General features: G+C 52.0%; 17 protein-coding genes and 2 long non-coding RNA genes across 40 annotated transcripts in view; 6 read left to right on the forward strand and 13 right to left on the reverse strand.

Moving 5' to 3' along the window:
• The first annotated feature begins 830 nt into the window (after nt 1-830).
• CERCAM (cerebral endothelial cell adhesion molecule) lies at nt 831-12,233 on the forward strand. Of its 3 annotated transcripts, none has more exons than XM_079323925.1 (13): nt 831-989; nt 5,249-6,344; nt 7,869-7,979; nt 8,180-8,297; nt 8,376-8,510; nt 8,597-8,801; nt 8,875-9,185; nt 9,366-9,472; nt 9,576-9,708; nt 9,873-10,000; nt 10,077-10,280; nt 11,153-11,389; nt 12,064-12,233. In XM_079323925.1, the coding sequence occupies exons 2-12, from the start codon at nt 6,154-6,156 to the stop codon at nt 11,385-11,387; spliced, it is 1,878 nt and encodes a 625-aa protein (XP_079180051.1). In that variant the 5' UTR covers nt 831-989; nt 5,249-6,153; the 3' UTR covers nt 11,388-11,389; nt 12,064-12,233. The 3 variants fall into 3 exon arrangements, with proteins under 3 accessions (XP_079180051.1, XP_079180050.1, XP_079180052.1); XM_079323924.1 differs by lacking the exon at nt 831-989 and adding an exon at nt 4,929-5,053; XM_079323926.1 differs by lacking the exon at nt 831-989 and having other exon boundaries at nt 4,959-6,344; nt 8,875-8,994; nt 9,109-9,185.
• Nucleotides 12,234-13,612: 1,379 nt separating this feature from the next.
• On the reverse strand, nt 13,613-16,227 carry PTRH1 (peptidyl-tRNA hydrolase 1 homolog). Of its 3 annotated transcripts, XM_079323931.1 has the most exons (5): nt 16,128-16,225; nt 15,355-15,574; nt 15,092-15,191; nt 14,434-14,479; nt 13,613-14,025 (listed from the first exon to the last, which is right to left on the reverse strand). In XM_079323931.1, exons 1-5 carry the CDS (start codon nt 16,191-16,193, stop codon nt 13,840-13,842), a joined length of 618 nt encoding a protein of 205 aa, XP_079180057.1. In that variant the 5' UTR covers nt 16,194-16,225; the 3' UTR covers nt 13,613-13,839. The 3 variants fall into 3 exon arrangements, with proteins under 3 accessions (XP_079180057.1, XP_079180055.1, XP_079180056.1); XM_079323929.1 differs by having other exon boundaries at nt 13,883-14,479; nt 16,128-16,227; XM_079323930.1 differs by having other exon boundaries at nt 13,883-14,479; nt 16,179-16,222.
• Nucleotides 16,228-16,752: 525 nt separating this feature from the next.
• On the reverse strand, nt 16,753-21,333 carry TOR2A (torsin family 2 member A). 2 transcript variants are annotated; one of them, XM_079323927.1, is made up of 5 exons: nt 21,151-21,333; nt 20,604-20,869; nt 19,329-19,504; nt 18,865-18,992; nt 16,753-18,325 (listed from the first exon to the last, which is right to left on the reverse strand). In XM_079323927.1, the coding sequence occupies exons 1-5, from the start codon at nt 21,302-21,304 to the stop codon at nt 18,081-18,083; spliced, it is 969 nt and encodes a 322-aa protein (XP_079180053.1). In that variant the 5' UTR covers nt 21,305-21,333; the 3' UTR covers nt 16,753-18,080. The 2 variants fall into 2 exon arrangements, with proteins under 2 accessions (XP_079180053.1, XP_079180054.1); XM_079323928.1 differs by having other exon boundaries at nt 17,880-18,325; nt 21,177-21,328.
• Nucleotides 21,334-22,140: 807 nt separating this feature from the next.
• SH2D3C (SH2 domain containing 3C) lies at nt 22,141-46,520 on the reverse strand. Of its 3 annotated transcripts, XM_079324131.1 has the most exons (12): nt 46,403-46,520; nt 43,798-44,452; nt 39,295-39,334; nt 28,702-28,830; nt 27,963-28,411; nt 26,168-26,292; nt 25,311-25,888; nt 24,957-25,072; nt 24,616-24,787; nt 23,796-23,907; nt 22,952-23,158; nt 22,141-22,838 (listed from the first exon to the last, which is right to left on the reverse strand). In XM_079324131.1, the coding sequence occupies exons 1-12, from the start codon at nt 46,440-46,442 to the stop codon at nt 22,663-22,665; spliced, it is 2,799 nt and encodes a 932-aa protein (XP_079180257.1). In that variant the 5' UTR covers nt 46,443-46,520; the 3' UTR covers nt 22,141-22,662. The 3 variants fall into 3 exon arrangements, with proteins under 3 accessions (XP_079180257.1, XP_079180258.1, XP_079180259.1); XM_079324132.1 differs by lacking the exons at nt 43,798-44,452; nt 46,403-46,520 and adding an exon at nt 42,671-42,942; XM_079324133.1 differs by lacking the exons at nt 39,295-39,334; nt 43,798-44,452; nt 46,403-46,520 and adding an exon at nt 35,104-35,287.
• Nucleotides 46,521-47,333: 813 nt separating this feature from the next.
• CDK9 (cyclin dependent kinase 9) lies at nt 47,334-52,803 on the forward strand. The gene is made up of 7 exons (XM_079324144.1): nt 47,334-47,580; nt 48,133-48,214; nt 48,637-48,727; nt 50,523-50,689; nt 50,855-51,026; nt 51,109-51,257; nt 52,166-52,803. The coding sequence occupies exons 1-7, from the start codon at nt 47,360-47,362 to the stop codon at nt 52,529-52,531; spliced, it is 1,248 nt and encodes a 415-aa protein (XP_079180270.1). The 5' UTR covers nt 47,334-47,359; the 3' UTR covers nt 52,532-52,803.
• A 2,319-nt stretch (nt 52,804-55,122) lies between these two features.
• FPGS (folylpolyglutamate synthase) lies at nt 55,123-58,809 on the forward strand. The gene is given in 17 exon segments (XM_079324143.1): nt 55,123-55,262; nt 55,352-55,457; nt 55,460-55,479; nt 55,582-55,635; nt 55,751-55,815; nt 55,893-56,007; nt 56,099-56,176; nt 56,453-56,514; nt 56,609-56,711; nt 56,788-56,865; nt 56,935-57,082; nt 57,160-57,258; nt 57,429-57,579; nt 57,679-57,754; nt 58,078-58,144; nt 58,241-58,416; nt 58,418-58,809. Coding segments are annotated over 17 exon segments (1,713 nt in total). The 5' UTR covers nt 55,123-55,199; the 3' UTR covers nt 58,670-58,809.
• Nucleotides 58,810-58,986: 177 nt separating this feature from the next.
• ENG (endoglin) lies at nt 58,987-70,219 on the reverse strand. Of its 2 annotated transcripts, none has more exons than XM_079324141.1 (15): nt 70,064-70,219; nt 65,866-66,023; nt 63,667-63,801; nt 62,925-63,081; nt 62,577-62,733; nt 62,279-62,408; nt 61,876-62,047; nt 61,650-61,792; nt 61,380-61,517; nt 60,996-61,040; nt 60,784-60,894; nt 60,449-60,694; nt 60,213-60,276; nt 60,028-60,129; nt 58,987-59,597 (listed from the first exon to the last, which is right to left on the reverse strand). In XM_079324141.1, the coding sequence occupies exons 1-15, from the start codon at nt 70,119-70,121 to the stop codon at nt 59,428-59,430; spliced, it is 1,986 nt and encodes a 661-aa protein (XP_079180267.1). In that variant the 5' UTR covers nt 70,122-70,219; the 3' UTR covers nt 58,987-59,427. The 2 variants fall into 2 exon arrangements, with proteins under 2 accessions (XP_079180267.1, XP_079180268.1); XM_079324142.1 differs by having other exon boundaries at nt 58,987-59,617.
• Nucleotides 70,220-72,698: 2,479 nt separating this feature from the next.
• Nucleotides 72,699-77,549, reverse strand: AK1 (adenylate kinase 1). 2 transcript variants are annotated; one of them, XM_079324149.1, is made up of 7 exons: nt 77,485-77,549; nt 75,985-76,027; nt 74,851-74,886; nt 74,165-74,328; nt 73,846-73,962; nt 73,221-73,412; nt 72,699-72,920 (listed from the first exon to the last, which is right to left on the reverse strand). In XM_079324149.1, exons 2-7 carry the CDS (start codon nt 75,992-75,994, stop codon nt 72,855-72,857), a joined length of 585 nt encoding a protein of 194 aa, XP_079180275.1. In that variant the 5' UTR covers nt 75,995-76,027; nt 77,485-77,549; the 3' UTR covers nt 72,699-72,854. The 2 variants fall into 2 exon arrangements, with proteins under 2 accessions (XP_079180275.1, XP_079180276.1); XM_079324150.1 differs by lacking the exon at nt 77,485-77,549 and adding an exon at nt 76,551-76,694.
• A 1,855-nt stretch (nt 77,550-79,404) lies between these two features.
• Nucleotides 79,405-83,196, reverse strand: ST6GALNAC6 (ST6 N-acetylgalactosaminide alpha-2,6-sialyltransferase 6). 2 transcript variants are annotated; one of them, XM_079324152.1, is made up of 7 exons: nt 83,003-83,196; nt 82,714-82,805; nt 81,789-81,853; nt 81,480-81,659; nt 80,924-81,321; nt 80,627-80,734; nt 79,405-80,551 (listed from the first exon to the last, which is right to left on the reverse strand). In XM_079324152.1, the coding sequence occupies exons 3-7, from the start codon at nt 81,801-81,803 to the stop codon at nt 80,362-80,364; spliced, it is 891 nt and encodes a 296-aa protein (XP_079180278.1). In that variant the 5' UTR covers nt 81,804-81,853; nt 82,714-82,805; nt 83,003-83,196; the 3' UTR covers nt 79,405-80,361. The 2 variants fall into 2 exon arrangements, with proteins under 2 accessions (XP_079180278.1, XP_079180279.1); XM_079324153.1 differs by having other exon boundaries at nt 83,129-83,153.
• A 947-nt stretch (nt 83,197-84,143) lies between these two features.
• Nucleotides 84,144-87,178, reverse strand: ST6GALNAC4 (ST6 N-acetylgalactosaminide alpha-2,6-sialyltransferase 4). 2 transcript variants are annotated; one of them, XM_079324347.1, is made up of 6 exons: nt 87,015-87,178; nt 86,310-86,365; nt 85,849-86,019; nt 85,302-85,714; nt 85,067-85,174; nt 84,144-84,985 (listed from the first exon to the last, which is right to left on the reverse strand). In XM_079324347.1, the coding sequence occupies exons 2-6, from the start codon at nt 86,319-86,321 to the stop codon at nt 84,796-84,798; spliced, it is 894 nt and encodes a 297-aa protein (XP_079180473.1). In that variant the 5' UTR covers nt 86,322-86,365; nt 87,015-87,178; the 3' UTR covers nt 84,144-84,795. The 2 variants fall into 2 exon arrangements, with proteins under 2 accessions (XP_079180473.1, XP_079180472.1); XM_079324346.1 differs by lacking the exon at nt 87,015-87,178 and adding an exon at nt 86,655-86,793.
• A 729-nt stretch (nt 87,179-87,907) lies between these two features.
• On the reverse strand, nt 87,908-90,704 carry DPM2 (dolichyl-phosphate mannosyltransferase subunit 2, regulatory). 2 transcript variants are annotated; one of them, XM_079324349.1, is made up of 4 exons: nt 90,643-90,704; nt 90,189-90,278; nt 89,033-89,135; nt 87,908-88,741 (listed from the first exon to the last, which is right to left on the reverse strand). In XM_079324349.1, exons 1-4 carry the CDS (start codon nt 90,643-90,645, stop codon nt 88,683-88,685), a joined length of 255 nt encoding a protein of 84 aa, XP_079180475.1. In that variant the 5' UTR covers nt 90,646-90,704; the 3' UTR covers nt 87,908-88,682. The 2 variants fall into 2 exon arrangements, with proteins under 2 accessions (XP_079180475.1, XP_079180476.1); XM_079324350.1 differs by lacking the exon at nt 90,643-90,704 and adding an exon at nt 90,608-90,613.
• A 996-nt stretch (nt 90,705-91,700) lies between these two features.
• LOC306811059 lies at nt 91,701-95,605 on the forward strand. The gene is made up of 2 exons (XR_013776596.1): nt 91,701-92,889; nt 93,128-95,605. It is a non-coding gene; the product is annotated as an uncharacterized lncRNA (long non-coding RNA).
• A 1,501-nt stretch (nt 95,606-97,106) lies between these two features.
• EEIG1 (estrogen-induced osteoclastogenesis regulator 1) lies at nt 97,107-129,529 on the reverse strand. 3 transcript variants are annotated; one of them, XM_079324322.1, is made up of 13 exons: nt 128,306-128,440; nt 127,507-127,635; nt 127,006-127,364; nt 108,242-108,362; nt 107,897-107,926; nt 104,304-104,420; nt 103,798-103,844; nt 101,171-101,322; nt 100,011-100,115; nt 99,700-99,889; nt 99,409-99,530; nt 98,244-98,313; nt 97,107-97,332 (listed from the first exon to the last, which is right to left on the reverse strand). In XM_079324322.1, exons 3-13 carry the CDS (start codon nt 127,149-127,151, stop codon nt 97,287-97,289), a joined length of 1,146 nt encoding a protein of 381 aa, XP_079180448.1. In that variant the 5' UTR covers nt 127,152-127,364; nt 127,507-127,635; nt 128,306-128,440; the 3' UTR covers nt 97,107-97,286. The 3 variants fall into 3 exon arrangements, with proteins under 3 accessions (XP_079180448.1, XP_079180447.1, XP_079180446.1); XM_079324321.1 differs by having other exon boundaries at nt 127,454-127,635; XM_079324320.1 differs by lacking the exon at nt 128,306-128,440 and adding an exon at nt 129,325-129,529 and having other exon boundaries at nt 127,006-127,635.
• A 123-nt stretch (nt 129,530-129,652) lies between these two features.
• On the forward strand, nt 129,653-134,594 carry LOC306811060. The gene is made up of 3 exons (XR_013776597.1): nt 129,653-131,261; nt 131,359-132,588; nt 134,456-134,594. It is a non-coding gene; the product is annotated as an uncharacterized lncRNA (long non-coding RNA).
• Nucleotides 134,595-135,595: 1,001 nt separating this feature from the next.
• NAIF1 (nuclear apoptosis inducing factor 1) lies at nt 135,596-139,965 on the reverse strand. Of its 3 annotated transcripts, none has more exons than XM_079324334.1 (3): nt 138,962-139,964; nt 137,686-138,135; nt 135,596-137,107 (listed from the first exon to the last, which is right to left on the reverse strand). In XM_079324334.1, the coding sequence occupies exons 1-3, from the start codon at nt 139,464-139,466 to the stop codon at nt 137,097-137,099; spliced, it is 966 nt and encodes a 321-aa protein (XP_079180460.1). In that variant the 5' UTR covers nt 139,467-139,964; the 3' UTR covers nt 135,596-137,096. The 3 variants fall into 3 exon arrangements, with proteins under 3 accessions (XP_079180460.1, XP_079180461.1, XP_079180459.1); XM_079324335.1 differs by having other exon boundaries at nt 135,596-137,115; nt 138,962-139,962; XM_079324333.1 differs by lacking the exon at nt 135,596-137,107 and having other exon boundaries at nt 137,122-138,135; nt 138,962-139,965.
• A 213-nt stretch (nt 139,966-140,178) lies between these two features.
• On the forward strand, nt 140,179-167,103 carry SLC25A25 (solute carrier family 25 member 25). Of its 6 annotated transcripts, none has more exons than XM_079324328.1 (12): nt 140,297-140,664; nt 142,174-142,304; nt 159,922-160,048; nt 160,135-160,222; nt 160,663-160,698; nt 160,997-161,108; nt 161,835-161,993; nt 162,732-162,884; nt 162,986-163,093; nt 163,336-163,503; nt 163,982-164,132; nt 164,555-167,103. In XM_079324328.1, the coding sequence occupies exons 1-12, from the start codon at nt 140,433-140,435 to the stop codon at nt 164,737-164,739; spliced, it is 1,650 nt and encodes a 549-aa protein (XP_079180454.1). In that variant the 5' UTR covers nt 140,297-140,432; the 3' UTR covers nt 164,740-167,103. The 6 variants fall into 6 exon arrangements, with proteins under 6 accessions (XP_079180456.1, XP_079180455.1, XP_079180454.1 ...); XM_079324327.1 differs by lacking the exon at nt 160,663-160,698 and adding an exon at nt 141,832-141,871 and having other exon boundaries at nt 140,298-140,664; nt 142,169-142,304; XM_079324329.1 differs by lacking the exon at nt 142,174-142,304 and having other exon boundaries at nt 140,269-140,664.
• Nucleotides 167,104-169,168: 2,065 nt separating this feature from the next.
• Nucleotides 169,169-173,651, reverse strand: LOC306811050 (alpha-1-acid glycoprotein-like). The gene is made up of 6 exons (XM_079324310.1): nt 173,429-173,651; nt 172,867-173,009; nt 172,187-172,260; nt 171,444-171,554; nt 170,613-170,716; nt 169,169-169,328 (listed from the first exon to the last, which is right to left on the reverse strand). Exons 1-6 carry the CDS (start codon nt 173,531-173,533, stop codon nt 169,206-169,208), a joined length of 660 nt encoding a protein of 219 aa, XP_079180436.1. The 5' UTR covers nt 173,534-173,651; the 3' UTR covers nt 169,169-169,205.
• A 957-nt stretch (nt 173,652-174,608) lies between these two features.
• Nucleotides 174,609-176,804, reverse strand: LOC306811068 (alpha-1-acid glycoprotein 1-like). The gene is made up of 6 exons (XM_079324348.1): nt 176,646-176,804; nt 175,973-176,115; nt 175,688-175,758; nt 175,326-175,430; nt 175,031-175,131; nt 174,609-174,832 (listed from the first exon to the last, which is right to left on the reverse strand). Exons 1-6 carry the CDS (start codon nt 176,754-176,756, stop codon nt 174,779-174,781), a joined length of 585 nt encoding a protein of 194 aa, XP_079180474.1. The 5' UTR covers nt 176,757-176,804; the 3' UTR covers nt 174,609-174,778.
• Nucleotides 176,805-177,900: 1,096 nt separating this feature from the next.
• COL27A1 (collagen type XXVII alpha 1 chain) overlaps nt 177,901-270,624 on the reverse strand; it is a 138,721-nt gene continuing 45,997 nt past the window's right edge. Inside the window, exons 10-61 of the mRNA XM_079324324.1 lie at nt 269,581-269,625; nt 267,290-267,343; nt 266,113-266,157; nt 256,301-256,354; nt 252,698-252,742; nt 250,126-250,179; nt 249,703-249,747; nt 245,130-245,183; nt 244,418-244,471; nt 244,224-244,277; nt 243,302-243,355; nt 242,939-242,992; nt 240,984-241,028; nt 240,271-240,324; nt 239,084-239,128; nt 233,601-233,654; nt 230,889-230,942; nt 230,054-230,107; nt 226,986-227,039; nt 220,547-220,600; nt 220,154-220,198; nt 219,957-220,001; nt 219,692-219,745; nt 218,941-218,994; nt 216,705-216,758; nt 215,155-215,208; nt 214,489-214,542; nt 212,542-212,649; nt 199,947-200,000; nt 199,721-199,828; nt 198,370-198,423; nt 198,058-198,111; nt 193,758-193,814; nt 193,556-193,609; nt 192,581-192,634; nt 191,231-191,284; nt 189,659-189,712; nt 189,476-189,583; nt 189,023-189,130; nt 187,537-187,644; nt 185,861-185,914; nt 185,251-185,313; nt 184,813-184,866; nt 184,038-184,073; nt 183,692-183,709; nt 183,289-183,324; nt 182,946-182,972; nt 182,705-182,770; nt 182,148-182,316; nt 181,899-182,008; nt 180,946-181,164; nt 177,901-179,905 (exon numbers count right to left, since the gene is read on the reverse strand). Of these exons, the coding sequence (XP_079180450.1) occupies nt 179,759-179,905; nt 180,946-181,164; nt 181,899-182,008; nt 182,148-182,316; nt 182,705-182,770; nt 182,946-182,972; nt 183,289-183,324; nt 183,692-183,709; nt 184,038-184,073; nt 184,813-184,866; nt 185,251-185,313; nt 185,861-185,914; nt 187,537-187,644; nt 189,023-189,130; nt 189,476-189,583; nt 189,659-189,712; nt 191,231-191,284; nt 192,581-192,634; nt 193,556-193,609; nt 193,758-193,814; nt 198,058-198,111; nt 198,370-198,423; nt 199,721-199,828; nt 199,947-200,000; nt 212,542-212,649; nt 214,489-214,542; nt 215,155-215,208; nt 216,705-216,758; nt 218,941-218,994; nt 219,692-219,745; nt 219,957-220,001; nt 220,154-220,198; nt 220,547-220,600; nt 226,986-227,039; nt 230,054-230,107; nt 230,889-230,942; nt 233,601-233,654; nt 239,084-239,128; nt 240,271-240,324; nt 240,984-241,028; nt 242,939-242,992; nt 243,302-243,355; nt 244,224-244,277; nt 244,418-244,471; nt 245,130-245,183; nt 249,703-249,747; nt 250,126-250,179; nt 252,698-252,742; nt 256,301-256,354; nt 266,113-266,157; nt 267,290-267,343; nt 269,581-269,625 (3,360 nt within the window). The 3' untranslated portion in view covers nt 177,901-179,758. The remainder of the gene's footprint in view (nt 179,906-180,945; nt 181,165-181,898; nt 182,009-182,147; nt 182,317-182,704; nt 182,771-182,945; nt 182,973-183,288; nt 183,325-183,691; nt 183,710-184,037; nt 184,074-184,812; nt 184,867-185,250; nt 185,314-185,860; nt 185,915-187,536; nt 187,645-189,022; nt 189,131-189,475; nt 189,584-189,658; nt 189,713-191,230; nt 191,285-192,580; nt 192,635-193,555; nt 193,610-193,757; nt 193,815-198,057; nt 198,112-198,369; nt 198,424-199,720; nt 199,829-199,946; nt 200,001-212,541; nt 212,650-214,488; nt 214,543-215,154; nt 215,209-216,704; nt 216,759-218,940; nt 218,995-219,691; nt 219,746-219,956; nt 220,002-220,153; nt 220,199-220,546; nt 220,601-226,985; nt 227,040-230,053; nt 230,108-230,888; nt 230,943-233,600; nt 233,655-239,083; nt 239,129-240,270; nt 240,325-240,983; nt 241,029-242,938; nt 242,993-243,301; nt 243,356-244,223; nt 244,278-244,417; nt 244,472-245,129; nt 245,184-249,702; nt 249,748-250,125; nt 250,180-252,697; nt 252,743-256,300; nt 256,355-266,112; nt 266,158-267,289; nt 267,344-269,580; nt 269,626-270,624) is intronic.

Below are 270,624 nucleotides of genomic sequence, written 5' to 3' on the forward strand. Positions count from 1 at the left end.
CTGACCATTAGGGTCTCTTGCCCTCCACCCCCCCCGGCCCCCCCCGGTTCCTTACACCAATAAATATGGATTAGTGAAATACTTTTTCCCACACTGATGAAAAGCCGGGATTGATCTTTCCACCTCCTTTATCTACCAACCTGACAAGTTTCTAAACAAAATTAAGAGGGAAGAGGCGAAAGGAGCCATCGCAGGTTGGGCGGCCGGGACGGATCCTGCCCCGCCGTGGGCTGGGGGTCCCGACGGGGCGCTGGCGCCGGCAGCTCTGCTCTGTGCGGCCGCTCCCGCTCCCTGCGCGCTGGGGAGCCCCTTAACCAGACAGTTAAGATATAAAATGTAGTTCTTCTAACCCAAAAAGCGAAAAAAAAAAAAAATAAAGCCCTGGCCAAGCCGTGCGCTCCCTCGAAGCGCGGCGGTGTGTCCTGGGGAGACCTGTCCTGCTCCTCACGGCGGAGCCCCAGCGCTCGCGGGCGGTCGGGGAAGTTGTCTGCAAATTTCATCCTGGAAAAAAAAAAAAAAAAAAAACAACAAACCCACAACATGATGTCATTGGCTTTCGGGTGTATCCCGCCGGCGCCCCTCCACCTGCCGCCTCGGCACGACGGTCCGCCCGGGCACGGCCGTGAGCCCGGGCACGGGGCTCGGGGATCAGGCTCCCGCCCTCCCCGCAGCCCCCCGGCTTTCCCAGGCTGCCGGTGCGCTCAATGCCTCTTTCACCAGCAGTTCCCCACTTCCCAAAAAAGCATCACCTTGCCAGCTCCCTTCCTCCCACCAGCTGCCAGGAAAAAAAAAATTAGGGCAAGGACAGGGAGCGAGAGCAAAACCAATGAACTTGTTTCCAGCTTTTCCGTCGGATCAGCCGTCCAGCACCGGGAGAAAAACATTTCTCCTGTAAAAAAGCTCCCGTCTCCGTGCAGGCTCCGATCCCGTGGTCACTGGGACACTGGCTGGAGACATGGGCTCAGCTCGGCAGCAGAGGAGAAGACACTGTAAGTTATTTGCTTAAACAGTTTCCTGGCTTTTTTTTTTTTTTTGCTCTTTTTTTTTTTTTTTTTTTTTTTTTTTTGTGTGGCGGTTATGCCACTCTTTAGGGGCTGAGACCCACAGGGATGGAGGAGGAGGGCCGGACAGGGGGCAGTTGCAAATAGGGGGGCTGTGGGGGGCGCAGGCTGCGAGGTGAGGGCAGGGTGGGCACCGGCGCGGTGCCCGTGCCGGCGGTGGCCGGTGGTGCTGGGTGCCGGCAGCCCCGGGGTGCACAAAGCCCCTTTGAGCTCCTCACAGAGGAGCTGCTGATCCCTGGCCGGCCCTCGGAACCGGGAATGGCCACTGCAGAGGAGAATGGAAGCCTGGACACCCGGGAGAGCTGACGGGGAGGGGAGCTCAGGGCTCTGGGTCGGGGACAGCTGCCCCAGCCTGAGCCCTGAACCACGGGGTGCCCAAGGCATGGGCTGGTCCCTGGCCAGCCTCGCTGGACTGGGGGGCTGTGGGGAGCAGGGGGTGCCCCAGCCATGCCACGTGCGGATGGGGACTCACTCCCTCCTGTCATGGGTCGCGGTGACATCCACAAAGCCACCAGACTGTGACCTCCAGGGTGGCCGCGGGGAAGGCTGCGCTAGGCTGGGGTGACGCGGCAGGTGGGACCAAAGGGACCCGGTGGCACCTGCTGGCACCCGATGGGACTCAGTGCGACCCGGTGGGACCCGGTGGGCCCTGGCAGCCCTGCTGCCGAGGGCGGCTGGCCAGGCACAATACCACGGCCCCTCTCCTGAGCCGCCGCCGAAGCCCCTTTCCCAGCGCCGAGCGCCTTTGTCTCGCCTTTGTAATGGAAAGAGCCCCCCCCTCCTAAATCACTGCCCTGACACCCCCATTGTCTCCTTCCCGGGGAGGTTTGAAACTTCCCCCCCCCCCCCCCGAGGTCAGGAATGTGGCCGGTTTCTATTGGGACGGAGGAGCAGGGCTGGGTGGGGGGCTGCGGGGTCACGCCGGCTCGGCGGGTCAACCCGAAAACAAAACCTTTTGAAATACCTACTCTCCATCACTGCCAACATTGTCCCCTGCCAGCGGGGGCCTGGCACGGCCCCTCGACGCCTCCAGCCCGGCCGCTGCCCACCCCAGCGGTCAGCAGCTGGGGGGGGACAGAAGGGTATTGTGCCGAAGGGGACAGCTTTGTTTTCGGTCACAGCTGCCCCGGGCTGGGACGGGACCGACCGTCAGCCCCACTGCGGGGAGAGGAGGGAGGGGAGGGGAGTGCACCGGCCAGCACATCACAGGGGAGACCTGGTCCAATGGGTACCCCTCTGTCGCTGTCCCTCGGAGAGGTGGCACTGGGGGGCACAAAGGGCAGCTCCCTGTTGTCCCTGGAGTGAAGCCTCAGGATGTGTAGCCTCTCCGTGCCCACTGACAGCCTAGCATTGATTTCCTGCCTCAGTTTTCCCTTGCTGTGCCACTGACAGGCCCTTTGACACCCAGAGCCAGGACACTGCTGGCCCTGATGCCAAAAGGTGTGGTCCAGACTGGGGAGAAAAGGGACCATTCTGAGGCTGAACCAGCTGTGCCACCCAGAAGGGTCAGGATTTGGCCACTGCAGGGCTCAAATGTGGCTCCAAGAGTGGCAGTGCCTTGCAGGTGGAGTGGAGCATGGCCCTGGCTTCCTGCTCCCAGCAGGAGGTGAAGAAGGACCCCAGGAAGCCTTCACACTCCCCGAATTTCACAGCCCAGCAGGAAGACCCCAGTGGGTTGAGGCTTGGGAGACTGGCAGAGTGTCACTGTTCTATTTACAGTGGCACAAATCTCCCTTTCCCCACAGCCAGGAAGAAAATGCTGCTCCCATCAGCCTCCAGCTCCTCTGGCACAACATCTCTTGGGTGGGCCAAAATCCCCTAGGGTGGCCAAAATCCTTCCCAGGATGACCAAAATCCCTCCAAGATGGCATAAATTCCCCTGTATTTTTCTGTGTGGGAAGATCTGTAGTTTTTGCTCCCTGCAGAAGCGCCTGCAAGGAGGAAAGTGGAGCAGCGCTCATGGATGTGATGGGTTTAGCAGAGACCTGGAAGGAAAACCCAGCTGAGAGGGGAGCTCTGGCCTCCTGAGCTATCCAACAGCTGGGAGGTGGTGAAAACATCTGGAACAGCTGGAATGGTGCAGGATGAGGGGCTTGCATAGCAGAGGATATGGTGGATTGCCTTGGTTCTAGATTTCCCCCTGGACAGGCACTTGCTGGGGGCTTGGGAAGTAGGGGGGAGGGCTCTGTGCCTCAGTTTCCCCAGCAGGAAACAGGGCTGATGTTTTGAGGCTGGGTAAGTGAGGGAAAGTCTGGAGAAATCATGTCTGATGGGAGAGCATCACTTGGGCAGTGTCACAGTGTGGGGATGGAGACCCTTGGGAGTACCATGGACTTTGGGCAGCTGCTTGGGTCCCCAAGATGTTTTTTCTATGAAAAAAAGATTAATAAAATTTTTTTGTTGACCGAAGGACTTGGCCATGTACACGCACACAGAATCTCTGCATTTATAGATACATATATAGACACACACACACATGCCTTTATATATTTGCCTTTTGCAACCAAGGTTGAACCTTTTAAAGCAGAAAAACCCATTTGAGGAAACTGGAGCTTTTCAAAGGCTTTGCTAAAAATCCTAGAAAATTTCAAGGAAGGGGTGGAGAAAGGTGGGAGGTAACCAAAATCCTCATCCCTGGGTCCAAAAGCAACTTTCTCTTATTAAAAAAAAAAAAAAAAAAAAAAAAAAAAAGAAAACCTTCTCCTGTAAATGTTGTGCAGTGCTGCTCCTGCTGGAGCCTTGGTGATGGGAGGGTGGTTTTCCAGGCAGGATGTTTTCAGGCCTGATGCTGGCTCTGTATTGCAGGTATCACCATGAGTGCATGGAGCCATGGGGCTGTCCCAAGCCCCATGGGGACACTCTGGGCCCTGTGGGGACCTGCCACCTGCCTTCCAGTCCTGCTCCTGGGGCACAGGAGCTGTCACAGCCCTGTGTGAGCAGCATGGTGCAGGGGTACTGTGGGATGCAGGTGGAAATGCTGAGCCACAGCACGGAGTGGGGGGATTGTCCCCCTGAGGACCACACAGGATGTGCCCTGACAAGTCTCTCCATGTCCCCCTTCTCCCTGAGCTCAACCAGGGCTGTTTTTCCATTGCATGCCCAAAACTGCTTGGGATCACTTGGCTCTCAGTGGGCTCTGTGTGTCTGGCAGCAGTGAGGATGTGGGGGGAAGGCAGATTGCAAAGGAAGGGATAATTCTGATCCCAGCTTGGCTTGGGAGGACAGGCCCAGGATGCTCTGTCCCTCTGCCAGTCTCAGCCTGTGTGCAGCACATTTCACTGGCCCGTGCCTCAGTTTCCCTATGTCACAGAAGTGACCCCACTTCTCTGCCTGTTTTGGGGGTGATGGGGCTGTGGGAAGAGAGTCTCTCCCTCTCTCCTCTGCTCTGCAGCTCACGGCCAGAGGGTGCTGGAGAGGGCTGTACAGGGCAGCAGGGCCATGGCTGTGCTCGGGTGGCTGAACCGTGCGGGGTCCCAGGAGAAGGGCAGGTCCAGCTGTGACCCTGAGACAATGCAGGGATGGAGAGAGATCGGGATGAAGAAGGGAAGGAATGCAGGGATGAAGACATGACGAGATGAAGAAGAAAAGGGATGCAGGGATGAAAGAATGGAAGGGTGAAGGGCTGGAGGGGTGTGGGGATCAGGGATATAGGGATGATGGGATGCAGGGATGAAGAAAGGCAGGGAGAGAGGTTGTGGGGATCAGCTCGTCCGGACAGAGCCCGGGCTCCCCGCCGAGAGCCGGGAGGTGGCAGCAGCGGCCGAGCGCGGGCCCGGGGCGGGGGCGGGGGCGGTGCCGGCGGGGTGTCCCCGAGGGACGGGGGGGCCGCGGGCTCCGCGGGCATCCCCGCTGCTCTGCCGCCCTTGCTCCGCCTCCATCCCCTCCTGCGCTGCGGGGCCGTGCTCCAGGGCTCCGGCGGAGGGCGGAGGGGCTGCCCCTCGTTCAGCCTGCCCGGGGGCAGGCACGTGGCTGGAGCCCCGACACGGACACGGGTGGGTCCGGCTGTGCTGGGCGCTCGGGCGCCTTCCCCTTCCCGCAGTGCTCCATGGCTGGGAATTCCCGGCTGCGCTGGCGCCGAGCCCTTCCCGGAATACTTGTCTGAGCCGGGGCTGTAAACAGCATTTTTCTCTCCTTGCAGTCACTGCCGGGTCCCGTGAGTCCCCTGCCCGCTCTGTTGCTTCTTTCAGGTGTTCCTGGATTGTTCGCTTCCCGGCCCCTCTGCTGCACCCTGACGGAGCCCCGCCGGGGGGACACAGGGATCCAGCGACAGCAGCTGCCTGGGGCACCCCTCAGCCCGATGCGGGTGGGCACAGGTTTGGCCGTGTGTGGCATCCACCCGTCCCTCACCGGGGCTCCGGTGCCACCGCACTGCTGCTGGGGCGCACGGAGTCACCGCCCCGCAGGACGTGACCAGCGCCCGGCCTGCGCTCGCTCTGGGAGCTGACAGCTGTATTTATGGATTGGGTGGAAAACCAGAGGGTTTGGTCAAACGTCCCACAGGCCCCGGGCCTGCCCCTGCCCGCGGCGCGGACACGTCACGGACACGCCCGTGGGCCTGCGAACGGTCAGCCATGGGGACAGCTGGGTGGGACACGGCTCGGGGGGGTGGGCTGCCTTGGTGAAGACGACAGCCATGACCCCACTCAGCCACCACTCGCCATACAAGCCCCTCTCAGCCACAAGCCTCTCTGGCCATGATCCCCCTGTCCATGAGCCCCCCTGGCGATGATGCCCCCGGCAACCAGCGCCCTTGGCCATATTCCCCCAAACCACGAGCCCCCTTGCCCCATCCCATTGCCCACCCAGCCACCCACGCCGTGTAGGCACCGTGGGGACCCAGCCGTGCGCTGGTCAGGGGCACATGGATGCTCCCCTGGAGCATCATCGGGGAGGGGGTCCCGGGGTGTTCTCCGGTGTCTCAGCCGTGGGCTATGCGGGGCTCTGCACAGATACCGACTCTATTTAAGGAAACCCGACCCGAATTGGCCCCCGGGGCTTGCGGCGGCGGCGGGGCCGGGCCGGGGGCGGGGGCGGGGGGTGCGCTGAGCGCGGCGGGTCCCAGCCCGCCCCTTCCCCGCCCGCCGCCTCCGCCATGGGCGCCGCGGGGCCGCTCTGCGCCCTCCTCCTGCTGCTGGGCATCGGGACCGGCACCGGGACCGGCACCGGGCCAGCCCCACCGCGCCTGGTACTCGCTCTCCTGGCCCGGAACGCGCAGCACTCGCTGCCGCACTGCCTGGGAGCCCTGGAGCGCTTGGACTATCCCGCGGGCAGCATAGCCCTGTGGTGAGGGAGCGGGACCCCGGGGGGAGCGGGCATCCCGCGGTATGGAGAGTAGCAGGGATCCTAGGGGAGAAGAGGGCTGTGGGGGAATGAGCATCTGTGGGGAGGCGGGATGCTGGAGTCACAGGGACCGCGGGGAGAACGGGGAGCCCCGGGGACATGGGCATAGTGCGGGGGAAGGAGGGTCCTGGGGGATAAGGGAGGCTGTGAGTGGAATGGAGAGCCGAGGATAGCAGGGACTCGAAGGACAGTGCGGGGAGGAACTGAGGAGAGTGGGGGAACTGGGGCTTGCGGGGGGATCTTAGAGGGGCTTGGGTGGACAGAACAGATTGGAAGGAATGGGGGCCTGCGGGGGAATGGGGATCTTTAGGGGGCAGGGACCTTCGGGAAGAACAGGGACCCCGGGTAGCAGCGCCCGCCACCCCAAAATATTAGGAGTGGCTCTGCCCCGTGTGTGGGACCCGGCAGGGAACCGGGAGGGGCTCGGGCTGCCCGCGGTGAAGGGGCAGAACCCCCACCTTTCCCCTGAGGAAGCTGTGGGGCTAGTGAGAGAGGGGACCCCTGGGCACAAGGGAGTTCTGCATCATCAGGGACAGGCACTGCCTTCCCCCTCCCTGCAGGGCTCACCCTCAGCCCTCCTTTGCCAAAGACACCCCCAAGCCCCCTTTGTCGTGCCGGGGGTTGGCTGGAAGAGGAGTCTCCTGGCTCCTCGTTGCGCCATTGCCGGCTCTCGCCTGAACTTGACGGAAACTTTTCTGCATCTGCTGAGGCGGGGGCTGCTGGGGGGATCCTGGCAGGGGTGGGGTCAACTGCTGGCAGGGGAAGGGGGGTTCTCACCTTTACCCGCTGCGCCCCCGGGAACCATAGGATCCTGCAGGGTGTTTCAAGAGCAGCCCGTGGAGCTGGAGGGACACAGATCCTGCCTTGTCCATCAAATCCCCATGACAGCAGTGCCTGGGAGATGTCCCAGGGCTCCTTGACAGGTCGAGGGTGCCAAGGAGTGTGGGAACTTGGGGTTTGGTCCAGTGCAAAGTGAGCTCGGCTCTGTCTGTGCTGGGGTCCTTGTGAGCATTGTTGTGAGGACGGGTGGGAGAGTTGGGAATGGCGATAGTGCCCAGCAGAGGGAATGTTCAGGAAGGGGGATTTTTTGTTGAGTCCTTTCCTCTCACTGCTGAAATAGTGGGTTGCACAAGGGTACTCTGGGGTGCAGGGGCAGGGGGACAAAGCAGCTGTGCTGCAGTGCTCATTGTTGGCAGTCACAAGGCTGGGTGAGAACATGTCCAGGGTTGCCACTGGGCTGCAGGGATGAGGGAGCTGGGGAACAGCCTGGCTGGCTGTGGCGCCGAGGAAGAAATTGCCAGTTAGTGTTCTCCCTCCTGCCTGTGCAGACTTCAAATTACATGTTACATTCCCAAGTAAATCTACCACTGGCTCAGTCTTTTGGCCCCCTGAGCATTTCTAGTGCAGGGTGAGGTCCTGGTTGTCCCTTGAAGAGGATCCTCAGAGGCTGATGTCCCCTTATCCCAGGTTTGCAACAGACCACAACTCGGATAACACGACAGCAATGCTGCAGGAGTGGCTGGGGGCGGTGGGGAAGGACTATCACTCGGTGGTCTGGAAGGTGCAAGAGGAGCCCAGGTGAGGCTGGGTGAGTGCCAGGAGGGTGTGGGGTGGGGGCAGGTGTGGGCTGTGAGGAGCTCCTGGAGCAACATCAACTCTCCCTGGCCCAGGACCAGGAGGAGTGAAGTAGAATGGGGCTGACTCAGCCTGCCGGCACGAACAGCCTGCACTGAGTTTGTGCATTCCCAGCGAGTTAACCCCTGCCTCCCCCTGCCCAGCTCCTACCCTGATGAGCTTGGTCCCAAGCACTGGAGTGACAAACGCTATGAAAACGTAATGAAGTTGAAGCAGGAAGCTCTCACCTATGCCCGGGAGCAGCGGGCAGACTACATCCTGGTAAGGGCCTTGGGGCACTGTGGGGTGGGGGCTGAGGTGAGCTTCTCCATGTCTCCAGAACCTGTGCTGTCTCCACAGTTCATGGACACTGACAGTGTCCTAACCAACAACCAGACCCTCAAGTTTCTCATGGCACAGAACAAGTCAGTGGTGGCCCCCATGCTGGACTCTCAGACCTTCTACTCCAACTTCTGGTGTGGCATCACACCCCAGGTACGTCCCAGAAAGCCCTGGAGAATGAGACACCCCCTTGGTGGAGGAGCCCTCTGCCATGGAGGCCCTGTGCTGGTGTGCTGCAGGGATTCTATCGCCGGACCCCTGACTACTTCCCCACCAAGAACCGGCAGCGCGTGGGCTGCTTCCGTGTCCCCATGGTCTATGCCACCTTCCTGATCGACCTGCGCAAGGAGGAGACCTTGCAATTGGCTTTCTACCCGCCCCATCCCAACTACACCTGGGCCTTCGATGACATCATTGTCTTTGCCTACTCCTGCCAGGAGGCTGGTGAGGGTGATGAGGATTTTGGGGGGTGCAGGGGCTTGGGGGGGATGTGCTGCTCACCTGTCTCACCTGGCAGGTGCGGAGGTCCATGTGTGCAATCAGCAGCGCTTTGGTTACATCAATGTTCCTGTGAAGGCCCACCAGACGCTGGAGGATGAGCATGCCAACTTCGTGCATCTCACGCTGGAGGCCATGGGTGAGTATCCATGGGTGGGGAGGTCTTGGAGCCTCCAGGTCCTGACAGGGCTGTCAGCCCTAGCTCCCAGCTGGGGGAATTTGGGCTCTGCTGGAGTCTCTCCTCTCTCCACAGTGGATGGTCCCCCCATGCAGCGTTCCAGGCACATTTCTCTCCTGCCCAGGCCGCTCACAAAAATGGGATTTGATGAAGTATGTGCCTAGTGGAGCCAGTCTTGTCCCTCTGCCCATCCCTCTGGTTGTGTCCCTCCCTCTGATTGTATCCTTCAATGGCAAATCCCGAGCCCCTGTCCCCATCCTGCAGTAGCCAGTCAGGCTGTGTGTCTCCCATGACAACATGCCCCATTGTTGGGGTTCTTCTCTTCCTCCCAGATCTTCCTAATCAACCTGGTGCGGAGGCCAGACCGGCGGCAGCGAATGCTGGCATCTCTGCGGGAGCTGGAGATCATTCCACGGGTGGTGGATGCTGTGGATGGCAGGTGACATGGGGGGACCACTCAGCCAGTCCCCTGGTTTCACCTTGGGGAGGGGACAGGGAGTGTCTGGGGCAACACCCTGCTGATGCAGCCCCTTGCCTTGCAGCACCCTCAACAGCAGTGACATCAAGGTGCTGGGAGTGGACCTGCTACCTGGGTACTATGATCCCTTCTCTGGCCGCACCCTCACCAAGGGCGAGGTTGGCTGCTTCCTCAGCCACTACAATATCTGGAAGGAGGTATGGGACCACAGCAGCCATGGGCCACCAGCATTGGGCAGGGACCCTGTGAGCATCACAGGTGTCCGGAGGACCTGGGGTGAAGGGGTGTCCTGCAGGATCAGTGGCCCCGGTATGGCCCAGAGTGGTGCTGGGATAGGCTTGCACCTGTGTCCCTTCTCCAGATCGTGTCCCGGGGCTTGGAGCGGTCAGTGGTCTTCGAGGACGATGTGCGCTTCGAGGCTGCCTTCCCAGCACGGCTGCAGCGGCTAATGGAGGAGCTGGAGCGGGCGCAGCAGGACTGGGACCTCATGTAGGTGCTGGGGCCAGGGGGATGTGGGGTGAGGGTCCCCAGTGCTGGCTCTCATGGTTCCCTGGCCACCCTACAGCTACCTGGGGAGAAAACAGGTGAATGACGAGGATGAAGCACCTGTGAAAGGCGTGCGGAACCTGGTGGTGGCCGGGTACTCGTACTGGACACTGGCCTACGCCATCTCCCACCATGGGGCACAGAAGCTGCTGGCCACCAAACCGCTCTCCAAAATGCTGCCGGTGGATGAATATCTGCCCATCATGTATGACAAGCACCCCAAGTAAGAAGCAGGTTGTGCAGAAGGGTGCTGGCCTGGCCATGCCAGTGTGGGACAATGTGTTTCTTCTCTGCCGTCACCACCTCAGCCAGTTCCCTCCCTTGCGGGCGTTACTCATGCTGGAGGAAAACATCTGTAGCATGAGCTCATTCTCAGCTGGCTGCTGCCTGGTCACTGGCCGCTGGAAAATGGCCCTCTGCCAGCATGGGGTGGGGGAACAGGAATGGAGCTGGGGCTTGGTGTGGGCCCTGCACAGGGTCTTGTCTCCTGTACCCTGGTGCTGGGGGGCTGTGTGGTCCCCTGCCCCTGCTTGGGGGTCTCAGCCCTAATTTGGCGCACTTTCATGCCCCTCTCTGGGGTGGGGGTCAGCAGTAAGGCTTTGTCTGGGTAGAGGGAGGCAATTTAGGGGGTGAGTGAGCACCAGTGGGTGGGTGTCCTGGGAGAGAAGGGATTGGGAAACCCAGTGAGCAGGTTAGAGAAACATGGGGATCAGGTATGTAAAAGGCAGGCTGGAGGTGGACAGAGAGACAGATCAATGCTCTGGATGTGCACCAGGAGCAGCTGGAAGCCTCGTGCTTGCAGGCATAACAGCACCAGACAGCCCTGTCTCAGGGCCAGCTGGATGCTGTGCCAGAGACCACTCTGTGCCAAGAGCCGGCCCCAGCTGGAGGGGAGCGACAGGTCCTGTCCTCTCTGTAATCCCTCCACAGTCGTGCCCAGCCTTCCCCGGCTCCTGGTCATGCCTCACATCCCTCCCCATCCCCTGCCCCGCATGGAGCCCCGGCTGGTTGATACAGTTTTCCCAGTGCTTTTTCTCCTCTGTGCGATGCTCTGTAAGCCAGTTTCTCCTCTTGGGTCTGCTCCACTTTCCCCAGCGAGGATTACAAACGGCACTTCTCCCCACGGGACTTGCTGGTGTTTTCGGCTCACCCCCTCCTGGTTTATCCCACTCACTATGCTGGGGACAGCAACTGGCTGAGTGACACCGAGACTTCCACCATCTGGGATGATGATGCCAAGAAGACTGACTGGGTTGGCTCACAGAAGACTCTGAGGGACTCACGGGGCAGTACTGGCTACCTCCGCTCCACGGCCCGTGATGAGCTCTGATGGTGAGCAGGGCTGTGAGACACAGGCAGAGGTGACAGAGCAGCTGGACAGAGCATCTTCCTGCAAGTGCCATGTTCAGATGTGTCCCACATGCCTAGCTTGTTTATGGCATGAGGCAGCAGCTTTCCCCATCAGAGCATGGGGAAATAGGGATCAGACTGTCTTTTCCAGGTGGGGAAAGGAGTGGGGACACAGATGTGCCATGTGGGGCTGCACTGGGCTGGAGAGGACATGGGGACAGGGCCCTCCATCTCCCTGAGTCCATGCTGCTCCCCAGCTGCTCAGGTGAGGAACAGAGAACACTCCTTTGCCTGCTGCAAAAGTCTCCTCAGTGTGGAAAGAGCTGGGGCATGTCCCAGGGGAACATTTCATCCCAGCACTGTTTGCTCTTCTCAGAAGTGTCTCTGCTTGGGGCTGTGCATCTGTGGGGTGGCCATGCAGGCAGGCAGGCAGGTGACCCACACTGGCTCAGCCCCAGGGCAGCACAGACACAGTTAATGCTGGGTCAGACTTTCCCTGACCGAAGTTGCTTGTCCTGGCAGCAGAACTGCCCTGGGAGCTGCCAGACCGGGGGAGGCTGGAAAACAGCTCTCCCACTGCCTCGGCTGCAGGCGTGAACATGTCAGGGCTTCTCCTGCCATGACCACTAATGTCTGTGTCCATCCGTGTCTCCTAGGGATAGGAAGTGTGATCCAGCTGGGAGCACCATGGACAAGGACCTTACACTGCCCACTCCCACTCAGGAGAGGCAGCTGCCCTGGACAGAGGCCCAAAGGGTTCTTTGAATCTGCATGTGGTGAATCCACCCAAAGCAGGATTTGCTCCAGGAAAGCCTTTCCCTGCCAAGGGGGGAGACCAGAGGAGCGCTGTGCTGCATCTCTGCTGAGGACACATCTCCAGGACAGTCCCAAGTGATGCCAACTCTGTCACCTCCCACCAGCCTGGACCTCGAGGAGTGGACTTTGGGCTGGCACCCATGGCGGCCTGCTGCCACTGACTGGGCTTGTCCCTCATGCTGTGCCTGGGTGGAAGCCCAGGGAGGATTAAAGCTGTTTGAGCTGAAGTGCTGGGTGTTGGCATTGCCCCAGGTTCCCAGGGCATTATCCCACTGGGGTCATCTTGGTGCTGCAGGGCAAAGGTCTGGCAGTTCCCCCAGCTGGAACTTTGGGAATGAAATCTGTAAGGGGGAAATAGGGGAAGGAGAGAGGTGGGGTGGGGAAGACTGAAGCTCATCTTTGGGGTTTGGGTAGAAAAGGTGGGTGGCATTTTCAGCACTCCCCTGGAAATGGAGGTGATGGAGTAGCAGGTAGAGGCCTTGGTAGCAGATGCCCACAATGAGATCACTCATTGTCTGGAGTCTGAGACTACCAGGTGATTCAGGAAACCATCATTTGGGGCAGGTTGAACAGCTACAGGAGGGAGCTCCTGAAGGAAAACAGCTCCAGATGACACGGGACCTGAAGATTCAAGTGGATCTACTGGAGGACAGGGAGATGGAGATGACCAAATGCCTGTTCTGCAAGTGCAGGGTCCCAGCCAGTACAGACATGGGTGAGGAAGGGATGGCAGGTTGGGCACATTTTTGTTTCCCAGCTTTTCCCCTGGTCCCAAGCAATCTCAGTGCTCTAGGAGGAGCTCAGGAGCTGGGGATGGAGCAGGTCTGGTGCCAGCTGGAGCAGAGGATGGAAGCAGACGCAAGACTGTGGTATATGTCAGCCAGCAAGTGTCCCAGTGCTTGTTCCAGTGCTTGCTGGGATGCAGGAGAGGAGCTGCCTTTGCTGGGTGTCTCAGTATTCATGGGATAAAGAGCTGGGCAGGACATGCTGACACAGCCCAAGACTCGGACACATTGCCTCAGTCTGCCCTCTTCACCACGAGACCTGCAATGGGTCTGTGGGAAGCCAGAACTCCTGCAGCTGTTGGAAACTCCATGGTTTTGGCCAAAACCACTGAACTCAAAAAACACTGTGAGGCCAGCCCTGAAACTTGCAGCAACTCAGTGGGAGCAGCACGCTACAAGATTCCAGGCTCTTCACGCTTGCCAGTTTCTCAACAAAGCTGAAGTGCCTTTGGACTCTACAGAAGTAGCTCCTATTGCTCCCCATTTCTCACTAGAAACCTCCCTCCAGACTATGCTGAACAGTGATGGGAACACAGATTGAAGCTGCAGTGCCAAGGACAACCCAAGCTCAGCAGGTGGCGCACAGCAAAGAGGAAGGAGCAGGGCAGAGTCAGGGTGAGGGTTTATTCAATTCTGTGCCAAACTGAGGTATGGAGCCTCTGGAGGGATATGAGTGGGACACGAGCTGCCTGGATTGGTGTGGGGATGGAAGGAGGCTGCCCCAGCACCCAGCCAGGCTGCCCAGCTGGGCCAGCTCTGCTCCGCACCATGGTCACTCCCGAGAGCCCACAGCACCTTTCCATCAGCCACAAGGGTCCCTGGGGGTTTGTGTCAGCCCCTGTCCCCTGGCTCTGTAGGTGCTCGGCTCTGGATGTGCTCCAGCAGGCAGGTCACTGCCTGGGCCAGGATCTGCTCCAGCTTCTCCCGCTCCCCAGCACTGAACGGAGACAGGACATAGTTGGGCACTGTCACATCACCCTCTGGCCGCCCGATGCCGATCCTGAGCCGGGTCATCTCCTGGGGAGGAAGGAAGAGAGCTGGGGCAGCGTCCCCTCAAGTGTTCAGACAGAGCTAGGCAAGCTGACAGTGCTGACTGTGGGGCTGGGCAGCAAGGGAGCAGCTTCTCATGTTTTCCAGGTGGTTTTGAGTGCTTGCTCCAAGAAACATAATTTTGGAAGAGGCTTTTGCTGAGCTGTGCCGAGATCCCAGGCTCCTGCCAGGCCTGGCAGAGCCACTCAAGCTAATTGTTTCCATGTCCTCCATAGCGGCCAAACAGACAACAGCCCTCCAGGAAGAAGGGGAATGAGAAAAGGGGGGAAGGGAGCAGGAGCTTGTCTGAGTGGAATCAGAAAAATGGGAGTGGGATAACAAGCCATGCATTGAGGGGAGCACAGGATTGATCCCCTTCCACTGAGGTCCACTCACGTTGGAGTGCAAAGCACTGATGCAGGACTGGACCCCGTTGTGTCCCCTTGGGAGAGAAAGAGAAAATCCACAGTTAGCCTGTAACAGGGTCCCCTCGTATAGCCCTGGGGTCTCCTGCTGCAGGAATGTGGGAATGTGGTCCCAGCCAAGGGCTGGTTCTGCAGGAACATCCAGCTCCAGGGGCTCGCAGCAGTTGGCTGGGGGTTTGAGGGAAGCAGGGCTGGAACAGCACACTGTGTGCATGTCAGCTCTTGCTGCAGCTGGTGCATGTGTGACTGAGCACTGGGGCCCAGCACCACACCTGCCCCATCCCACAGTAAAAGCTTTCCTAGGTTAAATGTCTGCAGCCTGCCCCAGGAGCTGGCGCTGGGCAGGCACAGTGGAGGCACAGTGCTGTAAAAAGCCCATGTGGTGCTGTCTGTGGGCTGAATCCAGCCCACAGCCACTTCCAGGAGGCTCCCTGCCCTCCCTGCCAGGGCAGGAACTGGGAAGCTGCCCAAACAGCCAGCTGTTGCCTGTGCAATGGATCAAGCCCAGGACAAGAGCTGAAACATTACAAGGCTGGTGGGATGGGGCCAAGAACAGCCCATGAGCCTGTATGGGTATGTTAAAGTCTCAAACCAGCTCACACAATCAGAGAGCAGGGCATACCCCATACCTTGCACTGCCTCCCAGCTTGATTGCCACCTTGCCCAGGGCCTTGTCCAGGTCGTCGTGAACCAGGTAAATGTCTCCAGGGCCAAGGCTGTAGATCTCAGCTTGGAAAGATAAACACAACTTAAGAAATGAGTGGGAGACAGACTCACCAGGCCCTGACTCTGCAGAGTGGGGCAGTAGTGAGCCATGGAGGGCAGGGAGACAGCAGGGCTGTCACAGGGGGCTGGTGGCACTACAGACTTTGGGGCTGACTCAGCTGCTCACCAGCACTAGCAACACTGAGCCCATTGAGGTTCATGAACCTCCGTGGCTTGAGCAGCAGCAGCTCCAGGCCGTGGGCTGTGGCCAGGGTCACGTCAGCACAGCACCGCTTGTCCACTCGCCAGCCCTCGGCCACCGCCAGCTGCCGGGCCAGCCGATCCAGCACCTCCATGCCCACACTGTGCCGTGTGCCCCACAGCCCATAGTTTCCCAGGCCAGCCACCTGCCAGACAGGTGTCAACAGGGCTCTGATGGGGAACCATGAAGACTCTGGCCCCTGCACGGGCATGATCCCCCCCAGCATGTCTCAGATCTGCTCCCTCCATGCTGCCCACAGCTGGCAGGGTCCTCACAGCCTCGATCCCCATCGCATTCCCTTCAGTCCCTTTCCCCCGGTGCCTCCCTCACAGTCCTGATCGCGCCGGTGCTCGTCCATGACCTGATTCCACCCCCGCACAGCCTTCACAGCCCCTCTGTCCCCCGTTCCCCTCACAGTCCAGCTCCCTGCGCTGCCCTCACACACCCGCTGCCCCCCGTTCCCCTCACAGTCCAGCTCCCTGCGCTACCCTCACACCCCCGCTGTCCCCCGTTCCCCTCACAGTCCAACATCCTGCGCTCCCCTCACAGCCCCGCTGCCCCCCGTTCCCTTCACAGTCCAGCTCCCTGCGCTGCCCTCACAGCCCCTTTGTCCCCCGTTCCCCTCACAGTCCAGCTCCCTGCGCTCCCCTCACGGCCACGTTGCCCTCACAGCGCCTCTGCCCCCGCTCCCCCCTCACCATGGCGCGCGGCCCCGCCCGCCCCACGAGCGCTCGCGCGCTCCCCGCCACCTCCGCCGCCAGCATCGCCCTACTTGCCCGCCTGACGTCACGCCCGCGCGCCGCTCAACGTCCTGCCCATGTCGCCTCGCCCCCGCCGCCATCTTGGTTACGGGCAGCGCCGCCATCGTTCTAGCGGGCGGCGGGGCGGTGCCGGGATGTCGCGGGCGGTGTCGCGGGCGGTGTCGCCGCTGCGGTAACACCCGCGGGCCGGCTGGTCCTAGAGGCGGTGGTGGTGGGGATGGCGAGACGCGTTGCTGGGCTCCGCGGGCTGGGCGCCGCCTCGAGCCGGGAGAAGCGCTGCAGAGGGACCTGCAGGAGCAGTGAATGCCCTGACTGGGCCCCGCGCTTTGTGTGTTTGTGCCTGTTCCGTGTCCACCCACGTGCCGGTTCTCGGGATACGGCTGGAAGGGGGAACACATCACTCCTCACCTCTCCCCAAGCCATCCTTCAGCCTGGCGTGGATCCTCACCCAGGGCAGAGCTTTCTCCCAGGGCACTGTGACACCACATCACTGTGAAATTGCTCATCTTCCAAGTCCTTCCACATTATCTGCAGTCAGGAATCCATGTAAAGACCTCAACTGTTTAGTTCTTAAAAGATTTATTTTAAATTAGAAATGTGTCATATTTGTGGAAGAGGCAGTATTTTTGCCTCTGTCTTTGGGCCAGCTCTTGGGAAGCCTTTGGGTGGTGTCTAAAATCCCCAAAGTTCACGGCCTGGAACTGGAATGGTCCACTGGCAGCTCATTTTCATACAGGGAACAAGCCAAGCTTTGGAAGCTTTGCAAAATGTCCCCATCCCCTGATGCAAGTTGTTAATAGTGAGTAAAAGACTGGTTTCTCTGACCTCTTGCTCCCTAACAAGACAGAGGATATTAAAATCTGGGCAAAAGCCAGGCTGTGCATCCCATGCTTGGTAGCCTGGAGCACTAATCTTCTCTAAGTTGTCCCCAGGTGCCCCACTGTGACACTCCCCAGAAGCTGAATGGGTGCTGGCCCAGCTAAAGCCTACAAGGTCTGACCAGCAGAAGGATGTACAAGAAGCTGCACAGCTCATAGCACCAGGTCTGCTGTAGAAACTATCACTGAATAAAAGGAATTTTCAAAACCGTTAGCAGCACTGTGGGCTCCCCTGGAGGTAGGATGAGATTCTTCATGGCTGGTGAAACAAGCAAGAAGTCTTTTGTTGTTAATGTCCTGGTTTGCTACAGGGAAATCCTTTGGTCCTTAGGGGAAAGATGGATGAAGGGGTGGTAGGGGAGCCTGGTTCATGGCAGATCAGATGTTGACCTCTCCCACATTACCCCCCTCACTTGGTGCTGAAGCTGGTCCCTACCAGCACCTATTCACAGCAAAATTAACCTGGAATGTGGGTGGCATAAAAACTTCCTTAAAAAAAACCACTTTGTTGTCATGTAGAGGTGTTTACAGGAGTCAGCACAAGTATTCAAGTTGTGCCAAGGAGCTGAGGCACAGCTATGCTTGAAAAGGTTTTTTAAAAAACTGTTAAAATGCTGTAAGGAAGAAATATTCTTCTGTGGGCTCAGAATCTTAAGGTATTGGGTATCAACAGCTGCCAGAAGTGGGGAGAGCTGCAGGTGGGTGCTGCTGAGAGGGTGAGAACCTCCCTGACACTGCAGACCCTCTCAGCATCTTCCCCATGTCATCACAGATATCTCAGGTGGTGGATCCACCCTTACTTGGCCAAGAGTGAATCAGTAAAGTGCTTTAAATCACATAATTTGCACCTTGCCCTGCAGCTGCATCCTGCAGTGGACTCCTTGAGGCTGGAGAGAGTTCAGCAGGAGAGCACTTGTGCTGTGAAGAGTGACACACCATTCCCACTGCTCAAACCACCAGCCCTGGGTCCTTTCTAGCTCCACATGGATCTGAGAGAGGCCCTTGCCAGTGACTAGAAGAAAAAATTGATGCGAGAGGCCACTGTTTTGCAGCCTGTTGAGGAGAATAACTTCTCTTCTTCTGGGAAGTAGGGGATGCTGTCAGCCACTTCCTGGACGACAGCCGGGCGTACCTCGAGACCTTGCTGGACAAGCTCGCTGATGACACACTGCTTGACATGGTAGTGCTTCAGTGGGAGGAAAGGCACAACAAAATCAATGAGATGTTCATTAATGATCCCAGATTTCCAGAAGCCACCTGCACAAGGAAAGGAAGAGAAGGTTTTACCTTCAGAGAGTCTCTGCAGTCTCTGCAATTCAAAGAGCTGTTTTATGTGAAGCTAAAATAGTCTGCTGAAGAGAGATCTTGCTGGTTTTGTACAAGGAGAGGGTTGAACCCATCAGTTGTCACCTCCCCCCAAAAACAGACTTGTTCTCCAGGAATGGAGCTCTGCTCGCTGTGCTAAGGGCAAAGCAAGATCAGGGCAGGCAGTGGGGATTGATATAGCTCAGTGCTGTTCTGGCAAGTGTGCTGTGCTGCCTGCCAGCCCCCAGCTGCAAATACACCTTGTCTCCAAAGAACTTTCCTAAATAGGGCAACAGGTCTGCTGGCTTGGAAGCTGGTTCCCTTCTCCAGAAAACCTCAAGGGGATGGCAGTTCCAATCCCTCAAAACCTCCTTGCCCCTTTCTGGCTGCTTGGGAGGTGGAAGGTGGTGTGTGTGTGGCTTCCTAGAACAGGCCTGGCTGCCTGTGCTGGGTTGTGAGGCTACAGGAGGAGCTCAGCTCCACGGACTCACTCTGAGGGTTTTCAAACACGGCCTTGGAGATGGCTGGCTCCAGGTCCTGCAAGCTGATTTCCTCCCGGTCCTTGCGGGCATGCCACAGAGCCAAAGTCACGTTGTTGATCTGCTCCCCTCCTGCATTGCTGCACAAGAATGAGAGGCTTATCCAGTGTGTACCCAGGAAAATTGTGTCTCAGGTGGCACCTGACACCCACCAGCCTGCAGAGTGCAAGCCAGCAGCTCCCAGCTGCCTGGCCCAAAATAACTCCTGTAGAGGCAGCCAAATAACATGCAGAGGAGGCTTTTTCACACTCTCCAGATCTGTCTGTTCACAGTGAGACAGCATCTCTTGGCATTTGTAGAGAGAGGCTCAAGGCTTGGAGAAGGAAAGGCAAAACAAGTGTGTGCCCTGAAGTAGGTGCAGCCTCTGCCCAAATGAGCAGCAGTGAGCTGGAAGGCCTCACGGAGAAGCCTCTCACCTGATGAAGATGAAGATGGCTTTGCGGTAGTTGGTCCCATACACAACCCATGAGGGTCCCAGGAATGGGATGATCACATCAATCAGGCCCGGGTGCATCTTGTCCATCTCATCAAAGAGAAATGCTGATCGTCCACAGGTTGTCAAGTTCCCTTGGATCCAGCGCTTCAGGCTTTCCTACAAAAACACCCACCGAGCTGTAAGGCAGCGAGATGGCGAGGAAAGCTCAGCACCACAGAGTGAAGGCTGAGGCAGGAGCTTAAGCAGAGCCAAAGGTGCTGGGAGCAGCGTGTTCCTGCACAGCACCACACACTTGGAGCTCAAAGACCCAGTGCTGGGGAGGCCCCTTTCTTCTGGCTTTCACACAGTGGCTGTTTACCAGCTTTTTTAGCCCATTGTAGGTCTTTTATTACAGATTGAAAGGAGGAGGCAGCACACTAAAGCTGGAGATTCAGACTCCTACAGCTCCCCACATTCTTCTCCTTTGCTGTTCTATCTACACAGTTCCCAGCCTCCTGCCAGCTCCTGTTCTGATGCAGAAACATGTGCCTGCACTGACCCAGAACAGCTTTTTATCATGGCTGAAGGTACTTCCCAGCCCACACAAAACCACTCACATTGCCTGGGGGCATGTGTAACTCCTAACTGAAGCAATTCAGCCAGGAAGGGATTTACTTTTCCAAAAGCATTTCCTCTAAGGACACAATATAACAAATAACTTCTCCAAACACCCAGAAAATAAAGGTCCAGGTGTGCTGAATCCCCACTCTGCTGAGAATCTGGCATTTTGATTTGTCTCTTTTCTCAGGTCTAAGAGACAGAATGGCACCATGGAGAGTCTGGAGCTGCTGTTAGGAAGCTGTGTGCTCTGTGAGAAGGGGATTACAAGTCTAGTGATATGCAGGTTTTTACGGCCATCAGGCTGTTTGGAAAGCAATGGGAAAATTTTAGTGCCTTTTATCTAAGCCAAGCACTTTTGTTTATGTGGTCAAAAAGCTGTGTAAATATTTAAGAATGAGAACATGATCAGGGCAAGGACTGCTGTGGAGAGGATGAAAGTAATAACTGAGTATATAGCGGTTACTAGTGGATCCTTCAGCCAGTGTATGGAGCCACTCACTCAGCTGTGTTTGTCTGAGAGGGTAAAACAAAGAGCTTTTATTCCTACTGCACTTCGGGAAACAGCTTGAATGCATATTGTACTGAGGATCAAGACAGATATAGCCGAAACCCCCCAGTCAAGTGGCACTGCAGAGGCACTGACACTGTCCCTTACCTTGTACTGCTCTATGTGCTCAGCGTGCGGGAAGTGCACTATGGGGGAGAAGTGGTGAACGTAGGGGCTCTGCAGCCCCCTCTGGAAGAGATAGCGGATGAGCATGGAGCTCACGTAGGTTTTGCCTGTTCCTGTCGAGCCGTGGAAGGACATCACGAGGGGTTTCACTGGATTCGGGTTCTCCAGGAACTCCCTCACCCCTTTCATCACCTGCTGCCTCACCAGGGGCTGCCCCACCAAATTCGTGGCCAAGTCAAACTCCAGACCTGAAACGAAGCGAAACCAGGACTTGGAGAACGCGGGCTGACTTCGCTCGTCCCATCCCTGGGGCCGCCCCGCTGGGCCAGGTCAGCCCCGACTGCCCCACAGCCGAGACCCCGCTCCCAGGGACGCGCCCTAACAGGCTCTCCTGGAGACGCGCTGCCTCCCGGGTCCCCTCGCCCGCTGCCTCCCGCTCTCGGCGGCTGCGCGCCCCCCGCCCCCGGGCCCCCTCTGCCCTCAGACCCCCTGCCCTCAGACCCCCTTCCCGCCGGCCGCTCCCGCTGACCGCGCAGATCGGGCCCGAAGCCGCACTCGCAGTCCGCCGAGAAGCCGCAGCGCAGTGTCCACAGGTCCCAGGCAACGGCGGGGCGGGAGGCGGCCGCCAGCAGCACCAGCAGGACTCGGACCGGGACCGGGAGCGCGGCCGCTCCGGGGGCCATGGCGGCCGCGGCTTCCGCACCGCCCGTACTACAACTCCCAGCGTGCCCCGCGCGGATAAGGAAGAGGCGGGGCCATGTAGCAAGGGGGTGTGGCATGGTCCGTATCGCCCCGCCTCCCCCCTGGGCAGGGTCCCTGTGCCACCCTGTGCCCTCGAGCCCTGGGGACCCGGGACCCTCTCGCAGAGAACAACCTTCTGAAATTAAACACGGGCAAATGCTGGGTCCTGCACTCGGGGAGGAACAACCCTGAACACCGGTACCAGTTGGAGACTGACACGGAAAGCAGCTGGGGCAAAGGACTGGGGATCCTGGAGGACCACAAACTGTGAGCCAGAAGTGTGTCCTAAGGGCCAATAAGACCAGTGGGATCCTGGGGTGGATTGGGAAGAGTATTGTCAGCTGATCAGGGAGGTGATCCTGCATCTCTGCTCAGCTTTATATTTTATATATAGATATATGCCTATGGGGTGGTGCCAAGAAGGTGAACCAGGCTCTGCTCAGTGGTGCTGCGGACAAGAGCAATAGGTAGAAACTGATGCAGGAAGTTCCACCTGAACACAAACAAAAACTTCTTTACTGTGCAGTGACCATGCACTGGAACAGATTGTCCAGAGAGGGTGTGGAGTCCACAGGGAGGTTGGACCAGGTGGCCCACTGTGTTCCCTTCCAACCTGAACCATTCTGTGATCCTGTGACACCACACAGCCCTCCTCAGAAGGGACTGGACCCCATGGGGTCTGGGGTCAGGTTCAGCATGGTGTTCCCCCCACCAGCCCTTCCCATGCTCTGCTTCCCTGGGGGGTTCCTTTAAAGGACACCCACAGGACAGGGTCCCCTTGAGGAACAGGATAAAAGTTTATTGTATGTAAGAACCAAACCCATGAGATATGTACATGTATTTACATGACAAAATGAATAAGCCTAATTATTTACAACAAGGACCATCCTTCACAAGTCTGTACATCAAGAAGTAATTGTGAAAATGTATTTACACACAGGATCCAGCAGCTGTGGGCAAGATGGAGATGGTAAAAAACAAAACCAAAGGGTGAGGTGAGGGACACCATGTAGTCATGGACCTCAGCAGGGCTGGGTATGGAGGCTGGTGCTGGTCTGCCCAGACACTGTCCCCACTCTTCAGAGTAGCACCCCTGGCTTGTCGTGTCCTGAAGAGGTGGCTGGCAGATTTTGAGGCAGCTGCTTTTCCTCCTCTTTGTCTCAAAACTGCCAACCTGTGCCTCAGTGCCTTTCTGGGCCATCTCTCCTCCTGATGCTGGCTGTCTGCTCCGTTCCCTTGCCCCACAGCCACTGGTGGGAGGCAGGCTGGGAGCTGGGGGTTTCCGAGGCCCTGGGGGGGTTTACAGCTCGCTGAAGCGCACTGCTGGCTCCAGCTTGTGGGACAGGGCAGTGAGGACCTTGTCGAACTTCTCGTAGCGCTCAGCCTGGCTGCTCTCAGCCCCACGGCTGCCCCAGAGCAGTCGCAGCTGGAACTCGGTGCTGAAGACTTCCAGCAGCTCTGCTTTGCCCTGAAAACCTGCAAGAGGGAGAGTCAGTTCCTGGGATGGCATCCCCTGCACCTGTGGGTGCTGCAGCTGCACACTGGGAATGTGGCAAAGGGAAAGGGACTCTGCTGTCCCTACTGCTTACCCTGCAGCTTCACCTCAGCATTGGTGTGGTAGAGCCCACCATGGTGAGCCACCAACCGTGCTGCCTCCAGGTGGGCCATGACCACCTCCACGCCGTTGTCAGTGGCCTCCCAGGGCTCGGGGCTTTCCGTGAGAGCCTCGTCCCGCTCCAGGAGAGTCACAAGGGGTATGATGTGGGGAAAGGTGGTGTTGGTCAGCGGTGGCCCTTCTGTGGAGAGAGGCACTCTTAGGACCCCGCGTGGCCCCGTGACCCTGCACCCCCTCCCCATCTCCCTGTGGAGTGCTCATGTGGCCAAACGCTGCCATGGCACCAGGCTGTCACTGTGCTCCCAGGAGAGGCTTTAAGGCTCAGCTGGACACAGCAGCTGCTGTGTCTATTCGATTGCTGTGCCTGGGGCCACTGCCTCATCCAACACCAGCTCCTCCCAGCCAGGGTTTCTGGCCGTGCTGGGAAGGGAAAGCTGATGGCCATGCTCAGGTTGCATTTCCCAGGGCTGCAATGAGGAGCAGGTTTGCAGACCACAGGGCACCAGGCATTAGAGACACATGGCTTTTCATCTTTCCAACTGACTGCCAAACCTGTCCCTTGGTTTGGCACTCACTGCCATGTGAGCACGATGGTTTGGCTCAGCTGCTGGTTTTATTCAGTTATGAAATGCTTCCTTGGGAAGGAAAGGGCAAACGAGGCCAGATGGGTTCTGCTGAGTGCTGGGGTGGTTCAGCAGCCACAGGGTGTCTGGCACTAGCTGGGAGAGGGTCAGAGCTCTCAAACTCAAAATGAGGCCATGCCCAAACAAAAGTGGGAAAGAGAAGGCAAGTAAGACAAAGGGAGTTGCTCCTGTTACCTTTCCCTTCATTCAGGCTCTTCAGGAATGGCTTAAGCTTCTTCTCATAGAGGATTGCACCCTCTGTGTGTCGCTGCCGCAGCACCATCCAGGTCTGCTCCAGCCGGGCAATCTGAAAGGAGATGGGGCAGGTAGAAGGTGCAGGGGGCAGCACAGCTTCCAGGCACAACAGCCTGACCCTGGAGCCACAGTCCCCAGCCTTGCACACAACAGTGCCTGCTGCTCCCAAAAACAGCCTCCTCCACCAGTGCTCATGGCCAGACACACCACTGCTCTGGCACTGAGGCTGGGCTTAGGATTTCTCCCCCTGCCCGTGCCCCAGGACAGCAACTTTCCTGCGTCACAGTGGCCTTGAAGATGAGATGCAGGGAGGGGGCAGCCATTCCACCTCCTTTGTGCAGGCAGGAAGCAAGACTTCCCAGCTGGGCTCGATTTAAAATTGAATTTTAATCTCCTTTCATCTTCCAAAGGGAGCAGTGTGGCCCGGAGACGCTGCTGCCACAGCCTTGAGACTGATTTGTATTGTACTGGAGGGCAGATTCATTTCCTCCCAGGAACACAGCCCAGCACAAAACAAAAAACCCAACCACTGAAAAACAATTGGATCCTGGCGGGACTAGGCTGTCTGCTCTGTGGAGGGGATGACTCTTCCCCTTCCCTGCTTGCATCCCAGCGGATGTGGCCCCATGCTGCCTACCCGGGGCATTTTCTCCTTTCACCCATCCCAGTGACTCTTGGAGCTGCAGGACACAGGGAGAGGGATGCATTTTGAGCTAGGGGCTGAGCCCAGGCCATGAGGACTGAAGGAGTGTCTCCATACCTGTGTCATTTCCAGGGCGCCCATTACAGCTGCAAAACTGAACATGTTCCCCATGGTGCTCTTCAGCTCGGCAGCCAGCTGGATGGTTTTGTGGAGCAGGGCTGCCCGCTCCTCCGTGCTGCCTGTGCAGCCCAGGATGTCCACAGCGATCATGATGGACATGGTGTGAAACCTGCCAAGGGGCAAGACACAGAGCAGGGTCAGCACAGGGAGGGGGATGCTCTGGGGGCTTAGACAGGGCTCCTCCTCTCCCCTCCCCTGTGCCAGGCTGGGAACACCCAGGGGAGCTGGACCAGGCCAGGCCAGGCCAGCGGGCTCACGTTGGCCATGCTGTGCCGTACCGTTCCAGCAGGTCCAGGCGGAGCTGGTGGCCGTGGGGAAGGGTGAGCAGCTCCATGCCAGAGCTCACCCCCATGAGCCGCTGCATCTCTACTGTCACACCCAATATCCGGGCAACCTGGCAAGGAAGGGGAAAGCTGATTAGACCTTTAATTGAGGAAAGGCTGAAGTGTCCTCGAGCAGTCTTTTACCCCAGCCCAGCCTCTGCCTGCCCTGGCTGATACACCAGGGCAGAGCCCAGCAGGGATGCTCCACTGCTCAAGGGTTGCCTGATGTTTGGGGACGCACTGATCCCTGCCAACCAGGATCAATTGGAGGCAGCAGTGCCCATCCCTCCCTCCAGGCCCTGGCCATACCAGGCAGTCCACTTTGGTGATGTGTTTGGCCAGTGTCTTCACGTCCACCTCTGCCAGCAGTTCTTTGACCTTCTTTAGCACAGTCATCTCCAGAGGTTTGTTATCCAAGGGGATGAGCAGGGACTGGAAGGCAGCAGGATTGAAGGAGGAGGTTGTTTCCATGGTGGGGAGCACAAAGCCCTTAAAGTCCAGCTCTGCTTTCAGCCTCTGCCCTGCCTCTGCTTCCCCAGAGCTGTTCTCCACAGTCCCTCTCTGTCCCTGCTCCACCTTTAGCCTCTCCACGTAGCTCTTTGTTGGTAGCTGCTTGGTGTCGTGGGTGGGCCTGTCCCTGCTGATGGGTGAGGAGGGGTGCAGCTGGCAGTAGTGCCCCGTGTCTGGGTCACTGTAGCTGTTCACAGAGGGAGAGGGGGAGGCACGGGCATAGCCATGGCAAGGGGTTGAATGGGAGCTGTGGGCAGGGTCTGGAAGAGGTTTGCTGCTGTTCCCATGGCACAGTTGGGGTTCACTGGACCTTCTTATGACTGGAGAGGCTGGGGTGATTCCAGATGCTTGGCAGGCATGTGGCTTTAGCCGTGTGACTGTAGGGAGCAGAAGAGACATTTATCAAAGCCTGAAGATGCACACATACATACATAGGGATTGCAGAAGCAGCAGCCCAGGGACATGGGGCTCAGGGAAAGCCCCTCTGCCAAAACAGAACAACCTGGTCCCAGGACAGCTGCACAATGATGCAGCAGAGGACTGGCTGAGGTCCTGTCCCTAAGATCACCCTCCTCAGGTCCCTGCATCACAGCAGTGCCAAGTCCAGGCTGATCCACACCCCACTGTCCCCAGAGGGATGGAGGGGCAATGCCTACCTGTGCTGTAGGCGGGTGATGCTGGGTTCTCAGAGATGGGGGACATTGGGGAGTGCAGGTCCTGGATCTGGTCCACGCTGACAGCACAGTTGCGAATGATGTCTCTGTGGTGGGGCAGGGACACGCTGGGGAGGGGGCAGAGGGCACAGGTTAGTCCCTTAAAGCAGGGCCCAGGCAAGCAAGAGAGAGTTTGCTGCCCCAACACCTCCCCTGGATCATCACCTCCTTTCACAAATACCCAGAACAAGCTCAGCTGGAGCAGTGAGTAGTCCCTGCAGCAGCTGGGAGCAGAAGGGGTCACTACCCACTGACCCCCATAAATCAGACAGACCTGCCTGCAGGTGCTCTGGTTCTACAGACAAGAGCAGAGCAATGCAACAGTATGCCACACCAAGCCAAGGTACTTGGGATGGGATGAGTTTGGTCCACTCCAGGGTGCTGTGAGGAAGTGAATCTAGCAAAGAAGTCATGGACAGTAGTTTTCTAGGGTTGTACTGCAAAGTTACCACTAACACTGTGCTATTCTATTTCTACCTGGGAGCTGTGTTGGGCTGGTTAGGTGAACTGTTGCTCTCACCCAAAACTTAGGAGAGCTAGAAAGTGCCTGGAAATGGGACTTGGGAAGTTACACAACAAGCAACAAGGTCTTGGGCAGGTGGGGCAACAAGTGGTGGCCTGATGCAAACACTGTTTGTCAATGGTGCTGCAAAAGATGTTGAGTGCAGGGAAGGTTGCAAGGAGTTATGGCAGGTAATTCACTGCCCTCCCTGCCGTAGGTGAGGGCTGGGCTGCTGTGATGTGTTTGGTTTTGAGCACTGTGCCTCAGCAGTGGGAGGAGGATGGGACAGCAGTGATAAGGGATTTGGGGAAAATGTGAGTGATGAGGAAAGACTGATGGATCTGGGCTCTTCTTCTGGAAATACATATGCTCTTCTGGAAGTCTGAGTGTTTTCTTTTTCCCAGCCATAACAGTTGGCTGCCTGTTTTCTGCTGGTGCATTCTCATCCTGCCCTTGGGCTCAGAAGGTCAGGGTGGTGAGAAAGCAGCTTGGCTTAACAACAGGCTGTGTCCTGCTGGAGGCAGGGCTAGATGGGTCTGCCCTTGGCTGCTGTATGTGAGGATATGTGTGTGGCCCTGCCTTCCCTACAGGGCTCTGGGCAGCCTGGGACTGCCAAAAGAGAGCCATACAAAGGAAGTCTCCTCCTCCACCTCTGGAGAAACCCAGCTGGCCAAGGTTAATGTGAACAGCTCAGCTTTGTGAAGGCTGTGATCCAGGATCTGTGCAGACTCCATCAGCACAGACACATCAGTCTCCTCCTGCCCATCAGGCTTTCAGCTCTGCTTGGTAACTCCTTGAAAATGCTGAATGGAAAGGGCTCTGAAACTAAAAGGGCCATTCAAAACCCAAACAACAAATGCTGCCTTGGTGTCTGGGACTGACTTTCCTCTCATGTTTGCCTGGGAAAGCTCAGCTCCATGGCTCTAACAAGCCCTGACGTGCTGGTAATCCCGGACTGGATGATTGTAAAATACTCTCTGGCTTCTGGCCTGTGATGCTAAAGTCATGTCTGCTCGCTGGGCGTCTGCTGTGGTAGCTCAGCATGGCTGGCAGCCAGCCTGGGAGAAAACCCCAGTTCCAGCTGAGTACTGGTTCTTCTCCCCATGCCTCTGCTGGTCTCTCTCTTCCATCCCTGACCCTCAACCTCTGCTCTGCACCCAGAGATGGAGCATGCCCTGCCTCATTCCTGAGGCTGATCCTCTGCTTAGCTGAGCTGGGATGAGACTGCACACTCACCTGGTCGGGCACCCCTCAGCCCTGGTGATCTTGTCTGCGGTCAGGCCGTCTGTCATGGTGATGCTCCTCCTCTTGATGTGCCCCCCTTTCTGGGAGGAGGGGCTGTGGGGTCCCCCGTGTTTCCCATTGGCCAGCCCATAGCTGGCTTCCAGGTAGCGCAGGGGGAAGGTGCGGTTGATGGGGCAGTAGATGATGGCCCCACTCTGCTCCGAGATTGCCTTGCGGTTGCCCACGTAGAAGCGGACGAGGGCAGGCACGTTATCAAAGCTCTCTTGCTCAAAGAGGTACTGCACGTGGGTATGGCCATCGCTGGACTTGACCGTCACCTTGTTGATCTTGAAGTGCAGCGGCTCGTTGCGCCAGCGGCACGTCAGCACGTAGTCACCCAGGCTGGTCAGCGAGTCACGGATGAGGAAGTCGCCATTCCTCTGCACGAGGCTCTCGGACACCTGTCAGGGGGACAGGGCACAGCTCAGCCACAGCCACGCTGGATGGAACACAGGGCATGAGTGGATGCTCTGCCTGGGTGTTATCTGGGGCACTGCTCGTTCACCTTGCCCCCAGCTCTGAGCCACAAGAGGGCATTTGCTGTGGCAAAATCAGGCAGCTCAGAGCTAATGAAGTCCCTGACCAGATAATTCCCAGGAGGACAGGCTGGTGCTTCTGTGTGGCCTCAGAGTGTTCTCCCACAACATTCCAAGTAAAGGGTGCCCTGAGCCACCCACCCTGCCCGTCTCACCTCCCGGGGGATGCGGCCGTGGTACCAAGCATGGCTGCGCAGGTCGGTGCTGCTCAGCTTCAGCTCCTCTTCCAGCTCCTTGTGAAGCTTTTCTGGTGATGAATCAAGGATGTATTTCTCCTTGGAGAACTGTACAGGAGAAGAGAGAGTGTCAGGCAGTGCAACAGTGTAGGGACTGCACTGGGGAGGGAAGGGCTGGCAGGATCCCCATGTGGGGACTGTGGCACCTGCCAGGAGCACAACTGTCCCCACAGGCCAGGTAACTCAGCTGTGTGAGGATTACTGCTTGTGGCAAAGGATGTGGTAATGTGCCTGTTGATAGCCAGATCCTGTCACCAGGAGCACTTGGAGGGTCTCCTGGTGGCATGTCCCTGTCATGCCTGGCCACCCTGTGCCTGGTGTGCTGCTCCTCTGCCCCAACTAAGAGCTGAGTGTGGGTGGGCAGGAGAAAACCCCTTAAACATCTCTGGGGCTGAACTGCCATGAGAAGCACTCTTTCAGGAAGAAACCTGCATTATTGCTTTTCCTTTAAACATCTACTGCAAAGGGTTAACTGTGCTTAGCCTGATGGCAGCATAAACAGTAATGATAAATGTAAAGGGAACCTTCTGCATCGAAATTAGCTTTTAGAAATTAGCTTTCACCAGCACTGGTGCACCTGAGCCTGGAGGATGCAATCTGCCCCCTCCTTTCCCCTGGAGAGATAAGGGATGATGGCTTCATGTGTCTGTTGGCTGGAGCCTGCCTGCCTCCCTCCCTGCCTGCTGCTGGGCCAGTATTCCCAGAGGGCAGCTGCTGGCCTGGTGGAGCCAGTGGATGTTTGGGGATGTGAGCACAGGTTTGGGGTTCCTGTGTGCTTCACATGAGGCCAGTTCTGGTTGACACAATAGATTTGAGGTGATCCAGATGCATGATGGAGCAGGGCCTGGGAGCCAAGACTCCTGGGTTCCCTCCATATCCCAGATGTGTGGTGTCCTGAGAGGGGGATATGTGTACCACTGCCATGGGCTAAGAACTTGGATGAGGCTACTGGGGTGCCCTGTTCCTCTGCTCCCATGACAGCAGAGGTGGCTGGGTGCCCTGGCTCACCTCTGGTGGCAGTGCCAGCTGTAAGAAGGCAGCGAGGGCTGGCCCAGCTCCTGGTGCCTGTTGGGGCAGGATCCTGATATTGTCTCACAGGACAGGCACAGGCTTGAAGCTCTGCTGACACTGCTCTGGCACTGCCAGAGGAGCAGGCTGGCACTCATGGCTGGCCTTGTGTGGTAGCTGGTTCCCTAGAGCATAGGGGGCTGCAGCCCCCTGCCAACACCTCAGGGATTTGCCTTGGAGCTGGCCTCTTTGCTCAGTGCCTCATCCTCTGTGTCCTGCATTGATTCCCTCTGCTCCTCTACAGGTTGAGAACAAGGGGAAGTGCAGAGCACTGTGCTGCTCTCCTGCCTTTTACCCACTGCTCTTGCTCAGCCCCTGACCCCAGCCCTCTCCTTCCCCTGGAGAAGATGTTCCATCCCTAATGGTAGCTGCATTCATTTGCCAAACCAGGCAGAGACCCTGTCCTGGGGACCCTGCTCCAGCCTGGGGAGATGGAAGGAGGCAGTGGCCAAGGGCCTGTGCACTGGACTGTGCTCTCCAGGGCTTGCCCTCACTAGCCTGGACCTGCCTTTATTCCTCCCTTCCCAGCTCCTGTCAAATCAAAGGTGGTGGGGGAGCGAAAGCAGCCTATGAAAACAGTGTGGATTGAACTCTGACTTGCTCATCCAACCGTGTTTATTCTCGCTGTGAGAGGGTCCTATTGACTGGAGCTGCAGGGATGTGTGGATCGTCCCCCCCTGACCAAGGGCTGCAGAGAGCTGAGCACTTGCTGCTGCTCTGGGCCCTCCTGGAGACAAAAGCCACCCGGTGCTGCTGAGCCCGATTAAAAATAAATGGTGGCTGGTGGATGCTGCAGGGGTCCAGCTGCCTCCTGGGGGGCCCAGGCCGAGCAGATGCTGTTTCCATGGTGACAAATCCATCACCACAGAGCAGACCTGGCTTGGCCAAGGGGTGGTGGGGGAACCCTGACTGCAGCACCTTCTCTGTGACAGGGCTCCCCCAAACTCTGGGGCATCACGGGACCCCCAGGAACCTCTGCAGTTTGTGTAGGTGAAAGCCATCAGAGCTGAGATGGAGCAGTCTGGATTACAGCTCTACCCCCCACCACCCCTGGAGCAGGGATTAGTGCCTGTTCTGCTAAGCATTGTACATCTGGGTTTTCCTCCAAATCCTCCCCATGCAAATGTGTGGGGTAACAAAAACACAAGCCCAGCTGAGCAGTGCCCGGTGTCTCCAAGCCCAGATTTGGGCAGCAGCTGGCTGGCATCCATGCCAGGAGCCAGGAGCTAAGCTAGCAGGAGAGAACAGAAGGTTTGGGAGAAGCAAGGAAGGTTTTGCATCTTGCAGATGGGGGAGGGACCCCAGCTGTGAACAGAGGGTGTCAGGAGCCACCTTCTCCAGCCATGTGGAGGGCACTGTCCCTGCCTGGGCAGTGAAATCCCACCCAATCTTCATGGCCACTAAGAAACCACTGCTTGGAGTCACTGTCAGGCTATAATGGCTGGGGAGGCAGCATGAGATCATGAAGAGCCTTTTTCCTTGGTGTGATGTAACTGAGACTAGTCCTTGCTGTGAGTCTCACACTACTCCCACATGCTGCCAAAATCACCAGGCTGCTCCCCTTCTGTGTGCGAACTGGGCTCCCCACGAGCCCTGGGTGCAAAGACCCCTGTGCTGAGGAGAGCCATGTTTCCCTGGTTTCAGACACCCCTGTGCTGAGGAGGGCCGTGTTCCCCCTGGTTTCAGACACCCCTGTGCTAAGGAGGGCTGTGTTTCCCCTCAGTGCAAACACCCCTGTACTGCAGAGGGCCATGTTCCCCTGGTTTCAGACACCCCTGTGCTGTGCAGGGCCGTGTTCCCCTGGTTTCAGACACCCCTGTGCTGTGCAGGGCCGTGTTCCCCTGGTTTCAGACACCCCTGTGCTGTGCAGGGCCGTGTTCCCCTGGTTTCAGACACCCCTGTGCTGTGCAGGGCCGTGTTCCCCTGGTTTCAGACACCCCTGTGCTGAGGAGGGCCATGTTCCCCTGGTTTCAGACACCCCTGTGCTGGGGTGTTCCCGTGAGCAGCGCCCATCTCCCCGCTCCGTCGGGAGCTGTCTCGGGGGCGCGGCGGCGCTGGCACGGCTGGCGTGGCACGGCTGGCGTGGCACGGCTGGCGAGGCGGCGCTGCCAGCAGCGTGTGAGCGGATGTCAGAGCGCTCCAAAGGCGCCGCTTGGCGCTGCCGGCCGTGCCAAGGGAACGTCTGGAGACGCACGGCCCCGTGTGAGATGTTGTATACTAGTGTGGGCTGGGTGTGGGGAAAAGCCTGGACTCTCATCAGCATCTGGCTGCAGTGCATGGTGCTGGGCTCCAGCATGAAGAACCCCAAGGCATCTTCCAGCTGAGCAGGAAGAAATGGGGATTAGAGCAGTTCTCCAAACCAGCCACACCAGACAAACCAGCTCAAAATCTGCCAGAGATGATGCCAAGCTTTGCTTGAGGAATCCCAACCAGCAGCCAAGCTGGCTCGACTGGAGAAAGGAGAGTGCCCTGACGGGCTGTTTCACAGTCCTGGGGCTGGGGAATCCTCTGGAACAGCCATGCAATGGGGCAGCTGCCATGAGAAGGCAATTCCTGAGGCTCTCCATCCCTTCCTGCTTCCCTGACTCTCTGTGCTGCTTTCTGGATGAAGTGCTTCCCAGCTGAATGGCAAGGACTGGAACTGTTAGTGGAAGGGCAAGAGCTGCAGGGATGGAGGGTGATGATGCCTGTGGTGTGTATAAAACAGCAGCTGTCACTCTGCCTGCTCTAAGGAGAGCTTCAAAGGCTGGCATTTGGCTTTCTATCCTTGCAGAGGTAATCTTATGAAACTGGAGTGATTTCCATTCTGCTTTCCTGCTCTCCCCTCCCAATGTGGAGGAGTTGCAGATGAGAATGAAGTCAGCTTGGAGAGCAAGGTGTACTCACACCCCACCCTGCTGATAACATCTGACTAACCCCAAGGCACCAAGCACATCTGTTTTCCCTCCTGCTCATGCTGCCTACCTGTGCTGGGACCTCGCTAGGGGAATCCCAGCCCCTTCTGGAGTTCTCCACCCCTGCCCTGGCTGCTGAAGCAGCTCTGGGGCCTGGGAAGCAGAACTGTGAGGAAATGGAGTAACAAGCCAATGGGAACAGGTGACTGGGGAAATCCACAGTCTTGTATGAGGGGTCTTCTCTGCTTCCTCCACACCTGGCAATGTGCTACTTCAGTGCTGTATTTTGGAGCAAACATCCTTGCTGAGCGTCATTGCAAACCCATGAACCATTCTCCCTGCCTGATGCAGGACTGCTGCACTTACCAGTCCAGGCACCACCCAAACATGGTTACTCCACCCAGCGTGACCACAAGAAAATCCCACCACAAACAATCCCCAGGTTGTTATGGGCTTGCTCTCAGTTTGCATGTCCTGCTGTGAGCCAGTCTGTCCTGCTGATCTTGATATCCATATGGAAATTACCTGTTCCTCTGTCCTCTCTTGCAATGAGTCTAGAAATCCAAATGGCCTCTGAGAAGGCATCAGCCTATCTGCCCTCCTCATAGGCAACTTAAAGCATCTCTTGGTTATGTTACATCTCCATTAGTCCCCACTGAAGGCAGATCTTGGCTCAAGATCTTTGTTCTGGAGTTCAAAGCCCTTCCTAAGACTAGTCCTAGCTATCCTCATGGTCTCCTCTCCCCTTGCCCATGCTCCTTTGTGGCAGCTCTGGAGCAATTCTCTCTCACTGGCAGGGGTGGGGTGCAGCTGGGGTTGATGGTCAGAACATCTGGGTGCTCTAAGGTGGGACAAGCACCCCAGGTTGTGTGGTGGGGTGGTGGAGTATGCTGCTACTGCTACCCCAGGGGAGCAGGTCTCCAATGCAGTGATGATGTGTGTGTATACACACATTTCCATCCATCTATATATTACTTATCTCACTCCAAGACGGCGGCAGCGGCTGCTGCTGCATCCCTTTTCGGAGCTGCTATTGGCCAGAAATGATGTCAGTGCTTCCCAGGCTGGGTGCACCGCCATTGGCGGTGAGCAGGGATGCGGCTGTCAGCTGGAAGTGCTCCAGTCATTCATGGGGACTTCAGTGTGTGTTTGCTGGGCACGCTTGGACACAAATAGATGGTGAAAGATCTGGCAGAGACAGGTGAGCACTTAGGGCTTCACTTTTAACTCGTTCTGGGGTTGGGATGGAGTGTCCTTCATCCCTTCTCACATCCCCACATGAGAGCCAGATGCTCACCTGTCCCTCCCTTGTTCTGGCAGCAGCTGGCTGAAAACACCCGCTCACCCCCTGCAATGTGCAGCCCAAGGGCATGTCCCCGTGTTTCTCAGTGGCCTTTGGACAACTGGAAAAAGCTCTGCTGCTTTTCCCTCTTCACCCCCACCAGCAATCAAAATCCCTGGCTTTGCGCTGAGATCAGCCGCAATCATGACAAGACTTGAAATGCTGCTTCTGGGCTCCGTCTTACCCAGAATAATCTCTAAAGCTCAGCACCTACCTCGCTCAGCAGGAATACTAAATAAGACTGCCAGCTCTCTTGGCTGCCGGCTCCCTTCTAACTTGCAGTATACTAGAGCTCGTGCTTCAGACCAGAGCCTGCTCAGCTCCTGCAGTCCTAAACACCTTTGCTCTCGAACTCAGTAAATGAGGAAACCAATTCCCAGCACCATTCCCATCTTGTGCGAATGCTAGAGTCCAAAAATAGGACAACTAGACTCATGCCCAGACAGTGGCAGTTTTGGAAGCATCACAGGACAGGTGACAGATGGATCCCAGCTTTCTCCCACTAGTCAGACCTGTGCAGTGCAGCACAGAGATGGACACCCGGGCCAAGAAGCTGCATGCTCATCTGGGCTCCATCTCCCTCCTCTTCCCAGTGATGCTCCGGGCACATGCCACCTTTTGAGGGATGCTAAACGCTCCCCTTCATTGAGGTCTGCTGCAGGTGAGAGCTTCCTGCAGAGACTTTTCTGCCTGTCAAAGCGCCGGTCTGGTGGGATGTGGTGCCTTTGATGGGTGTCCCTGGCTGCAGGGGAGCCCATCTCTGCCCCCGACCCGGCGCTCGGCTCACCCCGCGCTCGCTGCCGCCCCGGCGCGCTGCTCGCACCAGCTCCGTGTGAGCGGGGGCACCGCAGGGCTCTCCGGGGATGCTCCCCGCTGCACCCGGAGGTCCAAACAGCCCCCGGCGGGTGCGTGCCCGAGGGTGCCCCGCACGCTTCCCCTCCCGCCGCCTTCCCCACGCGTGCGGCTGCCCGCCGAGCGCAGGGCAGCCGGCACGGTCCCAGCGCCGCCCCCGCTCACCTGCACCTGCATGAAGGAGCCGCGGTAGAAGCAGCAGGCGGCCGCGGACAGGGCGCTCCACAGGCTGCAGCGCTCGGTCATGGCGCGGCGCGCCCGGCGGGGGCTGCCCCGGCCCGGGCTGCACCGCCGCTGCCTCCGCCGCCGCCGGGCTTCAATTTCAGCCGCTTCCCCGATTACCTCATCCCTTGTCGGCGGCGAGGGGCGGGCACGGTGCGGCAGCTCCGCCCCGGCCCGCCCCTGGGGCCGCCCCGGCTCCGGGGAACCGGGGAACCGGGGAAGCGGCACCCGGGGGGGAAGCGGCACCCCGGCTGTGTGCGCCCTGCGGGGGAACTGGGAACCGGCTCCTCCGAGGGGAACACACGCTCCCGTGGCACAAAGGGAACCAGCAGCCCTGAGGGGATCGTGCGCCCCGGCTGCCTGTGCTCTGAGGGGAACTGGGAACCAGCTCCTCCGAGAGGAACCGGCACTCCCATGTCGCAAAGGGAGCAGGCATCCCTGAGGGGATCAGGCATCCCTGAAGGGAACCGGCAATCCTGTATTGCAAAAGGGAAGCAGCATCCCTCAGGGTATCAGGCACCCCGGCTGCCTGTGCCTTGAAGAGAACCGGCACCTCTGAGAGCATCGAGCATCCCTGAAGGGAACCCGCAAGCCGAGCCCGTGCCCGGAGTGGGACTGGTTTCTCTGAGGTGACTCAGCGCCTCAGAGGGGAACAGACAGCCCTGGGGGGAGCCAGCAGCCCTGGCTGCCGGTGCTCTGAGAGAAACTGGCTCCTTTGAGGGGATCAGACAACCTGAGGGGACCCAGCACCCCTTTTCTCCCCATTCCAAATCTGCCTGCTCCTCCTCAGTGATGCCCATGGGTCAGTGGCAGCCTCATCCCCTCCTGCCCATCCTGTCTTCCTTCACCCCCACGTGGTGATACCTTTCTGGGGGACGCACCAGTGCCCACCTCACATGGCAGGGAGCCGGCTGCCTGTTTCCTGTGTAGGCTGTCTCTGACTTGTGTTTAATTAAGGCTCTGCTTCAGTTTAATTAAGGCCACAGTATCACGTATGGGATGTGCAAAGCAGCACTGATGACTCAAAGCATTGCTCCAGCCTTGACTCTTGAACAAATGCCCCAAAACCCTGCCTGAGCCCACTGCCAGCAGCTGCTCTGTGCTGGAGACAGGCTCCCCAGCCGTGGTAGTGACAGGGACCTACACCTTGCTGTTCTCCCTCCTCATCTGTCCTGCACTGCATGGCCTGGATTTGGCTGTGCTTCGGTAGCTGGGAGTTCAGCCTCCCATCTGCAAAGTATGTCCTGGCCCAAGGAGCCCCACGCCTCCCAGGCGACGCTGTGACCTCAGAGAGGTATTCCTGCTGCCACCAACCACAGAACCCTGCAGCCTTCCTGCTAATTAATTCAAACGAGCCCCTCATATTACCAGGAAAGGAGACAGCATCCAAGGCTGATGAGATACAGGTCCCTGCTTGAGCAAGCAGCTCTTCTGTGCAGAACAAAGAGCTCAGAGGCGCTGGCCGGGCTCTTGCTCTGCCCCTGGTTTTGCAGGGGAGAGAGGAGACAGGAGGGCAGCATGGCTGAACAGCAGGACAGGGCTGAGGCATGGAAGAACTGGTGGCAGCACACAGCCTGCAGGCAGGGAACATGAGGCAGCAGGTCCCATGGGTCCCAGGGGCGTCTGCAGCCCCACCAGCTTCGGCAGGGAGCATGGACTCTCCTCCTCACCTCCTGCCTGGGGCTGAGGGACACAGCAGATGGCACCGTGCTGCTCCAAAAAGATGCAATGGTGAATCATCCTCCTGCCAGGGATTCTCCCCTGTGATGGGCTCCAAGGCTTCCTACTGAGGCTTTTACCAACAAGCGAGTGGGAGCCTCACAGAGTGCTGCAGGGTGAAGTCCTCTAGCTATGACTGCCCCTCCTCACAGAGAATCTGAAAATCCCTGACTGAGCTCTCATAGGATGTGTGACAGCTTTACTGGTTGCTGCTCTCCCAAAGGGTAATGTCTTTCTGCAGCTCCTTCACCTGCACAAAGGTCAAAGCTGGGGTGGCTGGGATGTTGAAACAGAGAGCTGGGCGTGCAGATCCCCAGGCAGCTTAGAAATACCTGCCCTCAGGCTATTATTAAAGCACATTAATTACCAAGTGCTTATTGATCCTGGCTTTCCAACCCTCTCTAGCTCCCGGTTGCACATCTAATCAGGCCAGGCTTGGTGGTAGGAGCACCAGCCCTGGCTGTTTTGCAGCTGAAGCTCAAGGGCTGATGTTTGGCAGATCCTAGGTGCACACCTGGACACACCTGCCTGTCAGCCTTTGCTCATGAGGGTTCTGCAATACATCTTCTCCCTCTTCCTGACTCTCTCCTACACTGGCTCTTTTCTTCCTGTCTTTCCTTTGCTCACCCCTCACCAGTGTTTCCCCTCTGCTTGTGTCCCTCCCAGCTACACTGAACAGTGGCAGATCCCATCCCCATCCTCCCCTGCTCCAAAGGCAGGCACGGCAGCCTCTTTCCCACCCTAAACCCTGCAGGACCTGGGGCTGAACACTGCTGGGTGCTGAGCACCCTGCAGCTGCACGGGCTGCCAGCCAGGCACAGCGCCTGCAATCAGCTGGAGTGTCCCTGTCATCCCGGTCACTCACACTCCAGATAATTACTAATTTGACTAAAATAGCTCTTGTCACTGCAGCCATCAGTTGCTTCTCTGACCAAAGGGAAGTGGTGTATAAATCACAGCCCATAGCCTCTTTCTGGACACCATGGGGATGGATGAGAAATAAAGACCAGATAGCTCTGGATCTGACTGGATGATAGGGAATTCTGGCTCACCAAAAAGAATTTGATCCCAAAGGCAGAGCCATATCCATTGCTCTCCATCTGTATCGTTTCAGTCTGTTAAATCATGAGCTGTAAGATGTATCCATCTCTGAGTGCACACACTGACAGTGCCAGGGAAAACACCCCAAACTATTCTGTTCCTCTCCTGCCCTCACAGGACTTGCCTGTGCGAGCAGGAGTTTCTCTGCACATCCTGAGGTCCCTATGCCAGGGCCCTTCCCTGCAGAGGCCAGTATTGGCTTTGCAGGGGAAAATGAACTACATCACAGCCAGACCCAATACGCCCAGTCAGAGCTTTGTTGTCCTGGCACACATCCCACTTCCAGCCCTGTGAACTCCCATTCTGCCAGTCCCACATGGCTTAAGGGCACAGAGAGGAGAACATCCCACCCGCGGGATCGCTCTGCTGCACGTCAAAAACCTCGTCTGACCCCAGTGCCCAGAGGCTGCCAGCTGCCAGACTCGGCATGTGGGGTCCTCATTAGCCCCAGGGATGGATGTGCAGGGAGGTGACCACTGCTGGAAGCAGCAGATGAGCTCAGGGTCCACCCAGCTCTCTCCCAAGCTTGCCAGTTGGTGCTATGTCTGGCTACAGCCACCATCAGGAGCCCCAAATCCAAAAGCTGAAGGTTCAGGGCTCTGTGCTAATTAGACCACCCAAGCTGGGCACCTCAAGTCACTTCTCAACAACCTCAGTGGCAGACTAGGGCAACTGGACTCAGGAAGCTCCAACTCTCCTTAAACAAACACCCCAAAGGCCACGACATGGCAGTGACCACCCTGTCACTTCAGTGGGTTGCAGTGCTCTGTGCCCAAACCTCAAAGCACCCCTGCCACTGCCCCTCTGTGCCTGCCCGGCGCCCCATTGTGCCAGCAGCCTCCTGCAAAAGGGCCGCTCTCCTCCAGAGCCAGGCGCCTCACTAATGAATTTCTGGCCAGACATGAAGAGTCCTCAGGAATGTTAATAGTTTGCTGGAGGATAAGCAAAAGATTTGGAGAGATTTACACCAACTTTCATGTGACAGCCACGAAAGTGGCTCAAACCCTTCCGTTGCTTTACGTGGGGGCAGAGGGAGAAGGCTGCGTCTGTGGGCGTTCACAAGTATCTGGGAACATGAAATGCAAGCAGCTCCTGTGGGAACAGCATTGGGGCGACCATGGGGCTTGTGTCTCCTCTGTATTGCCTGGCCTTGCCAGAAATATGTTCCAGAGCCAAAGAGAGAGCCCAGAAGGGAGGAGGGGTGCAGAATTGAGCAGCCTGCTGGTGTAAGATCTGGACAGTTTCAGGGCCACCATCCCCTCTCCACCCCTGGCACCCAGCTGGGACAGGATATGATCAAGGTCTGTTTCTTACCTTCACGTATTCACTGCCAGACTCCAGGCCATCGTGGTGGCTAAAAGGAAGAAGAACAATAAAAATACATAAGTAAAGGGCAGTAAATTGTGATGTTCGGGTCAAAGGCAATAGTGACACAGCTGGGGGAGCTGGGGTCTGTGCCCTTTGTCTTGCCACGGTGCCAAGAGCATGGCCATGATTTGGGAGAGGTTCCCAGGGCCCCAGCACTGTTCCTGCCTGCTCTGTGCCCACTCTCAGCACGGGGCTTATCCTCCCTAATGCGATCAGGGGAGAATGAGGCCTTTTTAGAGGATATCACCCCAAATCGGCTTGGGACCGTGTGAGCTGAGCCAGAGAGACCCAGCAGCCAGGCTGGGGTCCCTGCAGGTCACAGTGCTGGGGAAACATGTCAAGCTGGGGGCCCCTGTTCCCTGGCAGAGCTGCATTCCCAGTAGGCAGCTGTTGGGACACACCATCCAGACAAGCATTTCTGACGTTACAACTTTGTGTGACCCTACAGAATCCAAACTCACACCAAAGCTAGGCCTGAACTGTGATGAACTGTCCCAGACTGGGACAACTTTTCATGCTGGTATAAGTCCAGGTATGTGTCCATATGGAGGAGTCCTAGGGGAAGAAAAGGAGAGAGGCTGTAACAGCCTGAGCTGGGATGTGCTACCTTGAGGTCTCACCTTTCAGAATGAAATACAAAAATCCAGATGTCTTTAACCAGAATCCAGAGCCTGCTGCCTCTCCAGTGCCAAGCTTCAGTATGAACAGCCCGCTGTTTGCCAAGGCTGTTTGTCTGAGTACAAGGCAGCAGCAGGGGCTTGGGGACAGCAGGCTGCCACACCAGGACAGGCAGCTGAACTAAGGAATAACCAAATCTAAGGTCATCAAAGACCTGGGATGTGCCTTCCCTGCCAGGAGTCACCTCATCAGACACATACTGGGAACTGCTGAGGGTCCTGCACACAACTGCTCTCTGAGACCCATGTTAGTAGCAACCCTGGGGAGCCAAATTCCTCCTCTGTGGTTTCTCTCCAGTTGAAAGTGGTGCCTGGTGGCCTCCCCAAAGGGAAGCAGGGATAGCAGAAGCAACCACTGCCAGACATTTTTCCGCTGGACATGCCCCATGGTGTTACAGTTTGTTGTGACAAGGTCTACATGAGTCCCTCGTACTGACCAGCTCTCCAGAAGACAATTCCCACTTCTGGAACCCTTGGAAGTCTATAAAAAATGTGTGGATGGGCACCTCATGCCTCAGTTTTCCCCTCTGTAGAGGTGCCTCCAGGGAGGTTTTGGCTGGCAGTGCTGCCACAGGGTCTGCAGGGAGTGTCAAGAGTCATGCACAGCATTTAAGGACATGATTTAGTGCTGAACATAGCAGAGCTGGCTTGATGTTTGGACTCAATTTTAGTGGCATTTTCCAACCTTAGAGATTCTGTGACTCTCCAAGCCCACATTGCAGAAACCACAACCTTTGGTGTCCAGCTTGAGAAGGGAATAAAAGGGCTAGAAATCAACCCCATATTTTTGGAGGTGAAGAAAATAGCAGAGCATTTGGGAGCGGGGATGGATGCAGACTCCCCTGGGCAGCTGTGGGCTGCCTGCCCACCCCAGCACTGCTTCCCCAGCCTGTTTGCCCTTCACACACACGCTGCAGAGCTGCCTGGTGCTGCGAGAGCCGTGAGAAAAACCGGCAGGAGGACGGGGGGCCTCTGGGCAGGAAGCTGGGAGCATGGGAGCAGCTGGGGGACGCAGCGAGGGCCCAGGCAGGAGAGGCCCCAGTGCCGGGGAAGGGCAGCAGCTGGGACCGCAGCCCCCCTGGTTCTGCACATTCCTGGAGGAAACAGCATTTTTGGGGGCAGACGAGCGCCTGGGAGAAATTCCAGGGCTGCCTTTGGAGTGCGGCCGTGGCTGAGCTGCTGGGACCCACAGCTGCAGCAATGGTGCTGGGGAGTGGGGGGCTGGTGGGGTGGCTGCTCCCTTTGGGCTCGGGAAGGCATCACTATGATTTGAAGATGTGCCAAGCTCCAGGCTGGCTGCTGGGAACAGTCCAGGAGGATCCTGTGGGTCCTGCCCAGGTTTGAATCCTAGGCTCTGCTTTCCTTGGGACACTGGTGCAGGCTGTACCCCAGGGGAGCCAAATTGGGGCACCTCATGTCTCAGTTTCCCCTCTGTAGAGCTGTCTCCAGGGAGGTTTTGGCTGGCAGAGGGGTCTGCAGGGAGTGTCAGGCAGTGCCTGCGGGAAGTGGAGTTTCCGTGCCTCACGCACGGCCGTGCACAGGGAAACCGAGTCACGTCCGCCCTGTGACCTGCCAGCGGTCACCTCCCGTTAGTCAGCGTGTCCCTGCTGCAGTCACAGCCACCGCCTTGCTCTGAGCAGCTCCACGGGCTGGGTGCCACTCCCTGTCCCACAGCAGCACAACTTCCCCGCTCACAGGCCAGATTCTGGGAAAGCCCTCCTGCCTATGAGCATCCTCAGCCCACCCTGTTTGGGGGACTGTCCTTACCAAAAATACTCCAGGGGAATACTCGCCCCAGGGCCATATTTGTTCCCCCCCCATCCCCAGGGAACATGCTGCTGCCATGGCCTGGCAGGAACAGACTGTCCCCATCCCCAGGGATGTGCCTGCACGGGAGGAAGGGCTGGGGCGCTGCATTATCCCGGTCCCACTTCCTCCCACCCGCCCCGCAGCAGGGCCTGGCCTTGGGATGGCTCTGGCAGACACGGCTGCTCCCTGAGCCAGGGGCTGAGCCAGGGGCTGTGCCAGGAGCTCCGGTTAGAGTGTGGAGGGGCAGAAATAACCCTGATGCTGAAATAAACCTGTTCTCTGGTCACTCTCGTGCCTCAGTTTCCCTGGCAAGGGAAAAAGGTGTAGCAAGGTTACACTCATCATTGGGGAAGCCCCACAGGATGCAAAAAGCACTTGGCCCCCAATTTTTGGGAACCCATTCCCCAGATTCAAGACATCAATGTGACCCACCCATATCCCGCTGCCGCTTGGCTCCCAGCCACGCTGGCCTGGGATCTAAGTCATTTCTGGAAGACAGAGGGTGAGGGACAGAGGCACAGACCCTCCTCGGGGACTCTCTGTCACTGCTGGACTCTGTGCCCACCGAAGGATGTGGCAGTGCCATCAGCCCCCCAAACCTCCGAGTCTCCGGCCCCCCGAGCTGTCCGCAGCCCCTGGCGCCGGGTCTGCTGCGGTTCCAGCAGCTCCTTCCTTGAGGAAAACACCACCACGGGCTGGGGGCCTCGGCACACGAGCAGCGGCTCGCCTCCGAAGTTTCGTGCCCTCCCCAAGCAAAGCCCCTTCCCAGCCTCTCCCTCCCCATCCCCTCGCCGTGCCGGGGTGCGAGGGGTGGCCGGGGGGGCAGAACCCCTTACCTGCCCTGTCCCAGGGTGGGGAACCTCCTGCCCAGCGCTGTCATGGGCCCTGCGGGATGCAGCCTGCGCTCCGGGATGGGGAGAAGCTCTCCCGCGCTCTCCCGCCTTGCACTGAGCGTCGGGACTTCGGGGCGCGCAAGGCGGTGGCGGACCCTCCTCCTTCCCGTCCCAGCCCTCCTCCGGCCCACCCTTCGGGCCGGCAGGAATGTGTGGCCGGCACAGCCCGGATCCCACCGCCGGCACGGGTTTCTCCTCATCGTCCCGCTCCCGGGACCACCCGGACCTCCCGTGTCGGGAAAAGGAGCCCCCGGCCCCGGGGCGGTGCAGGGGGAACAGGGACACCGGGGGCCACTTGAGTGCAGAGGGAGGAGAGTCAGGCCAGGGAAAGGGGGAGAAATGTTTTCGGCAGAAATTTGGAGTCGCCTTTGCCTGTGTCCCAAGTTCTGCACACAGGGCTGGGGTAGCATTTGGCCCCTTATGTCTAAATGCCATGGGGCTGGGGGATAAAAATCCCTCTGGTTGATTCTGCGGTCAAAACCCGCCCCCCCCCAAAAAATCCATCCGTCATCTCAGAGGGCTGAACCTCCAAATTCCCGCAGAGAGGGAGATTGTGCCTGGAGTGCGGCGTTTGTGCCCAGAGTGGGGGTTTACTGGCAGGTGATGAAATGGGGGCAGAGTGTCTGGTTTCAGGATTTACCCCCGTGCCATGGGAGAGGCAGTGCTGCTGAGCAGAGGGGTAGAGGACAGAGGAGGTGGAAAAGAGGAGAGTGAGAGGCGGAGGAGGCTGTAGCAGTGCTGGTGAGAGCTCTCCGCAGCAGCTCGTCCTGGTGCTGGAACGCAGCCGCCGCAGGACAAAGAGATGCCGGGGCAGAGCGGGGTTGCGAGATGTTTCCACCCCGTCCGGAAACAGGAGGGAGCAGAAATCCCACAGGAAACCTCGTTCCCATGGAGCCGCTGACCTGACCATGCTCCAGCTGTGCTGTCCCACCGGCCAGGTGCATCCCGCTGGCACTGTGGGCACGGGGGACATTGCAGTGACCCTGGTTTGTCCCAGCCCCCTCCTCTTGTCCTGGAGGGGCAAAATGGGGGGTCTTAGCAGAAGGCAGAGCAAATCTCAAGGGTTATACCTGTCTGCAGAGATCTTGTCCGAATGCTCTTGTCCCTTTTCCAGCAGATCCCCATCGGTGGTCTCTGCTCCAGCTGCTGTGTCAGGGTTTGTGGTTGGGCTGGGGTTTGGAGCTAGGCTGGAGCTCGGTGCCTCTGTCCTAGGGCAGGAGACATCTCCCACAGGCTCCTGGTCTGTCCTGGCTATTGCTGCCTCCAGGGTGACCCCAGGTTCAGCGTCTTCCTCCTTCTGCTGCTCTGCTTCTCCAGCAGCCAAGGATGAATCTGTGCCTGGGCCAGGAGTGCTGGATATCTCAGGGCTTTTGAAGCTGGGGAGTGGGGCTGTCTGGGGGGTTTTGTTGCTGGGAGTCCCTTTCTCCCAGCAGTTCTGGCTGCTCTTGTCTTTGCCCAGGCTCTTCCCTGCCTTGCCCAGATTCACCCTGGGCATGGTGCCCATGTGGGAGTACATGTTCGACGACTGGGCGTAGGGGCCAGGGCTCTTGGGCACGGTGTTGAGATCATCCTGGGTGCTGTCAAAGGGCTCTCCCAGGAAGCCGTGGGGAGGTGGGAGATGTGGCCCAAGAGTCTCAGGAGAGCTGGGGACCACAGAGACACGCCGGAAGGTGAAGGAGCGGGGGATGCTGCTCAGGCTCCCAAAGCCTTTGAACTTGAAGAACTCTGGCGAGGAGAAAGGAGTGATGAGTGTGGGGTTACTGCTGGCACAGTGGGATGATGGGGAGGGGGAGGTCCCAGAGCCTCTGGTCTTGGGTTGGGGTGGGCGTGGGGCACTATGCAGCCTGATGTCACCCTGTTAACTGAAATCTGCAGTCCCAGATTGGCACGACATCCTGTGGTCTGGGGTGTATATGATGCTGCTTGAGGCATCTCTGCTGAGTACACAGGAACTCTGCCCTGGTCCTTCATGGAGCAGAAGTCTCCCGTGCCCTGGCAAATCTATTGGCTGCATCTTCCCACCACAGCTGAGGGGTGGAGGAAGAACCCAACCCTGGCAAGCAGGCAACTCTAGAAATTATTTCTGCCTGCCTACTTCCTCCAGGGAACTCTGGGCAGGGCTGTGCCCATCCCCACAGCCTCAGGGCAGGCCTGCAGGATGCAAGAAGGGGACACACGGCATCTCCCCAGGGAATGGGGTCCTGGACACATGTGACCTGCCCACATTTGCATGCCTCGCCAGCACGGTGGAGCAGGAACCAGCCACGGGCGCTGCTGCAGAGGGAGATAACCTCCCCACTTCCTCACCGGCCCCTCGCCAGCTCCAGCTGCCACCTGCAAGTGCTGAGCATGAACACGTTTGCCAGAGAAATATTTATAACTCCGGCGGGCGGCTTTGCATTTCACACCTCAGCCCCAGCTCAGCTCAGTGTGTCGCTGCAGCGCAGCCTTGGATGGTGCTGGTGCTGGTGCCAGTGTTGGTGTTGGTGTCAGTACTCAGGGTGAGCGAGCCTGTGGCTGCAGTGCTGTAGAGCAGTGCTTCCCTGCCAGCCCCAAGTGCTGTGGGTGCCATCAGGGGTTTTGCAATATTGATGCCGCCCTGGGGCTCTGCAAAGCAGGGCAGGAAACGACACGGTGCAGAGGTGCTGAGCAAGGACCCAGGGCTGCTGGGCCCTTGGAGTCCCACTCCAGCTGCCATCCATGGGCTCTGCAGGGCATTCCTGCAGCTGCACAGGGTGAAGGGGCTGCATCCCAAAAGCCCCTCTGCAAGGCAGAAACCTCTAGTCCTTGTGCAGTTAGAGGCAAAACTCCTTTGTGCTGAACATCCCCTTGGAGTCCAAGCATCTTCTGCTACCTGCTGCTCCTGGGGCTGCTGCGAGGTGGGAAAGGCAGCACTGGGGATTTTCCCCATTTCCCCACCACTCCACCACAAAGGAAAATCCCAGCTGGGACGGGGCTGAGGGTTTGGCCAGCAGAGGGGTCCCAGGGGAGCGGAGGGCCTGGCCCCCGTCTGGCGCCGGCCCCGCGGCAGGAATGCAAGAGAGCAGAGCACAGTGCTGGGAATGGGGTGAAGGCCACTGCAGCCTCCCCCCGGGCTCTGGGGGAAAGCTGAGGTCTGTGAGAAAGTGCAGAGCTCGCTCCCGGTGGGTATCGAGCACTTCCTCCCAGAAGAGCCGGTGGGAATCCATTCCCAGGCTCCCTCCCTGGCTCCTCTGTGTCATCTCCATCCCTGTGCTGCAGGAGCACCCTGGGGTGAGGGTCCTAGCCACCCCTAGCCCCCAGCACCAGCTCATACCCCAGCCATGCAGGCTGAAGGGTGGGATTTAGGCAGTGAAGACCCCCAAACCCTGCTGTGCATCCCTCGAGTCACATCCCAGCATCCAGCACAGGGCTGGGCTCCAGCAGACTGTCCCAGTCCCAGCACCCAGCTCCTGAGCCAGCATCCAGCCTTGTGGCTGGAAACCCCCAAAGCCCCTCACCCCAATGAGTTTCCTAACAAGAGCAGAGCCTGTCACAGCTCCAAACATCCCTGGATGGGATGATGCCATCCCTGGACGGGATGACCCAGGGAGCGTGTGAGCACACACTCACACTAACTCTCACACATCCTCCTACCCACCGAGATGCCCAGGTGAGCACCCCATTGCCCACCCACCCAGTCCCGTGGCCACTTACTGAATTTCTTGAAGCCCCGTCGTTTCTGGCCCTCGGCCATGGCTGTGCTGGTCGGACGCCGAGGGGACCAAGCGGGACAAGCCTGTAGCTGTGAAGCCTTTCCCTGCCCGCTCCTCCCTTCCTGCCCCCCCCAGCCGCCCTGCAGTCACTCATCGCTCGCTCAGCGTTTCCTCCCAGCGCTGCCGTCTGCTCCGGCCCCGCCGCTGTCCCTGCCCGCCCTCACGCTGTCCCCACAGTCCCTGCACTCCCTGTGCCTGCTGGCACCTGCCTGGCTGATCAAGGGTCACCTCTACACCCCGGGTTGGGGGTGTCTGGCAGATGTGGACAACCAAAAACCAGCTCTAGAGGAAGATGCTAACCCTAAAAGAGGGTGCCAGCCCCATGGAAGAAGATGCCAGCCCTAGGGGAGTGTGCCAGCCCTCTGGATGATGTTGCCAGCTCTGTGGATGAGGCTCCAGCCCTGCAAACAGGATTCTGCCATGCACATCTGGTGCTCAGCCGCTGTGGGGTGAGAGCTGGATGGCACTGCCAGCAGGAGCATCCCCAGCAGCCATTCCCCGCTCCGGGGACACTGACGTGCTCCATAAGTGTCTAGAGATGGCCTGGCCCCAGCAGGGCTCCGGTGGCCGTGTTACCCTTTCCCAAGGAGCTGGTGGCTCCAGGATGCTGGCAGCCTCCTCTGCCACAGCTCGGTCTTTGGGCGCTCTCCACCTTGGGGACCAGTTTGGAGCAGCCTGAGATCCAGCTCTTTGTCTGCGCCTGAACACAGCCATGGCCGGGGGAGAGACCCCTGAACCACACACAGAGCCTCCTGCCTGGCCATGGCCGCGGCTGCAGGAGCAGAAGTTTTGTTTAACTGCTGGCGTGTTTAAGCACACACGGGGCACACGGTAACGCGCTTTAGGGACACCGGCACCGGGGACCGCTCGGTGCTCCCGGGCCACGAGGAGGGACAACATGGCGGCGGCGCCAAGGACTGCAACGCCCACAAGGCCCCGCGCGGTGGCTGGCGGGTCACGTGACGGCGTGCCCGGGTCACGTGGCGGAACGGGCGGGACGCGGTGCTGTGGCAACGGCGCGGCCGCCATGGCCAAGCAGTATGACATGGTGGAGTGCCCCTTCTGCGACGAGGTCTCCAAGTACGAGAAGCTCGCCAAGATCGGGCAGGGCACCTTCGGGTGAGTGCGGCGCCGGCCGCGGCCCTCCCTGGCCCGGCCCCGGCCTTCCCCGGCCTCAGGCCTGCGGCCGGGGCCCAGTCCCGCGGCCCACCGGCGGCAGCCGCGGCTGCTCCTTGCTCGCGTGTCCTTTCCCCGGTCACCCCTCTGGTTTCAGTGAACCAGTCTGACTCCTGGGCCCTCTTTTCTCCAGCCTGAGATCGCGCTCTGTCCCAGCTCTGGCAGTGCAGAGTTAATATTGAAAACAGTTAGGGTGGGGATCTGTGACTTGGCTCCAAATGTGCAGCTTGGTTCCAAATGTGCATTTTTTGCTTAAAATGTGCTACTTTACTGAAAATCCTTGTAAGGCTGTAGGAGCTGTGGGCTCTCTGTTGGTTCAGTGAGTTCTGAGGCCCTTTGGCCCAGGGGGAATGTGGCTATATTGGCTCAGCACAGAGTTCTCTGTGCGGTGCTTTAGTGTGTCCTCTTTGGGCTTCTTGGCAGGAGCACGTGGCTCCTTTCTCCTTGTGCTGCTCATGGATTTTTTAATTTTCTTCTTTTGTTTTGTTTTTACAGGGAAGTTTTCAAAGCCAAACATCGCCAGACAGGCAAGAAAGTAGCACTGAAGAAGGTGTTGATGGAAAATGAGAAGGAAGGGGTGAGTGTGGGGGGCATGGCTGGGTTGGGCCTGTTGTCACCTGGGCTGCAAAGGCACGTGGCAGCAGCAGGGAGACTGGGCTGCACGGGATGGCTGCTGGCAAGTGACACTTCCCATGGATTTCTGCTCCTCTGGACCCCAGCACAGGGCTCCATTCTGGCTGTGTTTGTAGAAGAGCTGGGTGATGTGTGAAGCACATGCTCAGGGGCTGGGGGGAGAGTAAACAGCTTAAACAGCAAAGGCAGCAGCAGAGAGGCTGTTCTGCAGCTCAAGCTGGGCTGTACCATGTGCTGGTGTGAATGTAGGTGAGGAGAGGAGGGCAGGACCTGCCAAGCTGCATGGTCACACCTCTGCTGTTCTCTAGGCAGAGGTGGCCTGGTCTCCTGCACCTCCTATCTCCATTCTCTCTTTCTCTTTTTCAGTTTCCAATCACAGCCTTGAGAGAGATTAAAATCCTCCAGCTGCTCAAACATGAGAATGTGGTGAACCTCATAGAAATCTGCAGGACCAAAGGTACTTTGCAGGCTTTCCCTTGTGTTAATGGTGGTTTTTCTGAGCCCTGCTGAGCAGGCTGGTGCCTTGTGCTGGGACTGGGGTGGTCTAGCTGAGCACAGGCCTCTGTTCCTTCCTGTGACATGGGGTGACAGGTCACTTATCTTGGAAAAGAGTTTCTAAATGAGCCAGGACATTGCTGAAGCTCAGCTGGAAAAAGTTGTTGTAGTCCTGCCAGGATATGCCTGTGCCATAGCAGTGAATGCTGCCTGTGTTGGGAGACCCCCTTCTGAGAGGCTTTAAATGAACCAGCCCTGGAGAGACTTTGGAGCAGGGGCTCCTCAGCCTGGAGCTGCCTCTCTTGGTTGGCTTGTGATGGTTTCTGGCAGCTCTGAGCTGATGACACAGCATCTCTTTCTGTGTGTGACATAACTGCTCATGCTGGGAGGGCTGGGACTTCACACAGGCAGTTCTGAGCTGCTTTTCCACCTTCTCACTCCCACCTGATGCCATGTGCCATCACTGCTTTGCAGGCTCAGCACACCTGGCCTGGCTCAGTTTCCAGTGAAACTGCTGTATAACATTTGCTAGAGTTTACATGTCATTCTGTTACATGGATTTGTACTGGAAAAGTATACTTTGGAAAGTGACAGTTGATGTTACAACCTGCCCTTCGTAGCCAGTCATGTCAGTGAAATAAAAACAAAACTGACTAGTATCTGGTGTTTTTTTAAAAAGTCCAGTCACTGACCTGGCAGAATTGTCTGGCCTAGGGGTGGGAAACTCAAGTTACTCCAGTACTCAGTTGTGTGTAGATTACTGTCTGAATAGGTACGAGTAAAAACACCAATGGCAAGTTAATTTTTAATACACTGTGTGATTAAAAGAGCTGCAATGATTGGATGTCTGGCATACCAAAAGTAAATATTTTTGTAGACATGTCATTTGTTCCCTTTTTGCTTATGTTTTGTTTGTGTTCTGGTTTTCATCCAAATCTACCTTGACCTCAGTTCACAGTAGAAATGTTTCATTTACTGTTCTCAAACGGGAGGATTTTCTCTCTATGTTGGAAAGGTGTATTTGGGGCTGTGTCTGTGTGAGGAACTTGTGTGCCAGTGTAGCAGGTTGGAGAGGAGAGCACTGTGCTTCTGTGGGGACTAAGCTTTTCCAGTTGGAAATGCTGATCAGCAGGTTTCTCTGATTACAAATGATGAAAATCAGCCTTTCTTTTTAATAACATTTTGTGTGGTGCTCTAGGAACAAGATTGAAATCAATTGCTTCACTTAAAGTCCACTGTCATTGACTTCAAATTGCAGTTGGAGTTGACATTTTATATCTCTTTGATCGAGATCAGTCCATTTTCACAGATCCTGTTTGAGGTTGCAGGAAATCTCACTTTTTAATGTGAGATTAGACAGATTTTCCGTGTTTCTGCATTTTTCTCGGGGCTGTCTGTGGGTGCCTCCTCTATTGCTGGTGCTTGGCTGGCAGCCACAGCTTGCAGAGAGGAAACCCCACAGTTGTTATGTGCCCAGAGCAGCACAGAGTGAAGCTTTCAAAGGTTAATGCTCCCTTTCCTTGCCTGTTTGATGACATTCATTGCACCAATCCTCATCTCCTGTTGTTGTGTTGCTAGTTTTGCCCAGTTCTCAAAAAAGGACCTTGAGGCCTGCAGGCTCTCTGGTTCTCTGTGTTCCTGTGCCCTGAGGTGCTGTGTAGGGGGTGTTGTATGAGCTGCAGGGTGGTGGGAGGTGAGAAGAGCTGTCACCTGGTGAAGGGTCCCTCACTGACAGCCCCTCTGTGCCTCTCCTGCAGCTTCTCCATACAACCGGTGCAAGGGCAGCATCTACCTTGTGTTTGACTTCTGTGAGCATGACCTGGCTGGCCTTCTCAGCAACGCCCACGTCAAGTTCACACTGTCAGAGATCAAAAAAGTGATGCAGATGCTTCTGAATGGACTTTACTACATCCACAGGAACAAGGTAATGGGACAGCCTCCTGCTGTGCTCAGAGGGTGACTTTCCAAGGAGCACAGGCTGGAGGGAAATCATTGTTTCCCACCTCTGCAGCCTGAGCCTCATGCTGGCTCTAGGCACCCAAGGAGGGCACTTTATTCACTTAACTCTTCAATGTCTGTCCTTGTACAGATCTTGCACCGAGACATGAAAGCAGCGAATGTCCTGATCACGCGGGACGGAGTCCTGAAGCTGGCAGACTTTGGGCTGGCTCGAGCTTTCAGCCTGGCTAAGAACAGCCAGCCAAACCGCTACACCAACCGTGTGGTGACCCTGTGGTACCGGCCCCCAGAGCTGCTCCTAGGTAGGAGGAGGCCTGGGTGGGCTCTGCCGGCTCCTTGGCCCTTCTCAGCCCTCTGGGGGACTAACTCGGCATCTCCGTTTAGGGGAGCGCGACTATGGCCCCCCCATTGATCTGTGGGGCGCAGGCTGCATCATGGCAGAGATGTGGACCCGCAGCCCCATCATGCAGGGGAACACGGAGCAGCACCAGCTCACCCTCATCAGCCAGCTCTGCGGATCCATCACGCCAGAGGTGAGGGCTGGAGTGGGGATGAGCTGTGGAGAGCAGGAGTGTGGGCAGAGTCTGGGATTAGGCACTCGGCCTCTTCCCTGCCCTGGCTGCTGGCTGCTGTATGCTCCCAGCAGTGGAGTGTGCCTGCTGCTGCCAGGGAGGCTGGAGAATCTTCTAGCCTGTGTTTTGAGGTTGTCTCTCAGATAAATACCCACAATTTCTGCTTAAAGGAGGGTGGGGGTTTTTATTCTCAGGTGTTTTGCACTGGTCACCTTGAAAAGCCTTTTGAATTGTCTGGTGATTTGCAGCATCAGCTCAGTTCTATTGTGATCACCCAGCCCCTTCTCAACTCCTTCTTTATCAGCAGCTCGTCCTGCCCTCTTGTGGGGAGCAAGCTGAGGGATCTCAGCCTGGCCTGGGATCTGTAGGATGTTGTGCTAGCAGCTGCAGTGTCCTCATCCTGCTGTTACAGTCATTATGTAAATACACTGAAGGCACTTTCTTTGGCGTGTAGCTACCTGCTGTGGTCTCTCCCAGATTGAGATAAGTGCTGGTGATTGCAGCAGGCTTTGCTTTCCAAGGATAAAAGGTACCACATCCAGGTGATTATTTAGCAATCAGTTTTGTCACTTTATCTTTCTGGATGTGGTAGCTGGCCTGAACCATGCTCTCTAGTAGTTCTTTCATGGGGAAACCAGAAATCCTTGAGCATCATTACCACACCAGGAGGACTGTCCTGACTTGTCCACATGTCTCTAGGCATTAGTGCAGCCTTTAGTGCCTCTTTGTTGCTGTGAGAACAACATCTGCCAGCTTGGAGGTTATAAAATAGAATTGTTATTTTGGTTTGCCTGAGGGTGTTTGAATCAAAAATAGCTTGTCCTTTCCACGAGTATTTCTTGCCAACCCCTTTTCGTGCCCCTTGCCAGGTGTGGCCCAACGTGGATAAGTACGAGCTGTACGAGAAGCTGGACCTGCCCAAGGGGCAGAAGCGGAAGGTGAAGGATCGCCTCAAGGCCTACGTCAAAGACCCCTACGCGCTCGACCTCATCGACAAGCTGCTGGTGCTGGACCCCGCCCAGCGCATCGACAGCGACGACGCCCTCAACCACGACTTCTTCTGGTCAGACCCCATGCCCTCGGACCTCAAGAACATGCTGTCCACCCACAACCAGTCCATGTTTGAGTACCTGGCCCCGCCTCGCAGGAGGGGTGGGCACATGCCCCAGCAGCCGGCGAACCAGGGCAGGAACCCAGCTGCCACCAACCAGACTGAATTCGATAGAGTGTTTTGACATCCGGCGGGGTCCTGGCTGGGCTTCCCTACGTTAAGTGGAGATGTTCTGGCGAGGTCTTTTTGTCTAGGAAAGGACTTTTTTCAAGGTGAATTGACTGATGGTGTTAACAGAGCTTGCCCATCGCCTCGGCCACCGCAGAGCTGTGTGACTTGGGGAGGTGATACCTGTGAGCTCGACATTGTTTCCCTGCAGTTTCCTGTCTCAGAACCTTGTTTTGCCCCCCGAAAGTCTGTATTGGTTTCATTAAACTTGCAGATCAATTGTTACGGGTCTGGTGATGGAAAACGTGTCTCCATCCAGGCTGGGGCTCTTGGCAAATGGTGTGGGGACTGGCAGGACTGGGAGTAGCTGCCTTGGACCAAACTGGGCCCTGCTTGGAGATGTCTCAGCTCTCTTGGTCTGTCATAGCTCCTGCCTGGAGTATCCTCTGAGCACTGAAGTGTTGATGTAGAACAAGGCAGGTGCTTCTGAGTCATCAGATGTGTCTTGGGGAAGGCAGAGTCACCCTAGACAGCATGATGAGCTCTCCCTGGAGACTGGGATCTAGCCTAAAACAGGGCTTATTGAGCAAACCAGAGAGGTGGGTGGCAGATCTGGATGCTCCATGTAGCCAGGATTCACAGTGGGAATTGCTGGTCTCTGACAGCACATGGCATCCATGCTGTCTTCATTGCAAACCATGACTGGGAGTCATATTGGATACACCACCTGCAGGCAGGTGCAATCTGCTGTGTGCCTGCAACCTGCCCTGTGCCTGAGCTGAGACCTGCCCTCCTGCTGTCTGCAGGGATTTCAGGATAGTGTGGCAGGGCTGGTCACACTGCTGGGAGCAGGGAGATGCTTATATGTCCCCTGCTCTCTCCTGGAGCTCTTTGCATGAGAGACTAGAACAAGACCACTGTCTCCTTTGGGTACAGTAACTAGCCTGACACACTGGGCTCACCTGTGCACACCTTATGCCAGAACGTGTCAGGATCAATTCATAGAGAGCAAGTGCTCCTCCACAGCTGCTCTCTGCAGTGTCCCGTGGCTATCACAGCTATAGGCAGTCATCTTCTCCCTGAGCCCACGGGTGCCAGGATCCCAGGATTCAACACGTGCAACTGGTGATAGCATTTTGGCACTTGGTAACTTGTCCGTTAACAATTAGTGACAAAAGCTGTGTTGTACAAGGTCTCATGACGAAGTGGTGGTGAGTGGGGCCATTCTTAGGATAAAAAATGGCCCTGAAAGAAGACATGTACAAGGTAACTCAGTGTGGGGCTCCGAAACAGTCTGTTGGGGCGGGGGGGGGTTCTGTTTCTTTGGAAAAATAATCGGTTGTGAGCAATAAGCAGTCGCTTTGTGCCATTGTGGATAAACATTCCACATGTCCCAAACAGCTCATGTGACCCTCCTGTCGCTGTGCTGCCTAAATGGAGACAGCACCCGGTCTTCCCGAGGGCACTTTGGGTTCGGGCAGCCGAGACCCCCCGTGCCGTTCCTGGGGAGCTGAGGGGCTCAGCGCCGCCGTCCAGCAGCGCATCAGTACCGCTGCCGCTGGCACCGGGCAGGGGCTGCGCAGGGTCCCTGTGAGCTATAGGGCCGTGTCGCTGTGCTGACAGACCGAGCGACACGGAGGCGGCTTCTGCCCGCTGCCCGGCGGGCGCTGCCGGGCCGTCCCGCGGGGTGTGGACGCGCCCGGTCGGGGGCGGCCGCGCGCTGCCCCTCGTAAAGATGGCGCTGCCCCGCTCCCTGCGCGACGTGGCGCGCGCTGCCCGGTGCAAAGATGGGGGCGGTGGCGCGCGGGGCGCGGGCCGGCCCCGCCCCCCGGGCTCGGCGGCGCGCGCGCGGCGGGGATGGTGGCGCGGGGTCTGCGCGCGCTGCGCGGGGCGCTGCGGGCCGGGGGCGCCGCTTCAGCACGCGCCCCGCGCGCGCCCCCGCCATGGACTACCAGGTACCCGCGCGGGGGCCGCGCACCGGGCGGGGCGCGGGGCCGCGGCAGCGATGGGGCTCCGGTTCCGCGCGGGGCGGCGGACACACCTCCCCTCCCGCAGCCCCTCTGCCGCCTCCCGCAGCCCCGGGCCGTGCCGGCTGCTGCTTTCTGCGGCTCCGCTTTCCGCTCGGGTCACTCCGCGCTGCCCCGCGGCAGCAGCGGGTGAGCCCGGCCTGTGGCCGCAGCCGCTCCGGTAGCCACGGCGTGTCCCGGCCGCACGCGGCTGCGTCAGGTGTCGCGGGGGTAATGGCGGTGCGCGACCTGGAGCCCTGCCGGGCAGGCGGGAGCGGCCCGGCTCTGCGGGGCCGGAGTGGCAGTGCCGGTGTCCGGCGGGACAGGGTCCAGCTGCCTGGGTGGATGTCCCCACACTGGGGACATGGGATGGTGCAGCGCCAGGCTCTCGTCCCCTTGGCGTAGGGTGACAATGGGGACCTCGTGTCTCAGGTGTGCCCGTGCAGGTGCAGCGTTCTTGCTCCATTAGCGTGGCTCGTTAAACACCACAGGACGGGTGCGCCCTGGAGCGCTGCCCGTTCCTGCCGGCGGCGACCTTGTCCCACTGGGCAGCGGTGGTGCCGGCGCTGGGCTTGACCGCGGGGCCAGGGGCAGCTGGGGAGGGGCGGATAACCCCGGCCCATAAGTAGCCTGTCCCCGTGACAGGATCCGGCGCTGCCGGCACGTCCCCGCGGCACCATGGCAGAGATGCTGCCGGCGTCGGTGACCAATGGCACCGCCGAGGGGAATGATCCTGAAGGGGTGGGTCAGGATGCAGTGGGCTCTGGGTGGGCTGGCCCCACAAGGCTGCTGTGATGGCACTGTTCTGACTACCTCGGGCGTCTTTCCAGGATGCAATCCGGATGCTCAACACCCTGCAGACCAATGCCAGCTACCTGGAGCAGGTGAAGCGGGAGCGCGGTGACCCCCAGGCCCAACTGGAAGCCATGCAGGGCTTTTGGAGAGAAGTGGACTGAAGGTAAAGGCTGATCCCTGTCCGTGTTCCCCATCCTGTTAGCAGTGCCACCATGCTTGGCACTGGCTGCCATGGGGGTCTCACAGGGTGGTTGAACTCTTACAGGTCGAGGACCTGGATCGACTGAACATCATCCACGTCACAGGGACGAAGGGCAAGGTGAGGCGGGGTAGGCGGTGCTGGGGGCGATTGGGAGCTGAGGGGGGCTGCTGGTGTCTGTGGCTCCGTTTGCCCCTGCTCTGGAACACGGGGTTTAACACAGCTGTCTCCTCAGGGCTCAGCGTGCGCCTTCACCGAGTGCATCCTCCGCAACTACGGGCTGAAGACAGGCTTTTACAGGTGGGCAGGGGGGTCAGGAGGGTTTTGAAGGGCTGGTGGAGCTGTCCCTAACTCTTCCCCCTGCTCTGTACCCCCAGCTCCCCTCACCTCGTGCAGGTGCGCGAGCGGATCCGCATCAATGGGCAGCCCATCAGCAAGGACCTCTTCAACAAGTACTTCTGGCTGGTCTACAACCGCCTGGAGGAGACCAAGGTGGGGCCAGCAGGGTTTGTGGGGTGCTCTCTCCCTTGGGTCCCCCACTCCCAAGGTGCTGTGCTAACCCTCACCCTGCTGTGCCTGGCAGGACCCAGCACACTCCAGCATGCCGGCGTATTTCCGCTTCCTCACCATCATGGCCTTTCACGTCTTCCTGCAGGAAAAGGTCAGTGGTGATAGTCTCCAGCTTGTGACAGAAATATCAGGTTGATGTGGACTCAGGGAGGGGGAACTTGAGGAGGAACTTGTGTGGATGGGGGCTGTCATGGCTATAAACAGGGGATGCTGTGCCAGGTAGATGATTCCCCCACAAATAAGGGGTGTGCTCAGGTGTGGGTTTGGAAGGGCTGGTGGCAGGAACCTGTCTCCACCCACATCCCTGAATCCATGGGGACATATGCTGCTCGTGGCTCTGATGGCTCCAGTGTCCCTGTGTCTCCAGGTGGACCTGGCAGTGGTGGAAGTTGGCATTGGCGGCACCTATGACTGCACCAACATTGTCAGGTAGGAGCTGGCAGGGCTGAGCCTGTCCCCAGGGCTGCTGTGTCCCCACAGTGGAGAGGGGAACAGCAGGGACAGTGCCGTTCTGAATCCCCAGGACGCCGGTGGTGTGTGGGGTCTCCTCCCTGGGCATTGACCACACCAGCATCCTGGGGGACACCATGGAGAAGATCGCTTGGCAGAAGGGGGGCATTTTTAAGGTAGGGAGACCTGCTCTCTCCTCTTTTGTTTTCGGGGTGTGTTCCCCCATGTCGCTGAGCTCCCCATCCTTGCCAGCCCGGTGTGCCGGCGTTCACCGTGGCGCAGCCGGAGCGGCCGCTGGAGGTGCTGAGGGAGCGAGCCCAGGAGCGGAAGGTGAGTTGCTGGTGGGGGTGTGGATGGGGGGTGCCCCATGGCAGGGGGCTCAGCCTCCTCTCCCTGCAGTGCTCCCTCTACCTGTGCCCGGAGCTGGATGACTTCGAGGAGGGCTGTGGGGCGCTGGAGCTGGGGCTGGCCGGTGCCCACCAGCGCTCCAACGCCGCCCTGGCCTTACAGCTGGCGCGGACGTGGCTGCAGCGCCGCGGCTGCCAGGGTAAGGCAGGGGACAGGGGCAGGGGCCAGACCCCACCAGGGCCCCTGAGGTCTCAGTGGGGTGCCTGTCCTGCCTAGGTCTCGGGGAGCTGAAGGAGGTGCGGCCAAGCAGCGAGCTGCTGGGGAGGCCAGTGCCACTGGCTCCTGCCTTCCGACTGCCCGATGCCATGATCCAAGGTGCAGTATGGCTGTGCCAGCACCCCCCTCACCATGTCACAGGGCTCAGCGCTGGACCCCAGCCAGTGCTGTGTGCTGGAGGGTGCAGTCTGCCCCACACTGGATTCCCACGGGGGTAGCGGTGTTGGGGAGGGCATGGGGGTCCCAGCCATTGCCCTGTGTTCCCCCAGGCCTGCGGGACACAGAGTGGCTGGGCCGGACTCAGGTGCTGTCCCACGGCCCCGTGACGTGGTACCTGGACGGAGCTCACACCACCAGCAGCATCCAGGCCTGCGTGCGCTGGTTCCGCCAGGCTGCCCTCAGCCAGGACAAGCCTCAAGAGTAAGGAGAGGGTGCAGAGGGGGGCACACATTGCAGGGGTGTGGTGGTGGTGCTGGAGGTCCCCTGGGGGCATGGGCCACCTGCCCTTTCTCCCTGCAGTGGTTCTGGGGTGCGTGTGCTGCTCTTCAATGCCACAGGCGACCGGGACACGGCGGCGCTGCTCAAGCTGCTGGTGGTGAGGTTTGGGGGACACGGGGTTCCTGGGTTCTCTGCTGGTCCTGGGACCTGCTTTGCTGTGGGTGCAGGGAGCCGTGAGATGGAGCTGGCACCCTGTCTGTCTGTCTGCCCATCCTGCTACCCCAGGGTGTATCCCACCTCAACTGTATCCCACCTCAACTGCTCCCTGCAAGTGTCTCATGGTCCTGGGTGCAGGGAAGGGACTTGGATAATCCCCTGCCCCATCCCCTGTAACCCTGCTGGTATGGGACTGACCCCAGTGGAAATCCCATGGGTGGGTCCTGAGGGTCCCCACAGTGCTGATTCCTCCTGTCTCCACAGTCCTGTCACTTTGACTATGCTGTTTTCTGCCCCAACTTCACGGAGGTGTCATTGGCCAACAACGCAGGTGAGTGCTGGGGAGACAGGGCATTCTCCAGCTTCCCATCCTTGTCCCTCCCCAGCTCTCCCTTCAATCCCTGACTGCTGTCCCCATCCCTCCCAGACCAGCAAAACTTCAACGTGACACTGGAGAACGCCCTGACCCGCTGCCTGGAGAACCAGCAGACATGGACAAGGCTCCTGGAGGAGAAAGTGGGGCAGGACCCCTGGCTCCCATCTCCCCCGCGGGTGGGGGGGCTGCTGCAGCCGACCCCCGCCCGAGGCTCCCTGCTCCTGGTGCCCCCCAGCCCCACGACCCCTCAATTCCCCAGCCCTCGTGTTCCCGTGCCTGGCCCAGGCGCTGCGGTGGGTAGCACAGGGCCGGGACCCGCATCTGGCAGCCCCCGTGGCCTCGGGGGCTCACCCGCACCCCGCGGCCAGCAGCGGGGCCGTGCTGCTGCGGGAGGCGGCCGCTGTCCATGTCCTGGTCACCGGCAGCCTGCACTTGGTGGGCGGCGCCCTCCGGCTGCTGGTCCCCGCCCTGTCCCAGTAACGGGGGACAGGGCTTTGCACCTTTGTTTACTTGAAGCAACAGTTTTGCCCCCGGTGATGCTCGGAGGCATCTGGAGGGGGATGTGGGACACCCTGCCCCATCCTGGCTTGGCTGTTTTCACCCCAGTGCCTTTTGCCCGTGCCCTTCCCAGGACACTGTCCGTGGGGGGATGCTCCTGGTCTCCATCCCCTCCCTGGTGAGACTGACAGGGGGGACCCCCAGGGTTTGGGGGGATGCCCCAGGCTGTGATGAGGTCCCAGTGCCTGGTAGGTGGGAGCCTCAAGCTGTGGCAAGGCTCAGCATCAGGGCACAATTAATTTAATATAGGGAAGATTTTTATTATTATTGATAAAAGTTTGTAACTTGGACGGGGAGCTGGGGGGAGTGGTGGGTTCTGCCCATCGTCCTGTGGGAGGGCAGCAGCCTTGCACCATCCTCCACAAATAAACCTCTTGCTGCTCCCACTGGTGCCTGCTGCCTTCTTGAGGGGATGCAGGAGGGGCACGGGGGTCACCCCAAGTGCTGGGGCATGTCCAGGGGGCACCCACTTCTTCTTCCCCCCCCATTTGATGGGGAGCCTCGTGGGAGGTTTTGGCAATAGCTGCTCTTTCTGCCTCCCCACTGCAGCGGGGGACCCCAGGGGGGTTGCAGGATGCCCCCCCCTGGTGTGGGCTGCCCTCGGGGGGCCAAAGCATTCACTGAATGAGTAATGGAGGCCCCCTCTGGGCTCGGCCTGAGATTTGGGGCAAAATATCAGCTTAATGGCACTGGGGTGGGTCCCCAAGTCCGTTGGCCGGGGGCTGGGCGGGCTCGGGGGGGCCCGGGGGCGTCAGGCCATGCTGCTGGTGGAGCAGGGGGTGCTCTGGGTGCTGCCGATGCTGTGGTTGGTGCTGCTGCTCTCCGAGGCTGGCGCCGTGCTGGAAACCGGCTGCAGTTTGGAGATGGGACCTGGCTCACACCGCCCGCCACGGGGGAACACCAAGGGAAACCAGACTCAGGGCGAACAGCGGCGGCCTTGGCTCGGTCCCCTGGCACCTTCCAGCCCTCATGCACAAGCCCTCACTCCCCAGCTAGCCCCTGGGATGGAGATGGGCATGGGGCACCAGGAGCAGGAGGGAGGGCAGATAGCAGAGGGGTCTTCAGACTAGTAGGAGGGACCCTGAGGAGCTGTAAACACCTGAAGCAGGGTTATTCCCCTAAAGCATTGCTAGGACTGTACAGATGAGGGCAATGGAGCAGCCTGGTCTCTGGCTCACCTGGGCACTTTGCCAAGGAGGGAAAAGTGGGCAACCCAGTAAGGGACACGCATGCGGCCCCCCCATCCCACCACGGGGGTCCCAGGGGTGGTGGATACTCACGGGTGTGCGAGTAGATGTACCAGAGCCCGGCAGTGAGGAGTGCCCCGATGAGGAAGGCGCCGAAAGTGATGCCCAGGACAGCAGCCAGCCCTAGCCCATGGTCTGTGGGAGGAGGAGGCCGTCAGCCTGCCACACTGGGAGGGTCCTTTCCCACTCCATTCCCACCTTCCTTGCCCTGAACTTACAGTTGAGCGGCCGCCAGGCATCCTTCACTGTCACCTCCAGGACCTTCTCAAAGATGGTGTCATTCTGCAGAGATGGAGGTTGGGGTGAGAGGGGAAGATATGCACCCTTTCAGGATGATTGAGGTGGGGACCCCCAGGCTCTTTGCAGACCAGGGACTCCATCACCCAACGGTGTGGGACAAACCCATCCAGCTGCTGCCACCATTGGGGACCAGCACAGGAGGGGTCACACTGACCTGCAAGCCGGCCTTGCACTTGAGGATGGCAGAGAAGGGGATGTGCCCTCCCTCAGGAACGGTGTAGGTGAAGCGGAAGCGCCAGACCTTCCTGCCGTGGGTGCTGGAGGGGCTCTGCAGCACAGCCACCCCCGCGCCACGCGCCTCCCCGCCCTGCACCAGCAGCAGCGGCTCCCGCCCCGCGGCCACCAGCCAGCACTCCTTCAGCTGCAGGTCAGCTGGGTGGTCCATCCACCGCATGGACGCCTGCACGGGGTGGGAACGGGGAACTCCATCAGGGTCACACCCAGGGATGGCTGCACTGCCCAGCCTGGGCTCTGGGACAGCGGCAGTACCTGCACAAAGGCCTCCTTGTTGATCTCCAGCTCCGTCTGTGGTGCCTTGAAGTCGGCGGTGGGGAAAAGGCGCAGGAAGAGCTCCCGTGGGATCTCGCACTGGAAACCAACCTGCAAGGGGGGGACAGGGTTAAGGGGGCACCCAGCACCAGCTGGCAGTGACATCTGTACCTTCTCCCAGCCCTGGACACGCTGGGAAATCCAGCTCTTACCCGCACACTCCGGAGCACTGCATCCCTGGCCAGGCTGAGGATGAGCTGTGAGGAGGCAGGAAAGGTGGGACAGTCAGATGGCCCCCACTGCTGGAGTCTATATGGGATGGGATGGGATGGGATGGGATGGGATGGGATGGGATGGGATGGGATGGGATGGGATGGGATGGGATGGGATGGGATGGGATGGGATGGGATGGGATGGGATGGGATTGTCCCACCCACACACTCCCCCTCCATCTCAGCCCTGGCTGCAGTATAATGTTTCCAGCCATACAAAAGCAAGGAGGTCCTGGGGTGGAGGAGCCCCACCAGCAATCACTGAAGCTCTCATGGGCCATCAGTGGGGCTGGAAGCAACATTCCCAGCCAGCCCCCCTCTCACCTCATTGTTGGCATAGCCCCTGCCCTCCAGTGAGGTGCCGCAGTGGCTGAGGGGACTTTTCAACATGAAGTGGGTGGCATTTTTCTCTGCCTGGCAGCTGATGTCCCTCAGGGTGATGTTCACCACGTCCTTGATGGGCTGAGAGGAAAGCACACTGTAGTCATCCACTGACTGGGGACAGCCCTGTGCCACCCACCCCTAGCACCCAGAAGAAAATTAAACTTCTGAGTGAGTCTGGTGGACACTGGCAACCCTCTCCACCCTCCTCACCTCCAGGTAGGACCTGATGATGATAATCTCCATGGTTTCATCTGTGCACTTCCAGGGCTTGAGGGTGAGTAGCACCCGGTGGGGCAAGTCTGGGGGCTGTGTGATGACAAGGGGGGTGGTCGTCACAGGCGTCTCAACCATCTCTGCAGGACAGGGACATGGGGGGGCTGAGTGGCAGTGGTGGAACCCCCCATCCCACCCAGATCTGGGGTGCTGGGGGCCTCACCATGCCCATGAATCTCCAGGGTGATGTGGGTGCTGGCAGGGATGGCAGAGTAGGAGGCAATGACACTGTAGTTCTTTTCAAAGGCTTTAGCAATGAGGTCCTGCTCCGTGTCAGGCAGGAGCGTCCCTTGGAACATCCTCGAGAATAAAGGCATCTTGTAATTCCCAGAGACCTGCAGTGAGGAGGAAAGGGGGGGCTAAGTGGAGATTGGGACAGCTGGTGGTGCACAAGGCAGGGCTCATCCCAGAAATGAGGGCTTGCAGCAAGGGGGCTGCCACTTGCCCATGTCTAATGTCTCCAGGTGCCCTCCTGCCACCTTCCCCACGACACCAACATCTCCTGGCACCTGGCAGATCCCTTGGAGGGAGGGAGTGGTGGGGAAGACAGGTTCCTCTCAGCATACCAGTAAGTGGATGTTGCACTCTGAGGTGATGGACCAGGTGAAGTTGGACTTGCTTTGCAGGATGAGCATCTGGTCGCCAGCAGAATTCTGACGACATCTCACAGACAGGTTCACCTCTGTGATGGAGGAGCTGCAAAATCACAAGATCCCCCTTCTCAGCATTCCATGCCAACTGATCTCACATCCAACTTGGGGTGTGGGGCTCTGCCTTTGAGACAGCTCAACACCTTCCCAGCATCTCCAAGTACATCCCAGTGCCTGTCCCACCCCTGGGGCCCCACTGCTGGCACTGTGGTACCTGGGCTCCGACTGCAGATGGACGATGTGAGCAGCCCTGGTGCTCTGGGCATCACTGTGTGGGCAGCCCTTCACCCCGTGGAAGAAGACCTCAGTCTCAAGGTGCTGAATGGCATTGAAGGGCTCCTGGGGAATGCATTCTGGAGGACTGTAGGCATCTGTACAGGTGGCAGGGTCAGCAGAGTCAAACTGGGCTCAGTGGGTGGGGAGATGCTCAGGGCCAGGGGCATCAGTCCCCATGGCATCTCCCTGGGGAAGGTACTTTGTCCCAGAAGGTTGTCACCCTTCTGGAAGAGGAAGTCCATTCCTGCCAACTCCAGCCCCCAGTGCCAGCCCCAGCCCCACGCACCTTCTCCCAGGTGGAGCTGGACGCTGCGGGGATCCTGCAGCTCGCTGTAGGATGTGATGCCCCCATAGGTGGCCAGAGCCCAGGCCAGCAGGTCGCTGGAGACCAGGGGTGGCTCAAGGTTTGGTGCTCTGATGGTCTCTGGGCTGAGGTGGGCGTCCTGTGGGCCAAGTGACAGCCTAAGCCGGGGTGAGGGGCAAAGCCCATCCCTCCTTTACTCAGGCTGGCATGGGGAAAGCAAGGGAAACCTTTCCCCTCAGTGTGCAGGATACAAATGTGAGCCTAAAACAGGCAAGTGTCCCTGGAGCCCTGGGCTGGTGGTCACTTTAGATGAATGGGAATTTTTGGGGCCATGAGCTGGGAGCAGCGAGAGTGTCTGGTGGCACACGGAGGGCTCAGCCCACTTTATTATTAGCCACAAACAAAGCAGGAGGTTTATTTTGCTAACAAAGCGCCCGACCCCGGCTCAGCTCTCTGGAGCCAAACCCCATCCCTGACCTTCCTCCCGCCGGCCGGAGGAAATGGGAGCTTTTTCCAGCCCTGTGCGTCATTCCCTGCCTGGCCAGCCCAGCGCTCAGCGCCGCCAGCAATGGCCAGGAGCGTCCCCTCCTCCCTGGGGCACCACAAGCATCATGTCTGGTGACTGGGGGAGCCAGTCTCTAGCAGAGAGCCCCTCAAACATCCCCACGGCTGGCCCGAGCCCTGCTGCCCCGGGGTTGCTCCGTTGCGGGGCTGGGGCACTCACGGTGCGGATGATCAGGTTTGAGCACGGCGAGGTGACGGCGGCAGAGCAGCGGGAGCAGAGCAGGATGAGCACTGCTGGTCGGCTGCAGGCGTCGGCTTGCGGAGTGACTGTCACCAGCAGAGGGACAGGAGAGTCCTGGGGTGGAAGAGCAGAGTGTCACCACTGTAGCCACGGAGCCCCAGCTCCTGGCTGTCCTCTGGAGCCAGAGGGAGCAGGGAGAGACGTCAGGCTGGCCCTGAGAATGAGCCATGCAACAGGCAGCCATGGCTGGGTTTAGGGGGCCACATGAGTGTGTGCCTACAGCAGTGGGGCAAACAGCCCCTGGCTCCCCTAAGAAAAAGACCAGCAGTATGCCCACCTGGCAGATGGTGGTATCCCCACACTGGTGTCCCCCACCTAGCGGGGTCTATGTACCCCCTTCTTAGGGACCAGGGCATCCTTGAGTTAGAGATTAAGTAATCTCAGAGTACAAGAGTGTCACCCCACTGAGGCCTGGGAAATCCCCACACTGAGAACTGGAGCATCCCTTCACTGGGCCACAGCATCCTTACCCTGGGCACCAGAGCATCCTCACTTTAGGTGCTGAGGTATCTCCCACTGAACACTGGAGAATCCCCACCCTGGGCACTGGGACATTCCCCTGGAAGGTTTCCCAGCCCCATCCCAGCACTGTGCAGCTGCTCCAGGCTCCGGTGTGCAGGGATGCCTGGGCAGTGGTGTGCCTACACACCATTCCTCGTGGCTAGCACTGCCTGGTTGCCTCTAGCCGGAAATCAGAATGGGGAAGTCAAAACTCCAGGTGCTAAATTTGGCAACTGCTGCCCGAATAATGACTTGCAAAGTTCTGAGGCAGGCAGCGGGCAGGGAAAACCAGCCGGAGACTGGGTGGGTGGAGATGCCAGTGAGGCTGTGGGCATCCCGGCCTGGCCATGGCCCGTGGCAAGCGTGGGTGGCCAGGGACCCGGGTGGCCCCGAGTGTCGGGAGGAGCTGGCGGCTGTTTTCCTGCCGCGTGTTTTGTGGCGCTCCATTGTTTGGCTGCGCGAGTGGCGGGAGCCTCGGCGCTCCCCGCCGCCGCCTTTCGGGTTATTTTTTTTCTTTTTCTTCTCCTTTTTTTTTTTTTTTTTTTTTTTTTTCATCGTGGGGATCTGCTTATAGAAAGCAGCTTCCAGTAATTCTTCTATAAGTGGAGCCGTGTCCCTGCCCAGCTTCCCCCGCGCGCCGCGGGGCTCAGCGCCGCAGCCGTGACATCAGTGCGTGTCCCCTACGCCGCGGGTGACAACCCCGGGGCACCCCCGGCCCTGGCACTTCTCCAGGATGCCACGGCCAGGTCACACCAGGCTAGGCCAGAGGGGTCCTTGCAAAACCCACCCTCTCTGGTGCCTCGTGGCTTGGCTCCCCCTCTGCTCCAAAAGCAGAACTGGGAGAGCTGGGAGGTGGCAGGGAGGGGGGAGTGTGGCGCCGGGTGGCCCAGGGCTGGGCCAAAATCGGGTGCCAGCACGAGGGAAGTCAGGCTGTCCTGCAGAGCTGCCATGCAAACCCGTGTGCTGGTGCAAACCCAGCCACCAGAGCCAGCCAGCACCAGCGCCAGCCCTGACACCGCCCTGCATCACCCTTGTCCCAAAGCACTCACAGTGTGCTTATCACCCCTCAGCACGGCAGTGTCAACATCACCAGACAGGTTGCTGCTCGCTTGGACACCTTATAGAGTCCTCTTTCATCCCTCCACTCTTTCCTCCATCTCTCTTTTCAAACCTCATTCCATCTCTTCCTCCATCATTTCCTCCATTCTACTTTCCCTCTCTCCCTCCCCAGTGTGGTCACCACTGGGTACCTGTGGCTCTGCCCAGCTCCTAAGCCAGAACCAGGCCACCTTCCCATGGAAACTGAGTGTCCTCAGGTGTCCAGCACAGGAATATCTACCTTGGCAGCATGGCTGTTAAAGAATTTGCCTCTGATGTAAATGTAAACATAAAGTCTTTACATTCCCATGAGGGGCAGAAATGTCCAAGGCTGTGCTTGGAGGAGATGCTTGGACAGGGTGCCATGAGGAGATTAATCCAGATCCTTTTACTGCTCCTTAATTAGAGGATGGTTTTCACAGTTGGGACACTCTGCCTGCTGAGGACAGTGACAGCGGTGACAGTGTGAAGTGACAGTGTAAGAGCTCTGTGGGGATGCACTGGGACCCCTCTGCTCACCTCGGACCACTTGACGCTGAGGGACATGGACTCATGGCCCGTATCCATGGAGCTGTTGCTGACACAGCCCCGCGGCACCGTGCTGGTGGCATAGGAGAGCGTGATGGGTGGCTTTGCTGTCACCGGCTGCAGGTCACAGCTCTCGGCTCTCCCGGGGTCTGGGCGGAAAACAAGAGACTGTCAGTCCCGCCGCACGGATGTGGGGTGACACAACACGGGGGGACACGATGGAGGAGGGAGCTGAATGTCTCTGCCAGCGCCGGCGCTGCCCCTTCATCCCGGCGTCAGCCCCGCCGGCAGAGCACCCCCGGGACCGACTGCTACGTGTTCGCTCGGGGCCCGTCCGACACCGCCAGCCCCCTCCGCAATCACGCTAATGACCCTTGGATCCGGGCTGGAAAAATCCACCGTCCCCGCTCGGCACAGCCGCGTGCCAGAACTCGCACCCGAAGGCTGGGGCGGCGGCGGAAGCCCCCCCGCGTTCCCCGGCCGCAGGGAAGTGGGAAGCGCAGGTATGGAAAAGGCTGTAAAGCTCATCCTCCGCGGGCGCTCAGGCGTGAGCTTTGCCCCATCCCAAAGCCCCCGGCGGCGCGCGGCGAGCGGGACCGGCCGGCGGCTGCCAAGGGAAATCCTGAGCGCAAACAGCCATTTGAAGGCCTGATCCTGTAAATCCCCACGTGCCTCGACAGTTTCCTCTGCCGCAGGCAGCCCTGCTGTGGCCGGGCTGTCCTCAGCTTGGCCCCGAGGAACCGTCGGCATCCATGGGTGCTCCTTTCCAGGGGGCTGGGCGGGACGGACTCCCGTGGTCACAGCTGGGGGACAGTGCCTGGGATGCTGTGTTTCCTTTGGAGATGGCCACTGAGCTCTTTCCCTTCCCCCTCTAACTTTTCCCATCCCTGATGGCTCCATCCAACGCACCGGGAGGTGACTGGACCGCACTCCAGTTCCAGCCAGCCACCCGCACCGGGAGTGGGGCTAGAGGGTGCGATGCTCCGGGCCATTGAGTTTTTGGGACGCAGCACCCGGCAAAGGGCCAGTCGTTGCAAGCCGTGCTCATCACGGTGTCCCTGAGCCGCGTCTCACCGATGGGGTGGCCCGGCGGCGGCGGCGGGGTCACGGCACAGACCCCCGGTGACGCTGCCCTGGGCCCACTCATTGTCCGGCGCTTCCTCCCCCCAGCGTGGCGGCCGCGCGGCCGGCAGCATCGGGAGGAAGATAAACAGCCGCTTATCTGGGCGCCACAGGCTGTGTCCCTCTTCCCTTCCACTGCTGCCCTGACGGCACCGGGCACGGACCCGGCACGGCGGGGCAGAGCAGGGCAGCTCGCAGCTCCTCGGGCAGCATCCTGCCGGGAGGGCAGGCAGGGCCGGGGGCCGCGGCCGGGCTCGCCCCTGGCAGGGCAGGGATGCCAGCCCTGGATGGAGGGGACGCGGGGCAGCGGTGCCAGGCGGGCACTGTCTGTCCCTGGGGAAGGCAGCGGGCTCCAGCATTATGTCAGGATCAGATAAGGGGGCTCAGCTGGGCCGCCGGGGCGATCTGATAAGGGCACTGTTATTTTTGTACTCCAGGAAAGGGAAAAAAAAATTAAAAGGAAGAAAGAAAGAAAATCCACTTTATGTTTTTCCAACCTGCAGTCTCTTTTGCTTTGGTGTCGCTGATATCAGGGAACAGGGGCATCCTGCTGTAGCTCCCCCGTGGGTCAGGAGCTGGGGGGGGCAATTCCTGGGGTTTTGGGAACAGATGAGAAACCTGGGCAGAGAGCAACGCTGGGGTGTGGGGTGCAGGGCAAGGGTGGCTCTGGCAGTGCAGGATGCCCATGGATGGCACCCCTGCATCCAGCAGCATTGGCTCAGCACTTGTGTAATGAGCTGATCCAGGTCGGGAATGGGGCTGGATCCTGCACTGAGAGGGAATCCTCATCCTCTGAGCCACTGCTGGTTTTGACCATGCTGAGGTGGCCAGGGGGTCACATGATGGGGTCAATGGGTCCAGGTCTCAGGCCTGACACAAGCCACGTCATCCACTCTCTCAGTCAGACAGGTGTTAAGAAGCCTCTCCTCAGAGATGGGACGGGTGACCCATCACCATGCTCACCCCATGGGGAGCAGCACTGGTCCCTGTTGAGGGGGCACAAAGTCCCCCACATCTGGAAGGTGGCTGGAGACACCCTGATACTGCACCCACTAATAAGAGCACCCCAGTCCTGCAGCACTGCTCCCACTGAGGGCATCCCAGTCCCACAGCACTGTGTCCACTGTGTGCATCCCAGTCCCACAGCACTGTGTCCACTGTGTGCATCCCAGTCCCACAGCACTGCACCAACAATGGACACCCCAGTCCCACAGCACTGCTCCCAGTGAGGACACCCCAGTACCAGAGGTTCCTGTGAGGAAGAAGCAGCAACTGGACAGGACGTGGTGAGTAGCACAGGTAGGCAGGATGGGGACCATGTGCCACAGCTACGCAGAACAGGGACCATATAGCACAGACACTCAGGATGGGGACCACATGGCACAACTACATAGGACAGTGACAACATGACACAGTCATATAGGATGGGGTCCATACAGCACAGCTACATAGGTTTGGGGTGGTATGGCCAGAGGAGATGGGCTGTTTATTTGGCAGAGTGACACAGGACAGGGTCCATACAGACACATACAACAGGGACTGTATAGCTCCATTGCAGAGCACAGGGCTGTGTGCCACAGCTACGTAGGATGGGGATCATACAGCACAGATAAATAGGATAGGGACCACAGAAACAGACACTCAGGCTGGGGACCATACAGCACAGCTATGTAGGATTCAGCCCATATAGCCTGTTAGGGGATGTATGGCACAGCCATATAGAGTGGAGACTGCTGGGACAAATACAAAGGTCATGGACACATGGCACCGCTACATAGGACACAGGTGACATTGCACAGCTGTGTAGGATGGGGACCAAATGGCACAGCAGTGTGGCATAGGGACTGTACATCATAGACAGGGAGGACAAGACCTCTGTGGCACAACAACACAGGATGGGGAGCATATGGCATGGTTATAGGATGGGGACTGCACAAGAAAGGTACAGAGGATACAGACCTTACTGCATATCTGCATAGGAGAGGGACACCATGGCACTGCCACAGGGCAGGGACTGTGGCACAGCTACGGGATGGGCACCAAGCCTCACAATTACACAGGACACAGGACTTACTGTACATCTACAAGGATGGAAACTGTATGGCACAGCTATAGGGGACACAGCCCACACAGCAGGGACTGCCTGGCACAACCACCACACAGGGTTGTGATATAAGAGAGTGGGCGTCAAGCCAGGCAGTGGGGCCACCCCAGCACCACCCATGAGCACAGTCCCCGAGGTGACCAGAAGGGACCAACCCAGCCAGGACACTCAGTGCTGCTGGCCCCAGGCTCTCTGGGCAGCTGCTGCCTTCCCAGTTCCCTTCCCCTCTACCAGCAGGCTGTGACCCTGAGTCCCCCAGCTCCCTGTCCCCCAGTTCCATCAGCACTGGGTCCCTCCTTGAAATTCCCCCTGTGGCTTTGCAGGGATCTCAGGGTGGATCTGACTGCTTTGGAACATCTTAGCCCCCAACTCCCACTTGAAGTTTTTAAGGGTTTTTGTTTTCCCCCTTTCTCGCCCCCATCTCCAGCCCCATATAGCATGTGAGGCTTTATCGGTTTTTTCCCATTTCTTTCCCCCAGCTCCAGCCCCACATCCCATAACTTTAAAGGTTTTTTTCCCATTTCTCGTCCCCATCTCCTGGTCAACCCCTCCAATCCTCCGTGGTGACGGGAAGCCACCGAAGCCACCCCAAAACCCCCATTTGCCACCGTCTTGGCCAGGACTCAGCCACTGCGTCTTCAACACCTCCCGCGCCCCGTGACGCAGCCGGGATTTGGGGGTCCCAGGGAGCGGCAGGGCTCCGCTGTTTGTTCCGGGAATCGGGGCGGGTTTGTCCCTTCCCACACCCAGGCTGCTCCCCAAAACCGCCTCTCCCGGGGGGCTCCCGGAGGTGACAATCACCGCCTGTGCAAGCACAGCCGGGACCCCTTTGGCCACCGATCCGGAGTCACCGGTGGGTCCCGCCGCGGCCGCTGTCCCGTCCCGGGGCTCCCGTCCCGCTGTCCCATCCCGCGGGTCCCATCTCCGCTGTCCCATTCCCCGGTGCCCCCCGCCCCCACTCACCCGGGCGGCCGAGCAGCGCCAGGAGCAGCGGCAGGAGCGGGACGGAGCGGGGGCCCATGTCCGCCTGCGGCCGCTCGCCGGGAGCCAGCGCCGAGTGCGGGCGGCGGCGGCAGGAAACCGACTCCCTTCGGAGGAGGGTCCGCGGCGGAGGAAATGCCGCTGGCGGCGCTGGGGCCGGGCCGGCGGGGCCGGGGGGCGGAGAGGATGGACCCCCCTCCCCCGGAGGCGCCGTGCCTCAGTTTCCCTAGAGAGCTGTGCGGGAGGGGCGCACTGGCAGCGCCCCGGGCAGGGGTACCCGGGCTAGGTGCCCCCAGGGACTCCCAGTGAATGGAGGGGTTGGACACAGGGGTTCTGGTGGGGTCCAGCCACCCACGTTATTCCCGAGCTGCCCCCAGTGATGGGAATGGGGGGCTGCCCCCGAGATCCAGACCCCACCACTCCAGGCAGCACCCTGGCAGGGTGACATGTCGCAGGCTGGTGGCTGCCCCACGGCCCTGGACGCCCACTCTGGTGGGCAGGTGGAAGCCCCCGAGCACCACTGCCTGCCTTGCCTGCACAGCTGAGGCTGCCCGGACAGCCCTACCTGCAGGTGGGCTTGGGGTCAGGAGATCCCTTGGGACAAGGGAGCCTGGGTGAGGAGTCACGGGCAAGGGGGTCACAGCTGAACACCGCGGAAAGGGGATCCATGAGGTGGCTGGGGACACCCAGGGATCCCCTTCTGCCCCATTTCTCCCCACACCTGGCCGAGGCGAGAGCCCTCCCAAAGCTATACGTGGGGGTGGGACCCTCATACCGGGGGTGGGCGCAGGTCCCCGGGCGGGGTTTCTATCTCAACTAGTGGTCCAAGGGCATGGGGACAGAATAGAAACGTGCCAGGGTAGTCAGCGACGCCTGTCCCCAGCAGCCAGGATGTCCCCGGAGATGTCTGCGACCCGGGGTGTCCAGCAAGCATCTCCCATGACGGAGCACTGCCATCTCCTGGGGACCGCGGGGACGGGTGCTCACCCGGGGATGGACACAGCGATGGGGACCGGGACCCGGCACAGGATCCTCTGGCTCCCTCGCACCCCTCTCCCCGCGGGGACACCGCAGGACAACGACCAAGAAACCCCCAGTGATGGACACTGGGATAGCGACAGCACGCTGTGACAGAAGGAGGGTGGCTGTGGCTGTGGGGTGCCCACATGTGCAGCCCCCTGCACCCCATTGGGCCCAGCATCTTCCCCCCTTGCTGCATGTGGGAAGGCCTTTGCTTTCAAACCAGAGAAAAAGCATCTAAACAAGATCAAGCACTAAGGGCGTACTGGGGAGCAGGGCAGGGGCCCATCCTACTGCCTGCCCAGGTCACCACCTGGGGAAACTGAGGCACACTCACAGCACACCCACAGAGGGCTGGAGGTGCCAGACAGACAGGTCTCCCCACTCCCCAGCTTTAGGCCACGGTGTCCCAAACCACAGGAGCCCCGTGTCCCCTGTCCCCAGCAGCACGAGGCAGGCACTCGCCGGGCCCAGCCCTGGGTCGCTGTCCTGGCAGCGGCCCAGCCCCGGCCGGATGGCTGCATCCTTCCTGCCCGCCGGCCTCCCCGCAGTGCCCCGGCCTCTGCCGCTGCCCCGTGGCCCCTGAGCACGGGGCTGACGTCGGGCTGACTGGTGAGTTTGGGTTTTCGTCTTGGGGAGTTTTGTTTTTTCCCTGCTGGCTTCCTTTCTCCGCTCTGACTCCTTGGCCTCGTGGCCTTGGCTGACCCCGATGCTGCCGCCCCTCCTGCCCTCCCACCCCCCTGGCTCTGTGCCCAGCTCCCAGCAGCCCAAAAGTGAGTGGTGGGGGGCCCTTTTGGGGTTGCAACTCTGCTACCTCCTGCCCTCACTGTGGCTGGGTAAATCCTGTCCCCAAGCCCCACCGCAGCCCCTCTGCTATGGCATTGTGCCTGTGTGGTTCTGTGGGTGCTGGGGAGCCCTCACATCCCCTGTACCCTCCACCAGCACCCCCAACTGCCTGTCTGTTGGGGTCCTGTGACTCACCACCAAGAGGGCATCCACCCAGTTCCCCAGCCTGGTGGCTGGGCTCCTCTGGGTGTCAGTGCATTCCTGATCCCCACACAGTGAGTGTCCAGGCACAGCAGGACAGGGAGCACCCCACTCCAGGGCATTGTGCCACCACAGACCACCAGTGCAGCCACTGTGTACCCCAAAAAACCCTGACAGCCAACAGAAACAAGGAAATGCCAAGGCATGAAAGTGGTGGAAATCCCCATCCCAAATCCGGTCACCTCCAGCCCCTGGCAGCCAGTGGGAGAGCTGAGAGGAAGGGACGCATGTGCAGGACACGACTCAGATGCTGCCTGTGTGTCCAGACACACACCCAGAGCACGAGGGGGCTCAGCAATGGCACTGGCTGGAGGATGCAGGCACAGCCTCCCTGCAGGCCAAGGATTGGGAAGCCAGGGCGAGCGGCCGGGATGCTCCCTCCCTTCCTCTGAGCACAGCATCTCGCTGCCCCGGTGGGATAAACACCCGCTTCCTGCCCTTAATCAGCTCCAGAGGGGCTGGGGGGGGGGGGTGACAGAGGGGGAGAAAAAAAAAATCTCTGGAAAGAAAAACTCATTTCCTGCGACAGAAGAAAAAGATAAAGTCTGGATTCATTAAAGTGAACTTTACTGGGGAGAGACGGGAAAGAGCCAAACACAATGTCCTTGAAATTTCCTCCGCACGGCTCCGTCCACGAAAACAGGATAAAGCCGCTTCCGCTGTCTCTGCTGGAGTGCACTGGGGGGAACTGGGGCCGGGGGCTCGGCTACAGGCAGTCGAGGTGGGTGCAGACCTGCTGGAAAACCTCCTCCACGGAGCCCTCGGCGTTGAGCTGGGTACAGAGGGGTTAGCTGGGGACTCCAAGGGCTCTCATCTCAGAGCAACTGGAGCTCTTCCAAGGATGCATTTTGGCCATGGGTGAAGAGGGCAGGGCTCATTCAGGGCAAGGGAGTGTGGACCATCCTTGGAGGGGGTGTGTTGGGAACGAGAGGGGTCCAGCCCACCCCAAACTAGGCAAGGTTGAGTTTTCCTGCTTCCCACATGATCTCCACCCACCACTTCCCCTCCCCTGGGACACAAGCCCCAGGCAGCGGGGCTGCAGGGTGCTGGCATCAGCCACGTTCCTGCTTACCTGGCGGACGATGCCTCTGCTCTTGTAGAAGGCAATGACAGGCTCAGTGGCCTTGTAGTAGGTCTCCAAACGCTTCTTGATGGTCTCCTCATTGTCATCCACCCTCCCGCTGGTCTCGCCTCGCTTCAGCAGCCGTTTCACCATTGTGTCCTTCCCGGCATCCACGTAGAGCAGCAGCGTGGGGGGGGCGATCTGTGGGCACAGGGGACATGGCTGTCACCACACTGAGCTGGTGTGGGTCTGGCAGGCGGTGGGGGTCAGCATGAGGGTCACAGATGTCCCCACACCACCCTCTGCCTCCCTCCACATGGATCTGGGGGCCACCAGGCCACCATTCCAGTGGCCTCTAGGGCCATGTAGAGGGAGGCAAAGGGGCACTGTGGCCAAGCCCTGGCTCTCTGCCATCACCATCGTGTCAGCACTGTTGTCACGCTCTGTCAGCCTGAGGACACCCTGGTCCCTCCCACTGTGCTCTGGGCACAGGCTGTCCCTGAGGTAGGGGGACATGCTGCCCAGTTTAGAGCCTTCTGGGATGTGATCTCTGCTGTGGGGAGGCCAGGCTGCTGCTGGGTTGAGTCTCTGTGCCAAACTGTGGCATAGCCCAGCATGCTTCTTTTCAGCTCACCTTCTTTTCAAACTCCTCTCCCTGCTTCACCTCACGGGGGTACCCATCAATCAGGAAGCCCTTGGACACGTCTGCTTTGGCCACCATGGCGTCCCGCAGCATGTCCAGCACCGTGTCCTGCAGGGGGAGGGCAGAGCTGCTGTAGCTGATATGGGACAACATGACTCCCACCCAGCATCCCCAATCCCTGCTGCAAATCCCACCCTGGGATGGCAGGGCCAGAGCTGCCTGAGCCATGTGCCAACCATTACTGTGGGGGGTCCCCACTGACACCCTGCACACCCCACCACGTGGCAGCTGCTGGCTGGTGAGGGCTTACCAGGGGCACCAGTTCTCCCTTCTCCATGATGGCCTGCAGCTTCTTGCCCCGCTCCGAGCCCGAGCTGACCTCAGCCCGCAGCAGGTCCCCCGTGGACAGGTGGGTGTAGCCATACTTCTGCACAATCTTCTCACATTGTGTCCCCTTCCCCGAGCCAGGGCCACCTGTAAGGCACACGTGTGCCCCAAGCCATGGGTAAGGAGAGGGAGGGGTACATGGGAGCAGCAGCACAGACACTCGGGAGTCCTCAGAGCTCAGTGACATCAGTTGGTGTCCCCAAACCCAGCACCAAGTGGATGGACAGAGCTCCTCCTGAGGTTGCTCAAGTGCTTGGGGGTGGCATGGGCTGCTGGGAATTGGCCCATGGGCAACACACCCTGATGGCACCCACGGCATCACCGCCCTGGGTTTTGTCACATTACCACCCAGGGGTTTGTGGTGATAATCAACCCCCACTGGTTTACTGTCACATCACCCCAGATGCTGCCACCCCATGCCTGGCCAGAGGTGGCCTCCTGGTCCCAGCATACCCATGTGACCTTGAGGAGCCAAGCTGGAGCCATGGCCATCCCACAGCACCTGGGAATAGCCCAGTCCCAGCCTCCAGCCCTGTTTCCCCAGCCTAGAGCTACAGGGAAAAGGCATGGGCTAACCCCACAAGTGACAGGACCCAGACAAAGACTTACCCACCACAAAGATGATTTTGTGCTGCTTGAGCTTTTCTGGAAGACAGAAAGGGAAAAAAAAAATTATCAAAAGCCAAAAGGTCCATTGGAGAGTGAGGTGTCCCCAGGGGGTGCCAGATTCAGGGCAGGCATCCCTGGGGATAGAGGGGACCGATCCAGGAGAGTCCTGGGGAGAAGATGGAGAGGGAAGCAGACGTGTGTCCTGGTCACCTGGGCAGGCTGGGATGTCTGGCCATATCTGAGCACAAGGACCCCACAGCACCTCGGCCATGGGCTGGAATTCCAGTGCCAGGTGGCGTCCCAGAGGTGGTCATTGTCCACGGCTCCACTGCAGGCAGGGACTGGCCTCATCCGTCCCTGTGGCTGGCTTCTCACCCCGCTGGGCTAACTGGGCCCTGGAGGCTCAGCTTGGCACGGCCACCTCGAGCACCTGGCACAACCCTGGCAGTCCCTGGCCTCCAGCATCGGTCCCTGGGGGCTGATGTGCAAGTGGCACTGACCATCCCAGCCCCTGCCCAGCACCCTGGCACAGGGTGGCACCACCTGTGGGATCTGAGCACCAACCGTGGTGTGGGGTGGTGCCGAAGAGGGAAGCAGAGCTAAAAATAAAGTTGTGTTCCTCTGGGGCCACTTTCCCATCTCCTGATTACAGCTGGATGAAATTTCAACTCCTTGGCACCCAGCACTCCCCAGGGCTGGGGATGGAGCCAAGTGTCTGGCAGGGACCAAGGGGATGTAGGGCATGTGGGGGGGCTGGAGGGACATGGGGGATGGACAGAAGAGAGGGAGGCAAGGACACAGGGGCACAGGGAGAGGAGGAATGCAAAGAGGAGCAGGAGCTGCATGTAAGGGGGACAAATGCAGGGGGGACACAGAGGACAGAGGCAGGGAGGGAAGGGGAATGCAGAGGGGGTGGATGCAGGGGAGGACAAATGGGTTGGATAAAAGGGGGACAGGGGTATGCAGAGGGGATGGATGCAGGGGGGATCAAGGGAGTGGATGCAGGTGGGATTGATACAGGGGGCAACCAAGGAAATGGATACAAGGGAGACAGGGAGATACAGAGGAATGGATGCAGGGGACACTGAAGGGACGAATGCAGTTGGAATGCATGCAGGGAGACAGATCACTCACCTGCTGACATGCTGCCGTGGTCCAGGCACAGAAGCACTTAAGGCTGCCAGGAAAGAGCAGGATAAACAACTCAGCACATGAGGTGATGCGACACACTAAGAGTCTGGGGAGAAAAGGGGTCTCCCTTTTTGGCCATGATGGTGCCAGCTCCAGGGCCAGGCTGGGGGGTTGGATGGAAGGCACAGCTCATGGCTCGGGCCCGGAATAGGGAGCTGAGGGATCTCTGCTTCTGCGGCCATCACTCACCTGGCTCCCAGCAGTCACCCTCCGCATCCGGCTGCGGTAAGGGCATCCCCATGCCGGGTGACGCGCGGTGACGTTTCCGGCTTCCTCCCCTGCCCTGCCCACATCCCAGTGCCTGGGGTGCTGCCCGACAGTAGGAAACCCGCTTGGGATGCTCGGTGCCACCACAGCACCGAGGGATGGGGACAGCACCCCCAGCTGCCCACGGGCTGTTTTTAGGGGGTGTCCCAAGGAGGGGGCTGCAGCACCCCCCGGCACCCCCAGGACCTCGAGGGTGTGTTTGGCCTCCCCGCCTGTCCACGCCCAGCCCCGCGGCACCCCACCTGCCTGGCCACAGCGCGTCACCCCAAACCGGCCGGACGGGGTGCAGGGACGGGGCACCCGTGGCCACAGGAGCCCGCAGCCGCTGACAGGTCGTGTTACAGCCTCGAAAGGGCAGGGGCTAAGAATGGCCGGACTGAAACCGGCACCGGGTCACATCCCACCAGCGCTGAGGGGACAAAGTCCTGATATGGCCCCCACGGGCTTTGGGGGGTGCACAACTCCCGAGTCCCTAAATGTGGGGGGGCTGAGACCCAGGACAGCTGGCACAACTCTTGGTGGGGTGACAGAGCTCAGTGCGAGCTGGGTGCCTGATCCAGTGCGCTGCCGGTCCCACGGCTGCAGGGTGGCGGTGATGTGGACGTGACCGCTCCAGAGGCGATCGGGGAGCGCTGGGGAGGGGGCTGCAGGATGGTCTCGTAACTCCGCAACCAAGACCATAAGCGGGCTGCACCCCGGGGTGCCCCCAGCGACCTCACCGCACCGCCAGCTCCAATCCAGTCCTCCCATTCCATCGGCGGCCAGCGGCCCGCAGCCCCTCCCCGGGACCCGCGGCTGCTCCAGTACCCCCGCAGTGCCCCCGCCATCCCGCGCAGGGGCCAAGCAAAGCCCCCGCGCCCCTGCGCTGCGCCCGTGCCCGCCGCTGGCGGGGACTGCACTCACCGGGCCCGAGGGGACCCGGCCCCACGGGGGTCCCGCACTGACCAAGCCCCGCATGGACCGGCCCCACACTGACCAGACCCGCACTGACCCGGCCCTATGGCGGACCCGCACTGACCAGTCCCCTCACTGACCGGTCCCGCACGGACCCGGCCCCACGGGGGTCCCGCAACCGACCAAGCCCCTCGCGGACCGGGCCCGATGGTTCCGCACCGACCCGGTCCCGCACCGACCAAGCCCCTCACGGACCAGGCCCCATGGGGGTCCCGCACTGACCTGGCCCCGCCGCCGCCCGCGCCGTGCCCGCCGGTACCGCTATTTATGGAGCACGGCGGCGCGCGGGGCACGCCGGGAGCGCGCGGCACCGGCAGCGCGAGCGGCGGCGCGGGGGGACGGGGGGGACACGGCGGGGACACGGCGGGGACACGGCGGGGACACGGCGGTCCCTGCGCCCGCCCGCGCGGGCAGGACGCGCTTACACCCCGCACAGCCCGGGGGTGCGGGTCCGCCTGCCGGTGGACCCCCACCCTGCCGGGGCTGGGCGCTGCGGCGCTCCCCCGGCTCATCGCGGGGCAATGCTCTTCACGTCACTGTCCACATGTCGCTTCCCCTTTTCTGCCCCCATTCCGTTCTCATGTCCCCACCCCTATCCCTAATGTCCCTGTTCCTGTCCCCATCTTTGTTCCTAATGCCCTCAAGCCCCCAACCCATTCCCACATCTCCATCCCATCCCATCCCATCCCATCCCATCCCATCCCATCCCATCCCATCCCATCCCATCCCATCCCATCCCATCCCATCCCATCCCATCCCATCCCATCCCATCCCATCCCATCCCTGTGTTCATCCCTAATGTCTCCGCTCCTGTCTCATCCCATCCCTGTTCTCACCATCCTTGTCCCTAATGTCCCCATCCCATCCCTAATGTCCCCATTCCTGTCCCATCCCATCCCTAGTGTCACCATACTTGTCCCTAATGTCCTTATTTCTCCATCCCATCCCAATGTCCCCATGCTCCCACCCACCCCTCCCTGCCACTCCAGGGATGTAGAACCCCGGGTGCATTGTGTCCTTGTTAAGATCTGATTAGTGAGAGATGCTGGGTGCCAAAGCCAATAGTACAGGTTTTATTTAACAATAAAATGTGAGGTAGAGAAAGAGAAATAGAAAAGAGGGATTGGGTGTGTGGGGGGAGAGGGAGAGATTGGTCAAGCAGAAGATTGTCACCACTCGTGGATCCCTCAGCATCCCACTGTCCTTCTTTACCGTGGTCTTCATGGTGGTGGGGGTCCCGAGGTTGTTGAAAGCTTTTCACTATTTATATATTTTTGCAAATGAAGGCATTACTGCTCATTGGCTACGCAGTCCATTTATCCCATTGGTTGAATGATTCCCTCTCTTCTAATGCTAATTAATCCCATGCTCAGCCTTTCTCTTCGAGTGGAGTCCATGGTTGCAATCTCCCCTGCCAGAATTACCTTTTACCCAGCTGGTGCTGATTCCATCACCAGTTACCAGGTTGGCTTTCCTTGTGGATTCTGTGTCCATTATCAGTGATACATTCTTCTCTCCCAGTTTTGTTTACCAGCCCTAATCTGAAATAATACTCAGACAATAGCACCACCTTTATCTTATCTCAAATTCCTCTTACAGTGGTTTAATTTACTATAATTAATTTAATATCAAAGTCTCAGGCATATTTGGCAGGAGGAAGAGGGGGTTTAGTGGTTGTGGATGCTGTCTATCCCATAAATTGGGGTGAACTGTTTGAGCAGTGATATGTGTATGAGCACTTGCCCTCCACAGCTTGTCTGGATGTGTTACCCAGCTGTGCCAGACCAGAGCAGTGCCATTGTGCTGCTCCCTTCTGTGCCCATCTCATGCCAAGTCCTTCTGTGGCACCAGACTTTGAGACAGGCAACTGTCATCTCCAAGTATTTTGCACTTACCTGCCCTTCCTCCTCCTCTGAGGCTGCAGAGACCCTGGTGACCCCAGGGCACCTGGCTGGGGGTGACACAAGCTGGGGAGGTCTCAGCTGTCACCTGCCACTGAGGAGGTGGCTCAGAGCTGGAGTCAGCCAGGAACTGGACATGGATCCCACCTGGCCACACCCTCCTGACAGGTGCTCAGGGACAGCACTGCTGTGGGCTGGGGGACACTGCCATCATCCCCAAAAACCCATCCACAGCCAGGGCTCAAGGTAACAGACTGCAGCAATATTTATTCCTGTACAAACAATTACAAAACATGGGCACCCCACTGCTTCCCCAGGACTGAGCCCCTCAAAACCCCAGCCAGAGGGAAACTGAGGAATGGATTCCTGCCAAGGCTCAGCACCCAAACATGTCATATTTAGGTGCTTTCCCCAGATCTACTGCTGAAACATTAATAACAAAGTCCTGTCCCAGCCACAGGGTGCCCACCCCCCACCTGCCCACTTCTAAATATTTTATAAGCAGCTGCTGGCCCTTTGTTACCATTAATGAGCAGCCTCTGCTCAGTCCTTCATCCAGAAAACCCAAGTACAAACCCCAGCATTAGAATCGGGGAGAAAAAAAAGCCAAAACCCCCCAAAAGCTCCCAAAAATCCCATCTTTCAGTTAGAAAAGGTTTTGGTACAGTGGGGTGCAGGAGTGCTGGGAGGGGCTGGTGTTTTTGGGGTCCTGGTACAGGGAGGATGGCAATGTCACACCCGTGGGGTCCCACCAAAAACTGTGGGGTTCTACTGTGGGAAGGATGGCTGAGGACTGAGGGATGAGGGGGCTGGGGATAACAGAGGGGGGCTGAGCTCCAAGAGGGGTTCTCCCCACCCAGAGGGTTGGGGGAAACAGTCTCTGTAATGACCCCAGAAGTGATGGAAACCAAAACTGAGACAAGGGGACCTGGAACTCCCTTAGAGGCTCACAGGGGCTGCAGTGTGCATGGACCAGCATGGGGCAGGATATCATGCCCATCCTGCACATGGAGGGGGGACACCCCAAATATGACATTCACCACTTGGCCTCCAAAAAGCAGCTCAAAACCCAACACATCCCAGGTGGGAGGCAGCTGGTGGCACTTTGATGCCTGGCTCCCACCACTCCCAGGGGGATGCAGGGGAGCCCCCATCCCTGCCAGCTCCAGGGGCGTGCCCAGCAGGTGTGGGGCAGCCCCTAGGTCCAGGTGGGGTGGGAGAAGGTGATGTTGTAGAGGCTGGCCCAGCTGGCAAAGACCCTCTTCTCCGTGATGAAGCGGTGGTGGTTGCCGCGGCGGCTCCGCTCGTTGTGGATGTAGGTCGTGCACTCGTCGGGACCCTTGGGCTCGTAGTAGTGGTAGGGCAGGCGCCGGGGCGGGGGGTGGCGGCTGCAGGGGGAGAGAGCACTGGGTGAGCCCCGTGGTGGGGTCAGGGCGCTGGGTGGGGCCTGGGGCTCTCCTCACCCGCAGTAGGTGGGGGGCACCATGCCATAGACGTGGATGGCATCGCACAGCTCCACCGCGATCACCATGGTGAACCAGCCCGTGCTGAGCCACGAGCGAGACTTCTCCCTGGGGAGCAAAAACAGCAGGAAGGACGACAGGGGTGAGGTGATGTGGATAATGGACCCCCTCAGTGTCCCCACAATGCCTCAGGGACCCCCAGCTCAATGCTGCAGTCCACGAAGCAGCTCCAAGAGTCAGCTGTGTCTTGGGAACCTGGAGAAAGGGGGACACAGCACAGAGGTGGCTCTGAGGTACCTGTCCTTGCCTGTCTCTCCCCGAAACAGCTCATCAAACTGCTTCATGCGGCCAGGGGAGACAACGTAGGCGGTCATGTTGGGGAACGAGGCGCAGACACGCTGGATGATCTTCAGGAGGCTCTTCTGCATCTTGGTGGGCGGCCCCCAGAAGATGAAGATGGTCTCTGGGGTCTTGTTGACGAACTCCTGGGGCCGCTTGAGGACACGGTAGAGGCTGGAGTGGGCCACCACACGAAAGCTGGTCTTGTTGCCCACATCAGCGCTGTAGCCCGTGGTGGGAGCATCGTTCATGCGGATGGTGCACTCAGCCCCGTCGATGGCCGTGCCCAGCTGCGTGCCCAGGAGGTGGCTGGAGCTGGTGACAACGACGCATTGGTGGCAGCGGGCAGTCAGGGTCTGGTGATGACAAATGCCATCAGCAGGTGACTTGTGGTGGACAGGGTACTGTACCCTGCAGAGCCACTGTCCTCAGGAAGGGAGGGTTTGGCTGGGTGTCAGCAGAGGGACAGACCCTGTGTCCCCGCCGAGGCCCGGCCCTGCTGCCCAGCTCGTACCTTGTTCCCACAGACAGGCAGGTACCCGCTTTTCACCCCCCACTTCTTGAGGTCGGGGGGCCGGCGGGCTCTGCCCCGCAGGCGGCTGTAGGGGAACACCTCGCTCCCGTTGCCGGAGCTGTAGATGATCAGCAACATGATCAGGGCAAAGAGGACCCCCAGGGCGGCGGCGCGCTGGCTCTGCGGGCGGGGGGAGAGCATCAGCCGCTGCCCCCACCCCGCTGTGCAGCACCCACCCTGCTCCCACGGCATCTCCAGCAGGATGCCTGCTGTCCCCAGAGGTCCCCGAGGTGATTCCCTGGCACTCACCGTGCTGCCACTCATGTCTCTGTGCCGGCCTCAGCACACAGCGATCGCCGGCGTCCCGCGAGCACCTGCAAGGCATGTGGTCACCCCAGCCTGGCCCATCGTCCCCAGGCTGCCAGGCTGGTGGGGCTACAGGTGTACAGGTGGATCAGGTGTACACGGGATGAGTCTCCAGGCACCCTTTGAAGAGAACAATCTCCCAGAATTTATGAGAGGAAAAGAAATGCTGTGGACAGAGGCTGGGCAAAGTCTGGGGTGTGGAAGAGCCAAACCCAGCCACAACTTGTGCCTGGGGGATTCCCACGTTAAGCTGGGTCCAGGGAGGATTATCCTCCTCTCGTGGGGATAAAACCACTCAAACCGCGGGGTTAGGGAGGGTCAACCTGCTGCTCGTGCAGTGAAATTCCTTTAAAACCTCCGCCAGAGGAGTCTTAGATCAGGAGGGAATGGAAGGGAGACCTGCCCCACTCAGTGCATGCATGGGATTGCATCCAGAAGACGTGCAGGGACCTCTCCAGCCCCGGGACCCACTCTAACTTCCACTCAAAGCAGACTGACCCAGTTTAATTTTGGGAGCCCTGGTTAGTGAGCCCCAGCTCCTGTTACTGGAGCGCTCAAAGCAAGTGGAAATTAAAAACCACGGAAGCCTCTTTACTAATTGACACAAGGAAAATTATGCAACAGCCTGAGATCAACCCCTGGGGGGAGCTGGCAGCTCGAAACGCTCTCAGGGCTGCTGGCGGTGCCAGAATGTACCAGCCTGCCCGGAAAGCCCAGGCCACGGCCGGGAGTGGTGATGCTGGGGGGCTTTGGCGTGCAAATGCCGGGGACGCTGTAGGACCCCCACTCCTGGCCCCGACTCCGCTCCCTCCATAGCTCTCGGGCCATGTGAGACCCCACGGAGGGTGCCGGAGCCCCGCGGCCTTACCTGCTGGGGGCTGTCATGGGGAGCCGTCACCTGCTGCGCCCCGCGGGCGGCGGGGGCTGCCTGGCCCCGGCACCGGGGCTCACATCGCCGCGCTGCGGGAACAGCCTGCTTCAGACCCGGCCCCCTTCTCCGCCGGGGTCCCCAGCCCCGGATGAGAACCCCCCGCCCTCCGCGAAGGGAAAACCCGCCCGGCCGCCGTGCGAACCTCCCGCCGCTCCTACGTGCGAGTCCGCCCCCGCCCCAGGAGCATCCCCCACCCCCGGCCGCGGCGACGCGGGACCCTTCCTACCCCTCCATCCCCGGGCACCGGCCCCGGGGGCAGGGGCCGCTCCTACCGGCTGAACGGGCCCGGTGGGGACTGGCGAGCTCCACCGAGCGCTGCGCCCCGCGGTGCGCCCGGTACCGCTGCCGTTACCGATATCGCTGTCGAGACTGATATCGCCGCTGCCGCCGCCCAGGCCGGGTCCTAGTGCCGCCCTCCCGGCATGGGGGAGCCGCTGGATCCTAGTGCCGCCCTCCCGGCATGGGGGAGCCGCTGGATCCTAGTGCCGCCCTCCGGGGATGGGAGAGCCGCTGGATCCTAGTGCCGCCCTCCGGGGATGGGAGAGCCACCGGGAAAGGCCAGGACTGATCCCCCGTTCTCGAGGGCACTGGTGCGGGCAGCAGGGATGGGGCAGCAGGGATGGGGCAGCGCTGTTCGGCTGTGGCAGGAGCAGCACGCCGTGCCGGGAGCAGCGCATTGCTGGGATGCCGAGGTCTCCCCCGCGCTGGCCGAGGAGCCCAGGGCCCTGCTCTGGGGGGTTTTGTGGAGCAGGGAGAGGGCTCCACTGCTGGCTGCATCCCTGACGCCTGTTTGGAGGGATTCTGGCTCCGCTGTGCTGGTGATGCTTTGCCCTGTGCAGGGTTGTGGCAGCTGAGGCAGCAGGCAAAGAGCTCCATGGGCTCCACGGCTGCACTGCCCTGCAGGAATCAGCCCTGGCAGCACCCCCAGTTCCTGGACCACTCGCTCTTCACTGCACCCCAGCATCTCTGTCCTTCCTCTCATCCCTGGCCCCCCAGACACCACCGGACCCACCCAAACATGTGGCATCTGTTCACATGTTCAAAGGGCTGCTGTGGGCTCACACAAATTCCCATGGCATATCCCAACTCTCCAGGGACACAGAAACTGCAAGTGTCTTTGATAGCCCAGCAGCTCCGAGCCCTGTGGGACTGAGGATCACCCCAGACTCGGCACCCATCCTGCATAGATAAAGCTGCTGGATCCCAGACAACCTTAACAGCTCAACACCCTCTTCCATGTTTAGGCTCAGTTTGCCACCTCCCCTTATTATTTATAGCCTGGCAGCCTGTGATGAGCTGTTGAATATCTCCCCCACACACTCCTTGTCCTATCCTGCAGTCACAAAGGGCACAGCAAGGGGAACCACTGAATCAAAAACAATTTTAATGGCCACGTTTGCTTTGGTCTGAATCCAAGGACACTTGTGACAAGGCAACTCGGAGCCCCTAGGGCACATGTGGCTCCAGGGCTTCCCAGCTGAAGGGATGCAGGCACCAAGCAGCAGAAGGCAGAACTTGAATTCAGCTGCCTGCACCCCACATTCGGCACTGTCCAGAGGACACAAGTGGGGCAAGGTCCACAGTAGAGGGCACAAATGGGGCAAGGTCCACAGTAGAGCTTCGTCCCTGTGAGAGGCACCAATGTGTGGCCCTGTCAGGGCTGAGCATTTCTGCCCTGTGTCCTGGCAGAGGCCAGCAGCATATCTAATCTTGCATTAAATATTCCTCCTGGTAGAAAGAGCAGAAAACCAGGTCTCTCTGGTTGGAGAGACTCCCAGGCAGGCGTTTGGAGCTGGTGGGACTGCATGGGTCCAGCTCATGCCCCCCACCAAACAACAGAGGATTCCCAGCCCGTCCACCAGGGGAAACAGGCACTGCTGCTGCAGAGATGGAGACTCCCCGCTCCAGGGCTTGGCAAAAGGTGTCCAACCGTGGCACTGGCAGAGCTGAGACATGCTGCTGCAGGATGAGAGCTGCCCTGCCGCCGACGTTCCTGCTGCCTCACCCATGGCTGGCGCCCTACCTGCCTGCCCAGGATGGGTGGTTGAAGATTATCTTCTTCCTCTTGGCCCAGCGGGAGAAGATGGCTTTCTCGGTGATGAAGCGGTGTCCAGCATGGCGAGCTTGCTCGTGCATCACGTACGTCCTGCACTCGTCCAGCCGGCCCTTCTCAAAGTAGTGGTACGGCACGCTGGAGTGGTTCTGCTCCCTGGCAGGAGAGGACAGGGTGAGTGTGGGACTTGGGGGGACACTGGAACACCCCACGCCTGCCCCCGCCACCCCCTCATACCTGCAGTAGCTGTCGCTGACCATGCCAAAGACACTGATCTGCTCGCACAGCTCCATGGCCAGGATCATGGTGAACCAGCCCGTGCTCAGGAAGGAGCCAGATTTCATCCTGCAAGGCATCGTGGTCACACTGGAGCGGGTGGCACTGTGCTGCTGGCCCACCCACACTGGGGGTGCTTGATGGGGGGACAGGTGGTACAACAGGGGGGCCTGATGGGGCTCCTCAGGAACAGTACCTGTTCTTCCCTGTCTCATTCTGGAAGACATCATCACAGTATGTCATCTTCTCCTCAGTCAAGGTGTAGATCTGCATCTGGGGGTACTTTTCCATCACCTTGAGCAGTGTCTGGTAGGTTGGGCCCTTCTTCTCCCTGTTCATCTTCTTGCCTGGCCCCCAGATGAAGTAGAGGGTGTCTTGAGACTGCTGGAAGAAGTAGGGCTGGTTCCTCAGCAGCAGCGGAACGCTGGTGTGTGAGACCACCCGGATAGTGCAGCGTGTCCCCACGTCCTGCTCGTAGCCGGCGGTGGGGGCATGGTTCATGCGCAGGACACACTCCTGCCCGTCGATGGCCTGTCCCAGCTGCGAGCCCAGCATCTGCCCCGAGCTGGAGACGATGGCGCAGCGCCGGCACAGCGCTCGCTCCAGCGGCTGCGGGGAGATGCACCGTCAGCTCCTCCTTGCCTCCCGCAGCAGCGGGACACACCAGAGTCCCTGCCTCCCTTCCCAAAGGACAGGGAAACTGAGGCACAGGTGGGCCGAGCTGCCCCGCCAGCAGCACGCACCTTTCCGTCGGGAACGCGGCTGTATCCCTGGAAGCTGCGGACGCCGGATGCGGTGTGGCTGTCCCGCAGCCCCGGGGCCGGGCAGCACGGCTGCACAGGGGCGCGGTAGCACAGCGGGACGAGCACAATCGCCACCACCACCGCGCACACCAGCGTCAGGAAGAGCCCGACCTGGAAGCAGAGCGGGGAGAGTCCTCCGGGCCTGCCCACGTGCGCTGGCCCCGTGCCGGATGCCGGTGGCCCCGTGGCCATAAGGGAGCTGCCCCTCGGAGGATGCTGAGGTGCGGGCCCGGCTCACTTCCTGCAGCGGCAGTGCCCGCACGCCCCACGGGCTCCGTGCCGCCGGCGAGCACCGCCCGCAGCCGGGCTCAACCTCCTCCAGCACCAATTTTAGGGTGAGCGGCTCCCCGATGGCGGCGGGGTCCCACCGGCCCTTCGCCTCTGCCCCAGCGGGTACTCACCAGCGTCTTCATCCTCGGGGGGCTGCCAAATCACCGGCAGGGTGGGGGCTCGCACCCTGCAAGCGGAGCGGGCTCAGCGGTGAGGTCGCCCACCAGGATCCCCCCGGTACCCCAAAGCCCGGGATTCCCCCCACGCCTCGTGCCGGGACCTCCCCGAGGCCATTACCGGGATCCCCCCCACGCCCCCTCATTCCCAAGACCCCCGGGACCCCCCCACGTGTCCAATTCCCCCTCCGTGCCCGGTTCCCCCCGTGCCTCCGCGGGTGCCGCCCCGCCGGGCAGGGGTCGGGCCCGGGGCGCTCCCCCGGCGCGGCGTCCCCGGTTCCCGGTGCCGGCCCCACTCACCGAGCCGGGAGCCCCCAGCGCGGCCGCCGGCGGGTCCTGCATCCCGGCCGGAGCGAGGCCGGCGGGGAAAGCCGAGCGGGTAAAGCGGAGCGGCCACTGCCGGGACCGGCACCGGCACCGCCCCCGCCCCGCCCCGCGACCCCGCTCCTCCGGGGGCGCGCCCGCCCCTGCCCGTGGGCTCGTGCCCGGCGCGCTGGGACCGACCCGGCACCCACCCCGTGTGTCCCGGGACCGATCCCCCCCTCTCCCTACCGTGTGTCGGTAGCGACCCCACGCTCTTTCCCCCTCTTGTTCTGCCCTTCCAGGCTCGCCTCCCGCTCGGGGGATCCTGCAGCTTCCCTGCTCCCTGTGCTCTCTCACCTCCGTACACCACCAGCTCCCGATGATCCCAGGGACACCACAAGGGTCCGGAATGGCTCAGGTGTGCGATCAGGTCGGGTGAGACCCTCGGTACCCCAGACCCCATCCAAAGCTCCAGCTGCTCTTCACCTGCAGCCCCTCCTGCCAGGGTCCAGCCACAGAGCACCCAGGAAGTGTTCCCAGATCCTGTTGGCCCAGGGCAGGGCACTAGATTTTATTTCTCCCACGTGATGAACAAACATGACATATTATCTTGATATCCCCTGACATTGCCCTCAACAGCCACGGAACCAGAGGGAGAGGAAGTGACAGGAACACCGCTGGATTCTATACAGGATGCAAAACCGGATGGGGAGGCCACGCCTGGAACTGCTCAGTCACCATTAAATTCTTCCACTCTCTGCTTCCTTCTGACCCAGCCCAAAACCACCCTTGTGGGGTGGGCTGAGCCCTGGCCAGCAGGTGAGGGACAGGGAAGGGCAGCAAGGGGTTTGACAGCTCAGCATGGGCTGGCAGCCTCTGCAAACCTCCAGCCAGAGCCTCACCTCTGGACCCTCTGCTGGCTCTTGCAGCCAGGTTCAGCTGTGGCCCTCGGGGTGTCCCAAGCCACCAGCATCACCCCCAGGCAGGATGGGAAACTGTGGGACTATGCTGCTGGGCAGGAAGTTAACAGTCCATGCAAGAAGGGTTAGAGTGCCCCAAATCTGCCCTCCCCAGCAGTCCCAAGCATGGCAGAGCCAGCATAGAGTTGGGCCAGATTCCCTCTGGTGCTTCCCTGCCTGACCTCACCAGCAGGACCTTTGCAGCAGGATGCCATGCACTGCCAAGGCCATGCAGTTGAACCCACCCTGGCAGGCTTGTGGCACCCCTTGGCATGAGCAGAGGACAGGAGCGAGACCTTAGAGACCTTTATTGAAGGTGATCCTGCTCACTGTGGTGCAGGGGAGCTGCCAGGGCAGCAGCTGCTGCCAGGAGAAGAAACTCCACAGGTAAAGGACACTGCCACACCTGCCTGCTCAGCCCCAGCTGGCTGGCACATGCAGCCTTGTCCAGGGCAGGAATCCAGCCAGGACTGAGAGCTGTGATGGGAATCACACCCAACACTTCCCTGTGATCCAGGACATCTCACCATCCCCTCAGCTGGGTGGGATGCAGAGGACAGCATTGTCCCTGCACCCTCTGCACACCCAGCCTCATGGGAGTCCCTCTTCAGAAAGGCAAGAGCCCCCAGCACTGTGATTAGCCCTTCCAGAAGCAAATGGAGAAGGCAAACTTGTCCTTTCCAAGCCCAAAGTCTCATTTCTCTCCTCTCAGACTTGAATAAAAAACCCCCCACAAACTGTAGGTAAACTTTTAAATAAAATTCCCAGAAGGAACAAACTACTGGGCAGAGCCAGAGCTGAGGAGAAGGAGTGCCCAGGGAGTGGCAGGGCAGCCCCAGCTGGGGAGCAGGTCCCTCAGCAGGGCCTCTGGTCCCTCACTTGATGAGCCTTGGATGAATCCTGCCTCTCTTTGGTCAGTGAATTGTAAACTACGGGTTTAGTCTCTGCAGGAGGGAATGTGGGAGCAGCTCAGTGCTGGGCACCTTGGAGATATCTGCCTGGAGCTGCAAGAAAAGTCTTTTCCTGGCTTTGATGCTGCAGCGTGGGCATCTCCTCAGATGGGCCTTCAGTCTGATTTCTTGGCATGTTTCCTGCTCTTCCACATGACGAACATTATAAAAACACCTGCCATGAGAGAGAGAACAGATTCAGGTAGGAAACTTTTCATTCCAGGCACTTCTACAATATCTCATAATGAGAAGCAGAAATTCAGCAGAGAGAGCAAGAAAATTCTGCTGTCCAGAGGCTCAAACAGCCAAAGTCACACACAAACACAGCTCCAAATCCCTGTGCCAGGCTAAGCTGCAACAGTAACCACAGAAAGTGTCATGAGTGTCACACATTAAACCCCTAGCAACCCTCTTCTCCCTTCCTAATTTAGAAGTTTCTAATTAGAACAACAGAAATAACTCTCACCTATAAATAGCAGCAGCAGCAGCCCGGCTGCCACAGGGATGATAACTGCATACTCCCGAGGCAGGAAATACTGGTGGATGCCATGGTCACTGTCCATGAAGGGCTGCAGGGACAGACAGGTGTCAGCAGGGGGGCACAACACCTCCAGGTGCAGCCTCAAGGTTTTGGGAGAAACATGGAAATATCTGGTGTGAGGAAGCTAAAAAAAGTGTGCCCTGCATGTGGGCTGGCCACGGAGACCAAGAGTGGGTGGGCAGTGAAGGGTTTGTGTTCAGTGGACAATGAGGGGGAGTATGGGGCTGGCACAGGGTCCCACAGCCCCGGGGGCTCAGGGTGGGCAGTGCTGCTGCTGCAGAATACAGCAAATCCCTGTCTCTCTGCCCTGCAGCTGACACTGGCTCTGCTCGATGGTTATCCCAGCAGGATCACTCTGCAGAGCCAGTGGAAGGCTCTGGACACTAGGGAGCAGTGTGAGGATTCCCACAGAGCAGAGAATGCTCCTACAGCTCTGGGAATGCTGGGAGCACAGACAGGCAGCAGAGCGAGCAGATGGAAGAGGGGAATTCAAAACCTCTGGAGTTAGAGGGGAAGCTGGCAGGAGTTCAGACATTAGCTCAAGGCTGAACCTGGCCTCTCACACCTGGAAGGCTCATTGAGAGAAGTTTCTTTCCAGGAAAAAAATCACTAATGACCTCAGTTGATGTGTCCCCAGAAATGGGCAGCCTCACAACCACTTTTCTAGAGTCCTGAATTCCCTGAAGTCTTGTCCTCCCTACCAGGCTCCAGATCTGTTAGGATTTGTCTCTTTCTATGTTTCCCTCTGTTATCTCCCACCAGAACCAGGAATCTGGGTGATGTAAATGTGGACATTGATAACTACACCTCCACCAGGGCCAGGCTTCAGCTCTTCCCAATAGCTCATCCAGCTCAATCCGGGTCAGCCTGTCTTGGAACAGCAGGTGGGCACCACGATCAATGTTTGGTCTTGCCCAGGAAAACCCAGATGGGACAATGACTGTGCCAGCACACAGAGGAAGATCTGCCCTGAAATTTTATCCCAAGAGGCGAGTCCTTTGGGGACACAGACACATCATCACCTGAGCAAAGGCCAGGAAAACACCTGATTGGGATTATATCGGCCAGGGGAACCCCGTACCAGTACGATGATCCAGAGGGTGTAGTAAACAAACAGGACGAGGCTGAAGGCGACCAAGCCAAAGCCAACGAGCTGGTCCGTCGCTGTGGCCTGCAAAGGGAGAGGCGCTCAGAGGGATCCCCAGGCAGCGCTGGCAGGAGCGGCTCAGGCACCGCTGCTGCTTACGGGACACCGGGAAACCGGGGGCAGGGGCACCGCGTGGCTGAGACACTGCGGCGGGATAACCCACGGCGGGCAGCGGGGCCCAGCTCCCTGAGCCCACACACACACACACCCCGCGGACCCGCCCGGCCGGGCCCGGGAGGCCGCTGGCCCCGGTCTCTCCGCAGAGAGAGCCAGGCAGCCTCGCGAGGGCTGCGGGCCGCGGTTCAGCCCAAGCTCCCGCGCTACCGGGCCGAGCAGGGCCCTCCCTCCCCCGCCATGGCGCCCCGCTCCGGGCCCGGCCCGCACTCACCATGGCGCCCCGGCCTCCTCCCCGCCGGACACGCCCTTCCGGCGCGGCCACCAATCAGCGAGCGCTACGCCAACCCCGCCCCGGGAGCGGCCAATCGGCGGCGGCGGGCGGGGCGCGCGGGATCGGCCCGGGATGGGGACCGGAGAGAGCGGCAGGGATGGGCCGGGATCGGGACCGGAGAGAGCGGCAGGGATGGGCCGGGATCGGGACCGGGCCGGGATGGGGACCGGAGAGAGCGGCAGGGATGGGCCGGGATCGGGACCGGAGAGAGCGGCGGGGATGGGCCGGGATCGGGACCGGAGAGAGCGGCAGGGATGGGCCGGGATCGGGACCGGAGAGAGCGGCAGGGATGGGCCGGGATCGGGACCGGAGAGAGCGGCAGGGATGGGCCGGGATCGGGACCGGAGAGAGCGGCAGGGATGGGCCGGGATCGGGACCGGAGAGAGCGGCAGGGATGGGCCGGGCATCGGGACCGGGCCGGGATCGGGACCGGAGAGAGCGGCAGGGAGGGCCCGGGGATCAGGGGAACGCGGGAGAGCAGCGCTCCCGCCTGCCTTTTCTCCCTCGCGGGCCTGAGATCTTTGTCACAGCTCGGAGCTCCTGCTGCCTTGAACGGGGGCTCTGGTTGTATCTACCACCCTTGCCCGGCACCTGTGGCAGTGACGGATCCTGGCACCCGCTCCATCCCACATCCCAGCCCTTCCTCAAACACGCCCGGGGGCAGCGGGAGGAAAGGAACGAGCGAGCCCAAACAGCCAAGGGACAGACACAAGAGAATGGGCTGCCCCCCCCTTCCTGACATAAGGGAAAAGGGAAGACCCTGCCTGGGACTCAAAGGTGCGCTGACCTTTGTGTGGCCGAGGCTCTGGGAAAGTGGCAAAGGCAAAAGCTGCTCCCTCCCCGGTCCTGTCAGGCATCAGCAATGAGTATCTGGGCACTGAATTTGGCTCATCCTCTCCAAGGGGGTGGCGAGCCTGTGGTGGTCAAGGGGCTACTCAGGCACCCTGAGGATCCAGAGATGTTTATTCCCTGGAGCCCTGCTGGGCTCCCCAGGTGAGCCTGGAGAGGCAGCCCCAGCAGGAGAGGCAGTTTAGGCAGAGCCTAGGCTGGGGCAGATGGGACAGAACACAGGACACTGCTGGTGACTCAGGCAGGTGGCACCTTTCCCCAGGATTGCTGCTTCCACAGGACTGGTGCTGAGCTGCCAGCTGCCCTCTGCAGCTCTTCTCCATCTCCAGGGAAGGGCTGGCAGGGATCTCCACTCCCAGCTGCCAGAGCAATCTGAGAAGGCAAAACCAAACTATTCTAGGCCCTCCTCACCCCACAGAAGATATTTAAAACAAGAAACAGAACAAGAAGAATCAGTGTGAAGTACCAAAAAACCTTTATTTTTTTTCCCCCAAACCATAACATTTGACATTATATTGATTTCCTCATATATTTGTTATTTCTCTACATTAGGAACCAGATACAGAAAATACAAACACGATCTGTTGAATCAAAGACGGCACAGCATTCCGTTAGAAAAAGAAACAAAAAAACTAGAGGAGCAAGATAGAAATGGTGAAAAACAGTCATTCCCTCCAGCCCAAACTTTCCAAGAATCATCATCAAAATAGAGCAGTGGAAGTAGCTTCTCTTTCTAAACACACTTCTGCTTTAAGACAAAAGTTAGATTTATCTTTAGATTTTCAAAGTAAAAAAATGTTAAACTATCTTTCAAGCAATTTTGGAAGTTTGCATAGACCCATTCCCTTTCCAAAAATATCAGCCATCTCTCTATAGAATCTGATACAAATCGAGTGCGCCTCAGCCAAAGGTCACCAAGCTCAATTCACTTTCAAGAAAATAAAATGTGATCTCCCCTTCCCCTCCCTCCCCCCACAAAAATATGGGCTCTACCGTTATTCCATGTGTTTGAGGCAAGTTACCAGGCTCAGCTGCATCCCTCCCTCACAGCTGCATCCAAATTCCTTTTCGTTTCAGGTTTCCACGGGGACAGAGAGGTGGGGATGGGAGGGGGCAGGGAGGGGGCTGATGGACTCTCGGGAGGGAAATGGGGGGAAATTTTGCATCCATCAATCCCTCCCTGCAGCGAGGAAGTGGCTTTTCAAGGACAAACACCTGCGACCAGGCAGAGTTTGTAGGAACTTGTCCCTAGGGACTGGCCTTGTCCAAAGGGCTCAGTCACCAGAGCAAGAACTCGGCTAGAGACCGGGGGGGGGGCAGCAGGGGTGGGGCAGGAGGGTGGAGGGGGGTCTGCAGCCCCCGGGTAAGGCAGGGAGGAGGGGATGGGGGTCTGCAGCCCCCGGGTAAGGTAGGGAGGAGGGGAGGGGGGTCTGCAGCCCCCGGGTAAGGCAGGGAGGATGGGAGGGGGGTCTGCAGCCCCCGGGTAAGGCAGGGAGGAGGGGAGGGGGGTCTGCAGCCCCCGGGTAAGGCAGGGAGGAGGGGAGGGGGGTCTGCAGCCCCCGGGTAAGGCAGGGAGGAGGGGATGGGGGTCTGCAGCCCCCGGGTAAGGTAGGGAGGAGGGGAGGGGAGCCCCTCACCAGGAGGGGTTTCACTGTGGTGCTCTAGCGTACCTGGAGTGAGGTTTTCCCAGAGGTTTCTGGCAGCAGTGCAGAGACCAGCTGCACTGCCACCCGCTTAAAAAGAAAGAGCAACGACAACAATAAATAAAGTCAACCCCTCCTATTCAGATGAGAATGAAATACTACTTCTTCAGGCCTCCACCTGGTTTGGAACCCTCTAAAAACTGAAGCAAAAGTTTAAAAGGGCTTGTTAAACTTTCTGCAGGGGGCAAAGTGATGTGGCAATGAGGGGGGGGGGAGAAATCACAGCCTGCTGCCCATCACTGCAAGGGTCAGAACAGCACAAGGCCCCCATTTAAAGTGCTGACCATGTAAAAGATGATGATGAGGGAGCAACATCCTTCTCCCCCTTTTCCCATCACAATTTCCAACTGAAATCCATCTCCTTCACCAACTAACAACTAAGCCTATTCTTTTGGACACTCAGTTTTATATTGGTTTAAAAAAAAAAGAAAAAAGTTAGTAAAAAAATTACACTGAATTTCCTAATGCTTTTGCAATGTGCTTCCATCAACTAAAGGTCTAGAAAACAAGAGCAGAGCCCATTTGTTTTGCCTGATCCTGAGACTGAAGCAGAGAGCCAGCTCTGCTCTCCAGGGCCAGCCAGGCATGAGCAGCCCTGCTTGTCAGCATCAGAGACCCAGGGGATGCAGAGTCTTGCCAATAAGGTCCTTTCACTTGTTTAAGCCACCTCTGAATCCCCTGAGAAGGGGAACAATGTGGGGAAGAACATTCCCCCCTAAGCCCCCCGAAATAAAATATCAATGAAACAATAATGCAGTCAAAAAACACCAGCCTGCTGGGTTTGTATAAAAAAAAATTCCATAAACTTCACAACAAAAAAATGAAAAACCCAAAGGGAACTAGCCAGCGGTTTGGGTCTGGAAACTGATTCACTTCCTAAATGTTCAAAGTCCAAGGAGGAACTGGCAGCAGCGATGCCACAAGGAAAAAAGTGCTCATGAGATGCAGATCCCTGAGGCAGCAGTGAGTGTATGGGACAAGTGACCCCAGAGCCACCATCTCGTGTGCCCACGGCTGCCCAGGGACTGCTGGGCATTGCTTGTGCTGGATGCACAGCAGGAGCTCTGCTGGGATCTACAAATAGAAACAGACTGCTCCTTCCTCCCTGCAGGTCTGCTACAGGTGCCCCAGGCTGGATGACTAGGACTACTCACTCAAAAAAAGGGGCAGGAGAGCTAAAAAGCCACACAAAGACCAGGATCTGTGGAGGCACTAATGTGGAGACAAGGAAGAAATACCCTATGAGACACAGTTATCAGAAATGCAGGCAGTGATGTGCCAAGCCACTGGAAGAGAAGCCAAAGACATGCCCAGGTTGGCCACAGTGATGCAATGCAGCAGGTTATGCCTCTGCCAGCCTGGGAAGAGGAGACCAGTGCTCTCAAAAGCTCAGCTGCCTCTCCTCTTGCTTTGCTGGGAAGATATTCCTCCCTCTGTCCCACTGATTTCGTGACATGCCGAGCTGCCAGTGCTTTGGAGCAGCCACTCTTGCCAATGGAGGCAGAAGAATGCCCTGGATCCCAACTCTGACAGTGACTGCCATTGTTTTTCATGGGAACAGAAGCAAAGCAGCAGAAGTGAGCTGGGTTTTGGCCTCTTTCCTGGCTTATGCTTGCTCCTTTCAAGTCCTGGCTGGATCTGATTCCCTGAGGGGCTTTGTTGGCCCCTGGGGAGCAGCCAGACCCTTGGCTCTGCACAGCCATCCACAGCCAGGGCAGAACTGCCTGAGCCTCCTGCCCTCAGCCTGCCCTGAGCACACGGCCAGGCCAGGCCTGGCTTTCTGGCACTGCCCCAGGGAGAGAGAAAGACAAGCAGTTCTCTCCTTCCTGCAGACACGTGGCACCCCAGGAACAGGGCAGGATGCTCAGCAGCCTGCAAGTGAGTGCCAAACCTACCCAGGCTGAATGAAGAAGAGATCACCATTAAAAAAAACCTAGCAAGTGTGAAAGAGCTTTTGTTCTAGACAGTCTCAAAATCCAACACTTTTCCCCTACATTAAACCAAACCAAGGTGTTGTCTCTATCCCCTTTTCACCCTAATCAAATTTAATTCCCTTTGAAGGGAAAGGGTGGAAAAGATGCATATCCTATATGTGGACTGTCCAAACACAGAAAGAAACCTCTTGACTCAGAAAAACCATCAAAACAGACTAAGCAACTGTATAATAGTTTTACCACACTGCTGAGCACCCTTCCCATGCAGCATCCTTAGCTAGAAGGGTAAAAAAAAAAAGCTAAATCAAGGCCCTTTCATTCCTTGTTTCTCATTCTGCCAGATTCCCTTTTCCAGCAGCTCATCTGCATGCATTTTGGCCAAAGAGACCACAGTTAATGCTTTTTTTTTTTTTCTTTCCTTTAAAAGAGGCTTTACAATAACTAAGAATTTGAACAATGTGATCAGTTACAAGTCTTTCCTTGCTGAACAGGATGAGTGTGTGCCTATACACACACAGGTGTCAGAGGGGAGCCAGGTCCCAGAGTGTGGAATTGCTCTGAGGGCATGGCTGCTGAGTGCTACCACAGTACACTGGCAAAAGAGGAATGGGCATTACACAGAAATAGCTTATCAGCTGAGGGGCTCTGTACAGGGAGGGCTGCAAGCACAGCCTGCTGCTGGCCCACAGCCAGGGACTGCCCTGCAACTCGCTGGCAACTTGACTGCCAGGAGAATCTCCAAGTGGGAGCTGAAAGGGATCGACATCTCTGCCACACACTGCAAGGAAAAGTGTCAAACAACTGCAGAAACCAAACCCAAAGAAGAGCAATTGAAAGATCAACCCAGAGAACAGTTTGAAGCCTTGTCAGAAGAGTTCACTCACCACAGAGCAGGTCAGAACAGCTGCTGTGGCTAATGCAGCAGCAAACACCCAGTCTAGCCTTGAAGGCAGAGACAGTAGCTTCTCCCCAGCCCCAGAAGGAACCAGCTCAGGCACAGATCTCTGCTGACAAGGCAAGGAAGGCCAAGCAACACCAAATCCCTTACTGGCCCAGGCCAAGAGAGGCAACTGACATCACCACCACAATACAGAGACCACTGCAGTCAACTGCATCCAGCTCTGGCCCAGAGAAAAGGGCTGTCAGATGAGATTCTTTTCACATTTCAAGAAGGGAAGTTCCCTTCCTGAGCCAATGAAACAAGGAAAAAAAAAAAAAAAAAAAGAGGCTTTGTATTCCCAACTCCAACAAGACTATCTGCTGAATCAGTCCAGCAAACACAGATTATACTCCTGGAATAGTGAGAAGAAACCTCTTCCAGGTAAAATCTGTAACCTCTAAAGTGCTCCTGCTAATGCTAGTTGATGAACACCCCCTTCCATGCCCAGCAGTGGAAGGGCTGCTGCAGTCAGTGGTGTGATGAGCACTCACATTAACCGTTCACCAACTCCCAGCTGGATTGTGGTAGTTTTCTGAAATGCACTTTTGGGAAGTATTTCCTATGAGAAGATGTTGTCTGGGGATGTGAGGATAGGAAGGTGAAGTGAACACCACAGCATACCTTGTTCAGTAAAACCACTGCCTTGGGAGGTGCTGTTCCCTTGCAGAGTCAATGGAATAAAGCATCCTGCAAGTGGCCGTGTCACCGTGCCCCCAACAAGCAGCTCTGGGTTTGGTTAGAATGGTTTCCCCCACCCCCAGTGGTTAGAAGAGTTCACAGTGGTATAACCCAATGTTTTGGGGAGACACAAACTGAGAAGTCTCCTGCTGCAAGTGAATGGGTGAAATGAGGGATGCAGATGACCGACATCTTCTGGGACTAGCCCAAGGATAAACCCCACAGACACCTTGTGTCTGAGCAGGAACAGGGGGAAGGCATGCACTGGAACAACCAGGAAGCAGAGAAGGACAATGCCAATGCAGGGAAAGTGCATGTTCTGGAGTGGTCTTGGAGTAGTTCTGCAGTGCAAACATATGGGGAGGGGTGTGGAGAAATCCCTTCTGGAATGCTGCATGAAGAGAGGTAAAGGTTGGCATCCGTGTGGCAGCGGACTGGGTAGGGGGCCTGTGTCCAGCAGCTCTACCCTGTTCTTCACATTTAGTGGGTTTCAATCACCACTGGCTCGTAAACTCCAGATGAGACCCTGGAGAAGCAGAGGGGGAGAAGGGCCAGTTATTTTCCACAGTTGTTTTGAGCAACTAAGTTCTGATTCAGAGCTCTCCACTCTCAAACACCTTCTAAGCTCACACAGAACATCACCAGTAACGAGTCAGTAATGAGTTTCCTTGTGGGAAATCAGTCCTTGGAATACTGAGGGGACAAAGAGGTGGCAAGTGAGCAGCACAGCACTGGAGAGAGCTGGGTGTGACACACAAACCCTGCCACAGGACACAGCAAAGGGGAGTATCCCACCCAGAACAAAGAGCCAGCATGCCTGGCTTTGCTGTGCACCCTGTTTTGTTATGAACTTGATGCATCTTTGCATTACCATTACTGCTCTTTTTAATTGAAAAGATGCAATAAAGCCTCAAATGCAACTGGCCAAGAGCTGTACTAAGAGCTATAGTGGCAAGAAAAAGTGTTGCTTCAGAAGGTTTTCATGAGAGAACAAGGCCCCGATGATTATGGAAGAGGCAGGGAGAAGGGACAATAAGAGGCAGGGAGAAGGGACAATAAGAGGCAGGGAGAAGGGACAATGAACCCCACTCTGCTGCAGTTTTACTGCTGTCCAGCAGGAGGCAAAGCTCCCTCTTTCAGGAACAAACGGGAACCAGCCTCTACCATTTTGTCCTTGCACTCCTTACTTCTGTTCCCGGGTCTAACAACCAGGATCCCATTATCCCTCTGAGCTGCTGCTGAGAACTGCATTCACACTCTAGTGCAACTGCAGCCTGGCACCAAAGGGATGCCAGGGCTGTTAATGTGGGCATAAAGCCACCATGTAGCACGTGATATTTAGAAATCTCTGCTGTAGCAAAAAGTAGAAGTTTCCTATGTACAGAGCCCACTAACCTCTCTGGAACTCCTCTGTGTGGCAGCCTTTTAGCAACCTACCTGTTTCCCAGCTGAATACCACTCAGCGTAGTTGTTCCGTCTCTGCTCACAAACAACCTCAGGTTACTGTCTGCAGACAGAAAAGGAAGACAGACATCAAAATCCAGAAGTACTGAGGCTGCCAGGAACTCCCCTCCCAGACACAATCAGCATAGGGCAAATGTGTCTCAGCAGAGGCATGTCCACACTTTCTGGTGTTCAGTGTTCCATAGTCATCGAGCCCCTGGGAACTCCTTTCCTTGCTCCAGAAGGGAGTCTCCACAACATGAAGCTTTGGAAGAATAAAGGCAGAGATATTAATTCAGTCATACTCCTCCAGCTGCCTCTTTTAAGGCAATTCCATTGATGCAAGTTCTTGGTCAGCTTATACACATGTGAATGTGATGCTTTTGTAGAGTCACTGGAGGAGAAACTCAGCCTGTTCTGCTGAGAGGCAGCTGCATTCAGTCTAGCTCTAACCCACACTGAGTGAGGTGTAATTCCCCACATGATAAGAGTGCTGCCATGTACAACAATTTAAGGTGACTAATGGCAAATTAATGAAGCACAGATAATGAGCTAGGTTCAAGTTTAAAACTTAACAGAAAACCTCAGCTAAAAAAATCAGATTAAAGACTGATTTCTATGCTAAACTGGAAAATGAAAGTGAAAACAAAAGCAGTTATATAATTAGTTTTCTCCTGACAGATGCTGTGACTGCAATGGAGGAAACCCCTTCTTCAGCTCTCCAACAGATCTGATCACCAGCACATGGTAACCCATGCTTCTGTAGAGATGTGCAGCTTCCCCTCTAGTTGTGCTCTCCTCTTTTGATAAATACCCTTGGCCTGACCCTGGACCAAGGCCATTAGAGCAGTGCAGACTGTTGATGCAACTGATCTCCACTGAGCTGAGAATCAGTATCTTTCCTCACTCTCCCTGCAGGTTTGAGCTACTATTCAATCTCTGCTGTCATGTGTGGAACAGCAGCTAGTACTATCTGTAAATACACATGCAGTGCTCAAACCCACGTGGTTTATCTGCCACAGAAACACCCAGCAAGCACTGAAAGCAAACAGCTGTCAAAAGGAGAAGGGAGCCCAGGCAGATGAGATCTGACTGTAAATGCTTGGCAGCCTTGCAAAAGGAACAACCCAGACATGCCCTCTGAGGCTTCTCCCCTCACCTTCAGTATTGCTGACATCTGTGAAGTCCTGACTCTGCATTATTTTCTCCACTATATCATCAGCATCGATCCTGGTGTCATCCACTCGGGTTGGGTGGCTCTCCATTGAATCCTTTTTCCTCCTGGCAAGAGAAAAACACAGGAAAAACTTACTCAGCTTTTCAAGACACACACTTCTAGATACTGTCCTGCTGCTCTTGGCCACAGTCTGGCCCATCTGATCCACTGCTGCCCGCAGACAAAGCAGCAGGCTGCGTCTCTCCTTGCCACAGGAAGCTCTTTGCTCCTCACCGGGAGGGTCTGTCCAGCAGGAGGGGTGGTCTGGGGGGGCGAGGTGGCTTCTCCATCTTGTGTTCCCGCTCGCCCTCGGGACACTCCACGGTGATGCTGAGCCCCCCCGAGGCGCTGCTGCTGCTGGAGGTGTTGCGGCGGTGCGTCAGGTCCGACAGGCTGGAGGAGCGCGAGTGCTCCGTGCTGTAACCTGCAACACGCCGCACGCTCGCCCGCTGCCAGCACGGCTCACGGGCAGGGCAGCCCCTGCTGCTACAGGGCAGGCTGCAGGGAGGAAAAGGGATGGCAGAGCTCTGTGGATTGGGGGTTACCAGAGATCTTGGACTGCTGGCTGGCATAGCTCGAGTTCCGTGAGTGCCCCGAGTGGAAAACTTCCTCTGGGCTGGACAGGTTCTGATCCGACTCTTCTGGGACACCTGCCAAGGAAAAGAGGACACTGCTGACACCATGGTGCACTGATCAGCTGGAGTGGAGGCTGATCTTGGGATGACAGATCAAGGAAAGGGCAGTCTACTGGCCAGAGCCCTGCTGTACAGGCCAGCACAGGGCCTAGAAACACCAGGGAGCGGGAAGACCACAGTGAGCTTCTCTGTCAAATTTATCACTATTTTATCCAGCACAGAAGGACAAGTAGTGTGTGAAACTATGCATAGCTAAAAGCATGAAGCCAAGATGAATCAGAGGGCCACTGCCAGTAAAGTATTTCATCCTCTGTTTGGGTGCTTCTCTTACTACCTTTCCCTTTCTATTACCTGTGACAGAGCCTGTGCCATTTAAATAATCTCTGAATTTGATACTGACACTTCAGCATAATCCCTGCTCCTTTGCCAGTCTTGCTTGTCTCTCCTGCAGGAAGCTTATCCAGAAGTGCACAAATGTAACACATTAGCCAGCTTTTTAAGAACACCACTTGCACCACGTGCTCTGTCACTGAGGGGATGAGACTCGAGTGCTATTTTGGTGCAGTGTATCTGCCTGCACATTTGGAATGTGCTGGGAAGGAAAAAACTGATGTGAAAATGCAGTGCCCTTGAAAATGGGCTCATACACAAGCCAAAGAACTGCATCAGCAGCTGGAACAAGGCCACTAGACCTTACACCAACCTCTAAAACCTTCAGAGGAACTTTTCTAGAAGATAAGTCTGAGCAAAAGAATAGCTGAGTGCAGAACAATGGTAAGTGTCATTGAGCACACTGGAAAGCAGGGATGAGTGCAGTGCATGAACTATTAAATCCCCAGCAAAAAGAACAAATTGCTTTATCTCCACTAACAGAAACACACATGTGGCAAATATTCAACCTTCCTCTCCTCAGTTACACTTAGATGGCTTTGATATTCTCAATATTCTTAATGAGCAATGTGGATGAGTGTGGGAAAACATGAAAAATTAAAGAGTTTCTGTGCTTGCAACTGCTGGGAAAAACCAAGGAGTGTGCAGGCATTGCATGTCTGCAGGGTGGGAGCTCAGACCTGAGCTGAGAATGGCAGTTCTTGGCTTGCTCTGGCGCAGGGAGCCAATTGTGGAGGAGCTGCTGCTGCTGCTGGTTCCCTCACCCTTGCAGGTCAGCTGCAGAGTAGAGTCCTGCCCTGGGATGGTGATGGATTTGGCAGTGGAAGGAGGCCTGAAATCAGAAGGGAAGGAGGTTACAGACTGCCAGGCAGGGAGCATGCACCATCCTGCTCATCTCACCCCTCCCAGCTGGGGAAAGCTCACAGCTCCCTGGCCAGCAGCTCAAATGGGATGTCAGGTTTTGTTTGCCTGCATGCAGGAGTGTGTCTTCCCTACCTTGGACTGCATTGCAAGAAAAATCAAGTTTTTGAGGTAAATTAAGGCAAAAAGGGACCACTCATTCATTTACACAGGACAACAAGCTCAGAATTTGCACTGTCCTCCAGGACACCAGCCAGAGCTACCCTTCCACCCCAGTATGTCTCCAGTGGCCAGCTGGCTTCACAAACAGGAACCAGTTTGCTGTTGTCCCACTCTCAATTCCAGCTTCCTTTCTCTTACACCTCTGGCCAAAATGAAACCTTTTATTCCAGCAATCCTGTCCCCCTGTGAGAGCACTTTTACAACAATCAAATAACCTTTCCCTTCTTTAACTGGCTATTAAACTCCTTTTCAGTGAAACAAGTGTTTTTCCAGCTGTCAGAATTATTTTTCTGGTTATTCTGTGAGCTCCCAACATCCCTTTGTAAATGCTGACTGCAGGGCAGAGCTGTGTGTGCCTGCAGCCCCCTCCCTTCCTCCAGAAGTGCTTTTGGGTGGAAGCCACAGCATGTGCAGCATGGCAAAGTTGAATATTCCTGCTGGAGCCCTAACCTCCCTATAGCTCAAAGTCTGAACTGGAACTAAAGGATCATATTATGGTTTTCAAGTGAGGAGTGAGAAATAAAAATCTTTTGTCTCACTCAGAGCTCTGAGGGAAGTTGTTATATGAGAGAGGATCTCTGCAGTATTTTGGAAGAGAGAATATTTAATGCTGGCAGCTGAATGGCTATAAAGCTTTCAGGAAACTCACAGCATGCCTTCACCAGGAAGAAAACCTCCCTAATCACCTTATCAGTGATTTGCATGTACCCAGGTGCTTTGGGAGCTTTGCTTCACAGGTTTTTAAGGCTTTTACAGCCTTAAGTAAGCAAACTGTTCTGCAGCAGCTGTGAGAGCAGCCCTTTGGTCAGTTCAGCTGCTCTGCCCTTTCCAACAACCCCAGCAGAAGGTTCATGGAGTGCTGCAAAACATCAGTGCTTGGAAGTGATTTCCCAGCACAGTTTAATTCCTGAGTGTCATTTACCAGAAGCTCTACTGATCAAGGACTATTCCACATGCAAAGCTTCTAATTTTAGATATTTGCACATCATCAACATAAAAGGGAAAAGTGGGAACGACTGCAAAAATCCTTCAAGAAAATTAGGAGGTTTGATTTGCAGACTGAATCTACTTAGATTAAATGGATATTTATATCCTATTCTGCGCAATTTTCAGCCATTCTAAGAGTGGGACTTGCTTCCATTGCAAAGGAGCAACAGGTATTTTTGTCAGATATTTTTACCAGACATCCTAGTACCCTAGATTTAAAACATCTGTTACTTCTAAAAAGTTATGGTTCAAGATATTCACAACTTCTTTATTACACTTCCTTCTGAAGCAGAAATTATTCAGAATCAGATGACACTGATTCTGGATTTAAAAGCATCAAAAAAATACTGCAGCACTATGAAAAGCCACTCACAAAAGAAACCTACCAAAAATTATGCAGCATTTTGAACAAGAATTTGAGCTAATTTATACACTCCAAGCTAGCTCCTAAAATTAGACCTTTTAGCCCAGAATACAACTGCTGCAAGAGTTGGCCTCAAGGTAAAGCTTTTTTCTCTCATACTGTTGGGAGGCAACATGAAATATTCCTTTGGGCACAGGGCAGCCCTGCTGTGCAGTCACACACCTTGCAGAACACCCCAGGAGGGCTGGGATTGTGATGCTGCACTGTAGTATGAGGGAAGATGTGGCCAGGATATTCACTGATTCACCAACAACTCTTTAAACAGTAAAACTACTCCACAGCCTAACTGCACTTATTCTTTCCTACAATTATGCATTAAAAACCCCCATATTACTGCAATTTCTCTGTTAATTAATACAAGTTGTGAGCCCTGTAGAAAAAAAAATTAAAATGATTCAGCTTCAAAGTATTTTTGTTGCTGTTTCCATCTGAGATCTTTATCCCCCATGATATGTGCTGAAGCGTGTCCACTTCCAAGACTGTTTTCTTTATTGACCTTTCTCCTCTTGGAGGTCAGTGAAACCAAGCCCAGAGCCATGAGAAATTCTATCCTTCAGGCAAAACATGAAGTTTGTAATCAAAATCTACTGGTTTCCAAAACCTAAGTTGCACCAGCAGGGAAAATACTGTGCACTGCAATAATCAAAGCTGGGAAAGGCAGAGAAGAGAGAAACCAATTAACAGCACAGGCTGGCTATACTGTTCTGGCTGATTCAACCAGTTTTACTATACTTCCCAATATTAAGGGCATCTTTTCCCCTCTCTTCATCAATTTTAGTGTCTGCCCAGAATGGGGTACAGCCAGGAACTCACGTTTTGAAGCAGGGGTCCCCAGAGAGCAGGGACATTCCGATGGTGACCTGGAGAGGGGACACAAGGCACATCATTAGCCATGCTGCACTGAGCTCCTCACTTCACAACAGCCAGGAGGTCAAGGGCTAGGTGCAAAGATCAGCCAGATCTAGCTCTTTTCCCAAGGAAATCAGCTTCAGGGATTTAGCAAAGTATTTCCCTCGCTGCCCTGAATCCCTGGCATCAGTGACTCCAAGAGGAGCTCAGCAGGACACCAGCTGGGCCACACTAACAATGCCTTGTAACAACCTTTTCCCTCCCTCCTGCTCCTGGTTTCTTTGTCAAGGGTCACTGCTTGGCCAAATCAATGCCAAATTATCCAAGGGCAACTCTGATAATGGGAAGCTTCCCAAGTCAGTCTAGAAGCACAAAAGCAAAATCCTGTCTCTGTACATAACAGGACCTTCTCTCAGGCCTGGCAGGATTTCTAAGCAGGATTTCTACTGTGTAAGTTCTAGCTGTTGTACCTTTAGGATGGAGTTGTCCTGTCGGGTATTCTTAGTATCATATCCTTCCAGCAAGCAGCAACGGACAGTGGATCCAGAGCCTGCAAATTCTGCCAGATTTAGATCAGCAAAGCCCAGCTGTAGCCAAGAAAACAATGGAGGGGAAGGTGAGAGAACAGACATTACTCCATAAAGGGATACACAGTGTCACACAGACCGAAGGGAGAGAACATCTGTGAGCAAGGGCACAAACAGGAGCCAGGACAGAGAGTGATGGGTGTGAAGATTGCCTGTTCTTGAGGGTGGAAAGGGTCACATTCCTGATCCCATGATGGACACTTGGAGGCCTTCAGGAAGCCAAGCCCACATGGAGGAAGGGTGTACTGTAGTGGTGGTGGCCAGGACAGTGTTAACCAGCCTGCAGCCATTGCATAACCAAGGACATGGAAGGCATTAGGTCAACAATGTGGAAAAAACAGAATCACACATACACAAACATAATAAGGCACTCTTTGTATCGGGCCATCCCAGAATGCAGTGGAGCATGTGAACCAGGAGATGAAAGGATATTGTTACAGGGGAAAGTGACACCATCCTAAAAAAACAACTGGGACTATGGGCACAGGGAGCTGGAGGCCCAGAGCCAGTGGCACTGCCTGTGCCTCACCCCTCAGAGGCTGGGCAGCCCCTGGGGCACTCCTCCACAACACTGCTGGGGCTTAACTAGCAAGGGATTTGTCTGAAAGGCAGAAGGGAAGAGAAATATTTGAAGAGATTTAATTGTGAGCTCTCTAAACCTTCTCTAACAAATGGGAAGCAAACAGGGAAGGTGACAAAGCTGAAGATCACACGCATTTTCAAAAAGGACACTTATCCCTCCAGAGTAAATACAACACAACGAAGAGCACCTTTGTTTTCCTGCCCTAAATCCCTGGTGTATCAACACAGTGTTTCAAAGAAAGCTACAGCTTCTTTAATGCACAGCTTTAGGAACAGCAGGGAGTTGTGTCCCATTTCATCTGATCAGGAGGACATGCTGTACTCAGCATGTGGCCAAAGCATCCAGGCGTGGAGCATCTGCGTCACATCAACAGCAGGTCAGCTCCCAGGGCAGCAGGGAGCACAGGTGGAGCAGCAGCAGGTCCCTTCTGCCCTGCTGATGACAGCTGGATGACACAACTGAACAGAGAGCCCTGACAGTAGCCATCCTATGGAACTGTGGTGCCTCTGCCAGCTGAGGAGGCTGAGAGAATCACAGCACAGAACAGCCACTGCCAGAGGAACCCTGCTCACACTGCTCCAAGTCAAGAATCACAGCCTGCTCAAGATACATGACTGAGGGGGAAACAGCAGCAGGATTCATATAGCTGCTTTCTTCATCTCATTCTCAAAGGGAAACCACTGATAGCAAATAAAAAAAAAAAAAAAAAAAAGTGGGACAGAGAGAGAACCTTTTATCAGCAAAAAAAAGAAGGGAAAAAAAATAACCTTCCTCCCTCTCTTCTCACTTCTTAAGAATTCTCTTAATGCAAGTGTTTCTTCAGCCCTTCTGAAGAAATTTCTCTGTCTCTTCTAGCCAAGGAGTATGCTGTTTGCTAATTATTCACTGATAAGGAAAGAAACAGTGAATTTTTATCTCTTAGAGATAAACAGGACAGAGGAAAGCCACAGAGGGAGATGCAATCCATCCCTGTGACAAAGACACAGCACCACCACACCAGGAGAATAGCATGGCACAGGGGTGGCCCAGACCCAGATCCCTCTTCTTGCACCACAGCACTGAATTCTGAGATCAGCACTGGAGGACAGTGTGGGAGAACTCTCCAGCAGCCTGCATGGTGTGCTGAGGTCAGAAGCTCTTCCAGGAAGCAGACTCCCAGTATATAGAGGAAAGATCCCTTAACAAAAGGATGTTTTCAGATATAACCTTTGAGAATAGTTTCCTCAGTTTTCCAGCCAGCTGATGGTGTTTCTTCCAGCCCAGGGAAAGAGTTTCTGCTTTATCAGTCCTTCCTGTCGCCTTCTGCTCTGTCACCCCTGACACCGAGGTGACATTCACGTCAAACCCCAAGGTGTGCAAGTCTGGAAACTCTGCCTGGAGCACAAACAGCCCCAGCAGCCTCAGTCCATGCCCATGGGGGACCAGCTACAGAGGGCATTCACAAGTTCCATTTTGCTCTACATCTGCTGCCATGACTGGAGAAGCTCTCAGGATAGTTTAAAAAGGTGGGGATTCATGGTGGAAAATGGGAAAATAGCTGCATGGACATGCACCACTGACTTCTGCTAGAAACATTAAGAAGCCCAAATCAGTTCTGTCAGGAGGACCTGCCTGGAACAAGCCTGGTCCACAGGGCAAGACTGCAAACACCCTTGTCTGGTGTGACATCTCTCATTTCTGAGCTGCTTCAGATCATCTTCACAGAGAACACATCTGTCTTTTTCACAGGAGATCAAGCAAAATACCAGCCCAAGAGATGACAAGTACTTGAGATTTGGTCTCCAGTTGTGGGCTGGAGGAAGTCAGTCTCTTTTAAATGTCACGAAGTACAACTGAAGACTGAGTGAAAAGGAAGTAGGTTAGAACATGACCTGAATAAGGTCTCCAAGTTAACTCCACCATAGAAATGTGCCTTCAGGCTTTCTTTAATTCTGCCTTCCCAAATCCTGTGGAAAGCTTGAGGATGGACATTCCAGGAGGCAAAGGCTGATGCATTTACTGTGTCTCTTCCTCCAGCTATGCTGCTCTCCCTGGACATGCAGCTCTCCAGAATGAATAACCTTCCCCCAGTGTGAAGTCAGTGAAAGAGAACTGATGGCCCTAGAGACCATGCCCTAATTAGCAACAAAAAAGGAACGATGTGGGCAGCCACACTGCCTTCTCCCACCCAGCAGAGCAGAACACAGGAGCTAGTGCAGCACACCCTTCACAGCCAGTTGCCTCCATGGCCTCAGAAAGGATATTGATGAGAAGGAATTCTAACATAGCTGTGTGTGACCAAAGCATCTGTTTATTAGAAGCCAGCAGCAGTGACTCATTTTCAAACAAACATGATTTTGGGCACTTTGTGAGCTCAGCTTCTAAGCCAACATTGTCTCTTGATCCAGCACAAGGAGGAGAAGGGGGTGGCCCATTGTTTGTCCCACAGCACAAGCAAGAAAATGTGAGGAAGAGAAACCAAGACAAAGATCCCTGCTGATGCGTTTGGCTTTTGCCTTGGTGTCTCCTGTGCTTTGGCAGGCAGTGATTTCTGCTGTAGGCTCCTGCCTGCACTCCTGAGGCAGTGAGGTGCCTGCCCTAACAGGCTGCTGTGCTCTGGAGAACAGAATTGGAGTCTGTTTCTTTATTAGAGACATGCTGCCAGGAGCCAGAGAGTTCACATCTGACTCAGAACTTCCCCAAAGTTTGAGGACACGCAGATCATCTTTCCAACCCCTGTCTCAAATCCACATACAGTGCAATCTGGATCCTGTCCCAGCAAGTCAAGTTCTTTTGGAAATTAGGAAATTTGGGAAATCTTAACTCATATTTAAACTAAGAACTTCTCTCCAGATTGATCCTTTCAGACAAGACCATCATCACTCTGCTACATTTGCCCTTTCCGTGCTCTTACCTTTGAGTAGGTTTTTCCGCCCTTCAGCTCCTATATTGGGAGACAAAACAAAACAGGAAAAGCAGCTATTATATGTGCTGGGGAAACAGGGGGAAAATCATTACACAGTCCTGGAATCTGCTCTCAGCATTCACAAGCCTCTCTCTCAAGGGTTACCATTGCTCCCATCCTCCATCAAGGACTCTTCTTGGAGAGAGAGGCTCAGTTCCAGCATATCCTGTCCCAAACAATCTTTCCTTCCCACCACTGTCCACACATTTTTTTTTGCTGCCAAAAAGCAGCCAGTAACCAACTTCCAGCACACCACAGGTGGTACTACCTGCCAGGAGCAAAGCTGGTGCTCACCTTACGGACAGACACTCTGCAGATGCAGGGGTCCAGGAGTCCTGTGGCAGGGTTGGCACTCATTTTACACACAAAGGTGAATTTCTTCTTCCAGCGGACACAGTTTTCCTGAACTTCCTCTCTATGAGAATAAAAAAAAAAAAAAAGGAAAGCAAATAAAGGTACAAAGTCAAATCAAGACCAGCTTTTAAGTATCTTCTTTAATGACTGGTGTCCTAGTCCATAAAGATCCTCTGCAACAGCTTGGTTCACCTGAAACTGCACCACACAAAGGTGTTCAGTTAGCATCAAGCTTTTCACTAGTCAATAGAGGTAAAATCCACCCAGTTACAGAAACACTAATCATCTCATCAACAGAATTTGCCTTTAAAACTCTCACAAGCTCTCTGACATTTCCTGCTCAGCTGGTTTAGCTGATTCACCGTCCAGCCTGCATGGAGCAAATCTCCATATCCAAACTGGGCTGAAGGTTCACAAGCTTATCTCTCTCCAGCATGTCTGTTTGTACACTCTGCACAAAGTGCTGTGTGTCCTGGATGGGCTGTCCTTCCCTGCTCCTCAGGCTGGGACACAGCCAGTGAGGATGGCCAGCTTGAAGGAGGACAAAAACACATGTGGAAATGCTCCTGGTGCAATCAGACAGGGCCACACCAAGCAAACACTGTGCTTCAAATCCTGCAGGGGTTCAGCCAGGGAAGAGGTGGTTTTGTTTGCACAGCTTCTGAGCAGATCATCCTGATCTCCAGGGTGAGTGGAGAAGCACATGGCCTGAGCCTGCAGAAGGAATAGAAGCCTTCCTGAGTGCAGGAATCACTTCAGGTACAGCTCTGGCTTCTGCACAGCCCTCAGAGGAAGCTGGATTTGACTTTTCCAAGGAGGCTAGTTCAAAGGAGCCTGAAAACAAGGTGTGTGGGTGCTTCCATGGGGCTCTGGTTTCCTCCTGAGCCTCTGCAGGACCTGATCCATTTATGGCTCAGAGCCTGGCCCTCAGCCAGGCCAGTTCTCAAAGTAATGAGGCTGGGGGAGGAAGGGAAGGCACTGCTGACAGCTGTGAGCAAGCAAGTTTGACTCTTATCTCTCCTCCTAGCAGAGGACAAAGGGGCAAGGGCAGCTGATAAACTGTTTGCTTTAGCAGGGAAAGGGAGGCTTCCCAGCATCTGACCCAGGCACGGTGTAAGGCAAAGGGCTTGGGGGCAAAGGGGAGAATCATCAGCCCTGGTAGTGTCTCCTCTCCTTCTGGGAAGGAAGGGAAGAAGCTGCAGCTCACAGAGAATTGGACAGATCCAGGGACTGGATCCTGAGCCAGGAGGTCCCTGCTAGTCCTCCAAGACATTCTGTGGGACCCAATGTGCCAGCCAAGGCAGACACAGGGAACAGAAACTGAACTGACAACTGAAACCTGTAATTCTCTGTAATGCAGATAAAGACTGATCATCCTTGTTTAAAACAAGAGAAAACAGAAGGTGACAATTCCTTCAAGGTAAAGAACTTAAATCCCTTCCAGACAGAACTCAGGCTGTTGAAGTCAGTAAGAAGTGAAACATCTAAGTGCCAAAAATACCTTTGAATCTGGGATTATTAATTCAAGATGAGATCTGGTTCTCATTACTCCAGTCAATTCATCCCAGCTCTCTCAGACAAGAGGAAGAAACACATCCAGAGGGATTAAAAAAGGTTTTGCCTATAATAAAGTATTCACCATGCCAGCCAAATTAGGCATGCTACATTTCAAATATGGGTGCCTTAAACCTGCCTCAACAATAAGCATCTTAAATGACCTAAAGGAAGGAAAAAACTCAAGATACAGATGAGAAATGGTATGCAACAGAACAGAAAACCACCTGTGAACACATGCTTCAGAAACACAAGGCAGGTACAGGGGGATGCAGGAAACTGAATATTTTAGCAGCATTAGTCACCTTTGGAAAGGAAGTACTATTTTCTAGAAAGCAAGGCTAATGCTAAAGCTACTACTGACACCAGAGCTGTAAGTGAATGCTGGAAGGCAGCTACAAGTGAAAGATGTTCACTCAGAGCAGCACACTGCTCCCAGCCCTGATCAGAGCTTCAACTCCTGCCAGACAAGAGCATTCCTGGGACTAAACTCCAGCTCCCAGAGCCTGGTTCCCACAGCTGCAGGACCAGCAGTGGCATCAAGAGCTGCTCCAGCATGCAACTCTCCTTATTCAGAAGTTCTTGCTCCTTTTACAATGCAGCCATGATTAAGCATCTGCTGGATGCTGCTAAGTTCAATGAAGGCTAATTACTTCAAAACATGGTTAAAAGCACTGATTAGCAATAAAGAGCTCCATTGCTAATTTGCCTTAAGCATAAGCTCCTCTAACAGACATTCTGCTTCTTATTAAGGATGTACCTTGGCTTTCCAGAACTGCTGTAGATACCACACAGTGTAAGGGATTAGGAAGAGATTTGGGGTGTTATGTTACCCACAGCACTGTGATCATGAACCTGAGCTGCAGGTGCACACACAGCTTAGGGTTTTGTGCCTTTGGAACAGTCTGCACAGGGCAAGAAGGAGTTTATTGGACAAAATCCAGAGCTGCTTTTCAAGCAAGTTTCACAATCATTCAATAATGAATTTCAACCTTTTTTGGTTTTTTTTTTACTTTAAAGGGTGGAGGCTGGGTCTGTATCATTAGACAAGCAAGCATCAGCTCTATTGTTTCAAACTGAACTCTAAAAAATTAGTTCCACATTTCCAAAAGATGGCATGTGGAGAAGAACAGGCTTTGCCTATCCACCTCCCTTCAAGCTATGGTTAGGCTGGTAATTAGAAAACACTAAAATAGGGGAAAAAAAAAAAAAAAAAAAGTAGAACTCAGATGATGAACAGTTTTGTATTTAGCCCTGGAATATTCTCTGATGTACAATTAGGAACCATCATACAGAAACAAAAAACACCCAAGAAGCATGGTGAGGGCTGCACCAAGAGAAGTTTTCTTTCATTCTAATCACAAGGCAACTAAAAGTAAAACAGAAATGAACAGTTTCAAATTAGAAGTGTCTAATTTAAAGTTTTACTCTGTATTTGGAGAACCAGAAATAGTTCACACCAATGTCAGGTTGAGGTGCCAATTCAATGTGTCTTCAGAAGTTTTATTTTAAAAAAAGCTGTCTGTATCATTTTGCAAAAAAAGCTCCCAGAAGGTTGAATCCCTGCCAAGCTAAGCTTTGCCCTCTTCTGACTTCAGACTTATTCAAAGCTGTGTAATTACTCTTTCCAGACCTAAATATACCTCCTCAGAATAAACCAGTGCAATCCTGTGGCAGCTTTTTGTGAAAAGTACAGTTTTGGAAAGAGTTTTGTGAGGTCTTCTAATCCTGGAGCTGCTAATCTACCTCCAGTTTTCTGCATCCCTCATCCCTATCCTACCCCTCAAGAGAAGATTTCCCAGAAAAAGAGCAGCTGGAAGATGCTTCACCATAGCATGGTGAGAATTCAAGTAATGGGAATGATGCACAGCAGGGTCCCCCTGCTTTACCTGCTTTTGGAGAGGCAGCAGTGAACTCTCCAAAGCCACTTTGGGTTGAGATCTCACACCCAGCTCCAGAGACAGGCAGAAAAACACACAACAAACAGACCTTAAAGAAGAGATGTTTCCCAACTGAGATTGAAGTGCCATGGACAGACTAGCACTGTTACAGAAAGCTGCAAGGCTCACTCTGAATTCAAGCTGGTAAAGAAAACACTTCTAGAAAAAGGCCACATCTATGACCCATGCTATATTGAGCTACTGTGAACCTCTCTCCCACATGAAACCCCAGCTAATGAAACACTAGAGCAGAGATTAAAACTTCTATTTACAGACTCAGAGCTGAGTTGTGGGTATCAACCTTCCACCACCCGCTGAAACACTTCTGCCTTGCTAAAGCATTTAGAAAAGCAGATGTTTCACTCCTGCTTTATCAGAGTTGTCACACATAAGACAGTGTCATAAAAAGGCCACAGCCTTACTGGAAGGACTGCAGCTACAAAATACAGCTCATAATGTCAAACGTTTCACTGGAGCAGTGTGTCTCAGTCTGATGTTTCATGCATGAGGCAAACGTGGGAAAACCTCAGGCTAAATGGGACAGTGTAGAGATAAGCACACACAAAGAGCTGCTTATTCAGATTTACTCCTCCTCCTTACACAGAGGGGAAGGGTAAGCTTTCCTATTTCTGATGCTCAGTCCACATGCCCACTGTCCCCCCTCTGAGATGTGGATCTGTGTCAGAGCCTTCAAGCAGAACTAATCCCCCCTCAGCAGACCTAGTCCTCTGCACCTCCTCCCTGGCTCACCACTGCAGCAGGAGCAGCAGCATCTTATCTGATAATGCACAGGAGAGATAATACCATTTTAAAGAGGCTGCCAAGCCAACACCCAGCCCAGATTCTTTTAAGTACAATGAAAAACAGCCCTTCAAGGGGCCCTGACACACACCAGCAGTGGGTCTTTTGGGGAGTAAGGGAACACAATCCCTGCAGTGCAGGTACAATCCCCTCAATCACAGAAGGGGATAAAGAAACAAAAAAAATCACGTTATTTCAGCAGATTGCACCTGAAAGGCATTCAGCTGCAGAGGCACAGTTAAAACAGTCCCATCTAATCCCCAGCCCTTCCAAAGGCTGAATTAGAGCAGAATCACTGACACCTCCATGGCTTTGCAAAGCCTGGAACAATCCTGTATTTTGCTCCAGAGAAGACAGATACTATTTTAACTAGGTTATCTAGTGCAAAGCTGTAGGAGAGACCTTTTGTAAGGGCAAGGAAAAATCCCTGAAAAGCCTATTTCAAAACTGACTTTCTAAGATGTTTAGGAACCAGCATTCACACACACCCTGGCATTCACAGCACACTAAAATATATCCCATCCTACTAACACAGCAGGTCCTGCTACAAACAATGCCTAATAGCTGCCTATAAAACACAGAAATTACAAAAGTGGGTGAACATACATATGTAATACAAAGCAAGCCTTCATTTAACCATTAGCTGGTTTAGATTTACAACCCAGAACCTGCAGGTATCTCCAAATAATGGGGTTAGGACAGGGCACTTCATGGCAGTACACACATTATTAAAGAAAAAAATGCAGCTCTGAGGCTTTGCCATCCAGATGCCTGGCAAGGAGAAGGAGGAATCCACAGTGAGCAGGATGCACTGTGGGCAGACAGCATGGGAACAGGTCACATCAGTAAAGCTCAGGGCTGTCACGATCCACTTAATTTTGTTGTCAAGCTCAGGGAGGCCAAAGACAGGTAGGAAAGCAGAAGCAAACACAATATAGCAATAGGTGCTGGAAGCTCAGATCCCAGCAATGAGAAGTAACAAACCACACCCCTTGGGGAACACCATACAGAATGACAAAAACCAGCTGGATGCAAAATGCATGAAATCCTAGTTTAACCTGGGGGCAGAAATGAGCTTTACAAGTTTACAGAAGGGTTTTGCCTTCCCTGAGCAGAAGCAGTGTGAGGGCTGCAGGGAACTCCCAACAATAAAGTTACTCTGCTGTGCCTGAGCTGACATCACTGGCCAGAACAACTGCCAGCCCAAGAGCTGGACATCTCCCCCTCTGCAAACAACCCTGTATTCTCCAGCTGACAAGTGCTGGTTGTTGTTCAGTAGACATGAGCAGTTATGATGGAAAAATGGCTCAGAGACAGATGATGCAGACTGTGTTACTGAGAGAACTAAGCAAGCCTTTGTTGTTTCAAACAAGTCTTATTTGGATGTTGCACTGCAAGTGTTTTAAACAAGGGTTCAGCAGTAAGGTCACTGCATCTACCACCTACTCACAAAATTAACTTTTGAACTCCCAGCAAACCCGTTCCAATGGCCCATGGTGAAGGAGGATGCCTACCCTCATCTCCCTTGTGGCATCAGCTCACACCTGTTCAGTTCTTCATTTGCAGCAGAGCAGTGATAGGTAAAGGCTCTCTAAGTGATAAACATGCACACCAATGCTTTTAGAATGAAGCAACTGCACAACCCAGCGTTTTTGGGGGAGAACAAGACAAGCTCCAAAATGTCTGTAAGGCTTTACCTGCTGTCTCTGTTCAACCTCACAGCAGGAGATGGACATCCATCCACTCCTGCTGTTCACTGGCAGCTGGGGAGGTGGGGAAGAGTGAACAGGGAAGGAAGAGTAGGGGAAAGTCAACTCAGGAAACCAGATTGCACTTAGGCAGTTAAGAGCACAGGCTGCTTAATCCCTACTGGATTGGACATGAGACAAACACAGGAAAAAGGATTAATGGCAAATGTACAGGGAAAAAAAGCTAATGGAAGAAACTCCAGGCACAACTGAGAAATCAAGGTAAGGAACAGTCCAGGTGGCTTCAGTGGGGGACAGGGGACAATGACGACAGCACCAAGTATGTGAAAAGCAGCTGAGGAAAGAACTGGAGCAAAAACAGTAAAGCAAGCACAAAATAAAAACAGTATTCAATGAATGATTTAGAAATTGTCCTTAGAAGTAACCTGGTATGGTTTGACTTTTTATGGCTTTAACTTTATTTCCAGAAAAAGCCTGTTGCTGTAAAGTACATCTTTGAAACTGTGTGTTACAGTTCCCCCCAAGGCAGTGATCAATCTTGACCAAGGTGCACCAGTACAAACCAGGGAGTGATAATCCCCCCTGGAGAATGGGGGTGGCAGCCAGTCAACCACCAGAACAAAACCCTCCAGCATCAGCATTCCTAAATGTGTATTAACAGCTTCTCTGAAAGTAATTCAGTTATGTCTGGACTCCAGTCACATGAGCCCAGACGTGTCCTTTGTAAGTGACAGACATTAAATGCTGCACCTCATGCACCATGCCCCATAGGCAAGAGCTTTCCAGTGCACTGCATCCCATGTACTCCAGATCACTGCTGGGTAGCCAGGCTCTCCAATACTTTCCACTGGGATTTATTCCAGAAGAAATATTTCCAGCCATTTCTTGTATCTAAATCTTAAAACTATTAAGTTCCTCCTAACATGAATTATGTTAAAAATATTATAATAAATGAAACAATGGAGGTTATTTTAAAAATCACATGCAGCTGGTGACCAAGTGCTACAGGAAAAGCCGCATCAGGAAACAAAATTTGTGCCAAATGGAGAAAGTCACAGAAAAATGACCCTTTAGAACTTAAAACTATAGAACAAGTCAGATGAGTTTTGGAAGGGTAAGCAAGGGTGGAGCAGGGAGAAGGCACGGAGAAATAATTCTAACAGACTTAGCTGCAAGCAGCAAGGAATGGATACATAACATTTTAAAGATGAGACGTGCCCAGCAGAGCCACTCTGCTTTGAGGTATTTGTAATTTACATTCTGTCTTCTGGAAGCAAAGAAGAAATGCTGGACATGAGGAAAACAAACCCAAGAAGGGAGTGTAACAGTAAATGCTGTGCAATACATCTATTGTTACACACTGTGCTGAAGGCAGACCAACCCAAAGCAACACACATCCAAGGACTTCTTGCCACATCTACAGAGCACGAGCTCTTCCTGGTCTGAGGCCAGGGATGTGTGCCAGGAGCAAAAACATCACAAGAACTACCAAACTCTTATGTGTAAAGAAAGGGATAGCTGGATAGATGACTCAGTTACTAAAACACAAGTCTGTAATAACGTGCGTATTGAACACTGAAAGATGCATTTGCTTTTTCTGAACTCTCATCATGCACTGAGTCACCACAGCAACTCCTACTTCCATTGTTCTGACAGACCATGTTGGAGCTGGGTTAGCCAACAATGAGCCATGTGCCAGGCTGCCAAGCCCACCACCAGCCTTCCTCCCATCAGCAAACCCACAGGGATTTAATTTTCAAGAAACCAGAGCAGGTCTGCCCTGCAGATTGCACCAGCTCCCACACTCAGGGTTTTGTACACCAGTGTCCTTTCTCCAGCCTGGCTCACAGGTGTTATTCCTCTTGCTTTTTGTTACCTTCACACCCAACATGCTCGTAAGAACTTGTCTAACTCTGGACCTAAATACCTCTTAGATCTAATATTCCACAGCTACAACCACTGAACAATCAAATGTGCATAAAACAAGCATGAGGGCAACTTAACTATTATGAGCTCTAACCTACACCTCCTGTCTAAGCCAGGGGGGGTGAAAAACCCATACTGAGAGAATTCCCAGTTACTGGGGGGTGGAAGGCACAGAAGGAGGGCTGTTTAGGCTCATTACCAATGACTGCATAGTAAACCCCACAAAAGTTAAAACAGGGTGAAAAAAATCCCAATCCTTAGAGGGCCTACTGGCCCCTTGGACAAATCACAACTCAAATTTCCCCAGTGGCAATAACAGGCCGAGGAACTAAAGCTTCAGAAGGTCCCAAACGCTTCAGAAAAATTCCAAAGTTGCTCTGTGCAGATGCTTACAAGATACAATAAATTCCAGAGACAATATGTGTTTCTGTATCACAATGTGACATTTCTCGAAAGCCTTTTCACTTCTGGCAAACCACAGATGTAAAATGAAAACTCGCTGATTATCCATTGCTGGTGTATTTATAAACTTTCTTCATCCCCTAAGTGTTAGCTGTCATTCTGAGAGATTCCAGATTTGCATTTTGCTGACTATATTTAAACTCTCAGTGAAGAAAGACAGCAACATAGACTCCACCAAGGAGAACTGTGATAATGTGCCCACCTCACAAGGCACAAGACTACAACTCTACTGCAAGAAAGGTAGCTTTGAGTACAGGATGCTCTTATGAAGAAAAAGCTACTTATAAAGAAAAAAGCTACTTTTCAAAACAAAACTAAAAAACCAACACTTGTCCCCACAAGATGAGAAAAATCCAGTCATGGGGCAATTCAATAGGCTGAGGCTTTGTTGGGATAGAAAATCTGGCAAATGAAAACTGAGAAGGGAATCAACACAAGACTAGGAACATCACTAACAAGTGATGTGCAGAGACAAATGCTTTTGCCTCTAAGGCAGATTTAGGGCACGTGAAGACATCATGATGCCAGAATGGTTAAGTGACTTTTTTTTGCCAATATCAACCCTGCTTCAACTAGGAGAGTTTGCCAAGGTAGCTGTATCAGAGAGGTCTTTATAGTGTAAATTAACCTGCACATGAGGCCAAGTTAATTTCTGGAATAATTTCATTAATACCATATGATGTAACATCACTGCAATTTGGCTCGAATATGCTGAAGAGTCTTTCAGTAAATAAGCTGCCTGAAGTCAACCCTGGTGCTAAAAGTAGGTAGAGTTACCCAAGAGGTAACACCCAACCATGCTCAGACGTGTTTCCCTATGAGTCACTTCTATAGAGTACATATTTACTCAAAACAAATACAATAGCCAGGAGAAGGCCCTTTATACATTAGCAGCAACGTTTTCATGCCAGGATCAACACGGGTGTTTATGATGGCTCCTTTATAGAGGCACCATTCAGCAGCACTAACCAGGTCACAGGATTTACAGACAAGGTCCAAACACGTCCTCCCTGAACCTCTGTCCCCTCCATCAACACCTATCACTGCTGGTGTTTATCAGCAAAAAGGCCACTCAGCAGGAGAGGTTCTCAAATGAGAAGAGGCTGCTGAGCAAAGCTTGTTGACCCCTGACTCACCACTGTACTAGTGGTGACGAGCTGGGACTCCTAAATCTGCCTCTCCCAACTCTCCCTTCCCTTCTGCCCCAGTTTCAGTGTCAGAGCCAGCAAGGAGGGAGAGAAAAGGGTCTGAGACACAGCAGTTAGAGCTGATTTTGCTTCTCTGGAGCCAGAGCTGCAGACAAACACAATCCTCTAAGAACGACCAACATCTCATGGTGCCACTTGTCCTAATGAGAGAAAGTAATTTCATAAATTACATCTTGTTTAAAAGCAGAATATGGGAGAGCTCTGCATTTAGAGGCAGCAGCAAATGCTGGTTAACACCTTGGGAGATGTCAGCACAGGATCCCATTGCAGGAGCAGGTTTCTGAGGATCTGGGAGGCTTTACCTCCCCCGTGGCTGTCACCACAAGCTGTATTCAGACATGCTCCCTTGATTCTCTCCTGCTGAGAGCAACTGACATTAGGGATCTACTGCATCACTTCTGGAGGGAAAACAACAGGCAGGTTTGTTTTGGAAGAACAGATGCACTTACAGCAGGAGAAGTCATCACCATAAACCTACAGCAGAAACAAACTTTAAACAGAACAGGAGCCACAGTACGATCAGCTACTCCCTGTACAGCACAAAAAGGATGCTCAACAAAGCAGAAAGGCAGCAAAAGACAGCAGCAGTTGTAGGAAATAAACTCCATCACAGTACAGTTTCCCTTGCATCAAAGAGCACTGCAGGCTACAGAAGGTACAAATGAGCAGCACTGCACTTGAAAGAATTTGACATTTATATAGATGGAATAGCCAGGTGCTACCAGAACAGGCCACTGACAGAAGCCAGGGAAAGCTTTCCTGCAGAGGGGTTACTGTAAATTAATCTGTAACACAGGCCTCTGTTCAGCCCCTACTGCTTAGTCTGGAGGCAGGATGCTGCATTAGCTGGGGCTGACTGGCTGCAGCAAGGCTGCCTAAGTGCAAATGGCATTGCTTCATTTGGGAGCAATGGAGCATTAACAGCTCTGGAAAAATTGCTGAATTATAAATATCCTACGTGCCTCCCTCAGTCTCTGACACGCAGGCACAGCCTAAGCAAGAATGGGAGGAACAGGAACTAGCAGGAGAAATGAGTATGATGGAAACATCATACATTCTTCAACCTATACAGATGCAAACAAAAACCCACTGAACACCACGATGCCACACCCAACCTCATCTTTGCTGTCTCAAGCATGGATAAAGCCTCAAAGTCAGATACAAAGCCAGGTTAAAAAAAAAAATTCTCTATGCCAGGATTTTTTCCAGACAAGTGTTTCCTTCTTCCTCTCCCAGCCATGTGCATTTGTTGTTTTTTTTTTGATCAACAATATTATCCCTTTAAGAGTGGAAACAAAAGTGACCAGACAGAGAACAAGACAGCTGGAAAACATTGTCAGGGTTCACTCTGGCCTCCCCATTTTGGACTCCTCACACTCCCAACTTGCAATTCAGGAGAAATGGGAACTCCACTGGCAGGCAGAAGCACAGGTAGGCATGCACTGACCAGTCCTTCATGTGGCAGCTGGCTGGAGGGAGTCTGTTGATCATTAACCAATAGTCATTAGTGAAGCATATTGTCACAGTCATTTCATACAAAGTTTTATTCTGGAAGCAAAATGGAGGTATGTGACTTCCAAATGGAAACCCTGAGGCCACATCCATTTCACAGGATTTTCTATTACAGGTACCTTGGTCTGCTTGTCCATTGCACAGCCAGACTGGAGCATAGTGCTTGGTAATTTTTGACAGGCACTAAAGAAACCTTACATTTGTTTTCTACATTTGGTATACTGAATAGCAAGAGATGGTATTTGCCTCACTGAGGGAAACATGCAGCTCTAGAAAGCTCCAAAAGAAAGTTTTCCAGCTTTAGCTGGTTATTTCAGAAAGCACATTTCAGGGCAGTTACCAACCACATGACCTTTGAAGGTCTCTAAAGCTGCATTACTCATTAGTGATGCAGCTTTCTAGCCCTTCCAGGACAGTAAATCCACATAGTCTCTTCCTTCCTCCCATGTAAACACTCACAGCGCTTTCAGGCTGAACAGAGTTCATTTCTTATTTAAAGTATAGCATACAGCAGCAAAAGTATTTTTAGCTTCATCCCATCTCCTACTACAACATGGGACCTCCTTCAAGGCCTCTCACCAATGAGGTAGGAAAAGGCCAGCCAAGGGAAAGGCATAATCCTGCTCTTGCTATCCACAGGGAGTGTGGCTGCTATAGACTGTTCTGCTTAGGTAGAATGTCCTGTCTCTTCCCCACCTGCCTCCTCCCAATCCTTTAGTCTCCATGTGCTTCCTCTTCATTGTCTTCCTCATCCCCATAACTCCACCCCAGCTCCTTGGCCTTATCCACTGAGCTACAGGGGTGACCCTTGCTTGAGAAGCACATGACAATGACATCCACGACAATCAGCGATTTCGAATCCTGCACAACAATTCCCTTTCTTGCTCATCGGATTAAAAATACACCGAACAAGAAGGCTGTTCATGCAGTGAACACAGGCACAACTGTTTGTCTAGTGGGAAGTGCCTTTCAAACCCAGGCACTAAAAGGAGATGCCCAGTCCCACTGGATGGTACCAGAGGGATCATGATGCCAAGTCCGGAGTTACAACAGCGACGTGCATCGTGTCTCCCAGCAAGTGCACTTGGCACAATGTGAATAAACTGCAAGACGAAAAAAATAAAAGTCTCTCACCCTGCAGGGCAAGCAGCTGGTACTGTGGTAGGCTGACACAACCTGAAATAACACCTGAAATGATCACCTCTACAGCACAGATTACTGACATAAATTCACAGGACACTACAGAAGAAACGTGCAGATCCAAATGTTGGTCCAGGGAACTTCCAAAGGCTTCTGGTTATTATAAAATAACCCACAGCTATGAAATGATCCCTGACCCATTTCAGAGCAGGCTGCAAGCACAGTGCAGAGCTGGCAACCCACAGAGGATGCAGAACATATCCTGTTTGAAGAAGGGAGGTCACACACAGAGCCACATCCGCCTGTCCTCGCACGGATGAGGCCACGCACAGGTGGATGCTGCAGAGCTCACCATCCCACACTGCCAGGCCTGAAGACACTGGGCTCTTTCCTGAAACACTACCAGATGTAGTTTCCTGCCATAAAATTGTAATAAGAAATAAATCTGTACCTGCCTCATTTATCTAGAAACTGGTACCAGAACAACTTGCCACTGGCAACTTATGGGCTATTAAAATACCAACCACTGTGCAGAGAGACCACAGGCTGCCAAAGGCACGCATGAATTCTTCAGAAATTCAGCTACAAAGCTAGAGTCAACACTAATGGCAGCTCAAGAGCACAAAGGCTAAAGAGACTGGAAGCCCTTCAGGTTTTTTCCTGTATTTCAGAAATAAATATGTCTTAAAGGAACAGGGCCACTCTCACCTAACCTTCCCTGATTCTCAGCCAAAGCTCATGGTATTGTCACCCTGCAAAGTAAGTGGGCCACAGAGCCCCAGTTTCCCGTTAGAACATTAATTTTCAATGAGTAATTTTTTTGAGCCAAGGGCTGCTTAAGTCACACAGATAAGGCTGTTGCTAAGAGTCAGCTGTCAAAGCAATGCCAGCTCAGAATCAGCGATGAGGGGACGTTTGAAAGCTGCCTGTATCTGAACGTATTTACTGATGCTGTACACACAGCCTATCAGTTACTGAGCTTTAGATTGCAGCTTCTGGAAGCAGAGCAGCCTCTGCCTGAGCCCCAGCAGGCAGGACAGAGCCAGGGCATGAACAAAGATTGTTCTTACCCGACAGGATACAGCCCCTGTGGCAGGAAGGTTTTAGTGTAATTCTGCCAGTCTTGGGACAGGCTTCAACGTGGTAACTGGTGACAGGAAGAGGCAAGTATGGCACAAAGCAAATCAAACCACTCCAAAGGATCTGTCAGACCCTGCAGGTGCAGCAGCCAGAGCCCAGAAAAGGTGAGAGAATGCTCTGCAAACTCAAACACAACTTAGGATGGTTTGTGCTGGGGACCTTGGGGTGCTCCATCACTTCTGCAATTTTTCCAACACTCAACTTGTGAGAGGTTAAACCCCATCCACTGCTTCCACTCCCACGACTTGCACCTACGTGCAGCTGCACTCCTGGAATGAACCCCCTTTTTCTCATCTTTGCTGTCTAGTTTCTCTGTATTTGTTTCAGAATGCAAGGCACTGCAGGTACTATGCTTTAATATTATCTTGAAGTGGGTCATGTTTTATTGCAAATCACTTCTAGAGGCTGTATTCAAATCACTTCTCCATCAACACCCCCAGCTATTCCTGAGGCTGTGCCAGGAAGGAAGGATGTTATGTGAAGCTGCTCTGGAACATGAATACCAAGTCTATTGATCTGTGTAATAGTAATATTTGTGCATGTAGGGAAGGCTGGCATTTCCAGACACATTTGCAACAAAAGTACTTTTAAAACATGTTAACACACCACATGTTCTAGCAGAGGACAGAATCAAGCACATACTGTCCTAAAATATTGAACTGGGAGAATGGTTTAAAGTCACAACCAAGTTCCTTGCTCTACTAAACCGTGACAATCCCACTGGAATCAAAAAGCAGCACTCAGCAAGTGATCCCCTTTTCACTACAGACAGTTTTCTTCTCTCTCAGGGACTCTAGAAGAAACTATTTCGTTACCTAACCTTTGTTTTAAGACAGACAGTAGTCAAGATTCAGATGTCAACCAGGCTGAATCAGTCTTTCAGTCTCTGATTAAACAAATAGTTAATGATTTTCCAGTCTGAAAAAGCCAAATGTGGACAGCTTAATTACCTGAAGAGTCCTGTAGTGTCAGGCACAATGACTATTTATGTAAAGACAGTGAAGTAGGTGATTTCTAACTCCTACCACCAAGAGCTGCACTCTGGAGATGGCACATCTCGCTTCTCCCTTCACAAAAAATTTTGAATCATCAGCCCTGTGTTAGCAGGGCAATGCTTCTCCCCTTTATTTATGTCCTACAGAAGTGAATAAGTTCTGTTTATCACCAAGGCATTATGATGCTTTTTATCCCACCAGCTGCCAAAAGCAAGTAGCTTCAGGTCATTTGTGCCTACACAATGATGACATATTTACACAAAAGGTGACCTCAGTCCACAGGGAGCTGTCAGTGTGAGGTGCCATCCCAAATATCAGCATTTCTTTGGTTTTCTGGATGCAGCTTTACACCCCCAAAAATAAATAAAGTATGCAGTGCAGGAAGAGTCCTTTCATAATGACTCAATTAAAAATAGCAAGACTAAGAACACTGTGGGTTCAGGCTGCAGCACTGACATACTTGGAGGTCAGACCACCCCAACAGGGTCAGCCCTTCCCAGATCGAGCCCACATGCAAACAGGGCAGGGCTGCAGGAAACAAGCTACATTCATTATTTCAAACTGCTGCAACGAGTGCCAGGATCAAAACAACCAAGCTGAAATGCTGCAGGTGCTTGGAAAATCATGATCTCAAAGGAAACACAGTCTGAGGTGCCTCCAGAAGACAATGAGGAAGGTGGGAGATGCCCTCAAAGCCGCTCAACTTCTCAAAACAGTTTCTCCTCTAGAGTCAGACAGGGGCTTTCAGAGCACAACCCCTTCCTTCAAATCCAGGAACACCAGAGTGAAACTGCTGGCAGGCTAACAGAACAATGTAGGATGAGGTGTCAGGAGTCTGTGGATAACACCTGGCTTTCCACTTCCTCCACGCCGTGCGCCAGCAGCGCTCGCTGCCAGCACAGAGCCAGAAATCACTCAGCACCTGGCTGTCACTCAACACCAGCTCTGAAAGCAGAGAGGGGGAATTTAATTGAGTCTTCCTCTTCTGGGATACCCAAAGATGTACATGAGCTTACTGCATCAGCCTGTAGCTTTAGGCACTCATCTGGACATCCAGGCTCCTGCCTGTGCTGATCCATGGATGGGATAGCTCCCAATGAACTTGGTCTCATCTCTCTAGGAACAAAACTGCACAACCCCCTAGAAAGCTTCAAACTGCTACAAAATGCAGCCGCCCACCTGCTCCACAAAAGTGGTTGCCATGAATACATCCCTACTTCTCTGCTCCTGCTATTTTTAAACATACTTGGGAGGCAACTGAATTCGCTGGTGGTTGTGCTATTTAAGTATCTGGATTAATAATATTCAAGGAATATACTGGTACTTCTCTGTGGGGAAATACAGCACCTGCCTGGCCTACACCTGGCTCAGATACCTTTTCAGATGCCCAACTTCTGTAATCCAACTGCAAGGTGATAAACCCACAGACACAATAGATGCTTTTAACACAGAACACCGTAAAGTGAAACCTGTGAGTTTTATTCCTCAGAAGCCCCAGAAGAGCCTAAGGAAACTTTATAAAAGGAGAGGAAAGGACAAGCAAAAAGATATTTACAGCTGAAACTTTAGTCATTAAAATAGCTACAGTTTAATGCAAGACCTGAGCACAGGAAAAGTAGAACTAGAGTACCTGCCTGCAAAAAATAGTAATTTAAAAAACCCTAAACAAACCAGAAAACCCAGGAAAGGCACATCCCCAGTGCTGAATGTTCCGACAGGATCTGAACCTTTTCCAGACATCCTGAAATTTCTAAGAGCATTTAGTTTTAATACATTTGGACAGGTTCTCCTCCAGCCAGAATTGTGAGCAGTCTGGGAAGGGGGTCCCAGCCCAGTGTGGTCCCACCAGACCCAGAGCAGCAGGCTGTGGCAGCTCTGTGGGTGCACCCAGGCTGAGCTGGACTTGGGAGCAGGACAGGCTGATGGCAGCCAGCAGTACAGGCTGCTGCTTCTGCCTTGCCCATGGGTCAAATGATCCCAGTGCCACCTGACAACTCACTGGGTATATCATATTCCCACCTCCTGCCATAGACATGCACGAGGTGTCAAACAAGCTTATTGTAAATAACCTGAAAAATTTGTCTCTGGAGGTTCCTGTATAACACTCTCCTTTTCACACTACAATTACAAAAACTGATTTAACGTTTCCTCTGAAGAGTTGCTATACCTACTTCTAACCTCAGTTTACAGACTCCAGGTGACATGGGACACATTATTCAGATCAGTTTTCTGAGAACTCATGGTCATGAAGAACGACAGCTCAGCTTGATCACAGCCACAGATCTCCAAATGGCCCAGATCACAGAAGCCCAAATCAATTGCAGAGCAAACACCAGATTTCATCCATAAGCAGCTCACAAGAGATTACCTGCCAGACATTACAACCTCAAACCCAATCAGTTTTGAAATGGCTGATTTCAGAGAAACAATCACAGACTCGAAACAACTTACAGATTTTTAACACAGCACATATACAGTTTTCCTTTCTTTTAATCTTTCCCAGTGAGTATCAAAAGGTGATAGAAATGAAGAGAGGAGCCCAGAGCAAAGCCGAGGCATGACCTGGGAGCCTCTCTACACGGTAACTCTTCTGGAAATTCACCCCTCCTGAAGCTTCTCTAAGTGCAGCAGGGAAAAATACCTGGAAAAGGTCAAATGACTCAATACTACTGAGACCCGTAACTTTTCAAGCAGGAACAGGTTTCCATGTGCTTTCAGTTAGGGCACAGACAGGTTGGGGAAAGGCGGGAAACCCCCCAGCCCACTCTGCCTCTGCTCCTTTTGAAAGCTATGTCTGTGTTTGGTTTTGAATTACAGTTGATTTTGCTGCTGGAACACATCTGCAAAGCTGAGCGAACTGCTGAACCCCAGCCAGCTCAGAAAACAACCCACACGGCTGGCAGCACCAGCAAATCCCAAACGGCTCCTGGAAGCTGCTTTCAGGGCCAGCAAGGAGAGGGAGATGGACATTTCTCTGCACAGGCTTTTCCTGAAACATCCTCCAGTGCCACTGATTCTTTTATGACTCCAGGAAATTGAAGGGTTAATTTCTTTCCAAGTTCACATACTGTTTGAATTCCTTAGATAAACTGCTTCCACCAAACCCAAGGATGTAGCCTCAGGGGAGAACACAGTGAGGAAAAGCTCTTTTGATAGATTTTCTTCAAAAGAGAAATTAATTCAAAGTCCATTTCTGGAGGTGTTCCACGCCCTCGGCTTCCACCGACTTCAGATGAGGCTGCATCGTGCCTCTGGAAAAAACCCCCCAAGCTTTGAACACTGCCCTACCACTTCTGTTTGGAAGACAGAAATGTTTTCTGCTTACCCAATAAAATAACTCCTGAAATGAGAAAGCTCAGTACACAGCACCACAAAAAGGAAAACCAGACCAAACCAGGCTTTAACCCTGAGATAAAGCTGTTAACAACGAGTATAAACTGATCTGTACCTTTAAAACTCAGCAGTCACTCAGGAAAGCAAAAAAACAAGTTTTGAAAGCCACTGAAGGCTTCCCTCACATTTTGAAGAGGAAAGCAAGTCTGGGCTGTTTTGGAATTTGTATTTGCATACTATTTGTGATAATCTGTGTGCATAGTTGGAAACAAAGCAAGTTTTTATTAGCAATTAGTAACAAGAGTGGGGACAGACCTGCCTGAAGGAGTCAGAGAAATGCCAATACAGGATGGCAGAACCTTTTAAGATGTGTAGCAGAACGATACCAACATGACACAGAAAACACTGCTGCTCTGAAGTGGGAAATGCAATGGCATCAGTTCAAGGAGATAAACGGGGTCTTTAACACCAACAACTTTGACTCCAGGCAGCAGTTTTCCCTTGCACAGCAATTTGCAATGCAAAACAAACTACTTCCACCCTTACCAAGAAGAGAAATTCAGTATCAAAGGGGGAGAGCAAAGTTAGGAAGGGTTGATTTGCTTAGACATAGCTTTCTACAGAGCTGAGTTTCAAGTAAGGCATTAAAGCAGTACAGAACAGGGCTTGAAACAATGTGTGAGAACTTGGGCAAGGGGGAAAGAGAAGAGAGAATTTAATCCCCTTTCAGGGGAGTGACCTCCCACTCCCTCCCCTCATCTCTGAAAAATTCAATCCAGCTCAGATCAGCCAACACCACCCAGGTTCAGAGCTCTCCAGCTATGTATTTCTCCTGCTCCAGAGAATATGGCATGTGGGGCCCTACAACAGAACTATTAAAATCCCATCAAGGGGTAAGCAAGTGGTGGCCATATGCTAAACCACTCAAGGGAAGAATAACCAGGGAAAGAAGCATAGGCAGCAAGTCTGCAGACAAGGTCTTACCTGGTAGATAAACTAGCAAAGTCTCCTCCATCTAGCAGCCTGATTTTGCAGAACAAAACCCCATTGACAAAGGGGACAGCAGTCAGCTCTTCTAGAGTGAAACTTGTCTGAAACTTGAATTTCTTCTTCTTCATCAGGAAAGCCATGGGCAAATTCAGCGTGGAAAGCTCAGGAATTCCAAACAAGATCAGGGAGAAGTGGCTCACAGCACAAAGAGACAAGCAGAGGAAGGGCAGTCGTTCCGGGAGCACAAGCAGGGAGTAAATTCCAGTTCAGTTACAACGAGGGCCCAGCTTCAAACGCACGATTCTCTTCTCTTTGGCGGTCGGATCTGGCTGTGGGATCATCGCCACGGCAGGCTTCAGGTGAGCAGGAAGAGGTCAGATTAAATCTCTGCAACATCTCCAAGGGAAAAGTGGGGGAGGGAAGTTGGGTCTCAGCTCCAGACCAGCAGGAGCTGTCCCAGTTAGAGGCTGCAGTGCTCTGTCTTCAGCACAACACCTCCTGAAAGCATCTCTTGTGAGAAATCATCTCGAGTCCCCGGAGAGGCCTTAGGTCTGCAGGCAGCACATGCAGAGAGCTTCCAGTCTCTCTCTTGTGCAACTCTTTGATACAGGTCTTTGGGTCAGCCTTTGGGAGGGAAATGAGTAAATTAGTTCCAGCCAGTCTTGGACTCCTCCTCCAGCTCTAAAACCTGTTTGGATGGGTAATATTCAGTCCAGACTCATTCCAGTCTGAAGAGGTATGGCCCCAATTAGCCCAGCCCCAACATCCTCTTTCCCCTTTTTGCCTAGGGCAAGCTTCACTGTTGTCATCCCCCTTGTAATTTCTGTTTTGCAAAGCAGCTAATAAAAATTTGTTCTATTTTCAGTCATCGTATTTAGAAGCAGTTTACAGCACAAGATCATTATAATGCGTAGTCTAACAAGAGGAAGGAAAAGCCGTCTCAAGAAACGAAAAATACGTTTCTTTCCTGCATTTCCAACCAGCCCTAAGCGTTAGCACCTGTATCTTATAAATGGAGAAAGCAGCAGAGAGGGGAAAAAAACAAGCAGGCTGCTCCAGATTACACAGCATAACAACCGAATCAGGTCATCTGGCTGTCCAATGGCCAGCCCCACCGGGAATGCTGCCTGCCCCCGGCACCGGGTCGGCACAGAGCTGTGCCCTGCACAGCCCAGATCTGGGGCTGCAGACAGCGATTTCGTTACACGTTTACACAACACCTGAGCCAGGGGGGCGGGAGCTAATGAACATCTCAAGGGGACAAGGCTATGAACAGCGGGTAGTAAATCCTCACTGATTCTAGGAGCTGCCTGTGTGGGTGGTGGGTGATTAAGCCCCTCTCCTGCCCGGTGGCTGCGGGAGAGCCCAGCTGGCTCTGCCAGGGTCCGAGCACCTCCACGGAGGTTCCGCTGTCCCACGGACACCTTGGGCTGAGCTCCGCACCACCAGCCACGAGCAGCGGCTGCCCCCGCGCCGAGCTGCTGCCAGGTCTAGCCTTGGCCGCTGTGAGGTCACAGCCTGTCCCCTGGCACTCCGGGGTCATGCACTGAACGCTGTTCAGGAGCCAGCTCTGTCCGAGCCGTGCACTGACCTGTGCCCAGGACCCAGCTCCCTGTCCGAGCCGTGCACTGACCTGTGCTCAGGACCCAGCTCCCTGTCCGAGCCGTGCACTGAGCTGTGCCCAGGACCCAGCTCTCTGTCCGAGCCGTGCACTGAGCTGTGCCCAGGACCCAGCTCTCTGTCCGAGCCGTGCACTGAGCTGTGCCCAGGACTCAGCTCCCTGTCCGAGCCGTGCACTGAGCTGTGCCCAGATCTAAGCCCAGCTCTCTGTTTCGAGCCGTGCACTGAGCTGTGCCCAGGACCCAGCTCCCTGTCCGAGCCGTGCACTGACCTGTGCCCAGGTCCCAGATCTCTACCAGAGCTGTACACTGAGCTGTGCCCAGGACCCAGCTCTCTGTTCGAGCCGTGCACTGAGCTGTGCCCAGATCTAAGCCCAGCTCTCTGTTTCGAGCCATGCACTGAGCTGTGCCCAGGTTCCAGCTCTGTCCGAGTCGTGCATTGAGCTGTTCTCAGATCTTAGCCCACTTCTTGGCCCTGTGAACTCCCGACTGCCCTGCAGCCCAGCCTCAGGGGCCAAGCACCGAGCCATGCCCGGGCCGAGCCCAGCTCCGGCCCCACAGCCCGTGCACCGAGCTGCAGCCCGGGCTCAGCACCCTCGCAGCCCGTGCAGCCCGATCTTACCCCTCTCCCAGCCCCCCATCACCAGCTGCCTTAAGGAAGGTCTCAGCCCGCTTCCCAGCGCCCTGCGCTGACCTGCGGCGCGGTCCCGGCCCGGTGCCTGCCCGGCCCTGCCCGCTCCTCCAGCCCGCTCCTCGCACGGCGGCCGCCGCTCCCCGACCCGGCCGCCTCTGCCCGCGCTACGCCAACTGCGGCCGCTACGCCGACAGCGCAGGCGGTGCGCGGGCAGCGCGGGGGAGAGCGGCGCCGCCGCGCTTCGGGAATACCGACAGCACGTAACCTCCGCCCTCCCCCCCGAGATTAGAGAACGCGAACGGCACCTCCCGATTGGACAGTAACAAGGAGGCGAGCTGAGCACTGCGAGGCAGTGATTGGTTGTTCCGGCACGGGGCGGGGAAAAGGGCGCGAGGATTGGAGGGAAGAACTGTTGGTTTGGGCAAGCCCCGCCCCCTGCCTGAGGGGGTGGGCGGGAAGCGGGGTCCTGGGTGTCCCCTCAGCGGGAGGTGGAGCTGGGCTTCCCGCCCCACACGGTGCTTTGGAGCCCCTCTGCAGGCTGAGAGCCCCCAGCGGGCACGGCAGCTGAGCGGGTGGGGTGTCCCTGCCTGGGCAGAGGTGGTGGCATAATCATCTCTGACATGAGACATGGAGCTCGTGGGAGTGGGTCCAGCCGAGGCCAGGGAGGATGACTGGGGAATTGGAGCATCTCTGCTATGAGGAAAGGCTGAGGAAGATGGGCCTGTTTGGCCTCGAGAAGAGATAATTGAGAGGGGACCTCATTAATGTGTTCAAGTACCTAAAATGGAGTGCCAAGAGGATGAAGCCAGGCTCAGCTCAGTGGTGCCAACCACAAGGCAATAGGCCAGAAGCAGTGCCCAGAAAGTTCTACCTGAACATAAGGAAGAACTTCTTTCCTGTGCAGTGATTGCTCGCTGGCCCAGAAAGGTTGTGGAGTCTCTCTCACTGGAGATACTCCAGAACCATCTTGGACACAGTCCTGTGCCATGTGCTGTGGGATGACCCTGCTTGGGCAGGAAGATGGGACCAGATGAGGCACTGTGATCTTTCAACCTGACCCATTCTGGGTTTGGTGACAGATGTCATCTTTGCATCCTCCTGACAGCCAGGATCGCTTCCCCTGGCTTGTCCCAGTGCCCAAGCAGCCCCTGGTGACACCCCTCTCATCAGTGTGTCCCATGGCTGCAGGCACACGGTTCCCCAGGCTCCTCAGGTGTGGCTGTCCTGTCCCCTCAGGACACCACAAGTGGCCGTGGGTCAGCCAGCAGAGCCTGGGCTGGCTGGAGCAGGAGGGAGGCCTGGTACCACAGAGCCCTGGGGAGCAGCACGAGGCACGGCCTGGAGCTGGAATCTCACCCTGCACATGTGAAATGTGGCAATCAGTTGGGCACATCCCCTCATGGAAATGGCTCCCTGTTATTATGTGCTGCTGCTGTGTCCTGCGCTGTGGCTGGGATCCCTGGTTAGGCTGGATTCCGTCCTTTAAGGGTAAGCAGAACAAAATGTCTCTCCTTGTCCTGAAGGAGCCTGCAGTCATCAACATGATTTGCTTAGATTTGAAATTGAGGTGTTTGCCCAAGAGCCTCTGTGGCTGAGAAGTTGAGGCTCATATGGGAGGAACTGTTCCCAAGGCTGATATGCAAAACTTGGATGAAAGCCTTGGAGCCCTTGCACTCTGCCAGGCTTTGATGCCCAGACTCCTTGCCTGTAATCTGCCATCTATGCAGACAGTATCAGAGCTATCAAATAATTCCACCACAATGTGAGCCTTGAAAAAAAAAAAAAAAAAAGAGTCTGCTAGGAAAAGTACACAGAAATGTCCTTGGATAAAAGTGAAAAATTGGATCAAGCCAAATACATCGTTACAATTTTTGCCTACCAGGTTAAGCTTACACAGACTTTGGACTGGGAAAACATTTTGTATTGGTGCAGTGAAACCATCACAGGACATACCAGGAGTTACCAGGAAACAGCAGGTTTACAGGCTGCTGTTACAGGTGAGGCTTGAATCCTTCCATCAATTCTTGTCTGATGTTTTCAAGGCTTTGAGGCATTGCTGGAGATGGGCTGGTATTTTTTGATTTGTGTTTGCAGGTTATTGGGAAAGAGCTGAGCCTGCTAAATATTTGACATTTACCAAGCTATGATGCTGAAATACCAGAGGCATCTGAAGAATCCAGCCCAGTTCTCACCCCTCTCATGCCCCAGCACAGAGCTGACAGACATGTGGATGCTCTGCTTCCATCCCTAGGTAAAGGACAAACGATCCCTGTGTGTGGTGTGGGAGGAAGCTGTGTTATCTGCTATGATTCACTCTGGTAAATAACCTTCTGGAGAACTGCTCTTGTTTATAGCAACAGCCTCAGATGCTAAAGTTTACAGAGACTTTAATCCTTGCTGTTCTCACGCATATTTACTTTGCAGTTTTATCAGAAACATCTCTTGAAAACCTCAGTGTTTTTATAATTAATTGAATAATGTGACTGATGTTAAAAATAAATGGATTTGGAAAAATGCCCAGCAAGCTGCTGAGCAGTGTGTAGTATAGCAACCATAGCTGCATTCTCAGGGATATGTGTGTTTTCCTAACAAATGCAGTCTCATGACTGAGAGATTAAATCTTTATTAGTTCAAAATTCACCCTGTTGATTTTGCTGTGTTTATGCTGCATAATTGTTTCTGGAGAAATTCACATATTTTAAAGGGACAGTGCTCCTGTTTACAGAAGGGATGGGTTAGTCTGAGCCTCCCACAGAGGGAATGTGGTGTAGGGTATCTTCATCCATCCAACATCCCTCTGGCTTTATATTATTTTCTGCTCCAGGTGCAATCTGTTGGCCACGAAGCCATGTGTGTGTGACCAGGGTGCTTTGATACACATGGATTCTGCTCATTTCAGACTCACATCCTATGGATTTCTCCTCTATAGTAGTGCCCACTTCACCTCTCCTCCCTGCCCCTCAGCCACATCCCTGCCCTGGCTCTTCCTGACCCAAGCCTTTCCTGAGGCCGCTCCTTAGTGCCGCCACCACTTCCTCAACTTTTGCTGGCTCAGGGCATTGTCTTATCAGTCTGGGATATTTTTATCAGTCTGTGCTGTGCAGTTAAGTCTGGGCTCACCTCTGCTCTCCTGGAGAGGTGTGCCTGGCTGGCCAGGGCTGGGACCGCTGTGCTGTGCGAGTGAGCACCAACAGAGATGCCTTGTCTTGCCTCCTCTCAGCTTTGAGGACAGAGATAAAGCAGCAGTGGAGAAACGAGGTGAGATAAATGCAGGAGGGACAAAACTCAGTGAGGTGAAGTGAGGTAGATCCTGTAATGTATTTGGTGAGCCTTCAAATCCTATCTCTTATCCCAGGGGAATCCATGATGCATGAGCCCTGCAAACTACATCATCAGCATCTTCCTCTGGAAAGCATCATTGGGCTAATTCATTTGTCCTGGCAGCCAAATGATTAAAGTTTTAAAACTAAATTACACATGTTGCTGCAGCAGCATAAACACAGTAATGGTTCTCTATTACACCTGTCGCCTCTGCTGTAATGGCCTTAATGAGCTTTCAGCCTCATCATCCAAAAGAAAGAAATTATCACACAACACTTTATGCTGTAAGTGCATTCTTGGAGCCGTGGGTGGGATGCAATGCCCTGCTCCAAGGAGCTGTGGGTGGGAGTTGAAGTGGTTGGGTGCCTCCCCCTGAACCAGGAGCAGGTTCAGTCTGTGGAGCTCCCAGTCTGGGGCAGGTGGTGCAGACACCACAGCAGTGTAAGCTGTAGCATGCAGGCAGCTGGAAACCCTGTGAGGGGAATGGTGCCTTTCCCCATTGCATAGGATTATCCCGTGGTATGGAGTTATTCCAAGCTTGCGTCTTCTCAGCTTAATAACAGGCTGTGAGTTGCACTTTGACCTGCTTATGTTTTTCACTTGTTCCATATTTAACCAAACTCATCATCATAAAGGCAGGGAACTATTTCACTTTCTGTGCCAGGCTGGGTTTCCTGTTGGATGTGCAGAGGACACACCTGCATGGTGGGTTTCTGGCCTGCCAGCACTGGGAATGCTGTTATTTGACAAAGGGAGCTGAGGAATCTGGTGTCGGTGGATTCCTTTCCCCAAATATGTGGCTAGACCTGAAAATCCAGCTGCCTGGCTTTTTTTGTTTACTGGTTTCCATGTCTGCTTCAGTGGGTCCTGGGAATGTGCAGCAGGACTCTCCTCTTCATTCTGGGAGGTCTGTGGGTGGAACTGGATCTCGTTTGCCCCTTCCAAAATCTGCAGACTTGGAACCTGTTTTGCCTCAAGGCTTATTGTGTTTATTAAGCCTTATCCTGTGTCTGCATGCCAGCTTCCATCCCTTCAGTGTTGTGCTGGACAAGAGATTTACTGGTTGTGGCTGTGGTCTGTCCCCTTGCCTGCAACTCCACAAATGCCACTGCTACCCAAAGACATCAGAAGCAACTGTAAGTCTGTGGTTCTCCCTTGACACAGCAACCTCTAATTTAGGATCCCAGGTGGCAGAGGTGAAAGAAACTGCCCCTGCTGGCGTTGGGATTCTGCCTCGGGTTAAATATCTGCACATCTGGAACCCAAGGGCTCACGAGCCCCATTTGCAGGTGATACCGACTTCATTCGTGCTCCTCATTCCCATGAAGCTTCTTATCAGGTGCTTTCAAGCACGACAAAGAATCTTAAATGCTTCAGTTTTCACACTGATCTGACCACCCTTCTGCTGACAGTACCTGCTGGCAACCTCGCACACTACAACAGGAAAAAACCCACAAAAGATCCCCAGAAGAATCCTTTGCCAAAACAGGCTTGACAAACTTTAAAAACATGCTGAAGGAAATAGAGGTTATTTGGGAGAGTGTGCAGGTGATATCATTCTGTCCCTTGGTAGGGATCTGCTCCCAGAACTGCAATGAAGTGATGGCAGCACATTGTACTTGTGGGATACTGACATATGTGTGGCCCTCTAAAAAACCTTAAACCCTGTCCCTTTGCTTATAATGAAGGGCTTGATATAATTTTTTCTGCACTGCAGTTCTGCAGTAAACTCATCCCAAAGACAGACATCTCAGTGTCCTCTGCCATGCCTGTGGGAGGCAGAGGGACCTGGTTTGAGTCCCCAGGCATCCTGACTTTTCCAGGGGTATCTCATTGCTGCACTCTGCCCTTTGAATTTCATCCTCTCCAGGCTCTCAGCCCTGAAAAGATTCACCAGTGAAGGGTGCAAAGAGGATCCCACAAGGTCTGGAGGACAGGGCTGGTTCCTGGGAGGGTGCAGTGCCACAGCTCGGGATCCCGGTGTGCAGTGCCATCTCCTGGAAAGCCGGGCTGCACTGCATACATGGCAGGCAGAGCTCGGCTCTGGAGGGAGCAGCGTTGCTCCTGCTAGCTTGGTGGTCTCCGTAGCCACAAACATTTTCTTTTCACCACTGAGAGTCCCCCACCAAACTGCCCTTTCTCCAGCAGGCAGGAAGATGCTGCTCACCCCTATGTCAGAGACACCCTGTGGCAGAACATCTGTGCATGACTCCCTCCCAGTCTGGATGTTGAATATAAATCTCTAGATGCAAAAAGAACAGTAGAGGAGAACAAATAAACATCTATAAATATTACTCCTCAGCTTTTGTTCTGTTTGGGCATCAGTTGCCTGTTCAGTCGAATGTCCTGTGTACTTGTTTGCCCTGTCAGTGTCCTCTTCTGTTTGTCCTGGATTTTACATTAAGGGACACTTTTCTCTGTTCTTCCCCAAGTCTGATGACTTCATGAGCAACAACCAAACTCCTCATAGTACAGTTCACCCTATATTTAAAATGTTGTCACATCTTTTTAATGAGACAAAAATCTGTACACACACACTTGAAAGCTGCTGGCTTGACTAAGCTCTGCATTTTCCTGAAAAGACAAGAAAAATGGGTGGTTCCAATGGCAACATGCTTACTTCTCTAGAAAAGCAACATAGCTGAAGTGCTTAGTCACTGAAAAAAATGCACACTGCAATTTAAAGCCAAAGGCTGGCATTTCTACCATTATTTTAGGCTATTGTGGCATCTCCTGAGCAGCTGGGAGATTACTGTACTTCAGTAATCTGTCAGACACTGTGAAATAACTCGTGCTCCAAGGTAAGCCTGTAAAAGCTATTATTTGAAAAAGACTGTAATCATGTAAATACAAGGCCACAAGCTTCACAAACGAAGAAAAGCTACTGTGACTCCTGGTTGTTCACAGCTCTCCTTGGTCCCTTAACGGTGAGGATTCTGTGTTGCAAAGTTGTTGTCATGAACTATTTTCACTTCTGCCTTGGCACACACCAATGAACTGCAACAGCCTGTTTACCAAAATGTATTTTTTATTAAAATTCATATTTGTAAAGGAGCGATCATTACACAAATGAGGTAAACCAACACATATGACATAGTTCTCACCTTAAAAATAAATCTCAATTCAGCAATTGATTTGATTCCACAAAGTCTAAGAAGAAGAGTCAGGTAAGTGCTACTCATGTGGTGAGATGCCAGACAAGGCAGGATCCACCCTGACTCAGCTTGGAGGTGTCAGTCCCAAGGGTTGGGAGTCTTCCAGGGACCAAACTCTCCTCACTGTGTTGTCCTTTTCTCCCCCATCAGATTTGTAGACAAGAGGAGATGAGTAAAGGCCAGGGACTGACAGCAGTGACCTCTTCATGTACTGCTCTCATCAGGGGTCCCCCAGCAGCATCTCCCCATTAAAGGCTGTGTAAAGGCTTCATTTGATTGTGCAAATTCACTCCCTCGTCAGCCCTAAAGGAGACTTAACAGCAAGTTCCATTTCAAAAGTAATAACCTGGCAAGCAACAAGCCTGTTAAATGTAAGCCACTTTGCAAAGTAGAAGAAGACTTACACTTTTTTTTTTTTTTCTTTCCCTAAGTTTTCTTCCATGCATGTACAACTGGACCTTTAATCTAAAAGTTTCTGAAGTTACTGCAAGTCTGTGAGAATCACGTTGACCGTCCTGTGCAATTAGGCTTTCTCATTAAGGACCAAGCCCCATAGCCTGAATGCCTCAGAAGTGGCTGTAACATTTTTCACCCTGTATAACGGTATAGGATAGTGAGGAGAACCTTAGCTCTGCTTCTCAGGATGAGGCCAGCCAGCAGACAAACATGGAATGGCTGGACTCGCTCCCAAACAATACAAAACAAACACCACCAACAGCAGAACCAAGTAATGCCCCAAAATTCACTCAAATCAGTGGCTGACAAACTCCTAAACATTGGGAATTCCTGTGTGGCTGCAGCTTAGTCCAGAAACTTAGTCCAGGTCTGCTTTGATGGATCAAGGTATTCTAGAGGTGACAAACTACGCAGATGAGGCAGAGATAAGAGTTCCACTGTTTCATCCACCCAAGGGAAAGTCATCCAGGCCCTTGGGTGTTTATGCAGTGACAAACAAAGGCATTGTGACAAGACGTATCCCAGGAGAGTTTCTGGTACCCAAGACATGAAACTTTCATCACATCTGCCAAGTTGATAGAGAAATTTCATGACTGCACGCAGATAGAACATGAGCTGAATGTACTGTTTCTATTCCACTGGGATCCTCAGGGGAGGTAGGTGGGACTTAAACTGCACAGAGCTGGGTGCTGGTCTGCACAGGCTGGATGTGATGCTGCAGGAGCACGATCCATAGCTCTCAGTGCAGAGAGAAGGTTCTACCACATCCGGTACCACGTTTCCAGTAAATGCTTTCAGCAAGAGCCAGAAAGGCATTCACTGTGTGCACGGTGGGTTCACATCACTGTACCTTGTACAGCTGCAGCACTGGTATCCCGACAGAACTCTCCACGTTAGAAGTCAGTTAAAGGCTATAGATCTCGAGAGAGAGACAAAAAGAGAGGTGTCATACTTTGGACAGTTTTTTTTCCAAAGAGAAGTTAAAAATATCTTTAAAAAAATAAATCTATCATTTGAGGAACTAAAGCAACTCATGTTAATTTGCTGGTTTATTACACATCCTGCTGTGGCTCTGTATGAGAGTCTGAAAAGGCAGATAAGCACAAGATTAGCAGAGAAAGCTGTTTAGACTCAGCCAAACTCCAAGGGAGCTATTCACACTGAGAAGAGGCAGCACCCCTTGCCTCCAAGTGTCCTCTGCCAGCATGGGCAGGCTTTTAGCATGGCAGATGTCCCATAGAATCACAGAATTGTTTAGAGTAGAAAAAGACTTTTACGATGATTGAATTTAACAGTTTTCCCAGCACTGTGACATCCACCACTAACCTGTGCTGTATCTACACATCTTTTAAACCCCCCCAGGAATGGTGACTCCACCACCGCCCTGAGCACCCTGAGCCAGGGCTTGACAACCCTTTCAGGGAAGAAACTTTTCCTGACATCAATCTAAAGCTCCCCTCCCATCACTGTTTCTTTTACTGGATCATACCATCTTGCTGCCCTGTCTGGCCAGGGTCAGTGGTGACCGACGGGCTGGGTGTATTGCTCTGCAAAAATCGACGGAAGTCCTTAATCATGGGGCGGAGGACCTGGATGAGAGCACTGAGTGCTGCCTGTGTCCCCTCCATGGCCTGTGCCTGCCGCTCCTGGGCACACGCCTGCACCTCCTGCGAGCGGCGAATCATCTGCAGCAAGTCGTTCTGCTGCTCCAGGTGCTGGGCAATCTCCTTGACGTGCAGGTTGGTTACTCGCTGCTCCTGCAGGAGCTTGGCTGAGTTCAGGGCGATGCGGCTCTTCAGCTCCTGGGGCTTGGCAGACACCTCGTGCTGATGGGCCATCATCTCCAAGGGCGCCTCCGCAGTGACGGTGGTGGGGGCTTCCGTGGTGCAGTACTCCACAACCCCGTCCTCCAGACTGTGGTAGGTTGTCTCTGCAGGAACTGAGAACAAAGGACAGAAAGGGAGTCAGGAGTAGCTGTGATACGGGATTTTTATCTACGGGACTATTCAGTGAATATCACAGGAATACGGCCTGTTCGCTGAGATAACATACAATGGCCAGCAATGCACAAAATGACCTATTTAAGTCCACTCCACCCTCAGTCGAGCTTCCTTCTGGGCTGTTCAACCCAAAGGAATAGGGAATGCCTTATCTGTCTAGACAATATAATTTCTCAGCCTCCAGTTTAAAACAATCTTTCCAAGCAGCATTAGCTGATTGACATAACAGCAAAGAGAAGACCCAGAATGGCCTGTCGGTAGAAGAGCTGCTCTTTGGGACACTGCACACTGGAAAATCAGCCCTGAAGATGTTTTTCTCCCTGGTTTTGTCCCCAGAGAGAAACTGAAGAATCTCCCAGGGTGCAAAGAATCCTTGGCTCCCTTGTTCTTTAAGGCTGAGTCAAGCTGTCAAAGCTGACTTTCAGTACCTGTGTGTCTTGGGGCCACTCCCCTACAGCACACAAGGGCAGGCTGAGAGGAGCATTTCATGACAGAGATGTAGGGATTTCTTTTTGTTGGGGCTTCTCTCCGCCCAAAGGACTTGTGGGCAACCTATTGCTGGAAATGTTGAAGGCCAGGCTGGATGCAGAAACCTGCTCTAGTAGAGGGTGTCTCTGCCCATGGCAGGGGGTTGGAACCGGGTGCTCTTTAAGGTCCTTTCCAACCGAAACCATTCTGTGGTTCTCTCCCCACACAAGGCTCTGCGTCTCCTCGCAGGGGGCTGCCAGGGCCAGCCCAGAGCGTTCCGGCGGGCGCAGCACTCACTCTGGGTCAGGGTGACCGTGGTGGCCGAGGCGGTGATGGGGATCTCGCTCCCGTCACCCGCGCCGCAGTCGCCGCTCGGCAGGCTGATGATGGTGGCCTCTCCCAGCAGGTTGCAGATGCGCTGCTGCATGGGGGTGAGGATCACCGGGGCGGCCGCGGCGCCCGCCGGGTCCTCGCCCTCGGGCCCGTTGCCGCCGCCGTTCTGGCTCTCGCCTCCCCCTTCCATGGCAGCCCGCACTTGGGCCACTTTGCGCCGCACCTCGGTCTTGAGGTCGGACCACTTCTTCTTGACCTCGGGCAGCTCGCGGTGGCAGGTGGCGACGGCGTTGACGCGGCGCAGGATGTCGTGCCAGGCGGCGGCCTTGGCGGCCAGCGGCACGCCCGCGTTGAAGTGGTTGACGAGGAGATGCTTTCCCCGCTCCAGCTCCTCCACGATGATCTCCACCTCCCGCTCCGAGAAGTTCATCTTCCGCTTCTTGGCTGGGGGCGCCGGCGGCGACGCCATGGCTATGGGGGGCACCGGGGACGGGGCAGGGGGGTCACACCTGAGGGGCCTGGGGGGCGCTGGGCAGGGCCGAGGGGCGGCAGGGCCCCCCCACCCCCGGGGCCGGGGACAACAGGGGGGCCCCGAGGCCCCTCAGGGCCCGGAGGGGTCGGTCCCCCCCGCTCCCCCTTTGGCACCGCCAACGATACGCAAATTGCGTACGGCGCCCGCCCGGCAGCCCCGCGCAACGGCCCCCGCCCTGCGGCACTGGCGTAATGGCTTCCAGAATCGGCCCCTCTTCCTGCCACGCCTGATTGGCCCACCAGACTGCCCGTCAACCGAGTTTCCCGCCTCCCGCCGGCAATGCCGCATTATTATTGGGCAATAGGTCTGTCCATCAGGCTGTCAAGAGGCGGCCCCGCCCCGCCGCTGGTCTCAGGGCACTGGGCCTGCGTGGGACCCGTGAGGGGTTGGGCCCGCCCGTGGATTTCCTCGCTCCTATCCCATTGGGTGCTTCTCCTGTCCATCAATCCAGAGCGCGCGCTGCTTTCCAACCTACCGGATGTGCGGGACGTCCGTCAAGCTCAAACTGACGGCCGGCTGTCGCTCTGATTGGAGCTGTTCGTTTTATCGCCGCCTTCCCAGAGGCTTCAGCCAATTGCGGTTTGGCCCGCGCGCCTGCACCGCTCCCTGTGCAAAACTCAGAAACGCCGCGGCGCTGCCTTCCCATTGGTGGAGGCGAGGGCGTCCCCTGTGACGTCGTGACCCACCACACCCCGTAGGGGCCGCGGGGTGTGGCCTAGGGCGTGTCGCCCGCTGTGATTGGTTGGCGCGGGGCATCACGTGGCAGCGACGGCGCGTGGCGCGAAGGCGGAAGCGGCGCCATTTGCCGGTGCCGCGGGCGTGAGGGGTGGTCGGTGCCGGCGCGGTCATGCCGGGGGCGCGGCGCTCTCTCGCCTCCCCGGTGGTGAGCGGCGTTCTCTGCCCATGCGGGTCCCCGCAGGGATCTGCGGTGGAGAGCAGCGGCGGCAGCAGCAGCAGCGGAGGGGGAAGCGCGGGGTCCTGCGGGCGGTCGCTGTGCGAGGCCTCCGAGCAGGACCGGCGTCTCCGCGCTCTGTTCCAGAAGCTCGACGTGAATCGCGACGGCGCGCTCTGCATCCACGATCTGGCCGTGGGGCTGGGCCGCCTGGGGCTGCACCGCACCGAGCTGGATCTGCGGGTGAGCGGCGGCGGGGTTCGGCCCGGCGGGGCTGAGCGCTCCCGCGTTCCGGGGCTGAGGGACGGTTTGGCCGCTCACCTCGTCCCGTCCCCGCTCCGTGCTCGTCTTGGGAGCGGGACGTGGGCTCTGGAGGCTTTCCAGCTGTGTCTCGCCGGGGCAGCGGTGGCACCCGCGCATGGTAGCGCCATGGCAGCTGCTGTGTCCCTTCAGCTTTCTGTTCTCCGGGCGAGAGCGGGGCCGTGTGATGCGAGACCGCCCAGGCTCCCTGCCGAGTTCCACACTAGACCCGCAGCAATCAGCTTGCTTGCTACCTGTAGGCATGTCCGGTGTTAGCTGTCCGTAATTAGCAGGATTAAAACCTTAGTTTTTGGGCAGGAAAACCCATAAAGGAAATCGTGTTTCTCCAGGACTCGGGACAGGGCAGCTTGCATGCTGACTTACACTAGTGGAAGGTCCTTTGCAAGCGGTTCCTGCACTCAGGGTAATTGTGCAGGTTTCATTCCATCATCGCGTTCCTCATATGGGTCTGGCAGCCTGTTGCTACTCATGTTTGTTCAGGCTGGTTTATGCCAGACTCGTTTATTTTATGCGTTTGGAAATATCTTAGAATGTAGGGAGGGTGCTGTACTGTACGATTTGCAGGTGGAGCTGGAGCGTGTAAAACATGCAGCTCTGGCTTTCTCTTTCAGGGAGCCTTTTGTACTCACACCTCTCTGTGTGATGCTGTATACTGAGGGCTCCAAGGTTCAACATGATGCTGCTCTATTCAACTGTGATTAGTGTAATTTACATGTCTATGATGAATGGGCTTGTCCTCAGTGCTGCATAGCTTTTCCGTGCCTAGTCGCTTGTATTTTATGTGCAGGGCCATAAAAAAGCTGAGTATCATATGAAGATAGGAGATAAATACATGGGTGCAGCCAGGGATGTGCTACCACAAAGCGCCTCAGTCCTACAGGAAGGAAGAAGAGTTTAAGAATAACTTCTGAGTCATTGAAAAGATACTTAATTCAAGTGACAGCTCGTATTCTGTCCCTGTTCTGGGAGTGGTGCCCCAGTTTGAGTGCTTTACTTGCACAGTCCTTTCCAGAGTTTCTAGTTCCTTTCTAACTTTGAATCTCCAGCATCTTAACTTCTAACATTTCTTTTTGGTTGGCATCTTCCTAGCCGCTGTAAAAATACGAGAATTCCTTGGCAGTGTGATCTTGTGAGTAGTTTAGTTGTGCTGTTTCTAAAAATACCGTGAGCGCCATGGGGGTTTTCTGCTGGGTGCGTTTGGGTATTTAAATCTGATTGTACCACAAATCACCACTGCATGCCCTGTGACACTGACCTGCTGCCACCCGTGGGGGCCAACCCTTGACCTCTGCCATAAATCCCAGAATGTTCTGTGCTCACACCTGCATGCCTGCCTCCGTTTGCATTCTCTTTCCTTTGCATGCAATTCAATCCAGCTTAACCCAGGAGGAATGACTGTAAAGTAAACTGCGTTTTTGCTTCCCAGCAGAGAGTTGCTTTGCTTGGCGCGCTGCGGGAGCGGCACAGAGGAACCGTTCTGCGGGGACTGGAGCTCGCTGCCGGAGGGAAGCGCTGCCTGGAGGCTGCTTAACAATCCTGTCTTTCTGCTGAAGCCCTTGTCTGTCAGTATTGTTCCTCAGCCCTTGCCTTCCTCTGACTCCTCTTCCACGTCCATATTGTGAGAGGGGTGAAACAGATGTTTCACGGGGTGCTCAGAGAAGCTGTGGCTGCCCCATCCCTATAAGTGTCCAAGGACAGGCTGGAAGGGGCTCTGAGCAACTTGATTTAGTGGAAGGTGCCCCTGCCTGTGGCAGGGGGTTGGAACTGGGTGCTCTTTAAGGTCTTTTCCAACTCAAACCATTATAGAGTTTGCAAATAATTGTTAGTGTGGTAGATTTTACCCTTCAGAAGGGTAAAAATCATGGAGAGTGAGGATGCAGAGTTCAAAACTCTCAAGTTCCAGTTAAAAATGTGGGAACAGCCCTCAGCTGGCTAGCAAACTTCCGTGTCGTGCAGTTTTTAGGGAAATCAAATAAACTTCCTGTTTCCAAAGCAGTTCTATTAATAAGTTGGTCTTTTTTCTGCTCCAACTTAGCTAATTATGGCACCTCAATGCTTAACTAATGTGAGGTCACGCTCAAGGAAAGTGCTTAAGTGTCAAGATAGAAAACCTTTCTGATTTATTGAGCATAGTGTTTGGACCAATTTAGGCATAAATCACATGGATTGCTTGTGATTAGTAAATTACTTGGTGCAGTTTCATTTTCCTTCCATGCAGCAGTACATTTGATATGGGAGTTGCCTTCTAACATTTGGGAGCAGATGGAGAAAACATTGGGCTGGTAAAGTGAGGTTATCACCCATCTTAGCTGAGAGCTGCTAATCTCCCTGCGTCAGTAGGCTAAAAGTTCTTTTGGTAACAATAACTTTTGGGCTGAACTTGAAAAGAAAATGAGCAATATTTTGGCTCCTTCAATGCTTCAGAGTTCTTGCTGAGATAAAACCTTTTGTGGCATTCTTGGAAAATTGCTGCCTTCTCTTTCAGAGGTGGCCTTCTGTGGTGGGGGAGAGAAGGGCTTGTACTCAGATGTCCTTTGAGGTGGAATTTTCTTATGTAAACGATGCTTTCTTTTTTTGTTTGTTTTTTTTTGTTTTAGCCCATGCTGTTATCTTTAAACCAATTGACACAATACAGTGTGCCAAACCAGTGAGCCTTGTAACGAAATGCTTGTTTGCACTGGTCAGCATGAAGCAATCCACATACTTCACTCTGTTTGGGCAGTAAAATGATAACCATGTGAAGAATTTTTTTAAAGCCTTTCTTGTTCTACTCTATGAAGGGATACTATTTTACTGCTAAATTTCATCTACCTCTGGCATGGTCAGTGTCCTGTTAGTGTTGCTTTCTGACTTTATATAGACCTGTGGAGCTTGAAATATGCACTTAATGGAAATATGCTGAAACAGAACTGTTTCCTACTTTGTATCTGGAGATGTCCTATTGCTGAAGGAATGTGTGATGGTAATATTTGTGTGTTTGCTAATGTAACTGTTTTCCTACTGATCCTGATTAATTGCAGGGCTGGAGTGCCATTCCAAAACTTTATCTCTGCTGCTGAAGTTCCAGACAGTCTGAACTGGTGGAATTAATCCCAGCTGCTTAGAGACAGACTGAAGTGGTGAATTTTGTCTGCAGCTGCCTCTTCTGCAGTGGTGCTGAGCATCTTCTGCTGGACTAGTTCATTTTAAGAAACGGAGAAAACATAACCCTTGTCTCTTTTCAGTCCCAAATGTCCTCTTTGCCTCTGCTCTAACAGTGATGTCCTCCTTGGTCTTGTGATACTTTCCCCTCCTAAATTCATGTATGCAACTGTGATTGCTCCCTTGATATCAGCTTCCCTATGGAAAACGATATCAGCTCCCAGGCTGCTGAAATCTGCTTTCATCACTTTTTCCTTAGCCCCGTATCTCCTCTTTGATCTTCAGGTTGCTGGCTGTCCAAACTCCCCTCCAGGTCTGTTTTTTTACTTTTCCCATGTACTGAAGAAGCAAAGCTGTGCTGCTGCAGCTGGACTCTGCAGTGTTCTGTTTACATCAGGCCTTTCTTCTGACCAACTTTGCATTTTAAATGTGTCCCTGGACTCTTCCAGCTGTGTCCATGCCATTCTGGGATAATAGATCAGTCAGCTCTTTCGCAAGAGGCTCCATGGATGGATTGAGAAACCCTTTCTACTGTAGCAGTTGCAGTCGTAAAAAAATTTAATCTTGTTTCTGATCAATACTTTATCTTCTGTCATGACGTCATTTAATTCTTCCTCTCAGGCTCTGTTTCTGGAAGTGTTTTATTCTTCAGCACTTTTGAGTACTCTGTTTTATGCTGTGCACAATGTACTGTAATTCTTAGCAACTGTAAGGGGCAGAAGGAGCAAGAACTTTTTCCAGTGTGATGCTTTCACCAGTTTTCTATTCACAGCCATCTGGAATTGGAGGACCTGAGTTTTTGTTGTGTTACAGAAGTCAGTTTATGATAAAAAGAGCAAAATTCTAATTCTGTTCTGTAATTTGGACTGGAATATCTCCCCAGCTCTCATTTAGATCTCACAATACATCTCCAAACCTACACACATTTATGCATTATCACGTTTTCATGGTATGTGTCCTGAATCCTGCTGGGGCACTTGTGGAGCTTTTAGCTGGGCTTTTGTAATTCATGCTGAAGGGTTGAGCAACACAAGGTTGTATCAGACAAATACTGTTACAGTTTGATATCCAGTTAATAGCCTTCCTTCTGCTGCCAGCAACTTCTCATCCACCCATCTCCTCACTAATCCCAAAGGATTACCCTTTGTGACTACCCCAAACCAGTTTAATACAAGGCAAAACCATTTTCAGTAACATGTTAATTAAATTCACACATTCATGAATAATATTTATTAAAATAATAAGCAAAATAGATCATATTTGCTGGGTCTGTAGGGAGTGGAGGCCTGTTCTTGCTCTTTGTAAATTATGAAATGTGTGGTTTGATGGAGGCTCTGTTCTCATGCACTTGAGCAAGAGCAGAACTGTAGGTCAGTGATTTAATTGTAGATAAAACTTTCAAATGTGTGATGTGTGGTTAGTTGGTATGAATTTGGGGTTTGTTGCCTTGTCTGATTTAGGCTGAAGACGCAAATGAGCTCTGTAATCCATCACATGAGTTCTTGACAGCTGCAGAACAGACTTTGAGAAGCCAGGCTTGGGTTTGGCACAAGGAAACTTCTGGGCGCAGTGTTGGTTATTAATAGCCTTGGCCAGCACCCCTACAGTGAGAGCTTTGGGACAGGCTGTCACTCTGCCAGGACCCAGAGGTCTTGCAGGGACAACAGGAGGACAGGGGTGCTGGGGACCAGGGACTCTCAGACTTGGTGCAAGTCTTTACCCAGTTTTGGTTTCTGGTCAGCCCTGCCTTAGTGTGATGAATGGTGCAATGGGCAGTGTGTGTCCATTCAGTGCTGGGAGCCAGGTTTTAAATGCAAATATGCACAGGAGAAACTTGTTCCTGCATGTTTCCCAACCAAACAACTGCAGATCAGACAAGTGTTGCTTTCTGTACATACAGGACCAGATATATAACTCTTGAGGGATGTTTGTTCTTTCAGGATTGTTTTTTTGTACTATCTTGCAGAAAATTGGAGAAGCTTGGTGATTCTCTGGTTTATTTAGCAGACCTTTGTCCTGTTTGCACAGTGCTAATGACCAAGGGCTGCTGGCTGACCTTTGAGAGATGTAGGTGCAACTTAGAGCATATAAATTTTAAATGTCAGCATTGTGTAAATAGAAAGGCATCTTAAATATCAGTGATGTGGTCTCTCAGTATTACTTCCTGCAGGATGGGGTCTGTTCTCAACTTTGTAGGGAAGTGAATGCCTATAAGAACCCCTCAGCCTGAGTGGAGTGAAACAACAAAATTCATCCAAAACAGCTGATTGTGCCTGTGTAGAATATGCAGCAGCACTTTTGTCTTTCAGTGTGTTCTGTGGGGCATTTTTAGTGACCAGAGCTCTGTGCCTTGGTAGGTAGTTGACATATCTCCTTGTCCTCATCTGCATGTATTATGAGAATAGTTGATGTTGGAAAAGACCTCCAAGATAGAGTCCAACCTTTGACACAACATTGTATTAACTAAACTGTAGCACTGAGTTGTTTTAAGAACACCTCCAGGGATGGTCACCTACCTGGACAGCCTGTGCCAGTGCCTTACAATCCTTTCAGTGAAAAAATGCTTCCTGATGTTCAGCCTGAACCTCCCCTGGCATGGCTTGAGGCCATTTCCTCTTGTCCAGATGCTGTTTGCTTCAGAGGAGAGGTCAGCTTCTGGGTGGCTAAAACCTCCCTTTCAGGGAGTTGTCAGATCACTGAGATAATGTCAGAACTCCAGACTTCAGCATACTTACTGTTTATTTTTAATCTAGCTGAATATTGAGCAGAACCCTTAAATGGTTGGTGAGCATTAATAAAAGACATCAAAGCTATAATAAGGACTTGGTCTTTTGTTTGAGAGCCCTACAAAATGTTGGTGCTGCAGCCCTGGGCTTTGGTTGCACACAGTATAACATGATACGGTGTCAGGAGGAGGGGGAGGGAGCATTTTCCTACAGCCCTACTTGTAGCAAATGGGAAATGAGTCTTTGTTCTTGTTCATGTTGTGTCGCTATATTTGTCCCTGTGAATGTGGGACATGAGCACAGTTTAATGATGGCCCAGTCTTTGTCTTGGGTGGAGAAGCAGAACTGTGATAACTCATGTCTGTTTGGGAAGGCTGCAGAGATGTCTGAGTTTTTCCAGCTCCCAAGCTGCAGGGAAGCTTCTGACAGCTAAAGCAGTTTGAAGTGGAGAATTCCTCTCTAAGAGAAATTGTTGAAATTTTTAGATCATGAGTTGCTTGGAAAGGCAAAGCTGCTTGGTATGTGAACCTACATGGTTTAGCCTGAGGAGAACTGTGTGGGGGCAGGCCTGGGCCTGGGCTGCTGCAGGGCCACCCTTTCTCTACCTGTTTTCCTGCTTAACACTCTGGTGCAGCAAGAAGTTGATCTTTCTAATTTTTGAGTATTAAGGATGTCCTGTCTCTTGGTTAATCCCTGCTCTTCATATAATATGATGTGACCTTGGTGAAACTCTCTGTCCTGGGCAATGGCTCTGTGCTGCTCCCCCTCCCTGGCCAGCTCTCTCTGTATTTTTGTATTTGGCACTGGCTGTGGATGCCTGAATATATCAGCTTGGGTAGCTAATTCCTTGTGCCAGGATTTCTGTAACAAGGAGACCTGGGTTGCTTTGTGTTCCCTGAGCTATGCTGTGTCACCTTAATATATGAATGTACTTAAATGTCACCAGACAGTTTAATTATTTAAGCAGCAGTGGACAAGATGTTGAGCTTTTATGTCATGGTGTGAGAAACACCGTGCAGGGTTAACTTCAACTTTCTAAAAAATGTGAAGTAATGACATACTTAACGTTTTCCTCTTTCAAAAATTAAATTTGAAGAGATAAGAGGTAATTGTTAGAGTCATGGTGGCCTGTCCCAGCTGGGGGCTGGGTGCTATTTCTGGTGGCACACACATGTAGGCAGCAGGGCTCCTTGGGGTGCTTCCAGCAGGCTCCCAAAGGAGATGAGTCACTGCTCATTCCTACAGGGTCACCTAAGGAACCAGAGACTGCCTGCAGCTCTTCCTGTGCTGGAGAAGGGTCATTGCTCCCAGCACAGCTCCCTTCCCTCTGCTCCCCTCTCTTTTCACCCTCCCTCTCACATTTTTTTCATGTTAGCAAGTTCTCGATGATGAGGCTCACATGTTCACAGTGCATTTACTCAAACGTCTTCTAGAAACCATCTTAAAGCAAAAGTGAATTTCTGCCAGGTATACCAGCCTGGAAAAGGCAAGTGTCTGTCTGAAAACTGGAATTTTAGACTCGGCAGGTATGATGATGTGGCTGAAAAAGGGTACAAGATAACTTAGTTTTATGGCTTATGCAGAACCTCCCTCTGCCAGCTTGCAGTACTGAGGAAAATACTTTAATTGAGCAAAACATGTCAATCTCTTGCTTTTTTCTCTCTCTTTTGTCTCCATTTGGATATATTACATCTCTTTATTGTCAGCTTCTGCTCAGGCTATCTAATGACTATCCATTTTGGTGCAGGGCTCTGAGGCCAGCTGCCACAGGCGCCTTCTGTCCCCAGTGACTGGTGTGCTGGCTGGGAGCCAGCAGTCAGATCAGCCCTCCTGCTTTTTCTGCCTTAAATCCCAGGTCTGGATCATGTAAATGGCTGGAATTGAGGAATAGCTGTCTCCTAATCAAGCTGAGGTTGGGAAAGCTGTTTCACTGTGGCCTAGGTGAGGGTTCAGGATTTCTAGGAAAAGTTAATTCTCACTCCTCATGTCCTTTTGTGTCACCTTTCACAGGTGGACAGTATTGAAATCACAGTATTTATGACATCTTTTATTGTGCCTGAATGATTGGCTTGGTGGTGGTGTTGGCAGAGTAATACAGAGTCCCTACAGATTCCCTGTAGGAGTGCAGTTGTCTTGCTTCTAGCTATAATCATCTTGCCATTACTAGGTTTATATTCTGATCTAATAAAATTCCCCACTTGGTAAAATAAATGCTTTTTTTTTTTCCACCTAAATATGATTAGAAAATTGTCTGTTCTCAAGGAGTCGTGTGAATTAGTGTGGTGGCAGAATTCCTCTGAGGTTTCCTTTAGTGAAGACAGAGGCCAAAGAAGCACTGCTGAGTTTCTGCTTTAATTACACCCCAGGCATATAATTTCTTGCACAAATGATTATTTTCTTATGAAATCTCTGCATGAACAAAGCAAGATGGGGGGTCACTGATGTGCACATACCAGAAATGTTAATACTAATGCAGGGGAGCAATTGTGACAGTGTCAGGTAACATCAGCTGTTAAACAGGACCCCTTGTGAGTATTAAGTGACCACAGAGGACAAATCTCAAGTTCTACTTTGGGTGCTTTGCCTTCTGTATCATGACTTCTGTAGCTGTGTGAGTGGCAGGGCAGCCTGCCTGTTGCTGCAGGCAGCTCAGGTGCCCTTTCCACTTTTTTTTTTTTTTTTTTGGACCCCATCCATGAGTAGCCTTAACTGGTTACCCCGGCAGAAAGCTCTGCAGTTTTTTGGCTGGGTTAATGGGGTTGTCAGAGGAGCAAGGTAAATGCAGGGCTTAAGTGGATGTGTGAGATGACTTGTAGTGGCAGTAAGCTTCAGATTAGTTCACAGCTGCTTGTGAAACCACAGCCTTAGGCTAATAGAAGCTGATTTTGAAGAACTGTGCCCAGTTCAGAAAATCTGCTTTGTTCCTCTGGCTTGAGAGCATTAAAAACTTCCAAATATCATCTTAAAGGATCTGATTCACTATGTGTTAGAAAGTAGTTTAACTTTTGGGCTTGTAGCTGTGATGACTGGCAGCAGCTCAGGGTAATGGAGGCATGACAAGAATTCCTCAGTCTTTTCTGCCTGTGTCTGAGCTGCTGACTGTATCCCAGCTAGAACCAGACTCTGCTATTCCTCAGAGAGGGACAGGGCTTTCCCACACCCTCACTCCAGTGTTACTGCCCCATAATTTTGTAAATTTTTTGCGTGTGGTTACTTTTTGGTATGTGTCAAATTTTAAGATAAAAAACTTTGTTGCATACTCTGCATAGACTTGTGACTAAAATGCATTTTTTTCTTCTTAAGTAATTCTGGTGTATTTGCAGAAGAATTTTTTTAGTGTGGTGTCTTCTATGTACTTGTCTCTCACTTTTTCCATTACTTAGGTCCTTTATAGGAATTCAATAATAGCAAGTTCCCAAAAGTGATGTTCATCTCAAAATTTATGTGCAACTTGGCTGCTTAAGGCTCGCAGACCTTTTAGATTTTGGATCATATTTTCACATCAAGTATCTGTATACCAGAAGTGTCCTGCAGTCTGTCACTCTCAAAAGTTAAAAGCTGAAAACTGAGGTTCTTTGCTTGCTGTGCTGTGTTGGATAGGGAGCCCCAGGTGATGGAAGCTGTGGGTTTGTACTCTTTTTTTTTTTTGGCCTGTTAAAACCCCCAAACTTAGGGAAGAGTCACAGTACTTTGGGTGTGAGGCATGCAGTGCCCTCTGTGGACACAAAGAATCTGGGAATATGAAGTAAGTTGAACTGTAAAATGGAAAATGCTGCTGGGTTCCTCCAGGGTGGTTCTGGTGGGAGACTGGTACCAATGAATGGTATCAAAGCCTCACCAATCAATGTGGCAGCAGAGGAAAGCGTGGCATTTCGTGTAGAAATCCAAGCACCGTCATGTGTCCCTGTGCTGATATACATTAATATCCTACCTTTGACTATGTGGATCAAGGCTCCCTCCAGCACAGCTCGACCAACCAGCGATGGTTTAAGCGCGGCTCTCAGTGATGAATGGCCGTAAACGCTGTGCCGGGAGCCCAAGGCGGCAGCGGCACAATGCAGCACCAAAGAGCTATTGTAGGCACGGATGGGACTATAATAGACTGGGGAGAGAGTGCACTTAGAGGTTAATGCGGCCACGGCTGGGCAAAGCCGGCTTCTCTCTGCACAGCCATCTGCCGCCCTAACAAAGAGGCGCAGCCGGAGCTGCCGAGCCTCACGCACATCCCCGGGCGCTGCCGGTTGCTCCGGGGCGGCGCGCCCATGCCGGGGCCCGGCCCGGCCAGCGGGCCCGGCGGGCGCGTTCCCCTGCGGGCAGCCCCGCGCCCGGGGCGCGCTCCCGGCCGGCTGCGCGCGCGGCCGCGCTCGGAGCAGCGCAGCGCTGGCAGCGAGGATTGGCTGGGCACTGCTGCAGTGGGGACGCAGCCCGCTGCTCAGCATCGCTGCTCAGCATCGCTGCTCGCCCCGGCTGCCGCTGCCGTCGGCAGCTCTGGGAAGCTCCTCTCGGAGAGGTTTCGTCTTTAGCTTTTCCTCCCTAAGCGCGGCGTCTCTCGGCTTCTCTGTCCAAGCAGTCTCCAAAGCGCAGCGTCTCGGCTTCTCCGTGCCAGGGGGCTTGTGCTTTGTCTGTTGCCATCAGATTTCTGAGGCTCTGGTACAATGAGCTGCTTGTCAGGCCAGGCACGACTGCAGTAGCAGCAATTTCAAAAGGCAGGAAGCGTCCGCAGGAGCGGTCTGTAAAGAGTCGGAGCCGGTGGAGTCGCTGGGTTGAGCCTCCCGCTGGCTGCCGTGCCGATTCCCGTCTCGGGGGTGCTTGGTAGTGCAGTCACATCATCCTTGGCAGCGGGCAGCTCCTGAGCGCTCAGGGTTTCCCTGCCTGGGATGCTCGCTGGAGCAGCAATGCTGCAGACCCTGTGGCATTTTCTGTCTAGCTTCCTTCCCAGGGCCATATGCCAAGGTCCTGCAGATGAAAAAGAGGATGAGGCCAGAAACACCACCCCACTTCCAGGCCCCGGGGAGAAAGGGCCAAAGGTGTTGGGGAAGACACAGGACAGAGGGACTGATCCCACTGAAAGGAGACCAACTATCCTACTGGTGGTTGGACCCGCAGAGCATTTTCCAAAGGTAATGGGATTTCCAGGAGGGGTTGGTGCACATGACAGTGGAGTGTGTGGTCTGCTGGGAGAAGGGGTTTTGCAGGTGGAGTGTGTGAGTAGCTGTGTGTGTGAATTTGGGGAGGGGGGAGAGGAGCAGGAAAAGGGAGCAGGGTCTAACGCATGTGCTTGCTAGAAAGGAAGGGGGCGGGGGGGAAGGAGAGTGACTGAAGAGAGGAGATGATCTAACCTTCCAAACACGATGTTCAAAGTGTGGGAGAAAAATGCTGTTTAGGGGCAAGGGGGAAATATGGGGGCCTCCAGGGTTCCTGGGCAACATGTAAAAAGCATGACAGAGAGGACAGGGAATGATAATGCAGGTTAGTGGCGAGTCCCACCCCTGCACCGGAGACCAGCAAAGGATCAAATGCATCCTAAAATGTTCTGGAGTCAGTCTCTGGTGATTTGGCAAGCCTTTGGTAAAACTTGCATGTTTTGAGCAAATGAGTAACTGGCTGTATTATTTGAATGGCAGAGCCCGGAAGAGAGTAAAGTGTGTCCCTGGGGAGCGGGTGGCACAAGGGAGAGACTAAAATTGGTGTGAGGATGGGAAGTTCCCAGGGGGTGGGAGAGTGGGGAGGTGGTGGGGGTGCACAGTTGGCAGAGAATAAATGGTGAGGCTTTGTCTGGGGGGAGGTGAACAAAAGCTGCTCAGTTTAGTGCCGGAGCTCCCAGCCCAGTGCTGGCCAACTGCAGTTCTGGCTTATTTAATGGAGGGAGTGCTGCTCTGTCTCCCCTGAGGATGGTGCAGTCAGCTCTGACTACATGTGGTTTAAAACCAGGGGTGTGACCCGGGATTAGGGGGGAAGGAGTTGGGCATAAGGCCTGTGAAGGAAGGGGGAGGTGAGGATGATGCTGAAGAGCTGCAGCAAGGGTGTGTGACTTTCAGGATCCAGCTTATTTGACAGGGAATTTGGCATGATTGTTTCTGTGAGCTTTCCCTTTAAAATAAGGGATGAAAAGGTTTAGATTGTAGAGGGGATTAATATCTGTTCTGCTGCAGTTTTGAATGGAAACAAGCAGGGCGGCATTTCACATTCTGTGGAGCAGAAGCCACTCCCTGCTTGAATCAGACTGAAATCTGCAGGGACTTTTGCCTTCATTTCTATCCTTAGCAGTTAGCACTGTGCATCCCCTTCCAAAAAAGGAGCATGCGCGTTTTGGGGAGGACTTTGGTGCACAGAGGTTGAAGAAGGACAGAGGCTCAGAACTGAAGGAAGTGGTGATGAAAACCTTGGAATTATAGGGCTGAAAATCTCTAATTGTCTTCCAGAGAACAATGGTCTCTCAGTCAGGGAGAGTCCATCTGTTCACACCTGGAAATAAGGCTTTCTCTGGAAGCTGATACCAATCTCCTCTCTCCTGTGTGACCCTGGGAAGTTCTGGATGGGAACCGTAGGATTGGCTAATGGAGAAATACCTAGAGGATAAAGATGGGGTAAAATGGAGTTATTGCATCTTAGGAAGCAACTGCCACTGTGCCAGGAGATTGTGACTGTGTAATTTTAGCTTGCCCTGATTGTAAAGTAAAATGCAGGGTAAAGCTCTTCTGTTGAGGATTATGCAGATATGTTTCACCTTGCAGTTCAGGCTGGCTTATGCTTCATCCAGCCCATGGCTCAGCTGAGGGACAGTAACTTGTTAAGATGCAATGACTTGTTTGTACTTGATCAGATATCAGCGTTCCAATTACCTGTCTGAAGGAGAAGTGTTGGGAAAAGCCTCACACAGCCGTAGGGATGGATAATAACCCACTGTGAGCAAACAGTGTTATTTAGTGTTGATAGAAAATGTGGGGGCTTTTGTTCTCTGCCACTAATTGGCTGTAACCTTGGGAGCAGTCTCTTGACTGGTAGACCACTTAATTTTGTAAAAACACGTTACTATTTCTCTTCTAAAAACACACAAAATATCACACCTGGTACTGGGGTTTCTGTAAGGAATTGATATGTATGGATAAACTTGACTGGAGGGGCTTCCTGGCCTTGATTCTTCAATTTTCACTTGTTATTGCTGTGTTCCTCCTCAGATGTTTGCTTGTTTAAAGCTGTTTCAACATGAGGTTGTTTTTGCAAATATGGGGAGAAAATACTGATTGCAGATGTGTTATGTTGGCCCTGGATCTGTGTACACAGGAGACAGGCATGATCTGCCCCTGATGTCACCATCTGGACTTGTAACTTTGGATCCGTGTGTTGTTGGTGGAACAGGTCACCTTTCCTGGTTACCTTTATGTCAGATAACACATAGTGCTCTCTGCTGTGCCCGGTCTCTTATCCTTCCCCTGGCAAAGCCTTGCCTGTTGCAGCTTTTTACTCTGCTGGGGTCTTTTAAATCATTAACTCCCCTCCTTCATACACCGTACACTCTCGGTGCTCTGTGAGGACTTTCTGTACTGGTCAATTAATTATAAGCTAGTTTCTAGAAATTAAAAATACCAAGTCAGCAGAACCCAGTGAAACCTTATAGCAATAGGGTTGGAACCCAGAAAGCTGTTTTGCTTCTGAAGGAGGATGTTACGTGACTCTGACGCTTGCTGGTACTTGATATTTTTAGTGCCTTTTTTTTTAGCAGAGTAAATTCAAAATTAAGCAGCATACTTTCCTGATCCTTGTATGGTTGCATCTTTCCATCCCTTACAGGGAGGTACATTCTGGAGGTGATGTAGTAAACCAGTGATGAAGTAGATGCCTGGAAGAGTACAAATGACTTGGAAAGGTTAGCAGGGTTGGCAGGGTATGGAAACTGGTAACTCATGCAGCATTTAAAAGACCTAAATCCTATAAATAAAATGACAATAAGTTTGCTAAAGGGAGAAAAAGCTGGGTTTGCCTTCCTTCATGTCTGACTTTTCTTGTCATCAAGGAAGCTGCAGAGGGTATTAGCCAGGCATGGCTCAGAAATGTGTAGATGCAGTGGTGGAATTGGTGGATGGAAATACCAGGGAGGAGTGACTTGATTTGAGCTGTGTGCCCTGTCCTTGGTTGGTCAGGAATAGACAGTGCTAATGAGGGATGTACTGTCTGCAGCTGGCACCAAAGCTGAGTGTGCTGCTGCCCACAGGGGCTGGGGCAGTGGGACTGGCTCTGTGTGCTGGGATGTGGCAGTGACCCCACACCAGTGTCCCAGCACCACTGATCCCTGCAGCTTTGGAGAGCTGCCTGGCTCTTGAGTATTTCCAGCTTTACCGGGATTTTTTAGCTGAAATACAAAAACTTCTTAATACTTAAGTTCCTTTTGTCATTATAACCTGAATTGCTGGTATAAACTTCATTTGTAATCTGTCTCTCCTTCTTAGCTCACTGTCCTGTAATTAATACTGTGCTTAAAATCAGCTTTAACCTCATTAGCTTTCTCCTTTCCTCTGACGTAGGTAGTAGGGCTTTTTTTCCTAAAATGTGTCGATTTTGCCTTTTGTCTTTAGCTGCCAACTCCAAACAGAGTTTCTTAGGAAAATCTGCATCATGTTGGCATAGCAACTGAGCTGCCAAGCAGCTATAATAGTGATGCTTGGCAACTCGTGGGAAGGACTACAGAGGATCTTAAGGCTTTGTGAAGCAAATCTGAGTTGGATTTGTTCACTTACTACCTGTTGCTGGGGGTACCCACCCTGCTCCCCTCAGTGAGGGTGTTTGGTGTTGGACAGTGGGGTGTAGGCATCATTGGGGTGCTGCTTGCAGTGAGACTGGGCTTGGTGGGAAGGCTGGGGTGTGCTGTGGGCATGCATGCATACAGTGAGCTGCTGCAGCTGATCTTTAAGAGGATCTGGAGTCCCTGAGAAGATCCTGTTTTCACGCAGAGAGACGTCAGCAGGGAGTAGGTTAAGCCTGGTTAGGTAACCTGGCTGCAGTGCCATGGTGAGTGAGGTGGCCCAGGAAGGGCACAGGACACCATTGTAGGTCACAACTCCCAAGGGTACTGAGTTGCTGTGAGTCGTGATCCATTAAGCTTACAAAAAAAAAAAAAAAAAATCCTTGAAATTAAGCCACAGATTAAATATAACCAATTTGTGTGATTGACATGCAGCTCCACCAGCAGCTCATTACAGACCTTGGCTTTGCTTTAGAGAACAAAATAACAGCAAAGACGTAGAGGCACCCTGTGCATGAGGGCCTGAGGAGGGGAGTGCTGCTTGGACTTTGCTCTGCCAGCAGGCTCTTCAAATACGGCAAACACCAGAAAATGTTGCTGTGTCCGCAGCGGTGGGGAAGGCTCTTATCCTGACTGGCTTGAACCAGTTCAGCAAACACACTTTGTTACTTCTAGTGCAGACAGGATTACAGTGTTTGGGTTATTGACTATGGCTTTTTGTATCTTCCCTGTGTGATAGCTTCTCTCTGATTAATACCAAGGCTATAACTTTATTTAAAATTCATGTTAGCAGTCAGTGATCCTGTCCTGAACAGCATTGTTGCCCTCTGCACATTGGTACTCTCTGTAGAGAGCTAGGTGTTACCCCTACCTCAAACTCCACCAAATTGACAGAAAGCTGTAATTATACCTGCATTAAATGGTGCTTGTGCCACACTCCCTCCAGCCTGGCTTGCTCCTAATGAGAGCTCAGGAACTTGCTTACAAAGCAGTTAAACTGTCAAGGGTAGAAACTGGAAAATGGTGTTCTGCTCAGGACACATCTCGTAGCACATATCTGACTGCAATGTTTAATTGGAGTCAGAAGAGGATGAAAAATATTAAGCTGTTGTAACTGCTGTGTGGATGCTTAGCTAGGAGGCTTAGAAGCAGCTGGGGCTGTTTTGAAGCCTGCCCTTGATTTGTTGATTTTCTCTGTATTTGGCTCAATGACAAACCTCCACAGGCTTTATTGCTGCTGTGTTGGTAACTCTGGAGTGCTCCAGAGGGGAGAGATCTTTGTGTGCAGGGGTTGTCTGCTCTTAGCTGGCACAAGTGGTTTCAAGAGAACTTGTGACCAAGGCCAGTCAACTCTGGCATAACAAAATAATCTTGTAAAAGTGGAAAACTTTTGCTTAAGCTAGCTGTCCTAGACGTATTAAAGCAGTAAACAGCTGTCACCCTGTTCTTACTGCACTTTAAAAAAAATAATTTTGGGAACACAATGATAGTCTTCCTTTGTTGCATGATGGGAGAGGTTGTGATCAAGTCTGGTCCCCACTGTGCTACCTGTGTAAATCCCCGCAGAGGCGAGAACAGGATCAGAAGAGGACTGACGGGATGTAAGGCACAGCGAGTGCCCTGGCCCTTGGCCAAAGCAGTAAGAGTTAACCGGCAGCGGGTGTGATGTAAGGTGCTGGGTTCAATGGGAGCAGGTATTGAGCAATGGGAGGCAGCTCACGTGTTTCTGGATCAGCTGGGTGGGCCCCAACAGCCCCGGCTTCCCTTTTAAGTAGAAGGGCAGGGCTTGTGCAGCCAATCCCGCCGGAGCCGGGCTCGCTCATAGGCGTGTGTCATGAGCCCTGCTGGCATTTCCTTTCCACTCGCTACTGAAATTAGCTCAGGGGAATCGCTCAGTTTGAATTCCCTTCCTTGCCGGTCGGAGTGAGCGGGGCAGCTGAGTCTTGGGCTCAGAAAGATGCTCTGCCTCTGTCTGTACGTGCCCGTGTTTGGGGAGAGGCAGACGGAGTTTGAGTACTTTGAGTCGAAGGGGCTGCCGGCCGAGCTCAAATCCATCTTCCGACTCAGCCTCTTCATTCCTTCCCAGGAATTCTCCACCTACCGCCAGTGGAAGCAGGTATGGCCCTGAGAGGGGGGTGGAAGGGAGGCAGTGACCGAGGCAGGGGGGTGTCCATCACCTTTGGTGGTTGGTTTAGTGTTGCAGTACCTGAGTGAAGCATGGAAACGCTTCTCGTGCCCCTTGGCAGGGATTGCTGAACCAGCGTGGAGTGAACTCTTCTTTTTGATACTGTTGTTTTGAATTGGGTGAGGTCTCGATGCCTGTAAGACTTTTAAAACCAGTTGATATAAGCTAAATAGAAAAAATGGGTTTTCCAAACTATGGAATCTTCTGCGTCTCTGGGTCTGTTCAGATACAGCATTTCACATCCTCTTCCTCCTTTTTCCATCCTTCCACGTGCCTCTTTCTGACAGCAGGCTGTAATGTAGAGTCAGCTGAAGCTGCTGGAGGTGAGCAGGTTTGTGCTGTTATGAGGAGAGCAGCTCTGTGTGACTCAGTTGGGTGGGTGGGCTGAGCTGAAGAAGATTATGCAAGAACTTTTTTCTTGACTGTGGAAGGGAATGCACTAAATCCACGGAGTTCTCCATCCCAATGTGTCACAGCTCTTGCTGTGTCAAGAGCCCAGAGAGCTGATTATTGATCAGCCAAGCAGGGGAAGCTTTTCATGCCTCTGCAGAGACCCAGCAGGCTGGAAGGTGTGTGTGTTCCCACAGAGTGCTGCAGGGGCTGTGGCTGCAGGTGACCAGAGGAGCTCCTGCAGCCACAATAGCTGCTAAGGGCCAGATTTCATGTTTGCTGTTGAAAGTGAAGAGGTGCAGGCAGAGGTTCACTCCTCCAGAGAGGATGCTGGCAGCTTGGCTTTCTCACCCCTGACACGTGTGCTGTGGGTTACTGTCGGGCAGGCAGGGTCTCTGTGCTGATTGTGGGGGAGGAAGCTGAACAGGGCAATGCTTTTATTGCCTGCAGTCTCTGATAACTCAGGGTGCATTTCTGCATTATTGGGGCGTGCTGAGAGAGAGGGAGCAGTTGCACAGTCACATCTCTCTTACAGTGCCTCCACATTATTAATGCCTGTCAACTGGCTGGGGGTTGCCAGTGAGAGGGAAGCCCTGATTCAGCTGTTGAAGCCCAGTGTGCTGACAGGAGAGGAGTGTTGGTCTATATTTAGCCTACAAGTTAAATGTGAGGTCATATCTGAACTTCACAATGGTCATATGATAAATGGCAGGTTGGGAATACTGGGCATACCTTGGAGGTCAGGGCAGCTGGGACAGCACTTTCTTATTTAAAGTTCATAGAGTGATTAGGGATAATCCTCATAGCATTAGGGCTAAAGAGACAGGACTTGGTGAGTGAGAGAGTGTTTCAATAGCAAATCATTTAGTACTGAAGTAATTTAAAATGACATTGAAACAAAGACTTCTGGTTTATGAAGGAGATTGGTCATAGACTGAGGACATACCACAGTGAGTTTAGGCTTGCCTAATACTTTGAAGCCTAAATATTAAACAAGATACTGGTGAACAGAGGGTTAACCCAGCATTTCAGCTCAGAGCTTCTTTAACAACCCATCTGCTGTGAACATAAATGTTACCATAACTAAAACAAAACTTTGGGTGATGCACTAGACTGACTCATACCTCCATTGAGTATTGCTCACTGATTCATGTTGGAAAAGACTTAAAGGCTGTTAAAGGCAAGTGGCTGAACCAAGAGGGGGATAGGAACTCCCTGAGCCACATTCTTGCAGTCTGGAGATCACCTCACCTGTCAACATGCAGCCATGTGCCCTTAGAGAGGACAGTCCATGGCTATTGCCTGAGTTGCAGTGAGTTAATTAGTCATTTGCTTTGTCCTAGATGTTTGGCACAGTTTGATCTTGATTTTAACTTCGTCCTACTAAGAGCCTATTCTTGCTCTATATGCATCTCATGGAAACTTGTGTAATTAAAGCACATAGCTGCAGGGTGCCTAAACCAGTTCACAAAGGTTTTTATCTTTGGCTGTGTTCACTAGAGCTGGACAGGATTTTGCTGGTTAGAGTTAGTTACTGCCAGAGGGAGTTTACTTCTCTAAGGACTGTAGTAGGCACAAAATTCCTTTTCTTGTTCAGTTTGTTGTTTTGTTTTGTTGTTTGTTTTTTTTTTTTTTTTGTAACCAAGTTTTCTGATTTGCTTTTTATGCAAATCTCTTGACTCATACTTAGTTCAAGAACCTTCACAAGGACTTTACAAGGTGTTAATCAAGGTACAGTCCTGAGGTCAGACACATGACACTAGCTGAATATCCCTGATAAAACCATGAGGCATTCCATCTGTGTAATGGACTTTGGGAAGCAGTTGGAATCAGGTGACTTGTAAGAAGCTCTTAGAAGAATTACAATTCAGTCAGCTACTTTTTGGAGATAAAGTCAAAGTTGTGTGGGAAATGTTTTTTAAATACAGTAGAAGGGGGGGAATACATCTGTCTGAGTGAACAAAGGAACTGACAGTTCTTGGTTGTTTTCTGAACAGAAAATTGTGAAGGCTGGAGACAAAGACCTGGATGGACAGCTGGATTTTGAGGAATTTGTTCACTATCTCCAAGACCATGAAAAGAAGCTGAGACTGGTTTTCAAGAGTTTGGATAAAAAGAATGATGGTAAACAGCTTTTTCCTGCTCAGGGTGGGCTGTGCATGTGTTGTCCTGTGGTGTGAGTGCTTGAGCTCACTGGCTTCTCTTTGCAGGCCGTATTGATGCCCAGGAGATTGTCCAGTCTCTCCGGGACCTGGGGGTCAAGATCTCTGAACAGCAGGCTGAGAAAATACTGAAGAGGTGAAGATTCCACTGCTGTTTCTGTTTTATGTTGAGGGAGCTAGAAAGAAATATAGGGACATGGAGCCTGTCTCTCTTTCCCCTGTATGCACTTTCCAGAGACTTTGGTTCTTCTCTTTTTCCTGTACTTTCCATTTTGATTTTTCCCTGTGAGTTGACATACAATTATGAAATCATAATGCTTTATTGAGACTTACTGTCAGAGTCTCTCCCTGACCTGTTGAGGGGAAGTGCTTGCACCTGAGCTGATTTGCATCCCTGTCTGATTGTCCTGCTGCCCTGAGCTTGCTGCCTTGGAGTGGGACTGTGCAGTTGCTCTTTGGAAATGCTGAGTGCTTTATGCATGTGGCACTAACATGTTAACAACCACTTATTTGTGCTGTTTTTTCCTCTTTTTTTTCCTCTGCTACCTTCCCTCTGTCTGTTTGCCTGTGTGTCAGAATAAGGACGGGACACTTCTGGGGTCCTGTCACCTAGTAAGTATTATTTTCCCTTCAGTGTCAGTTATGTCCCTGAATTTGTTAGGAGGGGTTGCAGATATTGTTGTGGGCTGGTTAGAAGGGAGAGAGAGGGGAAGAAAGAGAACCCACTTCTACCTCAGCATTGTTTGGTGAACAGAAGGTTTCCTAGCTTTGTCTTGTGTCTCTTTAGAAGTCTTTTAGTAGTTGCTTTGCAAAGCTCTTTTTGGCGTAGGTGTGGATAATCAAAGGGAAGGGGAGGAGGAATTTGTCACCCAGTGGGAGTCTGTACTCACCTGATGATCAATCTTTTTAGCATGGATAAAAATGGGACAATGACAATTGATTGGAATGAGTGGAGAGACTATCACCTGCTGCACCCTGTGGAGAACATTCCTGAAATCATCCTGTACTGGAAGCACTCCACGGTAAGAAATAGCTCCTGCACAACAGGTCTCAGTCTTTGCCCAGCTTCTTGGTCCAAGTCCTGGCCCCCAGGAGCTGCTATCAGCAGTTCTTATCGTTCTCTTCATGGTTCACAGCTTCCCTGTAGCCCTGGAAGCTCAATTGCTTCCTGTCCTCTGCTGTAATCTTGCTGGATATCACTGTCACAGCTGCTGGCACAGGTGATGATGACTGCAGTACTGCAGGGAGATGAGGGTGTTCTCTTGGTGTGCACCTCCAGGAGCTCCTGCCAGTGGCCAGTTCCAGCTGGTTCAGGACCTGTTCAAACTAGAACCTGATTCCACAGGCAGCCATCCTTTTTGGAGTTATCTGTACATGAATAGTATGTAATGACATTTAACTGGCTGCAAGCTTGGAAGGTTCTGGAGAGGTCCAGCTTTTTTGCCATGCAACTGCCTGCAGTTGATCAGTTTGTTCCTAAATTTGACCCACAGTATTTAGATGTAGGTGAATATTCAGCAGTTGCCAGGTTCTTGGAGAAAGATCTTGAAATCAGAAATGAATTTTCCCTGTAATACATTCTAGCAGTGGCAGCTCCTGTGGCCAGGCACAGCAGTTAGTGGCTGTAGATAAGCTGCTGGCTTGGGATAAGCACATCCTGAACTTCAGCACTTGGCACTAATGAGCAGTAAAACTTCGGCAAGATCACTGGCTGATGCAACATCTCTCAACACCTTCTCCTTTTGCAGATCTTTGATGTAGGAGAGAATTTGACTGTCCCTGATGAGTTCACAGTGGAAGAGAGGCAGACAGGCATGTGGTGGAGACATCTGGTTGCAGGTGGAGGTGCAGGTGCCGTGTCCAGAACCTGCACAGCTCCCTTGGACCGTTTGAAAGTGCTCATGCAGGTATGATGGAGAAGTTCCAGTTTGTTTAAACACCTGAACAGATTCCTTTAATATTTGTGGTTACCTGGGAGGTGATAATGTTCATCAACACAGTACAGCACTCTGGCCCATGTTACTCTTGTTTTTCTTTTATTGCTGTTTTAAAAAGCATTTTGAATTGTGTGATCAAAGTAATGTAAAAAAGTTATTATTCATTAACTAGAAAAAGTACAGAGAGTCTTGTTGGAGGTGGACATGTCCAAATTGTCAGTAGTAAGACAGTTTTATGGAAAACTTGAGTTTTTGTGAAACAGATTAAAATCCTGTGTTCCTTTGAGAGACCCTGAGGCCATAAGAGTTGAAGTGTTATGTGGTGGTCAGTTGGCAGAGCTTGTATTCAATACTATTGGCATTAGAAAGGAGTTGGAAAATTTTATTTTAGCCTGCTTTGTCACAGCTGAGAAGTTGATGGGTAGTTGATCCTATGCTAGGTATGGGGAAAAAAACCAAGACAGTTGCCTATTTAACCTTTCCTCCCATTCCAGAGGGAGATATTGATTAGATTGATTAGTTAACGCTAGACTTGGCAAAAAAGAAAAGGAGCTCTCTTTCCCATTGTAGAAGTTATCTGGAAGGGATTAAAACCTTGGCAAATCTCTGGGTAAATAAAAGAAGCGCCCTTTTGTCCCTGGATTACAGAAAAGCGTTGCACTGTCGTAATGGGGCTGGAACTAATCCAGGCTTGTCCCTGTCCCGCAGGTTCACGCCTCGCGCAGTAACAACATGTGCATCGTCGGCGGCTTCACGCAGATGATCCGGGAGGGCGGCCCCAGGTCACTGTGGAGGGGCAACGGCATCAACGTGCTCAAGATTGCACCCGAGTCAGCCATCAAGTTCATGGCCTATGAGCAGGTGAGGGCACAGACAGCTGTGGCTGCAGGACAAGCTGGAAAGAAAAGGATGGCTGAGAGAAGTGATGGGGCCTCAATGCGTGTCTGTTTTGGCTTCCGCAGATCAAGAGGTTCATTGGGACTGACCAGGAAATGTTGAGGATCCACGAGCGGCTCCTGGCTGGTTCTCTGGCTGGGGCCATTGCACAGAGCAGCATCTACCCCATGGAGGTGAGGCAGGAGGCTGAGTCCAGCCCAGGAGGGCTCGTGGTAGGGGCAGGGATGGGAAGATGTGGGTACACCAGCACTGTGATCTTTAATTAATGAGTCCTCAGAGGTGGTGCCAAGCAGTACTGCTTGCAGGACACTTGCTGTGCTCCTGACAGTCATGCTTCTAAGAATGACTTTGTCTGTACATTTTTCTCCTGCTGATTCTCCTGTAGGCCTTCATGCTATTTATTCTTGTCTTCTAGGTTCTGAAAACACGGATGGCTCTAAGGAAGACAGGACAATATTCGGGCATGTTGGATTGTGCCAAAAACATCCTTGCAAAGGAAGGAATGGCTGCCTTCTACAAAGGCTACATCCCCAACATGTTGGGGATCATTCCATATGCTGGTATTGACCTGGCAGTCTATGAGGTATGAAGCCTTTAACCTATTCTTAGGTTAAGCCTTACAGTGATTATGTTTTATGTTATTGTTAACCTGTTGTAGGGCTGTGCTGCTTGTGTGGCCTTATCACTGTCAGACTTGTCAGTCATGACAGGAGTTTAAGTCTTTTATCAAAGCTTGCTTGAACAGCCTTATGGGGCACAAATGTATTTTTTTAATCCAAAAATGGCTTAAAAGATAATCCAATATGATTATTCTATTTCATAAACCATAGTCAGCGTCATGCATGGTCTCTTGTTTCTATTCTTCACGAGAAAATTGCAGCAGAAAATTAGAGGGATTTTCCCCAGGCACTATGGCAACAGCAGCTCAAAAAGATTTAAGAAGCCCTGTGTTCTTGGCTGAACTTGCCTGGAACTTTCTGGCCTTTACTCTAGATCTTTCATGAAATGTGATACTCCTTTGCTTGTCTCTTCCCTGCTAATGTTGGGCTTGTTCCTTCCAGACACTAAAAAACACCTGGTTGCAGCGCTACGCTGTCAACAGTGCTGACCCTGGGGTCTTTGTTCTGCTGGCCTGTGGCACCATCTCCAGCACCTGTGGACAGCTTGCCAGTTACCCACTGGCCCTCGTGAGGACACGCATGCAGGCCCAAGGTGAGAACTTTTGGAACAGTGGGAGCTCCTGCCTTTGTTTTTGAGCAAGGCTAAAGGTTCTCTAGTGTAAACATTGCAACAACAGCCTCAGCTGGCCCACGCAGCTGAGCCATGGGCTGTTTGTGATGCTGCAAGGGGACGGTGGACTTCGTGCTGCCCTTCTAACCTCTGTGGCCAAGGACCTCCAGGACAGAGGTTCTGTTTTGCTCAGATCAGCAGTTCTGTGCTGAGGGCATCTGCAGAGCAGTTTGAGAAAATTCTTGCAGTGTGGAGCACTGGGTAGCTGAGAAGTTCATGCTGTCCCCCACGAAGCACCTTTGCTCTGGGAACATCTGAACGCACATGGATCAGAGCTGCTCTTGGAAACAAAAGTGTTTTCACCACATAGGCTGCATTATTTATTGTGGCTTTCCCTGTTGCAGCTTCAGTGGAGGGTGCTCCTGAAGTGACCATGAGGGGACTGTTCAAACACATTCTGAAGACAGAGGGAGCATTTGGGCTTTACCGGGGTCTGGCGCCCAACTTTATGAAGGTGATCCCAGCTGTGAGCATCAGCTACGTGGTGTATGAAAACTTGAAGATGACTCTGGGCGTGGACTCACGGTGACCAGGAGATGCTGAGGACTCAGAACTCTGAAATCTTGGGATGTGATCCCAAGACATATAAGCCATCTCTCATTCTGTGAATGTGTCGACACTAAGCTGACTAAGCAAAGCTGTGAAATCTCAGATTGTGAGTCAGTAAGGAAAGGGGAGGGGAGGATCTGGTGTCCTTTGCCATCTTGCTACTCAGAGCTCCACATAAACCATCATGGGGTCCTTTTCTTTGGGGCCTTTTGGGAGACCAGGGGCTGAACTCCTGGGAAATCTTGCAGTGGGAGTTGCTGAGGTCAGTTCCCAGCAGTATGACAGAGTAGCAAAGGTTTGGGTTACAGGTCTGCTCTCAGCGTGTTGCCTGTACAGAGCTGTTTGCCTACAGATGAGCACCTTCTGACTTGCTGAAAGAGCTTCTTTTTCCATTCAGAGAGCTGCTTTTTCCATTCAGTTGTTTAACTTCCTACCCATTGTTTAAATTTGTACAAACCTTGTGTAGGAGCTGCTGCCACACCAGGCTTGTTATGTTTACAAATATTCCTTTGGGTGGGAGACATTCATGTTCTGCTTCCAACAATTGACATGAAAAGTAACTTTGATCTATACTGGTTTGGAGGGCTGGTGGGCAGTGGTTTATCCAGCCAGGCTGAAGGTTACTTAAGCCAGCCTGATGAAGAATTAGGATTATTTATTTTTTATAGGTTTAAGTGTGTCTCATAAACCCACTAACAAGATGCACTTACTAACAGAAGCAGCAGACTAGAGCCTGCATGCCTGTATCCTTTGCATGCTGGGATTGGCTTGTCTTATTCTCTGCAGGGGCTTGGAAAGGGGAAGGCAGGAGAGCCCTGGGCTGCCTGGCACTGATGCATGGCTTTAGTGATCAAAGACACAGTAACTCACAGCTCCTGTGCAGCTGAGCTCCCAGCACAACCAGAGCCCCTGTGCAGTGCTGCATGGACCTCTGAATTCCATCCTGCCTGGTGCCAAGGAGAGCTCATCAACCTTTTCCAAGCCCCGTGCCTATGCTGCTATCTTGTCTCTTTAGACCTCTTGGTAGATCCATGTTCAGGTTTCCATGGGTGTGGTGGAGGCCCCGAGTCAGGAATGTCTGCTGTGGGAAGGGGTGCTGGGGAGAGGGGCTGTCACTGGGAGAGGTGAGCTTTCAGTGCTGAAGGCATGCTTGCTTGTCCTTCAAAGGGTGCTTTTCATAAAGCTAAGGGAAAGAAACTGCTTTAAAATTTCTCTGATAGCATTATGGGCTGCTTTAGTTAATAGGATCCAGCTTCTGAGGCCTGGGAGATCCTCACCCAACTTTTCATTTTGGGTAAAATGGACCAGCGTTGCATTCCACTGTTTTACTGCTTAAAGCATATTTATTTTGTATTTATTTGAACAGAGTTATGTCAGGCTATTTTTATAGGTTTGTTTAAATATTGTTACTGTGCTTGTATTTCTCCTGTTTTAAAAAGCTCTCTATTAGTTCTTTTACATCACACAGCTGACTTGTGGGTAGGGATGCTAAAGTCACTCGTGTACCTGCCCTCTGGGGCTTGAACTGCCTTCCCCACGTCTGGGTTTGTTGCTGGAGGACCTCAGCCCAGAGAAATTTTGTAGCAAGAAGCCATAGGAGAGGAGGGAGCAGATGAGGAAGCAGAACCTTGGGGAGAGGGTGCACTGTCAGGCTTGCCTTAGCTTGGAATTGCCTCTGTGCATGGCAGAAAGGTTTTGGGTGAATGGCTGAAGGTGGGAAGTGGAAGGTCTGTGGATGTTGGATGTCACAACAATTAATTAAGAGTGGTTGGGGGAGTTTCTAGGTAAGGGGGGAAGAGAGAAATCTCAGGGACTAAAGATAATACACATTTCCAGGAAGATGGAAGGAAACTTGCACTTGGACATGAGCTGCTGCAGTTGTGCCCTGAGGCTGAAGCAGCAGACCCTGCTGCTGAGCCAGTGCTCATCAATGCAGGGGGACACTGTGGAGATGTGTGTGAGAAATTGGAAAAGGATTTGCTAGCACTCAAACAGCTGCTTTTTTTTTTTTCCTGACAGATTTTGGTGATTCATGGAGAGTCTCCCAGGTGAGACTCTGCCTTCACTTTCAGTGCTGTCAGTAGTAGCCACGTGGAAATCTAACCAACAATGGATTAGTGATACATTTTTATTTTTTTTCACCCCCCTCTTCCTGAGACCTGTCAAATTCTGCAGTGGCTCCTTCCTACCAGTGTGGCCTAATGAGAATATGAATATCAGAATGCAAAAATCAATGCAAAATGACAACCATCTTTGTAGCTGTAACCACAAATTGTTATAATGCAAATCTAACTTGGATTCTTCATGTAGGGAACAGTCTGCTAATAAAGGTCTGATAAAGAGATACCATGTCTCCATCTCTTTCTCTAAGGTTTATTTGTGCTCTTTGGGGCCAGACTCTTCCTGGGCTAATGCTCACCAAGGACACTGATACTGGGAAGGATTTTCACTGTGAGGACCTGAGAGAACAGAATTCTCAAGAGCAAAGCCAGCAAGGACAAGGCTGAGGATAGTGGTGATGAGTCAGGGATGTTCAGACTCTGTTTACCTGTCCAAGTGTTGCTGCACTTTGCTCATCTCTGCAGTATCCATAACACTCTGTTCAGAGAAGTGAATTTCCCAGAAAAACTGAAAGCTCTGCAGTCCAATTATCCCCTTGAAAGGACCTGGCTTATACAGTTTTCAAAATAAAGGCTTTGTACAAGTTTTTTCCTGAATAACAACCCAGCCAGGAGCTCTTGAAGGTCATTCAGGAGCCATAGCTGGTAATGCAAGTGGCCTGATTTGGTTAACAAAACTTTGGTGTGGGGGCCAGACTGGCTGACTTTGTGTTCCTTGTGTCTCCTACTGTAATTCAAGGCTTTTATTCAGCTACAAATCTACTCATAAAGTCTGGGTTTTTGTAATCTGAGCCACAGCTCTCCAGTGGTGTCAGCTGAGATGGGCCCTGAACTGCAGTGCTGGAAGCTGCTGCCAGCATCCCCTCTGCCCTCTGCAGAGGTCAGGCAGTTTGTTCAATGAGTTTGTTTGCTGATAAAGAGGTAAGTGAAGGAAGGGCTGGCTGGGTACCTGTGCCTCAAGACCTGGAGGGAATGGGCTGAACTGATTTTTTCATCCTGCAGAAAAGCAGTGCTGGGGGAACCTCCTCACTCTCCACAATTCCCTGACGCAGGAGGGTGCAGTCAGGCTCTGCTCCTGGGGAACAAGGGACAAGAGGAGAAGGAATGGCTTCAAGCTGTGCCAGGGGGGTTCAGATTGGACATCAGGAACAATTTATTCACTGAAAGATTTGTCAAGTCTTGGAAGGGGCTGCCCAGGGAGGTGGAAGAATCACCATCCCTGGAAAGTGTCCAAGGAATGACTGGACCTGGCACTCAGTGCTCTGGTCTGCTTGACAAGGTGGGGATTGGTCACAGGTTGGACTTGACCTTGGAGATCTTTTCTAACCTTAATGATTCTGTGATTTTGCAAAGTTCATTTTTGCTAGAGCAGTTACTCCAAAGGCTTAACACTGAAATATTGCCTGGTAAAGGCATCTGGACAGAAACAGAGCACCCTGCAGCTCCAGAGTGAGTCATGGGGCTCACTGCTGCCTTCCCTCTGGCTTTTCTCCTTTTCTTCCTTTTTAAGGAAGGGAGATATTTTGAGTGCTTAATTACTAAGTTAGAGCTGAGACTGAATTACTCTCCAGACATGCAGCAGCAGTCTCTTACACTTGTCCATTTTTACCATGGCAGGGATGGTGCTGTTCCCCCCCTTGGGGCTGTATGAGGTGCCTGACAAGTGCAGGGCTGTACTGGAGGCAGGGACAGCAGAGTCATTCTTGGCAATTCTCATCTCCAGGGTCTTGAGCTTGCTGAGAATGAGGAAACTGGGAAACTAAAAATCCAGGCTGGGTTGTGTTAGCACCCCTTCCCTCTGGCAGGAGGATAATTTGTGTCAGACATGATGTGCAAACCAGGCTGTGGATGGACATGATCAGGGAGCACTTGCCTGGTCCAGAGGCTTTGGGCAGGACCATCTGTCCCACCTGGGCTACCTGGCAGTCAGGCTGTTATCACAAGAATTGGGTGGTTCCCTTTAGCTAAGCCCCCTTTTGCTCAGGCTGTACAGTTACAGCTAAGCTTCCAGCCTTCTCCATATCCCAGTTACTCCTCAAATGCCTGGTTTGCTTGTTTAAAGTAGTTTATGATTGCCCTCTCCTGGCTGCTCTCTCTCACTGCTGCATTGCAGCCCTGCTTTTTGGCAGAGCACTTTTCCAAGATCAGTAGAAGCTCCAGGCTGCCTCTCCTAGTGATTCTAGCTGGATAACACACAAGATGAGGAGGGAGTTTGGTTTTTTTTTTCCAAACCCCACACCTGACCTCTTCAGAACCATCTGCTCCCAAACAATTTGCCACCAAACTATATCTGATTTGAAGAAAGCATTTATTGCCCTGTGTGGGGTCAGTTCCCTGCACTCCCAGGCCAGGCAGTACCTGGAGCAGGTGAGGCTGTGGCTGCAGCCACGGGCTCTGGGTGTGGGCTGCTGCTGCTGCTGCCTTCCACTTCTTCCACTTGACACACCTCCTGTCAAAACAACAAAAACAGGGTAAGTGAATCTGCCAAGGTGCCAGCAAGAGAGAATTTACTCAAGAAAGAAGTGTTTTTCTTTCCCCTTTTAGCTGATTGTGTCTAAGAGGGCTTCCCTGTGCTGGCCCAGCACAGACACTGCTTGTCCAGCTGCTCAGCTCCTGCTGCTGCCATTTCCCAGGCCTGTGCTGGGAAGAAGAAGCCAAGTTTCTTGGGCAAAGTTGGGCTATGTGTGCTCTGAAGGAAAGGGAGAACTCAGACTTTGGGGAAAATAAGCCAAAAACTTGTGCTGCTCAGGCACTCAGGTGAAATTCTGTTAATGCCTGCAGCTGATACTGGGCTTTCTGAATCTGCTCTGTTCACATCCACCTCCTTCAAAAGTCCCCAAAATGTTTTCTGCATCTGTTTAATTGCTTCTTTACTCCTCAGGTGCTTACTTTAGCCAGTAACTGCCAACCCCAGTTGCACCAGAGCTCGTAAGCACAGACAGTCCTGACTAATTCCCCTCATTTTGCCCAGATTTAAATGTGGTACAGAGACTGCAGCCCCCCCAGCCCACAGCTGGTGCAGTTAATGTGCAGGGGCTGGGCTCTGCTGGGTGCTGCTTGTTTGCTCATTGGGAGGGGAGACCTGACCCAGCCCCAGGGTTTCACTCTCTGTTTTTAGCTGCCCTGAACCTGTGGGGAGGTTGGATAATTGATGGGGACAATGATGGAGTGGGGTTTTTTGTACCTCTGAAAATTCAGAGCCTGCTGCTGTGGGTGAGCATATGACCATGAGAGAGCAAAGGTAAGATGTTTTTCATCTTTACTTTGCCAACAGGAGCCCCTGCAAAGCTGACTCAGGGTCTGGGGCATTTGTAGGATAAAATGTCTCCAATCAGGTGGCAGAGGTGAGGACTGGACCTGGTTAATGCTTTGATGGAAAACCTGAAGGAAAAAATCCCTGGGGCCTCCTGCTCTTTCTGCAATCCCTGGGGGCAGCTGGTCCTTGCTGGGGGGCAAAATCAGAGGTTGTTCAAGGCAAAATCAGTAATTTCAGGGCAAAAATCCCTTGCTTATCCCCTCCTGGCAGGGGTAGGCTGTTACCAGGACTCCTGTAGAGGTGCATTTATTTTAGGGGTGCTACTTTAAACCCTGTTAAACCACCCCTCAGGCTGTTTAACCCCCTAAATAAGTCCCAACACCTTGAACCCAGGTCTCCAGGAGCCCAGCTGGGGGTGCAGCCCGGGCTCCCTCCCTCCTGCAGGGAGGGGCTGTGGTGGCTCTGCTGCCCCAGTACCGTTTTCCAGGGCGCATACACGATCTGCTCTGCCCCCAGCCCCAGGCACTGGGCGTGCTGCTCAAACTCCTCCCGCTCGGCCGCGCTGATGCTCCGGTTCCGGGCTGGGGAAGGATTTATCAGGTGTTAAACAGGGAGTGGTGGGCTCAGCCCAGCCCTTTGTGCCACGTCCCTGCCCTTGCTGCCCCCCTTCCCCACCAGTGTTTGCTGTGGATGTGATCTGTGAACACACCTGAACAAAACCAACCTCAGGCATCACTTGTTTAACTCCCAAACAACTCTGGTCCTGCATGCTTAAAGGGGTTGCAGGATGGTTTGATACTCCTGGGGTGTCAGGAGGGCCCAAGGCAGAGGATGGAGGCAGTTTTCCATATTTGTCTTCAAAATCTCTTAAGCAACTGCTTTGCAGCCTGGCAAGGTGATGGGGAGCATTATCAGGGTCAAAACTGCTGCTTTATGGGTTTGAGGTTAAATCTGATCAGCTTTAGCATTGCAAAGCTGTGGCTTCTACCCTGGGATGTAAGCACTGAAACACCATGTTGGCTTGAAAATGTTGAGATTTTACAGCAATATCGATGCTGAATTGTATTTGCTTCCTGTTCTTTGAATATTTATGGTGTAAGTGGGTTTGGTCTTTAATCTGCTTTTCCTGCTCTGCCAAGAGATGTGGGATTTAATGGGGTTTGAAAATCCTACCCTAGAGTGCTGGTCTCAGGAAAGTCACTGACTGTTGGTGAAATCAAGATGCTGTGTGGTTTTAGTAGATAATTTTGTGTGTGTGTTCAGGTATGCTGTGATAGCTTAAAATTACTTCAGGATGGAGTTTCATACCGTAGAGATACTGCCCCAAATAAGTCCTTTCCCTCTGCATTTGGTACTGGACGAGTAAAAGGTTTTCAGAGCTCACGTTCATCAGCATCCCCTCAGTTTGGTGGGTCTTGGCTTGGAGAGAACAGATAAAATAAATCAGATTATCAGTGCTGCAGCAGCAATAAACTCCAGCCCAGGCATGGGCAATGTCAGTAGTCCCTGGGATTCAACCCTCAGTAGCAGGAAATTGGGTGATTTTCTTTGGCTCTTGGTTAATATAAATGGTATTTTTTAAAAATGAGGCTGGGCTGTGAAAGAGCCAAACCCCCCCCAGCTCCTGTCCTGCTGTTGGAATGTGCTGAATGATGTGGTGTGTGGGACTCGGGGTATGAAGGGTCAGTGCAAACTGTGTCCCAGGGGGCTGCAATTCCCACCCAGACTGGCTCACCCCTCTTCCTCAGCAAGGAGGAAGCAACTCAGAACGAGAGGCTTCATTAATTCACTGAAACCTGCCGTGGGTGTCCCTCCTTCCCTCCTTCACAAACAGGGCGGGATCCTCCCGCAGGGATGGGAGCAGGTTTGCTGCTGGGTTTAGTGGGGCTGCGATCCCCCGGGTTTGGGGAGATGTTTGGAGCCCACCGAGCCTTCACACAGGCAAAGAGACTCGGGAATAAAATGCAGGAGATGATGTAGGACAGGGAGAAGTGTCTCTGTGTGTCAGCCGGTGTGAAGCCGGGCTGGTCACAGCCCGTCTCGCTGCTCACCGTGCTTCACCAGCGCCGCGTCCCCGGCCCTGACCTCCAGGTACGTCTGGTTGTTGGTGAAACACTGGTCCCCCCTGCAGAGAGAGGGGAACGGGGTGATGCCACGGTCTGGGAAGGACCAGCAAAGCCCCAGCCCTGGTCCTGACCCCACACAGGCACCTGCCACCTTCTCAGAGTTAAAGTTAAAATCGAGGCATTTCTCTCGTGTATTTGCCTGACCTCCAGTGGCAGCTCGTGGTCTCAGTCTTGCCATTGTTCCCCCCTCCTTGGTGGTCAGACATTTTCCACCCCGAAATAACTGAAACCTCAAAGTGCTGCTTGCGCTGGCACGAAAAAATTAATCCCCTGAAATTCTGACCCTGTGGGGGAAACAGATTTTGGTGCCGGGCAGGGCCAGCAGGGACGGCACAGAGATTTCTGGAGAGGTCTCCTCCCTGGGAGAGATCTCCTTGCCTGCAGGGCTTGGTGCCTGTGAGACCTCTGATCCCTGCAGAACTTGTCTAAAACCCGCGGTGTGTTGAAATAAATAAATAAAGGGGATGAGGAGAGGGTGCACAGAGCAGGGAGGAGAGGCTCCTCTTGGAGAAACCAATCTGGAACCGTGCGCCTATCTGGTGCTGAAAGATTTTAGGGCAGCATCAGGGCGGGGATGGGTCGGGAGCACAGGGATTGAACCTTACACGGCCACGTAGTGGCTGATGAGCAGCTGCTGCCCGCCGGCCGCGGGCTCCAGGCGCAGGAAGGCGCGGTCGATGAGCAGCATCTCCACGCGGTGCTGCGGGAACTGGGCAGCCCCTGCCACGTACAGCCAGGTGCCCAGCAGCTGCGGGGAGGGAGGGACAGCCTGTGACAGCCGCTGGGCTGGCAGCAGAGACCCTCATTTACACCCCGCCCGCGGCAAAAGTGATTGTGCTGCTAGCTCTCCCTCTTGTATTTACAGCAACATCTGCAAATGAACTGGGGGGAAGAAAAACAGCCGAGAAGCGATGCTGGCAGCGGCTGTGGGTGCCCTGGGTGGGACAGCCCGGCTTTGTCGCGGCGGTTTGCACCACAAAATACCCGGCCCACCCGCCTTGTTTCAAGGTCTCTGTTGGGATCCTGACAAAGCTGGGTAATTCGAGGCGCTCTGGCCAGCGAACGATTCCCGTTTGCTGCAGGAGTTTCTCCCTTTTCCCCAGGGACAGCGAGGCTCAGCAGAGCTCCCCGAAGCCCGTGGCAGCCCGGGGCTGGCGAGTGTCCTACCTTGGGGGCGGTGGAGCTGTCGGGGCGCTGCGCCCCGCAGGGATCAGCGTGCGCGGGGAGCAGCGCGGGGAGCAGGAGCAGGAGCAGGAGCCCGGCCGAGCCCATGGCTGTCCGAGCGCTCCGAGCGGCACAGCCCGGCACACACACACCCTGCTGGCTCCTGCAGCGCTGCTGGCAGCGGCCACGATGTGCCCGGGCTGCCGGATCTGCGCCCGTGTCGCAATCGGTGCCTTTGGGGGCGATGCCCGGGGAGCAAACACGTGCTTGGCACTCGCCCCGGCCTCGGATGTGGCTGCTGTTGGCGAGTGGTGGTAGGAGAGGGCTGTTGGTGATGTAATTATTGCATTTGAGACTTGAATCTAAATGTCCTAAATTTGCCATAGTCGCCTCTTGCTCTGCTGAGATGCTGTGCAGCCTTCCCAGTGCTGCTGTGGCTGCAGAGCCCCCACCCCAATCCTAGGCAGAGCCCAAGGGGGCTTTGAACAGAAGGTGCTTCTGCTGTCCTTGCCAAAACTGACCTTAAAATGGTGCTTCTGGGCCTCAGAGGTCACCCCTGTGCTGTTGGGCACAGCTCCCTGACCCCCCCCTGTCCTGCTGGACACATCCCCTGTGGCACCTCCCTGACCCCCCTGTCCTGCTGGACACATCCCCTGTGGCACCTCCCTGACCCCCCTGTCCTGCTGCTGTCCCTGTGTTGTCAGATAGGCAGGTTTTGTTTCTCTGGCATTTTGTGTGTCTTTTCCTCTCTGGCTCTGGGTGATGTTTTTTACATTCTCTCCCCTTTCCTCAGAGACACCTGGGGAAGGTGCAGTGTCACCTCTTGTCACCTCACCCTGCACAAGGCTCTGGTGTAGATGGAGCCTTGTGGGATTTAGCTTGAAAATTGAGGGGTGGGCATGTCCAGGTGCTGGGAGTGCTGTGGTGGGGGAGGATTGAGGTTGGCAGGTTTGTGTGTCACACTGAAGGTTGGGTGCTCATGTCCCAGTGTCCTGAGGCTGGGAGGGTGCCCTGCCACCACAGAGCTGGGGTGAGGGATGAGCACTTCTGTGCCCACTGCCATGCTTGGCCCTGGCTGGGTTTGTCTGGAGCATTTCACATCTTTGGGTGGGTTTGGAGATGCAGCACTGTGGGCAGGGCAGCCAGGAGGGTGTCCCAGAGAAGATGGAGCAAAAGCAACCAGTGGCTGAAACTCAGAAGTTTATTTTGGGCCCAGTTGAGAACAGTGAATCTGGGTGTTTAATCCAGGAGGAAAACCCAAAACATGGATAGGATAAGAGGTTCTGAGGCTGTGCTGAGCGTGGCTGGGGCTGGAGGAGGATGAGGATGGAGCAGCTGACCCAGTCCATGGGGTTACTCCAGCTGTGGATCTGCATTTTGTTCACCCCTGGGCAGGGGACAGGCATGCTGTGGAGAGAGGAGATCAGCTCTTGGAGCTCCCTCACCCCAGAACCACCAGCAATGGCTGGGCTAGGATGCTCCAGGAGGAGTGGGGATGCACAGCAGGGGGGGACTGGGGGACTAAACTTGCATCCCCCCAGACCCCATCCCAATTGGAAACAGAGCCTGGCCTGGGGCTCATCCTCCCCAGAGAGGGATTTGTACCTCTCTGGAAGTGTAGAACACTTCCTCCTCTGTGAAGCCCAGGCACTGCAGCTGAGCTTTGAACTCCTCCATGTGCTCCTTGCTCACGTTGGGTGTCCGTGCTGTCAGAGAAATGGAGAAAGGAGAAGTGCAGTGTTAGGGTTGCTTTGCTCCTGGGTGATCCCACAGTGCAGATGGGGACTGCCTGTCCCCATCTTTCCCCTCTCTGTACTGGGGAAAAGGGGCTTTTTGCCTGCTTGTGAGGACTGGAGGTGTCCATGCCCCTGGATTTGTCCCTGGGGAAGCATCTGCTCACCTGACAGACTCAGACTTGGGAAGTCAATGTTGATGTGGTTCAGGATCAGCAGGTCTTTGTCACTTTGGATCAGTCTGGCCATGGAAGTCACGTCATTATTATCAACTGGAAGGTGTGGAGAGAGTGAGATTTCCCCAGTGCTGAGAATCCACCCCATGCTGAGGCTCACCCCAATGGGGACTGCTCTGATCCCACAGTCCTGCCATAGATGTGGTGGAAGAAATTGTTTCCCCCCACCTCCAGGCATGATTTTAGGTGTAAAAGGCTCAGGGTACCAGGAATTGGGGAGCAGAAGCAGGAGGGTTCAAGGGGTGGCTGAGTCATCCCATTCCCATCACCCCCATCCCATAGTGGAGCTTTACCATGCACCAGGGTGGAGTTCTGATGAAAAACCTGGACCTTGCTGGAGTTCCTCACCACACATGTCTCATTCCTGTGGGGCAGAGAGGTCAGAGGGAGCAAATACCCCTAAGCTTGCCCCAGCCAGACCTCTGAGGGATTTGGAACATGAGCAGGACTGCAGAACTTAAATAAATGTGGCATAGCCACAAATTTATGGGGTGTCTCAGCCCAGAGGGTGACACCAGAGGGTAGAAATGCCCCTGGGGATAGGAGAGCCAGATCAGGGCATGAATCCCTGTCCTTACATTCTTATGATTTCAGTGACGTTGAGCTCGTCCTCACGGCTGCCAGGAGAGAAGGAAAAAGCCTCAAAGGTCACTGCTCTCATCTCTGCCAGGTGAGGGGGGTACCTGGAGGCTCCAGCAATGTAGAACCACTGTCCCAGGAGCTGCAGAGGGGAGCAGAGGGGGAGGGTTGGAGGGGCTGTCCCACAGCCCTGGGCAGGATGAGGGGCTCAGGGTTTTGTCCCCTTTCTGTTAAGGCACTGCTCCAGCTCCCAGGATGGCCAGCTCTTTCTGCAGTGCTATTTCTCCTGCTCTCTCCCAGGCTCTCCTTGCTTTCCTCCCAAGGGACTAAACACTGTTTATGCAGTGAAGGGTTTGTGCATGGAGACTCTTGACCTGGGCCACCACCACTAGAAGGACTGAAAAGAGTGGTGAGGCATTGGGATGGTGCTGCCCAGCCTGGTTTGCAGGGAGATGGAAGCAGGAACCCCCAAAAGTGCCTGCTCATGAGATTATGGGTGCAGAGCTGTGAGGCTTCCCCCCTTCCCTGTGATGCTGTGCAGCAATCTGGATTGTTTTAAGGAAAACAAGCATGGACAGGCAGTGGGATAAACCCTGAGCTGCCAGTGCTCCTCCTGTGTCCAGGAGGGCCAGGGATGCTGATGGGAAGGCAGAGGGTGAGGGCAGGGCTTACCTGGGGGATGGTGCTGCTGTCAAAGGTGACTGGGATGAGCTGGGAGCAGCTCTGGGGCTCGGTGCCCAGGGCTAGGGGCAGACCCAGAAACAGGGTGAGGGTGGCCAACATCTCCTGGATTTACAGGAGGATGCTCCTGCTCCTGTTGCTCAGCTCTGTCCCTTATATAGGGCTGGCAGCAAGGCTGGACATCCCCAGCACCAACGTGCCTGTTCCTGGGCTGTTTGCTCAGGCATGAAGCAATAGCTGGTGCAGGAAATTCAACTTGCCAAATCTTGGATTTCTTCAGCTTAAAAGGAGGCACACCTCCCATCCCCCCCAGCCTAATGCTTCCCCAATGCAGGCTTTTGTTCTCAGAAGCTGCAGTTAATTTTGTGGGTGCCTGGCAAAGTGTTTGGAGACCTTGGGGACACTCAGGGCAGTGGGACAGGGCAGAGAAACCCTCATGGGCATGGCTGGTTGGCAGCTCTGGGAGCTTTGGGCCACACTTGCCTGGTTTCCCTTTGGGACATGGGGCTTGCACAGGGGGTCAGGTGTGCTCCTGCAGGGCAGATTCCATGGGGTAAGGAACCCATCAGTTCAGTGGGCTCAGCCTTTTTAAAAACTAGAAATTGCAACTTCTTTAAATGCAGCATCTCTCTATTTAACAGCACTGTACAGCTCCTCTAATGCTGGCATAGTAATTAAGTGTGGTGGTTAATTAATGAAAGGTGTTTGCCTTCACCTGCCCTCAGCAGCAGCTCCAGGACCTGTGGCTCAGGGCAGGGACAACCAGCAGGGCTGGGCAAGCACAGCTCAGCCCCTGCCACAACCAGCACTGGCCAGGGCAGCTCCTGTGCTTTTGTCCCAGAAAAACAAGATTCTTTTCCCCTTGCTCCTTTCTTTCCCTTCACTGCCCTCTTTTTCTCCCTCCCCTTGGAGGCTGTTTCACTCATCTTTCCCTTTTTCTCTCCCTTAGTTTTCCCCTTCTCCTTTTCCCCCACCCCATTTTCCTCCTATGTTTTTCTTTCTTTTCTTTCTTCTATATATTTTCCCCTCTTGCTCCCAGCACTGTGGCAGGATGGGGACAGGGATGAAGCACAGCAAGGGGATCCCAATCTTGTGCATTTGGCATCATAGGAAGGTTTGGCTCCTCAGGTTATTTGGGGGGGACCCCTTGGGAAATGTGGTATTTCTGCACCTCTTTCCCACCTAGTTTCTTATGAAGAACAAACAAAAAAAAACAACCATTCCAGTCCTGTTCCATTGCCTCAGTTTTAAATATTTATTTAAAGTTAAAAAAAAAAAAAAAAAGGAAAAAGAAAAGGAAAAAAAGCTTTAAGGAGAACAAATGATAACTGCAGCCTTGAGAAGACACAAAACCAATGGCATGGGATGAGAAATGGAGAGATCTGGAGTATGGGAGTGTGCAGGGAGGCAGTGAGTGATGGCTGGTGGTGATTTTGGGATGAGGTATTTCTGGCAGGGGCTGTGTGGAGGGCGAGGTATCAGGGACAGATCCTGTTAACCTTTCTGAAGGTGGTTGGGAACCAACCAGCAGGCAGTAGTGACAAAAAAAAAAAAAAAAATACACAAAGAGAGACTCACAGATAATTTTTTTTTCCCTCAAAAAAATAAAATCCATAGTCCATATGAGACATGAAAACTCCAAACAGGCACTGAAGAGTTTCTGATACAGTACAGCTCTGATTACATCAATATTATTCCTTATATAGAATTAAAGATTACCATAATTATCCTCTTTAAAAAAAAAATCCTCCAAATTTACATATAGAGACTAAATTTCTACAAAACTTAACAAAACAAAACCCCTCCAAGCTCGGCTGGGTTCTGAAACAAGGTACCATCATGTCAGTCTTGACAGAGGGGCCGAGGGAAGAGTTGCAGAGCTGGGTTTAAACTTAAGCTTAGTCCAGGGAGTCGTGTGGGCAACTCAGTGCAGCCCAACTCAACCAACTCCAAAGAAGCTCTCTGAGGCTCAACACTTCCAGATGAGCTGTGTCCCTCACTCCCTTCCCAAAGCAGTGAAGTGCTGATGAACGATAAAACAAAAAAAAGCAAATTTGCTTGTAAATTAATTATCCTGTAAGGGATGCTGGCTGTGGTGTGAGTTGTGTTATTGACACCCATGGCCACTGAAGGATCCCTCTGAAGGTGGCTTTTGAAGGTTTTTCTGATTTAACTGTAGAACATAATCTCCTCTCTTCCCAGAGAGATGATTCTATGGGGCTTTTTTTTTTTTTTTTTTTTTGGGTCTGTGGCAAGACATCGTAGCACCTTCACAACCTTAAATAAAGTCATATATATAAAATAACACACTTTTTTAAGAGCACCAGAGATTTCACAGTGAGAGGTAGAAACAAATCAGATGAGCCCATTCCCTCTCTCTATTTTAGCACCAATCTCTTCCCCTCTCCTCTTTCCATTATTCCCCCTCCTTTGCTCCCCTACTCCAACACCACACGTTGAGAGGGAGTGTTGATTAAACTCATGGAAGGAGGAACTTGGTTTTTTTTTCTTTTTTTTTTTTTCCTTTTTCTTTTTGCTTTAAATAATATAATATATATATTTTGTTTCTTCTAATATTGCACATCAAAATGCTTCCTGTACACAGAGCAGCCAGATTCAACTTGCAGCTCCGCCTGGGAGACCTGATGCAGCACGTGGCTGTCCAGAAGGTGACAAGCTCTGAGAGGGAAGCTCTATTTTTTTAATTATTTTTTTTCAATGGAAAGAACATTTGGTAACTCAGGAACCAGACAAAAATGGGTGGATGGGGGGGGGCAGGGGGGGAAAGAACAAAAAAAAACCCACACGCTGCAAGTCACTTGAGGTTTCTCTCAATGTTTTCTTTGGTCATGGAAAAAGCTTGGTGTGTGGAACCACAACATCCAGTCCCCTGATCCCTTCTCACTGCTCAGGTCCTCACTGATGCCTGCTTGGCTCTTCCTCCTTCCAGCTGAGTTCAGTAGATCCTGGGTTCCTGGAGCCGAAGGCTGGAGCAGGAGCTGACCCAAAAGCTGCAGCACAGCTGTCCTTGCTGCAGAGAGGGCAGAGCCCCTGCCAGGCCAGGCTGTGGGGCTGGAGCCTCAGAGCCCGGGTCACAGCTGGGTTCAGAGGAAGCAGACAGGGCCGACCTCGAGGTGATAGTGCTGTCCTGGCTGGGCTGGGGGCAGGTTCTGGATGCTGACAATGGGCAGCTGCTGCGGGTCCTGCGTGCGAAAGGAAAACAGCGTCCGGCGCCAGTGCCCGTCCTTGATCTGTTGGGGAGAGAAAGCTGGTGAGCCAGGGCTCCATCCTGCTGGAGAGGAATGTCTTCCACGAGCTGCAAACCCCTCTGGGAGACAGGGGACTGTCCCTTGGGCTGAGCAGGGCTGGGGTGGGTTTAGAGAGCATTTTGGGGAACCCTGCATCAGGCTGGTGGAAACTGGGGCTGAGTGGTGCCCCCAGGACAAAATGCTAATGCTGTGAGCCTGAATGCAGCCCTGTGTCCTGCCTATGTGGCACCAGACATGGGGTGCCATTCCCCTTCTGTCATTTAACTGTGCTTTCCTGGAGCTGCCAGGGCTGGGGTTCAGCCCCAGGCTGCCACAGCCAGCCTGGATAAATGCTCTGAATAGAACAGAACTCCTGCTGCTTCAAGGCAGAAATCAGCTACAGAGTGCTGAAGTGCAAGCAAGGCCTGGGCTCAGGACATCAGCTCTTTGTGATTTCATTCTGTTTGCAGCTCTCTCTCAGCCAGTGAGGAAGGGATCTGGGAATGCTGCACAAAGATTCCATAGGTGACTATTTCTACAAAGGGGTCCAACAGCAAATCCAAATACACAGAATATCAAAGGGGTTTTATAGGGTTGAGGTGGATAGAAAAGTTACCAATACAGTTATAAGTTGAGAGCTATCCAATTACTTTAAGGTTTTAGGGAAAGAATGGATCAATTACCTAGAAGAGATAAAGACCAATAAAACCCCTAAAAGATAACACGGGGGTTTACAGGGGGTGAACATTTCTCTAGCATGAGTCATCCTAAGGAAAGATTTCTTATCTTAGGGGAGAAAGTTCTAAGGGGGCCCTGAAGGGGTGTCTGAACCATCCACACTTTCCAAGACAAGTTCAGAATTTCATCTTTTGCTTTCTGTTTCTATCAGAAGGCTGTCTGCTTCACAGGAGCTGTTATATCACCCTGGACTGAAAAAATCAGTGGAGAACTGGTAAAGCTGATGTAGGATGAGCAGCATAGGTGTTACTTGAACACCAGAGTGGGGCTCTCCACTTACTCTTCCCTCTTCCACAGCAACATACCTTGCAATCATCAGCTGCCACCTCTGGCCTGAGCTGCCCCCTGGCCTCAAACACCTGCCCGTTCCAGGCCCTGAAGCGCACGGCGTGCTCGGAGGGCAGCTCTGAGGAGCCCTCCCTCCACACGGAGGTGTTCAGGCAGTGGATGGTGATGTGCTGCACCACCTCTGAGCTCAGCAGGCGCAGGAAGTTCAGCTGGACTCTCCCGATGTCAAAATCCAGCTGCAAGGTGACACAGGGGTCATTGGGGCTGAGGGGAGCAGGGTGAGTGCAAGGTGGGATTGCAAAGGGGGGTCCCTGTCTCTGCTTCATTCTGCACCCCTGTCCAGAGCTGGAGCTGATGGGAATATGGGCATGGGGGCCACAGGCCATGCCCATGCACCCTGGAATATTTTCATGGGGACACAGCAGGTCCTTTGTTTTGCAGAACAAGTTGGAAGGTCCTTACATAGGAAGAAGATAATGTAAACTTCAAACTCAACACAACTTGCAAAGCAGGTTCCATTTCATCTGCAAACAAGCCCAGATATTGCTGTTTGTATTTTTAGTACAGGTACTTCCTCTACAAAAAGCCCATAGCAATAACTTCACTGGAAACTTGTGTATTTAAGTGATCTCACTTCTCCAGGTGGCGGAAAACAAAATGTGAGAGTGACCCAAACATAAGTTAAGTCAATAAAGGATTTGGGAGCAGCATGTTTGTGAAATTACTGGTCATGTTAAGGCTATGGGTTCATTCAACATCACTGGAACACATGACTTTGTCTTGACAAGAACCAATAACAGCCTCAGGTGTATTTTTTAACTCCTGAGAGCAGTTCTCTGTGTTAATGCTGCCCAGCCTGTGTGTTGTGTCCTTGTGGCCACTGTCCCCTGTCCTGGGACAACAGGCTGTGTAAATATTTGGCAATAGCAGTGTGGGAAATGCTGCTCTCTCTGGGCTGAGCTGTGCCTACCTTGGAGACAGTGACAGGGCTGAGACAGGTCTGGCCACCGTTGGTGAAGTTACAGATGACCTGGATGGTGTCGGAGGAACAGCCAAGGTTTGGGTCAATCCAGTAGGTACCTGAGGAAACAGGATTTGGACATTACAAGGACACTTGACCTTTTCTGTGGATGGCAAAAGGAGAGTTTTGGTTTCTCTGGCTGGTCCCAGGGAAGGGGCCCTGTGGAGGTGCAGCCTTGGCTCATTCGGGGCTCCCTACCGTCGCTCATCTTCTGTTCACAGTTCATCAGGTCCCGGCAGATGCGTGCAGGGTTCTCCTTGGTTCCCAGGGGTCTTTTGATGCTCTGAATGAGGTTGCTGAGGTAGTGTAGAGTCTTGAAGATCTCCCCTCCATGGTCCAGCATGAGAAGGTCTGGATGTTGGTAACCCTGGGGAGAAAGGAAGGCAAGTCAGGGGTGCCTTGGGGGCACTGGGTGCTGTAATCACAAGGGTTCCTGCATCATTTTGAGAAAAAAAATCAGTGGTCAAAGACAGGCTGTGCTGGCTTAGGGGCACTGAGCCACAGGCCTTGTGCTGTCCCAAACAGACATTGGTGAAATGCTGGCAAAGTCAGGAGGTCTGAAGCTTCACAGCTCAGTGACACAACAGAACTAAATCCTTTATCTGGACCTTTGCCTGCATCAATTCCAGATATTCCACTGGATGAGTGACAAATCAGGGCTTTGTATAAACTTTCTGCACACAGAAAGCACTGATGAGACCAGTCCCAGTCTCCAGCTCAAGCAAAGGCCAGGGAGTTCAGAAATTCCCTCGTACCTCTCTCTTGAGCGCGCTGTTGGAGTCAATCAGGGTCTGGAAAGGTGCCCCAAAGCCATCTTGCTGCTGGTGTGGTGGGAAAAAGATGGAAACTGAGATTGTTAGAAGTTGAACATGCCCTAATGCAAGAAAACACTTCTCAATCTAAGGCTGCAGTCTCTGCTAACAGAGCTGGGCCTGAGTGTCTTCAAGTGCAGCAGGACGTGTTGTCATCATTAACAAACAGAGAATGGCAACTTACAAATGAGACTGGAACTCCTGGGGGTCCCTGGAAATGAGAGGAAAAAAAGGGCATTAGGCAGAGAGCTGGTCAGTCACTGCTGCACAGATATTCAGCCATGGATTTTTGAAATCCCTGTTCCCTTGGAGCAGAGCAGTGAGAGAGGCAACAATGCTTTCTCTATGAAACTCTTGGGGATGGTTTGGACTAAAGCACAACAAACACTGGTCTATTCACACAGATGGTTTTGCATGTGAGGAATGGGGCTAAGCCATAATTTCCAGTGAGGAACAGTCCCTCTGGAGGGTGTCATGGCAATGATTTCAGCCTGTTTCAGTCAGGAACTCTTCCCACAGATACATACCGGAGGGCCAGGGTGTCCTCGTGGGCCTGGAGGACCCTAAAGACAGAGTGGCATCAGTTAGTGAAATATCTCCAGTTTTTATTTCCATTTCTCATGGGTTTTACCAACAGGAATCTGTTTCCAGCTGGATTTTTCATAGCAGCCTGTCCCTCAAAACTTTCAAAAGACTTTCTAAAAAGGGGGTGGCCCCATTTTGTCCCTGCTCTGGGTACATCTGTCTACACCTGGTCTATTCCTGCTGCATCCTTTTTTCCCAGCCCTTTCAGCTGCTCAGCTGTCACTAATGCCATGTCCCCAGCTCTCATCAAATTCCATGTGTAAAATTACCCACCCTGCACCCACTTGCTAAAAGATTGATTTAAATACAGGATACCAGTCAGAAAAAGGGATGCCAGATACTTACCCTTGGACCTTGAAGACCCTGCAGGGGGGAAAAAAAAAGCATAGAAGCTGTCAGATAATGCTCATTACTGACCCAAAGAGTCTCCCTGTACACCCATGTGCTGTTCCCAAGGTGCCTGTGCCAGGCTGGGTGCTGACACCACAGCTGTGGACACCATTGCTGGGTTAAGGAAATGGGAATTGCACCAGCAGAGTGGTGTGGATGTGTGTCCACATCTGTGATCAGTGTCTTGCCTGAGGCACCCTGTGGTCACAGCAGAGCCCAGAGTGACTCTTGAGTCAGGGATCTGCCCCTCTCAGGGGTACATGGGGTGGGAGCAGCACTCAGGGGTAGGAGCAGCACTTACCATCTCCCCACGGCTGCCTTTGTCTCCCTTGGGCCCCTGCAAAGCACAGGAGGTGGCTGTCACTGCTGTCACTGCTGTCACTGCTGTCACTGCTGTCACTGACCATTCACAAGCTGCCCTGCTGGCTGCTGCCCCCAGAAGCTCCTTGCAAGGACTCAAGAGCATCCCAACTCACCAGCTCAGGCTGGCATATTGGCCTCCCCATCCCAAAGCAGAAAAAAGCCATTACTGGCTGTTTTGGCAATGTCTGAGTTCATCTCACTGGTTTTTATCTCTGCCAGTAGCAGCCTCTGGACCAAGCTCTGAGTGATGCCATGCTTGTGTTTTCATAAAGCATTGATCTGATCTTTTATCTGGGTTCAGGGCCTTTGGCATTTTAGGGCAGGCAGGGATTTTCAACACTTCCCAAAACCAAGTGCTTCCCAGTTTATCACATTAGAAAAAAATTATTTAAATGTGTTTCCACCCCTAGGCCAAGTTCTTTGGAAAATCTGGCTTTCAAAATCTGCAATAACATCCTTGTCTTCCAGTCTATTGAAAACCTTGCACTTACATATTGCTGTTCCTGACTTCTCAGCTAATAATCTCCCACCAACTGTCTATGCAGCCAGAGACTAAGCCTGCACTTTTCTAAAGCTGCTGATATTAAAACCCATTTTGTTTTCCTGATTACAGAAGGATTTGGGGGTTACTTGTGCTGGCCTCAGACATCTTGGATCTACCACACTTAAACCCTTCTAAAAATTACAGGCAGGAAAGAAGTGTGGATACTTACAGGGCTTCCTGTGGGACCCTGAATGCCAAGTGGACCAATTATTCCTTCTTTTCCCTGAAAAAGAAAAGACGTGTGAACCACCAGGTGGGACCTGACAGTCATTTTCACTAGGGCAGACTCAGTGAAGACACTGAAACTTTGCTGCTTTTCAGCTTTTTTTGGTGGTGGTGTTTGCTATAATTGGAATAAAAAAATGTTTCAAACTGCAAGTCCAAAGAGACTTTGACAGTGTGGCTGTCATGAGCCTTGTCAACCCTCAGAAATTCCATGAATAGCAGGATTCCAGTGCAGCCTGAGGCTCTGTGCAGCCTGGCTGTCTCCAAGCCCTGTGCAGATGTGGGGCTCAGAGGTGCCATGGCCTTGGGCACTGTGCTCCTCACAGAAACAAGGGAGGAGGAAGAAAATCCTCCTAAACCCACAAACTGCAAAATTACTCACCATGAGACCTGGTGGCCCACGGGGTCCCTGAATGCCCTTGAACCCAAGGTCTCCTGGGGGGCCCTGGGAGGAAAAATCAGATGTGAGGTTCACTAAATAACCAAACCCTGTGTTTATGTCCTTCTTAGAGCTCTGCTTTAAGGACAGAGATGCTGCCTCTTATCTGTGGGACTGGGCAGATTCAATTTGTTGTAAATTCATTTCCCACTCCTGTTTTGCCAGGCTTTTACTTTTGACAGCAAATAAACAATTTCCTATTCACCAGGGAAATTACATGCTGATAAAATGAGTTTGAATTTCAAGTCAAGGCTCTTCAGTGTTAGGGATGCACATCAGTGTGTCAGGTGCAGGCTGATGGTTGATACTGGAAATACAAATGTCAGAAAGGGGGAAAACAACCACAGAATCTCTAGGACAGCCCTTTTCCTCCAACAGAGCACGTGTAAGCACGCATTCATTTAACAAATGAAGATTCATAAACTAAAGAAAGCTGGGATCAAAATTCAATTTCCATAGTCTCTGCAGAGCTGCTAGCAATGCAACAAGTGTGGCATTACCTGTTTCCAGTAAAGTGAGACCAAAAACCCAGCTGGTCCCAGCAGCCTCTCACCTTTGGCCCAAACAGTCCTGCAATGCCTGGAAATCCTGCCTCGCCGAAATCCCCCTGCACGTGACAGCCAAGACAAACACAGGACAAAGGACACAGTGAATTCACACTGGTGGCTGCAGATGTCACTCAGACATGCACCAAGAGCTCAGCAGCTCCAGAGAAAGAGAAATCTGTGAGTATCCCTCAATCTAAGCAGGACTGGTGAGATGGGAGAATGAAAAAAAACTGGAGATTTTACTACACAAACATCATCCATTGATCATCCTACACAAATCTGATGTCACCAATGCCACCTTTCTGCCCCCAAACTGCACTGTTCCCAGCAGATGCTTCTCTGGCTTGGCCCAGCATCTGCTCTGAGATTGATCTTGGAATTTCATGCTGCAAAGTAACAGCCTCAAGGTTCTTTAAAACAAGCTCATCTTTTATTTCTAATAAAACTGGACTGACCTACTAATTCAAACTGTAATTTTAAACTGTGCTCATTCAAGCTGTTAAAAAAGTGCATGTTCCTACAATATAACCTCCCACTCAAGCCCAGGAAAACCATGCATATCCCCTAATTCTTTTCCTATTCAACTCTGCAGGGATTTTTCCTCAGTTTTGTAAGAAAAATAATAATAAAATAGTTGAAAAACCATCAAGCTTGAATCAGCACATAGCATGTACTCTGAGAATAAAAAACCCACCCCGGGTAGCATGTCCTTAAGTAAATATCCTCCTTTCACCATGTTTCAGATGGTCATCCTTTGGTATTTTTGGGCTTCTCAGATGTCAAAATTCAAGATGATTCAACATTTTAAAAAAAAAGGGGTCAGAAACCTTCACTAGATGATTCCTCTGAACATCAGAGACAGATAAGGCTTGTTCAGCCTTTTGGCAGGACTGTCTCACCCATTCTGACTGTGCTTTTTGGGTGTGTTACAATGGCTTGTTCACTCAGCTGTGAATGGCCCAAGTGATGGAGCTTCCACCCCCTTTATTGCATTATCCAGCATCAGCCTCACTGTTAGGAAGCTTTCCCTTGGAAAAGGCCATGACAGTGAGAAACTGCTTGGCAAGGAAGGGCTTGGTTGGACTTGGTGGAGTGTAAGAAACTTTCCAAGGATACAAATTGATTTAACTGTCTGTTTCTGGGTCCTGGAAAGGAGAATTGCAACTAACAGGGGACTAAGGTCTTTCCTGCATTAAAATATTCAACCAAACCTTCTTTCTAGAGGAATTTCAGCCAAAAGCACATGGGAAATCAGAAGGGTTTAAATATCATGGAGTCATCTCAGCCAAAGGGACACAGTCACTAGTCCTGCAGCAGTGACAGTATGGGGCAAAGGAATGAGTCACTTGTGTCACAGAGACAAAATAACCTGTGAGATTGATCTATGATCAATGACAAAATGATATATGGTGGTGTTGGTTATTACCTTTCAGCTTGAAGACTGTTAGCACCAGGTTTTATATAAAATAGCCAATTATATAGAATAGCCAGTGTATTTTAGTTGAGGTGGTTTGGGTTCATTCTGTGCCTTGTTACACCTCAATCCTAATCTCTCTCCCAGAATCATCTCAAACTGGGTGTGCGCCCCCCTGTAACCCCCCCAGGATGCCCCTGCTGTGGATCACACTCTGTCCTGCAGGAGGGGCTGGGCTCAGCTCTGACCAGCCCCCTCCCCACTCACCGGCTGTCCTTTGGCTCCTGGCTCTCCAGGGCTCCCTGGGCTGCCTGTTCCTCCCGCTGATCCTCGCCTCCCTGTTTGGCCACTCTGGCCAGGCAATCCTCTTTCACCCTAAAAATAACAGAAAACACGTAATTCCAAAGGACAGGAGCTAAATATAACAGCACTCAGCTGAAATAGCCATAGATGGGAGGCTGGAGAAGATGGCTGGTGGGGATAATGTGGCTCCATCAGGGGATGCCCAGGTTGTGCAGGGTGAGGCCCAGGTGGGCATGGCTGTGCCCCCCTGGGCTGCCCACAGGGCAGGAGCCTCAGCAGAGCTGTCCCACCTGCATGGGGCAGGGAGAGAAAGGGAGTCAAATGTCTTCTCTTTGCACTTCCTACATTCTTCATCCTGCTCTGCAGCTTCCCACAATCTCTTTCCCTCAGCAGGCTGGCAATTGATGATTAATTCATGGAGAATGCTGAAGGCATGCCAAGAGCAGGACTTCAATCCAGAGGCTGCAAAGCCAACATTTCCCCCTGTGTTAACTCTAGAGCTTCAATCCAGAGAGGACCTCCAGCCCCCCAGCACCACACCTTGCTCCCCCCTTCCCCTTGCCAAGCCCCAGGAGCAGCACAAGCTCCAGCTACTCAGTCTGGGGCAGGCTGGGGAGAGGAGCAAAGGCAGGGAGAGCCTAGGGTGGTGGAACGGCCAGAAAAGGGGCAACAAATTGCCCTGGAGGCAGGGTGTGAGTGTGTGACAAGGACAGTGTCAGCCACCTCCTGTTGTACTGGCCAAGGCAGCTGGAGGGCAGCAAGTGACAGATCAAGGGCGATGTGCTACGGAGCCCTAATTTAAATCAGATCCCAGAGCCTCTCCAAACCCAGCTGGAGTCTTCCTATTTACAAAGTCTTCCTACAAATGGCTGAATTGCTGTGGGTCCAGTTTAGATCCTGTGGTGAGCCTGGATCAGGGCAAGGACCAGGAAGAAACCCCAAGGTCACAAAAGCAGCTTGTCCCTGCTTCCACCCAGGGTGATGTCCAAGCCCACACTGGCTCCAGTCGTTGTAACCCAGTAAACATGCTAAAAACCAAGCAGCACAAATTTCCCTTCAGCAGCTCAGATCTTGCAGAGCAGCTGGAACACCTGAATTTCCCATGAAGTTGTCCATTCTGGACATCCTACAGGTGGGCTGTAGCAGCTCCTCTGTAACTTATCCTTGTTTTTTCTAGCCAGGTTCCTCAGGTGTGCATGTGAGCAGGCTCCTGAGCTCCTCTGGTAAAGGAGGAAAGGTCTCTGAGACATTCAGCTGCTGTGTACATGAGGAAAATGGATGGAGGGATGAGGAGGTGGATGAGAAGAAAGATCTGCAGAGCCTCTAGCTAAGTGAAAGATGGCAGCAGGAACTGAGACTGTATTAGAGATCTTGGAGAGTTCAAGCTCAGAGGCATCAGCCTCACAGACTGGCTCACTCACAGCAGCACCTCAGGGAGTCAGAAACTCACCTTGAATCCTGGTGGTCCCTGGGCCCCTGGGAGTCCTGGCACGCCGGGATTCCCTCTCTTGCCTGACATCCCTGTCACACCTTCCTCCCCATCATCACCCTGCTCCCCCTGGAAAAGAAACACACAGGAGGTTATGAAACAAAACCCTTTCCCCTTATGCACAGGGGGACAGGGCAGTGGTGGGATTCTGCCCTCAGCAAGAGGGGATAGGTTTGCAGGAGTGGTTTGCAGATGTGGACAGAGTTCTGTGCATGTCAGGCTACAAACCCCATTTATTTACAGGTCATGCACAGGCAGCTGCTGCCTCTATGTGCAAGTGATATGTGGAGAATACCCACTCTGGGTACATGTAAACTGGAATATCCATAGCTGGATCACATAGTTTGTCCTGTGCTACCTTTCAGTTTCCCAGCTCCAATGTTGTTTTTCCACAAGGCTGCAGCTGAAGCTTACCAGCATCCCAGGCACGCCGTCCTTGCCAGGCACTCCATCCACTCCAGGGGCACCCTCTTGACCCTGCCTTCCCACCACTCCTCGAGGACCTGGCAGCCCAAGGATGCCCTAAAATCACAAAGGTATTACAGAAGGAGCTCCCAGACAGCATTTCCTGGGGCAGAAAGCTGAATTTTCACCTACCGGTGTGCCTCTGCTCCCTGCACTGCCCTGTGCTCCTTGCTTTCCTTTTTGACCCTGCAAGTAAAAAAATAGAAAAACATCTAAAATTGCAGCAGTTCTAGCACAGCTCTGCTTGGGACTGTGACTTCAGGGTGTGCTTTTGGATAACGATTGGAAAGAGTTTTATAAAAGGGAGATTTATAAAGTCAGTTGCTCCAGTGCTGGGGAGTGAACTGCTATTTGGTTTTATTACAAGTGATTCTTCTTATGTCTTGAGAGTTCTAGGGCAGGAATGAATAGCTAGAAGGCAAGGACCTGCATTTTTCCTAATACAGAGCAGATGAGGACAAATAATGCAGGATGAACTCGAGGGAGGACTTGGTACACTGGCAAACATTAGAACAAGATGCTAAAAACTTGAGTTCTCCATCAGTTCATTGACAGCAAAGCCAGGACCCAGCAAGTCCTCTGGGGGTGTTCAGGGGGGGCTTCTCTCTGAGAGGTAACTTTGTTTTGGAAAGCTAATGGAAATTAAAAAGGGTGTCTTCTGTCTGAAACTTGCAATGCTGCTTTGTGAATAAAGGCAGAAGAGAAATACTCCTGAGGTTTATTAGCTGTAAAAAGGATTAATTTGTACAGAATGAATGGAAAATCAGCCTCATCACCTTCACTAGGGCTCTCTTAGTGAGGTCATGTACTAAAGCACTTTTACATTGAAGAGCTCATTTTCTATGCATTGTTTCTCCATCTGCAGAGGACCAGGCTGGCCAGGTACATAACAGAAATATTCCTGGGGGTGCTTCTCCTGCTATTCATTAGACCCAAAGGCAGTTCCAGATTGTCCATCAATGGGCAGAATTAATTTATCTTATCACCTTGTACTCTTCTTGCCAAGAATACCTAAAACTTTCTTCTGGCATTACCCCCAGCAGGGTCAGATTAAAAACCCTGACATCTGCCAAGAGAGAACAGGAATTTGCTGAGTATTGAGGTCACATACTTATGTTTTAGCAAATAAAGTCCCTGGTCTGTGAGAAAAATTAGCAAGCTGTCCTTACAGCCAGATGTGGAGGTAGGAGTAGGTGTGAAGTGAACCCTGAAGGAGCCATGTGTGCTGGGTCTTCTTGCTCAATAAGGACAAGAAGTTAGAGGGATTGTTCCAAGAAACAACTCCATGGATCAATGGACTCCAAACCCAGAAGGTTTCATGCCAGAAAAGTTTCTGGTTCAATAGAAAGGGAGAGACTTGCCTGGCTCAGCTCTCCTTGGGGATGGATGAGCCAGCTCTGGCTGGAGACAGCACAAACAGGGCATGGGACAGACACAACCACAGCAGGGACTAAAAACCTGCCCAAGAGTTACCCACCGTGCTGGAGCTGGGGCTGTCTTGATCTTCTCCAGCTCCACAAAGCCAACAGACCACTGGGCTTGGACACCCACATGTTTACAGCCCTGCCACAAGGATCTCCACAGCCTTTCAAGGCATGGATCATAGGTAAAAATCCCACATGCTGGGCAAAACCAGGAGAGTCCTCTTAATTAGAGATTTTTCTTTAAATTTGGGAACTGCAAATCCACCCTGCTGAAACCTACCACATCACCTTTGGATCCCTTTGCTCCTGGCTTGCCTGGTGATCCAGGATCCCCCTACAAAACATAAACAAGAAAAATCTGCTTAAAATTCTCTTCTGGCAGTATCTTGCATGAAGTACAAAGAACAGCGTTTTTTGTGCCCTAGTAATGCTGACTGTATGGAAACAATTCAGGGAAAATGCCTGAACTCAGAGAGGCCCCTGGGGAAAAAGGAGCAAGGAGCTGTCTCCAGAGAGCATTTAACAGGGTGTCCATTGGAGAAGCAACTCTGCCCCTCACTTGGGTGGTGCCTGTATTTGTGGAAATCATTCACCAGATTCAGATCTGCCTGGGGAGCAGTGCTGGAGTGGGCAGGAAGGAGCAGTTCACACCCTTTTGCACACTGCAGCCCTTGCCTTGGCTTCACCTGGGGCTCAGTGTTAGGACACTACCTGTGGAGTAAAGCAGAGAGGGTGTTTCACATTTCACTGCTCTCTTGCTGCTCTCTTCCCCATCACACCCATCTCATACTTTTCTCCAACCCAGGTTGGGTTTTTTTGGTCTGTGTTTATGTCAGTGGCAATTTCTGGACCAACATAAAATAAATGCTAAGGAAGGACTCCCTGCAGAGTTCTCCTTTTCCAGCTTGTTTTTGAGCCATGACAATCCAAAGTTCCTGCTTCCATCTGAATCATCTGAGGGGCTACCAACCCCCAAATAAACTACATGGGGAATGCAGCAGCTCTGCTCATTTCTGAGCCATATAACAGAGCACTACCATTTTAATCCCAAAAGAGAATCTGTTGTTCTTCCTAGAATCCTTATAAAGAGTGGGAATTGATTCAACTTTATTTCCCAATACGAACTACATTTAATGTGTTGCTGCACATTGCAGTAGTCACATATAAAGATCAGATGCTACTGTATATAACAAGGGAATAAAAAGTCCTTCCCTTGAGTTTGGATTTAATTTAACCTTTCACAAAGTCTTTCACTAGTTTGAGAGGAAACAAGTTGCAAGTAGAATAATATGGTCTCACCTGAAACTGGGCCAGCAGCACATCAAATGGATAATTTCCAAGCAGACCCTTCCAGTGTCACTGTCATCTCCCACCTCCCATCTCCTAAGATTTCCAGTCCCTCATGGGCCATTCAGAAAGGATGGTTTGGGAGCAGGCACTGGGAGTGCTCCCTGCTTTGTCACCCATTTATTAGTCTCAAATGTGGCTCAAGATGCCCATTCCATAGGCCTGGCTGATGGAAATGCCCACATTTCACAGGTCACCACACACTCCTACTGCAGCCCTTCCCACCTGCCTGCTCCTCCCATGCCTGGGGCACTGGTACCTTAAACAAAGCAGCATCTCTTACCGGTAAGCCTTGCTGCCCAGGTTTTCCTCTTTCTCCATCAAGCCCTTCCTGCCCCTTAAATAAAAAACAGAGAGGGAACGTGTCTTTGTTCTTTTGTGGCAATGAGAAAGAAAAATGAATGTAATGTGATTTAAGGGGCAGAAGAAGATACACGTGTCTGCATTCTGCAGATAGAGATGGTGGAGCTGTGGGTAGTGCCTGTGCTCCTGTGGGTATGCTTTGGAGAGAGGAGCTGCTCATCACCAGCTAAGCTGCAAAGAAGGTGTTCTAATGCATCCCAAAATACACACAGCACTAATGGAAGTGAGTAGTTGGAGACATCTGTCCTAGAAAACAAGGCAGCAGCAGTGCTACTGTGATGAATTCAAAATCTTCTGTAAATGACTGCAATGGCTCACTCTGACCAGGTGCTTTTGGATGGAGGTAACACTTAATTCATGGAGCCTTTGGAGCTCAGCCCCAATCAGCTGAAAATGTCCTGTAAAGAGGGTATAAGGAGCACAGCAGGACAGTTCATAGCCCTGGCTTTGCTTTTGAAATCTTGCAAAGATTTTGGAAGTCTCCAAATCCTAAAGTTCACAGATCTTCCCAGGGAAGAATCTACAGCCACGGGCACATCAGTCTTGCAATTGGTCCAGCATTGACATGGACTCTTGCACACACACCTTGTCTAGGATGTCTCCTTGATAATCACACAGACCTGTGCTCAAATGGTCCTGCTCATTCTTTCAGCCTCACTCAGGCAGGTGCAGGGCAGGGTGAGGTGCTGATTTTTTGCCTTCAGCAATGATTTTACTGCTTTAGGTAAAGGCAGTGGAATTGCTCCTTGTCTGAATCACAGTCCTGTGCAGCAGCTGGCCAGGGACAGCAGCAGGTTATGAACTGGGACTGCTGGGCAATTCTGTTTGCTGATGTGACTGGCAGCATTTCCCCAAGGCAAACATTTTTGAATCATGCATTTGGAATAAGACTCACAGGATAACCAGTGTCTCCAGGCTCCCCTCTGTCACCTCTGTCACCAACAGGGCCCTGCAAGAGCACAACAGAGAGGTGGATGGAAACAAGCTTTCATCTGCAATATCTCCATGGCTTGTGCATGTTCTACAAGTAAGGCAGCAATTAATTCACCCACAAAAATCGCTCCAGGATTAATTAGAGAAGGGATTTAATATCTTACTCTGTCTCCAGGTGGTCCCTGTGGGCCTTCTACCTTCCCATCATCACCTTGTTGTCCCTGTGAATAAAATGTTATTATTAATATAAACAGCAGATTTTAGAGCAGATGCTTCTGCACAGACCTAACCCAGTTCTTCCACATCATGTGAAGTCAAAGCCTCTGTTGAATTTATTTCCTCTTCACCCAGAGCAAGACTAAACAATTTTTTTTTGGTTGTTTGTTTCACTGACTCTTCACATTGGTTTCCTGATTTCTGGTGGTTGTTTTTGCCTGGTCTAACTCTCCTCCTTAAGTAACCAGGTGCAAAGGGTTATTTTCAACAATTCCTGAAACTAAGCAAGCAGGATGTAATTACCACAATATGGGAAATAGCTCTCTGCCTCTGAATTTTATTGCTGACAGTTCAACCAAACTCTTTAATCAAGCATTTCCCCTCCCTTGTGGAGCCCTGTCTGGGCTGTCATGGGAGCAGGGGTGGTCTGCATGGGCTCCTTGCTTGTGTGCCACCACTGTGGGCTTGTTTTGCCTTCAGCCAGGTGAGACAGCCCCTTGCCCACCCCTCTCCTTGCTGGGAGCTCAGAGCTCATGGCTCAGCTGATGGATAGCATCCCCTGGTGTATTTACGACTGAGGTCTCTCCAAAACATCCCCAGAGAGATCCCTTAAGACTTAACAGAGACACTGTCCTTTTAAATTCTGTTGTGCAAGTCACTCAGGGTCACACTGTCCTGTTTTCTCTGGAGTTGAGCTCAGAGATGCTGTGTGTCTGCTCTCCATGGAAGGATGCTGCATCCCAGCTCCTCCTGTTTTTCACTACTCCATAGCAGTCTCTGCCATTCTGCTCCTTAGGATGATGTCTCAGAGCTCCTTTGATGCAGTTTGAGGGGTTCTGGCACACTGGAGCTGCTGTACTGGAGGTGCTTGGGTGCTCCAAGAACATCCAAATCTCCAAAGATTGCAGAGCCAAGTTTTTCACAGGCTTTGTGTCATTCTCAGTGGTTGCACCAGCCCTTTCTGGTGTATTTACAATTCTCTTTGATGTTCTCTCTGGGCTTTTCTCCTGTTGGAGTTGCAGCTGCTGATAGTAAGGACACTTGGGAGATTTCTTGGTGAGCCTGCCTGCCTCTGAGAGAAATTTGGGCAGCAGAGGAGAGAGGAGGGGAAGCAAACCCTCTCTCTGCCAACCTTTCCAGGCTACTGAACTTGCTGCTGGAAGCCAGCACAAAATACCTGGCAACTGGTTTGCTTTCTAGCCACTATCTAAAGAATGTTGACTAGAAGGGAAACAAAGCCACCATTTCTCAACTCCCAGAGGGAAAAAGAAAAAACTCATCCCAGTGTGTCTGTTACTATGCAGAAGTCTTGGCACTGATTGCTTCTTCCTCAGCAGGATGTGCACACCTTTGCCATTTGGGGGCTGAGTGTGATGAACTCAGAGAATGCTTGTAATTCTGGGGACCCTTGAAGAGCATCAAGACCCACAGACTTTCTCCCCATTGTGGCTTTGTTTCCCCTTGAGGCTAATCCATACCTTGTTCTCTGCCTGACAAAATCCTGCAGCCTGGTCAGCTCTAGGACTGTGAAACTGAGCTCCTCCAGAGCTTCCTGGTGCCTCAGCTGCTCAGAGAGAGATGAAAGGTCTGTGCTAATTCTTCAAAAAGTTGCAGTGAAAAAAGTTAGAGTAAAGGGCAGCAAAGTAAACATGTTAGGATACAAATGGAAAATGCATGGAGAAGAAGGGAAGGCTTGTTGTTGTTGGCTCCTGTCCCAAAGTGAGATACACCAGTTTGTAATTTTTAAAAGGATCCCATCTGGACTGCTTTAAGCAGCTGCCAAGAGCAGGCGTCTGCTCGGAGCAAGGCCTCTTTGAGGAGCTGCAAATGTATGAAATGTGGCTGGGATGGCACAAGGCAGCAGGATTCCACTGCAGTGCCTCTCACCAAACTGCTTTCTTCTCTGAAAAGGGAAGACCTTCCCCACCATTAAATCCTCCTTCTTCAGCACAGCTCCACTTACCACATTACTTAAACCTCACAGAGCTCTCACGGTCCCATTTCCATTTTCTCTCCATTTCTCACTTTCAGGCTCCCATTTTTTGTGTTCACACGCCTGTGAGAGGTTACAGATGTCTGGAGGGAAGGAATCTGTCTCTCTTCAGGCTGGGATCCAGGCAGCTCTTAGGAGATGAAGGAGGGTGGGTAGCAAAACTTAGATGCAGGATTCTGTGGAGCACCTGGATGCTGCAGGAAGTGGTGCTGGGGGCTCAGTACATGATTTTGTGCTCTCATGGTTCAGCATCTCCTCCTCCTGCTCCCCAGCAAGGTGTCAGCAGCCCCACAGCAGAACATGAGGGAGGAGATCCAGCTGCCATTAGCTGAGCTGACTGCTCTTAGCAGGGTGCATTGGACTCTTTGGTGGCTCCATCAGGCCTCAGCTTGGATACTTGCATGCAGAATTCATTTATCAGAACACTGCTGTGCTCTTTTGACACCAGATCCACTCAGGGAGTGCTCTTCTAGTGTCCTTTTGCAGAGCAACATTTTGTTGATAAAGGGCAAAATGCTCCACTGAGCTCTTCAGATGAATAATTTGGAGATAATTTGCTACTGAAATTATGAGAGCTTTCAAGATGGCAACTTTAAATGTTTTCAAATAAAACTACAGCTATTTAAGCAATAGACACACACATCTGCACATCTCAATGGCTGCAGGGTCAATGGCTGACCTAGCTTTTGCTAGTCATGACCCACATCTTCCTGCCAGGATTCTCAAGATTCAACAGTGGAATTGTAAGAAGCCTCTGGGGCAGGTTCTGAGCTGACAATGTGTCTGGTCATGAGCTCTCACATCATCTTGGGCTGGTTGTGCTTGTCTAACTCTTGCCAGGAAGTTCAGCAAGGCAGCAATGGAGATAGGGAGCAGCAGGAACATCAGCAGCTGTTCCTCCATGGATGTGTTTCAGCAGCAGGACATGAGAGAAAAAGCACAATGACCATTGTTCACCCACAAAGCAAAATTTCTGAGGTGAGTGAATGTCTTAGTGGAGCACAACATCTTGACCTGCCCAGTGATCCCTGTGTGCACAGGGAATCTCCAGGCAGAGCATGGTGTGGACAGGGTATCCTGACACCAGGAGCCTGAGCTGAAGGGATCCATTTAAAGCCCCAGCAAGGGCAAGGCTTGTAAACTCATTTTATAAGGGATGAAGCTCCTGTCTGCACTACAGCTGCCCTCCTACCTGTGTGCAGAGGCAAAGCTGATGGTGATGGGGAGTAGAAAATGAGCAGGAAGAGTTCATGCATCTCTGTTTTTCATGGGCACCTCACAACTGATTAGTCCCCATCACCTTCCCTTCCCATACTTTGAGAGAATCACAGAATGGTTTGGGTTAGAGGGGACTTTAAAACTCATCTTGTTCCACTCCTTGCCATGGGCAGGGACACCTTCCATCAGAGCAGGTTGCTCCAAGCCCTGTCCAACCTGGCCTTGGACACTTCCAGGGATGGGGCAGCCCAGACCTGTGCCAGTGCTTTATCACCCCCTGAGCAGAGAACTTCCTGACATCTACCCAAAATCTTTACACTTTTGTTTTAAAGCATCCCCCCTTGTCCTGCCACTATCTGTCCATTGCAGGAAGCTGCTCCCCCCTGTTAGACAGTCCCTTTTAGTGCTGGGAGGTCACAGTGAGCTGTCCCAGAGCCTTTTGCACAGAGACACCAGGAGGGAGGGAGCAGGCTGAGGAAGGACACCATCAGCTCTGGGAATGCCAAGAGGAGCCGACAGGAAACCATTAAAGGGTGAGTCACTGCTCCAGCCTGAACTGGTTATGGCTCTGCTGACTCAGCAAAAGGGGAAGGCACCAGGGAAAAGCCACGGTGGAAAGAGGGCTCTGAGGCAGGGCACCAGGAAGAGGGAGCAAGGGCCATGCACAGGAGAAACACCAGCAGCTGAAGATCAACTTTGTGCAGGGAATTATTCTAACCTGATCACAGAAAGCTACAAATCTGGTTCCTTTTGGTTTGGGGATTGAGCTGAATTTTTGTGGATGCAGGAAAACCACATCCTCAGGGCTGGTGCTGGCTGGCCCAGCCTCTGGTGGTGTCTGGAGGGATGTGCTGATGGCATGAGTGTCCTGGCACTGCCTGGAGATGCAGGGCTGTGGCTTTGGGGTTATGTAAGAGCTGTGAGGTCAAGCAGGCACTTTTGCCACAGGGTGAGGAGAGTGCAGATGCATGGGAATTACAGCAGTGGGACAGCTGTCCATTCAAGGGGACATGGGATGGCCAAAGACCTGAACTCACCTTTTCCCCCTTTGGCCCTGGTGGTCCCATTGGCCCTGGTGGTCCTGCATGTCCCTGTGGAGAGCAGACAGCACGTGAGGAGCCAGGAAAGGGCTGTGGGACAAAGTCCTGCCTGGTTCCCTGCCAGAATCACAAACATGCCAGCTTTGGAGGGACATGGGCAGAGATAAACCAACTGCAGGTGGTGCAAATGGACTTGACAAAGAACTAAACTCAGGATCAGAAATAAATCACGGTTTAAGAACAATTTGCATCCTGGAGTCGCAATTTTAAGAACAGATAAAAGCTGGGAGATGAAAATAAAACCCTTACCTGGTAACCTTTTAGGCCTGGGTCCCCTTGAGCACCCATCCTTCCTGGAGCTCCCTGGAGGGGCAAAGACAGGTCTGAGAGCAGCCCATGGTGTCAGCACGAGAGGAGGATGCACTGGGCTGTGCAAAGCAGAGCTTGGCACCACCTGGGAGCCAGTTCTGCTGCAAACTTGGTGGCTTTTGCTTGGCTTGAACCTCTTACACATGGAGAGGGGTCCAGGAGGCCACTCTGTGCCTCTGCCAGCCTGCAGCAAGACATTCCCCACCTCACTCAGCTTTGCCATCAGAAATGGCTGCACTTGTGTGCTCCTCTGCCCTCCTGCACATACCCAAATTAGTGTGTGATAGAAAGTCCACCAGACTTCCACCTACCACAATCACATCTTTAGCAGAGTGAACAAAGGGATTTAGATCATCAGATTAAAGTCAGCCACAAAATTTCCATATAATCCCATTTAGCATGGAATAAAGCCCTTTCCACAAGACAGAGATGTGTCCATTCCAATAGACTGTTGCTCAGATATTGCTTTGCCTCCTTGTGAAATAATCCATGGAGGTTTTGCCAAAGACTATTAAGGGAGGATATATGGTGAGGACATAATTTTTAGTGCAGGAAAATGCTATCAGCAGATCCATCACTCCATCACTCATTTGCTACTGTTCTGAAATATCACCACTGTTCCTAGTTCATAAATAACTCCTGATTTTGCACTAAGTTCTATCAAATAGAGTGCAAGAAGTTTCCTAACCAGCCTGCAATACACCAGAGGTACTTTTATGTACCACTGCATTTGTCTCTTGTGCCTAAAGCAAATTAACTTTCCCCTGTTCTCTCTGGAAGCCTCACCTTCAGTACCCTGCTCAAACCCTTTCCCATGCTGTATTTCTTCTTGCTCCAAGTGTTTTAGATAAGTAGATCAAGAGTGGGTGTAGAAACAGGGCAGGAATCCAAGGCAGAGTTCCTTATAACAACACAGCTCGACTTGGAAGCAGCTCTTGCCATGAGTGTGCAGTCTCAAAGGGGAAGATCTTAGTAAAAAATATCTTATCAACTCACTCAGCTGAGGAAAAATCCCCAATATTTCAGCAATTTCAGCCTATCTGGGGAGTTGTGAAGAACTGCCTTGCTGCAACGTGAGCTGGGCTCACGGGGCACCAACCCAACCAGCCCCATGGACTCTCCTGTGCTGCTCAGAACATGGGTTAAGGTGTTTTGGAAATTAAACCCCTCTAACAGCACTTCCCCTCAGTGCCCTGGAGCCTGTGCTGGGCTCTCTGCTCATTCAGCCCCGTGCCCACCAGTGCCAGTCAGGTTTCTCTGGTTGATCCAAGGTTTGCAGAGCTCTCCTCACCATCGGTCCCAGGGTACCTCGGGATCCTTTAGGGCCTTGGTTCCCCTTTGGCCCCTGCCTCCCTGGGGATCCCATCTCTCCAAGCTGCCCCTGGTAGCCTTTGCTGCCCTGCAGAGCAAAGGCACTGACATCAGTCTGGGACAAAACTTCTGCAGGAAAATATCAGAGATGAGTAAGGAAAGGGAGGAACACAGGCTATGATGTTATCAAAGAGAGATGCTCCTACCTTCTGGCCAAGCTTGCCCTTTTCCCCCTGTTTTCCTGGTTTCCCTTCTGGTCCCTGGAAGAGGGGAATAAAAAGGTTGTTGGAATGGGAGAACAAAGAACTCACAACCCAACCAGCCACTCCCAAGCCATTTCCCCAGCACACACAAACCTGAGAGCATCCTCACCCACCCATGGGGGCCAACAAGGAGGCCAGGAGATCGTGCAGGTCAGACCACAACCCACAGGTGCTACAGCTGGGGCATGGCTGAGTTTGGTCTAGCTGCTCCAACACATGGAGGAAAGCTAATTGCTTAAAGGTGGAAAGACCTTTGTGCTCAGGTGACTATTGGGCAATACAGCTGAAAGGTGATGCTGTGATAATTTGGATGATGATGACTTGAAAATCACATCAAAACAGGTGGGTCATGGAAAACTGCCATCAGATGTGTCCCTCTGTCTCCAAGGGTGCAAAAGAAGAATGTCCAGAAGTGCATCTACCCAGCCTCTGCTACAGAATGGGCTAAATGGTGGAAAACACATTTACCCTGATTCCCACAAAAGGTTTCCTCTGGTTCACACCTGAGCTGCCATCTCTGCACCACTACTTTACCAACAGCTGTATCCTTCATCAGCTTTGGCACTAAATTAGGTATCAACATTTTTATTTAGTTTCAGGATCCTACCAATAGAGCCACTGATTCCACAGCACCTTTCCTTATTTTTACCTTGTGAAAGCAAGCAATGTTTTCATTCTCTATCCACCTACCACACACAATTTCCTGCTCACAGTGAAAACCCCCTCCCTCTATTTGTATTTTTACTGCCACACACAGAAGCCCCAATGTACTGATCGGGTTTCTAGAAATGCAGTGGGATGCAAAACTTGAGGTGGGAGCCATGGCAAGCAGAGACAGGATGCTGAGCTGCTTTCAGACCCAGTGTGGGTGCAGAACCTGCTGCCCCTCCTCGCACCCACCCCACAGAAATGTGCTTGATGAGCAGCTAAATACAGCAGCCTCTCCTTAGGGACCTCAGGGAGCTCATTTTTTCCAGTGTTTGACCCTGCTGGCTGCAAGGGAGACAGAATATTTTGAATATGACAGAAAGACGCAAAAAGTATAACTGAGCAAAACAACTCATGGTTTTTTGGCAAGTGTGACAAACTTTTCAACAGCATCTCCCCACCAGCACCACATCTCTGCCTCTGCCCCCCTGCCTCCCAGCTGTGAAGGCACAATTTTCACCATGGATGGTGTTGCAGTCTCAGCTGAATTAAAAAAATATAAAGTGAGACATACCGGGGGGTTTTCACTCTGATCTGAAACATGGGCCTCACAAGTGCCTGCTCTGAACACAAAGGAGGAATTCAGACCTATTCCCACCCTAAAGCATTGTGCCAGTTCACTTCCCCAGAGGGAACAGCTCCATTTTACCTAAGTCAAACATTTCAGAGCCCTCCTTGCCACCACCACCAGGCTTCACAAAAGACAGGTCCCTGCTGAGGAGCACATGAGCTTTGTTCTGTGGCTCTTCCACACTGCTCAGGGTTTTTTTTTTTTTGGTTTTTTTTTTTTTTTTTTGTGTGTGCTATTTTTTTGCTGCCACTTTCCAAGAGATCACTTTTGGAATATTTTCCCACAGATGCCGAGCAGCCTCAGTTGATGATGGGTGCCAAGCCTCCAGCATCACCCACATGATTTACACTTCTGACAGGAGTACAGAGGAGTCCTCACTAATGAAAGCATCAGAAATGGCCAAACCCTCCCAGCTCTACAGCAGCTCACTGTGGGACCTGGTACTCAGCACCTGAAGCACAATAACACATTATGGCATAAAAATTTGGAGAGGGAATAGTGGAATCACTCACAAAACTTTACTGTCAAAACAAGATGTGACTGAATAAAGAGACAACTGGGGTTTTTAATCAGTTGCATAGTGTTTTTCCATCAGTGTCCCTGGACTGTGCTTTTTGGAAGCACAAGCAGTAGATGCTTCCTGCAGATGGGAGAAAGCCCATTTTCAGCCAGATCTGTTCCTAACCCAGTGATGGCCAAGCCCTTGCTCTTCTCCAGCAGAGCTGTTTTGCACACTCAGATGTGCTCCTGGAACTGCAGTGCTGTGGCAGCTCATGAAACAAAGATTTCCATGCAAAGGTTCCATCCCCAGGCTGAGAATGTGTTACACTGTGTGTAAAAAGTGCAGCTAGCAGTGTATTGATGAGACACTTTATCATTGTGCAGGGCAGGTGGATCCTGCCCTGGGGAGGTGATGAAGATCTCACAGCTGCTTCAGAAGAGTCTGAAGTACAGCCTGGCTCCCTCCACCAGGACACATCTCCCATGGAAGCTTCATGACTCAAACCCTGCACTGGAAAATGTCTTTGCTTTTGAGAAGACAAGTTTAGGCTTTACATTTGTCCATCTGAGAGACAAAATTTCCACGCTGCTCCTAAAATCTGCCAGCATTCAAGTTCCTGCTTGCACTTGCCTTCATGGAGCACAAACAGAGGGGTCAGAGTGATCTGGGAGAGGGTAAACAACAAAAAACAAACCAAACTTTGACAGTCCAAGTCCTGCTGGCAAAAATGAGCTCAATGCACAGTGAGACTGTGCCATGTAAAAACATCTTCTCAAACTTTCTCAGGGTTCCTTCAGCCTGCCTTTTCCCTTGGTGGTGGATGTGAGCACAGATATGAGCTCCAATAAACTCTTTGCTCTATTTTCCCCTTATGACACATCAGGCTTGTGGAACAGGGATGTTCATCTGCTCCAGAAGGCTCTCCTGGGTCCCCCAGCTGGGGTGCAGCCCTCTCTCCATTGCTGAAGAAAAAAACAACACTGGCAGCATCACCAGCTCCTGTCAGTGACAGTGAGAGGAGCTGTCACTCACAGGAAGGCACAGGGACCTTGTTCCAAGGCTCCCTTGCTGTTCTTGACTCTCATCCACTGGTTAAAGGCTTGGCTGGTATAAAAACAAGGGTCAAACCACCACGGGCAGAGACGTGGCTCAGATTTTGACTGACTGAGTCACCTCCTCGAGAGGAATGAGCTCTATCAGGGATAGTCAGGGATATTTCTGTGCTCTCCCAGCTTTCTAGGACTTTGGCCAGCAAGCTCTGCTGGTGAGTGGGAAGCCTACCATGTGTCTGATTTTCCTGGATATGCTTTCTCCAACTGCGCAGGAATTCTGCCCAGATGAATTTAGAGGCAGTTCAACACTTGTCTGGGGTTCCCAGATATGTGATATCTCTACTTGTGATGATCCAGATGTGGTTGCTGTTGCAATCCCAGATGTTCCCAGGGCACATACACAGGGATGTTTGCACAGTTCCCAGAAATCACTGCACTGCCACACTCCACACATTGCACAAGGAAGAAAAAGCCCAGCAAGAGCTTTGGTAGCCTTCAAAAATAGTCCCATCTCTCTTCTCTCCATTCTTCTGCCTCATCTGTCCAGGGATGAAAAAAATCAAGGCCAGAACAGGAAGGAAAAAAAAAAAGGACAAAAATAAAATTTAATGAGGTCATATCTTCATCCAGGCTCTCCCCAAAGTACATCAGGAATCACCTTTTGGTACCTCTTTTACTGCAGTGTGAAGTTCTTAAAGTTCCTAATATTTCTTCTCTCTTTAGCAGAGATAGGACTGAGGGCAGAAGATGTACAAAAGCCTGCACATCAAAATAATTAAATCCAAGTTTCCTTTGCTGGACTCACATCAGTTGGGTCACTGTGCCAAGGCACTGAACACTCCACGCTTTTGTTCCTGGGGTTTGTACACATTTTGTTGTATGCCTTGGGTTAATGGTTTGCTGAGAAAATGTATCTTCTTTCCAAGCTTCTTCTGCCAGTGGGACTATTTTTAAATGGTGATTTCTCTTTATATGCTGCATTCTTCACTACAGAAGCATATCAGTGCCTCCAGATGATGGTGGTATTTGTGACCAGGGACAGTGGAAAGCAGCAGTTTTAAGTCACATGCCTTCAACTGTGCCAAAATATCCAAGGAAAGGAAAAAAAAAAAATTATAGTCTAAGGTCTAGCATGTTTAAAATTTCATTGTCATCTTCAGTAAGGACACAGATTTACAATGATTTTTTTAGTATAGCCTTAGATATTCCCCTAAGGGAAAGAAGAATGGTTTATTTTCCAATGCAAATTGGTTAATTTTTAAAGAAAAAGAAAAAGAGACTTCCAGCTGCTGATGGCCTTGACAGAAAAGTCAGATCTACTGCCCAGCACAACAGCAACATTTAGTGGGAGCAAATAGATGAGCAGCTCAGCTTTAAATTCACCAGACATCAACAGTTGAAATCTATGTTCTGACAACAGCATCCAGAAAAACAAAACAAGGAAGTTGAATGAACTGCAGAGAGATATGCCCTGAACAGAGCCAAACAACAAACAAAATCCTGACCCAACCTTCCCCACAGCCAGCCATGCTCTGGCTGCAGGGATGGGTTGGGGAAGGGGGAGCAGAGATGTGACTCACCATCCTGCTCTGCCTCTTGGCATTCCAGAGGGCAAATATGTTCCTGCCTTCCCTGCAGCACAGCACAGCACAGGAAGGAAGGTCTCCAGGGCACAGAGCTGGTGGGAGAGCTTCCCAAAGCTTGCCTCAGGCTGCTTCAGGATTGCTCAGGACTGCTGTGGAGCAGGAGCATATTTTCAAACTGCTTTTTTAAAAAAATTTCTGTGTGTGTGTCATTGAGTGAAGGTCTGAGGTCACTCCTCCCTCTCAAAAAAATGAGGCAGGAAGAAACAGAACCACCAGAATGCAGCTACTGAGCAAAGGAAAAAAGTGACATGGTGACAGAGAGAAAAACAAAGGGATAGTTTGAGGCATTGGATGTAAAAATGGCAGGAAAACTGAAGCAGCAATAGAGGTAGGAAGCATGAACCATAGGATGACCATGCCCATATTGTCCAGCCAGTGAGCTCATTTAAAGGGAAATGAAAAAGCCCCATATAATTTCCTACTGCTCAGCAATGTCTCCATATGAGAACCTCTAGTTAATAAACTTTGATTGAGAGAAGCCTCCCCCCATGGAGGACAGTTCACAAGCACTCAGGAAATTAGTGGGATTATTTAGGCCGGGCATTTGAAGACATAAATGTTTTGGATTTATAAGAAACACATTTCATAATCACTCTGCCTAGCAGTAGTCTGGAAGGGGAGGAGACAGGGCAGCAGCTCCTGAATGAGTATGGGGAAAGAAGAAAGACTCAACTGTTCTCGAGAAGAAAGACCTGATTGTGCTGTGAGGTTCAGAGGGTTTCACTGGGAGCACTGGGAAGTAATGGGCTCTTGGCCTGCTTGTGGAAACCCGAGTGGGAGTGCAGGTAGAGCTGGCTGGCTGAGCTCAAAGAAACAGCAAATTGGGGAAATCCTATAAAAAGGCCTTGGATGGCAAGGCTACAGCCAGAACCACTGTGACTCTGCTTTCAGCTGAGCTCCTCAGCTTAAAATGGGAATCCAACCCCAAACTGTGTATCCTGAACTCTCTGCTCAAGAGCAAACTCTTATCTGCATGCAGCTGTTGCTCTGAAACTTGCTGCTTTTGGTTTTGTGGAGGAGGAGGTCCATTCAACTTGATTTTCCTAAGCAATCACAGTGTAAGGCAGCAAAGAGAGTCACGTACAGAGCTGTGCTGTGTGCTCTGAGCTGCTCTGGTTCAGTCTGGTAGCTCTGAACCGCCTCTAATTTGTTGTTTCTGGGAAAAATCCTTTTTTTCCACACTCTTTGCCTCTATTTCCTCGTCTCTAAGAAAGCACGGGAGACAGAGGTGCCAGTAAAACGTTTGATGAATGAGTGGGAAAAGTGCAGGGCCTCATCCCCACTGAGCTGTGAAGCTTTCAGACACAATGAAGCCAAAATGATCCAAAAAATTAGTATTGGAATCTGACAATGGGGAAAAAAAGAACAGAGAGAGCACCTGGGCAGTGAAACTCTGACTGACACTCCCCCAAACACTAAGGGTTAATTTCTTCCTTTTGAAGGACACATATGCCCTGGGGCTGTGGAAGAGGAGGGGAATGAAATCCTCTCTTGCAATAAGGAGGGGAATCTTGGAGCAACTGCCCAAAAAAGTGTGTCTCCTTCGTCTGAGTCAGGAAAGAAACCGTGCCAAGTCAATGGGATTTATTTCAAATTCTGGCTCATTTTGACTCCTATTAACTCTAAACGAAGACCAGCTGGGACCAGGCTGCCTTCCCCAGCAGCAGAGCCTGCCAGGGCCAGGCAGCCCCTCAGCTGCTGGAGAGCAGCCTCATTGCTGCAGGCAGCACTTCCCTTGGGGCTGGGAAAGCTCTGTGATTCCCTGCAGGATGCACAGGGCTCACAGGCAGCCCTGGGCCACTCCAAAGGTTTCAATGGATTTGGTGGACTGAGTCACAGAGAGCAGAATGGCAAAAAAAAAAAAAAAAAAAAGAGGGGAAAAGTCCCATGCAATGATATCACCCCACAGCAAAACCCAGCACGTGGCTCTCATGAAGGGGGATGCTCAGAAAAGGCTGAGCCTGGGGCCAGCAGCACTGGCTATCACAGCAAAGGAGAGGCTGGCTGCAGCTGTGGGCAGAGGTGCCAGGGATGAGCACCTGCTTCTGCAGGGGAAGCAGAGAGAGCCAGGCCTGCAGCTGCAGAGAGGCATGGCCCTCACTCTGTCTCATGCTCTTCAAAGCAGAGGTTTGACTGCATTTCTGAGCAACTTTTGATTTTTGATGCAGTACAAATAGCTGCTCATGGCTTTCCTGGGTGTTGGTGTGCACGAGTGATGAAACTCCAGGGCTGTGACTCAAGGGCACACCATGGCCAAGTACAAACACCTTCAGCTCTGGAAACTGGGCTCCACATGGGAACTGGCCCTGCTGATGTAGCAGCTACAGGAAAGGACAGGCTGTAGGGCAGGGATGTTGTGATCTCCTGGCCCTTCTGCCACTGACTGACCTCCTGCATGGCCCTGGGCAAACCACTTTGCTGTCTCATGCATCTACTCCTAACACATAATGCAAGGGCAGGATTTGGAGTAACACTGCTCATTCTCTAAGATAGAGGGTGTGAGGATCTCACTGACACACTGCCCTCCCCTGCACACCAAGTCTGGGGTTCTCCATTCCTTTCCTCTCAATCAGAGGGTGACCCCACACCCTCTAGCTGGGGCACTTTAAGAAATTTCTTTCAAGTAATTACTCCACAGACAGCCCATGGTTCAGGGCACAAAAACATTTTTTCCAGGAAACAAAAGCTCAGTACATTACCAAAAAAACCCCGTAAATTTCTGCATGGAGAGCAGAGATTAAAACCAGTGGTGACTCCAGGATTGTCCTTCAGCAACCTCAGTGTTTTCAGGGACTGAATGCCATGGATGTGGAGCTGCCAGCTGGGCTCATGTGCATGCAGAGAATGGCTGGATGCAGTGACAGCAGAGCGAGGGGCTTTGTTGCAGAAAACCTTTGAATCATGTCTTCAGTGGCAGGAAACAGAAAAGAACAAAGGGCAAAAACCACTCTGGGACAAATTCTGCTCTAAGTGATGTTTGGACAACTTTGTACAAGAGCAATGTGTTGGATGAGAAGAAGCTCCAGCTCTGCCCTGGCACTGCAGAGCCCAGCCACAGCCCCATCTCAGCATGGCATTGCTGGAGCAGAATGTCCATCCTGGCCAGCAAGTCCTCCCTGCACTCCAGGATTGTAGCCTGTAGATGAGAGAGGGACAAAACTGTGATGGGAAGGATCCTCAGGACACCATCCAGAGCTGTGTGTGGGGTTGCTGCTGCTCTGGGGAGCAACCACAGCACTGGAGCCAAGAACCACGAGTTCACTCCATGCTCTGTTCTGGGCTTGATCTTGTGAGTTCCCTCAAAAAACCTTCTCAGCTCTCCAGCCCAGCCCAGCTCTGTCACTCTACCCTCCTGAAGAGCAAATTAAAGGACTTGGATCTTGTAGCACCAGAGCACAAGGATTTACAGCCCTTCCAGCTCTTCTGGGCTGATGGTGCACATCTGCATGCCACAGCAGGGCCGGCAAATGCAGCAAGATCTTCTCTGATGTAATTGTTTATGGCAACTTAGACCATTGGAGTGTCTGGCTCAAAGCTTGCTCAAAGCTTTCTGAGTCCTGACATGGCTCGAATGACACTGCAGATAGGATTTCAGGTTAAAATTAAAGTGGAAAGAACTCGACTCCCAGTTTTGCTGAACAATCAGGGAATTTCTTGTTTCAGAGCATGTTGTATTTCAGTACTTCCAAGCTCTCCAATTGCTTTCCTGGAACTGTAAACCCCTTGCTATCAGATGTCTGCTGCGTATGGCAACCAGCACATTACAAAAACCACAGTGCAGAGCCACAGAGAGCAGCTGGAAACCCATCACCTCCCTCCTGCAACTGCCTGGGCCTTCCTCAGCCACTCTGGATCTGCCATCCTCCCAGGCAAGGGCTGAAATGCCACAATTTCTATCACTGCAGAGGAGAAGCACTTTTTGGGGCAATAGGCTGCTCTCAGGGTGCACTTGCCTGCAGTGAGCAGCTCTGATGGGCAGTGAGATCCTTTGTGAATGCAGGTGACTCTCCAGGGATGTTCTCTGGGTGTTTCAGGCTCTGTGGCACTATTCCTTCACAGCTTTACAGATGAGCAGATAAATCATCTTTTTATTTTGGCAAACCCCACCATGACCTGCACTGCTGATGGATGCCTTGCCAGAGTTCACCAGGCTGTTGTACTTTCCAGTGTCCCCACACTGAGGGGAATATCCTTATTTTGCCTTGCCCATGCAAAAATCTGCATTTCCAGCCAGTCTCTGAATGCAGATGCCCAAACAGTCCCTGGTGCTCTGCAAGGGGAGGGGATTTTCAGCTTTTTGTTGTTCAAACCAGGGGGGAAATGGCCACATTTGAGGAGAGTCAAGGTCAGGTGAAGGCAATGAGTTTGTGCTAGACAACAGAAACCACTGGGAGGAGATAATACATGGAATAACAAGCTCAGGAAAGGTATACATCTCTGGAAATTCCAACTGGATCTTGCTCTGATTTCTCTCTTATGGCCAGGGGGATAACTGGCCCATTCCTCCACTGGGCAGGAGCTGGGGCTGAACGGGGCAGTGTGAACTTGGACAAAGTGACCAAAAGATAGAGGATACTCATTTATCTCAGCTCCAGCTGCCTCGAGCCCTGCCAGCCACAGCTGTGAAGCTCATGGACCATCTCAGCTGCCAGGTTTGTTTGCTGAAATCCACTGGCGTTGAAACACGTACAAACTACCCCTGGAGACTTGACTGGGGCCTCCCTGCTGCTTTTTGTTTGAGATTCAAAACCACAGTGGAAACCGGTTTTCAGATATGTTAATGCTGGGAATGGCTGAGCCAAGTGAAAGCTGAAGATCTCTGAAAAACGTTTCCTGAGCACAGAGGGAAGTTTGGTTGTGCTGTCAGCATCAGGATGACTCTCTGGAAAATGAAGCATTGTTCAGGAAAGCCAGATGTGCTCTGCTGACCCCACTGATCACCAGGTGAGTGTCTCTCTTCTGCAGGGCCCAAAAGGGCAGCACAGACCCTCTGTGCCTCCTCCAGCTTTCACAGTTGCTCTGGGGTACATCCCTCTGTCTGCCATCTCCAGGGAGCTCCAGGACTGCAGATCCTTTATTCTCCTACCATCCTTCATGCTGACCTTAGGTGTGAGCTGGTTGTGCCAAACTCCCCAGCTCCCAAACCTGCTCTGCCTCTGCTCCAGGCCAGGATATACAAAACAGGCTGAAAATCTACCAGCAGTGGAGTTAGATCATTTCAGAGAAATCTGGCACCTCATTTCCTACATCTGTCACAAGGACACTTGATAGGGAAGTGTCACATTCCTGTAGACATAAGCAAAATAAAGATTAAGACTAAACATTTCCTTGGCATTAAGGACAAACCTTCAGGACGTGGTGTGGCTGCAGAACTTTGTGATGAAAAGGGATTTTCCAGAGGTTGTTACTGTCCATGGAGGGCATGTCCCTGTGAGTCCCCCTCTGCAGTAACACAGGGGCAAACCAAGGTTTAGGAGAACCTTGTCTGTGTCCACATCACAGATGGGCATCAGCTTCCTCAAACTAAATTCCAGAAGCAGAAGATGAGCTTCACACCCCCAATGAAGCTGAGTTTGCTGGCACAGGTAACTGCACAGATCCTTGTGTGTGCATCTCTCCTGCTAAGGGCACAGAAGCATCAGCACCTTCCCTGTTCCCTTAATAGCTGAGCAGGATATCTCAACAAATGCTGAAGAAAAAGCCCAAGAAAACATCAGTGGATCCAGGCAGGAATGTGGTGAAGCACTTGGGGGTGTCATGCCAGGAGAGGCCAAATGGAGAAGGAATAGCTACAGATGAAGTTCTTAAAATGAATCTAAAGTGATTGTTGGACAGCACAACTCTTCCACATCAGAAGTATTAAAGCCATCCACAGCAGGGTGGTGTGGAATCCCTCAGTAAGTGCAGCACCCAAACCCAACATTCTCCCTCTCCCTGAAATCCCAGTGCCTCCAACACCTCCCCCAACCAATTTCCACACACAAATCCTGGACAGGAGTTTGTCACCTTGGCATCTGCCTTTGGGTGAACAACCTTCACCTTCCCCATGGCAAGGTTTTTTGTTATCTTAGTCCAGTAGCCTTAAAGATTTCTGTCTTTTCATCATGCAGCCTGTGGTGGGCTGTTCCTGTGGTGGCTTTTGTAGCATGTCCTCCAGAGGATGCCTTGGCTGGATATCCCAGCTTCTATTCCAGTTTCTATTCCAGATATTCCTCAGCTGGAAAGGAGGGGCTTGCAGTTATCTCTAGCAGTTTGCACCTCTCAGCTGTAAACCTTATATTGACAGAAATCTAAGGAAAATCCCACTGATATTTGAAGTCTCCATGGGAATGTAGAATGAAATTCTCAGTAATGGGAAGAGGAAAATTATTTGTGCTTCTGTCAGAATACTTCCATATTTAAATGACCTCAGTGAGCACAGGAACACCAGCCTGTGGATTAGGTAACAGTGTCTGGCAGGGGAGGCAGCATTATCTGGAGCCTATGCAGGCCTGAAAGTCTGCCTGAGTTTAGGCACAAGGAAATATAAAGAAGTATATTAAAATAGTAGATGGAAATATAGCACTCCGCAGTGAAAAAAAAAAAAAAAACCAACAAAAAAACCAACCAAAAGGGAGTGATTATGAGCAGGAATTTTGGCTCTATTGACTCCTTAAAAAAAAAAAAAAACAGAAAACAGCATCATGTTCCCAGGGACATGCTGGCAAACAGCAGGGACAGAGTCTGAGAGAATCTGCATTTTATACTTTATAACTTAATATGGCTTTTGCATGATTTTAGTATTTTTATTGGTTCTGAAAACATGCACAATGTAAACACATGAAGCAGCCAGAAGTGCAGCACGGAGGGTGAGTGCCCAGCCTGAGATGGAAGGAGCTGGGGACCACCCTTGCCTGTGCTATGATCCCAACCCTGAAAGGGCTCCCTGTTGGCTACAGGGGCCTGGGGCCAAGGGTGGCCTTATTAGGGGCAGAACTAGAGGCTTTTCCTGCATATTTATGGTGCTGCACTGAAGTATTAAGCCAATGTTTCCACTTTCTAGTCACTGCTCAAATCCCAACCTCAGCCCAAAAACAACACAAATCCACCTCTTTTGCTGCTTCCATCCCCTCACACCCTTCTCCCTGCTCTCTTTTTAGCCAGCCACCACACCACCAAGAGGAAAAATCAGTGTTTCACTGTGGAGCATCCACCCAGGGTTTGGTGGTACCTGCAGCTTCCCACCCAGCCTGGGATTCCAGAGCTGCCTTGGCCTTCTTGTCCCTTTTCCCAAAAGTGTGGGGCTGGAGCTGCTGTGTTCCCCAGCTGCTGAGGGGAAAGATGTGCCCAGGGGAGCAGGGCATCCCACTGAGCTGGGCTCTGCTGGATGAGCCTTGATAACTCTGATCCAAGACAGCAATCACCATGAATAACCCATGTCATCAACCTGATAAACTCCACATTTCAAGCAGAAAGGCCTGGCTTGGGGCACTGGGCAAAGCCTTCTTCCACCTGACACTGCCCTGCTTCCTCTCATCTCAGAGCCAGAACCAAACTTTTTCTTTCTACAACACCAAGATCAATCCTCCAAGCAAACCAGACAAGCCCAGGATATTCACTGAGGATTCAGGAGTCATATCCTGCTTATTTCTCCTAGTTGTTTTCTATATTTAATGGGGAAATCTTAGAATGGAAGGCCAGAAGCAAGCAAGGAACCATCAGAGAAGGAACAAGGTGACCAATTCCAAACTCCAAGTGGCAACCAGGGAGCAGCCAGCCCCTCTCAGTCCTCTGGGCCTCCCCCTAACACCATGTGAGCTCCATCTTACAGATGTGTGGGAGGGAGGCTCCATTTCTCAAAGCCTGTGGCAGAACAGATTCACATCCCCAGCTGTGAATCCCAGCTGAAACACCAAACCATCTCCTTTTCATGAAAACATTTCTCATGGAAACAACCCACTTCAGCACAATGTTTGTGACAAGTCACATCCCAGGTGATGTCCTGCCCTGAGCATGTCCTGTTCACAAAGTCACCACCACAGGGAGCCCACGGGCCACCAGGGGCTGGTCACAGACTCACTCGGACACCTGGGATGCCGGGATATCCAGGAGCTCCTTCCTTCCCCTTCACTCCTTCACTGCCTTTCTCTCCTTTCTCTCCTTCTGGGCCTTGCTCTCCTTTGTCTCCCTGTGGAAGAGAGGAGGGTGGGAGGTTTTCATCCCCACACAAGACGTGGGTCACTGCACAAAGCCCTTGCAAGGGAAAACCCCACCACATAATTAATATTTCAGGAGTCTGAGAGGAAGAGAGCCTGCAAGGAAAAGGATGAATGAGGATGACTCATAATACACTTGGCATTTAAAAAAAAGGAGCAAACCCGGGTTTCTTTTCTTTACAATCTCTTGGCTGAAGGAGAAAGAACTCCCCCATTGCTGAACCCCTTTGCTTCTCCTGCAATAAGGTCTGAACCTCCCACGTGAATGAGGCAGGCAGACAAGATTTGGAAGTCCCCTTGACTCACCCAGAAGCCCTGGGCTGGGGATGCTGAAAGGCTTTTAATAGGATGGGTTTGTCTGGAGCAGCTGCTCAGCTCCTGCTGCCAAACAGATCAGCCCAGGGCTCCAATAAACACTGAAACTGTGTCACTGTGCCCTGTAAAGCATCCATGGCCTGAGCACTGGGTATCCTGTCAAATCACTGCTCTGACACTTACAGAATCATAGAATCAATGAATATGTGGGTTGGAAAAGAAGTTTAAGATTAATGAATCCAAACTTCAACCCAGCACTGAAAGCCCACCACTAAGCCATGTCCCCAGGTGCCACTTCTAGGAATAGTCACTCCACCACTCCTTGTTCTAATGCCTGGCCACCCTTTCAGTGGAGAAATTTTTCCCAATACCCACTTAAAGCTTCCCATGTGAAAGAGGTTGATGAAATTTATGAAAAAATCTGGCAGATAATAAAATTTCAGTATTTGGCAACAAATACTGGTCTGAAACACAGACCAGAAATACAATCAAAGAAGTGTAAGAAGTAAATTTATAGCTGCTTTTCTTTTCTCAAGATAAATATTGTAAATATTTTGTATTATTCAGTACTACCTCTCAAAATTATATGGAGACAATGATAAAGGCCAGTTTTATACTGAGAGCAACATGTGCAGCCAAGCAGCCTTGAACTGAACCATTTTCCTCCTGCACCTGTGCTGGGAGAGCTCAACAAGATCTCATCTGGTTAAAGAGCACAGACACAGCTGGTTAAGTGTCCAGAGACACATTTGGGGTGGAAAGAGCTGGTTTGGTTCAAGAGCTCCTGGGCACAGCCAGCAGTGCAAGGGAATACAGAAGCCTTGATTGTCCTTAAGGAAGAGATTTTTGGTCCAACATTCAGAGATAAGCAGAAGTAGAGACACATGGTAAATAGTTTAACTAGAAAGAAGCAATAAACTGCATTGTTGTGGGATGGGCTGCTCTTTCTTTCCATGGAACAAAATTGTTGGCCTGTTTGGAAAGGCTGGCTGTGCAGGGACAGGAATCAGAGCCCTGTGCCAAAGGCAAGGTAGCAAACTCACAGCAGTGAGATACAGATGAACCCTGAGTGAGATCCTGGGGCTCTGCCAAGGGAAGGGGATCTGGTTTCTTTACTCTCTAACATTGTTCTGCTCACTGGTGCAGGAGAGTGATGGGCAATTGTTGATTTCCCTTGCCAGGCCCAGGAATTCCTGATTAGTTGGAAATTTGATCTATAAAGACTCAAATAAAACAGACAAATTGTTGGAAACCAGATTTTGAAGAACTTGACCTTTTTGGAGATCTGATCAGATGCCAAAAAACGTGGGTAGAGGAGTGGAACAGGAGAGGTTTGTTATGTGTGCTTGCAGAAAAAAGTCCTTAGAGATTGCAGGGCTGAGGTTTATTCCTCAGAGGACCCAAAAATCCCCTTGGGCTCATGGCAGCTGTGGGAATCACAGGGAGATGAGTGCCCAGGGTGTGTGAGAGCTGGAGCTCCATGGGGTGAGGTTTACCTTGATGCCATCTGGCCCCAGCTGCCCGCTGTCCCCTTCCAGCCCAGGCTCTCCCTGTGGACAGAAGCAATCACCATCAGGCTGTGCCCAAATTCCCTGAGCTGTCTGCAGCAATGGCAGCCCAGCCCTGCCCTCTAACACATGTCCTGTCTCACACCCTAGAGCTGAACAAGCTCTTCCTGGAGCAAGAGCAGCACTTCAGCCTCTTGCTCTACTCTGAGTCACAGTTTCTGCTGCTGCCTGTGGGAAAAGGAGCCCAATGAATTCATTTCACCTGAGCCTTCCTCATCCTGCTGCACCTCCGTCCTGGGAGGGACACAGCCCCTGCCAGCCTCAGCCCAGGCATTCACCCCCTCCAATGCCTGCACAGTGCTGCCAGTGTTCCCTGCAGCCTCCTGCCCCAGCCCCCAGCAAACAGGAGGGGTCTGATCCCACAGCTGATCCCATAGCTGATCCCATAGCTGATCCCACACTGCCCCTTTCCCACCCCTGAGGGGCCCAGGGGCTCTGCTGAGCTGGGCTCTGCTGAGCTGGGCTCTGTGGGGAGGGCACAGGGCTGGAGGGTGATGGGGTGCAGAGAACAGGGTCAGCAGTCCAGGCTGTGGGGCAGCAGGGACAGGAGCTCAGGGCAGGCACAGAGGCCCCACCAAAGGTGGCCATACTCACCCTTGGGCCAACGAGGCCTTGCTCCCCAGGGATTCCTATCTGGCCAGGATCACCCTAAAAGGAAGGAAGCACATTGAGGGAGACAAGCTGTTCACTGGAGTGAGGGAGCATCAAGTGCTTCCCATTGCACTCCTGATCCTCACTGTCCTTTTCCTTCCCCCACACAAACACCTTCAGCTGAGTTTTCAGGGGGTTCAAAGCACAGGGGCAGTGCTTAGGGACAGCAAAGCCTTAAGGACACATCTCATAGGCTCTGCTGCAATGATGCTGGGCAGGACAGGGGTCACAGAGGGCTCTGAGCTGCCTGAAGCTGCAGATCCATCCTCTGGTCCTTCACAGGCTGGGTGCAACATGGTGTGGTGGCAGACATGACCACAGTGAGGGATTAAAACCCAAAAGCCCTTTTAGCCCCAGTTCCAGAAGAACCTGGATCTTTGAGAGCAGTTAAATGAGTGAATAGAAGGGAGTGGATCTTGCCAGTGTGGGTAGGATGGCCACAGGGCAGCTCTCCCCCAGGTGTGCCCACCCAACAATCTGCTCTGCATGGAAGAGAGCTCAGGAAATGCAGAACATTCAAGAGAAAAAGGTTTGAGATATCCATAAACCTCATCCCACAGCAAACTGCTCTGCACAGACCAGGCTTGGTCCAGCTCCTTCCAGCCAGAGAAGGAGCAGGATGGGATTCTCACTGCACAACTTCCCAGCAAGGTAAAGGGGTGTCTGTGCAAATCATCATGTCCTGCTCCAAGGAGGGCCAGCACTGGAGCTGGAACTCTCATGCAGATTCAGGATGCCAAAGACACGGTAGCTCCAGTGAAGTGTCAGAAGATTTGCCAAGGAAAACATGGCAAAGGATGGGGTGGGGGGTGGGCCTGAAGAGCAGCACAGAGGAAATTGTATTTAATCCCCACATAGAATTTGATCAAAAGCTCTGCTCACACGAGCAAATCTTCAGACCAAGGGGGTTAGGATTAAATAAAACCCCCTCTGAGCTGCTCAGCACTGGGATTTTACTCAAACAAAGAGATGGCTTTTATGTGGACAAGAAGGTGCATTCATGGACCAGGGCACCCTTCCCCCTTAACCATCAGAGGAGTTCAGTCCCCAGAGAGCTGAGGCTTGGAAACTGTGGCAAGATCTTGTCTGAGGGTATTTTTAAATCTGAGACCTTCCTAAGAGTCTTCTGGTTTCAAGTTAGAAGCTGCCTGGATCTCTGAGTCTCAAGGACTCCTCTCTCCATTGAGACTTTGCATCTGCAAGGAGCTGAGCTTCATTTCCAAGTCCCTTCACAGCTCTTGAGGCACAGGATCCCTGGGATGGGGCTTCTCCCCAGCACTGACAGCTTCTCCCTCAGGATGGGGCTCAGGAATTTGTAAAAAATGGCTAAAATTATCCCAGTTTTAGTTTTTTTAAACTTTATCTTTTATTGAATGCACTGTCTGCTTTGGCTGCTGGGAGGTAAACCTACAATGTCACTCACTCCTTCAGGAGCACAAGTTGCCATTTATCTCCCCAGTCTGACAGAGAAATTGCACTCAGGGTTTTCTTACCTTCATGCCAGGTTCACCTGCAAGACCAGGTTGTCCCATTGAGCCTGGCGGTCCCTGGGAAAAAAAAAAAAAACCAACAAGATAATGAAAAAACCCATTGTAACGAAGCAGAAAGCAAGATCAAAGACATAACTCCTTTAGCAGAGCTCTCCTGGGACAGCCAAGCCCTGGTTGCAATGTAATTACCTCCCTGGAGCTGGCTCGGGGTCCACAGCATCAAAGAGGCCCCTCGTGCCTGGATTTTGGGAGGCTCTGATCCCCTCTCACACCTCCCTCTCCCCAGCCTCCTCTGCCAAGCACCTTTCTCTGCCTCCTTCCAGTCCCTCTGCTTCCCCAGGTCAGAAACCCACCAGGGAACAGCACTGGAGCCAGCTGGGATGGGAGGGAAAAGGTTCAGAATTAGACTTGGGAGCTCTTTGCAAGGGTCCAGCAGGCTGGGCTGGTGCAGTGGGTAACAGGAATGCTTGGCACTGCTCCTGCTCCTGCTCCCTGCAGCCCCACTGCTGCATTCCCACTGCTGGGAGCACATCCTCTGCTCCAACAGGCTCCTTCTGATAGGGTCAAGCTGCCCCTCAGCTTCCAGCTGAGCCTTTTCCCCCATTCCCAGAGAGGCAGGGGCATGATGGTGCTGCCTGCTAAAGGGAGCTGAGGGCACAAGGTGACACACAGCACAGATTTTGGCCAGGTTAGCCTTGGCATCCACCAGCCAGCTGTCTCTGGCTGTACAGGGCAAACATCCAAAGGCCAGTGCCTGGGCTCAGACCAGGCTGGACTGGCTGAGAGAAAGTTTCTTACTCTTGTATGACCATGGACTCTGGTAGAGGGGTTTGGCATCCCTCAAAGAGCCAAAAATGAGTGCTTGACATGGAAAATGACAGGAATTAAGATAGAAAGATGGAAGATGGGAGAATGACCTTGCAAACTGTTCTCACTCAGTCCAGCTCCACGTGCAGCCCCTGGAAGTGGGGTCACAGTCACTCACTATCTTTAGTACCAAGATCTATTGGGAGCTTTAATCTTTGTACATTTGCTCCTACCTCTGGGAAGCATGGGGAATGAGAGTGTGTAAAACAAGCCCAAAGATGGGACAGTAAAGCTTCTCTTTAAAGGATTTGAGTGGTTTATTTACTTATGATATTTGCATTCCAGACAACAATCTCCCTTCTCTTTACAGTTGGGAATAAAGGAAAAAAGAGCACATAGTCAAGGGAGCTACCCAGGGAATAAAGCCAGTTCCTGGCTTGCTGAACTTGGATTCAAGCAGAGGAGGGAGCAGGGTGTGTGTTGGGTTTGTGAACAAATGGTCATGTCACGCAATGAGAAAATTCAAGCTCCAATGAAAGCAAAAACCCTGCTTTGGTTTCTCCAGAGGTGCCAGTGCAGAGAAAGGCTCCTGGAGGAGTTACAAATTTGAATGAAGGTCTGTACTTTCTTGGTTGGCAGCATCCAGAGTGGCTCAGTAGCAGCTTTCCAGCTCCCCAGTGTGGTTTACCATGCTGAGAGCTCACTCCATCGAGTCCAGCAGCCATGAGAATGGAAACTTTCATGACTCACACACTTTGCATAGACTGCATTCAAATCCACCTTCATGCCTGTGTTACAGCTCAGGACCTACAGAAAGGAGCTGTGCAAGGGGCACTGGCACACGTGACAGAAAGAGCCAAGACTATGTTATTTTAAGAGGAGTGAAATAAAGCCAAAAATGCAGAGGAATTGGGGAAACCATTGAGGCATCCCCTGCACTCCATTGGGGCACAGTTTGGCAGTTTTGGTGTGTTTGTCTCACTGCTTCATGGCAACCACAGCCCAGCAGCACTGTCAGCAGCAAAGGCAGCCCTGAGCTTCCTGCACAGCCCCTGCTGGGGCTGCTGTGGCCATCTGGGCTGAAAAACCCGTGTCCTGTCAGCAGCAGCACCAGGGAGAGGGGGAGACCAGCACTGAGTCTGAATTGTGCTTGGATTGGCTCCCTGACCCTGCACCCTGGTGCAAAAAGCTGGTCCCTGCCATGGTCACATTTTCTGTTGGGAAGATGGGTCTGTACTTCCACCAGCTGTGTCTATGGCCTGTGGTGTAAAGGGTGCTCAAAGTTCTGATTTGCACTTTCAGACTTTAGGGAAGTCCTGCTCGTTGCACACTGCAGGGTGTGGAGGGATCTTCCCCTGCACGTTTATTCCTCCCTCAGTCCTGCCACTCCTGATGGAAGGGGAAATCAAACAGGAGCAAAGGTCACACCTACCTTATGCCCCATTTCTCCCAAAGGCCCAGGTGGCCCCTGTGGTCCTTGGGGACCCTGCAAAATAGAGACACAAGGCTCTTTTCATACAGCTCTTTTCATTTCTGAAGGGTCATCACTTCCATGGTCTGTAAGATAAAACACCAGTTCCCTCCCACATCTCAGAGCTCTCACTGTGCAAGATTTGGCTAGTGGGATGGAGAGGCCAGCAGTGGGTGTGCTGAGGCACCTGAACAGGCAAAGAGCTCAGAAGACCCTTCATCTTCTGGCTCCCATCTAAAACAATTGCAGTTTTCTGGAAGTGTCTGGTTTACTCTCTCCCTTCAGAGTCCAACACTGTCTTTCCCCTGTGACTCCCCCAAAGCTTTGGGCTCAGTTCTGACACCATCAGCCTCCCTCCTGCTCCCCCTCCCACTCCATCTACACTCCAACTCCTCCTGTTACATCTGACCCTGTCCCAGACCCAACCTTGCCCCTCTTTTCTACCTTCCCTTCCAAAATCCACCCCAGGCTGTATCCTACACTCTCCCTGGTAGATCCATGGCTCCCTTTTGCTTTCCAGGGCTCTGATTTTGTCTTTCCTTATGGCTCCTAGGACTCTAGCCAAATCTTTCACATCTCTGACCATGTTGGAGTTGGCAAGGACAGAGAAGCTGGGAGTGGGATAAGTGGTGGGGAAGAGACAGACAGAGAAAGAAATGAAGTGTCTGTGTGCAAGGAAAGACAGATGGAGAGAGAGTGATGAGACACTTGCCGGGTCGCCTGGAGCCCCTTTTGCTCCTGGAGGTCCAGAAGGTCCTTGGATACCCTAGAAAAAATAAAAACACCAGGGGCAGCTCCAGCCCAGCAGCAATCCTTCACATCACTTGGCAGAAACGTGCACCTCAAAAATGCTCCAGTGACAGGAGGGAAGAGATGGCCTTGTAAGTGTGAGATATGGTCCAGATTCTCCCTCCTGGACCAGGAGTCAAAGTTAAGGATTGAGGTTATGAAAGGAAGCAGAAGGGATGGACACTTACTGGGAAGCCACGTGCTCCAGTCTCCCCAGTCTCCCCCATCTTGCCCTGGGAACACACAGTTACAGCAATGAGTTACAGCAATTATCAGCTGGGCATGAGCTGACACACCTGTGCTGCTGTGGCCTGGAGGGGACATGTGGGTGTCCCCACATGTGGGTGTCCCCAGGAGTGGCAGCTGTGGCTCTCAGAGGACATACCTGCAGCCCAGCTGGGCCAGTCTTGCCCGGCTCCCCTGGTCCACCCTGAGAAACAAAAATATAAAGACACATTAGCAGGAGCACAAGCTGTTGGTGATGCTCTTCTGCCCCAGCCCATCTGCTTTTGCATTTCTATGCACCAAATTTCCCTTCCTGCAGCTTTTGAGAGGCCAAACATCTGGGATTGTGCCCCAAGAACTCCCCAGTCAGCTGGGAGTGTGGGCAAGGACCCCGATCCCAATGCTGGACAGATTTTACTCTGCTTGCCAGACAGACTCATCCCTGCTGGTTGATGCTCATGGAGCAATTGAACCCCTGTTCCTGGAGGAGGAGGTGACCCAGATCCTGCCCAGAGCATTTCCCAGCACAGCTGGCAGCAGCCTTGGTGCTCACCTTGCCACCTCGCGACCCCGGCTCGCCCACGGGTCCATCAGGCCCTCTGGCACCCTGGGAGGAGGCAAAAGAGGCAAAAATAAGAACACAGAGGATATGGCTCACTGGAAAATCCAGCTGTCACTTTAGCCTTGGCCACCAGGGCAGTCCATGAGATCAATCCTGGCTAAGCCAATTTATACCTGCTTGGGTTGAGCACAGCAGCCCAGAGCCCAGGGCTGAAAACATTCTTTCTGTGTTTTGTTGCTCCATTTCTCACTGTTACCAGCACACAGCACTTTTTATTCCTGCTAAACCAACTACCAACCACTAACCCAAGCCAGGGGAGAAAAGCAGGCCAGGAACAGCCTTATTTTCACACAATAGTTACATGACAACAGCTTTGCAATGCACAGACTAACCTTCAGTTCAGCCTTATTGACAGCAAACCTTTTCCTCCTAAAAACCTTGCTTTTCCAACACCTTAACCCTTGCCACACCATACTGTTGCACAGTCAGAGTGGTGGTACAGAGGTGCACAACCCTCACTGTACAGTACCTTCACATCATCCTGTGCCCCAAATTCCTCCCAAAGAGAAAGGTGTATTTGCTGGCAGCTGGACTCCAATCCCTCAGCTACAGCTATGTGATATTTTAAGATCTGGCTGCTGTTAAGGACCAGGCAGGTGCATCTGGAGGTGGGGAGGGTCTGGTGTCACACCTGGCACCTGCTCCTGGGTGTGTGAGTGTGTGGTGGGCACAGGGACCTTGCTGCAAATGAGCAGGTGTGATTAACTAAGGTTAACCACTTCATGGTACAGCTTGGGCATCACTGGGGAAGGGACATCCTTGTTCTTTTAGAGGGTTCCAAGTGAGGTGAGCTCTGGAAGAAGGTAAGGATATGATCAGAGAATCACAGAAAAAATGGTTTGGGTTGAAAGGGACTTTAAAGACCATCTGCCTTAAAAACTTTCAGGAAAGCTGAACACACAGCCCTCAGCACCATTTCATCCCCAGAGACCACTGTGTCAGACTGACAGAGAATAAAGAGCCACAGCAAAATAAAATAAAAGAGTTTAAAAATGGCATAGGAAGAGACTCCATTAACAGACACCATGTCCATAATCAGTTCGTGAGCTCAGTTAGGACTCTTAGGCACTACTGCAATATAAATAATAAATAAAAACACAGAGTGGTGCTAGAATGTAGTGGTAAGAGGAATTCTGAGAGCTGGCCAATGCAGAAAGGGAAAACAGGAGCCAATGTGCTTAATCGGGATGCAAAGCCAGTGCCAAAAGTAATAACAGGGCTAGGGAGCCAGTGTGTTAGAAAAGCAACTCCAGGATGACAGGCAAAGAGAGAGACTCACAAAGAAAGGCAGTGTACAGCAGAAATGTATAGGAACCCCAGCCAAATTATTACAGCAGACAAACATTGTCAATATAAAATAATGCAAAAACTCCTACTGAGTTTGGCAAAGCCCTGTGCTGCTCAGAGGAGCAGAGACTGAATAACCAAGAGCCTGTATTGCACTGCCAGTATGGCACTGCTCTGAAGAATGCTCAGCCTGGCCTCCAGGACAGACAGACAGACAGACAGAGGGCTGTGCCCCAGATGGGAACCCCACAACCAAGGGGTGTTTCACAGCTGGGGCTGTGCACAAATGTCACAGCACCTCTCACCAGCCCAACACCCCAAGTGCTGTGGCTCATGCTGGCCCCTAGATCAGAGGGGAGTAAAGACCAAAAGTTTTATTAATCCATGTCCTTGTAGACCTCAAAGCACAATGACAAAGACCAGGAGGCCCTTTAAAAGCAGGGCTACTGACAGCTCCAGTCAGACAGCCCTGTTACCTGGGGGGTGGAAGAGCAGGGGCAGGAGGAATCTTGGAGGCTGCCTGGGGTGACAGGGACACCCAGCAAACACCCAGAAAGGAGATGGGAAAGGAGATGTTGGCACCCTGGGAAAGCATCCTCAACAACCAAATGCTCATCCACCCTGCAAAACAAATTCTTCCCCTTTTCTGTGAGCAGCCACTTGGGTATTTTGTGCAATTGCATCTTTACTGTCTGAGATGATGTGGTGACCTGCTGGTGGAACAGGGGAGGGATGTGCAGAGGGCAAGGATTCCTCAGCTCAGGCCTGGAAGAGGGAACAGGGATCAGAAGCAAGTGGGACATGGAAATTACAGTGATGATCTGGGTTAAATCTGGGAAGGAAACTGGAATGAGTCTGGCCCCTCCAGACCATCCTCTGCAGCCTGTCCTGCCCTGTCAGCCCCTTTGCAGGGCAGGGGCTGCTCTGAGCAGGGGGAGGCTGTTGGGTGCCCTCAGTGATGGCTGTGGCTCTCATCAGGGCTGGCTGGGGAAGTGTTTCCAGTATCCTCACCTCTTCCAGCAGAGCCCTGTCACCAGCATGGCAGGATCTGCCAGGGCAAGCTCCCTTCACAGCAGTCACTGCCTAATCCCATCACAGCACATCTGACCTAAGAAGGAGAAAGTGACCCTCTATTCTCAAACACATGTGGCAAAGCTTCTTCTAATCCACCCTGACTGGCAAAACTACTGGAAAAACTACATTTAGCCAATTAGTTAAATTTTTAAAACTCTCTTTTACTGACAGTGCTGGTTAGAGATGGGTGAGTGGGGTCCTGGCAGCTCACAGGGAGCATCCCAAAGGCAGGAGCCTCAATGCTCCTCAAGGTGCCTTCTCCCTGCAGCTTGGCCTGGCCAGCAGGGCAGAGCACAGCCCCTGGGCTGCCCCTGGACCCTCAGGGCCCTTTGGTCAGAGGAGGCCAGGACAGCATTTCCCTGTGCTGAGCAGCACCAAGCAGCACTGTCAGAAACTCCAGAGCAAACAAGGAGCTATGACAGCAGCTGGATGTGAACACTCCCAAAGGCAGGGCAACCCAGCTCCAGGCTTTGCCAGTCCAGGTGAGGAAATGGGGATACATCCTGCTGCTAAAGCACACAATGCTCCTGCAGAACTATGTACTCAGCAAGGTGTTTCTGCAGAGCAGCTCCTGTTAAACACCTACTCAGAGCTCAGACAGACAGTGGCAGCCTCTGAACAGCAGCATGAAGGAGCAGCCAGTAGCTCTGATCCAGAAACTCAAAGCTCCTTCCTTACCCAGTTATCCAAATATTGATATTTCACTATCACAGTCTGGCCAAACACAAAAGCAAGCAGATGCCTTGAGTGAAGCCAAAGGGAGACATCCCTGGCCGTGGATCTGGAATGAGCTTTTCCTCAAACACTTCTAAGGCTTTCTCAGTCAACTAGAAAGATCCCTGGAAGCAAAACAATACCCTCCACTTCTCCATGAACAACAACTCAGCTGGGCTTGGAAAGGCAAGTATTTTCAGGTTTGCTTAAATAACAGCACTTTACAAATCCCTGGCATTTACAAATTCCTGCAGTTGGTGATGCTGGAAATCATTGGGTGCATGTGGCAGAGGCAGCAATTCCTTCCCTCTGGCATGGAGCAGCAAAGGCCTGGAGTGCAGGTGTGCTCTCCTTATCTTGGATTTGCAGGCTTCACCTGGGCAGCAGCTGGTGCAGGAGCTGGATGAATGAATGGCACAGTGGAAAAGAGAAATGTGCTTTGGGATTTGAAAAGCTCCTTTGTATCACCTGAGCCAGAACCCAGCAGTGAGAGGACAAAATTCTAGAAATACTGACAGGCACCTTGGCCAGGAGAATAGGGCAAGGTAAGACACTTACAGCAGGATTTCAGGTACAGCTTCAGAATGTGAGTTACAAAATCATGGCTCTGGTTGGTATTCAGCCTTTCATAGAGATTCCCAGTCCTTTTGATGACATTATCCCTTGGAGACCACACATTTTTCTGCTGTGAGGAGCTGATTAGCAGAAATGTGCTTTAGGATTTAAGCTACATTGGGTGAGGGGCTTGCTGGAACAACTGCTCCAAATTTAAACCTTGATTTGGTTAAATAATTAGGTCTAAGCATGTACTTAGCTGTCACTAGCTGGATGTTAAGCACATATCCAAGTGCTACACTGAGTAGAGATGAAGAGAAATGAGCCTGGGCTCAAATATCCAAGTTTCTTCTCCTTAGGGAAGAGGAGAAAGGAAATAACATTTGAGGCAGATTGTTCAGTATCAGTTTGGTGGAACAAACAAAGACTTGTGAAGGAACAATAGCTCTGTCAGGACTAAAAAGAAGGTTACAATTTTAAAAAGCTTTTCCTGTTAAAATATACATATCTCGACAATATAAAAGCTATCACAACATAAATGCAGACCCCAAAAAGTCTCCATTGTTCCTTACAATCAAAACCATATTTGCTATTTACGTTTCCTTCAAAAGCAGAATAAGTTTAATGAAGCATCCACAAACAGAGCTCGTGGAATCCACAAACATCTGGCAGGGGCTGCATTCATATTTCCACTCTGAATTGAATTACATCCCTTCTGTAAGCTAGAATAGACAGAGGGTAATGTCTGAAATTACAGCTGGGAGATCATTTCCCCATCCTGAGTAAAGCAAGAGCTGGAATCACAGGAGCAAGTAAGTAAACATAGGGTACTATGTGCCTGGAATATCTTCTGAGAGTATGAAGAGAAGGAAAATGTGAATGAGAGAGATTCAAACCAGAAATACTCCAGGCAGGAGATCTGCTGGTTCTTACAATACTGACTTCCCTACATCATATCCACTGAAATCTCCCAGCAAAGAATTTCCCAGCAAAGCCCAGGTTTGTCCTGTCTGCTGGGGATCTCAGAAAGTGCATCTCTCCCTCACAAGTTGTGTATGGATTGTATCACTGCAGTGCTCAAACAGCACCAGATCTGCACCACAGCCCAGCCAAGCAGTGGCAGCTGAGAGCCCCAGCAGCAGATCCAGAGGCTCAGTCCTTGCTGGCAGAGCTTAGGCAGAGCTTTTCCCCTCTCCAATACTGCTGTCCTTAGGGCAAGACCAATTCCTTAAGGCTCCTTTTCCCCAAGCACCAACTCCTTTCTGCCTCAATGCTCTGCCATCCTGAGGTGCCTTTTTGCAGCCACTGCTGCACTCCTGGTCTGCAGGGCTGGGATGCACTTTGAAGCCTGGCTTCCTCTGTGGAGGCACGTCCAGAGGGAGTGACTGGCACAGGATCTGCTGGGCTGAACATCTGGAGGGGAAATGCAAACCCAATGAAGCTGAAGGTCTCTGTGATATGTCATTCTGGGGATGGACAGTGCTGGTGGCAGCTGATGCTTCCTAGCTGGTTATTCCATTTTCTTTTGCTGGTCCCAGCTATTTGAAGAGAACATTGACTCTGGCATAGGGAAACACAAAATCCTTGGCTGTCCTGAATCCCCCAAGCAGAAGTTGCAGGAGAAGCAGAGTGTGGGAGTAGGTAAAATGTAGAGTTTACTCCAGTGTATATCTTTGAAAGTGAAACAGATCCTTGGAGGGAGAAATGCAAATCATGTTGTTGTTGGGGCCTTCAGCAGAACTCATGTGTGCTCACTATTAATACTTTGTAAAGCAGCTGGACAAGGAAAAGCAATCCAAAGCAGGAATGCTCCTGCAATAAATATCCCAGTGGAGAAGAAAGACTGAAGAGCTCAGTGGGACAGGGGCTGGATGTCACAGGCAGCCAAACAAGCAGCTTGGGCAGGTCTAGAGGTCACTGTCCTGTCAGCTGTCACCCAAACAGAGTGGGAAGAGCCAGACAGGGCCTGACTGAGTGTGTGAGAGCTCTGTGGAGGGAAATGTGAACTCCCAGCACTGGCAGTGGTGCCAGGCAATAGGCTGGGGCTGCTCTACCAGGCAGGGTGAGGAGTCACCTGTGCTTACAGGTGGTACTGGTGAGCTATGGACACATAAAATCAGGGCTGGGAAACCCTTAGAAAGGCACAGGATGTGCTCATAATTTGATCTACTGACAATGCAAAGCACATCTTCCTCACATCCCTGCTGGGAGGTTCAATCCTGTGAGGCTGGAGGGGAACACAAGTGTAGAACAGCCCAGCTCTATTTCTGTCAGCCTTGTCTCCTAATTCTATGTCATGACATAACATTTCCTCCTTCATCTGCCTCTGGTTATACCACAACACTTCATATCTCAGCTACTTCTTCTCCTATAGCAATGAAGGCACCTTTTCTGGTGCTACCTGCATCCTTTCCCACAAGCCATCTATACCTTCAGACAACTGAATCTTCATCATTCTCACCAGAAGCATCCACAAACTGTGTTTTGACATGCCAGGTAGATGGAAAAGACAGGCTGGACCACTTCCACGATGACCCCTACTCTGGACACCCCCCTGCCCTTACACATCCTCTGCATTCACTTCCCTGCTCAGGTTTGTTTTGAGCCTTTCTGTGCAGCAGAAACGTGTCTGGGGAGCTGCTGCCCAACTTGTCCTCATCTCCACACCCCCAGGCTAAAGCCCAGATGATTTTCCAGTGTCTGGAGCAGGAGAGGGATGGAAGCTCATGGAGTGCCTTACCCTGAGGCCTTTCATCCCTCGGATCCCCGGAGCACCACGGGCTCCTGCTGGGCCCTGGAAGGGGAAAAGGAAACAAAATGAGGAAGGCAGCAGCTTTGGTCAGACCCTACACTCCTCTGTGATCTGCAGGGGCCTCAGGTGCAGACCCCTGACCAGCAGATGGGTTAATTAAACTTGTTAAAAACATCACTAATTTTACTTGTCTATAAATGGCTTTTTTTTAAATTTTATTTTTTTAAGTTGTGGATTGTCCTTGGATTGTGAACATTTAGGCCAAAGATCCTGGCTGAGGTCTGTTTGCTTAATGACCTGCAGCCTGTTATCTGTGTCAGTGGTGTGATGTGAAGTTGAACATCCAGAATCCTCTCTGAATCTATTGAAAGCAGCTGTTGCTCAGCATCTGTTCAAAAATTATAATAATAACCAGAATCTGCTTTTTAGATGTCCAGATACAAAATCAGACACTTCATCTTGGGTATCCAAATTTGATCTTTCCAGCCAAATACTGACTTTAACTGTTGCCCTGTTAATGTTGCATAAATATTGATACTGGCAGTTAGACACTAATTTAATGTAGGTCTGTTGGTGTTGTAGATGATCCTGTTCTTACAATTACAGACAGATTTCAGGTTTTCTTTTAATCTGGATTTGTACACACGATTCATTAATATGCATACAGAAAATGCAGAAATACAGTTTTTTATTCCTGATAGAATATTTATCAGAGTAAAAAAAAAATAGCACTTAGTTCTGTATCACAGCTTTTAAACCTGATATTTAAAATTAGTGCCTTGCTGGTGTCAGAAACCTCAAAATGACACATCCACTCCTTGCTCTCTCAAACATTCCACATCAAATTTGGCTGTTTAGATATTAACAAAACAGAATTGGACTGTGACCTTCCTACTGCTTCTATAAATGCCATTTATGAAGATTTTGCTTTTGTGCATGGCATGTAAGTTCAGGACACAACAGCTGAGCTGTTCTCACTCAGTATGGAAAAGTCAGTTGACTGCAGCAGCATTTGTGATCACAGTACATCTCAGTTTTGGTAGTGAGGACAGTGGTGACTGGCACAGGCAGTGGATGTGTCAGATGCCTGTTTTATAGAGATTTTTATGATAACCATGTACTGGAATGAAATCTTTAGCTGGTATTTGGAATCTCCTCTGGAAGCCTATTCCAAATACTTTTGAAAATACAAGGAGAGAATCATTCATTGTAATGGCAAATGTTGAGGGAACAGCTACATACCCTGCTGGGATTTCAGTGAACTGTTTAGGAGAAGATAAGTGACCTTTAATATTCTTATATATACACACATTATTTTTAAAAGTGTATATTAACAGAAAAGATGCACCATAATGGTGAGTCAGAAGAGGGAAAAGGAATTCATAAGCCTCAGGAAGCTGAAACCAAGGGCAAAGTTTCCTACCATTGACTTTGTTTCCCATTTTCAGTCATCCTTTGTTGAATTAATCAGCCATCACTGCTAAGGCTCATTCAAAGGTTTTAACAGTTTAGGACAAACAACAACTGCATGCCTCAGGTCTGGCTTGAAAGGCAAATAAGGAATGTTTGGTGGAAAAACAGCTGGAATTAATGAGTGGGGATTTGATATTAGGAGATTATTTGATTTACTGGCTCTGTGGGGAAGTTTGGCTTATTGAATTATGACTTTTTAAAATGCAGTTGTGGAGCAAACATTTTGCTTGGATGAACTTGTTACTTGCCTGCAGGAGAAGAGGGAACTGAGGGAAGCAGAGGGACCTGGGGAAATCTCAACTCCCAGAGCTTTGCTGAGAGGTTTTGCTAGCTCCACCTGAATCTGATGCCTCAGATCATGCTATTGCTATGCCCCAGTGAAGACAGACAAAATGTGGCTTCACTTGAAGGTGCATTTAGTGGTGCATGGGTTGGTGGTCAGGGTTGGAGCTCTCTGCCCCAGAGCAGACACTGCCTTGGCCACGGGTGCTCACAGGAGGGAGCCCAGTGCTCCAGCTGTCCCCAAGCCATGTAGCAGCTACCATGATGGGAAATTGTTCAAAATGGGACATCTACAGCCATCCAGCTGCCTCCTAGACTTCCATCAGCAGCAAGTGCTGCCACAAGGGGCCACAGAGCAGCTCAGTGCTGGGGCTGTGCGTGGCATTGTGTTGCTGTCATTGTAAGGACCTGGTGCCACAGTGCTGCTCTCCAGGCAGACATGGGTCCCCCTGAGGTGCTGCTTGACCTCAGAGTTTCTCTTTTCCTCACCTCCACCCACTTGCTGCTGCACAGTCTGTGCCCAGGCAGCAGCTGCCTGCAGCCAGAGCACCCAGAACATCCTCCAGCTCCTGGCAGTGCCAGGGCTGACCCTGTGGAGGCCACAAAGCCACACCTTTGGCACTTCGTGGGCATTTCACTGCTGTGATCTTCCTCCAGCACTGTGGGAATCCACACACTGAGCAAAATCCATTCCCTGCACCCACTCAGGGCTACCTTTTTGTTGGCTCCAGCAACCCCTGTGCTGTGAGAGAGCCTGAAGTACATCTAAAGAACATCTGTGGGAAACAGGAGCCAGGCTGAAATCTGCCTCCGTGGCAATTGCATGCTCCAGCCACAGCTGCAGTGTGCCACATGAGCCTGTCCACATGGAGGGTGTGTCTGGGGAGCTGCTCTGCTGCTCCTCAGTCCAGCAGGGGCTCTGACCACGCTGAATGACATGGTCACTGGGATTAGTGACTGTGATAAATCACTGTGATACATCACTCTATCACATGGTGTGAGCACCACACTGCCAACCATTCCCAGCCCAGAACACCTTGAACTAGGGAGTTTGTGTCCTGCTAAAATAGTGAGGCTGGATTGTGACTTTTGCATCTGTCCTTAGAGAAATGGGCTGCAAAATTTTGAATTAAGCACTGTGCTTTTTTCTGTCTCTTTCCATGTTGCTCCCATTCGTGTCCCATATCTTTCCCCATCTCTCTTGTTTGTATCAAACCCAAATAAACTGCAATACAGTTGCTTGGCTCAGCCCATGAATGCCCAGGATGTGGTGTGACAAGGTGATGATAGCCTTTACTTACTGTTGGACCAGGGATCCCGGGAAAACCCACTGCTCCTGGCATCCCAGGGTGCCCCTGAAAGGGAAAAAAGAACATGTCTGCTGTGAATGTCCACAATCTGCACAGACCTTCTTCCTCCAAATGGAAAGATGGGAAAAATGGCATTGCTGGCTGTTGCAAGGTCAGATATTGCAGATCTGATATTTGCCAGGGTAAAATTGTTTAGGGGCAGAAGAAAATGGCCAGGCTGTCACTAGCCCAGCTCCAACCTGGCCAGCAATATCAGCAGCAGGATTTTCTGAACAGCCCAGAAGAGAATGGGCTGAATTAATATGAAAATGCGTCAATGGGTCTTTTACTATGGTAGACAGGAAACAAATGTCAGAGCAAGACATATCCAGCTGAGATCCCCACTGTTAAATTTCTAAAGGTAGGTCCCTGAAAGGCAGAGCACAGCAAGGCACAGTGACTGTGCTGCTCAAGCACCCTGAACTTGCAGTTACTCTGGGCAGCTTGGACAGATCCCTGTTGGTGGGCTCTGTCTGTCCAAGGGCCAGGGTCTTTGGGAACAGGCAGCCCTTCAGCTCCTGGCTGTCCCCACCTGACACAGCAGCTGATGGGGCCACAGAACACACCTCAAAACCCAGTGCTGCACTGAAGGGGAAACTGCTGGACAGCTGCTGGGGAGAGGCTACACCTCAATATCCCCTCAGGCAAAAGCCCATTGCCATCCCACAGACATGGAAGAAATTGGAGCTGTTGTCATGAAACAAAAGGACCAGGAGGAGCTGCCCCCTTGGCCAGGACAGAGACAGAGGCAGCAGCAAGAGTGAGAGGATGCAGACTTACTCCTTACCATCGACCCCTTGACTCCTGGAGGGCCTGGGGGTCCCACTGAGCCACGGTCACCCTAGGAGAGAGGTGCATAAAGAAGTGTGATCTAGAGCAATGAAACAACTGAAAAAATCCACAAGTTCATGACTATGCCATCAGCTTTCTTCCAGGAATGCTCCCAGTATTACTCTCCTTCCATCCACCTCATCAGAGGAGTGGAAGGATTGCAGGAGTTAACTAATTCTCCACATCCCAAGAGAGGGAACTCCACTCTTGCCATCAAAACCACCAAGGTATGAAGGAAACAGGCACATCACCTTCAATTCCAAACAGTGCTAGGACTGAACCCAAGGAAATCTCCAGCCCTTCCCACCCAAGTCATGCCTGTTCTGCTGTATCACAATCCCTACATGTGCTGGCATTTTCAGATCCATGGATTTCAAGTCTGTTGTCACAAGGCCCTGGTGAGAGCAGGGAATCAAGGAAAAAAACAGAGATGCCTGGTGCTTTTAGAGGAGGCTGTGGGTGTTTTGGGGTCTCACATTGAGACCACAGTGCCAGCAACAACAGCCTGCAGGTCTGATTGATGAGGGGCTCAGAGCTGGATGACATCACTTATTCATTACAAAAGTCTTCCTTATCCCACCTCACTTTCCATGAACAGTTCTTGACTCAAAGGTAGGAGAGAAGATGCTGAAGCCCCCGGGAGCATCCCAGACCCTGCTGGTGTGGGGGTGACATGAAGCTGTGGCTTTAGCAATGGGACAGCAGCAGCTCCTTTGGGAGACAGTGGCAATTCCCACACCACTGTGTGCAGTCTCCCTCCAGCCCCAGGGATGCACTGGGAGTTAGGTGTGTTAGGTTTGTATGCTCAGGGGGATGAGGAAGGAGGATTTAGCAAATGCTGCCAATTAGTTTACGCCCAGAATCTGACCTACCTTCCAACAGCAAAAAGCGTGAGGGGAAATGTTTTCTGGGCTCTAAGGAGCTTATTAAAAACAAACCCCAGAGTTTGTGTTGTCACCAGTTGGCCCTTGTAAACCAATGTATGGATTTTTTTTTCTCTCTGAATGAATGGATTTTATTAAGTGTGTATTAACTGCATTGTTCTCTTTGATAATCTTTGGATTCTACTGGCTTCAGTCTTAAATTTTGCAGCTCTCAGGATGGAGATTGCTGACTCAGCTATGTCTAATGAAAGCATATTTCCCACTTCATTTAGCTCACAAGAGTGTAGTAAGCTGTAGGATACTATGCCAACTGGAGGCCTGGTTGAGGTTTTGATTTGATGATAGCTATTTCTGTCATCCCTAAGTTTGTCCTGGTAGAGAAGCCTGATGGAAACCCCAGCTGTGCTGAGGATCTCCAAGGGCAGATTTTCAAAGGACAGCCTGGGTTTGCCTTGACACTGATGTAACACCATCACATTACAGAGCTGATCTGGAAGTTGAGGATACCTCATGTGGTCAAGGATTTGGCATGGGAGGCACAGGGACAGATGTGAACTTAATGAAATGGAGAAAAAGATCTTCCCATGTCTCCTGCATGGCAAATGCCTAATTCTTCATTCAATTCAGGGCTGCAGCTGCCAATGAGACAGCTCATTCAGGCACCAATTTTCTGTGTAACCACCCTGGACACATCACAGACTCTTTATTCCTCTGTTTCCCTTCTCTAAAAAATACACCCCACATCATGTCATTCTTTTCAGTTCTTGTGGGCCTTGACAGCTTGGACTGAGACTGATTCTGCTACTGCCCCACCAGGGCCCACAGCTTGGAAAGGCCTTTCCAAAGGGACAATAAAATGGATCTGCAGCAAACACAGTATAACTGTCACAGAGTCTTTACATCATTACCCAGAGGACAGGGCTTGAAGCAATAAAAGTGAGAAAGAGAGCACTGATGTGTGGAATGCATCGTTTTATGCTCTTCACTATCTTTACGGCTGCACTGTGAATAATTAAACCACCAACAAAAACCAGCAGCGTGCGAGTGAGATACAATGAGTGACACAGATGATTTGTCTTTGGGAACTGCCTCTGAATAAAAGTTTACACTCTAATAGAAAACAAATTAACGTCCTTTTACGTTTTTATGTGAAATAAAGCCCTTTTTATTCCCTTGGAAGAGGTTTGTGGCTGAGCTGTGCACAAGAGGGCACCAGCCCTGAGTGTGCCCAAAGCAACCAGGGGCAGCCAGATGGGATGGTCCTCACCAGATACAAAGGGAAATATTTGGACCAGCCTTTGCTCAGATGGGTGGCTGCACTCTTGTACACCCGAGCAATTGCTGAGACCTCCTGTTTGATGCAGGCTCAGCCCTGGTCCTGTGTGACCCCCCTGACAACCCAGAGCACACCTCTGCAGAAATCTGTGACCTCAGTCCCAGGGACTCCTCCCATGACCAGCAACACAGGGTTGATGGGTCCCTCATTCCCATATAAACCAGAGCTGACTGTTAAATACAAACCCCTGGCACATTATGAATGAGGAAAATTAATTTTTCAAAGAATATTTGACAGCACCTCCCTGGAGGCCAGCGCATGTTAATTCCTGAATGAGAAGTGGATGATTTTGGCCCAGTCCTAGCCTAGCTCAGACACCCTGGACGTGCTTCATTCCAAGCTGGGTGTTGCACTCACATGACAACTTAAATCTCCACACCCCTTCTCCCACCCCAGCCTCCCTATCCTGCAAAAATGACAACCACCATTTCATAGCAAGCAATCCTACCTTTTCTCCTGCTATTCCAGGCTCCCCCACTGGACCAATGAAACCCATTAGACCCTGAGGAAAGAAAAGAGCACAACTAATTTTCAGTTTTTATTTGCTGAGAAAGTAAACAGTTCCTTTGGTCCACCTTGCTGGCTGCAATAGCCCAGCATCCCTTGTATAATGCTCAGTAATTCCTACTGGCTACCAGAGCGGATGGAGTTGCTCCCGGCCATGGGAATGTCTAACTCCACAGCTGGTTCTGCTTTAGGCACCAGCTGGAGCAGCAGCACGAGGATCTGCAGGAACCACAACACACAGCACAGTGGATGAGTGGAGGAAGGAAGGCAGAGTCCATAGTGTGGCTTTGTTCTGTCAGCTTTTCCCAAAACAGCTTCCCCAGGAGCATCTGCAGCAGGAGCTCCTGGGATGCACAGAGACACACACTCACCATCATTTCAGTGGCTGGGCTGGGTAGAATTTTTCTGGGTTAATTCAAGCTGCCTCAGCCCTCTGTGCAGACTAATTTTGCCCTAGATAGTGTCATGCTGGTGGGATGCCAGTAGGAAATAAAGGTTCCTGCAGCCAGAGGGGCCAGCAGGGCAGTGGATCTCACACACAACTCAGAAACCGTCTTGGAACAAACCTCTAGTCTAAGCTCAGAGTTTAACAACGTTTGAGATAATGAAGAGACAAACAGAACTGCTTTTAATTAGGAAGATGCAAACAGATGCAATCTCAAGTGAAGATTCCTGAGAATTAAGATACAGCAACCTCCCCACCAGCTCCAGTGGTTTCTGGCTCTGGAGATTCAAGGCTCTGTCTCCTCTGCCACTGCAGGCACTCAGTCTCCTCTGTACCATGACAGAAATACTAATTAGCCATGGGATGACAGCTACAAACAGAAAAGCTCCACCATCCTGTAGGGGTGTGCAAACCTTTCTGAAGTGGTCTTTGCTTTGAAATGGCCTTTGTGTCTGAAGCTGAGGCAGTCCTGGAGCACAAGAGTGTCACCGTGGCCAGGCTGCACCAGCAGACACCTGTGAGAGCAGAGCTGGACTTGGCACAGATTGCCCAGTGCAGGAATCAACAGGAGAGCAGAAAACTCTGCAACATCTGCCTATGCAAGGTTGCCACTGGGTGGCATTGCTGAAGGCTGCTGGATCAATTGTCCTCTCAATCAGACAAAAGTGCAGGTACTCAACTGCATCCAGTTTCTGAATTTTTCCAATAGCCCAAGGCCATGAAGAAGGCAAATGTTATGGCAGAGAATGGCAAAGCAACGAGATGCAGCAGGGAAATGCATTGCTAGGCAAAAATAGACAATAAAGCAAGAAAAAATACACCTCTTGTTCATTTCCAATTTCTTGGAAAACCTCAGATCTCTTTCTCTCTCTCTCCTGGGAATATGTTCTTTAAGAAATTTCTGGTTCCTTAGGCCAGTCCCTGCAGAAGAGGGATCCCTACTCTGCAGTAAACATTAGTCCCATTCAGAAAAAAACTGTTTCAAACTCTATTTTCTGTGCATATCCAAGGTCAGGCTTGAAGGCCAATCTTGAAGTCCAATCTTCAGACCCCCTGTGCATGGCAGCATCAGCTTCCACCCAAAAAAAGCCTCTCAGGAATCTGGGTCCTGAAGCCAGGTGTGCTGGTGGTGCTTTGCAGGGATGTGAGCACACCAAGAGCCCCCAACACCCTCCTGAGACACCCCTGCTGTTCCTGATGTGCTGTTTGTTGTGGCAGCCCCATGGTGTGAACGTGAGATGCAGAGCAGGGACATTGCAGCTTCCAGCACAGTAGCTCTGCAGTGTTTGCAGCCAGCACTGTCTGCTCTGAGCTAAATTAACCAACATTGCTGTGTCTGCAGGCAGACACAAATCGAGATAGATACGTCCACGCCAAATAAATCTCAGTAAATTATCAGGAGTAAAAGAAAAAAACAGGGGGAGATTGGGCAATGGTGTTCTTCACTGGCCAAAATGGGATAGACACTAAAGGCAAGGAGATTTAGGCTTTAAGACAGAAAGATTTAGTTTTTAAGAACCAGAAGAGTTGCCAGTGGCAAATATTTAATCAAAGCAGACATGAGCTGTGATCATTACACTAAAATAGCTGTGGCACAACATATTTTTCTCAGGTTCCCAGGGTTGAAAGGAGGGCCTGCATCAAGCAGGGCTCTGGCCCTGTGTGTAATGGTGCAGTGAAGTCCCAGCAGCGCTGGCTGCCCGGATAAAGGCCCACACTATACAGGAAAGAATGTAAAACATTTCTATTAGATGGGAGTTCAGCATGTCGCTCATGATTCAGTCTGCTGTATTCCCCAGCCAAGGGCATGGCGGAAAAGGGATGGACATTGTTAAAAAGTTGCTGGGGGCTTGGAGGGGGGAAGGAAAGGAGGGGGGGCACTGGTGGGTTGTAATTCCTAACTCCTGTCTCGCTTTCCCCATTTATTGTCCAGGCCTGTCATAATTAAGCCCCCCCTCTTGGCTCCATCAACAGAGAGCAAGTCAGCAAGGAAGCCTTGCATAAATCATGGCCCATTTGGGAGGAACAAGCCCAGCGTGAGCAGGGTCTCCCAGGGACGGGACCGCCAGTCGCTCCCAGCGGGAACCGATCACGGCCTTTCTGTTCTACTGGTTCGCCAGAACTCAAAACAAAACAAACCAGGCACAAAGGACGGGAGGGAGTAAATGTACAATCCTCCCATTCAGATGAAAGAAAGGGAAAGTAAAACAGTAAATATCGCAGTTTAAAGGAGGACGCTCTGACCCGCAAAGAACTGCCATGGGGTTTAACCCCCTGCGCGCCGGGCCAGCCCTGCCCTGCTCCGTGTCACAGCAGTGTCACAGCACAGAGGCTGTGAGCTCCACAGCGCCTGCAAACCCCTGACCCAGGTGTCTGGGGGTCAGACAGGCCCTGGAGGAGAAGGTAAATGGGCTGGGAAGGAGCAGTGCTAACATGTGGGGAACACCAGTGCCATTCCCTGCTTTGTTCCTGGTGACCCTCTTGACCTTGGCTGAGACAATCAGGAGCTCCCCACCTGCAAAGCTGACATTACAGCCCCTCTCCTGTAGAAGAGATGGTGCTGGTGTCCTTTGACAACTCATCTTAGAATTCTGATGTTGAGACAACATACATTGATCTTAAAGGACAAGAGAACTCCAAGGGGCCTTGGCTGCTCTTCCCAGCACAGGCCGTGACACAGCCCCTGAGTGAGCAGGGCTGCCACTTCTTGTACAGGGAAGGGGCTCAAACAGCTGCTCCTGCTACAACAGCACCTCCCCAGTCCCCATAAATTATTTGAAGCCTCTTTCAGCTGGCACAACTCTTCACTGGGATTTTCTAGTGCCAAGCAGAGGGTCCATCCCTGGGATGGCAGCACCTTCCTGTCTGCTGCAGGGTGCTGCTTCTCCCGTGGGGCTCTCTGACCTTCAACATGAACATTTTGGTGACATTCTCCTGCTGTGCATTCCCAGCTCTGGGGCAGGGAGGCTGGTGGCTTCCCTGGCCAGAGGCCCCGTGTTCCTCTTCATATCCTTCTGACTGCATCTACAGGCAAGGAAGGGTTAACCCACACATTTCCAGGGTACTGGGGCACCCAGCAGCTGGAATCCTTCCAGCACATGGAGACAACAAGCATCTCATGAATGATCTTCCCCAGTCTGTGTCCTTGCAATGGAAAAACAACATATCAGGGACTGCCCTGTGGCTTAAAACCTCATTTTTCAATGAGAGCTCAAGTATCACTGGAAACCTGACAGAAACTCCCATGTTTTTATAAACAGATGTCCCTAAGAAAGGGAAGAAATCTCCGATGAGATGGATGGCTTATCTCTTCTTGTGCTGTTATTCTGAGATTTTCTACACTGAGAGAACCCATTTGTTGGGCAGAGCAGCAGGACTGAGCAGTGTGACCACCCTTACTGTGGAATAGAAAACATCAAGGTTTCCACAAGAGAAAACAGGATGAGGTGATGGTGATGAGGGTTGAAGGTGATGATGTCTTCAGTGCTAAGGCCTGGGCCCATCCTCTCAGGGCTCTGCATAAACCAACCCAGCCCCAACATCAGCTGCTGGAGTTTGAGTGGAGGGAGGAAGGAAACCCCAACACTCCAGCATCGTTCAGGGGAGGTGTGATGGGACAGCAGGTTATTTCTCATTAGTCTGCTGAGACATTTTTGTTGTAATGACTTGAGTGGTTCAGAAATGGCAATTTTCTGGGTGATATTTCCTAGACAGAGACTAATTGACTAAGAATAACACAGGCAGCTTTCCTACCACTGTGCTGGTTTCAGTGTCAGCAGAGGCCAGCTGTGTTTTCTTTTCGATGAACAGTGCCTACAGTTCTCATCCAAGGTCAGTCCTGAGGGAAGTTAAAGAATAATAATCCTAATGATGCTTTGCCCTTCAAGGACAAGGTCTGCTTAAGGATCTCAAAGCACTTCTAAATGTTCATTTTTAACAGCATCCACAGGTGTCACTTCAGAACAGGAGGCACTGGGCTAAGCTCTGCTCAGGGCTGTCTCACACCTTCCACAGAAGGGGAAACTGAGGCACAAAGCACTGGAAAGTGTTGCCTGAGATTGTGCAGAATCTGATAAAGCTGCAAGTAGAACTCAGATGTGGGGAACAACTTTGCTCCTTCACTAGTTGCTCTTCATGGAGCAAATGAACAACCACAACACAGAAATGGCTCTAATTTCCAAATAGAAGTAACCACCTTTGATACATACTGAGGATGGTATCAGACTGCTGGTACTGAAAAGGATCCACCTTGACTTTTTTAGATTTGCTTGGACAGAAACTCTTGGAAGAAGTGAGCCCTAGCTGTTGCCTACAGGGCAAACAAGAGCCAGAGAGGCTGACAAGCTAAACCAAATCAAATCAAAGCAAAGCAAAGCAAAGCAAAGCAAAGCAAAGCAAACAAGTGTGCTGACCATCCAGCAGGGAGAGTGTTGGGAAGGACAGCAGTGGTGAGCAGCACCCACAGTGCCAGGGCAGCTGCCACAGCCAGCTCAGTGTGGTTGTGCAGGAGCACACAGAATATGTTGGAGGCTCTGTGGCTTCACTTTCAGGGCTGTTGGTGGACAAGTTTGTTGGTTTCAGTCACAGAGATGTGGGAACAATGGTTGCTTTTCTCTTGATGCCTGTGGTTCCCCCAAAGCCTACAGGGATAATGCATGTCCTGGGTTATGCCAGCAGAATGTTCTCTATGGAATTACAACTAAATGCAGCTCAGTGTCTCTCTTCCCCAGGGTCTGGTTTCTTCAGCTGCTATCTCCTCTACTCTCCAGAAAATCTAGGGGAAGTGAAAGCAACAGAGCACCCAAAGCAGAGAATTCTATCCCTAAAACCTACATTGGCAAAGCCTGGAGCACCAGGGCTGTGGGCAGCTCTGAGGTGGCAAGAAGTCCCTGGCCACTGCTTTCTGCCTGCACTCTGGGCACCCAGAACATCTTGTACAGAGGGGATCATCAAGGAAACATGGAAAATAAGGAATTTACCTGCTCACCAACTTTCCCTGGTCGGCCACGGTTTCCTGGCTCACCCTGCAGGACAAGGAGAAAAAGGCACAGAGGTTACTGCCAGCCACACCCTGGGCACAGTGTGGCTCTTTGTACACCCATTGTTTGGGCTGCAAAGTGGGAATCAGGCAAAATCTGAGAGAAACATCATCTTACAAAACCAACTGTGACTTGGAGGATAATCCAAAGTAAGAAACACTATTGACATGAACATGGAGCAAACATTTGCTGTTCTGGAGTGAAATGCCCCAAAATCTGCTCCTGCTGTAGTAAAATAACCTTCAGAGAGGCACATTGAAACATAAGATATTTATTGCCCTGTGGCATAGACCCAGCCTAGTCCTGGTTACTTTATCCCAAAGCATAAGAAGAAAAGACAACCCAAATATTCCCAGGCAATGCTGCACCCTGATTCTGTTATAAAACCTCAGGCAGGCACACATTACTGTCACATGGAGCATCCATGGAAAACCACAGCAAGAACCTATGTGAGATAAATCCCAGTGCAGGAAGCAGGAGTTCAGAGCATGAAAATGATGAGGGATGAAGGAGAAAGCAGAGGGAGAAGGATTTCAAGCCCACCAGGGGTAAGGGCAGCTGTGGCAGCACGTGGAGTGCCCCTGGATGGGCCATCCAGAGGCCAGGCTCACCAGTAGCCAGCAGTGTCTCCAGGACAGCAGCTGTATTTGCTCAGTAGGCAGATACTCCAGATGTGCTGCCAGACCACATTTTTGCTATTTAATGTTTGAAGAGGTTGTTTTTGTTGGGTTTTCTCTTTCCTTTCGAGTGTGGGTTTGTGGAGTGCATTGCCCTGGGATGGCTCCTGCTGATAATTAGGCAGCAAAGATAGGAATGATGTGCATTGTTTTAGAACAAAACCATGGAGAAGCAATGGAAAATGGCATGATGATGGAGAAGAAGTTGGTTAATATCAAAAGAGGAACACATTTGTTTATAATGACTTAAAAAATGCACCATCATTCTTTTGGAAGAAAGAAGCAGAAGCTGAGACCCCAAAATTCTGAGAAAAAGAGGAACCCTCAGTTCTCTTGGTCTCTCTGGAATGAATACTTGGGAGAGTGGTGAAAGTGAGAAAAGACATTTCTCTTTTCCTTTCTTCCCTTCTACCCATTGCTTCCCTGATCAGGAAAAAACTCTTTTCTTACCTTTGGACCATTGGGACCAGGGGTTCCTGGAAATCCCTTCCGACCAGATCGACCCTGAAATAATGGAAAAACCATAAACACCAAAAGCTTGCAGCTGCTTTGGTCACAGGTGCAGCTCACGTGCTCATAAAATAAAAGATAAAGATAAAACATTCATTTTCTGATCCACCTATTACCAATTGTTGGGATATTTTACTCTCCTAAGGTGACAATTATGTACAGACCCATTCCAAAATTCTGAGCTGGCATGCTCACAGACATGACAATATTCTTTGCTTCTTCTAACTGTGTTTCTGTGATACATCACAGAGGTCAAAAGGACTCTCTTTGACTGTCCAGTCTATTTTCTTTCTTTTGCCTCTACTCATTGAAAAGTAGTATAAATCAAGGAAGAACACAAGGGCTGGTTATGGACAGGGTTTCCAATCAATGTCATTTATCTTGAGGATGAACTGTTTAAACATTAGAGAGTTTTTCAAGGTTTGAGGCTTTAGGCAAGCCATAAACTCAACACCCTGTGCAAGACACTTCCTGGACTTTCAGCCATCCTGGATCAAGCAATCAATCAAGCCCTGGACAAGACAATAATTCATAGCAGGGCAGATTAACTTCCCAAACCAGGAGGGTTGAAGCTTTATGAGAATTTAAGTATAATTCCATTGCAAGGTCATCAGAGCTGGTAATAACTGAGTGAATAAATGACTGAAACCTACCTCTGGACCAGGGACTCCTGGTGGTCCTAAGGGTCCTTCATCTCCCTGAGGTGAAAAGAAATTAAAATAAAAGGCAAAGTAGTGACAAAATTTGGACTCACCATGCAGCAAGAATGAAATGCCTGCAGTAAGAGCAGCAGCTAAACATAGGCTGTGTGCTCAGCTGTCACATTTTAACAGCTGAGCCCTTCTCTATCTTAGAGCAGTCTCTGAGGATTCTCAGGAAAAAAAGATCTCAAGTCAGGTCCTGTCAGTAAAAGCCATCCAAAATTTGACCAAGGCAACACCAGTTGGTTTGGTCTATGATGGGCTGGATTTGGCCACTAGGGTACCCTGGACATGCTGCATAACTCTGCTTCATTTGACTTGGCAGGGATGTGAATGGTACAGAGTTCCCTTTTTCTTTCTTCCCCCCTCTCCTCTCCCTTCCCCCCCCAAAAACCATGTTCCAAAATTTCCCACAGAACCATTTGGCACCCGTATGAACGTTTCCCTTTTGCTTTCAGCTGGGACTGCACATGCTGCAGAATGGAGCTATCACAAAATCTCACACAGCAATTGGACTCGGTCCTTTCCCTTGGCTCCACACCAATTTCTAATGTGATAGGATCAGATCTACACTTTCTAAGAGACCTTCAATTAAGCCTCACAAAAATTATCTCAAGTGTCTAAAACCAACTGCCAAGAGAGAAATTAAAAGCGCCCTTGGCAGCCGCAGCCGGGCCGCTCTCGTTTCGGTGGTCACCCCTGGCAATGAAGGGGCACAGACAGGCTGAGGCTGGGACTGGGGGTCAGGAACCCAGCTCCAAGGGCTCAGACAAGCCACCCACAATACCCCCATTGCCAGGGGGATGCAATTCAGAGCCCTGACCCAGTGCCCTGGGTGAGCGTGGTGGTAAGAGCACAGTGCTGTGCTGTGCTCTGCTGCACACTCAGAGTCCCTCAGCACAGCTTGCACCAAACTCCATGTCCATGTCTTTGGGGTTACTTTTACACTCACTAACTAGAGCAAATTGAAGGCAGCTTGGTCACGCCTGCCTGAACCTGGAATGCAGGGCTTCGATTCCCTTTGTATTTTGGCTGGAATATTTTTTTTCCTTATTTCACTGCAAATAAATGAGCTAATTTGCATTAATCCCATTTAGAGAACAAGCAGAAGAGTTCCCAGAAAAACTTAAGAATTATTAGTGCTATTAAAACGAGCTCCTGCCCATGCATGTGCTCAGTATTATTTACACAATGTCTCGTGACTCTGGACAAATAGCTTACACTGGCCTGAGTGAGAGGAAATTACACCAATGTCACTGGAGTTACAACAGGATAAACAGGGAGCCCAGACATTCTCTGCTGCTCCCATAAAATATTTGCAGCTTCAGGACAATTAGATCAATGACAATTGCTCCCTTCTTAATGACTTCAGGTGGAATGATGCTTCAGGTTCTGAGGTGAAGTGCTGAAAGCTGCAAGTTCTGAGGTGATGGGAAAATGAATTTCTGCAGAGCAGCAATTCCCATTTCCTTCTCTTTTTACAGAGGGACGTTTTTCCATGTGATAGAGTGCAGCCTGCAGGTCTCATGGTTGAAAAGGAGAACACTTAAAAGGAGCAGAAAGCAACAGCCAGGCCAGGGCATGTCTGTGCAAGGGGATGTGCAGGGAAAAGGGCTCTAACACCCATCTGGGGGTGGGGGAACAAGCTTTAACAGCAAAGCCAAGGCAGAATTTAGGGTCAGCAGATGCCAGCAGTGACTGGAAGCAGAGATCACAGCATTTGGAGATCACACAGCTCAGAGGAAGCTCCTCTTCTGCAGGTCTCTGATCCCTCAGTATAAGCATCTGCTTCCAGGTTCAGAGGGACCAGAGCATTTTAAACCACAGACACCATTTCACCATGCATTAATTTACAGAATTTGGCATTGTTCCTTAAATCAAACCTCTTTTGAGCTGAGGACACTCACCTCTTGTCCAGGCAGTCCTCTTGGCCCAGGTAAACCTCGTGCTCCTGGCTTTCCCTGAGAAAGAGCCAAAGGAAAAGATACTCAGAAAATAGAAACATAAGCTCAGAAGGGCAATTAAAATGAGAAAGTTTCTTTCACAGCCACGGGCCATTATCCAATGTCAATTTTGTCACAGAAAAAAAAATCTGAAGAAAAGAAAACTCTGCACTTGGAGGGACCTCAAGCCAAACAGACCAAGCTGAGATGCTGGCCAGAACAATCTTTAGGAATCTCCTGGGGTTTCTCTCTTCCCCCCTTCCCACTACTTTGTTTTCCCTGGCTGCTTCCAACCCCACACAGAGCTGCAGTCTCTGCTCTACTCACCTTCAGACCTTCAGGACCGTTTTCTCCTGGTGGGCCAATGTCACCTGGGAAGCCCTGCAGAAAATGAGGACCAGTCAGGGTGCACAGGAGGAATCCTGCAGGCAGTGTCAGCCTCTGGGAGAGGTTCAGTTAAAGGCTAAGGGACAAGATGTGCTCCATGCTGGGGCCACCACGGCTTCAGGAGGGAATGGGACACAACATCAGTTTGATGGAGGAGCTGCCTTTCCCAGCAACTCCCTTTAGGTCCATCTTCTTACCAGATTAATTGCAGCGAGGGCCTCCCTGTCACCACACAGCTGGAAGTGGTGATTTGGGTTTTAATTAATCTTTGTGAGTTAGCACAAAATCTCTGTGCTGGGAGAAAGGAGCTGCAGCCTCGGTGACAAAGGGGAGCAGGCAGGAATTAGGAAAGGTGCTGACACCCTCATGAGCTGCTGTCAGCCTGGGCTCCTTCCCACCCACCACCCACCCATGGAGGGGGAAACAAAGGAGTCCATGCTTATTTCCAAGAGCAACAAAGAGGAATGATTGCTAAGTGGCAGCACTCAGCTGAGAGCCCTTCCAGACCCTGTGAAATACCAGAATGCTGGTGAGGGGAGAACAGACCATCACTTGTGCTGGAAAGTGACTCTCTAGCATCTTACAGACTCTGTCTGGTCACTTAGGAAGGAGAAAAATGATGGTGTGCTGAGGGAAGCTCATCCTGCATTTAAGGTATCACTGTGACTACTTTTTGGTAAGAGAAAAAAACTCCTTAATTTTATCTATGATGAAAAAGGGGAAGGAAAAACCAGGAAACCATGAGATGTAGAATGGGTCATGAATCCATCTTGATCCTTCCTAGCCCATCACCACTCATGTGCCAGCAGAGAAGTGAAGCCCTAGGCTGGAAGGATGTGAGGATGTGTTGGGTGGGACATACCTCAGGGCCAGGTGGTCCTGGAAACCCCACTGGTCCTTTGTCACCGACTTTTCCCTGCAGAAATCGGGAAAACATGGGGAAAAGTGAGCTGGCTGTCAGGCTTCCTGTTCAGAGCCCTGCCAAGCTGTCTGTCCAGCTGGGCACAGAACCTTTAGGGAGGGAGATTGGGAAGCACAGGGTGCTCAGTTACTTACCAGGGGTCCTGCCTTCCCTCGTGTCCCAGGGACCCCAGGCAAACCCTGGCTGCCCTGAGAAAGACACATTTTTTTCAGAACACAATGAGGCATCAAAAAAATTCCAATTCCCCAGGCTCCAGCTTTGCTGCAGAATGAGGAACATCTCCTAAAGGCTGGACTCAGCCCTGCTTGGAGCTGGGACAGCTGCACTAATGTCAGTGAGATGTTTCTGAAGGCAGTTCTGAATTTAGCCCCAAAGAACACGAGCTGCTGCATTTGGCTGTGGCTCAGAGTCACACAGCATAGGGCTGTATGCAACATTTGTCAGCCACAGCCAGCATCACATCAAGTCACAGGGGAGAAGCCATTTGATCAGAAGTTATACAGAGCATTAAGTGCTTCCCTGGGTCAGGGTTTAAGTTGCTGCACTGAGCAGGCAAAATCTCCTGAGTCTGCAGCCTCTGGACCACACACATTCACACACACCCCCATCAACCAATCTCTGCTAGAAGACACAGCCCCTACAGAAAACCCCTGCAGGACTGATTATACTATGAGTAACTACAAAATCCATATTCTGACATGGATTTTAGAGAGGCACAGCATGCCCTAAATGGGAACTGTCCAAGCAGGATGCAGCTAATTCCAGCTCCGAGTGGATGAGCTGAGAAAACTGGTGGCCACTGCCACGTAAGGAGAAAAGAAGGATGGAGAAAAGAAAAACAGTTACCTTGTCTCCTTGGAAGCCAATGTCTCCTGGAACACCTGCTCTTCCCTGATCACCCTGGGTACACATCACCAGAGAGTTAAAACAGGCAGCAGCAACAGCCAAAATGCCCAGGTTGATGCTTTCAAGGTGCTTTGTACAGCAAAAGTCTCAGCACCAGCTCCACTCAGAACTGAACTGCTGGCAAGCTGCAGAGCACACTGAATGTAGCAACAGCCCTGAACAAAGTGGGTATTTCCCAACGTGATTCTAAGGTGAGAAAGGAACCTGCAGGAGAGCAAAACCCAGGAATTCCCAAGCATTATGTGTCTATAGAAGCTGCAAGAAGAGAGAGCGCATTCCTCTGGCTAACAGCGACCATGATGGTGGTGAAGTGTTAAATTCAGCTGAACAGAAGAGTTCAGTCTTCAATGAATGAACCTTTTCTCTCACAAGGCTCTATAGAAAAGAAAACAATCCTCAGGGTTTCTGTGAGCATATCCTACTCCTGACATCAAACATCAACCCTCTTTCATAACCAAACAAGAGCAACTTCTGGTAATGCTTTAGTGCTACCTCCCTGCCAATATCAAGGCTGAGATCCCTGGGAGGGGTCAGCTGGTGCTCTCTGGGATGGGGAGCCCATCACTGACAGTATTTCCTCACCAAGCTGGCTGGCTGTCCCCTGCTTGGACCAACACAACAGATTCTGACTTCCTGGGTGGATGCCAAATACCCCTGAAGCTTTTCCAAGGAGCAGTGGGCTACCTTGCCTTGGCTCTTGGCCCTGCTGTGAGCAGCTCTGGACCAAATCATCTCCTGATGCCCCTTCCAAATTCATCTAGTGTATTTACTCAAACAAAGGATGAGTCAATGATGGGGCAGAGAAAGGAAAATTCTACTTGGGAAGTCAAGGGAGGAATGACTACAATAACTTGGTACAATGACAAGACCCAACAAAAATAACTGCTGGAGGAACTCTGTCCCATGAACTTGGCTTCCCAGCAAGGGAATGAGCTACTCCAGAGCTATATGTTTAAACATAGTCCACATGGAAGACATATGGAGTCCTGCAACAGAGCCAAAGTCCACAGAGAGATGTCAGAGAAAGTCCACTTCACTCCAGAAAAACCACCCACTTGTTATCAGAGAGCTGAAATAATTGTAACTACTGCAGTAACATGCAGGGGATAATGAAATTGTGGATGGTTCAGGCTTGACTTGGTAAGACTTTTCAAAGACAATTTCTCAGAAGAAAAATAATTAAGAACTATGAAGATTCAATGATGGAAACATTTCATGGATTCATGCTAAATTTGCTTAAATGTTTTGGCAAATGTTCCCGGAACATTTCACTGAACCATCTTCAAAACAAATCTTTGACATAGCAAAATTAAAATGTTGCTCTTAAAAATGTTAAATTGATTTTACACATTTGTTTTTTAACCTAAAATATTTTAATTTGAGTCAAATAACCAACATTTTGTTTCATCCAAACTATTTTCCATATTTTTTTTTCTTTTGGCAATGAGAAATGGAAACAATCAGCTCTTTACACAGCTTCAGTTAGGAAGAACCCCAAGTATCGGATACAACAGAAATGGCAAAAAAACTACTGTGTGACCCAGCTCTTTCACAGATTTCCCTCATCTTCTCTCAATTTTCTACTTATTTTATGTAGTCCAAAGCTTAAAACACTGAAATCTACTCAATTCTAGCTCCTGACTGCAGGCAGCATGAAAACAGCTTTTCTGGGAGTGACAGGTTGGCTCTGAGGTTTGCCTTTACCACCAATTCTGAGGGTCAAAATAGAAAGATTATATTTTTTTGTTAAGCAATTTTCTACCAGACTGCACAAGTGGCCATTGAAATGCTGTTTCAGAAGAAATACTCAGACACCAAGTAATTACTATTAAAATTAAAGTTTCCTGAGCATAACAAAACACAGGAACAAACCTTTATTTCCAACTTTTAGGAAAGATGGGGCATGAAAATGAAACCAGTTTTCAAAAAACTCTGAGAAATGGGCATTAGGAAGGGTGAGAAGAAAGCAGAGGAACAAAACCTGAGCTGGACCTCACACCAGATGTTCACATGTTATTGTGACAGCACAGCAAAATGTCACAGCATAAACAGCCCATCTATGGCTGTTAATCTCTTAAACTACAGCTGAGGACTGGGGCATCACCTTTTACCTGCCCTGGAACTGGGACTTGGGATCTGTGTCCTCAATACAGGAAAAATTACAGAGGAAAGAGGTCAGGCATGTTTGCTATTAAAAACTGTGATGCTGAGATGATGAAATGGGCCTGCAAGGACTTGGTTCATGGGGCAGGAAAAGGAATGTAGGGTCTGAAATTACAAACAGCCTCTGCCCATGGGATGTTGCCTGTGCTTCATGTTTCACCTATAAAAAGAAATGCAGTTCAGACACCCCGAGGCCCTTTGTGACCCAACACAAACAGAGAGGGGCTGCAGGGGAAGGGACCAAGTGCACAGCTGTGGGATGTGTTTGCTGTCTGTGGGATGCAGAGGAAGTTGTTGTGCAAAATCCCCTCGATTTTCCTCGATTGGAAGTCTCTGTTCCCTTAGCAATGCAAAGGGAGCTAACACTGCACAGCTCCAGAGGTATTTGCCTGAGTCGTGTCCTCCACAAGTTACAGATGTCCTGATTCATAAAACCCCTTTGTGAGAACAAGTAGCTGGGATTTCCTCTGCTTCCTCCACCTTTCCCCTGCACTCATCACCCCACGTGGTTTTCTCAAGGCCACTCTTTATTTCAGAGTCACACAGTAATTCCACTTTCCCCTGTCAGAGCAGACACAACCCTCTCCTCCCCCCCTCCCCTTGCCCCCATGAAAACACAGGAGTGGAAACAGAAGGATGACCTGGGTCTGCCTGTCTAGCTGCTTGATAAAATGATGGTTTTTCCTGGAGGAGTGAGATGCTGTCCCTTACTCTGGCTCACACCTGGCCATGTGATGTGAGGACACTCTCCCAGGTGGACTGACATTCTCTCTGCCTACACACACCATCCAGCCACCCTGTCATTGTCAGGCTTTACCAGCATCCATCTGTCTGCTGCTGACTGAAGAGTCTTCCTCAGCTACAAAAAGACAAACCTGTACAAGGCCACATGTTTTGGATGTGACCGAGACAGATGGGATTAATAGGAGCTTGCAGACATCCAATTAAATCTTCATCAGCCCATCCCCAGGAAGGCAGGATGACCTGCAGCCTGGAGCTTGCAGGGGGAGGCAGGAAAAGGTTTCCTGTACCTCAGGAGCGTGGGATTGTTGGGAGGATGGATAATTCCACCCTTGGGAGTATTGTAAGGGTAACTCCAGAGAGAGGCACAAACCATTTGGTTACTGTGACAGCAGTGGCTGGAAAATACTGGGCATAGACAGAGCAGTTTTTAAAAAGTGATGGGGACTGAACTGTCCAGGAAGGTTAATTTTGCTAGACAATTATTTAGATCTTGCTGATTTTAAAGATATTTAACCATTTCTCCCAAGGAGTGGATGGAAAAATCTGTGGGCTCCAGGATCTGGGGTTTAGTTCAGAAACCAGCTACAATGTCTTAAGCCTGTCCTAAAGAAAAAGCTCTTCTCTTGCCTTGTCATTGCTCTCAACAGAATTAGAAAAGCAGCACAAGGGAGAAATGGAAATTGCAGACACAGGAGTCCTGGCAAAGAGCTGCTATAATACAAGAAGAGTTGAATCAACAAGTTTGACACTACTTCCCCCCTGTGCAGTTTTGGGCTGCTAAATCATTCTCTAAAAGCAAACATCTAAGAAGAGAATAAAACATCTGACAGGAGGAGGAGAATACACTTAATGGTCATTTTCCACTGCCCTCCTGAGCAATCAGAGCCAGCAATAAATAACTGCACCTCCCACTCCTTCAGACTAAATAAATCCTACAGCTGAGTATCTGGAGGAGGAGGGTTCTCGTGACAGTGAGACATTTACACACACAGCTTCATGCTGATTTAGCTGAGGCTGTGTGGTTTTGTGCCAGCACCACTAAATCACTGCAATCAAGGCCCCTCTCCACTTTGCTTTTTCTGAAGTGATTTATATCAGTTTGGGACAAGGCAATTTCCTCCTAGTAGGAAGCTGAACTGAGGTGAGGTTCCTTGAACAGCAGCAGAGGGATCCAACACACAGCAGTTTTTCCAGGGGATCCACCTGGTTTGTTTGATACAGGGCTGCTTTTTCACACCACATCTTTCCCCCAAATGCATTAATGCAAAATCACTGTCAGTGGATCATCTCCTCCCCATCCTATCACATGAACAACATAAAAACAGTGGAACACCAGATAATTGCACAGTTACTGTCATCATCAGTGGGAGATGGGAGCTCCAAAGAGGATCTGAGCATCACTTATCTATACTCCATGGAAAAGGGGATGGGGCAGATATCAAAGAAAGAAAAATCAAAACTAGAGTGTCATGAATGGAGAGAGAGTGAGAGGATGGAGTAGAGATGACGGGAGTGGAACCAGCACTATGATGCTGAATAAGAAACTAGAAAGGGGGTTTCACATGCAAAATTAAAACACAGTGCAATAAGGGAGTATTCAGATCACCTTATCACCTTTCAGTCCATGTTCTCCAGGGTTTCCCATCAGCCCCTGAAACAAAAGAAAGTTCAGAGTGAGGCTGGGACATGGTGGAGACTTGCTCAGGACTGTGACATGGGTGTTTGCTGATGGGGCTGGTGGGTCAGACCAACAGCACTGGCCTGGCACTGGTCAAATGCCAGACTGCTCCCAAAGTGTGCTGCATCACACATTCTTCATGTGCTGCAGGCACACAGGGAAAATGCTTCTGGAATTCTCCACTGACTCACAGCCACTGCAGAGCACCAGTGGGATGCTTTGTTCACAGTCCTGTGCCTGCACACACATCACTGCTGACCATCCTTCTCCTCAGGACACCACTGCCCAAAGGGGGAACAGAATAACCTCCAGCCCAGCTATGGAGGGATGAGAGCTCAGACACTCCCTCACCTTTAATCCTTTTGGTCCTGGATAGCCAATTGGTCCAACAGGGCCCATGTCACCCTAGTGAGAGAAAGAGAATTGCCACAGTCATTAGGTGCAAACCCAAATTCCTCTGATACCCAGTCTCAGGATCCCTGAAGAAATGCACTACTGGTATCAACAGCATCCTGGCATGAGTCAAGGCTCTTTGAATGTGCAGACAGCCCCTAAATAAAGGCAGCACTCAGAGGAAAGAGAGGAGAGACAGGAGGAGGAGACAGAGGTGTCTCCTCCAGCTGCAGTGAGAAGTCAGCGTGGCACTGTGTGTGGGACTTAGTCCAGCCTGGGACAGCAGAGCTCTGGCTGCTGTGGGCACCCATGTGTGGTGTACAACAGAAACCCCTCAGTGCTGGTGTTGAAATGGGCTCTGGCTGCTCCCTGCCATGAAGAGAGGCAGTGACAGGGTGCAGCAGGCTGGCCTCAGTGTGTAAATAAACAGGGCAGGCTCCCTGAAGGAGCAATTCTCCAGCACAGCCCTGGCCCACAGTCACGCACAGAGACTGGCTGCAGCCACCCCAACAGAGCCCTTTTCATACCTGCCAGCATAAAGGCTGCTTGTGGAAATGCATTCACTCACAGCTCTGCCCACACTGTTAATTAGGAGAGCAAGAGCCTTTATTTACACCTAATTCAGCTCTTCAGCCTCTCTTACACCCTGAACCAAGCTCTGCAGGGTGTGTGAGGCAGCCAGAGCCTGGCTGGTCCCCAGGGTGGCTGCAGGTGGCCAGGAGGGGACTGAGCCATGTGCCACCCTCTCCATGCCCTGCAGCATGGGCCCTGTGTGCACAGCCTGGAGAAGAGCTGGAGCAGCATGGATGTGCTCCCTTCTCCCCAGCAGGACGGTGTCGTTGGGTGCTGCTGGGAAAAGCAGCCTTGAAGCCTTGAGTTCTTCAGGCCTTCACAAGAACAAGAATTTATCACAATGGTTATGCACCTGCAGGGTGTGTGAGAGCTGTGTCTCGTGACATTTTGCAGAAGGCATGTTTTCAGAGAGGTGTTGCCTTCTTGGACCAATGAGTCTCTTCTACTTTGTTTTTCATGTGCTACCCTATATATATACATAGTGTTTCTTTAAATAAAGCTCTCTCTTCTCTCTTGCTCCTCCATTACATGAGGAGCTATGTTGCATTACCCTTTTTGCTGCCCCTATAGCCTTAAAATGCAACAGGACAGAGGAGGTCACTCTCAGTCTATCCCACTGGAGATGCCTCAGCATCCTGAATTCAGGAGATGCATCTTACCCTGGGACACAAGGTCTGACTCAGTTTGACCTGAATCTCACTTTGAAGTTTGGCTGGGCCAGTGTGGAAGGGAGGACAGGCAGCTCCTGACTCCACCATCTCTAGAAGGATCATGGTCACATTTACCACCTCTGACATTACACTTTCTAACTAACAAAATATCTGTCAAATAACAGCAACAAGGAAAAGATAAATCTTTCCAAAAGCAAGGAGGAATATGATCCAAACTGGACAATGCCTTCAAAACTACTGCTTTAAATAGCAATCCTCATCTTCCAGCTTTTTGACAGGAGCACATCCTTTCTGCTGCTATGGCTGAAATAGCTACTTTCATCTCCACTAAGGAGGGGAAGCAGACCCAATCCCTGCTTCCATGGAAAACCTTCCTCTCAATCCACCTCTGCCCAATTCCCCATCCCCAAAATGGGTGTTCCACCTTATTCCCTGCTGTTCCTTTGAGGAATGTAAGATTTCTGGGTTTGTGCAATGTCTAGTGCCATGAAAGCCTTGATCTAAGCTGACACACACTCCAATAATTTAAGCTATGGAAAGGCAAAAGGGGAAGGTTGTTTCACCATTCCTTGCAAGTCAAATTTCCATGCATTATGACAGCTGAGGAGGAATCATCACAAAAGGTTGCTGTAGTAGTAACAGAGCCTACCAATTTTTGTGCATGGAAGAGAATAACCTGAAACAAGTCCTGAGACCTAAAAATAAACCATGCTATGTTCAGCTGGGCATTCACTAACCCCCAGCACAGCTGCCAGAGGAGGAGCTGCCACCCATCCCTACAGCCATTTGTCTCCTGCTGAGAAAAAGTGTAATGAAGGGTGGAATTTGGCTGAGTACAAAATTACCTGGATTAGTGAAGGGAGATGAGAGTGCATGTAAAATTCCTGTCTACCCAGAGGACAGACTGTTCCTGCCCTCAGACTCTCCAGTGAGCAAGAACTGTGTGTCCCTGAGGTCACTGCTTACAGGGACTTGCATTTTAAGAGATCCTGGTGTGGAATGAATGCTGCATCTTTGAAGAAACACCCTGGCAAACCTTATCAAAAGGGCAAGTTATCATTGAAAAAAAAAGACTCCAACAACAGACTCTTAATCTGTTTTCTTTTGCTTGGATTTGCCCTCCTCCACCTCCCAATCCATCAGGATTCCCCTCTCTCCCCAGATGTCACAGCTCCCCCATACACACACTCCTCCTGCTCACAGGAAGAAGAAAATCTGTGTGTAGTTAGGCAGGTTGAAAGGGTTAAATCCCGACAAGCCAGATCTCCATTTGTTTTTGTACTTACAATGAGTCCAAGGACTCCAGGAGGACCTGGGGCTCCCAATTCTCCCTAAAAGGAAAGACAAACCCACATGGTCACAGGCACTTCATAGACAGGCAGAGACTGAAAGGCAGCTCAGTGATTCAAGGGCTCGAGGGAAGGGAACAGACTGTCCCTCCTCCTTCCATCCCCCTTTCCACCCCAGCCCCTCTCCCCACCAAAGCCATCCAGAGCTTCCACCTTTGGGAGTGCACTTGGGAGCACATCCTGGGAAGACACAGGCTGCTTGTTGCTGGGCAGTTATTCCCAGGGCTATCCCCTCCCAGGAGCAGGCTGGATGAAAGGAACATTTCACTGGGCAGGGGAGAGAGGTGGGAGCTGCCCCAGGTGAGATCCAGCACTGGCAGGGAGAGGGACCAGAGCAGGAAGGGGACATGGGGAGAGCAGGGCTGAGGTGGGAAGGAGAGGAAAGCTGCTGCTTTAGTGCTGGGAAAGGTGAGTTTTTGGGAGTGTTGAAGTAAGAAAAAAACTCAGAGGAAAAGGAAGACCTGCATGAAAATGAACCTGGCTAGCTTGGAGAGAGGCTATGACAGGTTCTGATGTGGGTCCTGGGAGTTTATTTGGCACCTTGGAGCTCATCATTCCAAGGGTCAGACTGCTCACAGGGCTCGTGGGGCTGGTTTGGCTTCTCAGCTTCACCACAAACTTGCTCTGTGAGAGCTCTCCTAAGATGTGCAGAAGCACTGGGGGTGCCTGATGGCATCTTCAGGTGAAGCAGAGCAGAGAAGCTCTGCCAGACCCCCACAACTCACCCAGCCAGGTCCCTGAGCAGTTCAGCAGCCATGGGGTGCTCAGCCTGTCCCCTGTCCCCCTTGGTGGTGGTCTGCCTGGCCATGCTCACAGTGAGCAGCTTGTCAGGGCAAGGACCTGCTCTTACACACCTCCATCTCCAACAGGGCCACCCAAAACAATGCATTGGAAATGCTGAACTCCCCTCTAATTCAGACTGTCCTGCCCCTGCTCTGGATCACTCTGGCTACTTTCTCTGACAGCCCTGCTCAGTTTATGGTGCACATCTGGTGGAGTCCCCTCCAGTGCAATACAGCTCCCCTTTTATGGAAAGATTTGCCTGGTGGAAGAAGGAAAGAGAAGGGGATGCAACGTGACTGGATGTGCTCAGGGCTCCTTGGGTAAAGGGTTATGTGTGTTTATTTTATGGGAAGTGGAGTAAAGGACTATTGGGCAAGCACACACACAAAAAAGCGTTTCATAATCTCAACCAGCCTAAAATTGCTTTTTTTTTTTTTTTTTATGGCCAGTTCCTTTCCTGCATACTTGGGACATCTGTGGAGCAATTGTTCCTCATGGGTGGGATTTCTGTCTCCTCAGAGCTACTGTTATAAGGTCTGCTTCAAGCTTTGAGGCAGGCCTGGCATTACTGGCTCAGGAAGAAGAGGGAGCATCCCAGGAATGCTGAGCACAGGAGCTGCACGGTGGCCTGGGTGTCCTGGGAAGCTCTGCAGGCTCCCAGGCTGGCTGGGCTGCAGGCTGTGTGCATGGCCAGATCTCAGTCCACCAGCTCAAGAGGCACTTCCCAGATTTGTGACTCTGTCACATTGAGATTCCTCAAGAGAGCGGGTGTAAGTGGAAATGCATGACCTCACAGCTAACACAAGAGGATTTCCTCTTGGAAGAGGAGGGGTGGACTCCCCTGAGAGATGGGGACAGGACTAGTTGTTAATTTGAGCCATTCCCTGGTCTAGGAAATGGAGGATTTACAAGTGGCCTTTCCTGGCTATCAGTCCCTGACCTGTGAGGGAAATCAGGCTCCACTCTCCTTTTTTCAGTGGATGAACCAGGCACTGAGACAAGAGAGAAGAAAATGAATCAACAGCCTTTTCCCATGTCTAATTACTGAGATTAAGAGCCTGACTGGAGTGGCTGAAGCACTGGGAGGAACTGGGAGCTGGAATGTGAAGGCTGAACAGTTCTCTGAGAGCTGCTAGGAGGGAAGAAAGTCCCTGGGGCTGGAAGAGCCTGTGCTGTGCCCAGAGGGGATGGAAAGATCAGAGGCAGCCGGGCTCAGCCTTCCCCACCAAAGCAGGGATCAAACAGAGGATGTGGCAGCTCAGCTGCACACCCCACCTACCCAACCTAGCATATTTGTGTGCTTCACAAACAGACTTTCTGGCATTTTTCTGCGTCTGTGACTCCACTGGTGACCCTGTGAACCTCCCTTTAAGTCAGCCCAAACAGTCTGTTTTCATTCTGCAAGGCACATTAATATTTAAGAGCCGTTGATAAGATGAAAGAGGAACGATCCTTCTGGATGAATTAACGGGACATTTGCTGCTCTCCCAGGCTCTGGGAACTGCCATTCAGCTGACTGGCATTGAGAACATCTTCTGAATGGGCCTTAGACAGCTTGCATATTCAAAAGTAAACAAAATAAGTTCTTTTGGGGGAAAAAATATTCTTCCTGTCCTCCAGGATTCCTGCTCTTCCTGGTGGGCTGGCTGGAAATAGCAGCACAATCAGAAAGTTTTCTACTTTGGGATTACTGATCCCACTCTGACCCATGGCTTAAGTTGACTGAAGGATGGGAAGAGTCCTGCAGAAGCATTTCTTGGGAACATCATTCTTTCAGTTTACTGCATTTATGACTCTTGTGCTGAATTCCCACAAAGGCTGGAGCTGTAGCTGAGCTTGGCTTGGTGACTGGAGTCGGTTGTGAAAATAACTTTTATGCTGCATATATGAGGAATGAGAACTTGCAGGCACATGTGGAGTGGGTTACTTCACACAAATCATCCCAGAGCAGCACGGTGATTATGTGTGAATAACCAAGGCAGCAGGAATTTCAAAGATGAATCAGTGCTGCTCACATGCTAATTCAGGGAGAACCAACAAAGTAATTCAGAAAATAATTTAGGGTAATTAATACATCTGAGAACTGTTGCAAACCACGAGGATGTTCTGTGAGCAGTTACAAGCACAGCACATCCCCACAGTGCAGTGCTACAAGAGCAGAGTAAAGTAAACCTTACCAGCACCCAGCTGCTTGAATGACCTCTGTGACCATCCTGACCCAATTCCCAAGAGACACATCCCACTCTAAGAAGCCAGCAGGGCTCAGATGAAGACTGAAGAGAGGCCAAGAGCTCAGAAGACTTACTCCCCGTGCAGTCCCAGGGCTGGCTGAGGATGGGGCAGGCAGCACCTTGGGCTGTGGAGTTTGTCCCTCAGTGCTCCCAGACACTTCCCAGAGTGAATCTGTGCCCTGTGCCATGGACAGCATGGTCCAGCACTGCCCACTCTGCCAGAGCAGCAGCCTTGCCCTTTTCATTTTGATTTTCTCCTAGTCACACCTTCCAGATAAGACAGCACCTGCCAAGAGTGAGGTACAAGGAAGGCAAGAGATGGAGGCAGAAAACTGATGGCAAATGACCCAACAGTTACAGGAACCTAATACAGGAATTTTCAGCAGGCTAGGGATGTACATTTGTTTTTCAGAAGCAGCATTTGCCACCAAGCTTAAAAGCTTCACTCAGCTCTAAGCAGCACAATGCAGTGCAGTGTGCTGTCTGCTGCAGAAGAAAAAAAGGAAGGAAAATGTTATGAACTTACAGGGTTCCCATCGATGCCTGGAGGTCCCCGCTCTCCAAAATTACCAGGAAATCCCTGAGAAGAGGAGGCAAACATGAATGTTAGTTATTGAGGCTCCCTGGTGCAGACAGCCAGTTACAAACCACTGCCCTTGCACCCCGTGCAGCACTTTGGGAAGCAGCAGAGCACAGGGGCATGTGGGACAGCCAGCCTGCCTGCCCTCATCCAAAGCACTCCTGCCACACCAGCACAGCTCCACAAGGCCAAAAGCCCTGGTTCACAAACCTCACTGCAGTGGCTCTATAAAAAAATGGATTTTCAGTCTGAACTATTTAGTGCTATCTGCTAATGGGATCCCTTGAGCAGCATCCCCTCTCAGCTCTCAGGGTAGCTGGACAGCACAAACCCTCTTGGAGCCCGTGCAGATGCTTAATGGAGCTGATCAGAGATGCCTGGTGAATTCACTCCCTTTCAGCTTGCCAGAGGAGCAAACGCTTCCAACCTCATTACACCCCACCCCAGAGTGTGAAAGGCCATGTTTACTACATGAAAAAGTCACCACAAAAGGCGACTTCAACTCATTATATCCCACACAAGTCTGGAAGATTTCAGACGATTATAGAGAAGGGAGTGGAGGTACTGAGCCACAGCCAGAACGTGGTGGTGTGACACGTTCTCTCTCACTCTTGGACACATCCTGTGCTCCTCTAAGCCCCCTCAACTCCCTGCTACAACCAAATCCCAAAGCTGCTCTCTCTTCCCTCTGCTGCCATGCTCCATCTCCTGCAGGAAGAATTTGAACTGGGAGTTGAAGTGAAAGTGTTTTACCCCCTTCTCTGGCTCACCAGAAATACAAAGGACAATGGGAATGTTCTGGAATACCTGAGAGCTGAAGAGACAGGGATGAAGCAGACAGTGAGGGGATGCTCTCTTCTCCTGCCTGCTTCCCTGTACACTACATACACTGGTTATCTGGGGAAAGCAAATCTGAGGGAAGTGGGATGCAGCAGCCAATGGTAACAATGCTTATCTGAAACCCATCAGCAACAATGAAAACTGAAATGATCACAGCAGACAGAACAGGAAAACTACACTGGGAAACTCTCATCCAAGACCTCCCTTGACCTCTGAGGCCTTACAACTCCTGGTGAACAGAAAAGGCAAAAAGTTACTTGGTAAAATCTAAGGTGAGAGATGGGAGACCTGTTTATGTCAACAAAAATTCTGCCACTGACCTCAGAGTCAGCATTTCAGCTCTTCTGTACCAATTCCCTCCAGCATGAAGGACTGAACCAACATGAGCCATTGCTTGCTTAGATTCAACACTTCTGTTTTGTGGGAATCACTGTGAATAGGAAAGTTGTCTGCCTTTCTCCAGCTAGGCACTACATCCCTGAGGCCTGTGCACATGCCAAGAAGCCGTGGTAAGCAACCACTGGAAACAGCCTTCTGCCATCTAGAGACAAAGATGTCAAATATAACAAGAAGGCAGGGGGGCTACAATTTTCTTTAATGAAAAAAAGGGGGAAAATAACTCTGCTACATGCTGAATCAATCAGACCAGAAGAGAGATGTGCAGGGAAAACTCATTGCTCAGGCAAGACCAGAAAAAAAAAAAAAAAAGATTGCCAGAATATTTTGCTGTTTACAGTCATGTGGCTTGCCAAGGAAAATATGAGTGTGCATAGACTGATACCTTACTTACACTGCTGCAGATTTAAGTCATCCTTCCTTCCTCAGGGAGCAGAGCTGAGCATGGAGTGACCCAGGGATGCCACTGAGCAGCAGACTGGCCCTGTGGATGCTGAGGTATCTGCTGTGGAGCTCAGCCCTTGCCAACATGGGGAGATTCTACTACTTTGAATGGTAAAATGAAAGCAATATTGCTACAGCAGCATAATATCAGCTAGGGGAATGCCTGCTCCAGACTAAAACACCACTGTCTGAATTTGGTTTAAAACTGTTGCAATGTGACATAAACAATGTGCTTCTGTGCCAGAATAAAAGAGCCCAGATAAGGAACTATTTAAATGCATATGTTTCACACATGTGTTTCATTCTTTTTTTTTAATGCCACAGTTTCCAGCATTAACCTTGCTGGTTAAAGGCAGGAAATTTGAGGCACTTGGTGATAGAGTTAATAGAAGTGTAACTTTTACACAGGTTTTCTAGCACTAGATCTCCAAACATCTAGGCAACCAGATTATTCTTTTGGAAGGTGGAGCTGAGCACGTGGCCAATACACCCAGCAAGGAAGAGATTCAGCAATAAAACCTGTTCACAGCACTGTGACTGACCACAGAGGTGGGGGTTCTGCCTCAAGATGGGATGGAAAAGGGTCAAAGTGGGAGGAAGCTGAGAAAAAAAGCAGAACAGGCCCAGGACAACACTCAGCACCAAAGCCCCATCCTTGCCAGCACCTGTTTTGTCCTTCACACACCATCTGCACTGCTGGCACAAGCAACCCCAGGGGTGGTGGGTGGTCCCCTGGTAGTTTTTGGCCCAAGCTGTAAAACAAACCCAGAGGAGGAGACAAATGGAAAGAGCAGCTTCAATTCAACCAGTCCCAGGCATCCTAGCCCAGAAGGGGAGCTAAGCACATAAGCACAGGTTCTGCACATTAAATGAGGCTAAGGCTGGTGGCTGTGGCATGGAGAGGGATATTTCACGATCCATACAGTCTGCAGAGACCCAAACCAGGTTGTGAAAGCAGTCCCAGCACAGCTCTTGCACAGCAGGAAATAATCAATCTTTTAAGCCCCTAATGAAAAAGAAAGCACTTTGTTTCCATGGGGTAAGCAGTAGCAGTTTAAACCACAATAACAGTTCCAGTGACCACAGTGTCCTAATTTATTGGATCTCACACGTCTGTAAAAGCTATTTTTTGCTGTCTCTCCTGCTTGAGCCTAAAGGAGACAGAGATGTTCCCCAGGAACAGAACTAGCACTATTCCACTAAAACAAGCAGCCCAGAAGTTACAAGCAGACTTTGTTATCCCACTGGTTTCATTCCCCTAAGCAGTGACACCTCTGCTCTCCCATGCTCTGCTCCAAGAGCCTGAGGAGCCCAGACTGAGAACACACAGGGCAGGAAGCTCATTTTATGGTGCTGGCACTCAGGCAGGTCACAACTGGCAGCCCATTACAGGAGACTTGAAAGAGATTAAAGAATCCAGCAGATCCAGAGTCTCCTGTGAGTGCAGAAGGGGTTTTGGTACAGAAAATCCATCTTTTTTCAGGGTGGTTTTTTTCAGGAAAATTAGCCCCTGGAAATTATGCTTAAGAATTGGGACAGCAAAGGAAAACACCCCAGTGAAAAATACAGAGCCATGCATCCTGCCCACTCTGTGGGAGGGATGGGATGCCCAGAGAGGGACCAGGACAGGGAAGGGAATGGCAAAGGGCAGCAAGACTAGGAAGAAAATGCTGGACTAACAAGTTGTGCTGGCCAAGAGCCGGCGGGGTGCTCCTCCACAGCCTCCAGTCAGGTATGACAAAACTCTTGGCTCTACCTCACAGCTGGGAAATTCAGAGAGGAGGTGGGGGAAAACGTCCAGCTGAATGGATTTCACATTGTCTGAAGGAGAAGTTCAATGAAAGAAGCAAGATGCTGCTTGGGGAGGAGCTGGGGAGAGAGCACACGGGCAATGCTTTGCCCTGACAGGACCTGGCAGCTCCTGTGCCCCTGTCCCCAGCCTGAGCAGAGCTTTGCAGGGGTTACAGGATTTGTCCTGCTGCACTCCCTGAACCCAGACACAGAGAGATACAAACTGATTTATGGCAGGTTACACTGAAAAGTCTGAAGCAGTAACAAAGTCTCTATCTTTGAGATCTTCCAATAGCGCCTTAATTCCTCCTCATCCCCGCTGCCTGCAAAGGGCATCCTTTCATACACCGGGAGAGCCCTGCTGAGAACAACCAGACCCAGACAGACACTGGAACCAGTTCCTCCTGCACCAGGGGATTACCCCCTCACCTCACCTCCCCTTCCCTCCCCTGGTACAGCAAACAGCAGCCTGTCCTTTCTGCTGCCTGCTGTAGCCAAAGCACTGCTCCTCTCAGACACCACAGCTCCTTGTCCCTGCAGGCAGCTGTCCCAGAAACAGGGGCTGGTGACACACACGGTGTCCTTTGCTCCCCCAAAGCCCTTCCAGGTGTTCACGTGTGGGTGGGTGTGTTGTATGCACACAACATCTGATTCAGTTTAAAGCACTTTCCCTGAAGGAGTAAGGGAGGCAGTCTGGCAGCTGCTGCTCTGAAGAATCCTGGCAGGCCTTCATGCCAACAGAATCGTTCTCCAAAAATAGGATTTTATTTTCCTGTTGGCTGAAGGTGAAGCTGCTCAAACCAACCAGCCCTCCTGTCTTGTCTGCAAAAGAGTCGATTTGCCAGCTGGCTCCAGCCAGGTGAATCACTGCCCAGGAGCCTCCCCAGGGATGGAACTTGCAAGTCAAACAATTTAAGTAAGGAAAAAGAAAAAAAAAAAGGTGATGGAGAAGCAGGGCTGAGGGTGAGAGAAAGCCTTCACTGGAAAAAAAAAAAAAGAAGGAGAATAAAACAAACAAGTGTAGCTTGTGTTGGCAGCTCACACCTCTGAGAGAATTCCTGGTGTGGAGAGCAGACTGAGCCCCTCCACAGGTGGGCAGGGGTGGCTCAGCCCCAGCAGGAACCCCCAAAGCAAAGGGAGCCTGGCACACCCTGTGCTCCTGCTGTGCCTCCCACCAGCTGTAACAGGGCTCTGCCTCCCCTGCTCTGGGCTGTTTTCATCCCTGCAAAGAGGGAGGTGTCACCCCTGGCTGGGGATGGAGTGGGGGTCCTGCTGCAGCTCTGCTCGTCTGCACAGGACAGCAAGCTTTGCTCTCTCCCTCAGGAGACTTCACAGCTCTGTGTCACCTCTTGGGACGAAGATTTTGGGGCATTGTTAAACATAACTATCCCTGCTGTGGGAGTACAGCAGGAGCAACACAAGAAAAATTTCCTGAAGCCCCTCTAGCCAAACATCACTCAAGGAATGCCAACCCCTCCACACTCCTGCTCTCTTCCTTTTCCCCTGGTTCAGGATCTTTGCCCCATCTGCAGAGCTCTAACCAAGTTACCATTGCACAGACACGTTGGCCTAATGCCAGAGAGCCCTGAGCCTGTCCTGAGCCTGCCCTGGCTCCTTCTTATCTAAGACCAACATTTCCAGATCCAGCAGCCTCCTGTTCAAGAAAGTCAAGCAGCTTTAGGGGCCAGAATGCTTTCAGACTCATAGGTGACAATTGTATTTTTTTCCCCTATAATTTCTGATGAGAGTAATTTTTGAGCTTTGATTTGTGAATGAGCTTTTCCCTGAAAGACTAAAGATGCCTGGAAGACCTTGGTTCAGTTCCTCGTGAGATTTCTGAATGATGACAGACAAGTCACTTAGGAGCATTCTTGGAAAAAAAAAAATCTTTGGGATTGTTTATTTTCTTTCAGTGGAAGTCATAGCTCTTGGCACCTTTCAACTCCTTTTCTCTGTGTTTTCAGTACTTTGTTTTGCCCAATGAAATACATACTGGTATTGTCTACCTTGCCAGGTCATGGGGCTGGTGTAATCATGGACATAGGAACATGTGAGAAGTAACCATGCAAGCACCTCAGCACAGAGATTTGGGAAACTCCAGACATGTGGAACACAGCTCAGGCCAAAAAGAGATGGTGACATTTGCTCTGGGCTCACGCCTGCATTTCAGAGTGGTGAACCAGGCCAAGAGGGGTGGAGAGACCAGACCAGCAGTCCAGCTTCAGTGTCCAACTTCAGCATTAAAAAAAGTCACTGATTGCTCAAACCACATCTATTTTAAAAATTCAGGTTAACAAAGCAAAAAAAAAAAAAAAAAAAAAAAAAAAAAAAAAAAAAAAAGCAAAGAATTTACTTTAATGGCTAACAGGAAGCATCTGATCCATGGGCTAAAACTCTCTCATTAAAAGAAGAGCTTTGTTCATGGCTAGTTTTCAGGACCTCCACTGGACTTTTCATGCAAACAAAATGATTAAAAGCATATTATGTTTTTAAATTAATCAGTTCCTGAAAAAGGCATCAATATTTTGGTGTTATGCTGGGGTACTGGCACAAGACAGCACTACCCAAGTCCTGTCCATCATCTCCTGCAGACCATTTGTGCTCCTTCCTGCAGCTCATCTTGTGGGTTTGCCTGTACACACAGGTCTTCAGCCCACACATTTCTCCACATATGACAATACTATGAAATGCTGTTACCAGTTTCCCAAATCTCAGCTCATGTGGTGCAGGAGACTCCTGGCTCACTCCAAATGCAGGGAAGGGTCTCAGCTGCATCCAAAGCAGAGAAAAGACTGGGGCAAGAGAGGAGATGTTTGTCATCCCTAGAGAGAAGCAGCATTTATTTAGCCAGTGGTGTGTGGTTATGCCAGCCTCTCCAGACACATGGCAGAGTTTGTCTCCCACTGTTTGCATGGACAACAGCTGCCTGTGCACCTTGGCCAAGCCCCAAGCTCTGACATTCAGGATGGATCTATCTGAGCCCTCCATCCAAAGGTTGAAACCTTCCTGACCCAGAGGCAGCCCTGCTTTTGGCTATGCAGAGTCTCCCATGAGGCAACTGATGCCTTTTCATATGATGCAAGAGCCTGCTCATGCTGGTGAGGAGGGCAGGGGTACCACATCACCTTCTGACAGTCTATCAGATGATAAAAAACCAATATATTGCAACTTGGTGCTCACTGGGGGCAGGAGTTGATAAATGATAAGTCACAGAAGACAGCACACATGAAAAACAGCCTGGTGAGAAGGCGCCACCTGACACAGTGAGGCTCTGAGCATGGGAGCAGCAGCACCACCAGGTTCTTAGAAAAATATAAGGAAACCTCAATTGTGTTTAACTGACTTGTGAATAGACCTCAGATGAATCTCAAAATTATGAACTGTGTCTTTGAATTAAATTTCTCCTCCTCCTTTTCTATCTCTTTTAACAGAATACTACTAACAAAACAGATTGTAAGCAAAAAGTCATAGATAGAAATAGCACAGCTGGTGCAGTTCTAACACTCTACATGAAAAACAGAGATACAAGCACACATCAAAAAAGATGAACCAAAAAGAGCTCAAAGCTCTTGGGATATATTTCCTGAAATTTTGCCTTTAAGTCTTTTCTTCTAGCAGAGCTTAAGAACTTCTGAAAATATTCCACTCTATTTGAAGTTTAATGCAATCTGTAGTGCAGGCACTTCTGACTGTGGCTGGCCATCTCTCTGAGCATAAGAACAGCTTGATGTTCCTCGAGCTAGTTCTATCTCCTACTCTTGCTGTGAGTCATTTCCTACAGTGGCAGCACAGCCCTTTCCTAAAGATGAACCAGGACTGACACATTGTCTCTGCATGGCAAGACACCCAACAGCTTCTCTCACTCCTTCCCCCAGCACCCCTGATGGGGTCTTGTCTTTATAATTTTTTTTTTCCCAGCTGCTCAACTGAACACCATGAAAAAGACATTTTTTTTTCCAGCCACTGCACTGGCAAGACTGAAGGTTTAAGCAAGCAGCTGCATCAGCTCCAGCCCCCAGCCCACCTCTAAAGCAGGCAGATCCAGAGATGTACAGACTCCTGTTATTTCAGCCTTCTTTGTGCACTGAACTCCAACACAACCCTGCCCCCAGAGCTCCCCCAGCCCTCTCCTTGCCCAGCCCAGTGCTGGGATGCCCTGGCCTCCTGCATGGCTGGTGTGGGGCAGGGAGAGCACAGGGAGCTGGACTCAGCTGTTTCCACGACACACTCACCATGTCCCACACAGCTCTGCAAAACCTAACTTCCCTGGAAGGATTTCAAGGTCTGACTCATGTCCAGTTCCTCTATTTTAATCATTCCCTCTTACATCATTCTCAGAGGCCCACGGTGTCACATGCAACCTCCCCCAGCCCCCCACTGATCCACTGCCAGCTCTCATCCCAAACAAAGCTAGGTACAGAAATTTGTGTGATACCAGCTCCCTTCCTCCTCTCCAGAGCATTCTGAAGGCAGCTAATAAGGGCTTCCAAGAGCTCCCCCTGCAATGATAACACAGAGATAGCAGAGGAGCAGCAGCCACACCAGCAAATCCAAGGGTGCAGGGATGGGAGAGACCAGAGAAATCCCAGAAGGCTCACAAAAACCCCAAAGCAGCTGGGAGGCAGCACTGGCCAGGAGATAAGTGCTGGGAAGAGAATCAGGTCAGCTGGTTCCTGCTTTCCATTTCTCTCAGAGACTTCCTGAATAACTGTGGATGTCACTTAATCTTTCTGTTCACGCTTGGAAGTTCAAATCGTCAGCACTGGTCCATTCAAGATTTCCTATTAAACTTGATATCATAAAACAGGGATGGAGCCAAAGCTGTCAGAAGGAGCCAAGCAGAACAAAGGTGCTCATGCATAGCTATTTAATCCCTTCCCTAGATCCCAGCCTAAATGCCTCCATGGCTGAGAGATTCCCTGCTGATCTCAGGGGAGCCCCTTGCTCGTAGCAGTGACCGCCAGACCGAAACTCTTGCCTGGAAGATTACAAATCCTGGCCAGCCAACAGCTGGAAGGCTTTGAGGCTGCAGCATGCTCTGTGCAGGGAGAGCAGAGAGCAGAGCCCCTGCACCTAACTACAGTTGCTGTGTTTGTTTGGCCCTGGCCAGTGAGTCATGGTTACACCACGGGCTCTGCACTTATTCATCACAGGGGTTTCTGGTGCAACCAGCAGCTTGAAAAGGTCTGGTGGAGATTTCCAGTGTCCCTCCAAAAACTCTGTTTGACTATTCCTCATCTCAGGCATAGGACAGGGAGGGTGGACACTGGATGCTGAGGTGCCTGCACAGCTTTTGCAGAGGGAACACCAGCAAGAGGGAGTGGGAGTCCTGGGTGGGCGTGCTCCAGGCCAGGGGCATGGGGAAAGAACTGGAATTTTCCATGTGGGTGAATGGACATTTTGCAAGAAGCCTGTGAGTGCAATGATGTCCAGAGGTCAGAGGGAACTCAGGCTAATGTGAAGGACAAGGTGCAAAGGCAATGAGACACAACAGAGCTCCAACATCCCTGAGCTCTCTGCTGATTCCTGCAGCAAAAAGCTTCGTCCAGCTTCCTAAAGGAGGCAGACAGAACTGCTTGGGAGAAGGTTAATGGGCTAAATTCTTCCCTTTCTCTCCTTTCCCTGTTTCCTCTGCTCATTTCAGTATTTTTCCCACTTGCTCTAGCTTTTTGCTACAGTCAGCACAGCCCCTCTTGTTCTCTACACAGCTCTCACTGTTGTCTTCAGCCCTACTTGCAAACACCTCTTCCTCCTGGCCAAGCTCTCACATCTACCTGGTTTCTCCTTGCTCCTCAAACACATCTTCCCCAATCTGTTACACCACCAAGGACATTCAAAGGTTTCTGTACAAAACCACACTTGCATTACACAAACCAGGATGGGACAAGGGTTGGAGAGAGACACAGCAAGAACACACAGTGATGGAACTGGTGGGAGCACAGGGCAGGAATGGAACAGAGCCAGTACAGACACCTGCAATCATGGCTGGGAATTAAAAAGTGTATCTAGGAAAGATTGGCCAGAGTCAGGAGGGAAAGCGTTGTAGAAGAAAATCTGAGAAGTGTAAGATCCAAGGGAGCATGGGAAAAAAGCACTAAAGCCTGTGAATTGAGCAGAGCATGGAAGAAAGGAAGAGAGAATATCTCTCTCTTTGGTTTTCTTCCTGCTTGAGAAGACAAACATGGAAAGGTTTGTTTGCAGATAAGAAGTGACCCAGCCAAAAGCCAAATGTCTTGTTTCCAGTTTCATTCAACAAGGTCTGCATAATAGACGAGGAAAAACTTTACCGGCCTACCCATCTTGCCCCTCTTCCCAGGAACTCCAGGGATCCCCTGCAAGGAAAAAACACAGAGAGAGAAAAAAAAAAAGAGAAGTTCTGGTTGAGAAATCAAACAGCCAACAATACAAAGCGAAATGAGAAGAGAAAGGAGAATGCAAAGCAGGCTAATGACTGTGGCATTGTTTGGGAATCAAGATGTCAGCTCCTTGCAGACAATGAAGCCTCAGCCACGAGCTGGGGACACGCGCAGGGAGCGTCCCCAGGCTGTGCTGGGAGCAGCACTGAGCTGCTGCTCTGGAACCAAAGCAAGGCCATGCTGAGGCACTCGCTGCAGAACGGGGGCTTGTGGCTCTTATTTACTTACACAAGCACTAAATCAGCGTGGCCACAGTGCAGGGCAGCCCCTCCCAGCCAGGCACACTCCCATGTGGGCACGGGGACTCTCTGGTTTCTGAGGCTTGCACTGGAGGGAGGAAAGGCTGGAATCGTCTTCCAGTCACCTTTTTGGAGCTCCTGTTGTTGGGAGAATGTGGTCTTTGGATGGAATGAGATTGGGCAGGTGGGAGGATGTGGAGATGTTGAGTGGAAAAGCAAGGGATGACCTGCAAAGCTCTGAAAACTTGGGCTGGGGGAAGGCACCATGGGAAGGATGGGAGGAAGGGAGGACACAGCCATAGCTGCCCATTCATAGCCCCTTGTTCACTGCCCTACTCAATGTAACAGGAAATAAAGCCATTTTTAAATAGCCTAGCACTGTCTCTTCCAAGAGTCAGGCTCTTTACAAATATCTCCAGCCAGGCACACAAAATGCTGGGACAGGGAGGTGATTCCTGTGGGAATCTCTATGGACATTCTCCTCACCCTGCCCCACCTCACTAAGATGGAGTGGCACAGGGGAGAGGGGAGACAGGTTTTTAAGTGAGGGAGAATGTAGAAAAACTCCTCCATAGTCAATAGCAAGGTCTGGTGGCCCTGCCTGAAGCCTGGGCTCTCCTCAGCTGAAAATCAGCATTATACAGGAACACAGGTCCTCATTCAAGGGTAGGAAGAGACTAAGGAAGGGACAGTTAAGCATTAGGCATGCTGGCCTCCTTCCTCAGGAACTAGGGATAGAGAAGGTTACATCAGGCTCTGAAGAACTGCATTCAACCAACACACCAAGGTTTTCTTCACAAAATACTCACTCGTTCTCCATCAGCCCCTGGCAGCCCAAATAATCCTGGGAGACCAATATACCCCTAAAGAAAAGAGGAAACAAGCAGTTAAATAAGGCTCTCTGCTGGCACCCAGTCAGTCTGTGTTTCCTGAAGGGCAGAGCAAGCTCCAGCGCTGATCAGCCGTGATGAAATAAACCTTGAGGCAAGTGTATATGCCCATGGACTGCATGGTGCTGGCTTCCACGATGTAGTCCAAGGGCACATACCCTCACACCAGGGATCAGGAGGACTCCAGGCAGGAAGAGGACAGCCAGAAGAATCCTTACCTGGGCTGGCTCTAAGCGGACCTGAGGGAAATGGAGCTTGGTTTGAGGTTAGCAAAAGTAATCCACAGACCGACACCTCCTTTCAGCTTTCTTAGTGCTTTTGACCTCATTTCCAGCTGTCCTGTTGTATCCATCCCTTTCTGTTTGTATTCTGTCACTGGTGGTCACACACTGAGGGAAATCCCCCCTTTCCCTGGCACCAGGGCTGCCACCACCCTGCGGTCAGTCTGCCCAAAGCTGTCCCTGCACCACCAGGACCTGGTGGCATCAAACCTTCATCAGCCCAAGCACTGAAGGCTCTGCACAGGCTGGCAGAGGCTGAACCTGACATTGCAAGCTTGGGGGATTGATGTGAGGCTCAGCTGCACACCCACACCACAGGGAAACCACCTTTGCACCAGCACATTTCACATGAAGCCACTCAGACTTTGTCAGAAACATTGTGTTTCCAGGTTTCTCTGTGGCCCTGGGGTCCTGCTGAGACAAGACAAGCTGCACAAAACTCAGTGTTTGCCTTCCCTTGCCACAATGGCAGCCTTGTGTTTAATCCCTTTGCTCAGCAGCCTGGACAAAGTTACCTTGTGTGCTGGGCCCCTGCAGAGCCCCGAGCGGTGCCAAAAGCGCCGAATCCAGAGGAAGTGGATTTCAGCAGGGAGCCCCCTCCGTGGCACCTCACTGCTACAGGAGCCAAGTGCTAACACTGCTTTTTCTCTCATCTTTCTTTCTCCATCCTTGCTAAATCTCTATCTGCCAGCCCCACCGAGCTTTTTCACCAGTCCATCCTTCCCTGTGGGTTGTGTTTCCTTTAGGGACAGCACCCAGCTGGGAAATGATGCTACATTAAAATGATCCTATCTGCCTTTGCCTCCTGAATACTAAAAGTAACCACATAACTCCCAAACCTATCCTGGAGAAGGAAAAAGTAGAGGTGGAGGATGAAGAAGAGTCCAAAGCTGGCTCCCTTAAACCACAAATTTTACCTTATCACCCAACTCTGGCTGTGGTTGAACTGAGAAAGGGCTTCCTTGGCTATTTATAAATATTTCTGTCCTCACCCCTCAGGAGTGCAAAATGAATAACTTCCAAATCTTACATTCTGCACATCTATCACCTGATAATTACACGAGGTCCTGGTTAGAGCAGAGAAAGAGATGCTCCAGGGAAAACTCAAGCCCTTGCAGAAGTGGGGTGAGCAAGCTGTGCTCTCAGATTTTCCTCTCTCCTGCAGGAATTGAATGTGCCCTCTCCTTTCCCAGTTCAGGAATACTGCTAGCTACAGGGTCAGCATTTGTTTATTCCTTGCAGTTTTTCTAGTGATGAAAGCCAGCTGCTAGAATTTACTGCATATAGAGAAAGTATCACGTGTTAGAGAAGTGGGGATTTATTGGCTTAGAATCGCATTGTGAATTTATAATTGCAGGAAAAGAACAAAATGTGATTAACAAGAGCCTTAAGTAGTAATAAAAAAAGAATCCTTTGCAGTGAGAATAAAACCCCAGCAATTATTTTTGGTGAGCAATACCAGACAGGACTGAGATATTGTTTGTATTTGCACATGGCTTCAAGATGCTGGCTTGCTGTTGTGCACAATGATATAAATCACTCCCAAACCAGGCCTGTACCCAAATGAGCCCATGTTCAGCATGGTCAAAGACCACTGAACCACACTGATTGAAACTAAAGAGGCCTTTGTGACATGGGGCTTGCAGCCTTTGATAGGAATTTGTAAGCCATCCTTTCCTCTCCTGCAATGTGAGCTCTGAAGGGGCTGACTTTATCATCAGCACTACCGGGGAACTTTGATCACGGTACATTCCGTGTTTAATTTAAAAAACTTAACAGTGCTTCAATAAACAAGTGGTGTGCAGTTCAAATCTCCCAAAACCAACAAATTAAAGCAACTGGCTTCAGAATTGCAAAATCAAGCCTAAAGTTTCTTGAGAAGCCTTTGATAAACACAAGCAGAGGAAAGGCAAATGAAAGGTTGCTTACCCGAGTGCCTTTTGGGCCAGATTCCCCTATGGGGCCAGGTAAACCCTAGAATAGGAAGGAAAAAACAAATACAAATGTGGACAAGCTTTAACTTAAAATACTGAGTGGTGCCAACCCCCCAAGCACCATCCCTGCATGAGTCTGTTTTAAGTGTTCTCAAAGCTCTCAAAGCTTTAAGTGCTGCATGGTTCTGCTTTAAGGTTTTACTTTAAACATCCGAGGAGTTTCAACAAAGGAGAAAAAAAAAATCAAAACGATACAAATAACAGATCTGCCATTGTTGAGGAGCTGGGATTCAGCAGAACCTGAGACTGCTGCACACAGTGAGGCTTCCCTGGGGCTGAAGCAGAGATTTCTGATGATAGAGACCACAAGGGCTGCTGCATGGGGTGCCCAGAGGTTGTGTTACATTTGGGATGCAAGGCACAGTGATGCTCTGTGCCCAGCAACTCTCCATTCATCTTCCTGCCTGAGCAGGCACAGGCACAGCAAATGTATTCCAGTACCTGCTGAGGGAACACTGATGCAATGAGAAATTTCTACAGCTCAGAAAGTCAATCAGCAATGCAGGTACTGTGATATCTCTAACCCTTTGCAGCATCAGCTATGGAAAGAATTGAAAATTCATTCCCTGTTCTAATTCTATGCCTGATGCTGCTCACTCAAAATATTGCCAAGAAGAAAAGTGTAAAAATGCAAAATCAATTTTTGTGTTTATTGCCTTCTGACAAGTTTCCAGATCAATTTTTTTTCCTAGTTCTAAATTTTGATGAGATTTTCTGTGAGGGAAAAAAAAAAAAAGGGCTTAGTCCATATTTTCTTCAGCTGGCAGCACCGCAGGCTCAGCCTGGGATGTGAAAATTGGGTTGTGCTTTTTCCTGGCTCCTGCATCATTGCCAAAGATTTCAGGCATCAGGGTGAAGTTACAATGCTGCTTGTGATGCACAAACCAAACCCCAGCCAAACACTCTCTCCCGTGGCTGCAGAGCCAGCACAGCTGACAGGAGTAACAAGTAGTAAAATCTCAGTAAAGTAAACAGCCCT

The sequence above is a fragment of the Erithacus rubecula genome, assembly GCF_903797595.1.
Source record: "Erithacus rubecula genome assembly, chromosome: 21".
Lineage (NCBI taxonomy): Eukaryota > Metazoa > Chordata > Aves > Passeriformes > Muscicapidae > Erithacus > Erithacus rubecula.

Coding starts and splice junctions, on each gene's coding strand:
- CERCAM (XM_079323925.1), top strand. CDS start 6,154: ATGGGCGCCGCGGGGCCGCTCTGCGCCCTCCTCCTGCTGCTGGGCATC. Junction 8,511..8,596: donor GGTGTGGCATCACACCCCAG/GTACGTCCCAGA, acceptor GGTGTGCTGCAG/GGATTCTATCGCCGGACCCC. Junction 8,802..8,874: donor CTACTCCTGCCAGGAGGCTG/GTGAGGGTGATG, acceptor CTCACCTGGCAG/GTGCGGAGGTCCATGTGTGC.
- PTRH1 (XM_079323929.1), bottom strand. CDS start 16,193: ATGCTGGCGGCGGAGGTGGCGGGGAGCGCGCGAGCGCTCGTGGGGCGG. Junction 15,575..16,127: donor GGGCGGGGCCGCGCGCCATG/GTGAGGGGGGAG, acceptor CCTGTCTGGCAG/GTGGCTGGCCTGGGAAACTA. Junction 14,480..15,091: donor AAGCTGGGAGGCAGTGCAAG/GTATGGGGTATG, acceptor TTCTCTCCCAAG/GGGACACAACGGGGTCCAGT.
- TOR2A (XM_079323927.1), bottom strand. CDS start 21,304: ATGGCCCCCGGAGCGGCCGCGCTCCCGGTCCCGGTCCGAGTCCTGCTG. Junction 20,870..21,150: donor CTTCGGGCCCGATCTGCGCG/GTCAGCGGGAGC, acceptor GCTTCGTTTCAG/GTCTGGAGTTTGACTTGGCC. Junction 18,326..18,864: donor CGTGTTTGAAAACCCTCAGA/GTGAGTCCGTGG, acceptor TTCCTTGTGCAG/GTGGCTTCTGGAAATCTGGG.
- SH2D3C (XM_079324131.1), bottom strand. CDS start 46,442: ATGGCCGAGGGCCAGAAACGACGGGGCTTCAAGAAATTCA. Junction 28,831..39,294: donor CTGGCAGTGAATACGTGAAG/GTAAGAAACAGA, acceptor TCTCCTGTACAG/TTCTCCAAGGAGAAATACAT. Junction 28,412..28,701: donor ACGGCCGCATCCCCCGGGAG/GTGAGACGGGCA, acceptor TCCCCCTGACAG/GTGTCCGAGAGCCTCGTGCA.
- CDK9 (XM_079324144.1), top strand. CDS start 47,360: ATGGCGGCGGCGCCAAGGACTGCAACGCCCACAAGGCCCCGCGCGGTG. Junction 48,728..50,522: donor AGAAATCTGCAGGACCAAAG/GTACTTTGCAGG, acceptor CCTCTCCTGCAG/CTTCTCCATACAACCGGTGC. Junction 51,027..51,108: donor GCCCCCAGAGCTGCTCCTAG/GTAGGAGGAGGC, acceptor ATCTCCGTTTAG/GGGAGCGCGACTATGGCCCC.
- ENG (XM_079324141.1), bottom strand. CDS start 70,121: ATGGGCCCCCGCTCCGTCCCGCTCCTGCCGCTGCTCCTGGCGCTGCTC. Junction 62,048..62,278: donor AGTGCAACATCCACTTACTG/GTATGCTGAGAG, acceptor TCCTCACTGCAG/GTCTCTGGGAATTACAAGAT. Junction 60,277..60,448: donor AGTGCAAGGCCGGCTTGCAG/GTCAGTGTGACC, acceptor CCATCTCTGCAG/AATGACACCATCTTTGAGAA.
- AK1 (XM_079324149.1), bottom strand. Junction 73,963..74,164: donor AGGGAGAACTGGTGCCCCTG/GTAAGCCCTCAC, acceptor CTCCCCCTGCAG/GACACGGTGCTGGACATGCT. Junction 73,413..73,845: donor GAGAGGAGTTTGAAAAGAAG/GTGAGCTGAAAA, acceptor CTGTGCCCACAG/ATCGCCCCCCCCACGCTGCT.
- ST6GALNAC6 (XM_079324152.1), bottom strand. Junction 80,735..80,923: donor GGAGAGACAGGCAAGGACAG/GTACCTCAGAGC, acceptor TTTGCTCCCCAG/GGAGAAGTCTCGCTCGTGGC. Junction 80,552..80,626: donor GTGCCCCCCACCTACTGCGG/GTGAGGAGAGCC, acceptor CTCCCCCTGCAG/CCGCCACCCCCCGCCCCGGC.
- ST6GALNAC4 (XM_079324347.1), bottom strand. Junction 85,175..85,301: donor AATGAGACAGGGAAGAACAG/GTACTGTTCCTG, acceptor GATGCCTTGCAG/GATGAAATCTGGCTCCTTCC. Junction 84,986..85,066: donor GTCAGCGACAGCTACTGCAG/GTATGAGGGGGT, acceptor CTCTCCTGCCAG/GGAGCAGAACCACTCCAGCG.
- DPM2 (XM_079324349.1), bottom strand. Junction 89,136..90,188: donor CCCTCTGGATCATCGTACTG/GTACGGGGTTCC, acceptor CTGTCCCTGCAG/CCCTTCATGGACAGTGACCA. Junction 88,742..89,032: donor GCTGCTGCTGCTATTTATAG/GTGAGAGTTATT, acceptor CTCTCATGGCAG/GTGTTTTTATAATGTTCGTC.
- EEIG1 (XM_079324320.1), bottom strand. CDS start 127,151: ATGGCTTTCCTGATGAAGAAGAAGAAATTCAAGTTTCAGACAAGTTTC. Junction 108,363..127,005: donor TTTGCTAGTTTATCTACCAG/GTAAGACCTTGT, acceptor TTATTCTCATAG/AGAGGAAGTTCAGGAAAACT. Junction 107,927..108,241: donor GCAGAGTGTCTGTCCGTAAG/GTGAGCACCAGC, acceptor CTCCCAATATAG/GAGCTGAAGGGCGGAAAAAC.
- NAIF1 (XM_079324333.1), bottom strand. CDS start 139,466: ATGGCGTCGCCGCCGGCGCCCCCAGCCAAGAAGCGGAAGATGAACTTC. Junction 138,136..138,961: donor CACGGTCACCCTGACCCAGA/GTGAGTGCTGCG, acceptor CTTTGTTCTCAG/TTCCTGCAGAGACAACCTAC.
- SLC25A25 (XM_079324327.1), top strand. CDS start 140,433: ATGCGGGTCCCCGCAGGGATCTGCGGTGGAGAGCAGCGGCGGCAGCAG. Junction 140,665..141,831: donor GCACCGAGCTGGATCTGCGG/GTGAGCGGCGGC, acceptor GCATCTTCCTAG/CCGCTGTAAAAATACGAGAA. Junction 162,885..162,985: donor AGTTCATGGCCTATGAGCAG/GTGAGGGCACAG, acceptor TGGCTTCCGCAG/ATCAAGAGGTTCATTGGGAC.
- LOC306811050 (XM_079324310.1), bottom strand. CDS start 173,533: ATGGGCTCGGCCGGGCTCCTGCTCCTGCTCCTGCTCCCCGCGCTGCTC. Junction 171,555..172,186: donor CGCGGCGCTGGTGAAGCACG/GTGAGCAGCGAG, acceptor GTTCTCTCCAAG/CCAAGACCCACCAAACTGAG. Junction 170,717..171,443: donor TTTGGGGCAGTATCTCTACG/GTATGAAACTCC, acceptor ATCCTTCCCCAG/CCCGGAACCGGAGCATCAGC.
- LOC306811068 (XM_079324348.1), bottom strand. CDS start 176,756: ATGTTGGCCACCCTCACCCTGTTTCTGGGTCTGCCCCTAGCCCTGGGC. Junction 176,116..176,645: donor ACAGCAGCACCATCCCCCAG/GTAAGCCCTGCC, acceptor TCCCCTCTGCAG/CTCCTGGGACAGTGGTTCTA. Junction 175,431..175,687: donor GAACTCCACCCTGGTGCATG/GTAAAGCTCCAC, acceptor CACACCTTCCAG/TTGATAATAATGACGTGACT.